At 45.0% G+C, this 231,036-nt stretch overlaps 3 protein-coding genes and 1 pseudogene across 5 annotated transcripts; 2 read left to right on the top strand and 2 right to left on the bottom strand.

The window, feature by feature from the left end:
- The first annotated feature begins 12,441 nt into the window (after positions 1–12,441).
- Positions 12,442–52,497, top strand: LOC132520436 (inhibitor of carbonic anhydrase). Of its 3 annotated transcripts, none has more exons than XM_060149183.1 (17): positions 12,442–12,484; positions 22,003–22,175; positions 25,415–25,523; positions 26,340–26,501; positions 27,750–27,897; positions 28,718–28,773; positions 30,719–30,897; positions 32,228–32,399; positions 33,307–33,455; positions 35,487–35,577; positions 36,737–36,793; positions 39,688–39,843; positions 42,979–43,120; positions 49,351–49,415; positions 50,042–50,226; positions 51,480–51,666; positions 52,463–52,497. In XM_060149183.1, the coding sequence occupies exons 1-17, from the start codon at positions 12,442–12,444 to the stop codon at positions 52,495–52,497; spliced, it is 2,109 nt and encodes a 702-aa protein (XP_060005166.1). The 3 variants fall into 3 exon arrangements, with proteins under 3 accessions (XP_060005166.1, XP_060005165.1, XP_060005167.1); XM_060149182.1 differs by having other exon boundaries at positions 27,747–27,897; XM_060149184.1 differs by lacking the exons at positions 33,307–33,455; positions 35,487–35,577.
- LOC132520437 (small ribosomal subunit protein eS21-like) lies at positions 18,593–18,879 on the bottom strand (annotated as a pseudogene).
- A 27,798-nt stretch (positions 52,498–80,295) lies between the features above and the next one.
- On the top strand, positions 80,296–155,048 carry LOC132520934 (serotransferrin-like). Its single transcript, XM_060149817.1, is given in 25 exon segments — positions 80,296–80,422; positions 82,389–82,561; positions 88,467–88,575; positions 89,354–89,530; positions 90,272–90,419; positions 91,218–91,273; positions 91,800–91,978; positions 92,707–92,884; positions 94,093–94,247; positions 96,204–96,294; positions 96,894–96,932; positions 98,265–98,420; positions 101,223–101,367; positions 102,535–102,599; positions 106,134–106,318; positions 107,569–107,758; positions 111,620–111,628; positions 116,205–116,286; positions 116,288–116,457; positions 117,021–117,115; positions 118,174–118,251; positions 121,074–121,156; positions 130,508–130,644; positions 137,838–137,892; positions 153,062–155,048. Coding segments are annotated over 25 exon segments (3,012 nt in total). The 5' UTR covers positions 80,296–80,379; the 3' UTR covers positions 153,276–155,048.
- Positions 155,049–162,540: 7,492 nt separating this feature from the next.
- Positions 162,541–217,098, bottom strand: RAB6B (RAB6B, member RAS oncogene family). Its single transcript, XM_060149181.1, has 8 exons — positions 216,808–217,098; positions 190,951–191,009; positions 169,866–169,919; positions 169,577–169,682; positions 168,189–168,300; positions 167,061–167,154; positions 164,357–164,423; positions 162,541–162,703 (listed from the first exon to the last, which is right to left on the bottom strand). Exons 1-8 carry the CDS (start codon positions 216,875–216,877, stop codon positions 162,639–162,641), a joined length of 627 nt encoding a protein of 208 aa, XP_060005164.1. The 5' UTR covers positions 216,878–217,098; the 3' UTR covers positions 162,541–162,638.
- Between the last annotated feature and the right edge of the window lie 13,938 nt (positions 217,099–231,036).

Below are 231,036 nucleotides of genomic sequence, written 5' to 3'. Positions count from 1 at the left end.
CCAGGGCCACACAGCCAGGAAGTGGCTGCACCTGGGTTTGGGCAGAGGCGCTGTGACTGGAGACCCCCTGCCCTTCCTGACCCACCGCAGTGCTCCCTGTCACATACTGCCACCCATGTCTGCACCGGGGTAGGATCCCGTTCCTGACATTTCTGGGGCCCAGTGGATGCCTCAGAGGGGGAGGAGGAGAGGAGTCATAGATGCTGCTACTGAAGAGGAGGAGGATGAAGATGAAATCAGCCCTTTAGCTTTTAGTGGCTGGCTTTGAATAGCTGGGGAGTGACCTCCTCTTCAGAATAGGAGACCAGGTGATGAGTTTTCCCATCCGGGTCTCCACATGGGCAGAGAGGTTCTGTGTCTGTCCCTGGGGTACCTAGTCTTGGGCATTGGCTAGAGCAGTGGTTCTCTAGGTAGTGTGGTGTCTGGACCAGCGGCATCAGCGTTGCCTGAGAACTTGTTAGATGTGAGCGTTCTTGAGTCTGACTGCAGGTTTGCTGGGGTCCGGGATGGGGCCGCTGCTCTGTGTTTTAACAAGCCCTTGGGATGATTCCGATGCATATTAACGTTTGCTTGAATAGCAGTCCCTTAGGGAAAGGTGAAAATGGTTATATGGGTTGTGGTCCATGAAGATATTGGTGACCACGGGGAATAGTTGTGATGTGTCCTCAGGCAGCTGCCTGTGAAGTTGGGGTCTGGGCATTAACTTCCCCCTTCCTTCCCTGTTTCCTTGGCACTTCTGTCACCTAGAGCCAGTCACTCCAGACCCTGCTTGGAGTAGAATTAAAGGGAACTTTATGTGTTTGTAAAATGAAAAAATACAGGAAACAAATATGACAAAATAGTTACTTCTAAAATATGGGTGGTGGGAATATGAGTATTTCTTGTTATGTTTTGCTACGTAAGATTTCTGAAAACTAGAACATAAACTAAAAGTAGATTTTTTTTCAGGGATAGGGTTTTAGATTTGTTTCCAGTGCTGTAAATGAATAAATATGTACAAATAAGGGGATGTATAATTTAAAAATGAGATTAGTAAACCATCTTTCTTGCTGCAGAAATAGTCTTTGCAGTGGCAAAATACTTATTTAAACTGTTGTCTTCAGTACCTGGAAGGTAGAACATAGGCCTACTGAGTCTGCTGAAGTGTTGGGAAGAGGAGGTAAAATAGAATGTTAGTGGCACGTGTTGTTTGCTATTGGCTGCATTTAATTAGGCATTATAAGAAAGTGGTAAACTCAGGGAAGAACTGGCTTGTTTGCAAGCAAAAAATAAAAGGAATTAAAAAGTCCAAAACTGGCGATTTGCAGGGTTGGAAAAGCTGACTGCATCTAGGCTCTAAAAGTGAGAGAGAAACCCAAGAGAGGTTTTCCAGAACAAACGTACATTACAACCCATCCACGTGGAAAAGACCTAGTTAAGAGTGTGGTCCTCCCACCCAAGCTGGGTAGGCACCATTAATTGAGAGAGAAAGGTTTGGGGCCAAGGATAGCAATCAGTCATGAAAATTAGTCCAGGAGAGAACTGTGGTGTGGCAGCTACTGTAGGGGAGCAGCTCTGCCATGGCTTCCTGGCAGACGTGCACACATCCATGCAGGCTAAGGTTGGGATTGCAGCATATGTGAGCCAAAACACTCTGTGATCCTGCAGGAACATGAGAGGATGGAGGCCACCTCCCACTTGTCTTCCTGCCTCCCCCGGAAGGCTGTCATCAGATAGTTTCTCATCGCCTCCCAGATTCTGACGAAGTGTGGGGCTTTCTGCACCACTCCCCTCAGAATAGAGCTACAGAATATAAAACGACTTAGCTACCATCTAGATTTGGCTCCCCAGTGATGGGGTTTCCCACAACTCAAGTTGCAGCCACCAGCCCCTTCAGTGTCGTCCTTTTTGGTGTGTGGGTAAGGACCCAGGCAGCTGGCACCTTTGACTTCTTCCTTTTTGCTATCTATGGAATAATAAACGTGTCTCATGTATCTTCACCAGCCTCATCAGTCAGGCCTTGCCCTTGACCTTGTCTTGTATGTGTGAAACTGACTGGGAGCAAATAGATCTGAAGGTTACTAAGGTTCTGAAGGTTCATTGTTTTGTGAAGAAAACCAGAAATCCGGAGTATTCAAACTTTATACAACCTTCAAGCTTGCATAGTCGGAAGTGGGTGAAAAGTCATACAGCCCCCACGGAGCACAAGCTCCTCAGTACCCCGTCCAGACCTGGCTAGAGAGGATAATATTGACAGAAAAGGAAGACCATCCCAGAAGGAGAGGCCAGGGACCTTGGAGAGCAATGAGCAAAGGAACTGCTTTCAGAGAGCAGAACCTGGATCTAATCAGGCAGAGGAACCACCCAATGCCTGCCCAGTAGGACTTCAAAGTTAATGCTGATCAGCAACAGCTAGGAGTCTCCCCTCCTTCCCTTTCTGAAAAGGAATTTTATTGTAATTATTCTGTCCCTGCTCCACCATTGTATATCAGGTATGCGACTGGGTCGGGGTGAGGGATGGGCAACAACTGGTCTTGTTAGTCCACATGTCACTGGACCATCCCGTGGACTCTGGCTGAGACTGTGTAGCAGATCCTTAGTATCCCATACATATCCCCTCAGCCTTACCACTCACAGACATATTGGGAAACTTCCAATTGCCAGCACCTGCATTCCTTTGCATGAAGCCATTCTCTGACACCAGGAGTCTGCTTAGCCACCTGCACAGTATCCCAGAAGGCAAGGGGATTTATGACCCATGGGAAAAAACTCTCAAACAATGACTGACAGAAGTTCGTGTATAAAGACTCTTGTTTGCAAGCCTCTTAATGGGATATTCTACCCTGGCTCCCAGAGTTTCCCCAGTGGAATTAAGCCCCAGTCTCCACAGTGATAACTGACCTGTCAGTACATCCTTTGGATGCCTCTTATCCCTGTCTCCCTTCCCCATTCTCTAACCTTTGTTTCTTCACTTACCAAATAAAACATTTAGAAAGGCTTGTCTAAAAGTGTGCTTTCTGGGGAAACTCAAACTGAGACAAAAGACCCAAGGCATGCGGTCCTCTTTGATAGTGTGTGTTGTTGCTGGGACAAAGTTGCCCAAACCAGGGATTCCAGTTCCCATCCTATTTGCATCTCCGTGGGATCATGTGACTGAGTTATAGCCAATAGAATATAGGTAGAAGTGATGTTTAGCACTTCCAGGCCTGGCTCATGGAAACATCTTGTACCGCCTTACACAATTCCTTATTCTAGATGTCAATACACAAGGCAATCTTGGAAACCACATGTTGAAAATGGCAGAGCATCTCTTAGCCTGGATCTCTGAATGACTGACCAGAGCTATGAAGGTGAACTCCCCATCCCTGCCTCTCCAACCAAACAAGACCACTGCTGCCATCTGAGTTTTTTATTAGCAAGAAGCCAACTTCCATTATGTTAAACCATTGAGATCGGGAGTTTCATCTGTTATGTCAACTAGTACCAACCTAATCAATTCTGAAGTTGCCAGGGTTTAAACAAATGTGCTGCCACTTCAAAAACTGTTTTTATTACCACAAAGGGCCTTGGAAAGAGGAAAGTGAAACTGATTCAGAGACAAATGCCAGAGGCCACATGGGGAGAGCTTGGACTTGGAAGCAGGCTGCCTAGTTTGATTGCCGGCTCTGACATGTACTGGCTGTCTGACCTTCGGCAAGTAACTTAACCTCTCTGTACTTCGCTTTCTTCCTGTATGAAATGAGGATGACAATAGCACCTACCTTATGGAGTTGCTATAAATTAATATCTGAAAAGCACTTAGCTCAGTGCCTCGCACACAGTTAATGATAAATTCACAAATCCCTAATTTTCCAAAGGCCATAATGAAGTCTTTAACTTGTTTCCTACAATACAATCTCCTAACCTCCTGCTCTGCTGTTAGAGAGATTGTGCCAAAACAACAGAGATGGCTTTAGGACTATGGATGTCCTTCCTTTGCAATATGACTTTGTTCCGGTACACAGGAATTTTCCAGAGTTTGCTCCACTCAGAGGTCAGAGGGCATCTTGGTCTATTGGATTTAGGCTGTGTTAGCTTTAGGTAGATCATTAACCGTAGGAGCAATGCTCACCTCTTGACCCTATTTGATTTTTGTCCACAGGCCTACAGAGAAGATTGTTCAACCTCCTTTTGAGTCAATCCTTTACATGCATTTATTCATAATAATTATCATATATTTGATCGTTTTTTTTTGAGTCTTATACCAGTGTTAGCATGCTGAACAAGAAGAATGTGGTCTCTGCCCTCATAGACCCTATTTCCTTTCAAAGGTATGAATAAATGAGGAGTTAGAGCAGTTGTGAGCACAATAACTTGTAAAATTCATTCATTCAGTAACAATATACTAGAATCTTCAAAAATAAAGATTAAAAATTAGTAGTTAATGTCCTCATTTGTGCTTCTGTAATGGTGAAGTAGCTTGTTCAAGAACTGTGCTCTTGTTGAGCACATCTAGATGTGGATAAAGCACCAGAAAACCTATTTAAGAGCATTAGACATTAGAAGTGCCAAATTTCTGGAAAAGGGAAGGGGTAACCCAGGGAGGTGAGATGACATTCTGCAACCACATTTCCTTGGGGGAATTTGCCACTTCCTGGTACAAGGTAAGAGGTATCTGGTTTTGCCTGAGCAGAGGGCTACTGCTAGCAGAGCTTTGGCAGTCTCACGGCTGGAAAAACACAAGTGGAGACAAGATCCCAATGAGAAGGGAGGTGCAGAGAACTAAGCCTGATAAATGACCAGTTCTCCCCTTAAGATATTTGGCACAATTTGAAGTTCTGTGGAAAGGGAGGCAAAAAATATAATTCCACACCTTAGAGAGGTCCCAAAGAATATACCAGGTGTATTAGTTTCCTATTGCTGCTATAACAATCACCACAAATTAAGTGGCTTAAAACAACACAGATTTATTATATTACAGTTTTGTAGGACTAAAGTCTGAAATGGGTCTCACTGGGCTAAACTCAAGTTGTCAGCAGGGCTGCTCTCCTTTCTGAAGGCTCCATAGGAGAACCCATTTTCTGGCTTTTCCTGCTTTAGAGCTGCTCACGTTTCTTGGCTCATGACTGCAGCCCATTCCATCTTCAAAGCCAGCAACTGCAGGCTTTCTTTGCCTTATTCAGACACTAACCCTTCTACTTCCCTCTTCCACATTTAAAGGACCCTTGTGATTACATTGACCCTCACAGATAATTTAGGATAATCTCTTTATTCCCAAATTGCCTGGCTAGCAACTTTAGTTCCATCTGCAACATTAATCCTCCCCTGCCATGTAGTGTAACATATTCACAGTTTGTGGGATTAGGACATGGATGTCTTTGGGGGGCCATTTTTCTGCCCACCACACCAGGCTTTCAGTGGGTAGACATAGGAGCCTATCAAAACTGCAGGCTAGTCTTGATTCAGCCAAACCTTGATTGGATGAAAGTGATCAGTCCCCATTTTATCTTCTTAGTAGAATAAAAGGATGAAAAAGGTGGAGAATTTCATTTGAGAATTGGAATCTATGAAGAAGAAATAAAAATGGAAATTCTAGCAGTGAAAAAGGCAATCGTTCCACTAAAGATGCAAGAAAAAGTGTCTTTGCACTTATGGCAGCCAAGACTGAATGGGGGAATACAGGAATTACAAAACCATGGAAAGAGAATTTTTGCAACTCAGAAATAACATTCTAAACAGCAAAGAGCCTGTTTTACTCCCCCTAAAAAGTCTGAAATTTGAGTTTACATGAAAAAGGCAATAATTTATGTTAATTTCTCATTAAGTAGATTTAACAATACAATAGATGCAAAGAAGAGAGGATTAGTAAACTGAAAGTTGGTTTAATATAAAATATCCAAACTGAAACACAAGGAAAAAAATGGAAATACAGAAAAAGGCATGATACATGTGTGCATTTGAAAAAGATTACTACAGGGACTTCCCTGGTGGTCCAGTGGGTAAGACTCCACGCTCCCAATGCAGGGGGCCCCGGTTCAATCCCTGGTCGGGATACTAGATCCCGCACGCCGCAACTGAGTCTGAATGCCGCAACAAAGATCCCGCACGCAGCAACAAAGATCCCATGTTCCACAACTAAGACCAGCCAAAATAAAAAAATAAATATTAAAAAATGAGATTACTACACATACAATTATAGTTGTAGAAGTAGAATCAACAGAATAGGCAGGAGGGATATTTAAACAAACAATGGCTGAGAATTTTCCAAAAGTGATAAAAAAAATTAGCCCAAACCTTCACAGCTAGGGTAAAATCACACTTAGGCATATGATGGTCAAACCAAAGAACATGAAGAAGATAAAGGGAATATTTTAAAAGCAGCCAGAGGAAAAAGACAAATTACCTTCAAAGGAACAACAGTTGACCTCAGTTGACTTCTCAACAGAAATTATAGACAAAAGAACACAATACAGTGACATTATTAAAGTTATGGAAGAAAAGAACAAACTCTACAAACTGTTAGTTAAAAACATTAAAAATCCTGAGAAAATGCTCTGCCAGAAGATTTGCACATTAAAAACAGGTGAGCCAAATAGAAAACAAATATAAGGTGGCAGATAACACTCTAACATATCAGTAATTACATTAAATGTCAACAAACTATATGCCAATTAAAGTCTAAGATTGTCACATGGAGTTTTTAAAATATATGCTGCTTGTAAAAGACACACTTTAAATATAAGGACACAGAAACACTGAACACAAAAGGATTAAAAAATATATGATGCATACAATAGCCAGAAGAAAGCTGGTGTAACTACCCCAATATTAGACAAGACTCTAAAGCAAGAAACATTACTAGAGATGAAAAGAGGCACTTCATAATGATTAGAATTATAAAGGGAATAACCTAACAGTAAGGTATCACAATCTCAAATATGTATGTACTCAAAAACATAGTTTTAAAATATATAAAGCAAAGGTCAGCAGCGTTAAAAGAAGAAATAGACAAATCCACAATCATAGTGGGGAACACACTTCTCTCCAGTGCTAATAGAAAAATCGGATAAAAACAATTATAGAGCTGAACAACACAATTTTCAATGTGTGTGTGTGTGTGTATATATATATATATAAAACACATGTATGTATTTGATTTATGTATAGCATTATAAATAAAACACTTTACCCAACAGCCATAGAATACTCATTATTTTAAAATGCATATTAAACAACAAAAAGTAACTGTATGCTGGGCCACCAAACAACCTTCAGCACATTTCAAAAGACTGAAATCATTCTGAGTATGTTATCGTACCATAGTGGAACTCAGTTAGACATAAATAACAAAAGATAACCAGGAAATTGAAAACACTGGAAATTAAGCAATACATTTCTAAATAAACTATGAGTTAAACAAGAAATCACAATGAAAATTGGAATATATTTTGAATTAGAATATATATTTGAATATATTTTAGATAATCATAAAGATATAATAATATATCAAGAAAAAGGAAATTTGTAGCCTTCAATGCATATATTAGAGTAGAAGAGAGGCTGAAAATCAATGATCTTAACTTCCTTTTATAAAATCCAGAAAAAGAACAAAGCCCAAAGAAAGTCAAGAAAACAGAAATCAATAAGTGAATTTACCATAAAGAAAATCAACAAAGCCAAAAGTTGACTCCTTATGAAAATTAATAAAATAGGTAAAACCTTGGCAATACTAATCAAGACAAAGGAGAAAACATAAATTACCAATATCAGAAATGAAAAAGAAAATTATAGCAAGGATCCTCCACACATTAAAAATGTATAAGAGCTTCCAGGTTGGTGAACACTTTCACGTGCTGGGAGGACGGTGCATCCCAGTTTCTCAAGGACAGAAGCTCCTGTAACAGGACACTTCCAGACCTCACCAATGAACCTCTTCATCTGGTCATTCATCTATATCCTTTATAATAAACTGGTAAACATAAAAAATGAATAAAGATAATATTGTGCACAACTTTACATCAATAAATTTGAAATTTAGATGAAATGGGTAAATTTCTTGAAAAACTTAGCAATACCAAGACTTGAAGAATCAGAAAATCTGAACATTTCTTTAGCTATTAAAGAAATTTAATCTGGAATTGAAAACCTTTCCACCAATAAAACTCTAGACATGGGTGTCTTCACTGAGATATCAAGACTTATTATAAAGCTACAGAGACTGAGACAGATATAAGTGGAAGGGTTGATATATAGCTTAGTGGAACAGAGTGGAGAGTCTAGAAACACATAGACAGTTACCTGATTTTTGACAAAGTTTATACTAAAGTGCAGTAAAAAAAATTATCTTTCAAGTAAATGGTGCTGGGTCAACTGGGCACACATATGGAAGGAGAAATGAATACAGGCTTCTATCCCATACCATTCACAAATATCAGTTCCAAAAAGATCTAGGCCATGTGCCTTAGCCTTGTCTTCTATGACATCATGCTATATATAGCTCACTAAGTTACTCAGTTTATAACTGTAGTTATATAGCACAAATTACAGGGTCTATACATCATTTGTTAAATTCCAGGAGACCTACTGAATGAATATTTGGGGCAAAAAAATGTCATGTTAAGAAAAGTCATCCACTTCTTTTAACCTAATTTCTCGTTCACATGAATGGAAAATAAATGTCTGTGTTTTTTTAAAAAATCAATTCCAGGTGGATTCTAGATCTAAATGTGAGGGGTAAAACTATAAAGCTTCTAGAAGGAAACATAAGAGAATATTTTCATGAACTTGGGACAGGCAAAGATTTCTTAAACAGTTTACAAAAAGTGCTAAACATAAAGGAAAATGTTGAAATAGGACTCAGAAATATATAAAACTTCTGTTTATTAAAAGACACCATCAAGAGAGTGAAAGAAAACCCATAAAATGGAAGAAGATATTTGAAATACATATGTCCTTCACAGTTCTCATATCTAGAATAAATAAAGAACTCCTACAACATAAAAAATGTGAAAATAATCCAATAAAAAGAAGATATCTGAATCACCAATAAACATGTGAAAAAGTGTTCAACTTTATTAGTCATCAGGGAAATTAATATTAAAACTACAGTGAACTTCATCATATGCTCCAGGAGACCTAAATTTAAAAAGTCAGCCCGAACCAAGGGTTGACAATGATGTGAGGCAACTGGAACTTTCATACGCTGGTGGGAGTGGGAGGAGAGTGGGAAGTGTACAACTACTTTAAAAACAGTGTGGCAGCACTTATTAAAGCTGAACATAGGCATATGCTGTGATTCAGCAATCGTGCCCTTGCGTGTATAATCAACAGAAATGAAGACACATGCTCACCAACAGACACGTACAAAAATTTTCACAGCAGTATTACCTCATAGTAGCCTCAGATTGAAAAACAGAAAACCCCAAATGTCCATCAATAGTCATTGATATATTCACTATTGGAATACCACACAGTAATGAGAATGAACAAATTACAGTATATGAAACAGCATGGTTGACTGTCATGAATATTACATTTGGGCAAAGAAGCAAGACAGAAAACAGTGCTTACTTTATGATTCCATTTGTGTGAAATGCAAAAACAGGTGAAACATCTGTGGTGTTTGAAATCAGAATAATGGTTACTTTTGATCACTGGTGATTCTAAGGTGGATGAGGGGGCTCCTAGGGAGCTGGTAATATTCTCTTTATCTGAGTGCTGGTTACATGGGTGTGTTCATGCCGTGTTAATCCATAGGTTGTACACATGATGTGTACACTTTCTATATGTATGTATAAGTTCAATAAAAGGTTCACATTAAAAAGATATAAATCCCTTTTTCTCTAGATTAAAAAGAGGAAGGGACTGCTATTCTCATTTTCAAAAATTCTAAAGATCAAAGGATTCCCTGAGTGGAAGGAGACACAGAAGTAGCTGAGTCCCAACGTGGAATCTCTGGCCTCTAGTGTCTTTGGCATGGGGGGGGCAGCAGGTGGCCTTCAGGACTTTGTGTCACCATCACAGCAGGCCCAGAGTAAGGGTTTACACCATAGCAGTCTCTGGGACAAACCCCGTGCCAAGAACCCCCTGATGAGTGTCTCACCAAGGAGGGGACATGTTCATCCTTTCCTTTGAGATGGTGTTCAGCAGATTGCTGGTCTAGAGGTTGCTTTAATCTCTGACCAGAAATATGTTGGCTATTTCCAGCTCATGAGCATATGGGATGTGGTCTCAGGGACCCCGACAGCCTCTCTGCACAGCATGGACCTTGTGTGACCGAGGCTCCTAAGCCTTTCTCTGTGCCCTCCAGCTGGTCTTACTCCAAAGCCCAGATGGTCACCTTGAAAGCTGACCAGATGTGAGAGGTCCCCTCCTCACTCTATCCTGTCCCTAGTTACCTGGCACATAGAGACAATAAATTTCTTGAATTGAAAACTCAACTTAGCTGGCTAGAGGTGGTGTGAAGGGGGAGAGAATGGGGACAATCTCCCATTAGTTGTCCAATGATGGTGATGTCTGTAAGATATGGAAGGAAGAGGATACATTGTTTACTTTGAGGTATATGTGTGAGTGTGAGTGTGTGTGTGTGTGTGTAAGAGAAGGGGAGGAGAGCCCAGGTTTGTGTATAATAGTCTCATGCCTTTGACCTTGTGAATTCTGTGACTTACAACCTCTTCTTACTCCCTCAGGACTATCTCTGGCCTCAGTGGAAGGCAGGGTTAATCTCTGACGGAGGGAAGAACTTCATAATTTTGGTAGGAGCTGAAACAAACAACAGTATTTCCTTAGCAAAGATTCACCCTTTGCGCACAAGAAGAGGGGGGCAGAATAAAGAGTTATGGTGGGCTAAAATAATAAACTGTTTAAATTCAATTATAATACAGTCTTAAGACTCAGTTTTGAGGATGCTTTATTAGATGAGTCTTGGTTTGTGGTTTGAACTACTATATTGCCAGTCCTAATACTTACCTTGAGAGAAAGTCTACTTAAAATGTATCCAGGGCAAAAGACTTGAACAAGAGGGCATTTAAATAGCTAATAAGCGTATAAAGATACTCAACCTCATTAGTCATCAGAAAAACTCAAAATTATGGTGCAAAACCAACAACACTCCCAGCAAAACAGTAAAAATGTGGAACAGCCAAACTCTTGTACTCTTAATGTGGGAGTGGAAATTGGTTCAACCACTTGGGAAAAGTGTTTGGCAGTATCTGTGAGTTGAACATATGCCTACTTTATTACCAAGCAGTCACTCTGCCAGGAAAATATCCTGCAGAAATGTATACCTGTGTGCAGGAAAAGACATGTACTAGAATGTTCACAGCAGCACTCACTATAAGAGCCCACTAGAAACCACTATCATCAACAGGCAGGATAAATAGCAAGTCCTGCATATACAATATGGGGTCATATGCAACACCAAGATCTCCTGATGGGCAACTATACACAACAACATAGATGAATCTTACAAATGTAACCAGAAAGAAGTCAGATGCAACATTGTACATATTGTATGATTCCATCTCTGTAAAGTTAAACAATCAGCAGAATTAGTCTATGTTGCCAGAAGTCAAGATAATGGATATCTTTGTGGGGAGATGGGAAGTAATTGGAGGAGAGGCACCCCCCGCTCTGTTAACGTTCTGTTTCTTGATGTGGGTGCTGGTTACAGGGGTGTGCTCACTTGGTGATAATTGCTCAAGTTGTATACTTAGGATATGTTAAGTTTTATGTATGTTTATTACACTTGAAGAAAAATTTTGAAAAATCTAAATTCGGAAGACTTCCCCCAGGCAGAGCTCATAGACTTCAGGAGGATGGGGCTGCGGGCTGCACTGGTGAGTAGAAGCAGCCCTCCCAGGGTTCAGCGCTTACCTGACCTCAGACTTCAGCCAGGGTTACAGGAGACCGTGTCAGGGGGATTGGGGGTGGGGGAGGGACCCGGAGCGGGCAACCGAGACGCTTTTGGAGGAAGAGTCTGAGGATACCTGAAAATTGCGTTCAAAACGTTGTGTATGCGTGTGCACGTGCTCTCCTGGGGGAAGGGTCCACAGTGTTCACCTAGTGGACCGCCCCTCAGTCCCGAAGAGTCTGTGTTGGAGACATCGAAGAGTTGCTTGTCTGGATGAAGGTCCAGGGGTCAAGGAACCCGCATTCTAGTAACTAACCTGGGGCCCGGGCGGTCACTCTCATCTTGGGCCTCAGCTTCTCTGTCCAGCGGGCTCCGGGGTTGCTGCGGTTCGTACCTCCGGGGTACGGACTACTAGCCCGCGAGCAGAGATCCAGCCTCTCAGTTCCGGGCGCTGGGCAGAGGTGCAGCCGCAGCGAGCCCCTGCGAGCTGTCTGGGAGAGGCGTGGGGGTGTGGCGAGGGCGATGGGCCAGAAGGGCGAACCCTTCGGAGGAGGCGGATCCGCCCCCTCGCGGGCAGGTAAAGTTGGCCGAGGCCCCGAGAGCCGGGTAGAAGTCGTGCGCCGCCGAGGAGAATGAGGCTCGCGGTCTGCTCCGTGCTGTGCGCGGGGGCTCTGGGTGAGTGCGCACTGGGAGCCGGGTGGGGGCCGGCCGTTTAGGATGGGACCGGGTGCCAGCCGAGGGTCAGCCACGGCGGGACACTGCACTGCCTCGTCTAGGCGGCTTCGAAGCAACCCAGCGCCTGGCTGGCTCCAAAGTGCCTTCCACCGCCGGTGGTGCATCAGTGCACCTCACCAACTTTCGCCCTTGCAGAAACCCTGCAGGCTAGGGCAGGAGTTCGCAAACTCTGACCAGCTGACCAAATCCCGCCAGCTGCCTGATATACAGCCGAACGAGCTAAGAATGGGTTTTACATTTTTACATGTGTGAAAGAAAATAAAAAGAAAAATAGCTTGACACATAAGAATTATGTGAAATTCAAATGTCAGCGTCCATAAATAAAACTTCATTGCAACACGATCATGCTCATTCAGGTATTTGTCCACGGCTGCTTTCAGGCTTTAAGGGCAGAGTGGAGAGTTGCCACAAAGACTGTATGGCCCACAAAGCTAGTAATTGCCTAGCTAGCCCAGTACAGAAAAAGTTCATGACCCCTGGCCTGGAGGCTGTTCGTCCAGTTTACAGTGAAGGAAACAGGGTCAGAGGAGAGAAGGGATTTTTTCCGAGGGCTCAAGGACTATTATTAAGAGGGGGAGGGGCACATCAGGTAAGCTTGTCATGTCAGGTATCTAACCAGAAGGATTTTTCCTGCTCTGAACTGTACAATGCCTCCCATCCCGACTACACACTAGGCAGGTGGAGGAATATAGGGGAGAAACAATCACCCTAGAATGGAATCCACCTGCCACTCGGTGCCATGTGACTGGGTGGTCCCTTGCCCTCCTCTCTGAGCTGATTTCCTCCTCAGTTCAGTAGAAATTACTTTTTCACAGCGAACACACAGTTGCTGTGAAAGTGACATGAAGTCATGTACCTAAGGGCAGAGCTGTAGGCACAGGTGAGTTATCACTGGAAAAAAAATCCTGCACGTAAATGTAGGGGGCCCCTTCCTGTGTTGGGGGGCTGTCAGGGCTCTTGGCTGGGTAACTGTAAGGAAGGTAATGGTGCAAAGTCACTGACCTCATGCAGGTGGAGACCCCTGCCTGGCGGGACAACTGGGTTCTGTCCAGCCCTGATTCTGTCAGGTCTCAGGCTGTCTTAAATCATTTCTGGGGTAGGGTATCTATCATGGGGGGAGGCATAACCTGGGCTGAGCAGAAGAAGGCAGGAAAGGCAAGGAGTGCTTTCAGGGATGGGGGTGGCCCTCCTTGGCCCAGTGCTGCCACCTAGGGCCACACGGGGAGCTCTGATGGGGCTGGGGAAGGCTGGCAATGTTGCTACAGCTGTGGTCCAACTATGGCTGCAGAAAATCCAGAGTGCAGCCCCCTGGCCTCTCCCGTATTCTTCCTGAACAGGGCTTCTGTTGTTTGTTCTTCCCCCATCCCCTCTCTTGGCAGTGTCAGGCACTGACCAAAAGTTCACTTTCCCAGTCGGCTCTGTGTTTACTAAACAGAGGCAAGAGCTGCCTCTCCCTGGCCCTCCGCCCACTCCATCCCAACATTCCTTCTCTCTTGGCCACTGGACAAGGCTGGAATCGAGGACGTGCTTTCTTCAAAGCTCAGTGTTCTTTTCCTATAAAAACCCTTCTGGTGGCAGATGACAGGAATGTAACCAAACTAGCTTAAACTAAAAGTGTCAGAGGAGTGGGAGTGGTGATCTGTAGGCCTTGCAAGAGCCAAGAACCAGGGGCTCAGTACAGCCTGTACCTCCACCTTGGCTGCCACCTCCTTTCTCTACCTTTTGCTCTTCCGGGGAAGAGATTTCTCCACGCAGTGAGCATGTGGCCACCAGCAGCTTTTCCCTTCTAGAGCAGATTCATGGTGGGCTCTGATTGCCCGTTCTTGAAATTGTCACATGGTTGGATGGAGTGTTATTGATGGCTGGCCTAGTTTAGGTTACTTGACTCCATTGACACTTAGCTTGCTTGCACACACTCTTTCTTTTTAAAATCATTTTTATTGAAGCATAACTTACTTTTAATAAAATTCTCTCCTACAAGTATACATACAGTTCAATGAATTTCAAGAAATATGCCTACCCCCATAACTACCACCACAATCAAAATATAGAACATTTCCATCACTCCCAAACTGTCCCCTACCCCTTCCCAGTCATTCGCATTTTTTCCCACTTTAGGTAAGTTTTTCCTTTTCTAGGATTTCATGTAAATGGAATCATGCACTACATAGTCTTTTGTGTCTGGCTTGTTTCATTCAGCACAATTGTTTAGAGATTTATCCACATTGTTTTATGTATCAAAGTTCATTCCTTTTTATTGCTGAGTAGTATTCCATGGTATGACTTTATCACAGTTTGTTTTCCATTCATTTGTTAGTGGATGTTTAGGTTGTCTCCAGTTTGGGATATTATGACTAAAGCTGCTATGAATGTTAGTGTACAAGTCTCTGGGTGGACATATATTTTCATTTGTTTTGGGTAAATATCTAGGAGTAGCATTGCTGGGTCATAATGGTAACTTGTTAAGAAAATGTCAAACTTTTTTGAGTAGTTGTACCATTTTCCATTCCCACCCACAGTATGATAATTTCAGTTGCTCCACATCCCGCTGACACTTGGTGTTGTCAATATTTTCACATTTAGCCATTCTGATAGGTGTGTGTAGTACCTCACAATGGTTTTAAATTGCATTTCCCTGATGAGTAATAATGTTGTAGCTTAGCTTTCCATTTTCTTTTTTTTAATTAATTAATTTTTTGGGAATTTTTGAATTCTATTTTTGTAAACAGCAGTTTCTTATTAGTTATCCATTTTATACATATTAGCGTATATATGTCAATCCCAATCTCCCAATTCATCACACCACCAATAAAATAATTAATTTTATTTATTTATTTTTGGCTGTGCTGGGTCTTTGTTGCGGCACATGGGCTTTCTCTAGTTATGGTGAGCGGGGGCTACTCTTTGTTGCCATGCGCGAGCTTCTCATTTCAGTGGCTTCTCGTGTTTCAGAGCACAGGCTCTAGTCTCACTGGCTCAGTAGTTGTGGCGCATGGGCTTAGTTACTCCACGGCATCTGGGATCTTCCTGGACCAGGGCTCAAACCCGTGTCCCCTGCATTGGCAGGTGTATTCACTGTGCCACCAGGGAAGCCCTCCATTTTCTAAATGATACCTTCTGAAGAGCAGATGTTTTACATTTTGATCAGGTTCCCTTACCTAATTTTTATTTTTTGTTATTATGTTTTGTGTCCTCTCTAAAAATATTGATATAATTGGCTACCCCCAAAGTTGCAATAGTTTCCTCTTTGTTTTATTTTAGAAGTTTTATAGCTTCAGCTTTTATGTTTTGGTCTATGATACATTTTTAGTTAATTTTTGTGTATGGTATAAAGTAAGAGTTGGGATTCACTTTTCTCATATGGATATCCAGTTATTCCAGGACTTGTTTTCGAAAAGAATATCCTTTCTTCACTGAATTACCTCAGCAGCTTTGTTGAAAATCTACTGACCCTATATATATGGGTCAATTTCTAGACTCTCTGTTCTGTTACATTAAGCTTTATATCTCTCCTTGTGTCAATATCACACTGTCTTGGTTACCATAGCTTTATAATAAGTCTTGAAATCAGGTAGTATAAATCCTCCAACTCTATTGTACTACTTCAGTGTTGGTTTGGCCATTTAGATCTTTTGCATATCCAAACACAATTTTGAATCAGGTTATCAAATTCTATAAAAAGCAATTAGGCTTGGATTATTATTGAGATAGCATTTAATTTATAGATTATTTTGAGGCTTGGCATCTTAACAATATTGAGTTTTCTAATCCATGAACATTCTATATCTATTTATTTAGGCCTTCTTTCATTTATCTTGGAAATTTTTTGTAGTTTTCATGTACAGCTCTTGTTCATAATTTGTTAAATTTATCCCTAATATTTCATATCTATATCTATTTTAGATTTTTTTTCTTATTTTCTTTCATTTTTCTTGGCTGTATCAGGTCTTAGTTGTGGAACACTGGATCTTCATTGAGGCATATGGGATCTTTCGTTGCGGCACGGGCTCTTTGTTGTGGTGCGCAGGCTTCTCTCTACTTGTGGCGTGCAGGTTTTTCTCTCTCTCGTTGTGGTGCGCAGGCTCCAGGGCGCGTGGGCTCTGTAGTTGGCGGCAGGTGGGCTCTCTTGTTGAGGCATGTGAGCTCAGTAGTTGTGGCACAAGGGCTTAGTTGCCCCGCGGCATGTGGGATCTTAGTTCCTCCACCAGGAATGGAACCTGTGTCACCTGCATTGGAAGGTGGGTTTTTTACCACTGGACCACCAGGGAAGTTCTGATATTTCATATCTTTGAAAGCCATTGTAAGTATTATTATTTATTTATTTTTTGCGGTACGCGGGCCTCTCTCTGTTGTGGCCTCTCCCGTTGCGGAGCACAGGCTCCGGATGCGCAGGCTCAGCGGCCATGGCTCACGGGCCCAGCCGCTCCGCGGCACGTGGGATCTTCCCGGACCCGGGCACGAACCCGCGTCCCCTGCATCGGCAGGCGGACTCTCAACCACTGCGCCACCAGGGAAGCCCGTAAGTAGTATTTTTAAAGTTTCATTTTACAGTTTTTTCTTTTTAGCTTTGTAGAGATTCAACTGATTTTAGCGCTTTGACCTCAGATCCTAAGACCTTTCTAAATCATTTATTCCTTAAAATTTTCTGTGTAGAGAAACATGTTATCTGTGAATATAGACAATTTTCTATCTTCTTTTCCAACCTGTATGCCTTTTGTTTCTCTTTTGAGCTTTGTTAAAATGGTTAAGACCTCTAATACAGTGTTAAACAGAAGTGAAGAGAATGTCAATCTTTGCCTTGTTTCTGACCTGAATGTTTCTGAAAGCATTCAGTCTTTCACCATTAGGTATAATATTAACTGTGGGGTTTTTTGTAGATGTTCTTTATCAGGTTGAGGACATTCCTTTCTATTTTTACTTTGCTTGGAATTTTGAATTGGCAAGTGCCTTTTCTGTTCTATAGAGATAATCGTATGAATTTTTCTGTTTTATTCTGTAATATGGTGAGCTATACTGATTAGTTTTTGCACATTAATTCAACTTCACATTCCTGGGCAAGGGATAAACCTGTGTGTGTGTGTGTGTGTGTGTGTGTGTGTGTGTGTGTGTGTGTGTTCATGTACTTAAGAATTTTTTTTGGCTGCGTTTGATTTGTTAATATTTTGTAAATGATTTTTGTGTCTATGTTCATGGGGGATATTTGGTTGTAGTTTTCTTTACTTATAATGTCTTTGTTTGGATTTGGTATCAGGTTAATGCTGGCCTTAGAAAATGAGTTAGGAGTATTACTTTCTCCTTTACTTTATAAGATAGTTTTTGCCACATTGGTGTTATTTCTGTTAAGTGTTTGATAGATTTCATGAGTGTAACCACTTGGGTCTGGAACTTCCTTTAACATTCATTATAGTGCAAGTTTGCTGTACCCAAATTCTCCCAACATTTGTTTGTCTGGAAAAGTTTATTTTTGCCTTCAGTTCTGAAAGTTATTTTCATTGGTTTTAGATTTCTAGGTTAGCAAGTTATTTTCCTTTTAGCACTTTAAGGATATTCCATTGTCTATGACTTGTGTGGTTTCTGACAAAAAGTCTGAGATATTTATTGTCTTTGCTCCTCTGTACCTAATTTTGTCTCTTTTCTCTGGTTGCTTTAGAACTGGGAGTTTGTAGTTTTCATAATATTAGGAAAAATTCTGGCCAAATCTTTCTTCACATATTTTTTCTTGCCCCTTCCCCCCTTTTTTATCCTGGACTCCAGTTACACATATGTTAGATCACTTGATACTGTATGACAAGTCACTGAGGCTCTGCTCATTTGTTTTTCTATCTTTCTTTCTCTCTGCTTCATTTTAGATAGTTTGTAATAATGTCTTCTAGATCATCTTTTTTCTTCCGCATATCTAATCAGCTGTTAATCTCATCCACTGGAATTTTTATTTCAGATATTCTATTTTTCATTTCTAGGAATTCTTTTTGGCTCTTTACGTCTTATATTTGTATCCTCATTATGCTCATGTTTTTCTTTTCTTGGGGGTAGGGTTCACTATTTACTTATGGCAAATATTCCACATCCATGATCCTCTCCAGTCAGAAGTTCTTTGAGAGGATGCCATGGGCCTTGGCCAGTCGGAGAATGGCATCATCTGACTCTCCCATCCTGTGAATGGCCCCACAGATAGCCTAGGTTTTGAACTGGGTGTTGAACCTGCCTGTTACTTTGTTAACCTCAGCCAAGTTCACCTGGACTGACGCGTGGTCTTTGGCGCCGATGATGCAGTTGCTGGCAGAGTATTTCTGCGGCAAATACAGGTCCACGAACTCTCTGGCATCATTTTGCATGTTGAGGGCATGTCTGGTGGCACCACAACAAGCATGGGAGCAGAAAGGAAGCGCCACATCCCCCAGCAGCGCTGATGTTCATGTTTTTCTTTAACGCTCCGAGCATACTTATAACATTTAAAATAGCTGTTTTAAAGCTATTTTCTGTTAATTTCCTCATCTCTTTCATTTCTGGTTCTGATTGTATTGACTGATTTTCCTCCTGGTTATGGATTACATTTTCCTGCACCTTCACTTGTGTATTAATTTTATTGATCGCTGGATATTGTGAATTTTACCTTGCTGAGTACTGTATTTTGGTTTTTGGTTTTTGCTTTTTTTTTTTAATTTAAGGAGTGTCAACCTTTTATTCTGACAGGCACTCATAATGTCTTCAGATCAGCTTAACCTTCTCAAGACTATTTTTCAAGATGTTTAGGCAGTGTCTAGAATACCCTTCTTTCTAGATCTAGTTTAGCTTACTTATGGAATCTTTCATAAATGCACTATTCATTCAATAAGATTTTCTCCACTCTGAATGGTGGGAACCCAAATGATTCCAAACCCCATTTGAGTTCTGAGAAATGTTTGGTTTAGGCTCCCTATTAAATTTTCTTTCCCTAGCAGTTGTCCTTGCCTGGCCTCCACAATGCTCAAATTGATATTTAGCCAGAATCTCCAAGGTGTGACAATTCTGGATCTCAATCTCTCTTCTCTTTCTCCTCTCTTTTTGCATTCCCTGCTCTTTGGTACCCTGTGCTGCACATTCTAATTGCCTCCACCTTACCAAACTATGATCTCTGTCTCCTCAACTTGGGGTGACCATCGGGCTGTTTCTTTTCTCTTCTCTGCCCTGCTATCTGGACATTTTGTCCAGGAAGAAAGCTAGTGTGATTACAGGGCTTACTTTATTTGTTTCCCTTCTCTCGGGGATCACAGTCCTGCACTTCCTGTTGTCCAAGGTGTTAAAACATTTTTTTCGTATGTTTTTCCCCAGGTTTTTTTTTTTTTTCTCACCTGTTTAAAGTGCTAGGGCAAGTCCCATATCAGTTATTTCTCATAGGTGGAAACAGAAGCCCATCCTGGTTTGATTTTTTGTTTGTTTGTTTTGTGTTTTATTTGTTTTGCATTTGTTTAGTTCCCTGCTTTAGTACCATGTTTTTGTCCAGACTTTAGCGTTTCCCCTAATGATGTGAATATCGTTCACCCTATTTTATACTCACACTGAATGAACTAGTGATTACCACTGGGGAGAGGGAGGGGATGAGAGGCAATATATAGGTAGGAGAGGGAATAAAAGGTTATTGTAGGATTATATGAAATTATCTGTGTGAAACTTTTGGAAATTGTAAAGCACGGTAGAATTTAAAGAATCTTTCATTCAATAATAAATAAATAAATAATTTTAAAACATCAGAAATTCAAAAGCTACAGTTTTAATCATTTGACCATAAGCACAGGTGACTGAAAATAGACTTTCAAAAAGGTTTTCTCAGTAAGTGCAAACCTTTGGGAAAAAAAAAACTGCAATTGTATACAGTGGCTCTTTGTGTAACTTAACCTGCTTACAAAGCTATTTTCATTTATAGAGTTGTATTGTCTCTACAGTTATCAGTCATTTCTAAGAGCAGAAACGTTTTAAGAATCTGTATTGGCAAACAGAGTAAACATGCTTTGAAAGGCTCAAAATGCAATATGAGCTATTACTCCACACACTCCTATTCTGCGCAAGGACATCTGTCCTGACAGCTCCATTCTCTCACTGGCTCTTCTACCCTGGCGGCTACTATCGAAGACCTGTTCAAAACAGAGCTGAAGCACTCCATTTGTCACTCACTGTCTTTGGTATGGGATTCTCTCTAAGGAAATTTGACATCTCCTGTCCCATTTATTTTGTTATTTCCTACTTGCAGACAGTTAAAACACAATACAGGCTTTGGAGTCAAACAGACCTGGGTGTTTCAAGTATTAGCTTCATCTCAAGTTATTTGATGTCTCTGACAGTTTTTTTTGTTTGCTTGTTTAAATTCATCTACAAAATGGGAACACCAGTATTTAACCAGCAGGACAATTGTGGGCGCTCGAGGAGGGTCATGTGCCTGGCCCACTGCCTGACACACAGGGCTTCCTCAAAAATTCATAGCTGTGACTGCTGTTACTTGCATCTGCTAGATTTCATCTAAGATGACATTTTGCTCAAATACCACAGTTCTGTAAACAACATTTTGCCTTTGCATTATTGTTAACACTAATTACTACAGCCTAAAGTGCCAGTGAAATGGACACTGATTTTAATGCCCCAGCAGTTACTACCATGTAAGGTTAGAGTATCTAATGCCAAGACAAAGATTAAATCATTAGGCCCAAATCTTCCTTCCCATAATGCTATTTTCTTTTTTGGTATGAAATTCACTAAAATGAAATTAATCATTTAAAAGTGTACAATTCAGTGGTATTTAGTATGTTCACAGGGTTATGCAACTACCACCTCTATCTAGTTCCACCATAGTTCCAACACCCCAAGAGAGCATCCTGTACCCATCCTCCTCTTCCCCAGCCCCTGGCCACCACCAATTTGCTTTCTGCCTCTGTAGATTTACTTATTCTAGATATTTCATATAAATGGAGTCATATAATGTGTGGTCTCTTGTGTCTGGCTTCTTTCATTTAACGTATTATTTTTGAGCTTTATCAGTGCTGTAGCATGTAGCAGTACTTTACTCTTTTTACGGTAGATTATATTCCATTTTGTGGATGTACTATATTTTGCTTATCAATTCATTCATTGCTGTGCATTTGGGTTGTTTCCACCTTTTTTGACCATTGTGAAAAGTGCTGCTCTGAATATTTGTATATATGTATTTGAGTATCTGTTTTCAATTCTTTTGGGTATATACTTATGAGTGGAATTTCTGGGTCATATGATAATTCTGTATTTAACTTTTGGGGGATGCTTTGGCTTTTTTCTCCAAGGGAAAAGGCACAACCAGAGAAATGGGACCTGAGAATTTATGTGGGCCAGGCAGCCAGTCCAATTTGTGTCTACCCCTCTCAGCCAACCCTTGACCCTGTCTTTACCTTCTTCTTACAGCAGAGAAAGGTGAGTGCTGTGGGTCACTTACACCCCTGGCCTGTCTCCCGTAGGGCTGTGTCTGGCTGTCCCTGAAAAAACTGTGAGATGGTGCACTACCTCAAGTCATGAGGCCAATAAATGCTACAGCTTCCGTGACAACATGAATAATGTCCTTTCAGTGGAGGGTCCTCATGTCACCTGTGTGGAGAGAACCTCTTACCTTGAGTGCATCAAGGCCATTGTGGTAAGTCACTGCTGCCTAAGAAGAGTGGAAGAAAATCCATACTTTCTCCTTCTTTTTTTGTACTTGTTATAGTTTATTGCTTCAGAACAACTTTCTCCCCCAAGGAACTAGACCGTGCTTTAGAGGAGAAAGAAATAAGCTAAAGACTTGAAAGTACAGAGACTATGTGTAGATGAAAATATAGGTGCTCAACATTCATTAATAGTGAAAACAACAATAATAATAATTAAACAACTGATAGAGAAGGATTCAGTGAAAATAGCCACGGTAAAGCAAAGCCAGAATTGCACTGAAAGAGAAATCTATAAAGACTCAGAAATAAACAAGAAGCTGTAGTATCACTATTATTACTTAATATTGTTTTTGGAATTTCCTAGTAATGCAATGATATAAAATACATATGAGATAGAAACAAACAAAATATCAATATTTTCAGATGCTTGCATGCCTAGAAAGTACAATGGAATCAAGAGAAATGTTACCATAATTATTAATGAAAAAATTAGTTTGGTAAAAGATAAATATATCACAATTAATGTCATTTTCATATATCAACAGTCACTAGTTGGGGAAAAATAACCTCAAATTGTGATCTCATTTACATTTAAAATGATATACAGAAAAATGTTGCAGGGAAAAAATCATATGAGAGATCCGCAAGATTATTATAAATGTAATACAAAAGTCTGAGACAAATGAACAGTACTTATTAATAAATTAAAACATATGCCATATTCCCAGACAGGAAGACTAAACTTCATATATGTGCACATTTTCCCAAAGTTAATTCATAAATTTAATATAATTGTTATCAAAATTATATTATAAAATTTAAAAAGTCAGTAAAATAAGTTTACAATTCTTAAGAAGAAGTATGGGTGAGAATATAAAATAGTATTATGAAAAATAAAATGAGCTGGGGAGTAGCTGAGGCCTGCCTGAAACTATAACATATTTAATAACAGCATTACAAAGAACAGGGTCCTCGGACAGATGCAGAAGATCTGGAAGAGAACAAAATTCAGACATATTCTGAGCTTTCTATACATACATCCATCTATCTAATTATCTACATGATATGATGTAGATGCAAACTATGATGAATGTCCAACACTAAGGCAGTCTGGTCCTAGGCTTAATGGTTACATACACATAGATTTAGATATTGTATGATAAGGCATACTTTCCAAACAAATGTCTGAGAAAGGATTCTTTAGTTGGACAACTGGATAGCCATTTAGAAATAAAATCAAGTGAGATTTTTAATCCATTTACCAAAATAAACTCCCAGCTTGACTCAATTTGACTAATGTAGATAGATATAAAAAGATAAATCACAGAAGTAGACAAATTTGGAAATGTAAAAATTTTAAGTCTCTGACAAAGGAAAAAAATTAAAGCCCTAAGCATACAGAAAAATATATTCACATCAGCTATAACGAAACAGTGTAGTGTAAAAGCTATGTAAAGATGTCATTTAAATTTATAAGAAATGCTTAAGAATAACAAGCTATAAAAAAACTACTCACAGAAATGACAACTAATAGACGATACAAGTAAAGAAAGGAAAATGTTCATCCTTTATAATAATCAAAGGATGCAAATAAAACCACCTTAAGGTAGCAGTTTATATCTCGTAATGTGATAACATTTCTTAAATGATAGTATTTCTTGCCAGTAGTTTTGCGTGAAATTGGTATGCATTGCTATGGGCATTAGAAATTATAAATTTCTACATCATTTCTGGAGAAAAATTTGGAAATATTCAGTAAGGGTCATAAAGATGTACACAAACTTTATTTATTTTCTCTAATTCATTCATATTTATATATGACCTTATGCAATTGTGGGACCTGGTTAAGAGATATCTGTAAGACTATTGTCTTTGCATCTGATACTGGAACTTGAGGAGGAGGTGGGCAGGAGGGGGAAGTTGTGTGAAAAGCAGGAAAGACTGAGAACCATCTAGAACCTCAGTCATGAGCTGGAGCCCATGGGGATGGACTGAAACCTGTTCTTGTTGCTTCTGACCTTGATGGTGTTCACAAGGCCTTCTTGTCTTTTACCTTTGTACTAAATCCCTCCTTTTCTTAAATTGGTTTCTGATACATGCAACCAACAGAATACTAACTTGATATATGTATATACATATGTATACATATACTTATATATGAATACACATTGTAAAATATATGTAAGAAAAAATGAGATGGAGTAAAGGGAGGCAAGTATACAGAAATGTAGTATTAAATTTATAAAAAGCCAAATTACTTTAAATGTCAATTAAGAAATGAATAAAAAGCACTATTTACAATAGCCAAGATACAAAAGCAACCTCAGTGTCCATCAGTAAATGAATGGATAAAGAAGATGTGGTGTATATATACAATGGAATATTACCCATAAAAAAGAATGAAATCTTGCCATTTGTGACAACATGGGTGGACCCAGAGGGTATTATACTAAGTGAAATAAGTCAGGCAGAGAAAGGACAAATGCTGTATGATTTCACTTATATGTGGAATCTAAAAGACAAAACAAATGAACAAATATAACAAAACAGAAACAGAGTCATAGATACAGAGAACGGGTGGTTGCCGGAGGGGAGATGGGAAGGAGGAGGAAAGATATAGGTGGGGGAGATTGAGAGGTACAGACTTCCAGTTGAAAAAAAAAGATTTCCATGAGGAAATGAGGGTTAGGGAATAATCCAACCTCATTTTTGAGAAGAGGCTGTGAAGTTACTGCTTCTCTCAGGGAGGAAGGAATTCTTGGCTGAGAGATCCTTGAAGAGGGAATCCAGACTCAAGAGTGCAAACCATGACTTCTTATGGGTGGAAATATTCTACAACTCATTCACTCAATTCAACATTTATTGGACACCTACTGGCAGTCGGTGCTGGGATTTGGCGGGATAAAACAACACAGTAACATCCCCACCTTGGAGGAGGCTGCATTTCAAAGGGGAGGACAAACAATAAATAAAGGTTTGTCAGATGGTTGATAAGGGCTCAGGAGAGAAACAGAGGGCTTCCAGCATTTATGAGGTGGTAGTTTTAAGAGCACAGTCGGAGGAAAGCTCACTGAGAAGGCTTTTGAGCCAACACTAGGGAGGCGGAGGAGGTCTGAGCCATACCAAGTATCCATGGCGATACTTGTCAAGCGTCCCTGGCAGAGGGTTAGGTGAGTCTTCCTCAGCGGTAAGGGGTTTCATTCATGTCTGGCCTTTTCTCTTTCAGGCAAACAAAGCAGATGCTGTGACCATTGATGGAGGTTTGGTGTTTGAGGCAGGCCTGGCCCCCTACAACCTGAAGCCTGTCGTGGCAGAATTCTACGGGTCAAAAGACGGTGCGTCTTCCACGGGGACCCAGGTCTCTGTTCTGACACAGCAGCTACAGCAGAAGGCAGGGACTCTGTTGGCATTACACTTGCAGGGAACAAAGCTGCTGGAGTTCTCTAGACTGTGAGAGGCTGTTACCTCCACTAACTCATGGGGGCTGGGATCTTGGCTCTTTCTGGGAAGCTGTGAACTCTGAGCATCCTGATGGGAATGCTGCTTGTGCTGCTGAGTGACAGCGGGCATGTTGTCCAGAGTCCACTGCCCGCCCGGGGGGGTCGCCCATCTCTGGAGACACACAGACCTGGACAGCCTCTCCGTGTGCCAAGTCCTCTGCAGTTGCTAGAGAACACAGTTTGAAGAATGGAGTTTGGGGAGGCGAAGAATGGGGTGCCTGCCATACTTGTCCATGAGTGTCACCAGTGTGTGTGTGAGCACGGTCTGTCTCAATTTGAGTCCAGCTTGCAGGGCCCTGGTGAAACCCTGGAGACGCCCTCCATACCTTCCCCCCACACCTTCATCTTCGTGCCCAGGCTGCAGACAGAGAAGGGAGAAGAGCCTGTGGGGAGAAACAGTAAATCTCAATGACTGGGAGCTGCAGGCCCTGTAATAGCTGGTGCAGAAAAAGAACTCAAGTGTATTGCCTCGAAGAGGGGCAGTTTCCTTTCTTCTGTCAATCAAGGGCCTTTCCCTTTCCTTTTCTGCCTGCTTACCAGGAGATGTTGCAGGTCCTAGGATCCCCCCAAGCTCCATTGTACACACTGTGTAAGATGAGTGGCAATGATGTGGCATCTTCCTTTGGCCCTTCTTTCTCTGCTCCTTTTCAGATCCACAGACTCACCATTATGTTGTAGCCGTGGTGAAGAAGGGCAGCGATTTCCAGCTGAACCAGCTCCAAGGCAAGAAGTCCTGCCACACAGGCCTGGGATGGTCTCCTGGGTGGAACATCCCCATCGGGATACTTCTTCCCTCTGACTTGGTTGGAAAACGTAAGCTGGCTGGGACGGGGTGCCCTGAGGCAGGGCTCCTACTCCCAGCACCCACGTGGATTCTATTGGGGCCTTACGAACACTAACAAGCGTACAGGTTTCATAAACTCCAAGATGGGGACAACCTGCTTTAAACGTGTGCTGTCTGGGTTTGCTGCACCAGCGAGCCTTGGGAACTGGCAGCTGAGTCTTTCCTTCTCTCAGCAAAGGAACCCCGGTCTCTGAGCTCCTGGCAGCCCCACATTCACGGTAATCCCAGCAGTTTGGCTTGATAAGGGCCATCGTGGAGGCTGATGAGAAAGGGGAACTGCCTTCCAGCTGCCCAGGAAGGCTCACTGGGGATGATCGCCATACCGCCAGCAGTCAGGCCTCAGTGCTGTGGCTTGGGATGAAGGCGAGAGGGGATGAGTGGACCAGAGCTATGATTTTTTGTGTACTCCAGTCTCTTGTTCAGTTCCGATGAGCCATGGTGAGCCTAGGGTGCCTTTTCAGCCCCTGAAAGATGACAGCCAAATTTTCTGTGCTCTGCAAAACTGTGTCTTTTTGAGCCCTGCCGGCTCTGCAGCATTTATGTTTCACCTGTGTTTGGGGCTGCAGAGGTCAGATGGGGTGCTGCAGCCTGGGCCACAGCTCTGGCCATGTTTGCCCTTTCTTGGGGTTCCTGCTTGCCCCGGTGTCAGATGCTGTGGGACGTCTGTCTGGGCGGTTATGATGCGGCTGTTGGCACACCCCCGCGCTCATGAGGCAAGTTAATCCAACCCCCTTCCATGAGTTCCTGGAAGAGGGATCCCCGGGAGCCACCACAGACCCTGGATCAGAAGAGGAGAGGGGTGGGTGGGACCACGTCCTGAGATAAGGAAGGGCTGTCGGGGGTTCCTGCGTGTTTAGAGTCCTGCGGCCTCCCCCACCACCCCCGAGCCTCCGTGTTGGTGAGCTAACCAAGTGAGTGGTGCTGGGGCTGCAGCTTGGGTCAGTGCAGCTCAGCAGTTTTCGCGCCCTGCAGGGGACAGGCTGGGAAGCTTCTTTTGGGCTGGAGCCCCGGGACCATGCGTGAGCCAGCCACGCCCTCAGACCCGGGCACTGTCGGCCACCTCTGCACACCCACTTCCTCCTGACAGTCCCAGGCAGTGCATGCAGACCTCTGGGCTCTCACGTATGGACACACACACACACACACACGCACGCATGCATGACCAAGGGGCCCCGGCAGCTCATGCCCTGAGGTCCGTGTGTCTCCGTGTTGAGCAGCAGCGGCTAAGTTCTTCGCGGGCAGCTGCGTCCCCTGTGCGGATCAGACGGCTTTCCCCAAACTGTGCCAACTGTGTGCGGGGAAGGGGACCGACAAGTGCGCCTGCAACTCCCACGAACCATACTTCGGCTACTCAGGGGCCTTCAAGTGAGTGGGGCCCCCTTGCTCCTCTTCCTCACTCTGATGATGGGGAAACTAAGGCACGGGGAGTGGACGGGGCCTGCCCCAGGCCACCTAGAGTGTCGGTGTGAAACACAGGGTCTCGAGTGCCTCCCACGGCCCACCCTCGTTCCTGCCCGTCCTGAGGGGCAGTCTTCTGTGGGGGAGCCCCGCTCGTCTCCCCAGATGGAGGGGTCTGGACCAGGGAGGTCTCTGGGATCCATGGACACAGGCTTGGACTCCCAGCTGGGCCAAGGGCTGGGAACCCTCCCCCACACCAGCTGCTTCTCTTTACCTGAGTACCTCTGTGTCAGGGACGCATGCTGCTTCTCCCCACCTCCCTCTCAGCCCCCTGCCTGCAGGCACCTCTCCATACTCCATGCCCTGCAAGAGACATAGCTGCTGCTCAAAACCAGAGCAAAACTGGCCGGGAGTCCAAGCCTGTCTAGAGTTTTTAACCTCTATGTAAAAGGCTTTAAACCTTTTTTTTTTTTTTTTTTTAATCTGTTGCTTTTGGCTGCCTTCGAAGAGGAAGGTGGTGGGTCCCTCTTTTGCAGCCTCCCTCCCCAGAGTTGCCTGGGATGTAGCTTAGGGGGCTCCTGCTTGCTTCAGACCTGGCTTGGCTGTGGGGATTCAAAGGGTCTTCAGACAGGGCCATCACATCTGTGAGGACGGACTGAAGCCTGGGAAACTGTGGGTGAAGCCCTGTTAGCCAGTGGCCCGGGGCAGAGCCTGGGGAGGGGGGTACTGGGGGAGGGGCGAGACTGTGCTGTGGACAGTGCCTGACCACAGCTGTCCTGGTCCTCAGGTGTCTTCAGGACAGTGTGGGGGACGTGAGCTTCGTGAGGCACATGACGGTGTTTGGTAAGTGCCGGACAGAGGAAGAATCCTGCGGGCCACCCTCTGGCCAGAGGAACTCATTCCCTCCTGAGCCGCCTTACATCTAGAGATGGGTGGTGCTAAGATCTTAATGAAATAGGAGAGTTTCTGTATAAAAAACACTTCCACTATTTGTACTTTGTTTAGTGCTCAGTTTGTTCAGTCTATAAATCTACCAAACAAATCTGAGCATTTAAGCATTACTTACCAACTAATAAAACAAGTTTTAATAATCAGATTCTCTTAGTCACTGGAATACCAGTTTCCGATCTAATCACTTTCTCCTGAATACTTCATTATGAAGGGCTCCTAAATGCTTTAATCACCTTAAACAAACACAGATTATTATAATGATTTCAGAACTTACTAGCACATCTATAATTAAATCTGTTGCAAAAGCATTACTACCATGGACAAAGATGTATTTCTATGTTAAAAAAAAAAACCTTCCAGAGTTTTGGGCAGTTTATCAGAAACAAACAAACAAAATAATATTTCAGACAAGTTCAGTTTACAGATTCTGGGTTTTATAACCAATTAAATTTCTGTTAGATACAAAACACACTTGTATCACTTAGGATGTTTAAACAAGAGATGTGTATTTTATGCTAGGTTCATTTTTTAAAATGTGTCTGCCACCTCAAGGAGAATTTTGAGCCCTCACTTTTTCCAGGGGCCTTGGTTCCTCACAGCCTGGTGTCTTTCCCTGACATGGAGCAGAAGTGTAGTGGCTTTGTTCCCTTGCTCAGCTGTTCACAATTCACTGTCCCCTCATTATCACACACTGACCTGGTTTGCTAGCATTTTGGCAATTCATGTGTATCTTATCATCAATAATTTTAATTAGTGGTGTCATCTATGGGTTTTGTCTCCCAGAGTCAAGTTGTTCCCGATAGCCGTTATTGTTATTTCCTCTGGCTGCTCAAGTTGGCACAGTTAGGCCAATGGGTAGCATCTTCTAACGCTCACCCTGGAGAACTGAAAACATCCTCACTTTCTGAAAACAACCAATTGTCCGAGACCATCCCAATTTCCCTTTGCTGAAAGTCACATGTCCACTATTATATAAGATCCCTCATTGTCTTTTAAGCAGAAGTTTCTGAGTTTCATTGTCCTAGCTTGGCGCTGTGTCAGCCATAGACTAACTCAGACTTTGATGAGTTCCCTTAACCCTCTTAGCCTCAGTCTCCTCATCTCTAGAATAGGATAATCTGGATAATCTACCAGCCTCCCCCAGTTGTTATGAGGATTAAACGAGACAGAGCATGGAGAGCCTTCAGGTCAGTCTTTGGTGTGCTGTGAGCTCTCAGAAAACATTTGCTGTCACCATCCTTGTTAGCAGAGCCTTGGGCTGAGCGTGCCTCCCAGCCCTCCCTGGGTTTCTCTGCAGTGAGAACGTGTCATTTCATCTCCTGAGGGCTCAGCATCCTCACCTGTATAAAATGTATTTGGAAAAGATTCTCTTTTAGTCCTCCTCAGGCTGTTAAAAAATGATTAAAGAAGACAGTTTAGGTGATACAAACTTCAACACTTCTTGAAGTGGGCAGTCTCCATTCAGAGAACTGCAAAATAGGGCAGAAGGCAGGAAGCTTTGATAGGATAAAGAACAACTAAGAGAAAAACAGATAATATCTGATTGGCTGGGGCCACATTGCCAAGGGTGAGAAGGAAGAAGGAAGGAAGTATAGACCCAGAGTTGGCTTGGCGCTGGGGGCCTGGCTGACTGGATAGACTGCGTTTCTGGTCAGGCAGAACATGTACAGGCACAGGAAGTTATCTAAGGTTCAGTGGCATCCCAGGCAGGAGCGGCTCCATCTTGGGCTTAGAAAGTTATTTCAACAAATCCCCAAACAATCTGGGATACAGGGAGGGGCAGGGACCACACCTCCTTCTCTGCCTGCCGTCGGCTCACGTGGGCTTCCCTCCACAGAGAACCTGGCTGACAAGGCTGACAGGGACGAGTATGAGCTGCTCTGCAGGGACAACACACGGGGGCCTGTGGACGAGTACGAGAGGTGCCACCTGGCCCGGGTCCCTTCCCACGCTGTCGTGGCACGAAGCATGGGCGGCAAGGAGGACTTGATCTGGGAGCTTCTCAACCTGGCCCAGGTAGCCCCACTCACCATTCTCCCCTCCTGCGTAGGGGTCCCTGCTTGGATTTGGGGTGCTCTCGTTGACTCCCTTCTAGCCACTGTGGAAGTCGTGGGTGTCCAGCACAGCGGGAACCATGCCACATGTCCTCCGCTTCACTGATAAGAACTCGGTCTGGATATGTGATGGGCAGCAGTGGCCATAAACCTCCCTCCCTTGGCATCATCAACGCCATGGGCCAAAGACTGCACAGAAGCCCCTTGTTGCCCCAATTTATTCTTCTCAGTTGTAAAGAGGTCCTCAGGCTACAATGCAGGTGCCGTTCCTCCATGAGGTGCTCCCCTCTTATCCCATTGGTGGGGACCCCTCAGCGGCAGGTTCCCGGCTGTGAGCATTCTGTGTCCTGCGCTGGCGGCCCTCTCTCCCAGCCCGCCCTCATCCGGTCACCTGTCCCATCTCTGTCAGCACCCTCTGCTCAGCACTGGGTGGTCAGAGATGAACTAGACACAGACCTGCCCTTGGGTCACTCACAGACAACTGTGGAAGATACGGTGAGCTCATTATACACACAGATAATCACCAGAGGTCACAACCTTGGGGACATGGATTATGCACTTTGAAGGGACTGACTTGCAGGGCGTATCTGGAAAGGTTCCTGGGCCCCGGGGTAAGCTGTGGGCACCCCAAGGAAATGTGGGGTTTGCCAGAGAAGGCAACATGCAGAGCCACTGCAAAAGCAAAAAGCAGACAGACGTCGCAAAGAGCGTGTGGGTAGGTGTTACCGTCAGCTACCATCAGGAATGGCTTTGGGCCAGTCAGTGGGAGTTATACGCAATGGGCCCTTCGCTTTTTGGGGGGGCCAGAAAGAGGAAGGGACTGCTTGAAGGCCTTCAGTGGCAGGCTTGGGGTGGCAGACGCGCCCAGGACTTCTGATCTCCAGGCTTGATGGTCCTGGATCAGCACCCGCTCCAGGATGAAGCCCACCGGAGCCACTTGGGGCAATCAGATGGCCAGCAACAAGGCCACCATCACTGGCTGCCCCATGGGAATGCAGCATAGGAGAGGGACAGCTGCCTGGCCCATGGTGACCATTACCCTTTATGCAGACCTGGGGGCAGCCCCTGGCAGTCTCCCTGAGGCCCACAAAGTAGACAAGCTGGGATTTGCTGGAGAAGATTTGAGAACCCCATGAGCCACAGGGACTTTGGAGGGCCTTGGCATGGTCTTTACTCTCAGGCACTCATATTTCTCTCGCTCTCTGCTCTCCTTGTCTGGTTTGGGGTTTGTTTTTCCTTTACTTCCTTATGCTAGCCTCCTTTCTTCACTGTTTCTTTTATCCTTTGAACAGGAAAATTTTGGAAAAGACAAGTCAGCAGAATTCCAGCTCTTCGGCTCTCCTCATGGAAAGGACCTGCTGTTTACGGACGCCGCCCTTGGGTTTTTAAGAGTCCCACCTAAGATGGACGCCAAGCTATACCTGGGATATGAGTATTTTTCTGCCATCCAGCATCTAATGAGTGGTGTGTAAGGTCCTGCGGGGGGACCTGGAGAGCTTGGACATGGGGCAGGGTGTGGCCATGGAGGTCTTCCTGGTGCCCACAAGCCTCACCTCACCCAACCTTCACTGGGCTGCAGGGCCCAAGGGAACTACCACCTGCATTGGGTTCATGCAAGGATTTTCTGCTGATCTGGGGAAAAGGCCTGAATTAGGGGGTCACAAAAGGCTTTGAAAGACCTTCAGATTACAGGCAACTTGAAGTAATGATGGTCCTGGCTCCCTTGTGTGAACCAGGGTTGCCCCACCCTGCAGTAGGTCTGTTTGACAGGGAAAATAGCCCATCCCAAACTGCAGTGGGAACACAGCCTCTGCCACCACCGGGAGCACAGCTAGAATTTCAGAGGGTTTTAATCCAGTGCCTGCTTTCCCTTGGATCCCCATGGTTTATTTCTTCCTTCCTTCCTTCTTTCCTTTTTTTTCCCCCCCTTCATTTAGTTAACTAGTAGTTATGGAGCATCTACCAAAGCCACTGAGATTGATGTGGGCGTCAGAGCAAGCAGGCTCACCCAGAACAAATGACACTGGCTTCCAACTAGGGGATGCTCCCTCGATGGGAGAACCCCATCCTGGAAGAGAAAACCCCAGAAGGCCCTGAGCCAGGCTGGTGCTCAGAGAGGCCTCCCCTGGGGTGGTGACGTCTGAGTAGGGGAGGTCAGGAGGGTGCTGGCTCTGCCTTCATTGCTCTTTCTGGGAACCGAGTTCACCATTTCTCCTGGGAGGTGATAGGCAGCAATGAGCGGTGACATGGGCATGAGACACTGCTGCCAACTCTGCTGTTGGGCAGCCGCTCGTAAGACAGTGGCGCTAACCGCCCCCCTCCCCTCCCCCATCTGGGGGCTTCCTTTGGATCCCTGGCTCTTCTCCACCAGACCTAGGGACAGAAGACCCCCAGAGGGTGATGTGGTGCGCAGTGGGCCAACACGAGAAGGCCAAGTGTGACGAGTGGAGTGCCCTGAGCGGTGGCATCTTGAAGTGCACCGCGGAGGAGACCACCGAGGGCTGCATCGCCGCCGTCGCGGTAAGGAGGGCCCCGTTCCTGCAGTTGGGCTCTGACACTCAGACACGCAGCGCTTCTGCAGTCTGGCGGTGAAGCCCCCTTCCCAGATGTCTTCCCATCAGCTGTGAGGCTGAGACGCACCTGTTACGTGCTGCCTTCCCCCACCCCCCACCCCCAACTCTCCAAAGCCACACCCTGCTGCTCCCACAGGCCCCTCCCGCTCGGGGGCCGGCGGAAACACAGAGCAGCCCAGGACCCAGACTGCTTAGGAGCTCAGCTCTGGAGCCCAGGGAGCTCTGAGGGGTCCTGCCTAGGAAGCTGGGTGACACCCCAGGGTGTGGTCAGGACCCCTGTGGATTGGGAAAGCAAATCAACCTTTTCAGTTCTCTGGACAGGTTCAGGTTTTTTTCTGGGGATAAAATTATTACATGCTGGAAGAGAAATGAAAAATAAATGATATCATTTACAACTTCATAACTTAGAAATCAGCACCACATAATTTCTGAGTTATGATGTTGTGTTGGTATCAACCGTCCATTTTCTCTATGAGCAGACAATATTTTTGAGATTAGAAAAAAATTTATAAATGAAAGATTGAAAAAATGACAAGCGTAGGAGACTACAATTTTTCTTAAGAAAGAAGATCTAATTTTGGTAAACGTCCCTGGGACCAATGTCTAAGATTAAAGTCTTGCTATTTATACAGTCTCCTAAATTTGTCAATTATAAGAATTAAATGAATTTGAGCACTTGTAACATTGCCTGGCATATAATAAGCAGTCTATAAATGTTAACAGTTGTTATTATGATTTCAATTCTTGAGCACAATTGGTGCACTTTTTAGGTAATGAAGTATTCATTTAAAATGTTCTTAATGGCTGCATAATAGTCCACCAAATATTTATTCAACCAATCTCTAAATGTCTATATCTGAATGATTTCCAAATCCTTTGCTGTTATAAATAATATAGGATTGAACATTTTTGTTCTATACCCATCAATATTTCTAAGTATATCTTTAATATTAATGACAGTGAATATGTCTGGAGTTACTTACTATGTGCCATGCATATGTATGAGCTCTTAACTTGTATTAACTCATTTATTCCTCATGATGAGCCTATGAGGTAGATTTTTCACCCATTTTGTGGATGAAAAAAACGTACCTAGAATAGTATTTAGGGATGTGTCCTTTGGGTTAGTCAGATCCTGGAGGCTGACACATACCATAGTGGTTATGAGCAGAAGCTAAGGAATTAAACTACCTAAGTCTTAGTGACCATCTATTGGATAAATTACTTAGCTTCTCTCTGCTTCAGTTAACTAAGGTATAAAAGGGGGAGAATTATAGTACCTACCTTACTGGGTTCTGTGAGGGAGTACATGAGGAAATCATTGTAAAGTGTTTAGAAAAGGGCCTGGCACATAGTAGGGGCTTGATAAGCTTTTGCTTCTATAGTTACTACTGTTTTAAGATAGATTTCTAGAAGAGCAATTAACAGGAGAAGAGCAAAGAGTGCCTGTGTCTGTGTGTTTGTTTCTTGATGACCTCATCTATGAATATAAGTATGCATTTTTTTGTCTCTGTTGTTGGAAAAGTTCATTGATTAAAATCATAAGTTAATTATTAATGAATTATTAATTAGAGTACTAATGGGGTTATAAGAACAGAATTGAACTATGCCATACGGAAGAAAACGTGTTCCATAGAAACAGATTAGACACATACTCTGAGTATGATTGTCGAGTGAGTGACAATGGTCACAAAGAAAGTGTAGTGATGACATGTCCAGTACTCAGAACGGGGTCTCATGCGAGGGCACAGAGATGACCAGGGAGCATGACCTGGGTTGGGTGCTTGCTTCTGGGTTAACAGGCTAAAGGCATGTCCAGTTTTCTAAACCCTGTGTTTATGTTGCAGAAGCTCTGGGTCATACACCATTTGGTTTATCACAAGGACGTGTGACATTAAGCCAATGAGATGGAAACCTCTGAGGATGAGACAGGATAACAGCCTCACTGTTGTGCTATTGGTTTATTTCTTAACTTCAGAAAGGAGAGGCTGATGCCATGAGCTTGGATGGAGGCTTCATCTACACAGCGGGCAAATGTGGTCTGGTGCCTGTCCTGGCAGAGAACTACTGTAAGTGGAGGGGAGGGTCTCTGTGTTTTCTTCCTTCTGGGCTATGGACACAGAAAGGTGAGGAAATAATTTAGTTCAGTGTGGAGATAACAATAGATGTTATCTGGAGTGTAGGGAGCTAGTAGATAACATCTATCTTCCCCAGAGTCAGAACCAGTTAAGATATAGATGCGGAACTTAGGCTGAAAGAAATCAAAATAAAACCTTTATTACTGAAAGAGTGATATTGGAGGGCATGGCATAGAGCTAGCCATGGGGCTTGTCAAATTGTCCTTGAGTTAGAGTCACCCACCAATTCAGGAGGACAGGTCTGCTGGCAGACCGCATGCTGAGGGCAGAGGGAAAACACATTCTGTCATAGATGAGATCGAAACCACCCTCTCCCCATTCTCTTCAACAAAGAAAGAGCCACAGGTGCCTAGATCCTTTTGCCAAATTTACTAATCCAAAATTAGCTCACCCAAGATGCACTGGGACATTGAGGGATGGGGCCACAAGGTCGTGGTCTTTGTGGGGATCCATCCACCTGGAAAAATACAGCCAGGGGAAAAGAGGATTTCACCACTATTTGTTAAATGCCTCATCTGCTATGCAGTGAGTGAGAAACCATACGTTATCCTTCAAAACAAAACAAAACAACTCTATGAAGTAAATAGTGGTATCTCCATTTTACTAAGGCTTGGGGGAGTTGAATGATGTGTCCAAGGTAGAATAAAGACTGCAACCAGGTCTTTCTGAACCATGGGCTGGATCCTTCCCCTCCAACACAGCATGACTACAAGGATTGTCTACACAGCCCAGAGCTCTGAAGGGAAGAATGTCCGTATGCCTAGAATCACACAGCAAATCGAAAGGATCTCTGTCAAGGTCTTCAGTGGCTTCTGTTCCCCACCCCACCCCCTTCAATGAGCATCTCATTTTCTTTCTCTGTAATTCCCTGAATGTTGGGCATGTTCTGGGAGGGAACCTAATGTTCCAGTGGCAAAGGTCAGGAGAGAGGAGGTGAAATAGGACTGCAGGATCTCGCCTTGTTGATGGCCAATGATAAATTGTTTAGCAGCGTTTCTCATTTTATTCTTGACTATTGAGACTGAGAAAGTCAGGACTTGAGTAATGTGAGAATTTAATGACCTGTACCTCAATTCTTTTTTCTTTTTAGTGTCTCAAGATGGCAAAGAGCAGCTTGGGTCTAAGTGTGTGAACACACCTGTGGAAGGTGAGTCAGAATCGGTAACACTGGGGCTCAAAGGTAAAGGCCTGGGCTTCCCTGGTGGCGCAGTGGTTGAGAGTCCGCCTGCCGATGCAGGGGACACGGATTCATGCCCCGGTCCGGGAGGATCCCACATGCCGCGGAGCGGCTGGGCCCGTGAGCCATGGCCGCTGAGCCTGCGCGTCCGGAGCCTGTGTTCCGCAGCAGGAGAGGCCGCAACAGTGAGAGGCCCGCGTACCACAGAAAAAAAAAAAAAAAAAAAGATAAAGTCCTGTTGTCAGGGAGGGGGTGAGGAAAGCCTTACAAATAAACCAAAGTTAGTAGAGTTGTTTAAAAAAAAGAGAGAGAGAGAGAGAGATGACACTGCCGCAGTCCATTGTGAAGGAGCAGGTCTGTCGTGGGGCATGTCACAGTGGACAGAGGGCTCCTGCTTGGACTGCTTCTGCTCACTCTGCTCAGCAGTCCTCTAGAACATGGACATCGCTGGCCGCATCACGTAGATGGCCAAGTGAGGCTCAGGGACGGTGTGACTTGCCCAGGGCCACACAGCCAGGAAGTGGCTGCACGTGGGTTTGGGCAGAGGCGCCGCGACTGGAGCCCCCTGCCCTTCCTGACCCACCGCAGTGCTCCCTGTCACATACTGCTACCCATGTCTGCACCGGGGCAGGAGCCCGTTCCTGACATTTCTGGGGCCCAGTGGATGCCTCAGAGCGGGAGGAGGGGAGTCATAGATGCTGCTACTGAAGAGGAGGAGGATGAAGATGAAATCAGCCCTTTAGCTTTTAGTGGCTGGCTTTGAATAGCTGGGGAGTGACCTCCTCTTCAGAATAGGAGACCAGGTGACGAGTTTTCCCATCCATGTCTCCACATGGGCAGAGAGGTTCTGTGTCTGTCCCTGAGGTACCTAGTGTTGGGCATTGGCTAGAGCAGTGGTTCTCTAGGTAGTGTGGTGTCTGGACCAGCGGCATCAGTGTCGCCTGAGAACTTGTTAGATGTGAGCGTTCTTGAGTCTGACTGCAGGTTTGCTGGGGTCCGGGATGGGGCCGCTGCTCTGTGTTTTAACAAGCCCTTGGGATGATTCTGATGCATATTAAGCTTTGAAAACCATCGTGATGGAGGATCTTGAGATGAAAACAAGTGCTCACCTGGGTTTGGAATTTCTTATGAGACAGGAGAGCTGCAGGAGGTGGGCGGGCACACAAGCTTGGGGTCTTGAGGCCCTGCACCGCCCGCCCCCACAAAGGCCTCAGGGGGGCAAAGCCACTCACCCTGCGGCAGCTGCCCTTTGTTTGCAGCAGGACCCCAGCCCTGGGGTCAACTGTCCCTCTTCCCTCTGCTTTCACGGCTTTCTGTCTTCTCTGAATTGGATCTGTATCTTCAACTCTAAGGGCTGGCATTTCGTTGTTCTGATTATAAAATACGTAAAGTCAGAAAGAATTCTAATTGATTCACAAGTGATTGAAATTTCCAGGAACTGCAGTGATATACAAATGTAGGTCAATGAGGATGCTTAGAAGACGGTTCAGGGTAATGGAGAAAGTTAGATTGGAGTAGAGATGGAGAGGGGTTAATCCCAAAGCCACACACACACACACCAGATGACAATAAATAATACCATTTGTGCAGAAATTGTTACAGCTCAAGAAAGGCACTGTAACAGTATTTGGCCGCCGGAATGGCGTAATAGAACCCAGTTGGATAGGCAAGAGCTTGCAGTGGCCTCAGGAGAATCTGCTTCACCAAGAAAGGGGCTCTGGTACTGCTTCTGCATTAGCAATATGGCTGGAAACCTATCCATGTAACCTCCCCTTCCCATTCCTAACGTACAGTGTGCTCATATTAGCATTACTGTTACCATTTCACTGAGGAGAAATTTAGGATCCTAGATGCTAAGCGACTTGTCTGAGATCATTTAGTAACTGGTGAGGCAGGTCTTCCACTGCCATGTTGATTCCCAAATTTTCCAGGCATGAATATATAGATACCTCATCCACAACAGCAAGACAGGGTGTGTGTGTTGGGGGTGGTGGGAGTGGTGGTGGTGAACCACATTACCCATGATTCCAGTCTCTAAATTCAGCCTTGCAGTTTAGGCCTTACTCAACAAGCAGGATTCTGTTACACTCTACTGCAATAGGAATACATCAAGTATCAATGGTGTTCCCATAACAATCAGGAAGAAGACAAGAATGCCCACACCCACCAAAGATATTTGACATTATTTTGTAAGTGAATGCAGAAAGATAAGAAAAATATTTTAAAAATATATTGGGGAAAGGAAGAGATTAAATTGTCATTATTAGAAAATGGTATTATTGTAAACCTAGAAAATCAGAGACCTGACTTTAAAAAAGAAGTCATTAAAGCTCTTTCTTTTGGACTTCTATTCAACAGAAATATTTAAGCAGGTGCACACTCCATACAAAGCTTTATTTAGATAAGTGATTTTTCATAGGGAAAAATGGGTCACAACTTAAATGCCCACCAGTAGGGGGATTATAAAACACTGTACTTCTATACAGTGGACATAACTTAGATTCAACTAATAAATAGAATGAGACAGGCATATCTATTTCTACTGAATCAAAAAGGTATATCATTGAGGAAGAATAAAGCACTGGCAGAAAAGAATGCACTGGCAGGATTCTGTTGAAAAAGTATGAAGTGTGTGTGTGTAAATATTTGTGAGTGTATGCCTGGAGACATATCTGGAGAGCAGTAGAGTCGCTCTGTTTGGCTGAGTACCTAACAATGATGGTTACTGGGAAGATCTGCTAGAGCAAGGTGAGGGCTTCAAGCTGTTCCCCCTCCCCTGGGAGACTGGCAGGCAGCAACTCTGCAGTACATTTTGGGAGGGCTCTGGAGGTATTGAAATTGCATCCTGGTATCTCTGTTGCAAGGTTATTACGTCGTGGCAGTGGTCAAGAAGTCAGATGCTGACCTCACCTGGGATTCTCTGCGAGGCAAGAAGTCCTGCCACACTGCAGTTGGCACTTCTGCAGGCTGGAACATCCCCATGGGTTTCATATACAACAAAACTGGGTCCTGTAAATTTGGTAAGTGTGCTCTGAGCGGTGGTGCGGCAGCCCCTTCCTTGGGCCTGTGCCTGTGTAGGGGAGAAATTCAGTTCAATGAATGGCATAAGTGGATGGTGTGGACAAGGTCTGGACAGCCATGTGAGTGAGCTTCACATCTCCTTAGCAGGACTCCCCTTTCTCCTCTCCCATTGCTTCTGAGGGGAGTGGTTTGGCCCAAAGGGCAGATCTCAGGGAAATACGCTACTCTTTATGTCTTTCAAATCTGGCTCAGGGAAGAGACCTGGGTTGCAAAGCAAGAGTGGGTCATAGGGAGGCTTCCCTGGTGGCGCAGTGGTTGAGAGTCCACCTGCCAATGCAGGGGACACGGGTTCGTGCCCCGGTCTGGGAAGATCCCACGTGCCGTGGAGTGGCTGGGCCCGTGAGCCATGGCCGCTGAGCCTGCGCGTCCGGAGCCTGTGCTCTGCAACGGGAGAGGCCACAACAGTGAGAGGCCAGCGTACCGTAAAAAAAAAAAAAAAAAAAAAAAGAGTGGGATGTAGGGGTGCACATGTGATGTGTGTGTGTGTTTGTGTGTGTGTGTTTGTGTGTATGTGTTGTCTTTCCACATAAACTGAATTGGCTGCTTTCTTAATTGAAAACCTTACACCAGTAAGTTTCGAGTGCTTTAGCTTTCACTTTCACCCTCACCTCTCTTAAATTTCCGTATTAGTCGTTTCAACAACGCTCTTGCCAATACCTAAAAGGCTCCTGCTCCCCGGCTTTCCCCAGCCATCTGACAAATCCGAGCCCTGCAGGAACCCTGTCACCTGCTCTCTTGGCCCTCTGCACCTGATCAGCTGAACACAGCTGGAGAATGTCGCAGGGCAGAGCAGTTCATTCCATGGAGATGCTCCAGCTGCTGACCCCAGCGCCCCCTGCCCTGCCCTGGCGCTCACGAGTACCCCCGCTGTTCCTCTGCTCCACACCAACACTTCCCAATAATTATCCTAATGTCCTAGTTGTCCGTACACTTCCATCCCACGCTTACCTACCTATCACCCTTTCTGAGCACATGAGCTCATCTGCACCTGCAAGAGATACTTCAAACCCTCAGGAAGGTTCCCATCAACACCCCACCGCCAAAGCTGGGGGCTCCTGCTGGCTGCACCTGCTCAGCCTCCCTCTACAATGCAGCCCGTCCTCCTACCTGCACTTGGCTGTGGGCCCTGCCTCGCCCCTCCCCAGAGCTGCACCCTCAGTTACTACCTCTTCCTCTGGTATGTCCAACAATTTCTTTCAGCATGTGAACACACCCAGTGTCTTCCACCTTTAAAAACCCTCCCTCTCCCCACATTCCCCTCCAGCTCCTGCCTTCTGTTTCTCCCCTTTATGGCCAAACCTCATAAAATCATGGTCTCAGCCACTCACCCCACTCACGGCTGCACTCACTGCCCTCTGGCTCCTCCACCTGGTTCCACAGGGAGAACTCTGGTCAAAGCTACCGGGACCTCCATGTTGCTCAACTGGAAGGATGGGCTCCAGTCTGTGCTTCCATGACCTTTCCTGCTTCAGATCACCTTAAACCACCATCTCCTGGCTTTTGTGAAAACACACTGGCTTCTTTTTTCTCCTACCCCTACAAAGTCCCTTTCCCAACCTGGTTAATAAATGTTTGAGTTGCTTAAAGCAACTTTTTTCCCCACTCTAAACTCAACCCCCAAGCCCTCACATCCATGCCTATAGCCTAGATAATGATCTAAACAAACATTATACGTACAAAGCTAGGCACATAGCAAGCACTAGATAAATGTTTGCTGCTGTACGATTATTGTGTCTATATGCTGATAACTGTCAAGTTTTTGTCCCTGGCACAGATCTCTCCTTGCTCTCCAAACCTATGTATATTGAACTGCTTGTTTGACATTATCTAGTCCAGTATTTCAAAAAGTACATTAAACTCAACCTGTACAACATGGAATGCATCATCTCTGCCAATCCTGGCCCTGCTCCAGAGCTGCCTAGCTTGGTGGAGGCCCCCCACAGTCCATCCACTGGCCCCAGCTGGAAATGAGTCTGCCAGCCACCACACACCTGTCCATCACCAGTGATATCAGCTTCTCCTCCTTCCACGTAGCTCCTCCCTCCCCTTTGTGCTACTTCAAGCTGCCCTCATGTCCCCTGGACCCCTGCAGTAGCCTGCTGCCTACACCCCACATCTGTCCTGGCTCACCCTGCTGCTAGACCCCTGGCCCAACATTGTCTAAAGCCCGTCAGAGGCTCCCCATTTCTCTACAAATAAAGAACAAAATATACACAAAGGTGTAAAATATCACATGTGGTCTGGACCCTGACCCCTCCCACTCACTGGACCACTGGGTGGTCCAGGACCGATGGCCTCCATTAAGCTCTCTGTGCTGTTTGCTCCCTCCTCCAACTCCTGCCCTAGGCCTTTGCAGATGCTGCTCCCTGTCTGGAAAACTCGTCCCTTTGCCCTTCACTTGGGTAATTCCTATTCATTCTTCATCTGTCCACTTGAGGCCTCTCCCTGACTCCCAGGTATGCACCAGGTTCCTTTATCTGTAGCCGTGGAACTATGTTCTTTTTCCCAGAGCACGGTGGGGAAACACGATGACAGGGAAACATAAATTCACTGGCGTGGTTACTTGAGTCGTGACTGTCACCACAGAAACTTGGGGTCCAGGAGGACGGGGCTTGTGTGGTTTCCTCACCACAGTGCCCTGGGGCTCAGCACAGGGGTGGGCAGCTGGGCCTCTTGGGCCCCTTCCTGGCCTTTGAGTCACGATGGTAGACCTTGTAAAGATGGACAAGGGCAGTAGAGATCAGACAGCATACAGGACAGGTTCAACCACCTAGGACTTCCAATTTTGTCCACTCTCTTAGGGCTAAACCTGTGTCCACCCGTCCACACCACTGACCTGTGCCGGGACTGCTGTGATCTCAAAGACCCTTGTCCCAGCTTCAGCCAAGCCCCCTTTACTCTGCTTCAGCTGCAACCTTTTTTTTAAAAAATTCCATAAGCTTCTTGTTTCTAATCATATGGTACTAAATACCTGAGTGTGTCTTTATGTCACTCAGGCAATTTTAGGAACAAAGTCTGAGGCTTTCTTGCCAACACAGGCAGGAAGAGCTGACCTCTCGTGTCCTCCTGCGCAGATGAATTCTTCAGTCAAAGCTGTGCCCCTGGGTCTGATCCAGCGTCCAGTCTCTGTGCCCTGTGCAATGGCAGTGGCACGCCAGCCCACACGTGTGCTCCCAACAGCCACGAGGGGTACTACGGCTCGAGTGGGGCTCTCAGGCAAGTAGCATCTGTCCACCACCTTTCGCTTTGGCACCAGCCTGGTGAACTTCCTGCCCTTTCACCTCTCTCATCATCCCACCATCTGGGTGCTGCATTTAGGAGGAGCCAGAATTAGAGAACAGAACTGCAGATTCCCAGGGGCCCTGAGGACTCAAGCCCAGCCCCTTCCTGGAGCACTCTTGGGCAGAGCCAGCGGATTCAGGGCACCTGGGGAGAGGCAAGACTGATAGACACAGGTCACAACCCTGCTTCTACTTTTGATCTGTTCTTCTGTGTGATTGTGGACAAGTCACAGGATCTTTCAGAGACCCAGTTTAAGATCAAAGGAAGGACACCGGCTACATGCTTCTTACACCTGGTTGAAGAGTATTTTTAAAAACACATATTCCTGGGCTCCTCCATCCATTCAAGAAATATTTATTGAGCACCTAGTATGTGGCAGGCACTATTCTAAGTAGAGAGGTTAGAGCAACAGCAAGACACACCGTGGGGAGAGTAAGACAATAAATACTTAAAGCACAATCACTTCCTGACTGTGATAAGTGCTGGGGGTGGTGGTGGTGACCAAGGGGGGTGATATGGCAGTGACTCAGGGACAATCTTAGAAAAGGTGGTCAGGGAAGGCCTTGGGATCAGAGGGGCCATGTGAACTGAGGGTTAAATGTTGAGAGGGAATCAGGCCTGAGAAAATATGGAGAAGAGTAATCCAGGAAGAAGGAACAGCAAGGACAAAGGCTGGGGCTGGACAAAGGATGCCATATTTGAGGCCAGAGAAGACGCCAGAGTAGAGCATTGGGAGGGAGGGGATCAGGTGAGGGAGGAGGCTGGAGCTGCAGGCATTGGCTGTCTCGGTGCCTTGCAGGCCTGGCTAAGGAGGTAGAGTTAATTCTCAGTATGAAGGGCACCCTGTGGAGTTAGGGTGGTGTGGAGAACGCGTGAGCCTCTAGAAAGGAGCCTTCTATTCATCACACTGCCAGACTGCTTCGTCCCTCCCTCTCCAAAGTTTGGTCACTTTCATAAGCCGTACATAAATTACATATTTTCACAGACCCCACTACAAAAATATATGCTGAACATTAAACCTAGGCTAAAATAGTTGAACTTCTCTTTACACTGGGAAGTACATTGGTATTAGGGTCCATGGTCCCATTTTGGTATGATTACAGTAGAATCACAGAGACCTAGAATTCTGTCCTCGGAGTTCTATCCAGAACCACGGAAGTTCCAAAGTGCAGACGAGCACACGAAGAACAATCTTAGCTCTAGACATCTCATCCTGCCCGCCACCACCTGCCTGCCTTTGCACGCCTTCTAGCTTCCCGGCTCCACCATTCCTACTGACCTGAGGTCCGTTGATCCTGTTCACACCCACCCTCATGCCCTTTTCCCCCTCCGGATGCAGCATACATTCCACAGCCAACCATGAAAATTATTCCCCTGGGCACATCCTCAAATGCCGGTCATCTCTCCTGGCTGAACCTCGACCTGGGTTGGGTGCAACATTCTACTTCGGTGCCAGCGCCTCCAGGCTGACTGGCCTCCCTTTAAAGTAATGCGAACCCAGCTCAGATGAGCCAGAAGTCTCTAGTCCGTTACTACCCCACGCTCCTACAAGACCATTCCATACTCTTTCCTCTCCTCAATCCTCCAACACTTCTTCCTCCATCTGTCACACCTTTGCTTCCTATTTCACCTGAGAAAATTGAAGCAATCAAAAGAGAAACTCCACAACGTCCCACCGCCACATCTGCCGAGTGCTGGCATGTGTGCGCCCCTGGACGCTGCCCTCCCTTCTTTTACTGGGGAGGAGCGGGCCATCTCCTCGCCGAGCCCAGCCCTGCATCTGCAGCGATTGTCTCCCGCAGGCAGCCCGCTCAAGGGCGTTGCCCCAGCACTCCTCCCCCTCTTTTCTCCTGTGTTCTCACATCTTATTCTCTACAGGATCATTTCCATCAGCATACAAACATGCTGCTGTTTTCTCACCTTAAACATAAAGAAATAAGTAAAACCTCTCTTGACCTCACTTTCCTCTGCAGCAGCTTTCCATTTCTCTCCTCTTTACAACAAAATTCCCTGAAGGAGGATATTTTAATGTCCTTGCTCGGTTCACTTTCTCTCCTTTCAATCTCCCCAAAGCCTAGTTTAGGAATCTGTTCACCTCCCCCACCCCAACCAGTGGAGTTGGTTTTATTATTGTATTTAAATTATCTACAGAAAACATTCCTCCTTACTGTTGGCACGTGAGAAGACTATTCCCACCATACCTCCCCACTCCCCGCCTCCCAACCCCCTCCCCCGTATACCACCACCCACCACGCAGCTGAAACTGCACTTTTAAATTGCCAGGGACCTCTGTGTTGTTAAATAAATCCAAAGCCCAGATCACTGACACCACTGATCTCTTCCCCCACTTGCATACATTTTCTTCCCTGGCTTCAGGACCCCACACTTTCTTGGATTCCCTCCTCCCTCTCCTGTTACTGCATCTCGGCCTCTTTGCTGGCTCTACCTCATTCCCCAACCTGTACAAGTTGGCGTGCCCCAGGGCTCCAGCACTGGTCTTCTCTCTTCATGCTCAGACCTTGGTGGTTTTATCTAGTCTCGATCTATCTATATGCTGACAATTGCCAAATTTATGTTCCTGTTCAGACATCTCTTCAAAACTCCAGATGAAACTCCAAACGCATATATCCAACTGCCTCCTGGGCATGTCCACTTGGTTTCTAATCACCAGGTCAAGTTTAAATGTCCCAAGCTGACCTTTTGGAATTTACACACTCCCATCCAAACCAGTACCTCCTGAGGTCTTCGCCATCTCAGTTAAAGGTAACTCCGTTTTTCCTTTAGGAAAAAGTCAAAGCCTTGGTGTGTGATAACCGTGTCTACTCTCTCTCTCTCTCAAACCCCACGTCTGGGTCATCATCAAATCATGTTAGCTCTGCCTGCAAAGGGTAACGAGAATTGTCCTCATCGCCCATCTCCAGTGATACCACCTTGATCTAAACCACCATCATCTCTCCCTGGATTATAACCCCCAACAGATCTCCATGCATCTGTCCTATCCTCCTCCCCCACTCTCGTTGCTGTGTTGTCTCAACACAGCAATGAGAGTGATTCTGTTTAAAGCATTTCTCTGCTTAAAGCCCCCCAGTAATTTTCCATATTACTCAGAGTAAAAGTCAGGGTCCTTCTTTGACCTGTGTGGTCCCTTTGAGATCTGGGAAGGCTCTGTGTGACCTCATCTCCTACATCTTTCCTCTTGTTGTCTCTGCTTCATCTGTGATCTTGGCGTCACAGCTGTTTCTTGAAGATATCAGGCACACTCCTGCCTCAGGGCCTTTGCACTTGCTCTTACCCCCACCTGCAGTGCTCCTTCTTCTCATAGCATCATGGCTAGTTCCCTCATTTCCTTTAAGATTTCTCAGGGAAGTCTTTCCTGGCCACTCTCTGATTTTACACACATACCCTTGCCAATATTTCATATCCGCCTTTCTTGCTTTATGTTTTCTTTAGCACTTTTTACTCTCTAGAATACTATACATTTTATCTGCTGATCTTGGTTCACATCTTTTTTCTTTAATAAAGTGAATGAGGACTTTGGTTGCAAGCGAAAACACCCATATGAACCATCTTAAGGCAAGGGCATATTTTAACAGGTGCTGTGGGAGCTTTCTCCTTGTAAGGGCTGAGACCTGAGCCTCAGGAGTAGCCAAGATACTTTAAGGCGAGGGTTGCCAGGTAAAATTCAGGTCATCCAGTTAAATTAGAATTCCAGATAAATGACGAATGAATTTTTAGCACTCTGCTTCTCCTCTCTCTCTCTCTCTCTCTCTCTCTCTCTGCACATCTGCCTCATTTCTCTTTCCCCGCAGGGTGGTTTTCTCTGTTTCTCAGTCTACACAGAGGGAATGTCTGTGACCAGCAGCCCCAGCATTGTTACAGTTCTTTAGTTATAAAGAAGCAAACACAGACCATAACGTATTAGTCCCAGGTCCCAGGACATAGGATTGTCAGCCCAGTTCAGGTGAAAGTTTCCCGCTCACATAACTCATGCTGTGAAGTTGCATCGTGAAGTTCCAGCTGCCTCTGCTGTGACCAGATGGATTAAAGCAGATGGGGGGAGGGGGTTAGTACTCAAAAAAGTAGTAAAGCTAGGTAGACCAAACAAACGCCAAGAATTTAAAAATAAAATTATACAAAGGGAATTTTGTTTTCTTAGGTATAAAAATAATATTATAATACTACTTAATATAGTAATGCTGTGAGCAATACAGGCTGGTTTATGTGAAAAATGACAAATAAATCAGTGGAAGAGAAAAAATTTCCAAGACAGGTACATGGACATACTATATTTAATCTAAAACAAAGATGACATTTCAGATCACTGGGGAAAGGATGAACTTGAGAGATCAAATAAAATGAGTACAGTGAACCTAGCTCCTGGATCTGGTGACCTGGGCGGGAGGAGATTCAATACTGAGTCAGTCCCCTAAGATGACTGGCAAGGGTCAGAGAGTCATGTGCAGGGGTGCTGATGGCAAGTGCGATGATCCTTTCAGGTGTTTGGATGAGTCCTGGAGAGAGGCCCATTGCTAAGGGCAGTGTGGGGTCAAGGCAGGGCTTATTGTTTGATTTTACAAGAAGTGTGGAAGCTGATGAGAAGAGTGAAGAGGGTTATAGAAGAGAAAGAGGATGACTACAGTGGAAAGTGCCTGAGCGTGGGTGAGGTGCAGACCACCCAGGGAGGAGACTTTTGCTGGAGAGAGACCTTCCCTCCTCCTTTGTCCCTGGAGGGCAGGAGTGTGCTGGAGCCTTGGGCTGCCAGATTTGGCAGAAGGATGCTGAAAGGAAGCCCAAGTGATGATTTCTGTGTTTCCTCTGGGAAGCCAAAGCACATGTCAGAGTGTGAGTGTTGGGTAGGGGTGTGTGGAGAGACAGAGGTTTACAGGAAGTGGGAGAACGTTTTGGAGTCCATGCTCTATAGAGTTGAGGGGGTGCTGTCTCAAGCTCTATAGAGTGGGGGTGAGGGGGCACTGTTTCACACTTGAGCACAAATCAGAATCTCCCAGAGAGCTTGTTAAAACACCGATGGCTGGACCCCACCCCCAGAATTCCTGAGCCAGTAGGTCTGGGGTGGGGCCCGAGAACGTGCATTTCTAACTAGTTCCCACTGGTGCTGATGCTGCCGGTCCAGCCCACACTTGGAGAATCACAGATCTAGAGCAGAGAAGGGACAACAGGAATGCCCAGGTGAAGTCAACGATCGGGAAGCTCTGGTTTACCTCACTGCCGAGGTGCAGACACACCTGAGGCAGACGATCAGGCTCTTTCAGGACTGAGATGATCAGGCCAGGGTGGAGGGCGTGGTGTTGAAGCAAGGAAATAGAGCAAGATGGAGAATTGAACGGAGTAGCTGAGCCTAGCTAATGATAGAGGGACCCGAAGATTAGGAGAGAGAGAGAACTGGATCAATTCCAACTGATTGAATGTCACAAAACTGATTTTTAACGCGCTCAACATTTCTCACAAAGAATGCACATTAGGGCTTCCCTGGTGGCGCAGTGGTTGAGCGTCCGCCTGCCATTGCAGGGGACACGGGTTCGTGCCCCGGTCTGGGAAGATCCCACATGCCGCAGAGCAGCTGGGCCCGTGAGCCATGGCCGCTGAGCCTGAGCGTCCGGAGCCTGTGCTCTGCAACGGGAGAGGCCACAACAGTGAGAGGCCCGTGTATCACCAAAAAAAAAAAAAAAAAAAAAAAAGAATGCACCTTAAACACACAGAAACATTTTTCAGGGGATTAAGCATGAAAAATATCTCATGATGCACATTAACTTTTGTTAAGGCTGAGTAGACATATGGATGTGATAGGACTCCTTCAGAATCACATCTTACGCTGATTTTAATCTCTGATGTGTGTTTTGATCCAACCAGAGAATCATCCTTGGATATCCCTATTCATAGGAGAACACAAGCAGCTCTTGTGGAGAAACCAATCAGTGTTTAAAACAAGGAACCAAACAATAGGTATCTACAACAGAATCTAAATAAGCAGACTTCTATTTTCCCACGGCATTTCCCCTTGAGTCCCCAGGGACAGCAGGCATCACAGGAGCGTGTGTGGTGTAAGTGGCCCAGCGTAGGGCTGGGAGCTCCCAGTGGTTCCCTCTTGGAGCCTCTCCCTCCCACTGCTGTAAGTCCTCCTTGCTGACCTGACCCTCTCTGTGCAGGTGTCTGGTTGAGAAGGGAGACGTGGCCTTTGTGAAGTATCCCACGGTCCTGCGGAACACTGACGGTAGGCGCCTACGCTGTCCTTTCCTTTCTCGGAAAACTCAGAGTCCTTCCTGGGAAATCATTCCCCAGATGAGCAAGGGGGAAGTTTATTAACCCCATCAGACTCTGGTGACTTTGGTCTAACCTTTTTTATTTAGGGAATGAGAAATTCTTCATGTCTGGGCAGACTTGACAGGGTTGGTTATCACATTGGTCTTGAACTCAACTGACAAACACACAACTGCCACAGTCCATATGAGCACATCTGGCTGTCTTGATTTTTAGGCGTTCAGGATACAAGTTTTTGTCAGCTATGTGTATTGCAAATATCTTGTCCCTCTTTGAAAAGGCTTGCCTTTCACTTTCTTGATGATGTCTTTTGATAAACATTCTTCATTTTAGTATGGTTCAATCCATCAATCTTCTCCTTTCTGCCTAGTGCTTTTCAGGTCTGTTGAAGAAATCTTTGCCTTTAAGAGAATCTATGAGTTTATGAATGTTGCTCTTCTGCTTTATTGTAAAGGCTTTATTGGGTATTTTTGTGCCTCTGTGATTCTCCCAGGCACTGGTGGTCGGTCACACCCCCCATTGAGGGTGCCTTGACCAAAGCTGTCAGCTGTAGCCCGTCCACCTCCTCTCTCTCCCCAGGAAAGAACCCTGAAGCCTGGGCGAAGGATCTGAAGCAGGAGGACTTCCAGCTGCTGTGCCTCGATGGCACCAGGAAGCCTGTGACCGAGGCTCAGAGCTGCCACCTGGCCATAGCCCCAAGTCATGCTGTGGTCTCAAGGAAAGATAAGGCGGATTTTGTCCGCAGAATGCTCTTCAATCAACAGGTGTGGGAATTCAGTCCTCATCCCCCAAACAAATGCTTAGGTTACTTGCAGAGCTGCACAGGCACATCCCAGTCGCATGCCCTTTCTCCCTCGGCAGTGGGCCCTGACTCTGATGAATGCGGAAGGCTGGCGGCTGCGCTCACTTCTTGCTCTGGGGCTGTCTAGGATATCACAGTGGACTGGAAGAGTCCCAGACGCATGGGTATCTTAAGCGTCTCCCTGAGACTCACTTGACTCTCTAAGCAGAGTCGTGGTACCTCTTGGGCTTGTTCTGTCACAGAAATAAGGGAGTTGGCCCTGTGCCCTTCACAGTAGGCTGGGCTACATGTGGAAAAGGCAGAACGGAGGTTACTCTGTGTGACCTAGGGAGGATCCCAGTGTGTTTCCTGGACCTGGGTAGGCTGAGACTGTTTTGGTTTCGTGAAAGTCGAAGAACCAACATTCAGACAACTCATGACCTCTACAGGCAGCCAACAAGGGATGACCCTATGAAGTAGTGGCTGTCTGAATCAGATGATCTTAAGGAAACCCAGAGCCTTGTCTGCCTTTTGCCCTAGCACACCCCATTCCTGGAGGAGCCCCAAATGAGTCATACATATCTTAGCACATTCTGCCCACACATCCCAGTTAAAAGGTGATGACCCAGGGACAGGTGGAAATACAGAGGCTCTGGGTCATGGACTTTTGAAGGGATGGGTCCCACACAGAGCAAGCTGTCACCTGGGCTACAAGGAAAGTGGACAAAGGAAGGGGGGAGGGGCAGGAAGCGGGGGAGGGGCAGGGTCAGTGCCTGGGGCAGGTCCAGAGAACAGAAGAGGCAAGGTAGTAAGGGCTCCGGCCACAGGAAGACATGGAAGGATGACCCAGAGAGTTGAAAACATCTGGCAGTGATTGGTTGGGATAGTGATATATCTGTGAACTTGGAGCTCTTTCTATTTAGCAGTTGCTTTACATACATCATCTCAGTATTTAGCATAATTACCTCCATATACAAATGAGTAAACTGAGGTTCACTGAGCTCCGTCAAGAATTTTCTTAATGTCACTCGACAGGAAAAGCTAGGGCCTGGATTTGAACCCAGAGGCCATGCTTTGTGCCATTTTACTACGGTACCTCCTAAGCTGTCTCTGTGTCCCAGGTCTCCTAGGGCCTGGCGCTGAGCAGTCCAGCAGACTCGGGGCTTCTGAAGCAGAACACACAGCTCCGTGCTGCCCGGTGCTGCTGGTCACTCGCTGTCTGTCTGTCTAACCCAGGAGCTCTTTGGAAGAAACGGGTTTGAATACATGATGTTCCAGCTGTTCAAATCCTCAAGCAAGGATCTTCTCTTCAGCGATGATACAGAATGTTTGGCTAACCTTCAGGACAGAACAACTTATCAAAAATACTTAGGGCCAGAGTATCTTCATGCTATTGCTAACATGAGACAGTGCTTACACTCTGGTGAGTAGAATAAACACCAAGGAGCAATAATGTGGGGGTCAAGGTAAACATGTTTGTCTTAAGGACGACGGTGTGCCAAGCCTGGGCCAGTACGAATAGGACACAAAGATTAGGAAGGCTTGCTACCAGGGAGGCAGTCAATTAGGCCACAGTATAAGACACTAACTGAAAAGGCCAAATCATTTGAAGGAGCCAGAGAGTGCAACAGAACTGAAGATCATTTGGAAATTGAACTTGTTTACATGTATATTTCCATTTTTTGGCTAATAGAATGAAAATGTCTGTGTGTGGGAGCACTTCAGTGTAGGGAGGAGGTTGGAAATGACACATACATACCACTCACAGTGGACCAATTTTCAAAGATTTTAAATAAAATGTATAATTAATATTAAAATAAACAAGTGTTGTTAGCCTAAGCAGGCCACCTCTACATATATACATATGTAGAAGTGGCACTAAGTAAGTCATTTCTCTCTATTTCTATGTACTATAGACATGGCATAGCTGCCTCAAAAAAAATAAGTTGGAGAAATAAAATTAGAGCTGGAATAATCAAATTATTGGGAGTGTGCCTGAATTTTTGTTAAATTATATCATGTGTTAGAGACGTGGAGAATAGGAGGAGAGGAAAATGTAGATGTTTAAGGATAGCACTGACATCAGTTAGAGGAGAGAGAGAGATTTTTTAAAAAAAATCTTCATTACCTACCATTTACTTTTAGAAAATAGGAACAGCATCGTACTTAATAAGCGCAGGCAGTACCTGACGGTCTTTCTCTTATGTTACCTCTCACAGAACTTCTGGATGCCTGCACATTCCATGGAAATTAAAAATTGATCAAAGTGGGCAACCGCAGAGATGCTCAGAGCCTGCAAATCCAGTGGGGCCACATTCTCACTTGTCTGCATGGTGGGCCTGTGTTAATATCAGTTAATCTTTATAAGTGTGTCCTGTAACTGATGCAAAAAATAAAATGAATAAAAATTATTGTGTCTTTCAGAAAACTTCATGAAATGTTCTCAGATTTTGGCAGGGGCAGGGGTAGAAAATGGTTTGTTTATACTAGAATTGTGCTTCTGAATTTAGTATGTATTAAATTATATCTTTTTTTAGACCTCTACCATACTAGCTCAACTTCCCTCCCTATTGTTTGATGGTTTTACCCACGAGTCAACTCACTTAAATAGAATTTAAGCAATAAATCTGCCTGAAGGGAGTCTGAGTGTGCAAAAAAAGCATAAGTGTGTGCAGTATCAAGGACTAACATAATGAAAATAAAGGATAAGGAATGAGTTTCTGCATTTTGAAAATATATTTGAGCATTTAAAATCCATAATGTCAAGCGGAATCAAACTCCTGATCAGATTATTTGAAAAATATGAAAATTACTGCAAAAATCTCATCCTACTACCTTTTTGCAGTAAATTTCCTAGAAGTGTGATTTACACTCATTTAAGTCAGTTTCTTATCAGAGATTTTGCCTTATCTATTATTACCATGATTCCAGCCTATGGTAGTGCCTCAATAAATGCTGCATGGGAACCCAAGTTATATATTGTGAAGTGTCAGTTTGGCGTATGGACTTCTGCTTCTGCCTGTGAATGAGTAACCAGTACAGGATTTGCTGTCCTTCCATAAACAACTAAAAAACTGGAAAAAATACATGAAGCAAATGTTCTCAAACATTGGGCTATAACAGTGCAGGACTATGATCCTTGAAAGAAGGAAAAGAAAAGAGGTGTGCAGAGTGATGACCTTACTTTTTCCTTAGAGGAAATTTCCAGATCATGGCAAAGGGAGCAGGAACCCAAAAGAGCCCATCACACTGAGTTGAGGAAAGAGAGATAGGAGTTTGGGGAAGCCAGAGTGACTGGAATTTGTATACAGAGAGATCTGTACAGGAGTCTCCTTGAAATGTTTGGCAAAATACTAATCTGCTTGTGTATAGAATGAAACTGAAGTCCGTCAGGCTAGGCAAAGAATGACTGTGAGAGGCCCATAAGCTGAACAATGCCCAGGGCTCCCATGGGGCCAGGAGTCAATCACGTTCCTACCAACCAGTGTAAAGAGACCTCACTGAACACCTAAGCTTTTCTCTGAAGGCAGCTGGGGCTGAAATAGCTGTAGACTAAGGGCTGCTCCATAACTGCCCTTACTGAGAGTGACACTAGCCTTGGTGAGATCAAGCAGATCTGCAAGTCACCTGACTGCCCTCTAAAATAAACCTCAATACTCACTAAAGGAATACAACAAAATCTAAATAGTCAACAGTGTGACATGCATAATATCCAGCATCAGATACAAAGATTACCAGATGTGCAAAGAAGCACAAAATGTGACCCAGAGTCATCAGAAAAATCAACCAGTAGAAACTCACCTAGAAACCACAGAGATGATGGTATTCAGACAATTAACTTTAAACAGTTGTTATAAACAGGCACAAGGATTTAAATGAAAACATGAAGAGAATTCCCTGGCAGTCCAATAGTTAGGACTGGGAGCTTTCACTGCCAAGGGCCCGGGTTCCATCCCTGGTTGGGGAACTAAGATCCCACAAGCCATGTGGCCAAAATTACATACATACATACATACATGAACATAACAAAGTAAAAAGTGTAAGGTTTCAAAAAGAACCAGTGAAAATCTAGAGCGGCAAAATTTGTGTTTCAAGGAATTTGTTTGATCTAAATTGTCTATTTTTGCCATAAAATTGCTCAAAATATTTCCTTATTATTATTTTAATATTTACAAGTTGTGTAGTGATATCTCTTCTTCTATTTTTCATACTGGTAATTTGTATTTTCTTCTTTCTTCTTGACCTGTGTAGCTGTAGCTTTATCAATTTTCTTGAACTTTTCAAAGAATGAATTTTTAGTTTTATAAATTTTCATATTATTATTTTTAAAATTTTTATTTATTTAATTTATTTATTTTTGGCTATGTTGGGTCTCTGTTGCTGCACTCGGGCTTTCTCTAGCTGAGGCGAGCAGGGGCTACTCTTCATTGCGGTGTGTGGGCTTCTCAATGAGGTGGCTTCTCTTGTTGCAGAGCACGGGCTCTAGGCTTGGGGCTTCAGTAGTTGTGACTCCCCGGCTCTAGAGCGCAGGCTCAGTAGTTGTGGCACACGGGCTTAGTTGCTCCACGGCATGTGGGATCTTCCCGGGCCAGGGATCGAACCCGTGTACCCTGCATTGGCAGATGGACTTAACCACTGAGCCACCAGGGAAGTCCCACTATTATTTTTTAATCTAATTTTCTGTTCTTAGCCTTACTTCCTTTCTACTTATTTTTCATTTATTTTTCTTTTTTTCTTAGATTCTTAAGGTGCAAGCTTATATCAATATTTAGCCCATTTTATTTTTCTAATATAGACATTTAAAATGATAAATTTCCCTCTAAGCACTGCTTTAGCTGAATCCCACAAATTTTGATATGTTTATTTTCATTATCATTGAGGTACATTTTTTTTCTAGTTTTTCAAAGATTTCTTCTTTGATCTGTTGATTATTTAAAAGTTCTTTTTAATTTCCAAATATTTGGCAATATTCCAGATATACTTTTGTAATTTATTTCTAATTTAATTCCTTTGTGGTCAGAAGATATATATTCTATATAACTTCAATCCTGCTAAATTTATTGACTTTTTTTTTTTTTTTTGGCCAGCATATGACCAATCTTGGTGGATGTTTCATGTATACTTAAAAAAAGTAAGTATTCTTAATTATTTGGTGTAGTTCTGTAATATGTAGTGTAGTACTATAAGTAGCAGTAGGTCAAGTTGGCTAAAGTTATTGTTCAAATCCTCTGCCTTGACTCATTTTCTATCTACTTTTTGCATTAATTACTGAGAAAAGAGGATTGAACTCTCCAACTATAAGTATGGATTTGCTCATTTCTCCCTCCAGTTTAAATAGATTTTGCTTTATATATTTGGAGGCTTTGTTACATACACATTTAGGAGATTAGGCTTTCTTGATGAATTGACTCCCTTACCATTATGAAATGTCCCTAGTTGTCTCTGTAATACTTTTTCTTTTTAAGTCTGTTTCATTGGATATTAATATGACCACTCCACCTTTCTCATGATAGTTTGTGCTTGGTTTATTGTTCTACATTCTTTTACTTTTAATTCATCTGTTTCTTTCTATTAAGGAGGGTTTCTTATAAAGAGCACATAGTTTTTTTTTTTTTATTCAGTGTGACATTCTCTTCCCTTTTAAATGATGTGTTTAGTTCATTTATATATAATGTAATTTTGATATTTGTTTTCTATCTGTCTCATCTGTTCCTTGTTCCTTATTTCCTCTTTTCTGCCTTCTGTTGGATTAATTGAATAATTTTTAGTATTTCATTTTATCTTCTCTGTTAGTTTATTAGCTATTCTTTTATTTTTAATATCTTCTCCAAGGTTTGTAATATACATCTTTAGCTTAATACCAGCATCAAATAACATTATATCACTTTGTGTCTAACATAAGATCCTGTACAGCTCCACTTTCCCCAGTGATGTGTGGATAAACTTTTAACAACCAGATCTTCAAGGTAAAAAAAGCCTTGATTTGTGTCATTTGCCAGTTTCATGGAGTATGTACTCTCGTCATGGATGATTTCAAGCTACCAAAGTGATGTCAATGAATTCAGAGTTGAGTAGAGATACACACAATCAGCCTTTGCAAGCCATCACAAGCTGGCTGTACTACCCCACTGATTTCCCTGTTTTATCTTTTGTGCTCTTGCTATCATACATTTTACTTCTACATATGTTAGAAACTCCATAGTATATTTTTATTATTTTTACATCAAGCTGTCAATTACCTTTTAAAGAAATTTAAAAATGAAAAAAATCTTATAATATTTACCCACATCTCTACTGTTTCTAGCTCTCTCCATACTTTTGTGTAGGTTATAGATTTTAGATATTTTGAGGCTATGTCTTTCTGGCATGCTTTCATTGTCTGTAGATATGTTATTTTTCTTCTTATTTAATTTTCTGTAATAACTTTGTATAGTATTTGACTGCAGTACTTTTGGTTACTGAATTTTATGTGAAATTTGCTTTCCTGAACTTTTAGACTAAGGCTATTTTCAGGAAAGATTTTCTAACTTTACAGAGCTCCGTCTTCTGTTGTTTTGTGCATTATTCAAAAACATAGTAGCTTGCTTTCTTGGGTTTTTTGGTTTTATTCCCTTGTCCACTTTGGTCTAAACCTTCCTTTTACTTAATCCTTGTTTTCCCTTTCCTACACAAATCTGATTTCACGTTCAGCAGTCTCTTGCACCAGACTGCTCCAGGTCCTTTTGTCCTTCTTGGGAAACGTATTTTCACATCTTGTCCTAGGCTGTCTCCCTACAGGATACCCCTAGGAAGCCACAGGCATGCTTATCCTTCAACCTGGGGCTTCTAGGAAGACTCCCTTCTAGAGTTTCACCTGCTACAGAGTCCTCAGGCTCTGTTGCCTGAAGCCTCAGAGACTGTTGTCTCTGATGGGCTTGAGTCTCTGCCACCAGTTTCCCCTACCAGGAGAGCCACCCTTGCAGTCTTGAGTGGATTAGACTTGAGGCAGGAGCCTGAAGATCCTGGTCCAACAGGGACTTCTCCCTGTCTGGGGAAAAGCTATCAAGCACTCTACCTCTACTTTCTCCCAATTCTAAGACTTGGAAAAAAGACCAGAGCAGATAATAAATGTTTAGAATTTGAACACGTTTGGGGTACTAATGGACCCCTTTGAGTATTAATAAAATCATGGGACTCTTACCATCATAACACACACACACACAGACACACACACACACACACAAAACACACCCCTTGGTGTATAATTTTTGTGTATTCATAGCTCCAGTCCACTGATTCTTCTGCAACCTCACACCACTTTCCCCTGCGGTGGAGGGGTGGGGATAGAGGCTACTTAATCTATTTTCAGGCAGATTCTACCCTGAGGGGCTAATAAGTCTTGTTGCACATATAGACAAGTTGCACATATTTGTGTAAAAGGCCTATCTGTGGAACATTTAAGACAACTAAAAGGGTAGGATAATTTAATTGTAGAAACCAAGACTTGACACCAATTGTCTACAAATCTGTATAGATCAAAGGTTTACTTTGAAACAGCTAAGAAACCAGGTGGACTTTGCTATCCTCTTCCCACGCAGAGCAGGGACATCAAACAATGGCATTTGCTGTCAGGGCAGTAGAGGAATCTGCAATCTGTTTCTTTTGCCCCAGGAGCACTAGACTCTGCTCAGCTTAACCAGCCACTCCTCATGGGCCCACCTGAAGATCTCAGGACTTGGCTTCTCTTGGTGAAAGAGCATGGGAAGTGAAATCCCTAAATGACTTAGAAGACATTATGAATGACACCTTTCAAGAAAGCATGTCACAGGATGGTGGGGATAGATCAGGATATTGAGTCCAAAATCCTGGGTTCTGGCTTTGTCTGCTGGCCACCCTACCAGTTATGTTCTCTGGCTGGGCTTCAGTTTTTCTCTCTATAAAATGAGATCATTGTACTAGATGGTCTTGCAGGGTGTGTTTTGCTGAAGGGTCCATTAGCAATGGAAGGTGCCATGAAGATATCATGTGGGGTCACTTCATTAATTCACTGAATATGTTGTTAGTACTCAGTCTGTGCTGAGTGTTCCATAATAATGATAGCATTGCCCATCTATTGGTGACTGTTACATGTCAGGCAGGACTAGCACTTTAATAGCACTGTAAGTAATCTTCGAAAGGACCCAAGAAGGTCTCATATTCCTATTATTAAAGAGAAAACATGCTAGGAATAGGTAAGTAACTTGTCCAGCATCATATATCTTCTAAGCGGCCTATGATTCAAAACGAGGAGTCTCTGACTCCAATTTCATACCCATTTTATTCTACAGATTGCACATGATAATACCCAGTATCTGTCCTCAAGAATGGACAGGTGAATAAAAAGTGTGCATAGGTAACTAGCATAAGGTGAAAAAAATTTTGCAGCATCTGCTTGCTATATTCTTTATGATGCATTGTCTAGGATCTAGTGGTGAGCATGCTTGCAGGGCTCCCTGATGTGGTGTGACTCAGGAGCTGGGGTCACAACACTGTGCACACGGGAATTGAAGGGGAAGATATTGGTCATGACATAAATAAAAATAAGAAGGAGAATAATGTGCTGGGTACTGTACCAGGTGATTTACTTTAATTGCTAATTTAGTTCTCATAATAACCCTATGAAGTAGGTATTATTATTCTCATTTTCTAGGTGGGAAACAAAAGGTGGTGAGAGTGAACTAACTCGCCTAAGTCACTAAACAACTGAAAGTCTTACTGAATAGAAGTAAATGTGTAGAAGCAAACGACCAAATCACACTAGATATAGTGGTGTCCCCAGTCAAGGAGAACCAGGACCAGGTTCTCCTCTTGTCCCAGTCTTTGCAGTTGTGATCATTTCTCATGTTTACTTAATGCTCCTTCTATCACCACTACATTCCTGCTTAGCACTGGGCAGGTGATTTCCAAATACAAATCTGGAAATTAACTCCACTTCTGGGAGCAGATTCCTCTACCTGAGATCCTTCTTTCATTTTAAAATGAAGACTCCTTGACACCCTGGTGTCCTGGCCCACTTTATACCAGGCTCTTAGAATTCCCCAGCCTTCCTTTCCCCTCCATAGTATCCCGCTGTGTGGCCTGGGAGGAGTCAATTGCCAGAGGGGCTTTTGAATAGATGTTCCATGCTGGGACAGATCCTGCCTGTTTCATAATTTTTTCTGAAATCAACCCTGCCATGGAGCTCTAAACTGTGCCCCAGCCCTGACCTCTAACTCTCTTCCCATCTTTGCCAGACCTGTCGGAGTGCCCTGCCAAGAGCATGCCAGAGAAGACCAACTTTCCCTGCACACCTGCCTTTGATCAGGGACTTTTGTTCCTTTACACATGACAGTTTCCATAGTCCACTTAGCTCCAGGGTCAGTGGCCTCTGCACCTATTGGCCTAGCGGTCAGATACAGCCAGGTTAGGTTGAACATTATACTGATAAGGAGAGAGTTTTATTAGGAGGTTCTTTTGCATGCAGAATAGACATCTCTGGCTTTTGAAACAAGGACAAACACCAGCTAGTCTCTCCCAGTACATTATAGAAGAATGATTGTGTTGAGGAAAAGGAGCCCAGAACTTTGTTTAATGGTAAAAAATGTTAACTATCTCTGTTCAGTTTTTCCTCATTCTGCACAAGATCCTGCTCTCTGCCCTTCACAGTTTACTGTGTGACTGTGGAGACAGGTTAAAAAGCTCCTCTTCCTTTTCCTTTTCTCTACTTTTCTCTTTCTCTTCCCTTTTTTGTTCTTTTCTTCAGTTAAAAAATACTTATTTGTTCTCCTTCATTTCCTCTCCTTGAGATGGCCAGGGGGAGTGAAGCCTGAGGGACTGGGGCCAAAGAGGCAGCTGGAGGATCAGGAGATTGACAATATACAGGGGAATGGAACAAAGAGCTAAAAATATTGAGAACATCAAGATCCAGCTTTCTCACTATCAGGAGGAATGGAGTTGCAAATATGGGGAGGGAGAAAACTAAAAGATTTGCTGTGATGTTCAACTTGAATTGGAGGAATCAGTGTGAACTCATGGTTGGAGAGAGAGAGAGAGGGAGGGAGGGAGAGATGGATGTAGATGTGTGTTATTATGGAGATCTATATCTATATATCTATATCTGTATCATCTATACATATGTTGAAAGATCCTAGTATCAATTTCTCTCCAAAGCAGTTACCACACCTAGCACCCATATTTTGGTTCCTAAATACCATTCTATACTAAAAGGATAAAGTTTCTTAGAGAAATGAGATTCCTGAAACAGAGATTCCAGAGCTAGTATAGGGAAAGTATGAGATAGGCCTGAATGTCTTATTCTGCCAGAAAGTGATGTGCCTAAAAAATTATGGGGCTTGTAACAAATACACAGGAGCAAGCGTGAAGGGCCACAACAATCTATTCATCAAAATAAATGAGGGGGAGGGTTCTGGGAAGATGGCAGAGTATAAAGCACTAAGAATCAGTCTTCCCACTCAAACAACAATTACACTGGTAGAAACTGTTTGATGTAAGTATTTTTGAACGTTGGCATCCATTGAAGGCTTCCAAATTCCAGGGGAATGTTTAAAGGGTAAACTGCCATTAATTTCAGTCAATTTCAGTTCTTAGCCTAGCAGTGGCTACCCATCTCCCTCCCCCATGCCCCACATCAGGCAGCTGTGTATGTATTCCTGGAGCAGCTTGCACACAGCTTGTGGGATCCAAGGTGGGCAATAAGGATCCTGTTATGAAATATTAGGGATTTGTGTTATGGTCATTGATTGCAGCTTCTGAACATGGAGGTGCAGATACAGAGGAGGGAAGCCATTGTTACTGCACTTCTCCTCTTCGTTGCAAGACCCTCCTCCTCTGAGTGACTTCCAGAGGGTTTAAAGGGCCAATACCTTTTTACCACCGCCCCCTCACTTTTTTCTTTTTCTCCCTTTTGAAAACGAGACATTTAAGACTAGGGCATTAAACAGCAACTGCATATTCAAGAGAAATTAGAAAGTCATTGTGCATACCCAGGGAAAGGAGCAGGATCAAAAATGACTGAAAAGATCTTAAGTTTGTACTTCAGCTGATCCTTGGCACAGAGATAGTCTACAGCAATAGAAAACAAAACAAAACGGCAAACCCTGAGGAAGGAGAATCTGATTTCCAGAGTTACTATATTGTTAGATTCAAATGTCCAGTTTTCAACAACAACAACAAAACAAGGCATACAAAGAAACAGAAACGTATGGACCATTGAAAAGAGAAAAAAATCAACAGAAACTGTTCCTGAAAAAGACCTGATGATGGGTCTACTAGATGAAGACTTTAAAGCTGTTTCAAAAATGCTTGAGAGAGAACTAAAAGGATATGTGCAGAAAGTAAGCAAACAAAAAAATGACGTATAGTCAAAATGGAAATATAAGTAAAGAGATAGAAAACCTAAAAGAAATTCTGAAGCTAAAAGTATAATAACTGAAATAAAAATTCATTAAAGGAATTCAAAGGCATTTTTGAACAGGGAGAAGAATCAGTGAACTGAAAGGCAGGACAATTGAAATTATTGAGTCTGAAGAGCAAAAAGAAAAATTATGGAGCAAAAGTGAACAGAGAATAAGGGACAAGTGTGTCTTCATAATGTAGAATAACATATACATTGTGGGAGTCCCAGAAGGAGAATAGAAAGGAGTAGAGAGAACATTTGAAAAAATAATGGTCAAAAATTTCCCAGGTTTGATGAAAGACGTGAATATAAATCCAAGAAGCTCAGTGAACACCAAGTAAGATGAACCCATGACCCACACCAAGACATATTATAACCAAACTGTCAAAAGTAGAGACAAAAAAATAATCTTGAATGCAGAAAGAAAGAAGCAACTCTTGACATACAAGTGATCTTCAACAAGGTTATTAACAAATTCCTCTTCAAAAACTTTGCAGGACCACCACTTCCCTGGTGGTCCAGTGGTTAAGACTCTGCACTCCCAACGCAGGGGACCTGCGTTCAATCCCTGGTCAGGGAAGTAGATCCTACATGCTACAATTAAGAGCCCACATGCCACAACAAAGATCCCGCATGGGCAATGAAGATCCCGCATACCCCAACTAAGACCAAGCGCAGCCAAATAAATAAATAAGTATTTAAAAACAAAACTTTGGAGGACAGAAGGCAGTGGGCTGGTACATTTAAGGTGCCAAAAGAAAAAACACTATCAATCAAGAATCCTATGTCTGGCAAAATTGTTCTTCAAAAGTGAGGGAGAAATTAAGACTTTCCCAGATAAACAAAAGCTGGGGACATTTGTTACCACTAGACCTGCCCTGCAAGAAATACTAAAGGTAGTTTTGCAGGTTGAAATCAAATGACACAGGGCTTCCCTGGTGATGCAGTGGTTAAGAATCCACCTGCCAACGCAGGGGACATGGGTTCAAGCCCTAGTCCGGGAAGATCCCACATGCCATGGAGCACCTAATCCTGTGCACCACAACTACTGAACCTGCATTCTAGAGCCTGTGAGCCACAGCTACTGAAGCCCACATGTCTAGAGCCTATGCTCCGCAACAAGAGAAGCCACTGCAATGAGAAGCCCGCACACTGCAAGGAAGAGTAACCCCCACTCGCCACAACCAGAGAAGGCCTGCGCACAGCAACGAAAACCAATAGAGACAAAAATTAAAAAATTAATTAATTAATTAAAAAAAGAAAAAAATCAAAGGACACTAGACAATAACTTGAAGACTTATGCAGAAATAAAGATCACAGTAAAGGAAAATACATGAGTGATTATAAAAGCTAGTATTATTGTAACAAGGGTTTATAATTCCACATTTTGTTTTCTACATATGTAAGAGACTAATGCATAAAAATTTATTAGCTTATGTTTTCAGACACAATGTATAAAGATGTAATTTTATGAAATCAACAATTGAAAGAGGTGGGGAATGGAGCTGTAAACAAGCAGTTTTTGTATGTTATTCAAGTTAGGATGGTATAAGTTCAACATAGAGTGTTATAACTTTAAGATGTAATCTCCATAGTAACCACATGGAAAATAGGTATAGAATACACACAAAAGGAAATGAGAAAGAAATTAAAATGTTTCACTACCAAAAAAAAATCAACTAAACACAAGAGAAGACAGTAATGCTGGAAATGAACAGAAAAATGCTGTATGGCATGTAGAAAACAAATAGTACTATGACAGAAGTCCTTCCTTATCAGCAATTACTTTCAATGTAAATGGACTAAACTCTCTAATCAAAAGACAGAAATTAGCAGAATGGAAAAAAACATGATATAATAAAACATTGTCTGCAAGAGACTTACTTTTATCCAAAGACACAAATAGATTGAATGTGAAATGATGGAAGAAAATATTCCATCCAAATAGTAACCAAAAGAGAACAGGATTGGCTATAATAATATCAGAAAAAATAGACTTTAAATCAAAAAAGTTTATAACAGACAAAGAAGAACATTATATATTAGTAAAGATTTCAATACAGTAAAATGATATAATAATTACAAACATTTACAAACCTAACAATAGACCATCAAAATATATAAAGCAAAAATTGTCAGAATTCAAGGGAGAAATAGACAGTTCTACAGTAATAGTTGGAGACATCAATATCCCACTCTCAATAATTAACAGAATAAGCAGATAGAAGATAAGCATGGAAATAGAGGACTTCAACAACTCATTAAATCAACTAGATCAAACAGACATATACAGAACACTCCACCCAATAACAACAGAATACACATTCTTTTTAAGTGCAAATACACATTCTTTTCAGGATATGTTAGGCCACACGTTAAGTCTCAATAGACTTTAAAGATAGATATAATATAAAGTATCTTGTCTGACTAGAACAGAATACTGTATGCTAACACATATATATGGAATCTAAGGGGAAAAAAAAAGCTCATGAAGAACCTAGGGGTAAGATGGGATTAAGGAAACAGACCTACTAGAGCATGGACTTGAGGATATGGGGAGGGGGAAGGGTAAGATGTGACAAAGTGAGAGAGTGGCATGGACATATATACACTACTAAATGTAAAATAGATAGCTACTGGGAAATAGCCGCATAGCACAGGGAGATCAGTTTGGTGCTTTGTGACCACCTAGAGGGGTGGGATAGGGAGGGTGGGAGGGAGGGAGATGCAAGAGGGAAGAGATATGGGAACATATGTATATGTATAACTGATTCACTTTGTTATAAAGCAGAAACTAACACACCATTGTAAAGCAATTATATTCCAATAAAGATGTTAAAAAAAAGGGGGTGCTTAGGAATTATCTTAACAAAAGAGGTAAAAGTTTTGCACAATGAAAACTACAAAACATTGCTAAAAGAAGTTAAAGAAGACATAAATGTAAAGACCTTCCATGTTTATTGATTAGAAAACTTAACATTGTTATGATGTCAATACTACCCCAAATAATCTACAGATTAAATGCAATTCTATCAAAACCCAAATGACTTTTTTTTCTCAGAAATAGGAAAAAATCCTAAAATTCATATGGAAGCTCAAGTGATCCTGAATAGCCAAAACACTTTTGAATAAGAACAAAGCTGGAGGACTCACATTTCCTGTTGTCAAAACATACCAACAAACATAACATTATATTTTATAGATTTCAAGAGTATGATGCTGGCATAAAGACAGATACATAGATCAAAGTAATAGAATAGAAAACCCAGAAATAATCACTGACATATATCCACAAAGGAGTTCAAGTCATTCAATAGGTGAAAGGATAGTCTTTTTGACAAATCGTGCTAAGAAAACTGGGTATAAACATGCAAAAGAAAGAAGTTGGGCGCTCACCTAATACCATATAAAAATTAACTCAAAATTATTTAAAGACCTAGACTTAAGACATAAAAAGTATAAAACTCTTAGAAGAAAACATAGGGAAGAAGCTTGATGACATTGGATTTGGCAGTGATTTCTTGGATGTGACATAAAGGCACAGGCAACAAAAGCAAAACCAGACAGATTGAAGTTTATGAAAATTAAAACTTTTGTGCATCAAAAGATACTATGAACAGTAAAAGGTAACCCACAGAATGGGAGAAAACATTTCCATGTTAGATATCTGTTAAGGGATTAATACCTAGAATATATAGAAAACTCCTAAAACTCAACAAGAGAAAAACAAACAACCAATTCAAAAATGGGCAAAGAACTTTAACTTTTTTGAAAATAAATTATATGAATGGTAAATAGGCACATGAAAAGATGCTCAACATCACTAATCATTAGAGAAATGCAAATTAACTCTACATTAAGATACCACATACTCATTGGAATGGCTCCTATCAAAAAAACCAGAAAGTAGTAAGTGTTGCTGAGGATGTGGATTAATTAAAACCCTGTTGGTGGGAATGTACAGCCATTGTGGAAAACAGTATGGAGATTTCTCAAAAAACATTAGATGTAGAGTTATCATATGATCCAGATATTCACTTCTTAGTATATACCCAAAAGAATTGAAAGCAGCATCTTGTAGAGATATTTATACACTCATGGTTTATAGAAGTATTGTTTGCAATAGCTAAAATGTGGAAGCAACCCAAGTGCCCATTGCTAGATGAATGGATAAGCAAATATGGTATGTACATACAATGGAATATTATTCAGCCTTAAAAAAGAAGGAAATTATTGACATGTGCTACAACATGGATGAAACGAGGATATTATGGTAAGTGAAGTAAGACAATCACAAAAGGCAAATAGTGTATGATTCCACTTAAATGAAGCACTTAGTGTAGTCAAAATCATAGAGATAGAAAGTAGAGAAGTGGTTGCCAGGGGCTGGGGGTAAGGGAAAATGAGGAATTATTGTTTACTGGTGTAGAGTTTCAGTTTTGCAAGATGAAAAGAAATCTGGAGATGTATGGTGGTGACAATTTGCACAGCAATATGAATGTACTTAATATCACTGAACTGTACACCTTAAAATGGCTAAGATGATAAATTTCATGTTACATGTTTTTTACCACAATAAAAAATGGAAAAAAAACAATAATAGTAAAGTATTATAACCCACTGAATATAAAAGAAACCCCCAAGCCCATGCTGATAAAAACAAATAAAAGGAAATCAATAAATAAATGGAGAAAGAGAAGTACTTGTTTATTTTAGAATGGCAATTGATAAATGCACAAGGAATGATATAATCAGAAAAATCACTATTTGGTAATCAATATGGTAATAATGATTCAGGCAAGAATCATCAATGGATGCTAAAACTGGAGAATGAAAGTCTGATGAGGAACAAAATGTTAAGTAGTTTCAAAGTGTCTCTCCACAGACTACTCATTAATTACAAAGGAAAATTTACAGTGTAGAAACCTGTCAGACACCACCTTAACCAAGCAAATAAAGGTTACAGAAGTGATAATGGAACAAATTACTATTGTGTTCCTTCTAATGCAATACTCTGAGAACCCAGCCTCACTTCTGTGATGTTGCTGTCAAAAATGCACACCCTGAATCAAATCATGAAGCAATTTCAGACAGACCCAAATTGAGGGACTTTCTGTAAAATGCTGTTAAATGCAAAATAACATGTTAAATCACACCAGCCAAATCCAGAATGTTGGAAATTCCAAAGGACAAATGATGCAGTTTCTTCAACAAGTAAATAGCATAAAGGGTAAAAGAAAAGAGCAGAAGAGATTTAAGATATATAACCAATTCAATGCCTAGATCTTGTTTTAGGTTCTAATTTGAATGAGGTAATAAAATTTTTTGACAACCAGGTAAACTGGAATATTAACTGGGAATTAGATAATAATATGGAATAATTGTTCATTTTTGACAGGTGTGATAAATGCATTATGGTTATATATTAAAAATCCCTTAGCTGTTATAGATGCACACTTTTGTGGGTAAAGTAATGCACTGTCTGTTACTCCAGAAAAAAATGGGGAAGTGGAAGGATGGATGAAATAATATTGGCAAAATGTTGACAATTGATGAAGTTGGGTAAGGTGTACATGGGAGTTTATTACATCATTTTCTCTACTTATGTGTATATTTGAAAATGGCATATATCTATGTAAAAGAAGGCGAAGGAAGAGAAGACGAATCTGGAAGAGAAGAGGAATCTGAAATAGACCTTAAACCATAGCTAGAGTTTAATTTGCTTTTTAATGTGAAAGAATTGGAATAAACATAAGAACTAAATTATATACCAACTGTGGTGGATGTATGTCTACAAATACTTATTTAGTGGACTGTATATAATTTTTATTCATACTACTAATCCAGTGTCAAGTTATAGAAAGCACGTAGGTAATTTTATTGATAATGAACAGCTGAATTGGATAGACATGGCAATTATATTCCAGATGTCAGTACTTAGAATTAGGCAGAAAAGTTTAGAAAAATCAAATGCATTTTGCTCTAATCTTGGAATGCTACAACTTACACAACCAAACAAATGTCTATTTAAGGTCTTTTGCATTTCCTTATAAACTTTAGGATTACATTGTCAATTCCCACTAAAAAATATTAAAAACTTATTAGGAGTTAGATTGGGAGTTCACTGAACCTATATATTATAATTTGAGGAGAACTGACATCTTTATAATATTGAGTCACCACTCCATTTTCTGTGTATAGCCTTGCATTAACTTAGAGTTTCTTTAAAATTTCTCATCAATATTTTACAGTTCGGTGTGTAAAAATTTTAGACATCTTTTGATAGACTTATTCTTGGTAATTTGTGATTCTTATACTACTTTAAATAGCATTTTCATTAAAAAAATTTTAATCTAGGAATATAATTGATTTTTGTATATTTATCTTGTATCCAGCAACACTGCCTGACATTTTTCTTTTTTTTCACATTTTAAAAAATTAATTAATTAATTATTTATTTTATTGGAGTATAATTGCTTTACAATGGTGTGTTAGTTTCTGCTTTATAACAAAGTGACTCAGTTATACATATACATATGTTCCCATATCTCTTCCCTCTTGCATCTCCCTCCCTTCCACCCTCCCTATCCCACCCCTCCAGGCAGTCACAAAGCACCAAGCTGATCTCCCTGTGCTATGCGGCTGCTTCCCACTAGCTATCTACCTTACATTTGGTAGTGTACATATGTCCATGCCTCTCTCTTGCTTTGTCACAGCTTACCCATCTCCCTCCCCATATCCTCAAGTCCATTCTCTAGTAGCTCTGTGTCTAGTAGCTCTGTGTCTGTCTTACCCCTAGGTTCTTCATGACATTTTTTTTCTTAAATTCTATATATATGTGTTAGCATACAGTATTTGTCTTTCTCTTTCTGACATACTTCACTCTGTATGACAGACTCTAGGTCTATCCACCTCATTACAAATAGCTCAATTTCATTTCTTTTTATGGCTGAGTAATATTCCATTGTATATATGTGCCACATCTTCTTTATCCATTCATCCGATGATGGACACTTAGGTTGTTTCCATCTCCGGGCTATTGTAAATAGAGCAGCAATGAATATTTTGGTATATGACTCTTTTTGAATTATGGTTTTCTCAGGGTATATGCCAGTAGTGGGATTGCTGGGTAGTTCTATTTGTAGTTTTTTAAGGAACCTCCATACTGTTCTCCACAGTGGCTGTGTCAATTTACATTTCCACCAAGAGTGCAAGGGGGTTCCCTTTTCTCCACACGCTCTCCAGCATTTATTGTTTCTAGATTTTTTGATCATGGACATTCTGACAGGTGTGAGATGATATCTCATTGTAGTTTTGCTTTGCATTTCTCTAATGATTAATGATGTTGAGCATTCTTTCATGTGTTTGTTGGCAGTCGGCATATCTTCTTTGGAGAAATGTCTATTTAGTACTTCTGCCCATTTTTGGATTGGGTTGTTAGTTTTTTTGTTATTGAGCTGCTTATAAATTTTGGAGATTAATCCTTTGTCAGTTGCTTCATTTGCAAATATATTCTCCCATTCTGAGGGTTGTCTTTTGGTCTTGTTTATGGTTTCCTTTGCTGTGCAAAAGTTTGAAGTTTCTTTACATCCCATTTGTTTATTTTTGTTTTTATTTCCATTTCTCTAGGAGGTGGGTCAAAAAGGATCTTGCTGTGGTTTATGTCATAGAGTGTTCTGCCTATGTTTTCCTCTAAGAGTTTGATAGTTTCTGGCCTTACATTTAGGTCTTTAATCCATTTTGAGCTTATTTTTGTGTATGGTGTTAGGGAGTGATCTAATCTCATACTTTCACATGTACCTGTCCAGTTTTCCCTGCACCACTTACTGAAGGGCTGTCCTTTCTCCACTGTACATTCCTGTCTCCTTTACAAAGATAAGGTGACCATATGTGCGTGGGTTTATCTCTGGGCTTTCTATCCTGTTCCATTGATCTATCTTTCTGTTTTTGTGCCAGTACCATACTGTCTTGATTACTGTCGCTTTGTAGTATAGTCTGAAGTCAGGGAGCCTGATTCCTCCAGCTCCGTTTTTTGCTCTCAAGATTGCTTTGGCTATTCGGGGTCTTTTGTGTTTCCATACAAATTGTGAAATTTTTTGTTCTAGTTCTGTGAAAAATGCCAGTGGTAGTTTGACAGGGATTGCATTGAATCTGTAAATTGCTTTGGGTAGTAGAGTCATTTTCACAATGTTGATTCTTCCAATCCAAGAACATGGGATATCTCTCCATCTATTTGTATCATCTTTAATTTCTTTCATAGTGTCTTATAATTTCTGCATACAGGTCTTTTGTCTCCTTAGATAGGTTTATTCCTAGATATTTTATTCATTTTGTTGCAATGGTAAATGGCAGTGTTTTCTTGATTTCACTTTCAGATTTCTCATCATTAGTGTTTAGGAATGCCAGAGATTTCTGTAAATTAATTTTGTATCCTGCTGCTTTACCAAATTCATTGATTAGCTCTAGTAGTTTTCTGGTAGCATCTTTAGGATTCTCTATGTATAGTATGTCATCTGCAAACAGTGACAGCTTTACTTCTTCTTTTCCGATTTGGATTCCTTTTATTTCCTTTTCTTCTCTGATTGCTGTGGCTAAAACTTCCAAAACTATGTTGAATAAGAGTGGTGAGAATGGGCAACCTTCTCTTGTTCCTGATCTTAGTGGAAATGCTTTCAGTTTTTCACCATTGAGGACGATGTTGGCTGTGGGTTTGTCATATACGGCCTTTATTATGTTGAGGAAAGTTCCCTCTATGCCTACTTTCTGCAGGGTTTTTATCATAAATGGGTGTTGAATTTTGTCAAAAGCTTTCTCTACATCTATTGAGATAACCATATGGTTTTTATCCTTCAATTTATTAATAGGATGTATCACATTGATTGATTGCGTATATTGAAGAATCCTTGCATTCCTGGAATAAACCCCACTTGATCATGGTGTATGATCCTTTTAATGTGTTGTTGGATTCTGTTTGCTAGTATTTTGTTTAGGATTTTTGCATCTATGTTCATCCGTGATATTGGCCTGTAGTTTTCTCTCTTTGTGACATCCTTGTCTGGTTTTGGTATCAGGGTGATGGTGGCCTCGTAGAATGAGTTTGGCCGTGTTCCTCCCTCTGCTTTATTTTGGAAGAGTTTGAGAAGGATAGGTGTTAGCTCTTCTCTAAATGTTTGATAGAATTCACCTGTGAAGCCATCTGGTCCTGGGCTTTTGTTTGTTGGAAGATTTTAAATCACAGTTTCCATTTCAGTGCTTGTGATTGGTCTGTTCATATTTTCTATTTCTTCCTGATTCAGTCTTGGCACGTTGTGCATTTCTAAGAATTTGTCCATTCTTCCAGGTTGTCCACTTTACTGGCATAGAGTTGCTTGTAGTAATCTCTCATGATCTTTTGTATTTCTGCAGTGTCAGTTGTTACTTCTCCTTTTTCATTTCTAATTCTATTGATTTGAGTCTTCTCCCTTTTTTTCTTGATGGGTCTGGCTAATGGTTTATCAATTTTGTTTATCTTCTCAAAGAACCAGCTTTGAGTTTTATTGATCTTTTCTATCGTTTCCTTCATTTGTTTTTCATTTATTTCTGATCTGATCTTTATGATTTCTTTCCTTCTGCTAACTTTGGGGGTTTTTTGTGCTTCTTTCTCTAATTGCTTTAGGTGCAAGTTTAGGTTGTTTATTCGAGATGTTTCCTGTTTCTTAAGGTAGGATTGTATTGCTATAAACTTCCCTCTTAAAACTGCTTTTGCTGCATCCCATAGGTTTTGGGACGTCATCTCTCCACTGTCATTTGTTTCTAGGTATTTTTTGATTTCTTCAATGATCACTTCGTTATTTAGTAGTGTATTGTTTAGCCTCCATGTGTTTGTATTTTTTACAGATCTTTTCCTGTAATTGATATCTAGTCTCATAGTGTTGTGGTCAGAAAAGATACTTGATACAATTTCAATTTTCTTAAATTCACCAAGGCTTGATTTGTGACCCAAGATATGACCTATCATGAAGAATGTTCCAAGAGCCCTTGAGAAAAATGTGTATTCTCTTGTTTTTGGATGGAATGTCCTATAAATATCAATTAAGTCCATCTTGTTTAATGTATCATTTAAAGCTTATGTTTCCTTATTTATTTTCATTTTGGATCATCTGTCCATTGGTAAAAGTGGGGTGTTAAAGTCCCCTACTATGAATGTGTTACTGTCGATTTCCCCTTTTATGGCTGTTAGTATTTGCTTTATGTATTGAGGTGCTCCTATGTTGGGTGCATAAATATTTACAATTTTTATATCTTCTTGGTTCAATCCCTTGATCATTATGTAGTGTCCTTTTTTGTCTCTTCTAATAGTCTTTATTTTAAAGTCCATTTTGCCTAATATGAGAATTGTCACTCCAGCTTTCTTTTGGTTTCCATTTGCATGAAATATCTTTTTCCATCCCCTTTCAGTCTGTATGTGTCTCTAGGTCTGAAGTGGGTCTCTTGTAGACAGCAAATACATGCATCTTTTTTTTGTATCCATTCAGCCAGTCTGTGTCTTTTGGTGGGAGCATTTAGTCCATTTATATTTAAGGTAATTATTGATATGTATGTTCCTATTCCCATTTTCTTAATTGTTTTGGGTTCGCTATTGTAGGTCTTTTCCTTCTCTTTTGTTTCTTGCCTAGAGAAGTTCCTTTAGCAGTTGTTGTAAAGCTGGTTTGGTGGTGCTGAACTCTCTCAGCTTTTGCTTGTCTGTAAAGGTTTTAATTTCTCCATCAAATCTGAATGAGATCCTTGCTGGGTAGACTAATCTTGGTTGCAGGTTTTTCTCCTTCATCACTTTTTGAGAGGGTCACTAGGTGACATGTCAGTCTATTAGTTTCCCATCTTTTTTTTTTTTTTTTGTGGTACGCGGGCCTCTCACTGTTGTGGCCTCTCCCGTTGCAGAGCACAGGCTCCAGACACGCAGGCTCAGTGGCCATAGCTCACGAGCCCAGCTGCTCCGCAGCATGTGGGATTTTCCCGGACCGGGGCACGAACCTGCGTCCCCTGCATCGGCAGGCGGTCCTTCATCACTTTAAATATGTCCTGCCAGTCCCTTCTGGCTTGCATAGTTTCTGCTGAAAGTTCAGCTGTTAACCTTATGGGGATTCCCTTATGTGCTATTTGTTGTTTTTCCCTTGCTGCTTTTAATATGTTTTCTTTGTATTTAATTTTTGACAGTTTGATTAATATGTGTCTTGGCGTATTTCTCCTTGGATTTATCCTGTATGGGACTCTCTGTGCTTCTTGGACTTAACTATTTCCTTTCCCATATTAGGGAAGTTTTCAACTATAATCTCTTCAAATATTTTCTCAGTCCCTTTCTTTTTCTCTTCTTCTTCTGGAACCCCTATAATTCGAATGTTGGTGCATTTAATGTTGTCCCAGAGGTCTCTGAGACTGTCCTCAGTTCTTTTCATTCTTTTCTCTTTATTCTTCTCTGCAGTAGTTATTTCCACTATTTTATCTTCCAGGTCACTTATCTGTTCTTCTGCCTCAGTTATTCTGCTATTGATCCCATCTAGAGGACTTTTAATTTCATTTATTGTGTTGTTCATCGTTGCTTGTTTTATCTTTAGTTCTTCTAGGTCCTTTTTAAATGTTTCTTGCATTTTGTCTATTATATTTCCAAGATTTTGGATCATCTTTACTATCATTATTCTGAATTCTTTTTCGGGTAGACTGCCTATTTCCTCTTTATTTGTTAGGTCTGGTGGGTTTTTATCTTGCTCCTTCACCTGTGGTGTGTTTTTCTGTCTTCTCATTTTGCTTATCTTACTGTGTTTGGAGGTCTCCTTTTTTCAGGCTGCAGGGTCGTAGTTACCGTTGTTTTTGGTGTCTGTCCCCAGTGGCTAAGGTTGGTTCAGTGGCTTGTGTAGGCTTCCTGGTGGAGGGGAGTAGTGCCTGTGTTCTGGTGGATGAGGCTGGATCTTGTCTTTCTGGTGGGCAGGTCCACGTCTGGTGGTATGTTTTGGGGTGTCTGTTATGATTTTAGGCAGCCTCTCTGCTAATGGGTGGTGTTGTGTTTCTATCTTGCTAGTTGTTTGGCATAAGGTGTCCAGCACTGTAGCTTGCTGGTCGTTGAGTGAAGCTGGGTGCTGGTTTTGAGATGGAGATCTCTGGGAGATTTTCGCCATTTGATATTATGTGGAGTTGGGAGGTCTCTTGTGGACCAGTGCCCTGAAGTTGGCTCTCCCACCTCAGAGGCACAGCACTGACTCCTGGCTGGAGCACCAAGAGCCTTTCATCCACACAGCTCAGAATAAAAGAGAGAAAAAGTAGAAAGAGAGAATTAGTATAAGTAGAAAGAAAGAAAGAAAGAAAGAAAGGAGGGAGGGAGGGAGGGAGGGCAGAAGGAAGGAAGGAAGGAGGGAAGGAAGGAAGAAAAGAAAGATGAAGTAAAATAAAATAAGATAAAATATAATAAAGTTATTAAAATAAAATATTATTATTATAAAATTTTTTTTAAAAATACAAAAAACGGACGGATAGAACCCTAGGACAAATGGTGAAAGCAAAGCTATACAGACAAAATCTCACACAGAAGCATACACATACACACTCACCAAAAGAGGAAAAGGGGAAAAAATCATAAATCTTGCTCTCAAAGTCCACCTCCTTAATTTGAGATGATTCGTTGTCTAATCATGTATTCCACAGTTGCAGGGTATATCAAGTTCATTGTGGAGTTTTAATCCGCTGCTTCTGAGGCTGCTGGGAGAGATTTCCCTTTCTCTTCTTTGTTCTCACAGCTCCCAGGGGCTCAGCTTTGGATTTGGCCCCGCCTCTGCGTGTAGGTCGCTGGAGGGCATCTGTTCTTCGCTCAGACAGGACGAGGTTAAAGGAGCTGCTGATTCGGGGGCTCTGGCTCACTCAGGCCGGGGGGAGGGAGGGGCACGGAGTGTGAGGCGAGCCTGCGGCGGCAGAGGCCGATATGACGTTGCACCAGCCTAGGGCGCGCCGGGCGTTCTCCCGGGGGAGCTGTCCCTGGATCTCGGCACCATGGCAGTGTAGGGCTGCACAGGCTCCCCGGAAGGGGGGTGTGGATAGTGACCTGTGCCCGCACACAGGCTTCTTGGTGGCGGCAGCAGCAGCAGCCTTAGCGTCTCATGCCCGTCTCTGTGGTCTGCGCTTTTAGCTGCGGCTCAAGCCCGTCTCTGGAGCTCCTTTCAGCAGCGCTCTAAATCCACTCTCCTTGCGCACCAGGAAACAAAGAGGGAAGAAAAAGTCTCCTGCCTCTTCAGCAGGTCCAGACTTTTCCCTGGACCCCCTCCCGGCTAGCCGTGGTGCACTAACGCCCTGCAGGCTGTGTTCACGCTGCCAACTCCAGTCCAATGCCAACGCTCCGACCGAAGTCCTAGCCTCAACTCCCAGCCCCACCCTGGCGGGTGAGCAGACAAGCCTCGCGGGCTGGTGAGTGCCGGTCGGCACCGATCCCCTGTGTGGGAATCTCTCCGCTTTGCCCTCCGCACCCCTGTTGTTGTGCTCTCGTCCGCGGCTCCGAAGCTTTCCCCCTCCGCCACCTGCAGTCTCCGCCCACGAAGGGGCTTCCTAGTGTGTGGAAACCTTTCCTCCTTCACGGCTCCCTCCCACTGGTGCAGGTCCCGTCTCTATCCTTTTGTCTCTGTTTATTCTTTTTTCTTTTGCCCTACCCAGGTACGTGGAGGGTTTCTTGCCTTTTGGGAGGTCTGAGGTCTTTTGCCAGTGTTCAGTAGGTGTTCTGTAGGAGTTGTTCCATGTGTATCTGGTGTATCTGGTGTATCTGTGGGGAGGAAGATGATTTCCGCGTCTTACTCTTCCGCCATCTTCCCGGAAGACTATCTAACATTTATTTTTCTAATACTTAATCTAGTTTTTTAGAATTTTATACATTTTCAATCATATCATTAGTGAAAATAAGAGTTTTATTTTTTCCTTTTCAATCCTTTTATATTATTATATCTTTTTCATACCTGAGCAGACTGGCAGGTAGGGCTACAAATAAAAATGTTGAATAGAAATGATAATGGTAGACCTTCTGATCTTTTCCTTGATCTCAAAGGGAAAACTTTCATTCACCATTTCACCACTGAATATGATGGTTTCACACATACATTTCTTATGTATATTTACATATATATTTTTTATGTATATTTCACACACACATGTACATACTCTTTATCAGATTAAGCAAATTTCCTAGAATAAGTTTGCTAAGAGTGTTTTAAAATGAATGGTTGTTGGATTTTACCAAATGCTGTTTCTCTACCCACTGATGGTCATATAACTTTTCTCCTTTATTCTGTTAATGTGATCAATTACACTGATTTTTTTTTTTTTAAAGATAACTTGCATTCTTGGAATAAACTCAATTTGGTAATGATTTAGTATCCCTCTTAGATGTTGCTGGATTCAATTTGCTAATATTTTGCTTAGGATTTTTGCATCTATGTTCATAAAAAGAATTTTTTTTATCTTTCTCATAATATCCTTGACAGTTTTTGGGTTTTGCTGTACTTGCCTTAAAAATTTAGTCAAGGAGTATTCCTTCTTTTTCTATTACCAGGAAAAGTGTGTGTAAGAATAATAATTCTTTAATGTTTGGTAGAATTCATCCTGGACTATTCTTCATGGAAAGGATATTTTTATGGGCTCCCCTGGGGAAAGAATAGAAACCCAAGAACCATCCATTGTTCAGGGACTTCTGAGGGGTAGAACTAAGAGAGAGACAGAGGTGGTGGTGTATGACATTACAAATTACCTGGCATTTTCCTAAAAAGACTCTGCTCTTTGTTACCAACTATCACGCCACACATCCCTGAGCTGGCAGGTCTCCAGGATAAGGAGTCTACGAGTGTAGTTCTCCGGCTGCCTGATCCCACCTTCCCAATGACCACAGGCAGGTCTTTCAGAGGAGAAGCCTTGGTGTTGGGCAGAGAGCAGTGAGGGAGAGGGGGAGGAGGAACGGATTCAAGCAGACAGAGGCCCTTTGTTTGCTCTGCTTCTTTGTAAATGAGGCAACATTTAGAAACAAATATTGGTTCAGAGGACCAATGCCTTCATGCCATCTCCTTTAGGTCAGCTACCCAACCTCCCTGCATGTACACACAAGTCCACCTCTTTCAACAAGAGGGCCAATCCTGTTGAAATTTAAAAGTTTTATTCAGCTTATGGTGGAGGATTTGGATCATGACTTAGATTCATCTGTAACTGGAAGTTCTCTTCTCTCTCTCTCTCTCCTCCCTCCCTTCCTCCCTTTCTCCCCTCCTCTCTGGACAAATAAAGAGAAGATCAATATAGAAAAAAAAAGGAGACAAGATCAATATTTTTAAAAAAAGGAGAAAAGATCAATATCAAGAAGGCAGCTGTGGTCTAGAGAAGGCTGGGACTTAGGAGATTTGAGTTCAGGTTCCAGAGCTCTGTGAATGAGGACCTGTCATTTTACTGTAATGTTCACATCTAAAAAATGGGGAACTGATCTTACCTCCTTAGGCAGTTAGTCAAGATCACAAGGTCTTGCCCCAGAACAGTGCCTGGCATGTGGAACAGCTGAAAACATGATCCTTTCCTTCCATCTGAGCATGATAAGCCAGTGCATGCCTGAGGTGCTGCAGCTGGGGCACCCACACCTCTCCCAGAGACAAGTCCCTCTGCAGCAGAAAATGGGGGCTGTGTGTCTGTGGAGAAATGGCAGTCCTGGAGGCCTCTGGTCTGTTTCTCTCTCAGTGTGACCCCAGACAAGCCTCTTGGCCTGTGTGTGTGTCCCTGTTTCATGGGAGAGGCAGTGTCCCTGGTGGATGGGTACATACGCTCTGGAACCAGACAGCCTGATTTTGCACCTGGCTCGCCAGCTGACCTTGGACAAGTTAATAACCCCTCAGGGCCTCAGTGTCCTCATCTCATCTGTAAAATGAGGATTCTAATGCACTGATCTCAGAGGGCTGTGGTGAGGGCCCAGTGAATCTCTCAGCAAGTATTAGCCATCATTAAGCTGTAAAAGAGGGACAATGAGCTTCCTGACTCCAGAGTGTTTCTAGTAAAGAATTAAACACCATAAGGGAGAGCACAGGGACAAGTGTCATGGGCCACCAAGGACACAGAACACTGACACTTTCACCTCTCACCACCACACACCCCCATACACATTATAGATGTGGGCACAGCCATACAACCAGGGTCATGCACTCATGTACACCCACAGCTGGCCTCACCCCTGCCTCCTGGGAGTGGCAGACACAGGCCTCTATCCTGTCCTCCTGAGCAAGAACCAAGGCTCTTGTGAGTAGATGGTGCGGGATCCTGTTCTCCATGTCTCCTCTGGCCCTTCTTCAGATCCCATGGGCTCTGTACTTCCTCCCCTGCGTGTCTTAGGCTCAGACTCAGAGGGCTCCACTGAGGCAAGGCATAGGCTTGGCTGGCCCAGAGAGGGCTCAGCCTGGCCAGAGTGCTCTCTCTGAGGGCTCAGGCCAGGCTGTAGGCCTGTCCCCAGAGGAGCTGCCTCAGGAAAGGCTCACTGTGTGAGTGCAGAAGGGGCCCAGAGGGGAGGATCAAGACCCATCTGCCTCGCATGCCCTCCACCAAGCTCCCATGTGTTCGTGGATTAGCTCAACATTCGACAACTCTCCTTCCTGCTTCTGGGCAGACTCTGCAAGCTCACTGCAGGACCTGTAGAAGGCATGAGCTGAGTGTGGGCATCCTGCTCTGTGGAGTCTCTCCCAGCCAGCCCTGCCCCTGACTTTCCCCCTCCATTCTTCTCTCCGTACCTCAAGGTGCCCCATGAGGGCAGGCCACCCCCTAATGCCTGCTGCAGTGGGCAGCAGGAATTCGCCCCTTCTGCCAAGATTCTGGGTTTCCCATGGCTTGAGCCGGAGGGTCCACAAGGGCAGAGACACAAGCGCAGCAGCCACCACTCTTCTTCACGGTGAGGCAGGGATTTGGAGGGCCAGGCTTGTCTTATGTCCCCCCTGTAAACAGAAAGTCCCTGCTAAAGTAGCGATCTCTGAAATGGGCGTGTGTAGCCCCCTGTACATGAGACAATCTATTGGGGCGTGGGGAGTTTATGCTAGCTTCCGATTATATTTACTCCTCATGCAAAAGATGAATAAGTTAACACTCACTCTTGTTTCATATGAGGATTGGCACTGCCTCCCACCTGGTCTGCAAGGCAGGCAGACGCATGTCATGGAGGGCCTTTGAGGTTCCTGAGGGAAGATGGGGAAAGCCTCACAAGGGGTGGGGTGGGGAAGGGGATGCTGGAAGGCTGTGACTCCCTGAACTGTCCTTTACTTTTGGCTTTTGTGGTTCCACATTTTGTGGTTTGCATATGCCCAGTAAAATGGATGTACAGATTAAGTAACGTGATTTAACTCATCAGATCTCACAAAATGCATGAGTGCCTTAGAAAGATTCCTGCAAAGAAACTAGACCTAGAAGATGATTCTGATATCACAAACACAGGTGAACTAAAATAAAATGGCACTACTGAGATATGTTCTAAGTATGGTGTAAATTAGTGTAAATAAAACCAAAAACAATGCTAATCTGATTGGGTTGGATAAGTAACTTAAGAAAACCCTAAAATTATCTTGACTCTCTGGAATATGGACTTACATCTACTATCAGGAACTTTGCCCCTTCCTTAAGTGTATATTTTGCCTTGAGATATTTTTCATTGTGTATAAGGCAGTGTATATAGAGAGACATTTAAAAATGAGTGTTTCATCTTTGTCTCATTGTTTACAAATTTTCTATTCCTTTCATGATTGAAATATACACAATATTAGTTTAAAAAGTGTATATATATATATATACACACAATGTACAGCCTCACTATTTTTCCGGATAAGGATGGGCAATCAAAATGGTTTGGAGACCACTTTTCTGGAGGGAGCCAGGGATGACCCAGGGCAATGAGATCAGGCCACATCCTCTCCTGGGTCCCTTTCTTTGTGTTCATGTGTCACTTGTCCTGAGTGTCACAGAGTCTTGATCACATTCCAGGGCAGCTTCTTGTAGGAGAGACATTGTCTCTCCTGTGACTCTGTCCTTAGCCTAGGTGTCCAGCAGGCTGCATGAAGGGAAGGAAGTTTACCAGTCCAGGATCCTGTGCTCAGGAGGACACATGGGGAGGGACAGCTCCTCCGTGGGCCTTTAAGGGCCCAAGAAGGAGTAGGATTTCTGGATACACCTGGGAACAAGTGAAAGAGGTTGAGCCTGTTGTCTTTGACTTGTGGTCAGCCTTATTATTCTCTCACACCCTCTCCCAGGAAGGTCTCTGCCTGTCATTCTCCTGTTCTGGTGTGCGTTTGGGGCAGTTCCTTCCTTCTTCCATCTGTAGAATGAGCACATAGGTTGGTTCAGGACCAGCTGTGGCACTCTGGGATTCAGAAGCAGAGCCACCCCCGCCTCTTTCCGCTGCAACTCTGCTCCTGGCACAGAGCAAGCGCGCGTTAACAACGGGGTGATTTTTCTTTAATTCCCTTCCAGTCAGCATTTTTGTGTTGGATTCCACCCACGGGTCTGTCCCAGAGGTCAGGAAATGAGGTGATCAGCCTGAGCGAGGAATGAAGGGGGAGGGCTGAGGGGCGATTGGGCAAGCGGGCTGCACAAACAAAGGGGGTCAAAGATTGTTCTTGGCCAGCCCCGCGGGGGATAAAGGGGCGCGGGGCGCAGGGAGGTGGCCCAGAAGCCGGTCCGTCTGTGCTCGGCACTCCGCTTCGCAGATCCGGGAGGATGAGGCTCGCCGTCCGCGCTCTGCTAGCCTGCGCGGTCCTGGGTGAGTGCGGTCGCTGGGAAGGCCCGCAGAGTCCCCGGCCCGGGCGCCCCCTGAATACCGGAGCCCGCCACACCATCCCTGGGCTCCGCGCTGGAGCTGGAAGCCCGGACCTTTCCTTCGCTTCTCCCCGCTGCACCCTTGCATCTGCTTCATCACTGCCTCAGGGACAGCTCTGCGCTTGTGCGCACCTTCTGGTCCTGCCTGTGCCTCTGCCACATTTTCACCCCCTCCTTGCTTCCTCCTCGTGTCCAGAAAACCTTGTAGTAGCGGAACACAATAAATTAGAGCACTTCCATCACGGTTTATCAAATCCCTTTGCTGCGGTCTCAATCAAGTCCAAACTGCTTAGGATGGCATTCAAGGCCTCCCCAGATCTGGTCCCACCTCCACTGACAGTCTGATGTCCCATGGGTGCCCTTGGTGCTGACCATGCCCCACTAATGAGGCAGGGCAGTTGAAGGGTTTGGAGCATGGGATTTGAAGCCAAACTTTTTGCGTCCCCAGCGGTGAGGGGGGTAGTACAGCCTGGCCTGGAAAGGTCCCGTGAGAGTAAATGAGGCTGTGGATCCAGGCACTAGAGGAGTGGACTTTGCTGCACACACCTGTGCTTCGAAGCCTGTCACTGTTAGGCCCCCTTTGTTCTCTAACTTTTGCTGGCCAGTCGTGGTGCATCTATAATACCTTTGGAGCCTTCTGTGTTTAGTTACTTGTCTTTCCTGAAAAAGTTAACCCTTGAGAGTCGACCCACCTTACTTGCCTTTGCCTACCCGCCCAGCCCCCAATCCTAACCTCAGAGAATCTCACAGGGCTGTGGAAGGTAAATGCATGACTGAGGACAAATTCCTGCCTTTGGGATCTCAGGAGGGGCAGTTTGGGGAGGGCCTGGAGGAGTGGTTTTTGGGAGAGTCTGCCACTGACTCCTTGTTGCCTCCTTTGATATCCCATGGACAGAGGTGGAATAAAGGGTGGTTGGCGGACAGGCTTCCTGTGGTCCCTCTTTTTCCATCCTGGAGAACTGTTCCCTCCCCCTCTCTTACTTTGTGCATTGCGAATATTCATCCGCTTCCTTGAGCCAGCCCTGTGCTGTTGATCCACAGAGTGGAGATGACAGAGGGCTTTGCGGACAGTGCCAAATGCTCATATCATGGGGACAACACATCTGCAACCCCATGGATTAATTGCCACAGACATGGCTGGCTTTAGCTTCTCATAGTGGCAGCCAAAAAGCCTAATGGTAAAATTGAGGGAGGGGTCATTGGAAACAGAGAGAAACATTGAATATGTGGAGTTTCTAGTTATTCTTGGAACAGAGGATAACAGATGAGCATCACAGGCAAATTTATTGCCTCATCAATCACGTACCCCTATGTACTGGCCAAGCACATGGAAAACAACTCAGAATGTTATCTTCTTTTGTTCCCTGGGCAGAGACCAAAGTCTGGAGACCTGATTTCTAGGCCAGTCTCAGCTACTAACAGGCTGGGTAACCTAGGGTAAAGCATCACTCTCTGAGCCCAGTTCCCTCATCTTTAAAAGATAGTAATTACTGGATGATGTAATTCCTTCCCTGCTGGCTTCCCAGAGTTGTAGCATTGAGCCAACACCTTGACGTAGCTGAAAATCCCCTGTGTATCCTGAAGCTTTTATTCCATGGCAGGCCACGTGTCATGAGGTGAATGAAGGAGGCGCAGAGAACACAGAGGAGCAGCTTATTGTCTCCAATTGAGAGCTGATAGTCAAGTCGGCATCCCTCTGGCCAGCACAGTCTGGTCAGTGGGAAACTAAGAGGACATTAGGGTGCCTGTCACTCGTCCCCAGACTCAGAATGCAGTGGAAACTCTGTCCCTTGTTGTTCACGGACAGGAGTGGGGGTGGACATGATGGAGGGGAAGTAGACTTCACGACCCTCCAGAGGGTGCTGCTGTCTCTCCCACTGGCACAGGGACCTCTGACCTCTCTCCCCTAGGGCTGTGTCTGGCTGTCTCAGAGAAAACTGTGAGGTGGTGCACCGTTTCAAGTCATGAGGCCAATAAGTGCTCCAGTTTCCGTGAAAATATGAATAAAGTCCTCACTGATACTGGTCCTTTTGTCTCCTGTGTGAAGAAGACCTCCTACATCGATTGCATCAAGGCCATCATGGTAAGTCGTGGCTGCCTAAAGGAGAGCAGAAGAAAATCCATACTTTCTCTTTCTCCTGTTGTTTTGGAATCATTCTGTACTCACAGGTAGGATGCTGCTGTGTGGGGCAGTCAGCCCCTAGTGCTAGTAAAATCACTTTAGAAATGGAAATACGAGCAGTCACCTTTAATGAGTCTTAAAGCAAAATCTAACATGTTCTGAAAGGGGACTCTTTTGAGCCACCAAATTCTCTGAACTCAGAGAAGAAAACAAGAATACATGCTATCAGAATGACCATGTAACACTATTTTGGAGGTTCCTGATGCATCACAAGAAGTAGATGAATGGTACACACAGGGAAGAGGAATACATAGTCATGATTGCAGTTGATAGCTGATCCTTTTGTCTTCTAGGTTTTCCAAAATACTCTTCACTCCTTTAACATTGTTCCTGCACATTTGAACGTGTGTCGGACCCTGTGCTGGGCAATGGGGCTGCAGTAGTGAATTTAAACACACATGCTCCTTACTTTTGAGGAGTTTACAGTCTAGTCAGGAGAGAAGAAAGACATGAAAACAAGTAGATGTGAATTTTCAAATTGTGTCATGTACAATGGAGGGAAAGAAACAGGTTTCAGAGGAAACCTGCTTTGGCCTGGGTGTCAGGGACAATCTCTCTGAGAGGGAGCAATGAACCTGAGACCCCAGGGATGAGCATGGGTAAGCCTGCCAAAAGCTATGGTAAAATACACCAGGTAGTGAACCATAGCATGTGCAAAGGGCCTGAGACAGAGGAGAGCTGGGCTTGTTTGAGTTTCTGTAGGGAAGGTAGGGTGACTGGAGCAGAGCAAGCAGGAGACTGGAAGGAGGAATGAGGTGGGAGAGGTAGACTCAGCCAGATGGAGCATGATTAACTCAAGGAATCAGTGATTTGGTATAAACAACTGGTCTGTTGTGTGTGTGTGTGTGTGTGTGTGTGTGTGTGTGTGTTTATTGAACCTCAGTTACTATCATGGATTAATTATAACTCTTGATTTATGACATAATTTCAGCTTTGGTGTATGCACACCCCTCTTTGTTTTTAAATATGTTAATAATATAAAAATAATATTATCCACAAACCCACCAGAGGTTCTCAAAACTTCATCACTGCCAATAGCTTATTTCTAGGGCTACTGTGTGGCAGCATTGGATTCTATGGGAACAACACCACTTGGGGTAGTGTAAGCCACTGGCCCTACTTACAACTAGTATGTGTTTCCCCATCCAGTGCAAACAGAATCCTAAAACTTTCTTGCCTTTTATTTTAATTTAAGACATATAGGTATGTGTGGATGATTGTACAGTTTTGCTTCTTAAAATATTTTATAAACATGCCATCGCTATGTGTTGTCTTCTCATACTTGCTTTTCCCTCCTCAATATTATGCTAAGTTTTCACACATGTTGTTGAATATAGCTATTGTTCATTCATTTTCAGAGCTCTACAAAAGTCCATTGTGTTAGTATACCACAATTTATGTTTTCTTTTCTGGTCATAAGACATTTGGATTTTTTCCAGTTTTTTGTTATTCTAATCAGTGTTTGTGGAATACTTTTATACAAATCTCCTGGGACACAAGAATTACTAGTTTCTCTTTAATATATATGTAGGAGCAGAGTTTCTGTGCCATGGGATATGTGAGTATTTGACTTTGAAGACGATGCCAAATGTATTTGGTTTTTAAGCAAATCCAATGTGGTTATTCCAATTTCCACGCTCACCAGCAGTGTATGAGAGCATAACCCATATCATTCTTGGTGAATTTGATATTTTATTATTATGAAAAAATCACTATCTCTGGCAGTACTTCTTAACTAAACTCTATTTTTCTGATATTAGCATACATACTATATCAACTTTCTTTTGGTTAGTATCCTCTTCCTATATCTTTTTCCATTCCTTTATTTTCAACTTTCTGTGTGCTGATCTTTCAGGTGTGTCTTTTGAAATTTGTATATTGCTGGATTTTGTTTATTAATGAAATCTGACAATCTTATTTATTTTATGTGGTAAATTTAGACCGTTAATAAATTATTTTTTTAAATAAATTTATTTATTTATTTATTTTCTTTGTTAGCCTCGTTGGGTCTTCGTTGCTGCGCACAGGCTCTCTCTAGTTTTGGCGAGCAGGGGCTACTCTTCGTTGTGGTGTATGGGCTTCTCACTGAGGTGGCTTCTCTTGTTGAGGAGCACAGGCTCTAGGCACGTGGGCTTCAGTAGTTGTGGCACGTGGCCTCAGTAGTTGTGGCTCGCGGGCTCTAGAGTGCAGGCTCAGCAGTTGTGGCGCGTGGGCTTAGTTGCTCCGCGGCACGTGGGATCTTCCCGGGCCAGGGCTCGAACCCGTGTCCCCTGCATTGGCAGGTGGATTCTTAACCACTGAGGCACCTGGGAAGCCCAAATTATTATTTTTATTATTGATAAATTTGTGCTTATTTCTGCCATTTACTTTTTGATTTCTCTTAGTCCTGCTTTCCCTCTGATTTCTGATTTTTCCTTTTCTGATTTTTAAAAATGGAGTTCATACATGTGTGTTCATTTGGATTGTTTTCCCTTTATTCCACCTGTCCCCCTACTGAAAGTATATTTAAACAATTTATATATTTTAATGACTTCCCTTAAATTTTTACTGTACAATTTTAGCTTAACAAAATGTTAATAGTAAAATAATCTTGACCGTTATGCCCTTCTGAAACAGCAAAAGAACTCTGGAATGTAGTAGCTCAGACTTTGCTCTTCCCTGTGTAGATATTACTATTTGATATTTTATGTCTATCTTGTTTTAACCCTGGAATGTAGATACTTCATGTATTTGTTGGCAGTATACATAAAATACTATATAAATATATATTTATATATGTGTGTGTGTGTGAGTGTGTGCATGTGTAAGTTTGTGTATGCACCCAAAAGTTCAGAAAGAGGGAAGGAGACAGAGAGAGAGAGAGGCAGAGAGAGAAATTTGGACTTGTTCACATTTTTGCCATTTCATCTGTTTACCATTCCTTCTTTTTTTATTTTTTTTAAGTTTTAAAAAAATTTTTGGCTGAGCTACGTGGCTTGCGAGATCTCAGTTCCCCAACCAGGGATCGAATCCAGGCCGCGGCAGTGAAAACACTAAATCCCAACCACTAGACCACCAGGGAACTCCCTACTATCCCTTCTTATATTTCAGACCATCCTTCTGGGACAAGTTTTCCTTTTGAAATGTGTTCTTTTGGTGATACTTTAGAGTCAGTATCTTGGTGTTAAACTCTCTCCATTGCTTGCTTGTTTGTTTTCTCTGAAAATGCTTTAATCTCCCTCTTATTCTTGAATGGTAATTTTGCTGAATGTATAATTCTAGTTTGATATTTTTCCACTATTTAAAAATACCATTCCACTGTCTCCTGACTTCCACTGTAGTCGTTGAGAAGTCTGATATTATCCTATTATTCCCTCAATCATCTCTCTGGAAAACTTTGAGATTTCATGTCCTTGGTTGGTGATGTTCCATAGATTCGCTATGATATTTCCAGTTGTAGAAATCTTGTTACTTATCTTGCTTAAAGTATGTTGGATCTGTGGAATCATGTTTTTCACCCGTTCTGGAAAATTTGCTGCCATTATCTCTTTAAATACTGCCTTTTCTTTAGTTCCTTTTTTTTTTTATTCTAGGATTCCAATAAAACATGTTAGGCCTTCCTTAATCTAGCATCTATATCTTTTAATCCCTCTTTCATAGTTTCAGTCTCTGCACCTCTTTTTTGGCAGCATCTGGGATGAATTCTTCAGATATAGCCTCCAGTTTCCTAATTCTCAATTTAAACATGTCTAATCAACTTGTTGCCCATTCATTCACTTTTTTTTTAATTTCAACAATTATATTTTTTGCTTCTAGAAGTACCAGTTTAAACAGCTTTTCTTGTTTATTCCTGATAATTTCCTTTCTATGCTTATCTCTGTGATTGTAGCCTTCACTTTGTGCATAAAGCACATATATAGTTCTTCTCCAATAAAGCACATATATAGCTCTTCTCCATTGTTTCTGACCATTCCAACATCCACAACCCTTGAGAGCCCAAGTCTGCTGTTCCTGCTGATGCCTATGCATTGTGGCTTACCTTCTTTTGGGTTTGTTTATCTGCACCTGGGAAGTTATGCTTGACTTTAATCCTGCCCCTCCCTGCTGGTTCAGTTTCCCTTCAGAGTCCCTGTTGCTCTTGTGGACTCCATGAGTTAGGCCTTGGCTCTTTGGTTCCTGAGCCCCTGAGGCCCCAGTGATTCCTGCCCAGGATCCTGGTGTCTGGGCCAAAAAAGCCCCAACCTCACTGCTCTAGGATAAGCTCTTATTTGTTTACTCATTTATTTTTATTCTGTGGTGTGTGAGGTGGGTGGGGACAGTCTCTGGAGGTTTCACCTACCTTTTGAGATACCAAGAAAACCATAAAGATTGTTTCATATATGGAGTCTATTTGTGGAATAAAAGAGTCCTTCACCATTGTGAATGTATTTAATGGCACTGAAATGTACTCTTAAAAATGGTTAAATGATAAATTTTATGTTGTTATTTAATTACAATAAAATAACAAAAACAATTCCAACTATTGAAAGAAAAGTTTCAGCTAGATAAATATATGGTTTGGCTTACATTATTATTTTATTTCATTTAGAAATACTATTACCTTATTATTTATCTATAACATGACATAGATCATAGAGCTATAGTCCCTGCCTTGTAATTTAATCCATAAATAGTAAGAACTATTTATGGAGTACTAGCAAGGGCTTCAAGAAAAATCATTTTGATTAAAGATATTTGAAGCAAGAAAAAAAGCAATAAAAGTATGTTATGAAGTGCCTATATAAAAGATGGTGCTTCTCACTTCAAGAGAAAATAAATTCTAGACCTAGTGGGAAGGTATCTATAATATTGGTTATAGTGAACCAAGTGAACTACTGGTTTAAAGATGAGAATTAGTGGAAGCAAAAACTAAAAATGAAAACCAAAAACCCAGCAAGTAACAGTAAATGGGAGAAATAAACCCACACTACGTGGATTCGAATCCCAGCTCCATGACTTACTAGCTATGTGGCTTGGGGAGGTGACTTAAAGTTTCTGGGCCTCTATTTTTTAATGTGTAAAATGGAGCTGAGTTGGACAATGGTGTCTGTGTAGTTGATTAAATGAACAATCAGCCATAATGGAAGTAATAGTTAGCATTTAACACTCAGTTCAGAGTATAGGCTAGAAGTTAAAGCCAGAGAAAGCACCCATCCCTGAACAAAAGACTCCTGCAGTTATATGGACCCAGGACAGGAAGAAAAAGTACTGAGTACTGAATCAGAGTGGAGAAGGATGTCTTCAAGGCTCCCCTTCCCCATAGAGAATTCTCCACAGAGGCATCTGAGGAAGATCTCAGCAGAAGGCCCAAAATAAAGAGGTCACCAAATGAAAAGACCTGAACTTGAAATGTAAATATGTGTAACAGCATGGCCAGGCAGAGGGACCTGAGTCCTTGACTGCAGCCCCTTCAGAGCCTGTGGTGCATGGGCTGTGCACCCAGTCTGGTGTTGGGGGGCAGCTTTCCCCCAAGAGGCCTGCTGGTAAAGCCTCTGTAATTTAGGTCAGTCTTGAAAAATCACGATAGTTTTCTGGGCTAGCAGCTGGACTCCTCACCAGGGAAAACAGAAAAACGATCCATTCTTTCTCTTTGCAGTAATTAAGGAATATGGTGGCCAAATCCCCTCACCAGGGAGGTAGAGTTAACTGAAGCTTGTGGTGTTGTGCAGCTAGCTATTGGCCAAACTGAGTGTTCTTCTGGCCCCAGATCCAAGGAGCACCACCCAACTATAGATAGACCTTGCTCAGAAGTAAGGGCTTCCTCAGACTCTGGTCTGTTCTCTTCCAGGATAATGAAGCAGATGCTGTGACGTTGGATGGTGGTTTGGTATTTGAGGCAGGCCTGAAGCCCTACAACCTGAAGCCTGTAGTGGCAGAGTACTATGGCCCGAAAGATAGTAAGTTCTTCCCGGGGACCCAGGAAGGTGTTTGTGGCCCTTGTTCTCTCCTGGTAGATGCTGAGTCTTGTCTCATTCAGGCAGGTAATGGAGATTAGCTACTGAAGAGCCTGCCCCAGGGGGCAGCGAGTGGGGAATGAGGGGCCCTATCAACCACCACAGCCACAACCCAAGGCCTCTGGGAGCTTTGGGCTGGTTGAGGACTTGTGCTCAGGACACTGACCTCCTGGGCAGGCTGTGTGCAATCTGAGCTGAACCACTGGGGTTTAAATGTATAAAGAGCAGCTCTCCAAGAACCACAGGTGCCACACGCAGGGGAGAGACCACACAGGAGCACGAACTTGGAGCCCTGACAGCTTTGCATCTCATGTGAGAGCAACTCCACTGTCCCTGGGGCTGTGTGAGGGACAGAAATACTTAGAGAAAGTCAGGACTGTGGCCTCTGTTGCCACAGTTCCAGTTTCCAGGGGAGCTTGGCTTGGTAGTTGTAGGCAGACACTCCCTGCAAGGCCTGGGTAGGCAATAGCATTGGGGCCTGTGTGCATGTGGCTTCTTGCTCCTGGGTTTGCCTGGAGGGTTGTTACAAATGTCTCCTCTGTGGTCCTTCCTTTCCCATGTAAGCCTAGGAAAGTTTTTCTGATCCTTCCCTCTTTAGAAGCCAACCCAACATAAACGTTACCTCGGGGTTCCCCTTCCCTACTCAGGAGCCCAGTAGTGATGAGCAGTGCTTCCCTGGGGCCCAGTTTGAGAGTCTTTCATCCACGCTCTCCCTTTGCAGAGCTGCAAACTCAGTATTACGCTGTGGCCGTGGTGAAGAAGGACACTGAGTTCGGTCTGAAAGAGCTCAAAGGCAAGAAGTCCTGCCACACAGGCCTCGGCAGATCTGCTGGGTGGAATATCCCCATGGGCTTACTTTACTGGGACTTGCCTGAGCCACATGAATCTCTTCAGAGAGGTAAGCAGGCAGGAGGGTGAGTGCCCTCAGCAGGCATCTCTTCCTCAGATGCCCACATGGGCCACACTGGCGTCACTCAACATGATCAGGTGATGATATGTGATGACTCTGGGAGTGGAGGTGGGAGGTTAAACAGCTTTAAACTGGCAGGTCTGCTGCACCAGCAGCCATTAGGGGCTGTCACAAGTCCTTTTATCTCTGAGCTCCTGACAACCCACCAGAGGTTGTCCTGAGGAGTCGGGGGAAGGGAACAGAGGGCTTCAGTCAGGGCCAAGGTTGCTGGGCCCCACTGTCCACTTCCCTGGGGTGCTTTCCTGTCTGTGGCTGACGCTTTTCCCATTCTGCTGGAGCTTTCCCTGGTGGCCATCTGCTGGCCATGAACTTGGCGTGCACCTCTCGAGGCGGGTCCTCCATTTCTCACGCATGGATCCCAGAGGAGACCTGTCTCTGAGCTGTTCCAGTCTGACAAGGCAGGGAGGGGGTCTGACGGTGACCTGGTCTTGGAGGGTGGCTGGCACAAGCCTGGTTCTTGGGGAGGGAAGAGGGAGGAAAGGGGTTAAACTCGCCCCTTTTTGGAAACCCTTAATTTTGAAGAGTGAACACTTGTAAAGGCAAACTGGGTCTGGGGGTGCTGGCTTTGTCTGGGTCTCTCTGTCCCATCATGAGCCTAAGCTGGGAGCTGTAAGTGCCTCTGGCCAGGCTGGCTCACGCCCTGTGCTTCTGTGTCTCCGTGTTGAGCAGCAGCGGCCAGTTTCTTCGCGGGCAGCTGCGTCCCCTGTGTGGATCAGTCGGCTTTCCCCAAACTGTGCCAACTGTGTGCGGGGAAGGGGACCGACAAGTGCGCCTGCTCCAACCATGAACCGTACTTCGGCTACTCAGGGGCCTTCAAGTGAGTGAGACCGGCTTCTGCTCCATCCGGGCTCCTAAGTGTCCAATGTCCTTGGCTGGAAATCTCCCCTGGCCCACAGCAGAGCCCAGTCTTCAAAGGGGCAACCAGGGGGCCTAATCGCCTCAGTGACACAGGGACTTAGTGACACAGCTGGGACTCCCCAGGCCAGGCCGGGTCAGTGCATACTCTCTTCATGTGACATTGACAAGGAAGCCCTCTCCTGGGGCTCCTCTTTCCGTTTCCCCAGAGTTCTCTCACTGGACTAGGCAGAGCCTGAAATGACGGGCACAGCCCTAGTGTCCATGCTGCTCTTCAGTGGCGGGCCCTCTGCTCTCCACTGCAGCAGCGCTGGCCGCTCAAGGCGCTGGCCTCTCTCCTGGCTCCTCTCACTGTCCCTGTGCAGGCAGCTCATGTGGCTGATTTCTTGCTCCCTCTTCTCCCTTGGTTATACTCTAAAGTTTTAGAGCCAGCCAAGGGCACCTTTCCTCCCTCAAGAGACACTATGCCTTTATCCTCCACCAGAAGTTTGAAAACACTTTTCTCATTGAAACATCTTCAGTGCCTTTTTGATGCTTTGGGGCACATGGTGAGGGTCCTCCAGCTCCTGTGAGCTCACCCCCCTATCTCCATGGTACCCTGGATATCAGTGCCCCATGGTGCCCCCTCAGCTGTGGGTCTTCGTAGAGGCCTCCCCCAGGCCCTGCCCTTTCCCCAAGGCTGGACAGTGTGGTCAGACCCTCAACCTGAGGAGAAGGGCCAGCCCTGCAGGAACCCTCCTAATGTGTCTCCTCCCCACAGGTGTCTGATGGAGGACGCTGGGGAAGTGGCCTTTGTCAAGCACACCACGGTATCTGGTAGGTGACAGGAGAAGCATCTGCAGGTCCCTTCAAGCAGAAGGCCTTCCTTTTCTTCCTGCCTTCTTCTACATGCTCAGTAGTCAGACATGAGCATAGTGTATTCCTCCTTTCTCACTGCTGGGGTGTTTACCTGCGCAGAGGCGTGTGTCTGTGGGGTCCCCGGCTGGACTCCTGGGCTTCATCCTATCGTTCAACTTCCTAGACACTGGGACCCTTCCTCCTGGTCAGTGTTGCGATAGCAAAGGATTGGGAGGAGGTCTGGCCGGCCTTGGCCTGTAGTCAGCCTGCTGAGATGAGACCTCTTGTGGGTTGTGGGCAGTCACCCCTGCACGGGGCATCAGAAGCTTTACCTGTAAATTGGCTGTGGGATCCTGAGCAAGTCAGTTTTCTTCTGGCTCAGTGTTTACTCTAGGCTTCTCGGCTCACACAGTTTATGATTCAGTGGGGTTTTGCAAGGGAGCGGAAGGGGCACCACACCTCACGCTCTGCCTGCCGTCGGCTCACGTGGGCTTCCCTCCCCCAGAGAACCTGCCTGACGAGGCTGAGAGGGACAAGTATGAGCTGCTCTGCAGGGACAACACCCGGGAGCCTGTGGACAAGTACGAGAGGTGCCACCTGGCCCGGGTCCCTTCCCACGCTGTCGTGGCACGAAGCATGGGCGGCAAGGAGGACTTGATCTGGGAGCTTCTTAACCAGGCCCAGGTATCGAATCCCCATCCTCTTTCCTGCTTAGCAGTTCCTGCTTGGATTTGGGGCATTTTCCTGCACTCCCTTCTTGCCCCTGTAGAAGCCCTTCTGTGTTCAGGATACAGTGGGGACCATGCCACACACCATCCACTTGTAAGAAAGCACCCAGCAAAGCCTTTTTGGAGTTGCACAGAGCCTAGTCCTGCATTATCATCTGTCAGACCCTTACGTTCTGGACCAGTGACATGAAGCTGCTCCTTCTTGCTCTATTCCATATCTCTCCCATTGGAAAGGAAATGATCTCTCTTCCAAGGTCCTTCAGCCTGACTGCAAGGGAGCTGCACACACAGCCAGCTTTCCTTCCCTAGAGCAGCAGAACACCAGAACTGAGCCAACTTTCTCTTATCCGGCCCTCCCATCTGTCCATCTGTCCATCAAGGCAGCCCCACAGTGTCAGCCTCTGAAGGAGATGTGTTTCTTGCACTCAGTGAGCTGTCATCCAGCCAGGGAGACAGGCACAGAAACACATTCAGTGAAATTGGGTGTTTGTTATATGGCCCAAGAGGGCTGTGAATGGAGAAGGTGCTGGGTGGGAAAGAACAGATCCGACTGCCCTCTCTCCTGGCATCTTGAAAATTTCACTTTTTAATTTAGTTTCCTGAGTTTTAAAATTTTCTTCGGTCCCATTTTGCAGCATCCCTTGTTGCTGTAGCCATTCAGATCTGTGTTTTTACCACACACAGGAACATTTTGGCAGAGATACCTCTGAAAGCTTCCAGCTCTTCAGCTCCCCTCATGGGAAGGACCTGCTGTTTAAGGACTCTGCCAATGGGTTTTTAAAGATTCCTCCTAAGATGGACTCCTGGCTCTACCTGGGATATGAGTATGTCACCGCTCTCCGGAATCTAAGAGAAGATACACGTAAGTGTTTGTGAAGGATCGTGTGGCTCTAGGAGCTTGGAAAACTGGTGAGGGTGTGCACCAGCAATAGAGTCTTTCCAGGTATTGAACACCTGTCCCAACAATCCTTTGTCTGCCCTGCCTGTGCAGCCCAGTGTTAGATGAATGCTAAATGGCATCACCAATGGGCATTAAAGGAAATTCATGCTTAAAATGATTTGTATTGATACCAGCACTGTTTCCCTTATATAAATCAAGGCTACCCTACCCACTTTGTGAAGCCAGTTAGCCTGGCATGAAGTAAGTCAACTAGAATGAAATTGCTACAAATGTGCACATCTGAAGCCAATGCTATGGTCAACATGTGCCATGGTGAAGCTGGAGCTTTAGACAGGTCGATCCTGCTTCTGAATTTCCTTGGGTCATTGGGGATGTGTTTGAACCTTCATTCAACAGACATGTATTGACCACTTATCTATAAACTGTGCAACGTGCTGGGCATACAATGGTGAGTCAAAAATATATTAAATTCTGCTGTCATGGAACCTTCAGCCCAGTGGGGAAGACAAATGTTGAAGGAATAGTCACTCCATTGAATGATCAATTAAAAATGAGAGATTTCCTCAGCAGAAGGAAAACAAAAACAAAAACCCAGAACAAAATATCATGGCTCTAGAAGAGTGCAAAACAAAGAAAGACAGGTCCCGGAATTGAGGTAAGGCTTCCCTGAGGAAGTGCCTCTTGAGCTGGGTCTGAAAGTTGGGTTGGTGTCCATTTATTCAGCCAACATTTATTGTACTGACCATGAGGCAGGCACTAAGGGTGCCATGGAGAACAAGACAGGCATGACCCTAGCCCTGGCCAAGCTTATGTTCTCCTGCAGGGAACAGACAATAAATAATGAATAAATATATAACAACAGCTCAGATGGTTAAGTGCTATTTCTAAACAAAGAGGGAAAAAAAAAAAAACCCAGCCTGAAGTGATAGAGTGCCTTGGGGTCAGGAGGAAACTTGACTTCTCATAAGAAACAATTTTAAGTTAAATCTAAATGGTAAGAAGCCAACTAAGAGACTGTTATTACCTTTGATTTCTAAGAGATTAATTCCTTGAATGGAATCTGTTTGTGTATTGCTGAAAAATCCTAGCATTTTCATGAAGACAGTAGCATAACCAGCAGGCAACATCTGGGCCTCTTCTAATCTCTGGTTCTCTTCCTTATGTCCTAGGCCCGATCGCCTCAAAGGATGAATGCAAGAAGGTGAAGTGGTGTGCAGTGCACCACCAGGAGAAGGCCAAGTGTGATATGTGGAGTGTGAGCAGTGAAGGGGAAATAGAGTGTGAATCGGCAGACAACACTGAAGAATGCATCGCCAAGATAATGGTACGTCACTCCTGCCTCTGTAGGGCAGCATCCCTGCCACTGTTGCCCACCTGTCCCCAAGGGTGAGTGAGTGTTCCTGGGAATGACACGAAAAGCCGGGTTCCAAGGAACCTTGCCCTCACTGTGGGAGACCAGCCCCACCGGAGCCTCAGGACCTTTGGGCTTCTGGATCTGAAGGGCTCCTTAGGGCTTGTTTCCTCCTAGTGTTAGCACCCAGTGGAGGGCAATCTGAGCCATGTCTGCTTAGGGAGGCTGGACCTGAGTGTGGGTGTACCTGAAACCCACGGTGTGCCATGGCAAGTGAGACAAGTGTGACAGGGTCGTGTTATTGTGCAAGCGGGTAGAAGTTTAGCCTTGTTGATCACAAGAGCATTCCATATTTGCTTTTAGATAATGTTGAAAAATTGGAGGATATAAAGAAGAAAATACATAAAAACTAATCGTAACCTTATAACTCAGAGAAAATCCTGTTAACTGGGCTCATATCATTCATACAATTTACTCTCTTTTCTCACCTAATCTTATCTAGGGAGCTTTTCCCTTGTCACAAGTCATTCTTTGAAAACATGATTTTTAAAAATATATTTTAGTTTATTTTTGAAAGAATATACACTATTATGTTTACAGTGGTATATCTGGGGACCAAGTTTATGGGGGACTTTCATTTCTTTTTTTCCTTTTTTTTAAATTTAAATTTTTATTTTTATTTTCCCTTATGGTTTATTATAGGATGTTGAAAACAGTTGCCTGTGCTATACAGTGGGACCTTGTTGTTTATCTGTTCTATGTATAACAGTTTGCATCTGCTAACCCCAAACTCCCAACCCATTCCTTCCCCAGCCCCCTCCACCTTGGCAACCACAAGTCTGTTCTCTATGTCTGTGAGTCGGCTTCTGTTCTGTAGATAAATTCATTTGTGTCATATTTTAGATTCCACATATAAGGGATACCATATGGTATCTGTCTTTCTCTTTCTGACTCACTTCACTTAGTATGATAATCTCTAGGTCCATCCATGTTGCTGCAAATGGCATTATTTCATTCTTTTTTATGGCTGAGTAATATTCCATTGTATATATGTACCACATCTTCTTTATCCATTCATCTGTCGATGGACATTTAGGTTGTTTCTACGAAAACATGTTGATAGCTTAATGTTGATAGCTATTCCAGAGTGTGGATGTGCTACAATTTGTTGAGCCATTTCCTTGCTATTGAGCATTAAGTTTGGTCCTATCTTATTGATATTATGAATCACACTTGCATGCTTTTGCCCACTTACACATTTTGCCCAAATAGTTTCCCACATATCTGATTATTCCTTTAGGGTATATTCCTCAAAAGCATATTTCTAAGCCCAATGGGAAGCTTGGCAGTCTTGTTGAATTTAAGCATTTCTGAAATTTGGGGCTTATTAGCTCTATTAGATCATTATATCTAACAGATCATTTGAGTTTATTTGACTCATTCATTAAAGACCTTGTATTGATCAAGCACCAAAATAGCACCCAGCCAATGTGGCCGAGATTCGGGTCTGGGGCCCCCATCAGGAGGCGCTCTGTGCCACAGACACAGCCCTGAGTCTCTGACTCTGCTCATTTGTCTTACAAATGAGAATTCTTGGTGTCAGAAAGGTGTTGTGAGAGTGTCTCTGGGACAGTGTGCCCTATGAGAGGACAGGGGGACTGAATGTGGGTCTTTCCTTCTGAAGAAACTAAGCAAAGCACCCAGAGTTGATCATCAGTTCATCATGGTTTGGGTGAAAATGGGAGTACATTTTATTTTCTATGTTGGGTGTGCCTGACTGATCCTTTGGGGGTCCAGTACCAGCAGCTTCTGTCTCGCTGGGCCTTCATGACCTGTGCTGGCAAGGCTGCTTCAAGGAAACAACTTGGAGGGCATGTGGGACAGAAGATGGTCTCTTTTCACCTGCTGTGATGTGCTGTGTCTTTGCAGAAAGGAGAAGCTGATGCCATGAGCTTGGATGGAGGCTACATCTACATAGCAGGCAAATGTGGTCTGGTACCTGTCCTGGCAGAGAACTACAGTAAGTGGAAGGGGCTTCTCTCAGTGTTTCATTTCCCCTGGGCCATGGAGAAAGGAAATGGAAAATCACAGCCTGATTTATGCCACATGGGCCATAAAGCTCTTGCTTACTGAGCACCTCCTACTTCCTAGGCTCTGGGCTCCCTCATCTCTAGTCCCCAACAGTTTTCTTGAAGGATGGGATCTTCTATCATACCTCCCACAAGGGAGTTGGAGGCTTTGCACTGGGAAGTTCTAGCTAAAAGTGACCCCTCTGCAGAGGACATCTAGATTCTCAGTTGGGATTCCTGGCAGGTCTTCTTGATTCCAAAGCTCACACTTCTCCTGTTGCCCTGGTGCAGGGATTCAAGTACGGTTGGCAGAGACCACTGTGGCCACAGGACAGATAGGGTGGGAAACTTGAAATTTACAATTTTGGACTACATTCCAGAGGCCAGGGAGCTAAAGTGAACTTGTATAATCCAGACAGCCTGGACCTTTTGGGAACTGGTGATATGTAGACAGTTTTCCTGGCTCTTTTAATTCTGAGCTGCACATGGTAAAGACGATTTCCAATCTATAAATGAGTATTTAATGACTTCTTCATTTTCTCCTCTACAGTAAGTGAGGGCCAACATTGTACAACCACACTAGAGGACGGTGAGTTGAGATTGGTAACCTCATGAGTTTAAGATAAATTCCCATTGCTTTTGGGAAAGGGTAAGGTAAGTTTAAATTCAAATCAAAAGTAGATAAGAGACCAATTTTCGGAATGCAAAGGAATCATGGAAGTAGAGTAACTGGCAATGATGATTACTTTTTTACACTTGCTATGACTTGCACATGGGAATTTTCATTTAATCCTATAAGGTATGTCTTGTTGTCCTCTAAGGATGCATAAGAGGACCAACAGCTCAGAGAGATTACAAGTTGTCTAGACTCCAACATCCAGCAAGCAAATACAGGCCCTCCCCACCACCCCTGACTGCCTCGCATTGCACGAGGCCAGCAAAGTTTTAGATGAGAGTTAGCACCAGCCCAGGAGCCTTGCTGATACGTGCCTGGCAGGGCTGAAGGGAGAGGCTCATACCGGCAGATGTCTAGGGGCATGTGATTGCTTAGCTTCCCAGCCAGAGCTAGGCCCAGGAACCCAGGCCAACCTGGCTCTCACCCAGCGCTCTGGCTGGGGGTGGATCTGGAAAGATGTGGCAGCAGAAAGACAGGAAATCTTATCAAAGTGGGCTCTGGGGCCCACACTCAGGTCCCTGCAGGTCATTTCCAGCCATTAGTGTGCAAGTCTGTCCTCATCACTTTTCCCAGTTACAACCTTCAGCCTTTGCCCATCACACTAGGAACCAAGCTCTTCAGCTGAAAACAGAACCATTCTTATTCCATGAACAATAAGATTTGTGTCTTTTCTGTTGGAAACAATTTCCTGAATTAATTAAATTGGAAAACTGAAATCATGAGTTGATATTCTATTACCAGTTTTAAAGATCAGGATGTATTTGCAGCTAATCATGGCAGCTAACTTGATTTTGACAGTTTCCACTTTGCATATTTATTGTGCTGCAAACCTGTATTCTCCTTATCACAAATTATCTGGCCAGAATATCCCTGTGGTTTATTGCTCATTTACTACTCTTTCCTAATGTACCCTTCAGTATCCATTCCTCTGCTATTCCACAGTGGAGGGTGAGTTGCTGGTTTATGTCCGTAGCTTCATGCATTTGGGGAAGGGTTATACACCAGCCATTGCTCTGATGGTTATGTACTCTTACTACTTTACTTTTTAAGTTCAGATTAATCTCCACCTCCTGGAATGACTTGTATCCACCCCACCCCCACCCCCCCCGTCAGTTATTGGGAAGACCCTTTCAAAGAGAGAAGGAATGGTTTGGGATAATTCTACTCCTTAAGGAGATGGCAGGTTTAGACACTCTGGAGGGCCCAGGGGTGTTAATACTCCCTATTTAGGTGTCTTTCTTGCAGGGTACCTTGCTGTGGCTGTGGTTAAGAAATCAGATACTGATCTCAACTGGAACAATCTGAAAGGCAGGAAGTCCTGCCACACTGCAGTAGACAGAACCGCTGGTTGGAACATCCCCATGGGTCTGCTCTACAATAATATTAACCACTGTGAATTTGGTGAGTGAGCTTTGAGAGGGTACTGTTGTCAGGGCCAGGTGGGAAGAGGTGTACTGGGAAGAGTGTAGTATGGTACAAGATGCTGTGGCTGTGGCTCTATGGTAATACAATTTGGTTTAGTGAACTTCAAGAAAATATCTAAAAGGAATGGTAGGGCTGGGAGGTGGATCAGAATGGTTCTTTTCAGTTGCACATAATGGCTTAAGTGAATATGCATTTACTTTTCTCTCTTATGAAAAAGACCAGAGACAGCAGTCCGTGGCTGGTACTCTCATTAGAATCCCAGGCTCCTCTCTCTTCCTGCTGCACCATTCTCAGCATGAGGCCTCCATCTTCAAGGTCACTCATGGTTGCCATTATATCCACGATCCAGGCAACCTCAAGGAACAAAGAGAAAGGGCACTTGACGTATGTGCCACCTTGTTAAAGGAGCTATTCAGGAACTCTAGCCCAATTACTTCAGCTAACTTCTCATTGCCCTGAACTTAGATACATAGTCACATTTAGCTGTAAGAGAGGCTGAAAAATGTCATCGTTTATTTGGGCATGTTTCTGTCCCAAATAAAACTAGATTTTTGTTCAAAAAATTAAAAGTAGAACTACCATATGATCCAACAATTTCACTTCTGGGTATTTACTGGAAGAAAACAAAAATACTAACTCGAAAAGATATGCACCCACACGTTCACTGCAGCATTATTTACAACAGCCATGACACGGAAAGAACCTAAGTGTCCATCATGAATGAATGGATAAAGAACTTGTGGTTTATATATATACAATAGAATATCATTCAGTCATAAAAAAGAAAGAAATTTTGCCTCTTGCAACACCATGGATGGACCCTGAGGGCACTATGTGAAATAAGTCAGGCAGAGAAAGACAAATACCGCATGTTCTCATTTATATGTGGGATCTAAACAAAAATAAAACAAAATAACCCGAGCTCATAGACACAGAGAGCAGATTGGCGGTTGCCAGAGGCAGGGGTTGGGGGTGGGCAAATTGGGTGAATGTAGTCAAAAGGTAAGAACTTCGGTTATAAAATAAATAAGTCATGGGGATGTAATGTACATCATGGTGACTATAGTTAATGCTGTATTGCACATTTCAAAGTTGCTAAGAGAGTAGCTCTTAAAAGTTCTCATCACAAGAAAAAAAAATTTAATGTGATACACCACATTAACCAATTGAAGAAAAAGATCATATGATCATCTCAATAGATACAGCAAAAGCTTTTGATAAAATTCATCACCCATTTATGAGAAAAACTCTCCAGAAAGTGGGCATAGAGGGAATATACCTCAACATAATAAAGGCCGTATATGACAAACCCACAGCTAACATCATACGCAACAGTGAAAAGCTGAAAGCATTCCCTCTAAGATCAGGCACAAGACAAGGACTCCCACTGTTGCCACTTTTATGCAACATAGTTTGGAAGTCCTAGCCAAAAGAAAAAAAATTTTTTTTCTTTTGCGTTATGCGGGCCTCTCACTGTTGTGGCCTCTCCCGTTGCGGAGCACAGGCTCCGGACACGCAGGCTCAGCGGCCATGGCTCACGGGCCTAGCCTAGCTGCTCCGCGGCATGTGGGATTTTCCCGGACCGGTTCCCGGACCGGGGCATGAACCCGTGTCCCCTGCATCGGCAGGCAGACTCTCAACCACTGCGCCACCAGGGAAGCCCAGAAAAAAAATTTTTTAACCCTGTATGGTGATGGATGTTAACTAGACCTATTGTGGTGATCATTTCACAATATAGTCACAGTAGCGAAACATGTTGTACTCCTGAAATTAATGTTATACGTCAATTATATCTCAATAAAAAATTAATGGAGAAAAAAATTAAAAGAAAAAGAAAAGAAACTTGATCTTTGTTATGAAGAAGCAAGGGGAAATGGCCATTGGGTGGACAGCTCCAAGCCCTGCCACAGGGCTTTCTAGGCAATGTGGTATGAGGGATCTTCAGGTTTCTTTAAGATCTTGGCAGTCTCACCAAGTGACTGCTCAGCTCCTAGGCCCCTTCAAAGTGGTGGAAATCAGTTTATTCTCTGTGTCCTCTGAATATCTTCAGGTATGAACTTAGTTCTACCTCCTAAAATCTGTGTGTAATTTCACCATGGACATGTTTTCTCATGGTTCTTATTTTCTTTAACTTCCTGAGTACTTCCTCCCTGCCACCTCCAAATATTTGTAGCTACTTCAAAAGGAGGGTCTCTAAAGACAGTTATGAACCAGGCAAGTCCTGTGTGTGTGTGTGTGTGTGTGTGTGTGTGTGTGTGTGTGTGAGGGGGGTGCATTCAGGAGTTCTGTTGCCCACCAGCAAGGGCAGCACTTCTGCTCTCCTGAGCCTCCTGGCAGTTTTACAGCTATGGGAGAGCAGCTGAACTGTGTGTGAAATTCCCCAGCACTTTCTCAAGGTTGGAGTTCTAAGTTCTGTTAAAGGCTCTTCTAATAAATATCAGAGAAAAGAAACACCAAAAACAAGTGGCACAACTCAGGGAGTGAGACCTTCAATTTTACCCCTTTTAGTCAACTTTCATATCATTTCCATCCCATCTCTCTAGGTGAGTGAGACACTATTGGTATGCTGATGGAATCCCCTCCACCTGACTTGTAAAGGTTCCCAGCCTCAATTAAGTTTCCTTTCAAAGCCTATACCCTGGCAGGTCCTGAGTTGATGGCAGGTCACATAATGAGTATGTTCTACCTATCCTGGGCCATACACACCTGTGATGTGTTAGGTAAAGGCCACTGACATTGACTCAGGAAGAGCTGACTTTCTCTTATCCTTCTGCGCAGATAAATTTTTCAGTGAAGGCTGTGCTCCTGGGTCTCTGCGAGATTCCAGTCTCTGTGCTCTGTGCATTGGCTCAGAAGGTGTTCCGGGAAGGGAGTGTCTTCCCAACAACCATGAGAGATACTATGGCTATTCAGGGGCTTTCAGGTGAGTATTATAATCCTCATACAAAAATAATAGTAATCCCAGCCCTGACGAGATTCCTTTTTAGGAACGCAGGTGAGATTCTTACATTCCTATCCCATTAGTCCTGCATGTTAGGGTGTCACGTTTACAAACATAAGTAGAAACCTGTGAGAAGAGGCATCCAGCTCCCTCCAGGACACGGTCTCCAGACCTGGCTGTCATAGACAGCAAAGACTGGCAGTATGGTACAGGTCAGAAGTTCTCAGCGGGGGGTGATTTGCCCCTCAGGGGACATTTGGCAGTGTCTGGAGATGTTTTTGATTATCAGTGGAGTTGGGGGATGCTACTGGCATCTAACTGGGAGAGGCTGCTAAACATCCTACATGCGTAGGACAGCACCCTACAACAAAGAATTATCTGGCCCCTAATGTCACTAGTGCCAGGTGAGGAAACCCTACCATAATTGAATAAACACAGGAGTCAAGCATCTGGCTCATGCTCTTCCATTCACCTCTGGGGGAACCTACAACCATGGAAATATATCAATACAAAAGTAAAGTACATGACTTCTACATCTTTGGTTACATTTCTAGCTCATGGAGTCTCTATCATTTTTAAAGAGACACCTGGGCACTTTACGACCTTATTAGTTTTTAACTATCCTGTCTGACTTGGGCCTGTGTCACTTAGCAGTTCATGAATCCATCAACTTCACAATGATGGTGGTATTGTAACTAAAATCCTCACTAGGGAAGGAAAAACAAAGATTATCCCAACTTCCCAGGTACAACCAGCTTGTGAATTAGAGTAAGAACAATTCACAGCCCACAAGTTTACAATTTTACAAGGAGACTGTGAGTAAGGAATCACCTTGAGGGAAAACTGCCCCTCTAATATCTGTGTTGAAACTAGGAAATGGATGTAGCTCTGTTGGAGAAAATGGGCCAGAATTTAGAATTTAGAGTGTAGAAGTGAGATTGTATAACTACAAAGCATATCAGAGGTTTTGTTTTCTTTTTATTACTTACATTAGTAATATGTAAGATCAGTGACAATAGATTAGTGATCAAATGGGAATCACAATTGCTGATATCAGATGGCCAGCCCTGGATCTATAAGGTGGCCTTTCTGAATGACAGATGTGTCTCTGACCTCTTTTCTTCTCTCTCCCTGTCTGGGACTCTGCAGGTGTCTGGTTGAGAAGGGAGACGTAGCCTTTGTGAAGGCCCAGACTGTCACAGAGAACACTGGTGGTACGTGCATAACCTTTGTCCCCATAAATCAGGGTCGCTGGTTCACTTGTGTCCAGGATGTCTTTGTGGAAGTGTTATGGACACTGTCAGGGTCCAGAGCTCTGATTCTCAACCTGTTTGTTCGGTGAAGAGAGAAGTGTTTGCTTGGATAGGCAGAATGGTAAGGACCATGGGCTTCCCAGTGGCCCTGAGTCTCTCCCAGGAACCTTCCTACAGGTGCAGGCACTGTGCCTCCTTTCCCCTAAATACTTCAGTGCACATTTCCTAAGAACCAGGACTTTCTCTCACATACCTACATTACAATTAGGAAGATCAGGAAATTTATACTAACATGGATTTAATACTCATCACGTCCACAGTCCCTATTCAAATTCTGTGAGTTGTCCCCAAAAGGTCCTTTATAACTATTTCTAGGTCCAATATATATGTAAATATATTATAGGTCCACTGGGAAAAACATACAGACAGTGGCACCCCTGTAGGAATGAGCACCAAGACCTTGGCTTCTAGAACCATTCTCCAATAGAAGGAACCAAGGCCCCTTGGAAAAATAGCTGATTCTGTGGCTGGGGCAGGAAAAGTATAAGGTGAACCTGGAACATCATGCTGAAGAGCTCAGAGAGATGGGACATATCAAAGCACATAGGAGCCATTGTGAAAGCCCTCCACTGGCCAAATCTGGGACATTTTGAGCTTGAAAAGACATAATAATAGTAGTAAGAAATGATAACCCATTGAATAAGATAGGAACGCATAAGTCCATCCTGATTAAACAAATGAGTATAAGGGAAACATCTTCCTTATTGTAGAATGCTAATTACAGATGCAGAAATAATTATGAAGTTAAAAAACTATCGTTTGGCAACCAAGATAGTAATAATTGATTCAAGCAAGGATCATCAATGGGCACTAAAACTAGTGGGTGAATATTAGATGGCCATGACATTAACAAACAAGACAAAAATTTTAAAAATGTCAGTAAGAATGAGTATTCCACCTGCCCACTCTCTATCACTAACTGCTTATATTCCCCACCTAGAGTCCAGGCAGCTATTACTTCCCTCCTTCCCTCATGTCCCTTTACTCAACCTCAGATGTTTCCAGCAACTCATTTAGAATGAACTAGTACAGGACCAACTCCTCTAAGACGCCTTCCCCAATGGCACACCTCCATCCCACAACAGAATCCTCTGTCCATATTGCTCTTATTATTGAATTCATCACATTCTGTAATAAACTATGGCCACAGGGAGCTCTTTTTTTCTCTTCTTACATCCCAACACCAACCATAGTACATGGCACACAGAAGTTGCTAAGTACTTACTTGAAGGAATAATTGGTTTGGCTAATTTTTCTTTCTTCCCTCCTGTTACTTTTGCTTTTTCCTTTAAGGGCTGTCCTTTTTCCTGCTACCTGAGTGTTACCCTAGGCTCGTTCTTTGTCATCCCTTGATTTCTCTTTGTACCCTTCCAAGTAGGGCTCCCCTCTCGAGGCCGCAACTCTCTTTGCAAAGACTCCAAAAGCCTTACCTCCTGAGGGGAATTTATAGAGGAGGCCCACCTCCCATCTAAATAACATCCCAGGATCTCTGTTTGCCCTGTGGTCATTTTTATGTACAAAGTACACTGGCACTGCAACCTCAACCTGTATAAATCCAAACTCCTCATACTTCTCTCAAAACCCAGTCCTCTTCACACAGCCTCTGTCCCCATGGAGGTCTTTATTATATGCCCTGCCAGTCGAGCCTAGATTAATTTTTCAGTCAGTATGTTTTTTGTTTCTTCGGAATATGTATGTCTTCATTAAATTCTATGGTATGTTGTGATATGGAAGAACCAGGATACGAAGGCATAGAGACTGTATGATCTAATTATATAGATATGTGTCTGCATATCATACGAGTCTAGAAAAGAGACTAGAAGTAATGCACCAATGTTGAAGGTGAATGCTGTGGGATTATACTGGGTTTCAAAGTCTTCTTCCTTAAACTATGTAGCACTTTACAAATTAGCTGCAGTAAACAAGCATTATTTGTAGTGGAAAGAAAATTTTTTATCATGCCCTTCTAGATGCCCACTGTTCCTAACCCAGACCAAATCACCTCCCATCTCATTTTTCCTAGTTGTCCTATTTCAGGCTCACACATTAACACTGATTTCCATTCATAAGTTCTCATAGACCCACTTTTCTTCCTACCTAAGTGCCACACTCCATCCCACACTCAGGGCCTTGAGGATCTGAGCATGTTTAGCCTGACTGCCCAAGACTCTGTTCCAGTGGGGCTATCCTCCACCCAATAGGAACACCGGGCGCGTACCTGTCCGTGAGTCTTGCTGGAGCCCTCCATCCCCTCACAGAGAAGCGTTCCTCTCTCCTCCTCTCAGGCCTACACATGTTACAGGACACACCTGAAAACTTGCCTTCTCCAGCTAGCCTTCCTGAGTTAATGTGCTCTCGCTGTGCTGGTTCCCTAGCTCACACAGCGTTTAGAGAGTGTTACACAAAATACAAAATGTTATTATCTGTGCCCTGCATTTTTGATTTTGGTATGTGTGCTATTTCCCCCCTCCAATAAGACTGTGTCTTGCAGAAGGCTGAGGACATGGTACTGAATAAATGCTTAAAGTACTAAGTAGAACAGAATGGGTTTGGAGAGAATAAGGATGGATTTCACTTGGAAGGTGTTGAGTTGGAGGGATGGGTAAGAAAAGAAAGGAGAAATGTTAAAAGGTGAGCAAAGATATGTGCAGGTACTGGTGGGAGGAAAGGCAGGCAATTTGGAGTTTTCTATAAAAACCAAAAGCGTACCTTTGGAGAATGTAGGAAAAGGGATATTTTTGCTCTCCGTATAAATTTAAACTTTTAAAATACGGCATTCATATATTAGTTTTTCAATTAAATGAGAAAATTAAATTAAGCAAAAGACTGCAATCCTGTATTTTAGGAGAGAAGTAAAAACCAGGAAAACTTATTTGAGAATTGCCTTAGGAGGAAGGAGCTTAAGCCTTGAGAATAGGTGAGATGTTCTTTTTTCAGAGAGAATACAGAAAAGATGAAGCAAGGGGCTGAGAACAGGATATGGACCTGTATGCACAGAGGCATGCATGCATTCCACATAGAACTAGAACGAGTGAGCCAGATTTCACTCATAAAAGTGAAATCTTTGGCCCTTCCAAAAGGGCCTCTGGGGAAAGTTCTTTTGCTTGCTAGTGCCAGATGGTACAGCACAAACCTGCTTAGAGGGTCACATTCTTTCTACACTGGAGCAGGAGATCCAAATGCTTTGGAATTTAGAAGAAATGAAGATCATTTTGAACATCATCCATAGAATGTGGTTCCCCCTCCCCTGGCTGGGTGGGCAGATTGAATGGAGTGGTCTCTGGGAATTCCTGGTAACTCTCTTCCTCTCCACATTACTGTAACCCCTGCTGGCCACTGGGTCCAGGCCCTCCACACGCCAGTGGGTTGGTCACATCTCCCCAGTGAGGTGTGCCTTGATCAAAACTGTGGCTGACCCACCTTTTCTGTACCCAGGAAACAACCCTGAAGAGTGGGCAAAAACACTGCAGGAGGAAGATTTTGAGCTGCTGTGCACCGACGGAACCAGGAAGCCTGTGAAGGACGCTGATGATTGCCACCTGGCCCGAGCCCCAAATCATGCTGTGGTCTCACGGGAAGATAAGGCAGCTTGTGTTCGCAGAATATTAAACAGACAGCAGGTATGGTGGCACAGACAGGGCCTCCAACCCTTTCTTCCTAGGTGCGTGTGGATTATTTGGGGATTTCCCAGCTGAGTCCCAGCCCTACCCCAGCATTCTTTTCCTGGAAGTTAGAACTGGGAGGGCATGGATTGTGGAACTGGATCTCCCAGGCCTCGCTCTGCTCACTAGAGATCAGACCCCATCTGATGCATGTTTCCCAGGGTCCAAGTACCTGCCTTGCAGCTCGACGCTGACCTTGCTCTGTGGTACCCTCATTTTCCCCACTTCTGCCTTTTTTAAAATGAAGGTGACTGATACTATTTCCCAGCCCTTCTAGATACAAGTCATGAAATGTGGACTGTGTTCCTCTTGCTTAGGCATACTAAGAACCATTCCAACAGGCAGCAGAACCCAGGAACCTACCCTGAGGGAACTTGTCCTCTGGGGAAAACAACCAACCCAGGGCTGGCCTTGTGGGGAGAGAGACTGCCTGAGTATTTTAATCCTAAAGACCCCTCCACCCACAAACACCACCCTCCCCTCAGTGACAGCTTCCTGTCTGTTGATCCACCATTGGTTTTCTTCTTTTAAAAATTAATGATCCACCATTGGTTTTCTTCTTTTAAAAATTAAGATAGCTACCTTTGTGAGTCCTCTGAAGGTAAATGGTACTAATAATTAGTATTTAATGGACATTTCCTAAGTGCTAGATGGAATGCTAAATGTTCTGTAATCATTATTTCACTTACAATCTTAGAAGGCCTGGAGGAGTTGAGCCTCTTATCAAGATAGGATCAAAGATGAACTTTTAAGTTCATATGAACTTAAAAGTCAGATATGAACTTTTAACAGCTACCTGTACTACTCCTCACTGGGTTGCTCATATTTAATATTTTCTTTGACAATAATACTTAAAAGGGATATGCTTCTTCCCTCTCATTTCCTGGAAGCCACCCCCAAGACCATGGCCAACAAAGTGAGGAAGAGAGATCAGAGAAGTCAGCAGTGGGCAGGAGGCAGGGACTTCCCCAAGGAGATGGGACCAGGATAGACCCTACAGAGGACTTTGGGGCCTCATGGAAGTACAGATTTGTGGTCCATAATTGTATGAATGCCAGGTGATGGATGTGGAAAGATCCTGAGGCATCCTCTGCAGCTTCCCTTTCTTCCCAGGGCTGGTTCCCAGCTTCCAGTCTCCTCCATCCCATCCATGTGCTCCCAGCAGCTCTTTGCCACAGGTCCTCATGCACTTTCTGTCCATTTGACAGGCTCAATTTGGAAAAAATGGAAATAACTGCCCGAGCAGTTTTTGTTTGTTCGACTCAGAAAACAAGGACCTTCTGTTTAGGAGTGACACTAAATGTTTGGCTGCACTTCCGAACGCAACAACGTATGAAACCTACTTAGGAACTGAGTATGTCACAGCTGTGGCTAACCTGAGACAATGCTCAACCTCAAGTGAGTAAGAGGAACAGCATTGGGGAATCTGCAAAACGAACATGTGCGGGGTTCTGGGTGCTGGATACAAAAGGAGGAGCGGGCTGCAGTCCCCAGGAGATGACCAACAGACAGGATGAAATGCTGAGGGAACAATGCAATCCCAGCATGAATGAAAGGCTAACTTGCATGGGCTGATCGTAAGGGGGCACCGGCTGAAGGCACTGAGGTAGTGACTGCCAGGACATACAGAATTCCATGTTATTACTAAGAAAAGGAAGAGAGTTATGTGCCCATGCCAATTACTCTGCTCTAAACACCTTTTTATACAGTGCTGCCTTGTTCAAGATGGTAGCCTCTAGCTACATGTGGGTATTTAAATTTGTATTAGTATTAAACAAAATTTTAAATTTAGCTCCTCAGTCACACTAGCCATAATTCAAGTGCTCAATAGATACATGTGTCTCCACACAGATGAGCAAAGAGAACATTTCCAGCATTGCAGAGAGTTCTTTTACATGGTGCTGCTCCTGAAAGCTTGAACAATGATAAGTTCCAGTAACTCTAAAGTTGCCATACACACCACAGGCATACCTCGGAGATATTGCAGATTCAGTTTCAGACTATTGCAATAAAGGAATATTGCAATAAAGCAAGACATATGAAGTTTTTGGTTTTCCAGTGCACATAAAAGTTATGTTTATACTACAGTATAAAGTGTGCAATAGCATTATGTGTAAAAAGTGTCTAACAAGGTATGTACCTTAATTAAAAAATACTTTATTGCTAAAAAATGCTAACCATCATCTGAGCCTTCAGCAAGTCATAATCTCTTTGCTGGTGGAGGGTCTTCCCTCAGTGGTGATGGCTGCTGACTGATCAGGGTGGTGGTTGCTGAAGGCTGAGGTGACTCTGGCAATTTCTTAAAATAAGACGACAATTAAGTTTGCCCCATCAATTGACTCTTCTTTTATGAAGGATTTCTCTGTAGCATGCAATGCTGTTTGACAGCATTTTACCCGCAGCAGAACTTCTTTCAAAATTGGAGTTCCATCCTCTCAAGCCCTGCCGTTAGTTTATCAACTAAGTTTATATAATATTCTAAATCCTTTGTTGTCATTTCAACAATCTTCACAGCATCTTCACCATGAGTAGATTTCATCCCAAGAAACCACTCTCTTTGCTCATCCATGAGAAGCAACTCCTTATTCATTAAAGTTTTATCATGAGATTGCAGCAAGTCAGTCACATCTTCAGGTTCCTCTTCTAATTCTAGGTCTCTTGCTATTTCCACCACATCTGCAGTTACTTCCTCCACTGAAGTCTTGAACCCCTTATAGTCACCTATGAGGATTGGAATCAACTTCTCTCAAATTCCTGTTCATGATGATATTTTGACCTTTCTCCATGAATCAAAAATATTCTTAATGGCATCTAGAATGAGGAATCCTTTCCAGAAGGTTTTCATTTGACTTTGCCCAGACCCATCAGAGGAATCACTATCTATGGCAGCTATAGCCTTATGGAATATATTTCTTTCATAATGAGACTTGAGAGTCAGAATGACTCCTTGATCCATGGGCTGCAGAATGGATGTTGTGTTAGCAGGCATGAAAACAACATTAATCTTGTACATCTCCATCAGAGCTCTTGGGTTACCATGTACATTTTTAGTGAGCACTCATATTTCGAAAGGAATCTTTTTTTCTGAGCAGTAGGTCTCAATAGTGGGCTTAATATATTCAGTAAACCATATTGTAAACAGATGTACTGTCATCCAGGCTTTGTTGTTCCCTTTATAGAGCATATGCAGAGAAGACTAAGCATAATTCTTAAGGGCCCTAGGATTTTTGAAATGGTAAATGAGCATTGGCTTCAATTTCAAGTCACCAGCTGCATTAGCCCCTAACAAGAGAGTCAGCCTGTCCTTTGAAGCTCTGAAGCCAGGCATTGACTTCTCCTCTCTAGCTATGAAAGTCCTAAATGGCATCTTCTTCCAATAGAAGGCTGTTTTGTCTACATGGAAAATCTGTTGTTTAGTGTAGCCACCTTCATTAACTATCTTAGGTAGGTCTCTGTGTAACTTGCTGTAGCTTCTACATCAGCACTTGCTGCTTCACTTTGCACTTTTATGTTCTGGAGATGGCTTCTTTCCTTAAACCTCATGAACCAACCTCTGCTGGCTTCAGACATTTCTCCTGCAGCTTCCTCACCTCTCTCAGCCTTCACAGAACTGAAGAGAGTTAGGGCCTTTCTCTGGATTAGGCTTTAGCTTAAGGGAATGTTGTGGCTGGTTTGATCCTTTATCTAGGCCATTAAAACTTTCTCCATATCAGGAATAAGGCTGTTTCTTATCATTTCTGTGTCCACTGGAGCAGCACTTTTAACTTCCTTCAAGAACTTTTCCTTTGTGTCCACAACTTGGCTAACTGTTTGGCACAAGACACCCAGCTTGTCTTTGGACAGGCCTTCCTCACTAAGCTTAATCACATCTAGCTTTTGATTTAAAGTGAGAGATGTGCAACTCTTCCTTTCACTTGAACATTTAGAGGCCAGTGTAGGGTTATTAACTGGCCTAATTTCAATATTGTTGTGCTGGTGGAGCAGTCAGAACACACACAACATTTATCGATTAAGTTTGCCATGTTAATGGGCATGGCTTGTGGTGCCCCAAAACAATTAATAATAGTAACACCAAGGATTACTGACCACAGATCACCATAACAAATATATAATAATAATGAAAAAGTCTGAAATATTTCAAGAATTACCAAAATGTGACACAGAGACATGAAGTTAGCAAATGTTATTGGGAAAATGGCGCCAGTAGACTTGCTTGATGCAGGGTTACCACAAACCTTCAATTTGTAAAAAACACAACATCTGTGAAGTGCAATAAAGCAAAGCACAATAAAATGAGGTATGCCTGTACTTATCTAGAACACCAGTTTTCTAAGAACTAGAATACAGTAAAACACACCTTTGTACTATAGCTATGTTGGACATCATTTAATGACCTGGAATCATTTGGAAGATGTGGGAGAATACCATGTAGCTATAGGGAGGTTCTTCTTCAACTGCAGAGTGCAGGTCCATAAGCCACAGTCCTTAAGATACTGATTCCCAGGTCCTGGGGATACTGATTCAGCAAGTCTGTGCCAGGTCCAGGGTTTCTGCATTTAAACAGCTGCCCACATAATTCTGGTATAAGGAAGGATCCATGGCCACTGTTCTGAGTACCCAGGTTGTATTTACCTAACCTATATAGTCTGTGAGGGGGTGGAGACTCTGTCCCTGCTGTACCCTGCTCCATCCCCAGCTCCCAGGACGGAAACTGGCACGTGCTGGGTGCTTAGTGCATCTCATTATGTTAGTTCCTCACTTGGATCAGAGAGGACAGTCCTCCCAGGCTCGTTCCAGCCACATGGACTCAGGCATGTGAGCCCTGCCCGTAAGACACAAGATGGGGGATGATGTAGGGCAGGGAAATCCTGTTACCATTCTTGGTGTGAGACACTGCCCACTGTAGGCACAGGAGCTGTGCAGGCAGGAGGAGGAGGCCACTAGGAGAACGGCCAGGTCCACCCATCAGAAGAGCAGGGCAACGGGTCTGAGCACTTTTGTATCAGGCTTAACTGTTGATTCACTTAACAGAAAACAAATATAGGTAGATATTAACTGCCCTACCCCTCTGCTCTGTCCCCACAGAACTCCTGGAAGCCTGCAGTTTCCACAGACCTTAAAATCCAAGAGTGGGGCCACCACCTGATGGAGATGGGAGCTCACCGGACCCATAAGCTTCCCCTGGTTTTGCTGGTCTGAGTGGTTTGGTTGCCTTCAGTTTGGTGGTGGCACCTCTGCGGGACAAAATAAAAATAAAAGTTATTATTGGTTTTATCTTTTAAAAACTTCATTTTTTCCCTAAATGTTTGGTCTGGAAGGACTAAATACATGTGCAACTAGCCCTTCCTTCAGAGCTCGAGATTCATTTGCTCTTTCCCATAGCCATACCTCCTGGGTACAGTCCAAGTAGGAATTCTTTCTAAAAGGGGTCTGCATGGTCATTATAATATAATCAAGTATATAAGGCTGTGTGTGTGATGTGTGTGTGTGTGTGTGTGTGTGTGTGTGTGTGTGTGTGTTGCTGGGGAAGGGGGAGGAAGGAGGATGCAGAGTAAGTATTGAGATGGAGCGTTCAAGGCAGTACAGAAAAAGAATATAGACGATTTACACATTTAAAATATTTTCCATAAATTTCATCAGGTATACGTGAAGTCCTGACTCTTACTGCTTGGAAAAGTGAATCACTGGAAACTCTTCTTGCTAAAAATCATAGCTTGACCCCACCTCCCATGGCAGTCACTGCCCTGTCTCCTCCCATTCTTAGTGGAGCTCCTGAAAGGTGGAGCCTTATTCTTCCCACCCCTCACTGGTTATTAATGGCTGAACACAGAGAAATCAGTCTTCTGCTCTACTCACATCCCTGCAGCTACTCGGGTCAAGGTTACCACCCACCTGCTAGCTGTGAAAACCAACTTGTTCTTTCATCCTTGAGTCTGTTTACTAACTTGATATGGCTGACCACTCACCCTTCCTTGGAAACCTCTCCCAGTTTCTCTGACACAGCAGCTCTTCGCTTTGGTTCCTACCTCTCTGTCCTCTTGTGGTCTTACTGTGGGCTCATCCTACCAGTTCTGAAAAGTAGGGTAATCTTCCCGGGGTTCTTCTCTTGATCCAGTGCTTTTCCAGGCCCTCTGTAAGCAATGAGAATGACTCCTGGGCCTCTACATCTATTGTGCTCTCCCCTGCTTCCAGCATCCCACACTCACACCTCCTCCTGCCTGTGCATCTATACGGTAGAGTTCGCACAGCAATCGGAAGCCCAACAGAAAGAAAAGTGAGGTGATCATCTTACCCCTTCCCTCTCCTGCTTCCCTAATCCAACTATTGTTTCCATATATTTCATAATGGGTAAAGACATGGTCTGCTACCCACTCACAGGAGTCATAAACTGAGGAGTCAAATTTCAATTCACTCTTTCCCCTCATTCCACATCCAATGTCAGCAAGTTCTGCTGATTTTGCCTTCTAAACAACTCTTCAGTTTGCCCCTTTGTTTCCTAACTCCTCTACACTTTGGGGAACAGCTGCAGGTAGGGGGTTCTGAACACAACAGTCCACATCTCTCAACTTTCTAGTAACCAAGGAAACAGACCCTGGGTCCACTTTGCAGACCAGACCTGATGTTCACCTTTTTACATACAGCCCTGCTTTGCTTTGAGTCTAGCAACACTCTGCTTTATGTAATATCCACCTAAACTCCACCCTCACCTCAAATCCTATAATAATTCTTTCTTTTCCTTTGTTTGGTGAGATGTCCCACCATTCCTCTGGCGTGTGGTCTGTCTTATTGCAATGAGCCAACAAATCTAATTTTATTAACAATGCGCTGAGTACCTACCATGATCCAGGCACTGTTCTAGGGACTGTGAACACAGCAAGGCATATTATAGTCTCTGAAAATAATTTCTGTCTATTTTTTATTTATTCCTCCCTCTACACTGCCTTCTTGTCAGTATATCTGTACAATGTCTGAAATCATGTTCACCAGATACTATTGGTATAAAAACTAAGGTGATTTGTGTTTTTCTTCTTTGATCTTTCATTAATATTGAGTTTTTAATATAATAAATGTCTCATTTTAATTCTTTTTGTAAAAATCCTCCATTTTTTCAAAGAAACAGAGTTAAAGAGATAAGCCAGAGTAGGAGAATCACATGATTGGTGTCCTTGAGTCTGAGATAGGTTCCATTGTGATTTGGAGCTGCTGGGAACAGGAGAGAAAAATGTGTCCAGTGAATGAGACATTTTAATTAATGGAAGAGAAGAAAAAATTGTCTATGTTGGTTTTGTTGTAACTCTCCATCTGCTGTTAGAATCAGGCAGCAGAGCACTTTCAGCCAGCAGCAGTCAGTGTCTGCACGTCCTTCTTTGACATCCATCCCCACAGAGCCCCTGGGAGACTGCGGAGTCCCTGAGGCGGAGACGTGAGAGGACAGGAAGCCTCCGACGCCATTCTCTCCTGCTCTCATTACTGAGAATGGCAGCACCACCTTCTAAGACGGGTGGAAGGCGTGCACATTTCTTCTGCCTTCATAATACGCAGGAAACAAATTGAAAAACAGCAGGACCATGTCTTATCAAAGCCCTGCTTCCTTATCCCCAAATTTCACCACCAACACGGCACTTGTTCACTCACGTAGCTCTGACTAAAAATCCCTATACACTGAGGACATTTCTGGTAGGTGTTCTCCATGCCTGGCCCTTCCTCCTTCCCTGCATTTTTAGTCCCTAACAGAAGTTATTATAAAGGAACTGTGTGTGTGTGTGTATGTGTGTGTGTGTGTGTGTGTGTGTGTGTTGGGTGGTGGATACAGAGCAGGGATCAAGACCATAAGAAAGAAAAGAAATAGAATGTGGTAAGATTACTGTCAGTTCTGACAGTTTTAATTCATAATGCTTATTTAAAATATAGAAGTTGGTTTACTAAATTTAACCTCCCATCCTAAACATCCTTCCTTAATCTGGAGTCCCTGTTGCCTACCTTTATCAATGAAATGCCTGGAAAATTAATTTTACTGTGTTAGAGCATATAGTCAAGCATAAAGGAGCCCGACTGCCTGGAATCGGTGGGTAGGTTACTCAATCCCTGTCCCAGTTTTCCCTCTGTAAAATTGGGATAATGGGTCATTGTGAGGATTAAACAAATTAATAAATTTAAAGTATTTAGAACAATGCCTGGCTCTAGCAACCACTCATTAATGTGAGCAATTATCCTCATTACCTTGTCTCCCCCCGCCCCTCCCCGCTGTTCCCCCTGAGCTCACTTTTCACTCAAGCCTTCAACCTCTGCTGCAGAGATGCTGCTGGCCAATTCCAGGACACGTTTTACTCCTGTGTCGCTGACCCTCCCTTCTCAGGCTTCTTTGTGGGGTTCCCTCTCCTCCTCATTCCTCATGCTCTCCACAATTTAATGACCGCTTGTTTACATATGACTTCCAAATGAAAATCTAGCACCTATTGCTGACTTCACATTTGTTTACCGTATCACCTGCTTGATATACGATTTCAGACTTCCCAAAGGCACCGGGAACTCCATATACACAAAAGAGAGGTAGTTTTCATCCTGGCTATGTCCCCAGCTCCAAAGACCCTTCAACTGAGTTCTCTGATTCGCGTTAAGCACTTTGATCTTCCCAGCAACACACACCAAGTGCTTCAGATGCAGTCTTGATAGCTCTCTTTCTCCTTAACTCAGCTTATCCAATTAATCACTAAATCCTATATATTTTCCTTCTAAATATCTCTCATGTCTGTGCCCTCCTTTCCACTTTCCACATTTCCCTGGTTCAGACCCTGTGCATCATTTGCCAAAACACTGCAACAGCCCCAGCTGGTCTCCCTGCCTCCAGTCTTTTCTCTCTCAAACCATAGTTCTCCATTGATCTGCCAGTCATCTATTTCACTCTCAACTGAAACTTCTTACTGCACTCTAGATAAAGTCTAGGTTCCTCAGCATAGCACACGGTCCCTTCATGTCTGGTTTTTGCCAATATTTCCTGCTTCATCTCCTGCCACTTCTGCTGAAATGACACCTGCTTAGTGACAGAGACTGCAAACTGACAGCCCCTAGGCCGGCTACTTCTGACCCTATGAGGTGTTTTATTTGGGCTACAAGTTTTCATTACTTGCTGAAATTTAAAAAGTGGAAAATTTCTCTTAAAAACCTTTCTTTCTGGCTTCTCTTGAAAAACTGAAGAACTGGCCACCTTGCTCCCACATACCGGCCTGGCAGAGTGGTGGCTGCCCCCTTAGGGCAGGAGTGACAGTTTTCAACAGGCTCTGCCCGTCCCATTGACTTTCCTGGCTGCTTCCCTTAACGTAGGTATCTCAGTTGCAGCCCTGGATTTACAGTGTAGGGACACTGAATTGCTCTTTTCTTCTGCACAGAGCACCCTTTCTCCTGTTTCACCTGCAGAGGATAACTCATCCTTCATGGCTCAGTTCCTGTCGTTTTTCTCCGGGAGCTTTTCTCTGAACCCATGTGGACTAGGCGCCTCTTTCTGCATTCCCATACCGCACCTTACATCTTCGGTCACACCTCCTGCCACGTGATTTTCCGATGAAATATTTGTGTAATGCTTGAGTTCCTCACAAGACACCTCACCTCACGAAGGGAGCGACTAGAAATCTTCAGCAGAGATTTCTTGAGCCATTTATTTTATTCATCCATCATTTTGTCAACAACCATGAAGAGAGCGGCGACATCTGACTCATATCTTAAAGGATGAGCGTGTAACTCATACTTGTGTCTGGCAGCTCAGTCTTTTCGGCGGGAGCGCAGTGTCCAAGAGAACTACAACTACCATCAGGACCTTCGGGGTCCCGGCCTCCGAAGGAGGAAATAGAACCTAGGAACTACCACTCCCGTGATGCTCCGCTTCGGACGCCTGCGCAGAGCCGAGGGCCACGTTGCTTTTGCGGTGCCGGGTAGCAAGATCTCAGCCATGGCTTCCGCGGACTCCCGGCGGATGGGGAACGGCGGCAGTGTCGGAGGCGCCTTCCAGCTCTACCTGGACTCCTTGCGGCAGGAACTGTGGCAGAGGGACCCGACGCTGCTGTCAGTCGTGGTGGCGCTCGTCGCGGTGCTGCTGATGCTGGGTAAAGAGGCGGTCGGTAGATATGGCGGGTGCAGGGCTGGCGGGGATCCGAGCTTGGACTGGGCTTGTGCAGACCGCGGACGCGGAACGGACATGGCACCCGGGGGGCGTCTAGAGAGGGGGACTCACCCCTTATACCAACCTGCCCTCCTGCCTGAAGCAGCAGGAGCAGCGCAGCGTTACTAGCCCCTGTTCTGCGTGAGCGCGCGGTTCTCTCCCTTTCATTGCTCTTGCTACGAAGACTCCAATGGTCGTCGTTCCAAGTTTGAGCATTCTATGTTTGCGAACTGGGCGCTGGGGATACAAAGCTAATGAGCAAGATTGCGCTTGAAGAGTACATCGTCGGTGTAGGGGCTGCAGATGCAAAAAAATTGACAGTTGTTAGTGGCAGGCACTCAGCGGAGTCCCTAAAAGAATAATGATTATAATGGTGGTAATAACAATGGAGGTAAGTTCCAGGTGAATGAAGTGTTCTGTGGTAGACTTAATTTCCCACAGCCCAACCATACATGCATATTGTTGATAATCAAGGCATAATTTTGCTTGTTTTTCTCTATTCCACAGTGTTCTGGAAGTTCATCCGGAGCAGAAGGAGCAGTCAAAGAGCTGTTCTTCTTGTTGGCCTTTGTGACTCCGGGAAAACATTGCTTTTTGTCAGAGTAAATGCTTTGATTTACACCTCTCTTAAACTTGATAGGAAATTTGAGGGCACCCCATTAGTCCTGTGAGGTGTACTTTGGAAAAGAAGCTGTGCTGACAAATTGGGGAGTTAATTCTTGAATCACTTGGTAGGATGAAAAGACTCTTGAAAAGCTCTTAAACTGGAATTTGACCATTTCTATTCTCTTGTACTTGCCAGATACTGACATTTAACCCTTATCCCATTTAAGGGTTTTATATACTAACTACTTTCATGTCATGGCTAAGGATGCCAGACCAGCTGAAGAGATAGAGGGCAGTAATCTGTATACAGTGTATAATTCTTCTGAGACTTTGTCAAAGAAACCTTTTTAAAGGGTGATTCTTCTTCTGCCTATTGGCTGCTTAGGCTTCTTTTCACTAATATTTATTTTGAGTCCATGTAGTATTTTTATTTATTTATTTATTTTTTGCGGTACGCGGGCTTCTCACTGTTGCGGAGCACAGGCTCTGGACGCGCAGGCTCAGCAGCCATGGCTCACGGGCCCAGCCGCTCCGCGGCATGTGGAATCTTCCCGGACTGGGGCACGAACTCGTGTCCCCTGCATCGACAGGCGGACTCTCAACCACTGCACCACCAGGAAAGCCCTATGTAGTATTTTTAAATGTTTGGTTTTTGCTACAGAGAGTAGCGGAGGTTTTCTTCTGATTACTCTTCTTTTTGAGAGTATAAATTATTTCCCTTCCACTTTGATGATTGTAAATGTTGATGGAAGGTCAGTAAATTTGGCCACTAACCGTTTGAAACTATTATTTGAAAATAATAGTTTAAAAATAATAGTTATCCCCCTCCTCTCGTTAAGGAGAGGGGAATGAAGTTTGCAATTAATAAGATTTTTGTACAAGCAAAGGAAGAAAGAAAAAAAAAAACTAATATGGCCCTTTTCAGCTATTGCAAGTAACATTCGTTTATTTGACCTTACACCTAGGAGAGTTAGAGCAAAGTTACTTTCTTTAGGTTTGCTATTTATATGTTTACTCTGATCTCCCCCATGTTGTGTTGTGTTTTGTTTTACAGTTGTTAACAGGCCTTTACAGAGACACTCAGACTTCCATCACTGACAGCTCTGCTGCCTACAGAGTCAACAATAACAGGGTAAGAGGTTCCTAGAATGTGGGGAGTCTGACAGTTTTACTTTACTTCGGTGTGTCAGGAAAAGACATTTCTGGGATAAATTAGTCTGAGGGCATAGGTACGTTCATAGCTTATTTTTATGGATAAATATTGTGCATGTGACAAATTCTTCTTTTGACCATCCAAGCAGTGGACTTAATCATGCCCTCCCCTGCTTTGTTGTACCTTATGCACACTGATTATTTATTAATTTTTGTTTCTATGTCTTAATTCCAACTTTACCATGAGTTCTTAAGAGTGAGCATTAAGCCTTTTTCTTTAGTACATGTATATGGGACAAAAATTCAAAAGGTTAGAAAGGATATTTGGTGAAAAGTAATTTTGCCTTTCCTATCCCTTCTTACAAGTCTTCTCTTTGGAGGTAGTAACTTACCATTTTCCTGTATAGTCTTCCAGATGGTCTATGCTATACAAACATATCTGTATATCTTTACTTTTTTCTTTTTTAACACTGTGTTCTACCCCCTCCCGTTTGTTTTTGTTTTTAATTTAACAATATAACTGATACAGCTTGGATTTGTTTTCATTTTTTCTTCCTCATTTGCATACATAGTACTACCAGGTTGTTTTATGACCTGCATAGTATTCCATTACGTGGCTATACCATACAATTTTTTTTTTCCTTTCTTAAAGCCTTTACTTTTGAGACATGACAGAAAAATCGTACAGGTACACATGGAAAAGTAGTACATGATCACAGTTGAATGTGAAGACAGTATAATCAGAAAGCTTTTACTCCTGTCAACTAATGTTGAGTTTTTATTTAATAAGAGCCCTATTAACAGACATTTAGTTTTTTGGTTGTTACAATCTTGCTTTTACAAACAGTGTTACAGTGGATATCTTATGGAGTATACATGAGTATATTTAAAAAACACCAATAAGGAATCGTGAGAAGGACTTTTTATGTACCTGTATGGCCCCAGAATGTAGATAGTGACTGCCAAGCCAATTATAATGCTTAATAGGTATTTAGTGAGTGAGTGGAAGGAAGGTGGGTGGATGACTGATTGGAGGCATTAGATGTATAGATGGATGAATTAGAATGGTGATTTTAGAGACTTTTTCTCCCTCTCCTTGGGTCCTCCCCACCCCCGCCCTGCCCTTTTCTGGTACCTCCAGTATTAAACATTGTAAGCAAAGATAAAGAGACATCCTTTTAAATGTCTTAGAGGTATTTTTTTTCTTTTTTCAATAATGCCACTGTTTCTGACTCAGACCTTTTTAAACTCCCAAGGATTCAGATTTTGAAATTTCAGATTTGGGAGATCTTTAATTCTTGGGGCACTTGTACTAGATATTTTAAGTGGGGTATTCCAGGGTATGCTTTAGACCTGTACTTTCCAACAGAGTAGCCACTGATCGTGTGTAACTGTTGAGCACCTGAAATATGACCAGTCCAAATTGAGGGCTGCTATAAGTATAAAATATACATTAGATCTTGAAGACTTGGGATGAAAAAAAGAATAAATATCAATTTCTTGAATTTTTTTATATGTTATAAAGCTAATTTAGATATACTGGGTTATGTAATACATATTTTTAAAATTTTACCTGTTTCTTTTTACTTTTTTAATATAGCTATCAGAAAACTTAACATCACAAATAAGACTTGCATGTTTCTATTGAATATGTAAAACATCCCTCCCTTTTTTACTTCTTTTCCCACCCTCTTTATGTTTTAGATTTAGTCTCTCAAAATAGTAATGTATTTAGTACTGTACCTTATGGATTGTTTATAGTATGTGTTGTGGTGCTGATTATGAAATGTGATGGGGGTCCCAACCTGAGGTCCCTACACTACCAGTATAAAAAATAGAAAAAAGGCTAATATACTTCGTGTATTACCTATAAAAGATTAAACAGACTAAGTGACAGATCACAGTGTATCCAGCTGTAATTATGTCAAATCTGTGCATAATGCTGACTTCCTCCTGCTGAATAGTGGTTGAGGCTGGCTGTGGAGAAGGCAGAAAGTATGAGAAATGATCCGTGGGTCTGATAAATGTACCGGGGCTATACCCGAGAGTCTTAGGATTGAGCATTGCCACATCTGCATTGAACCTGAGCTCAAGAATGAAGGCCTGGCATGAATAGCATGTAAGTGGGCACTTAATCAGTCTGCTCCGTAGTGGCACAACCCCGCCCTGTTCAGTGATTGTCACCTGGATCAAGAATTGACAAAAAATATTGACAGAGTTGGAACAAATAAATGGTGTGTCTAGCGGACATATATTTTAAAATTAGATTGCAGTAGAAATATAAAAGAATGTTTTGTTTTTATAAAGGTTGGGGATCCCTGCAGTCGTAACATGTTATATGATAAAATGTAGGTTCTTATATTATTTAGTTTGTGAATATTTATTACTGTTTTTCACATGTTTTTGCTTTTATTCATACTGGTATTTTTCCCAGCCTCAGGTGGACTTTCCTGACTTCCCCATACAGGGTCAGGTTTCTCACGTACCCTCAGAACATTGATCAAAGTTGTAATTTTACATTTACATGTAATTTTACATTGTGTTGACCTTTCTGATTATATTATAAACTCTGTTAGGGCAGGACCATGTTTTTGTCCATTGTTAAATCTCCAGAGCCTTCACTCCATGATTTATAAATAGAGGATGCTCTGTGAACATTTGTTTGATTCATTAATCAGTTACAGTGACCTTTTCTGATTCATTAATTGGGTACCATTCTGATACCTGCGATCTGATATGAAAGATTTATGTTGTAAATGTGAATCCAGACTGAAACATTAATAATATTGCTGGCATCCTTAGGGCACTAGCCTGACCTTGATTGACCTTCCTGGCCATGAGAGCTTGAGACTTCAGTTCTTAGAGCGGTTTAAGGCTTCAGCCAGGTAAGTAGGAAGTGGGAAGGGCTTGTCTGAAATCTGTATATCAAGGCCAGCTATGTTGTTTGCTCTCATGGTATTCTGGAAGCATCCTGGTGTCCTGGAGTGGAAAGAGCATGGACCCTGGGGTCAGCATTTCTGGGTTGCAAGTCCACCTTCACTTGGATTATATGAGATAATATTTGAAAATATTTCTCAGAGTGTTCAGAAAGTGTTTACCCTTATTATGATGTCAGTAAATTTTTCATTTACTCTGAGGACAAATTTAGTAATGTGTAGAACTATTAAAATCTGAAAAAAGGATTTTAAAGCTAGGTGGCATCTAAGAAGATATTAAAATACAACATTATTTATTTCTATCCATAAATTATCTAAAATTGACGCCTGAAAAGTACAGAAGAATATTTTCATATTTCTTTTAGTATTGTCCTAGTATTACTGACTCTTATTTCCTAAATTTCTTGTGCTTCAGCTTAAGATGCTTTATTCTTGTGTAGTCTCTAACACTGGTAGGAGCTTGAGGAAAATCAAAATACCACATTTCATTTATTTTAAGACACATTTTAACATCTATGAAATTGGAATGCCACTTATAGTTAATGGTGTCATAGTTTAATTGGCAGTATTTTCTTTCTTAGTTGAACCTGAAATAATATGTGTTTTAATTGATGGAATCTGGGTTGATGGAATGAGATAGTTGTTTCTTTCCTTATTTTTGAAGGTATCTTGTTTTGTATTTTGTTGTTGCTTCTTGGCCCACAAGGTGGTGGTGATGAGCAATCTGTCATAGTTGAGACTGTTGCTTGATTTGAAAAAAAAAAAAAAATTGGCTTCCCTGGTGGTGCAGTGGTTGAGATTCCGCCTGCCGATGCAGGGGACATGGGTTTGTGCCCCGGTCCAGGAAGATCCCACGTGCTGTGGAGCGGCTAGGCCCGTGAGCCATGGCTGCTGAGCCTGCGCGTCCAGAGCCTGTGCTCCACAACGGGAGAGGCCACAACAGTGAGAGGCCCGCGTACTGCAAAAAAAAAAAAAAGACTATTTTTAGAGAGTTTTAGGTTCACAGCAAAATTGAATAGAAGGTACAGAGATTTCCCATATAACCCTACCCCTACACATGTCTAACCTCCCCTATTATCAGCATCCTTCACCCCAGTGGTTCATTTGTTGCAACTGATGTACCTAAGTTGACACATAATAATCGCTCAGTCTGTATGTTACATTAAGATTCACTCTTGGTGGTGTACATTCTAGGAATCTGAAGAAATGTACAATGATATGTAGTCACCACTATAGTATCTTAGAGAGTAGTTTCACTGCCCTAAAAATTCTCTGCGCTGCCAGTTCATCTTTCTCTCCCCTAACCCCTCACAACCACTCATCTTTTTATTGTCTCCATAGTTTTGCCTTTTTCACAATTTCATATAGTTGGAAACACACAGTATGTAGCCTTTTCATGTTGGCTTCTTTCACTTAGTAATATGCATTTAAGTTTCTTCCATGTGTTTTCACTGTTTGGTAGCTTATTTCTTTGTAGTGCTGAATAATATGCTATTGTCTAGATGTACCACAGTTTATTTATCCATTTACCTGTTGAAGGACATCTCGGTTGCCTCCAAATTTTGGCAGTTCTGAATTAAGCTGGTATTTGTGTACACATAAGTTTTGGGGTAAATATCAAGGAGCACAATAGCAGAATCATATAGTAAGAGTATGTTTAGTTTTGTGAGAAATTGCCAAACTCTCTTCCAAAGTGGCTGTACCATTTTGCATTCCCACCAGCGATGAAAGAGTTCCAGTCACTCTACATCCTGACCAGCATTTAGTGTTGTCAGTGTTCTGGGTTTTGCCATTCTAATGGGTATGTAGTGGTATCTAATTGTTGTTTTAATTTGCATTTCCCTGATGACATATGATGTGGAGCATCTTTTTATATTTGTTATTTATAAGTTATTTAAATCTTGTTTGGTGAGGTGTCTGTAAAGATCTTTGACCCATTTTTTAATTAAGTTGTTTGTTTTCTTACTGTTGAGTTTCAAGAGTTCTTTTATATATTTTGGGTAATGGTCCTTATCAGATATATCTTTTGCAGATATTTTCTCCCAGTCTGTGGCTTGTTTTCTCATTCTCTTGATGTTGATTTTTGTAGAGCAGAAATTTTTATCTTTACTGAAGTCCAGTTTACCATGGATTATGTATATAAAAAGTCATTGTCAAACCCAAGATCATCTAGGTTTCCTCCAGTGTTATCTCCTAGGAGTTTTGTAGTTTTGGTTTACGTTTAGGTGTGTGATCCTTTTTTTTTTTTTTGCGGTACTCGGGCCTCTCATTGTTGTGGCCTCTCCCGTTGCGGGGCAACAGGCTCCGGACGCGCAGGCTCAGCGGCCATGGCTCACGGGCGCAGCTGCTCCGCGGCATGTGGGATCTTCCTGGACCGGGGCACAAACCCGTGTCCCCTGCATCGGCAGGCGGACTCTCAACCACTGCGCCACCAGGGAAGCCCCTGTATGATCCATTTTAAGTAAATTTTTGTGGAAGGTGTAAGTTCTGTATATCTAGATTCATTTTTTTGCGTGTGGATGTCTAGCTGTTCCAGCACTATTTGTTGAAAAGACTATCTTTGCTTCATTTGTTGCCTTTGCTCCTCCATCAGAGATCACTCGACTGTATATATGAAGGTCTCTTTCCGGACTCTGTTCTATTGATCTATTCTCTCACCAATACCGTGCTGTCTTTGTTACTATAGTTTCATAGTAAGTTGGTAACATCAGTTCTCCAACTTTATTCTGCTTCAGTATTGTGTTGACTGTTCTGGGTCTTTTGCCTCTCTGTATAAACTTCAGAATCAGTTTGTCAGTATCCACAAATAAGTTGCCAAGATTTTTATTGGGATTGCATTGAGTCTATAAATCAAGTTGGGAGGAACTGACATCTTGACTCTATTTAGTCTTCCTATCCATGAACGTGGAATATCTCTCCATTTTTCTAGTTCTACTTCAGTTTTGTTGATCAGAGTTTCATAGTTTTCCTCATATAGATCTCATATGATTTGTACCTAAGTTTCATATTGTGGGATGCTAATGTAAATGGTATTGTGTTTTTAATATCAAATTCCATTTGTTCATTCCTGATATTTGGGTAAGCAATTCACTTGTGTATCAACCTTGTATCCTGCAACTCTGCTATAATTGCTTATTAGTTCCTGAGCTTTTTGGTTGATTTTTTCAAATCATCTACAGTCATTTCATGTGCGAATACAGACATTTTTATTTCTTCCTTCCTAATCTATATCTTTTATTTCCTGTTGTTGTCCTAATGCATTAGCTTGAAATTACAGTACGATGTTGCAAAAGCAATGGTGAGATGGGACATCCTTGCTGTGTTCCTGGTCTTAGCAGGAAATCTTTGATTTTTTTCACCATTAAGTATGATGTTAACCATTTGATTTTTGTAGATATTCTTTATCAAGTTGAAGTTCCCCTCTATTCTTAGTTTACTAGGAGGTTTTATCATGAATGGTTGTTTGATTTTGTCAAATGCTTTTTTGGATCTGTTGATACGATTGTATGATTTTTCTTTTTTAGTTTATATATCAATGAAATGATTGTGTTAATTGATGATTGAACGTTGAACCAGCCTTTCATACCACTTGGTGGTTGTGATTTTGTGATTTATAATGAGAAATGCATATTTGGTCTTCATCCCTGTTTCTGGCACCGAGCTCATAAAACCCTTAGGATTTCCTAAGTGATGAGAGTGATAAATGTGTCTTTTGTTATGTTTTTGGGGTGAGTTTTGGAAAGCACCTAAGGATGGGGGCTGGGTGCCGGAAGAACCAACCATATGATTAGAGAGTTGGAACTTTTCATTCCCATCCAGGGAAGGGAGAGGAGAGAGGCTGGAGGTTGAATCAATCACCAGCGGTCAGTTGTTCAGTCAATCACGCCTATATAATTATGCCTCCATAAAACCCCAAAAGGATGAGGTTCATAGGGCTTCTAGGTTGGGGAACCAGAATGCTTCCACATGCCACCCTGCAGGGCCCAAACTCCGTGGGGACAGAGGCTCCTTTGTTCAGGATCTCACCATATGTATCCCTTCATCTGGCTGCTGATTCATATCCTTTAATATCTTTTGCAATAAACTGATAATTTAGTGAGTTAAATGAGTTTCCTGAGTTGAGCTGCTCTCACAAATTAATTGAATCCAAGAAGGAGGGGTCATGGGAACCTCTGATTTATAGCCAGGCAGTCAGAAGTACAGTTAACAACCTGGACTTCTGACTGGTGTCTGAGGTCCCTGCTACCAAATTAATCAAACCAAAGGAAGGAGTTGTGAGACCTTCGAGTCTGTAGCCTGTTGGTCGGAAGCACAGGTAACAATCTGGGCTTGTAATTGGCATCTGAAGTGGAGGGCAGTCTTGTGGCACTGAGCCCTTAACCTGCGAGATCTGATGTTACCTCCAAGTAGATAGCATCAGAATTGAGTTGAATTGTAGGGCACCCAGCTGGTGTCAGGAGCATTGCTTGGTGGTGGGGGAACCCACATCCCCCACATTGGAATTGGGTCCAGAACCAATCGTGGTGTATAATTCTTCTCATACATTGTTGGATTTGATTTGCCAATATTTTCATGAGGATTTTTACATCTGTGTTCATGAGATATTTATCTGTAGTTTTCTTGTAATGTCTTGGTTTGTGTTTAAAGCAATGCTGGCCTCATAGAATGAGTAAGAAAATATTCCCTCTGTTTCTATTTTTTGAAAGAAATTATAGAGAACTTGTATATTTTCTTCCTTAAATTTTTTTAAATTGAATATTTGTGGCATATAACATTGTATAAATGTCCTTAAACATTTGATAGAATTCACCAGTGATCCCACCTGTGCTTAGTGCTCTCAGTTTTGGAAGGTTTAATTATTGATTCAGTTTCTTTAATAGATACAGGGCTATTCAGATTGTCCGTTTCTTATGTTAGTTTTGGCAGATTGCGTCTTTCAAGGAGTTGGACCATTTCATCTAGGTTATTACATTTTGGGGCATAGAGTTATTTATAGTATCCCTTGATTGTCCTTTTAATGTCCATGAATCTGTAGTGATATCCCCTTTCATTTCTGATATTTGTAATTTGTGTCTTCTCTTTTTCTTAGTTAGACTGGCTAGAAGTTTATAAATTTTATTGGTCTTTTCATAGAACCAGTTTTTGGTTTTGTTGATGTTCTCCATTGATTTCCTATTTTCTATTTCGTTGATTTCTGCTCTTTCATTATTTCTTGCGTTTACTGTAGATTTAAATTACTCTGATTTTTCTAGCTTCCTAAGGTGGAAGCTTAGATGATTGATTTTAGGTCTTTCTTCTTTTCTAATAAATGCATTCAGTGCTGTAAACTCCACACGGTATAGAATTCTAGGTTTTGGGGATTCTTCTCTCAACACCTTAAATATTTCACTTGACTCTCTTCTTGCGTGCATGATGTCTGAGAAGTTGGATATAATTCTTACATTGCTCCTCTATAAGTAAGGTCTTTTTCCTTCTGGCTTATTGTGGGATTTTTTTCTTTATCTTTGATTTTCTGTAGTTTAAAAATGATAATGGCTAGGTATAGTTCTTCTAGCATTAATCCTGCTTGGTGTTTTCTGAGCTTCTTGTGGTTTCTGTGAATCTGTGCTTTGGTGTCTGACATTAATTTGGGGAAATTTTTGGTCATTATTGTTTAAATGTTTCTTCTGTTCTTTCCTCTCTTTCCTCTCCGTCTGGAATTCCCATTACATATACGTTACACCTTTTGTAGTTGTCCTGCAGTTCTCAGATATTGTTATGTTTTTTTAAGTCTTTGTTCTCTTTGCTTTTCAGTTTTGGAGGCTTCTATTGAGATATCTCAAGCCAGAGATACTTTCCTTCAGTCATGTCTAGTCTACTAATAATTCCATCAAAGGCTTTCTCCATTTCTGTTAGGTTATTTTTGATCTGTAACTTTCTTTTTAGTTATTTCTTAGAACTTCCATCTCTCTCCTTACATTGCCCATCTGTTTTTGCATGTTGTCTACTTTATCTTTTAGAGCCCTTAGCACCACAGTCACAGTTGTTTTACATTCTTGGTCTAATCATTCCAACATCTCTTCCATATCTGAGTCTAGTTCTGTTGCTTGCCCCTTCTCTTCAAACTCTTTTTTACTTTTTAGTATGTCTTGTAATTTTTTCTTGATAGCCAGACACAATATACTGGGTAAGAACTGCCCTTAGTAACGTGGTGAAGTGTGAGGGGAAGGGAAGTGTCCTGTGATTAGGTCTCAGTCTTAGTGAACCTGTGTGTCTCTGGACTGTGAGCTTCATACTTGATTCTCAACTGATTCCTCAGTAAGTTGTATTTTTCTGTATATATGTGTTGTTCTCTCCAATTTGGCGGGGAGTGATTTGCTGTATAACCTCACTTCTCTGATGAATCTAAGTGCTGTTGAGTTTTCAGTCTGGTTAGCTTTTTACTTGTTAGAATGCAGTGGTGACTTCCAGCTTCTTTCATGCTGGACTGGAAACTGGGAGTTGTGTGATTTTTTTTTTTTTATTCCTCAAACAATTGATACAAATCTAGAACTGGCAAATTTTGCTATAATTGGGTTTTAATTTCTAATTAAAATTTTTTTTCCATTTTCAATTATAAATTTTTTACAGTTCACAGTGTAATTACTCTTTGATCCAAGTATTTTGGGTAGCTAAAACGTTCAAAGTATGTAAGATACAAATGAACTCAAATCATAATCACAATAAATGCAAATTCAAAAGACATTTACTACAGTGGACCTTTGAACAGCATGGATTTGAACTGTGTGGGTCCGCTTATAGGAGGAATTTTTTCACTTAATATGTACTGCACAATCTGTGGTTGGTTGAATCCGGCAATGCCAAACCTCAGATACAGAGGGCTGACAATGAAGTTACATGCAGATTTTTGACTGGAGGGTCAGGCCTCTAATCCCCACATTGTTCAAGGGTCAACTTATAGTATATTGATCTGAGGCTTCTAGTTTTTTAATCCTACCTTTTTTGGTTAATCAAGTTTCCCTAATATCATTTTTCCCCCTCTGCTGGTTTGAAAGTATGCTATTTTTTCATTTTTCATTGTTACCCTCTACTTTTTTTTTTTAAACTTTGATTACTTAAGTTTAAAATCAATAATATTGGTTTTCTTTCACTGGAACTTAAAATACCTTACTTTGATCTTCCTCACATCTTCCTTTCATTTTATGTCTCTTTCTTCTTTTTTAACACCCAACAGTTACTAATATTTTTCTCCATCATTCAGTGATCACCTAGAATTACCAGGATGTTTATGGATTTCTTTTTTCTCTATCGCTTCTTGCCTCTTACTCTTTCCTTTTGATTCAGTTTTCTTTCACGTATATCTTTTGGATATGTTTCCAGAAATGGTGAATAAGAGATAAAAGTTTCTCATCTTTTGTTCATTTGAAACTTTTTTCATTGGCCTTCATTTTTGAATAACTATTTTAGCCGAGTATAAAATCCTGGGTGGCAGTTATTTCTGTTTTCATATTGAAGGCATTACTCCTGACTTCAGATATCTGTTGTTGTAGATGGGAAAGCAGTGCTCAATCTAATTGTCATTTCATGATACAGAATCTTATGTTTTTTTAATCCTGTATTCAGGGGTAGATTATCCTTCTGTTTAGGGGTGATTTAGCTTTATCATGGTTGGGATTCAAGTGTGCTATTTCAGTTGAAAGATTTGTATCTTCAGTTCTGGAAAATGCTCAACAATATCTTTTTAGGTAGTTCTATTTCCAAATTCTCACTTTCACCTCCTGGAACTCTTATTAACATCATTGAACCTTATCATTTCTGCTCTTCTTGTCTCTTCTCTGTCGTATCTTCCAAGTCTTTTTACCTTACGTATAGTTGATATTTTTGTCTTTATTTTGTGGTTTATTATATCCTTTTCAGCTGTAGTATTCTCTGCTTAACTTTTCCATTGGGTTGTTACTAATTTTGTTCTTTACTTGTAAAAACATATCTTTCAAAATCAGCCTTTTTTTTTTAGTACTATCTTTATTCTTTTATTATGGTGTCTAGTATTCTTTTAAATAATTTAAAATATTTTACTGATTGCTTTATTATTTTTAGTTTTGAGTACTGATTAATCTGCCTTTGTGGTTCTCCCTCATAATGGTTTATTTACTGTGCTTTGTAATTTTGATCCAGATACCCTGTTCAAGGGGGTTAGATTTTGCTGTTGATGTTGTGGTTGCTGTTTTGTTTTGTTTTTTTAAATTGCTTTAGGTTATGAAAGCCTCTCTCCAGAAGGGGTTCATATTTCCTTCTGTTGGGGGCCATAGGAGTTCATTGAGTCTGGCCCAATTTTTATATATCTTCCTGCTTGGGGATCTTACACCATGAGATAGTGTAAGTTCATACCCTGTTTCTGTGTGTGGCACAGGAGGCCTGGTGATTCAATTCTTCTTGGATTATTTTCCCACACTGTTGTCTGTTAGACTGCTTTTAAGTACTAGGCTTTGCACAGAGTGTTCAGTTCCAGCTTTCCAACTCTATGTTGGCTGTTGCACATCTCCTGGGCTTTCAAACCGTTGTTCCTAAAGCCTATTATCTGCTATTTTCCTGGACTGCTTTGCTTTAGCTTAGCTATCTCTTTATTTCTGGCACATGAGGATTCTCACTGTTGCTGCCTTAGGTTGGGCCCTACCTGGTCACTCTGCTTCTAGTTTGATTATCCTCTTAGTTGTATTTGTCATTTAGGCACTAATATTCTTTGTAAGACAGAAAACATAAACTCTTTAGGTCAGTGTGTTGCACCCCTTTGCCGTCTGACCTGGTTTTCTTTCATTTCCCCACCTACCTGTGTATTAGCTTACCTTGAGTTCTCCAAAGCATGTTGTTCCACCACTTTGTGCCCTGCACATACTACTTTCCAGACAGTCTTTGCCACAGTAGTATTTTGTCTGGCTAAAATTCACTCAGCTATTACATCCTCCTTTAAGTGTTCCTGACCTGGTTTCATGTAAATTATCTTCCTCTTTGTTTCTATTATAGCAGGTACAAGGTCTGTCCTAGTGTTTTATCACATGGTTTTGTATATGACAATTTGCTGGACTTGAGGGGAGGCATCATTTTCTGTTGTCTTTTTAGATACAGTCATTGATACATAGTAGCACTAAGTAGTCCTTTGTTAAGTATTTGTGTTGTATCATTACTTGTGCAGACACCTGTATGTGAGTTTGTTTTGTTTTAATCATTAGGATTGAATTGGGCAAAATTAAGGGTATCATTTTTCAATATAATGCTGCACTATTGCGTGCTCACATGGCAGTTTTTCTTTTTTTCCCCCTCCAGGGCTATTGTGTTTGTTGTGGATAGTGCAGCCTTCCAGCGAGAGGTGAAAGATGTGGCAGAGTTTCTGTATCAAGTCCTCCTTGACAGTATTGGTCTGAAGAACACACCGTCATTCTTAATCGCTTGCAATAAGCAAGGTACTATCATGTTTTCTGGTAATAATAGCTGAGATTTTTCTGGGATTGCTACTAAGAATTAATACACTTATCTACAATTGTTATTACTGAGGATGAGAGATGATTGCTAATGAACTATAAATTAAGGATTTTAAATCTTAAAATTTATTTATACTCCAGCATTTTCATTAGTCTCCCTTACCAGGCTGTTCTAAGGAGTGACAAAGGAGTGATTGTTATCATTTATTCTTTGATTCAGTGTTTTATTTTTAATCGTAAATCATTTCAATTTACCAAGTTAAGTTCATCAGATCGACAATATGTCGTATCAGATACACAGTTGAGGAAGGACAGGATGGAGTCTCTCCTTTTAAACAAGTTTGCCATCTAGCACATTTCATCAAGGAGAGTTTGCAACCTTGTAAGAATGAAAAACATTTTAGTCTCAGCCAGTAAAACTAGGCTTCAGTTTTATTACCTTTAAAATTGGATTAGGAGTGATGTCAGCATCATGAGGTGTGAGACACCTTCTTTGTCTCTCCCCTTCATTCTACAACTAGTAAAACATCCAAAACTCAACAAAGTTTCCTCTGCCCAACACACTAGAATGCTGGAGAGATCCACAAGTCTACTTCTGAAGGTGGGTGGACTGGAACACATGGAGGAGGTAGAACTGGGGGAACAGTGGAGGAATGTCTACAATCTTAGCCTCTGGCTACAGTGGCTGAGCCTGAAGCCCCAGAGAACCCTATAGCAACAGGGAAGACAGCACACATGGCTCCAGCCTCCTGGCTGCAGTAGCTCCTTTGGCCACAGGGACCCGCAGCAGCAGTGGTGGTGGGGCCTGTGACCCCAATCCCCTGGCTCATGGCAGTGCTGCATGCAAACCCGACAACCCCAGATGTGGCGAAGGTGTCCGTGACTCTGTCTCCTTCACTTTTCCCCACACCGCCCCCCACTGCTCAAGCAGTGACAGTGAGGGTACCAGTGACACATCTGGCAGAGGTAGTAGAGGGTGGAAAGTGCCAATTCTCAAATATAGTCAGAGGCAGCTCAGGTAAGAAAAGCCAAAAACCTGTGCTATAGCAAGAAAAAGAAAAGAAAGGCCTCTATTTTCCAACTTGTTGAACTGTAAGAATCAAGGAGAAAAAAAAAGCTTTACCTACATAAGAAAGGTATTTGCTACTTCAAATGCACTGGCAGAGGAACAGTTTGTCAAGTACCATGTAAAACCACAGTATACAGTGTAACGAAAAGAAAGTGACAGTTCTCCAGCAGCCAAACTTAAGTCATGGAAGATTGTAATCTAACTGATAGAGAATTCAAAATAGCTGTTATGAAGAAACTAACCAAGCTACAAGAGAACTCAGGAGGGCAGTTCAGTGAGCTCAGGAATAAAATTAATGAACAGAAGAAATACTTTACCAAAGATATTAAAAGTCTAAAAGAGAACCAAACAGAAGTTCTGGAGCTGAAGATGTCAATAAATGAGATGAAGAATGCATTAGAAAGCACTGGAAATAGAGCAGTCCATATGGAAGAGAGAATTAGTGAGCTTGAATATAAAGATCTAGAAATGATTCAAGTAGGAGTGGCAAGAGAACTAAGATTTTTTTAAAAATAAAATTTTATGAGAACTATCCAACTTCATTATCCTTCATAAAGATAATGGTTATCCCAGAGGAAGAAGAGAGGGAGAAGAGAGCAGAGAGTTTATTTAAAGAAATAATAGCTGAGAATTTCACAAAGCCGGGGAAGGAACTGGATATACAAGTCCATAAAGCTAAGAGGACATTTAATTATCTCAATGCTAAAAGGTGTTCTCCAGGACACATTATGTTAAAATTGTCAAAATTCAATGATAAAGAATTTTAAAGGCATCCGGAGGAAAAAAGACAGTAGCCTACAAAGGAACCCCTATTAAGCTATCAGCAGATTTCTCAGCAGAAACTGTATAGGCCAGGAGAGGATGGGATAGCCTGCTCAAAATATTATAAGACAAAACCTCTGCCAAGAATCCTTCGAACAAACTTATCCTTGAGATACAAAGTAGAAATAAAGACTTCCCCAGACAAAAGCTGAGGGAGTTCATTACCAGTAGACCTGCCTTACAAGAAATGTTGGAAGGAGCTCTCCTACCTGAAACAAAGAGGCAAAAGTACGCAAAACTTTGTGTAAGGTGATAAATAGAATCAGAAAATTGCAACTTTACATCAGAATAGGTTGTTAATTATAAAGGTTAAAGGGGAAAAAGCAGTAAAAATAATTATAGCTATTGCAGTTTGGTAATGAACTCACAATATAAAAAGGGATAATTTGAGATGACAAAAATGTAAAAGGGGAAGAGGAAAAGAACAGAACCCATATAATGGCAAATGAAGATAAGATCCTATCAGCGGAAAAAGGACTGTTTTATCTATGAGATGTCTTTTACAAACCTGATGGTAACCACAAGATGTAAGTCTAGAGCAGAGACATGAAACTAGGAGGAAACTAGTAAACCACCAACTAAGATGTCAGGCAGAAACAATGGAGATATAGAGCAAACAAAAGATATAGAGAAAACAAAAGATATAGAGAAAACAAAAGATAAAATGGCAGTACTAGTCCTCATTTATCAATAATCACCCTAAATATAAGTGGATTGAATTCACCAATCAAAAGACACAGAGTGGCTGGCTGTATTAAAAAACAAGACCAGCTGTGTCCTGTCTCCCAGAGACTCAGCTCTAAAGACAAACATAGGCTCAAAGTGAAGGGATGGAAAATGATACTCCAAGCAGATGGCAGCCAAAAGAAAGCAGGTTTAGCCATCTCAGATCAGATCAAATAGACTTCAAGCCAAACAAGAGAACAAGATGGACTTATATAATGATAAAGGGGACAATCCATCAAGAAGATGTAACATTTATGAATATATAAACATCTAACATAGGAGCACTAAAACATGAAAGGAATTATTAACAGATCTAAATGAAGAAATTGACAGCAATAATGGTAGGGAGTTTAACATCCCACTTACATCAATGAATTGATTATCTAGACAGAACGTTAACAAGGAACCATTGGCCTTAAATGAAGTATTACATCAGGTGGAATATATACACACACACACACATACATACATACATACATACGTATATATATACATGTATATAAATAAAACATTCCATCCCAAAGCAGCAGAATACACATTCTTCTCAAGTGCACATGGAACATTCTCAAGGATAGACCATATGCTGGGACACAAAACAAGTTTCAATAAACTTAAGATTGAAATCATATCAAGCATCTTTTCCTACCACAAAGATTTGAAACTAGAAATCAACTACAATAGGAAAGCTGAACAAATCACAAATATGTGGAGACTAAACAACATGCTACTGAACAACTATTAGGTCAATGAGGAGGAAAGGAGGAAATAAAAATCCCTGAAGATAAATGAAAATATGTCATACCAGATCAATAGGATGCATCAAAAGCAGTACAAGTTTATAGCAATACTTGCCTACCTCAAGAAACAAGAAAAATCTCCACAGTCCTTACACCTAAAGGAACTAGAAAAAGAACAAACTAAGCCCAAAGTCAGTAGAAGGAAGGAAATACTAAAAGCCAGCAGAAATAAATGAAATAGAGACTAAAAAGATAGTAGAAAAGATCAATGAAACTAAGAGCTTGTTCTTTGAAAAGATAAACAAAATTGACAAACCTTTATCTAGACTAACTAAGAAAAAGAGGAGGCTCATATAAATAAAATCAGAAACGAAAGAGGAGAAATTACAACAGATCCCACAGAAATACAAAGGGTTATAAGAGAATACTGTGAATAACTACACCAACAAATTGGACAGCCTAGAAGAAATAAATACATTCTTAACAAACAACCTTCCAAGACTGAATCTTGAAGAAATAGAAAATCTGAATAGACTGATAACTAGGAAGGAGATTAAAACAGTAATCAAAAGCCTTCCAAAAAAACCAAAAGTCCAGGACCAGACAGCTTCACTGGTAAATTCTACCAAATGTTCAAAGAAGATTTAATACCCATTCTTCTTAAACTATTCCACTTATGATAAAGACAATAAAATGTGCATAGAAAGAATGTACCTCTACATAATAAAGGCTATGCATGTCAAACCCACAGCTGACATCATACTCAACTGTGAAAAACTGAAAGCTATCCCTCTAAGATCAGGAACAAGACAGGGATGCCCGCTCTTGCCACTCTCATTCAGCATAGCTAAAGACTCTACCAAAAACCTATTAGAAATAATAAATGAATACAGTAAAGTTGCAGGGTGCAAAAGCAATATACAAAAATCTGTTGTGTTTCTGTACACCAACAACAAACAAGCAGAAAGAGAAATTAAGAAAACAGTCCCATTTAAAATTTCAGCAAAAACAATAAAATACCCAGGAATAAATTTAACCAAGGACGGGAATTCCCTGGTGGTCCAGTGGTTAGGACTGCACACTTTCACTGCTGAGGGTGCAGGTTCAATCCCTGGTCAGGGAACTAAGATCCCACAATACAGTAAAAACTATAAAACATTGTTGAGAGAAATGGAAGACACAAAGAAATGGCAAGATATTTCATGCTCATACACTGTAAGAATTAACATTGTTAAAATGTCTCTTTTACTTAAAGCAATCTGCAGATTCATTGCAGCAATCCCTGTCAAAATCCTAATGACGTTTTTTGTAGAAATGGAACAACAATTCCTTACATTTGTATGGAACCATGAAAAACTATGAATAGCCGAAGCAATTCTGAGAAAAAGGAACAAAGCTGGAGGTATCACATTCCCTGATTTCAAAATATTACTACAAAGCTATAGTAATCAAAACAGCATGGTATTTGGCAGAAAAACAGACATACAGGTCAATGGAACAGAATTGAGAGCCCAGAAATAAACATATGGACAATTAATTTACAACAGAGGCGCAAAGAACATACAATGGAGAAAGAACAGTCTCTTCAGTAAATGGTGTTGGGAAAACTGTACAGCCACATGCAAAAGAATGAAAGTAGACTATTATACCATACACAAAAATTAACTGAAAAGTGTATTAAAGACTTGAATAGAAGACCTGAAACCATAAAACTCCTAGAAGAAAACAGGGAGTTCGGACTTTGACATGGGATTTAGCAATATGTTTTTGGATCTGTCTCCTCAGGCAAGGCAAACAAAAACAAAAATAAACAGGTGGTACTATATCAAACTAAAAAGCTCTGCGCAGCAAAGGAAACCATCAACAAAATGAAAAGACATCCTACTGACTGGGAGAAGATATTGTCAAATCATATTATCTGATAAGGGGTTAATATCCAAAATATATAAAGAACCCATACAACTCAACAACAACAAAAAACCTGATTTAAAAATGGGCAGATAACCTGAATAGATGTTTTTCCAGAAAAGATATACAAATGGTCATTGGGCACATAATGAAGATGTTCATCACTAATGAAGATGAACATCATTAACTATTAGGGAAATGCAAATCAAAGCCACAATTAGACATTACCTCACACCTGTTAGAGTGACTGTTGTCAAACAGAAGAAATAACATGTGTGGGCAAGGATGTGGAGAAAATGGAACCCTTGTGCACTGTTGATGGGAATGTAAATGCAGCCATTGTGGGAAACAGTATGGATAGTCCTCAAAAAATTAAGAATAGAGCTACCATGGGATCCAGCTATTCCACTTCTGGATATTTATCCAAAGATAATGGAAACACTAACTCAGAAAGATATTTGCACCTACTACTGTATGGTGATGGATGGAAACTAAATTTTTGATAGTAAGCACGGTGTAGTGTATACACAAATTCAATCATAATGTTGTACACATGAAACATGTTATAAACCAATGTTACCTCAATAATGAAATAATCTCTCTTTTCTAAAAAACTAAAAATAAGATAGACTAGTTGATCTTTAGTCCTCTTTCAGACCTAATATTCTCATTCTATGAAAAGCTCAATGCATTTCTCAAAGGTGAGCTAGTAGTAACCCTAACAATGACTTATCGTGAATCAGTCTTAGGGTCATTACCTGACCTCTTTATTTCTTCTATATTTATTTGGCTTCTGCTGGTGCCAAACCAGTGCTTTTTTATTACTAAAGTGCACTTGATGCCGTAACATACCATCTTAGTATCAGCTGGAAATGTTCTTGGTTTAGTTTTATATGACAGGCAGGGTATTTCCACTGGAGTGAAGGGTCTTGTTAAAATCACAAAGCTGGTAGCTTCTCTTCTTGTTACATTGGCTGGACTTATGTATACAATATATGTGTTGATTTCAAATGTCTGTAAGATGTAGAAAACTTCTGTGAAAGAGCTTCTCAATTTTAGGGTCACCAGCTGAATTGTAAGCATAATTGTAATATAAATATTTGTGCAAATATCAAGCTTACTTCGATAATGGAACTACTAGTGATAAAAAGCTCTTTAAGCGGGCTTCCCTGGTGGCGCAGTGGATAAGAATCTGCCTGCCAATGCAGGGGACACAGGTTTGATCCCTGGTTCAGGAAGATCCCACATGCCACGGAGCAACAAAGCCCATGTGCCACAACTACTGAGCCTGTGCTCTAGAGCTTGCGAGCCACAACTACTGAGCCTCTGTGCCACAACTACTGAAGCCCGCAGCCTAGAGCCCATGCTCTGCAACAAGAGAAGCCACCGCAATTAGAAGCCCATACCCTGCAACAAAGAGTAGCCCCCACTCGCCGCAGCTAGAGAAAGCCCGTGTGCAGCAACAAAAACCCAACACAGCCAAAAATAAATAAAATAAGAATAAAAATAAATTTAAAAAAAAAGCTCTTTAAAAAAATGGTGGGGTTGATGGGAGGGATAAATTGAGAGTTTGGGATTGACATATACTTATTACTATATTTAAAATAGATAACCAACAAGGACCTACTGTATAGCACAGGGAACTCTGCTCAGCATTCTGTAATAACCTAAATGGGGAAAGAATTTGAAAAAGAATAAGATATATGTATATGTGTAACTGGATCACTTTGCTGTACACCTGAAACTAACACAGCATTGTAAGTCAACTATAATCCAATGTAATATAAAAATTTTTTTAAATGGTGGGGCAAAGAAACTTACTGGTTTAAATAGGAATTTTCCATATGTGCAAGAAGTCTTGGGAAAAGACCCCTTCTGCTTTAAACAACAGCAGTGTCTTTATTTCTTTACAGACATTACAATGGCAAAATCAGGAAAGTTAATTCAGCAGCAGCTTGAAAAAGAAATGTAAGTAAGAATAAGTCCTGTTGGTTAACTGTATCTCTTAACACTTAGGAAATATGTATATATTGCTTAAGGTCTTCGGTTTTGTATGGTTATCACAATTAGCCTGAAGATTGGTGTGAAATATACTTGTTAAATAATTGACAACGGAATTAATGGAACTGTAAAAAGTATTAATGGGATGTTTATAGATATTTTAAATTTTCGTGGAAAGAAAATCTCAGGTTTATTGCGACTACAGCTCGATTTGTTTTCCCACTGTTTCTAGACCTAGTTTATAGTAGATATGAAAGGATTTAAAAACTAAATTTGAAAGCCATGGAAATTTTTGTTGACAGAATAAGAGAGGAACACTTCAGAAGAATATAAAAATCTATGATACTATTTTGTAGTGTGTTTCTTGTTTTCAAGCTATGTGGTGATATCATTTAGCTTGATTTTAGTGTTTAAAAATTTGTGAATTGAGCTATAAGCTTTTGAATTTTAAGGAATCTATGTCTCTGTGTTCTGCTGATTTGTAAGAGTTAGCTAACAGGTTGCTTACATAGGAGATACAATCAACATTATAATAGAGCAAGTTATGTTTTCTTACGCTATTATGTAAGGATATTTTTAATAAAAAAATCTGATAAGGAAAAATTGTACAAACTCAAATTTTAGTAAATTTTTTCCAATTATCATTTACATTCTCCTTTGTTCATTTAATAAGCACCTATAATTTGTCTAACATATGCCATGACCTGCTCTAGGATGTGACTATAAGAAGTGTGATGTTGTTCCTGTACTCAGGAGCTTAGAGTCTAGTAGAATATGGTTTGCTTCAGGGGTTGACAAACTCCTGCTGAGGGTCTGCCAACAAAGAGTGGTTTTGCATTTTTATAGGACAGGTAAGAAAAGAAAAGTAGAAAAATATGTGGCAGAGACTAAATATCACCCACAAGCCCAAAATATCTAATTTATGGCTCTTTACAGAAAAATTTTACCAGCCCTGTTCTGTCTATTTCTGTGGCTTTTTTTTTTCAATTGAGAATGATATATTCAATCCCATGTGCTTTAAACTTTTTAATATATAATAGAAGAAAAGTTAGCCATTCAATTAGATTTATCAAAGACATCATTCCTTCAAATTGAATATCAAAAGAACATTTTAACCCCTTTATTGAGGTATAATTGATAGTAAAAAGCTGTGAATATTTAATGTATACAACTCAATTTGGGGATAAGCATACACCTGTGAAACCATCATCACCATCGAGGCCATAAAAATATCCATTACTTCCCAGAGTTTCTTCCTACGTACTTCATTATTTGTGTGTGTATGTATTTCATGAGAACACTTAACATAAGATCTACCCTATTAGCAAATTTTAAGTGTACAGTGAATACTATGCTATATATTAGATCTCTAGCACTTACTTATTTGCATAACTGAAACTTTATACCCTTTGACCATCATCTCTCCATTTCCCCCTGCCCCCCACCTTGGTGACCACCATTCTACTCTTTGCTTCCATGTGTTTGACTGTTTTAGATTCCACATATAAGTGTAATTAATCATAATGGTAGTTGTCTTACTCTATGTTATTTCACTTAGCATAATGTTCTCTAGGTCCATCCATGTTGTCGCAAATGGCAGGAATTTCTTCTGCAGGGCTAAATAATATTCCATTGTATATATGTTCCACATTTTCTTTATCTGTTCATCCTTCGATGGACATTTAGGTTGCTTCCATATATTGGCTATTGTTAATAATGCTGCAATGAACATGGAAGGCATATACCTCTCTGAGATCCTGATTTCAGTTCCTTTGGATAACTACCCAGAAGTGGAATTGCTGATTCATATGGTAGTAGTTCTGTTTGTAATTTTTTGAGGAATCTCAGTGCTGTTTTCTGTAATAGCTGTACCAATTTACATACCCACCAACAATGTACCAAGGTTCCCTTTTCTCCATATCTTTACCAACACTTATCTTTTTTTTCTAATGTTAGTAATTCTGTCAGGTGTGAAGTGACATCTCATTGTGGTTTTGATTTGCATTTCCCTGATGAATAGTGATGTTTAGCATCTTTTCATGTACTTGTTGACTATTCGTATGTCCTCTATGTCTGTTCAGGTCCTTTGCCCATTTTTTAAATTGGATTATTTGTTTTTTTTGTTACTGGGTTGTATGTTTTGGGACAGATCCAAAAACATATTGCTAAATCCCATATTTTGGATATTAACGCTTATCAGATATATGGTTTGCAAATATTTTCCCCCATTCCATAGGTTATCTTTTCATTTTGTTGATTCTTTCCTTTGCTGTGCACAAGCTTTTTAGTTTGATATAATCACACTTGTTTATGTTTGCTTTGTTATTTGCTTTTGGTCTCATATCTTAAAACTAATTTCCACAACACCAATGTCAGTGAACATTTTCTTCTTGGATTTTTATGGTTTCAGGTCTTATATTTAAGTCTTTAATCCATTTTGAGTTGATTTTGTGTATGGTATAACATACAGTTTCATTCTTTTGCATGTAGATATCCAGTTTTCCCAGCACCATTTATTGAAGAGACTATCCTTTTCCTATAGTATACTCCTGTCATCCTTGTTGAAGATTAGTTTACTGTATATTCATGGGTTTGTGCTGGGCTCTCTATTCTATTCCATTGATCTATATGTCTTTTTATAGTACCATATTGTTTTGATTACTATAGGTTTACAATATAATTTGAAATCTGGAAATGTGATGCCTCCAGATTTATTGTTCTTACTCAAGATTATTTTGAGTATTATAGTTCTTTTTTGGTTCCATATGAATTCTACCATTGTTTCTTCTATTTCTGTGAAAAATTCCATTGGAATATTGATTGAGATTCCATTAAATTTATAGATGGAGATTTTTTTGTTTGCATTGGGTCTCAGTTATGGCACGTGGGATCTTCGTTGTGGCATGTGGGATCTTTTGTTGCAGCCTGCGGGCTTCTCTCTAGTTGTGGCGCGCAGACTCCAGAGAGTAGTTTGGGGAGAGTGGGCTCTGTAGTTTGCGGCACGTGGGCTCAGTAGTTGTGGTGTGCGGGCTTAGTCGCCCCGCGGCATGTGGGATCTTAGTTCCCTGACCAGAAATAGAACCCACATCCCCTGCATTGGAAGGCAGATTCTTAACCACTGGACCACCAGGGAAGTCCCCTATAGATGGACATTTTAACAATGTAAATTATTCCAATATATGAACAAGGGGCATTTTTCCATTTATTTGTGTCTTCAGTTTCTTTCATCACTGTTTTGTAGTTTTCAGTGTACAGATCTTTCACCTACTTTGTTAAATTTATGCCTAAGTATTTTATTGTTTTTGATGCTATTATAAATGGAATTGTTTTGTTAATTTCTTTTCCTGATAGTTCATTAGTAGTGCATAGAAACAGAACTTGTTTTTGTGTGTAGATTTTGTATCCTGCAATTTTACTGAGTCTGTTAGTTCTCATTTTTGGGGGTGGTCTTTTATGGTTTTCTATATTTAAGATCAAGTGATCTGAAATCAGAGATAATTTTACTTCTTCCTTTCTGATTTTGATGCCTTTTGTTTCTTTTTTGCCTAATTGCTCTGTCTAGGACTTCCAGTACTATGTTGAATAGAAGTGGCAAGAGTAGGCATCCTTATCTTGTTTCTGATCTTAGAGGAAAAGCTTTTAGCTTTCACTATTGAGTATGATGTTATCTGTGGGCTTGTCATATATGACACTTGTTATTTTGAGGTACATACCTTCTGTAACTATTTTGTTGAGTTCTTATCGTGAAAGGATGTTGAATTTTGTCATATGCTTTTTCTGAATCTGTTGAGATGATCATAAGATTTTTATCCTTCATCCTGTTAATGTGATGTATCCCATTTATTTATTTAGGTTCTCTGATGTTACATATATACATGTATACGTACACAATTATTTTATCCTCTTGATGAATTGGCCCCTTTATTATTATATGATAACCTTCTTTGTTTCTTGTGACAATTTTTGACTTAGTCTATTCTGTTGATATTTATGTATTCAGCCCTACTCTCTTGTTTATCATTTGTATAGAATATGTTTTTCTGTCCCTTTACTTTGAACCTTAAATCGAGAGTGCATCTCTTGGAGATAGCATGTACTTCAAGCTTGTTTTTTTATCCATTCATCCACTCTGTTTTGATTGGTAATTTAAACCATTTACATTTAAAGTAATTATTGATAGGTAAGAACTTATTCTGTTTTGTTGATGGTTTTCTGACTGTTTCATAGTTCCTTTGTCTCCTCTTCCTTTGTAATTTGATGATTTCTTTTGTATTGTTATGCTTTGACTTTTTTCTCTTTATTTTGTGTGTCTACTACAGGTGTTTTCTATGTGACTGTCATGGCTTATATAAAATATCTTATAATACTGACAGTCTAATTTAAGCTGATAACAACTTTGTATACAAAAATTTGTATACATTAACTTCTCCTTCCCCCACATTTTATGTTACTGATGTCACAATTTACATCTTTTTATATTGTGTATCCATTAATAAATTATTGTAGTCATAGTTATTTTTATTACTTTTGTCTTTAGCTTTTATGCTAGAGTTAAAAATGATTTATGTGTCACCATTACAATACTAGAGTATTCTAAATTTTAGTATATTCTTACTGTTACAGTGAGTTTTATACTTTCATATGTTTTCATGTTCTTGATTAGTTTTATTTCACCTTGAAGAACTCCCTTTAACATTTCTTATAAGGCAGAACTAGTAGTGATGAACTGCAGCTTTTGTGTGTTTGGGAAAGCTTTTGTCTGTCCTTCATATCTGAAGGACAGTTTTGCTGGATATAGTATTCTTGGATGGCAGGGTTTTTTTCTTTCAGCATTTTGAATATACCATCCCACTCTCCACTGGCCTGCAAGGTTTCTGCTATGAGATCCACTTTTAGTCTTATGGATTTTCCCTTGTTTGTGACAGATGGCCTTTCTCGTAATGCTTTCAACATTCTGTCTTTGACTTTTGTCAGTTTGATTATAATGTCTCATTAAAGCTCTCTTTATGTTTAATCCATTTGGGGTTTTAGGGGCTTAGTGGATCTGGATGTTCTTTTCTCTCCCCAGATTTGGGAGTTTTCTATCATTATTTTTTTAAATAAGCTTTCTGATTCTTTGTCTTTATCTGCTCTTTCTGAGACTCCCTTAATGCATATATCGGTTCCTTTTATGATGTCCCATAAGACTTTCTTCACTCTTTTTTGCTTTTTCTTTTTGTTTTTCTCACAGAGTAATTTCAAGTTACCTGTGTTCAAGCTCTCCAATTCTTTATTCTGCTTGATTGAGTCTGCTGTTGAATTTTTCACATCCAGTCATTGTGTTCTTCAGCTCCAGAATTTTTGTTTTTCATGGTTTCTGTATCTTTGTTGACTTTCTGATTTTGTTCACCTATTCTTTGCCTCATTTTGTTGAGTTTTCTGTGTTATTTTGTACCTTATGGGACTTTCAGATGATTATTTTGAATTCTTTGCCAGGCACTTTGTAGATCTCCATTTCTTTAGGGTCAGTTATTGGTGATTTATCTTCTTCCTTTGGTGGTGTCATGTTTCCCTGATTTTTCATGATCCTTGTGTCCTTATTTTGGTGTCTGCACATTTGAAAAAGTAATGACTTCTTCTAGTCATTATAGACTAACTTTGTCAGAGTAAGCACTTCTCTAGTCAGTCCAGCCAGAGATTCTGGGTGGGCTTGCTGCTGGAGTCCCTAGGCAGGTTGGCCTTGCTTCTGGGTTTGTGGGTGGGTGGGCCTAATGCCTGGGTCCATGGAAACTGGCCTGGAAACTGAATCTGTCATGGCTGGCCAGGTAGGTACCTGTGTCTACTGGGGCTGGTCAGGAGCTAGGTTCCATGACACAGTAGGTGCTCACTTCACTCTCCTTCCCCCGTGTGAATCATATCTCTCCATGCTGCATTGTTCAGGCTTGCAGGAGCAGTAACGTGGGTAATGTGGAACTGTCCTTTCTACCCTCTTCAGTGCATCTTTTCTTATTTCTGTGTTATACCCAGGTGCTGTAATCTCTAACCTGGATTTCTTACCTCTCATGAAGGTATTCTTCTGTGTGGATGGTTATTCAAATTGATGTTTCTGTGAGAGGACTTGAGCTGAAAACTCCCATTCTGCCATCTTGCTGGTGTCACTTTCAGTGGTTTCTGTCCTTTTTGAAATTGCATGTTCATCACCTCTTCTCCTATTCTTGATGTTCACTCTTTTGAGACTGCATATTGCATGTCATTAAGCTAAAAAAATTGGAATTAGCTGATTTGTTTTTCTAAACTTTCTGTTGCAATTGTTGAGAATTATCTTTTGGACAAAAACAGGCATAATATTTGTACATCCATTTTTTTAAACAGCATAGTCCAAGTCTTCCCATGTTTAAAACACATTTTCCTTAGTCCATTTGTTTTTCACTATAAAGGGCCGTAGAAAAACAATACAGAAAAATTGCTGTATTATACGGCAGTGAAATAAAATGTTAAAAAGTTATAAAGGGGCCTTCCCTGGTGGCACAGTGGTTAAGAATCCGCCTGCCAATGCAGGGAACACGGGTTCGAGCCCTGCTCTGGGAAGATCCCATGTGCTGCAGAGCAACTAAGCCCCTGTGCCACAACTACTGAGCCTGCACTCTAGAGCCCATGAACCACAACTACTGAACCCATGCTCCTAGAGCCCATGCTCTGTGACAAAAGAAGCCACCGCAATGAGAAGCCTGTGCACCACAACGAAGGGCAGTCCCCACTCACCGCAACTAAAGAAAGCCCACGTGCAGCAACGAACCCAACACAGCCATAAAAAAAAAAAGTTATAAAGGCTAATATCAGTTAAATTAGGAGTCTAAATTTAGTTTAATCCTGTGTTTAGGAGAACTAGGCCTTATCAGCTTTGAAGCATTTGATAGTCTTCTGAATCACAAGATTTACTATATTTACATGGCCTTACGGCAAGAGCTGAATATAATGTTCGTCTTTTTTTCCTTTTGAGTTGTTTTTTAATTGTAAAATATACTACATGTAAAAGAGTATATGTGCCACATATACTGAGTTTAAAGAATAGTAAGGTGAATACCCATGGATGCACCACCTTGCTTAGAAGGCCCTATGTGCTCCTCCCCAAATGCTTTTCCCTGTATTAATTCTTTGTTGTTGTTTTTTTTACAACTTTATTGGAGTATAATTGCTTTACAATGGTGTTGTTAGTTTCTGCTTTATAACAAAATGAATCAGTTATACATATACATATGTTCCCATATCTCTTCACTCTTGCGTCTCCCTCCCTCCCACCCTCCCTATCCCACCCCTCTAGGTGGTCAGAAAGCACCGAGGGGATCTCCCTGTGCTTTGCGGCTGCTTCCCACTAGCTATCTATTTTACGTTTGGTAGTGTATATGTGTCCATGCCACTCTCTCACTTTGTCACAGCTTACCCTTCCCCCTCCCCATATCCTCAAGTCCATTCTCTAGTAGGTCTGTGTCTTTATTCCTGTCTTACCCCTAGGTTCTTCGTGACACTTTTTTTTCTTAAATTCCATATATATGTGTTAGCGTACGGTATTTGTCTTTCTCTTTCTGACTTCACTCTGTATGACAGACTCTGGGTCCATCCACCTCATTACAAATAGCTCAATTTCGTTTCTTTTTATGGCCTAGTAATATTCCATTGTATATATGTGCCACATCTGCTTTATCCATTCATCCGTTGATGGACACTTAGGTTGTTTCCATCTCCTGGCTATTGTAAATAGAGCTGCAATGAACATTTTGTTACATGACTCTTTTTGAATTATGGTTTTCTCAGGGTATATGCCCAGTAGTGGGATTGCTGGGTCATATGGTAGTTCTATTTGTAGTTTTCTAAGGAACCTCCGTACTGTTCTCCATAGTGGCTGTACCAATTCACATTCCCACCATCAGTTCAAGAGTGTTTTCTTTTCTCCACACCCTCTCCAGCGTTTATTCTTCCTAGATTTTTTGATGATGGCCATTCTGACCGGTGTGAGATGATATCTCATGGTAGTTTTGATTTGCATTTCTCTAATGGTTGATGATGTTGAGTACTCTTTCATGTGTTTGTTGGCAGTCTGTATATCTTCTTTGGAGAAATGTCTGTTTAGGTCTTCTGCCCATTGTTGGATTGGGTTGTTTGTTTTTTTGTTATTGAGCTGCATGAGCTGCTTGTAAATTTTGGAGATTAATCCTTTGTCAGTTGCTTCATTTGCAAATATTTTCTCCCATTCTGAGGATTGTCTTTTGGTCTCGTTTATGGTTTCCTTTGCTGTGCAAAACCTTTGAGGTTTCATTACGTCCCATTTGTTTATTTTTGTTTTTATTTCCATTTCTCTAGGAGGTGGGTCAAAAAGGATCTTGCTGTGGTTTATGTCATAGAGTGTTCTGCCTATGTTTTCCTCTAAGAGTTTGATAGTTTCTGGCCTTACATTTAGGTCTTTAATCCATTTTGAGCTTATTTTTGTGTATGGTGTTAGGGAGTGATCTAATCTCATACTTTTAAATGTACCTGTCCAGTTTTCCTAGCACCACTTGTTGAAGAGGCTGTCCTTTCTCCACTGTACATTCCTGCCTCCTTTATCAAAGATAAGGTGACCATATGTGTGTGGGTTTATCTCTGGGCTTTCTATCCTGTCCCATTGAGCTGTCTTTCTGTTTTTGTGTCAGTACCATACTGTCTTGATTACTGTCGCTTTGTAGTATAGTCTGAAGTCAGGGAGCCTGATTCCTCCAGCTCCGTTTTTCGTTCTCAAGATTGCTTTGGATATTCAGCATCTTTTGTGTTTCCATACAATTGTGAAATTTTTTGTTCTAGTTCTGTGAAAAATGCCAGTGGTAGTTTGATAGGGATTGCATTGAATCTGTAGATTGCTTTGGGTAGTAGAGTCATTTTCACAATGTTGATTCTTCCAATCCAAGAACATGGGATATCTCTCCATCTGTTTGTATCATCTTTAATTTCTTTCATCAGTGTCTTATAATTTTCTGCATACGGGTCTTTTGTCTCCTTAGGTAGGTTTATTCCTAGATATTTTATTCTTTTTGTTGCAGTGGTAAACGGGAGTGTTTTCTTGATTTCACTTTCAGATTTTTCATCATTAGCATATAGGAATGCCAGAGATTTCTGTGCATTAATTTTGTATCCTGCTACTTTACCAAATTCATTGATTAGCTCTAGTAGTTTTCTGGTAGCATCTTTAGGATTCTCTATGTATAGTATCATGTCATCTGCAAACAGTGACAGCTTTACTTCTTCTTTTCCGATTTGGATTCCTTTTATTTCCTTTTCTTCTCTGATTGCTGTGGCTAAAACTTGCAAAACTATGTTGAATAAGAGTAGTGAGAGTGGGCAACCTTCTCTTGTTCCTGATCTTAGTGGAAATGCTTTCGGTTTTTCACCATTGAGGACGATGTTGGCTGTTGGTTTGTCATATACGGCCTTTATTATGTTGAGGAAAGTTCCCTCTATGCCTACTTTCTGCAGGGTTTTTATCATAAATGGGTGTTGAATTTTGTCAAAAGCTTTCTCTACATCTATTGAGATAACCATATGGTTTTTATCTTTCAGTTTATTAATATGGTGTATCACATTGATTGATTGCGTATATTGAAGAATCCTTGCATTCCTGGGATAAACCCCACTTGATCATGGTGTATGATCCTTTTAATGTGTTGTTGGATTCTGTTTGCTAGTATTTTGTTGAGGATTTTTGCATCTATGTTCATCAGTGATACTGGCCTGTAGTTTTCTCTCTTTGTGACATCCTTGTCTGATTTTGGTATCAGGGTGACGGTGGCCTCGTAGAATGAGTTTGGGCATGTTCCTCCCTCTGCTATATTTTGGAAGAGTTTGAGAAGGATAGGTGTTAGCTCTTCTCTAAATGTTTGATAGAATTCGCCTGTGAAGCCATCTGGTCCTGGGCTTATGTTTGTTGGAAGATTTTTGTTTTTTTTTTGAGGTATGCGGGCATCTCACTGTTGTGGCCTCTCCCGTTGTGGAGCACAGGCTGCGGACGCGCAGGCTCAGCAGCCATGGCTTACGGGCCCAGCCGCTCCACGGCATGTGGGATCTTCCCGGACCAGGGCTCGAACCCACGTCCCCTGTATCGGCAGGCGGACTCTCAACCACTGCGCCACTAGGGAAGCTTGTTGGAAGATTTTAAATCACAGTTTCAATTTCAGTGCTTGTGATTGGTCTGTTCATACTTTCTATTTCTTCCTGATTCAGTCTTGGCAGTTTGTGCATTTCTAAGAATTTGTCCATTTCTTCCAGGTTGTCCATTTTATTGGCATAGAGTTGCTTGTAGTAATCTCTCATGATCTTTTGTATTTTTGCAGTGTCAGTTGTTACTTCTCCTTTTCTAATTCTATTGATTTGAGTCTTCTCTCTTTTTTTCTTGATGAGTCTGTCTAGTGGTTTATCAACTTTGTTTATTTTCTCAAAGAACCAGCTTTTAGTTTTATTGATCTTTGCTGTCATTTCCTTCATTTGTTTTTCATTTATTTCTGATATGATCTTTATGATTTCTTTCCTTCTGCTAACTTTAGGGTTTTTTTGTTCTTCTTTCTCTAATTGCTTTAGGTGCAAGGTTAGGTTGTTTATTCGAGATGTTTTCTGTTTCTTAAGGTAGGCTTGTATAGCTATAAACTTCCCTCTTAGAACTGCTTTTGCTGCATCCCATAGGTTTTGGGTTGTCCTGTCTCCATTGTCATTTGTTTCTAGGTATGTTTTGATTTCCTCTTTGATTTCTTCAGTGATCACTTCGTTATTAAGTAGTGTATTGTTTAGCCTCCATGTGTTTGTATTTTTTACAGATCTTTTCCTGTAATTGATATCTAGTCTCATAGTGTTGTGGTTGGAGAAGATACTTGATACAATTTCAGTTTTATTAAATTTACCAAGGCTTGATTTGTGACCCAAGATATGATCTATCCTGGAGAATGTTCCAAGAGCCCTTGAGAAAAATGTGTGTTCTGTTATTTTTGGATGGAATGTCCTATAAATATCAATTAAGTCCATCTTGTTTAATGTATCATTTAAAGCTTATTTATTTATTCCTTATTTATTTTCATTTTGGATGATCTGTCCATGGGTGAAAGTGGGGTGTTAAAGTCCCCTACTATGAATGTGTTACTGTCGATTTCCCCTTTTATGGCTGTTAGTATTTGCCTTATGTATTGAGGTGCTCCTATGTTGGGTGCATAGATACTTAAAATTGTTATATCTTCTTCTTGGATCGATCCCTTGATCATTATGTAGTGTCCTTCTTTGTCTCTTCTAATAGTCTTTATTTTAAAGTCTATTTTGTCTGATATGAGAATTGCTACTCCAGCTTTCTTTTGATTTCCATTTGCATGGAATATCTTTTTCCATCCCCTTACTTTCAGTCTGTATGTGTCTCTAGGTCTGAAGTGGGTCTCTTGTAGACAGCATATACATGGGTCTTGTTTTTGTATCCATTCAGCCAGTCTGTGTCTTTTTGTGGGCACATTTAATCCATTTACATTTAAGGTAATTATGGATATGTATGTTCCTGTTCCCATTTTCTTAATTGTTTTGGGTTTGTTGTAGGTCTTTTCCTTCTCTTGTGTTTCTTGCCTAGAGAAGTTCCTTTACCAGTTGTTGTAAAGATGGTTTGGTGGTGCTGAACTCTCTCAGCTTTTGCTTGTCTGTAAAGATTTTAATTTCTCCATCAAATCTGAATGAGATCCTTGCTGGGTAGACTAATCTTGGTTGTAGGTTTCTGTCCTTCATCACTTTAAATATGTCCTGCCAGTCCCTTCTGGCTTGCAGAGTTTCTGCTGAAAGATCAGCTGTTAACCTTATGGGGTCCCTTGTGTGCTATTTGTTGTTTTTCCCTTGCTGCTTTTAATATGTTTTCTTTTTATTTATTTTTGACAGTTTGATTAATATGTGTCTTGGCGTGTTTCTCCTTGGATTTATCCTGTATGGGACTCTCTGTGCTTCCTGGACTTGATTAACTATTTCCTTTCCCATATTAGGGAAGTTTTCAACTATAATCTTTTCAAATATTTTCTCAGTCCCTATCTTTTTCTCTTTTTCTTCTGGAACCCCTATAATTCGAATGTTGGTGCGTTTAATGTTGTCCCTGATGTCTCTGAGACTGTCCTCAGTTCTTTTCATTCTTTTCTCTTTATTCTTCTCTGCAGTAGTTATTTCCACTATTTTATCTTCCAGGTCACTTATCTGTTCTTCTGCCTCAGTTATTGTGCTATTGATCCCATCTAGAGTATTTTTAATTTCATTTATTTTGTTGTTCCTCATTGCTTGTTTCCTCTTTTGTTCTTCTAGGTCCTTGTTAACTGTTTCTTGCATTTTCTCTATTCTATTTCCAAGATTTTGGATCATCTTTACTATCATTATTCTGAATTCTCTTTCAGGTAGACTGCCTATTACCTCTTCATTTGTTACGTCTGGTGGGTTTTTATCTTGCTCCTTCATCTGCTTTGTGTTTTTCTGTCTTCTCATTTTGCTTATCTACTGTTTTTGGGGTCTCCTTTTTGTAGGCTGTAGGTTCGTAGTTCCCGTTGTTTTTGGTGTCTGTCCCCAGTGGCTAAAGTTGGTTCAGTGGGTTGTGTAGGCTTCCTGGTGGATGAGAGTAGTGCCTGTGTTCTGGTGGATGAGGCTGGATCTTGTCTTTCTGGTGGGCAGGTCCACGTCTGGTGGTGTGTTTTGGGGTGTCTGTGGACTTGTTATGATTTTAGGCAGCCTCTCTGCTAATGGGTGGTGTTGTGTTTCTATCTTGCTAGTTGTTTGGCATAAGGTGTCCAGCACTGTATCTTGCTGGTCGTTGAGTGAAGCTGGGTGCTGGTTTTGAGATGGAGATCTCTGGGAGATTTTCGCCATTTGATATTACGTGGAGCTGGGAGGTCTCTTGTGGACCAGTGTCCTGAAGTTGGCTCTCCCACCTCAGAAGCACAGCATTGACTCCTGGCTGCAGCACCAAGAGCCTTTCATCCACATGGTTCAGAATAAAAGGGAGAAAAAGAAGAAAGAGAGAGAGAGAGAGAGAGAAGGAGGGAGGGAGGGAGGAAAGAGGATAAAATCAAATAAAATAAAGGAAGATGAAATAAAATAAAATTGTTAAAATGAAAAATAATTATTAAGAAAAAAAATTTTTTTAAGGAAAAAAAAGCGGACAGATAGAACCCTAGTACACATGGTGAAAGCAAAGCTATTCAGACAAAATCTGACGCAGACGCATACACATACACACTCACAAGAAGAGGAAAAGGGGAAAAAATCATAAATCTTGCTCTCAAAGTCCACCTCCTCAATTTGGGATGATTTGCTGTCTATTCATGTATTCCACAGATGCAGGGTACATCAAGTTGATTGTGGAGCTTTAATCCGCTGCTTCTGAGGCTGCTGGGAGAAATTTCCCTTTCTCTTCTTTGTTCGCACAGCTCCCGGGGCCCAGCTTTGGATTTGGCCCCGCCTTTGTGTGTAGGTCGCCGGAGGGCGTCTGTCCTTCGCTCAGACAGGACGGGGTTAAAGGAGCAGCTGCTTCTGGGGCTCTGGCGCACTCAGGCCGGGGGGGAGGGAGGAGCACGGAGTGCGGGGCGGGCCTGCGGTGGCTGAGGCCGGCGTGACGTTGCACCAGCCTGAGGCGCGCCGTCCGTTCTCCCGGGGAAGTTGTCCCTGAATCCTGGGACCCTGGCAGTGGCGGGCTGCACAGGCTCCCCGGAGGGGAGGTGTGGAGAGTGACCTGTGCTCGCACACAGGCTTCTTGGTGGTGGCAGCAGCAGCCTTAGCATCTCATGCCTGTCTCTGGGGTCCGCGCTGTTAGTCGCTGCTCGCGCCGGTCTCTGTAGCTCGCGCCGGTCTCTGTAGCTCCTTTAAGCAGCGCCTTGTTTTTTTCTTGCCACCTGCCTGCTTGAGTTGGTATGTCAGTCTCCTCCTGCCCTTGGACTGGGCTTTACACCATCAGTTATACTGGTTCTCAGGCCTTTGGACAGGGACTGGAATTATAACCACTCGCTTTCCTGGGTTTCCAGTTTGCAGATGGCAGATGATGTGATTCTTAGTTTCCTTTATCACTCATATTTTTCTGGGCAGTTAAAGCATTTTTCAGTATGAGGAATATATAATCATGGTTCTCTCATTGTCCAGAACTGGGCACGTGGCCACGTCCAGCAGCAGTAGATACTGACTTCTTCTTCTCTGGGCTCCAGCCTGCTGTCCCCACAACTGTCGCGGCTTCGGCCCCCGGGGCCCCTCCAGAGCCGGCAGCCTCAGTGAGGCTGCCCTCCCCTCGGGCTCCGGGGCAGTTCCATGACAGCGGAGGGAAGAGACCCCGAGCCGGGAGTTCCAGCTCTGTGGAAACGCGGGCTCCGTTCTCTAATTATTTGTTTTTAAAATACGTTTTACATCTATGTGTGTCTTTCTAAGCAAGGTATTTAGTTTTCCTGTGGATTCTTCACTAGTTTTCATGAAATCTTACAGCACCAAGAAACACTTTATTTTGTAAGAAAGCAGATTGTCAGCCTGTATTCCTCTGCTTCTGGACAGCAGAAAGGGGGAGAGAAGTAGACAAATGAGCCTTGCTTTTGCAATTCTTATTAGGGCCAGCAGGTGGCAGTTAAGTGACTTAAATTGGGAAAGTGTTAGTGGTTAAAGAGATTGGAGAATAGTAATTGTACCCAAACTGGATATGAGAGTCTGTAGTTTCTGGATTTCTAAGCTCTGTATCCAGATAGACTCAAGGTAAATATAAATACCCTATCTACCCACACTTCACTTTCAGAAACTTTTCAGAAAGGTTTTGTAATACTTATAGCGGGTAATTTAAAACTGTATCTTAAAATGGCATCATGCAGGAAATGCTAGTAGAAGGGGGCACTGGACTGGAAGAAGGTTGGTGTGACCTTGGTTCATTAGTGCCCTCCTGTCATCTGGCCATGTTAGGTTGGATCCGTATCCTGTCTGTCCAAGAGAGTGACCTGTAAATGCAAATATTCAGAAATCCTAATAGCATAATTGACAGTTTTATGATGAAGTATTTAAATGAGTGCTGAAATATTTAGGAATTAATATGACTTCCTAAAGGCCTTTAATTGTTATATAAAAATTAAGCTCTTTTTGCTCCCTGACTCATTTTCCTTTTGTCTCACAGCAATACCTTACGAGTCACCCGTTCTGCTGCCCCCAGCATACTGGACAGTTCTAGCACTGCCACTGCTCAACTGGGAAAGAAAGGCAAAGAATTTGAATTCTCACAGTTGCCCCTCAAAGTGGAGTTCCTGGAGTGCAGTGCCAAGGGCGGAAGAGGGGACGCTGGCTCTGCTGACATCCAGGACTTGGAGAAGTGGCTGGCTAAAATCGCCTGAGGGCCAGATGCAAACACAAGACGCGAATGTGTATGTGTGTGACTGACAGTTTTGGAAAAGGATGTGGTGGTCTGGAGTTGATAAAGAAGGGGTACAAATATAGTTAGGAACTTTTCCTTGTTCTGGAAACAAATTATTGTTGAAACCAGTGTGGAAGTTTTTAAGTTCAGTTCTCCCTTATTGCTTTCAAGCTAGTTAGTTTTATTTGATTCGTGTCTTCCCTTTTCAAAGTGTATGTAAGGTCCCTTTAGCATATGCTTGATGTAAGGTCAAGGTCTAACAAGCCGACCTCACGTAGAGAGGATATTATCATGAGAATATAATATCATCTAAAATGTTTTCTTGTCCTCTGCTTCTGTGCTTTGGTCTCTTTTTCCTGGAAACAAACCTGTCTGTGTATGGAACTGGGTGATTTCCAATTGCCTTTGACATTCATGGGCAGTACATCATCTAGTCCTCTGTGAACTTTCAGATTTGTAGGTGCAATTACAATATGGTCTCCGACATGTGAAGGAAGGTTGAAAACAGCAGGGCTGTGTTGACAGTGGTCTGTTCTTCATCAGCTCAGTGACTTGTCCACACTCCAGCCTCATAGCACTTAGGTTTCAAAAACATGTTGTGAACCCTAGGAGTCGTCCCCAGGTGATAGAACTATAAGTGCTAAATCCCCAAATGCTACTAAAATGTACACTAGAAATGTACGTTCTAGTGGTTTCCCTTAACTGGGGAATACGTGGAGATTTAGAAGCTGTTCTGTTTTTCTGGATGCGTGAATGCTCCTGGGCTATCTTCATGTGCTGTTTGATGAGCTCCTATCTTGTACTGTCAGCTTGAATGCTGTGGAACAAATACAAAATGAAAAAAGTTCTCTGTAGATTTTTAAAGTGCATGTTCACTGATGGTTTAAGAAAAATGGCATTTTCAAAGTGATGTTCTTCGCTGTCTTCTTAAATGTATGGCTTTTTTAATGGCTTTTATAAATGATTAATACATTTCTTGGTAAACAAAACAGCCTGTCTAGCTTAAAGCATTTAAATAGAGTGGTAGAGTAGGTACAAAAGGGAGCACGTTTTAGGATTCAGGCCCAACTCCAAGTTTCCAGGGCCTAATGATTGCAGTGTACATAAGAAGAAACTCTTCAATTCCTAGCTCACACACTCAGGGACAAGCCAACTAAAGCCTCAAAGGAGACAAGGGTGGCTGTGGATAAGTGAGACACTAATCGCAGAGCAGTGTGGGAAGTGCAGTTAACAGGAGAGGCGCAGGGTGCTCCAGGAGTGTGCAGTGGGGCGCCTAACCCAGTCTTGAGGGATGGGGAGAGGCAAAGGAGAAAAGCATGGAGCTGATGACGTCCCAGTGAGTGTGGCCCCCACGTACATACACTACGGCCCAGGCCTCTGCCTCCTGTCTCCCCTTCCTGTGTGTCACTCTGGCTCCGAGTGAGGGGACCCCAGGGCCCCTCCTCCCCCGCCCGCACACCCTGCATCACACACCTTGCTGCTGGAGTATGAAATAAACCCAAGCTCGCGCGGAGAAGACGTTAAGAGAATGACCGTGGCAGGGTTCTTAACTGGGAAGCCTCACTGCTGCTAATGTTATTACTGTCTTTTGGACTCTTTCTTGCCCTTTCCTTATTAGCCAAGTAGTAATTTAAGGAAGTGGGTAAGATCAGTGAACCGGAAGCCCAAAAGGAATCTGATGAATGTGACATGTTCACATAATCATAGGTAATGCTCACCTGAATAAACATCAATGGCTTGATGCTTCCGTTAAGAGGCATGTGTGTTCTCTCAGCTTTTTTGATGTTTTTTTCTGGTAATAAACTGTTTTACTTTATTGGAGGAAGGAATACACAGAACAAGTGACTTGAAGAAGGGGAGCAAGGTTGAATTTTATTCAAGACTTAAAGATGATCTTTTGCAAAAGTAAAGTTATGTCTCAAACAGTGATTCTCAGATGTTAGTGTGCATCAGAATTAACTGATGCTTGTTAAAGAGCTCACCTGAGGACCCTGCTTCTGAACATTCAATTCAGCAGTAGATCGGGTGTGGTCTCAGGAATCTGCATGCTTAACGTGACCTCTACCAAGCACCTGGGGCTCCTGGGCGCACCCTCACAGGTGATGTGGCCTCCTGTAGTATCATGCGTGCCTTTAGTGTGTTTCGTTTCTAAGTTCTTTGGGCCACAAGCCCTGTGTAGTTTTGCTCACAGGGTGAAGGAAGCAGGCAGGCCGCATAGTCCCATCCTGCTTCCTAACCCTGTGCCACAGTCGTCCCACTCTTGTGGGTCTGGGCCAGGGTGAGGTCATGGTGACTAGTCCTTGGGAGCTTGGAAGGGTTTTCAATGGGAGGTCAAATTATTTTCTTGTGGCACTGAACCCGTTCAGCCAAAGTAGGCCCATTTCTTCATGGGATGGGAGGCGAGTATGGCCAGAGTGGAAAGAGGGATGTCAGGTCACAGGGACCAGCAGACTAGGCATGACTGTATGTCACAGGTGAGACAGCTGTGGCTTGAAACACCTCCTTGGGAACACGGCAGTGTCTGAGCCACTGCATGTTGGGGCCGCTGAGACCTGCTCCCGGGGCAGCTGCCACCTGATGTGAATGGCCCTGTGCCCTGCGAGTGGGGAGGGGCAGGCGTGGTGTGGTGCCGGTGTGGAGACAACTGTGACGAGCAAGCCCTGGGCACTCACTGTCCTGGTACATACCACCCGCTTCCGGAATGGGGTCTCCGTGGGTACTGAGCACACCCGCAGACTGAGGCCGCCTGTTTCTTCCAGCTCTTTCAACACTTTCCGAGCATTTTGGGGCCTTGGTAGCCCCTCTGCTGCCAGGTGCCTGACGGTTTGCTGGGATCTTAGCTCCTGACCAACAACAGCTGCTATTGCTGGGGAGACCCTGAGGTCTGCTCCTTATATTTCCCCACGCCCTGTGTCTCAGCACCCTTGGGATTCCAGTGGTCCTGCTGTGTGTGAGGCACTTGGCTATGTTCTATTGGTTTGAGATCATTTCAGCCAGAATGTTATGCTTTTTTTTTTTCTTTCTTAAGGTTTGATTTAGAATGGAATTATCAAAGCTTCAACTGGTTATGCCCTTTCTCACCTAAAGGTGCATTAGCAGCAGTTTAGATGCTAACCTCTTCTATTTCAGCCCTTCAGTTACTTAAAGGAAGGTGGTTGGTTACCTCACCTGACTTCTGCACAGGCCAGTAGTCCCACTTCCTTGTTCAACTACGAAGCCCTAAACTGTTGACTACTCAGAGAGCCGTGTATGGCGTTTACTCATTCAGAAGACGCCAGGCACTGTACCCAGCTCCGGGAATACTAAGTATGGCACAATTCCTGCTTTTATGGGCATATGGTCACTTTCTGAGGTGAAGAAATGTGCCCTTTCCATGCGGCCCCTGCTCTCCCCTCATTAGCATGGGCTCCATCTTAGCTGTACTGAGCCGCACCCACCTCCCCCCACTGCATGGGCCCCAAGGTCAACTGTCTCAGGGCTGCCCTCACCTTCGCCCTTTCTCGTGCTGCTGCGCCACCCTTGCAGCCCCAACCTGACCCGTGTCTCAGTGTCTCCTGCGATCCCAGCATCCACCCTGTGGTCCTGTCGTGGGTGAGGCACTTGGTGTTCTTTTGACTTAAGAGCTTTTTGTTTCAACTAAAATATGCTTTTTTTAAAAATTTGCAGTTAGCACAGGATTATCAAAGCTCCTGTCTGCACCCTTGGTCACTGGACAGCAAAACACAGCTACAGTGTTAGGGAAAGCCACCTTGAGCGACATCCCTTGATGGCAAGCAGGGCACTCCAGGTAGGACATTCACCACAACCCTAATCTTCACATTCACGTCTGGGGAAGCCCAACAGTGCTTCCTTCACCCGCGGGGGAAGGGGTTGCTGGGCGTCCGTGTAAGCACCATGCTAAGGGAGGTGACCCACCCCCCTTCCTGTCTGCAGTCACGTGGCCCTGAACACCACGGTCTTGGGGAATGACTGCTTGTCCGGAACAGCTTTACTCTGGCTTTGATCTGGTCCGTACAAGCATGTGCACTTTGGCTCTCAGGCCCGGTGCCTCCTCTACCTTACAGTTTACACCTGGCAGCCAGGAAAGTTAGGCTCAGTGGGCAGGGACACCTAGTTCCTGTTCCTCCTAATCAGAGATGGCTTCCTTGAGGTGGCAGATTGGAGGGTGTTCCAGAAACTTTAGTACCTTTAAAGGGGAAAGATAATTTTAGTGAAGTTGAACTTGAGGAAGAATAAGACCTGGTGAACTTGGCCTTCCCTATAGCCCCAGGATTCCCAGCATTATCAGACCAGGGCAATTCTGGGCTAATCTTGGCCTTCGTGTCCTCTTTGGATTGGTCCTACCACTCTCCTGGCCTTCAGGGTATTTTTTAGTCTGGAGGTGACTGAGACCTGAAGGGCCGTCTCAGGGAGGTTCTCTGATTGGTGTGGGGTGCCGCTGGAGGGGTACGAGGCAGCGTAGTGTCATCTGAAAGGTGATTATGGTTCACCTTGAATTCTTGCCTTTAAATACTTTCTAGAAATCACCAGAAGGGAGATCCAGCGCCTGTACCCACCCTTCCTAACCCTCATCCATGGCGAGTGGAAAGCAGGGATGACAGGAGGTATCACACAGCCCTGAGTCTCAGTTCTGCCTGGAGTTTCCATCAGCCTTTAGGCAGAATGCAGATTATGGAAGTGTGTGGATTTAATCTTATTAGTGGGTCCTGCCTTTTCCCCCTTCTGAATTGGAAAGCCCAGCTGAACAGAAGGGAGAAGCAAAGGGCTTTGGATGGTGAACACACCACCGGGACATGAGAGGAGGGTCTTCGTGGAGAATGCACTTGAAGAAACCTGTGTTGTCCACACCATGCCTTGCCCCCCCACCCATATATGACTGCACCACTTAGAAGCATTAGACAAGAGCCTTTGTGTTGAGAATTAGGACAGTTTATTGTTTGATCAACATGCTGAGTCTTCCACATTTTACACAGTTTTATGTAAAGTCAATGTGGCCATTTAAATCTGCTGAGCCAGTGAGAGATGGAAATGCCACCCTCTGTGCTCCTCACGGCCAATCACTTTTATGGGGACGGGCGAGGGGGAAGGTGACACACACGTGATACAGGCTGGCCGTCGATGTATGGAGGCTTCGCACTGGAAGGTCTGAACCCCACTGCAAGGATAAACCACGCCCTGCCTGGAGTGTCAGCCACACAGGGAGGCGGGGGGTCTGGTGTCCAGGGAGTTTACACACTGAGAGCTCAAGGTTTCGGAACACTGAAACAGTCCATTTCAAACAAAAAGTCCAGAGGGTGCCCTGGTCTGACAATCAGAGTGGACTTGGGGACTGGCCCTTCTTTGCAATGGAGGAGCCTGAAATGCACATGGGTTCTTTCCTGCCTCACTCGGCTATGCCGGACAGACTTACATCCGAACCAGAGTAGAGATGGCCTGAGGAGCACGCGTGCCCAGCAGCCCTGTGTGCCAGCGCGCCGTCACATTTGTTACACACAGGTCAGCAATGGATGAAGGTGGAAACACCTTGGTTCTGACTGCTTCTGGCTTACTGGGTGACCGTAAGCAAGTCACCCTTTTCGGTCTTGGTTTTCCTGCCTTGGCATAGGAAGGGTTCTGAGCTCTCCACCTCGATCAGCCGTAGCCAGGGGACAATGCCTCACATTCTTGGGGGAGAGGTAGTTAGGAAACTAGTGCGCGCGGGTTAATGCACAGACACTTCAGCTCAGCTGCCCTTTGTGTGGCTCAGACATACCTCACAGCCCTCGGCTACCTGTTCTCACATCCTGACATCCTCACCCGCCTTCCGCCATGTGAAGGAATGAGGCTGCTCTGCCTGCAGGACACCGAAGCCAGCGGTGCCATTACTGTCACACCTGGTACTTGTGGGCAGGGGCTCCCAGCACTGACTGGCCACCAGGAAGACAGAGACATTGCACTCAAGATGTGTTCTGCACCCTTAGCTACCACCATACAACCCTTGTTTCTGTTGCCTGAGACACTGGAACTGATCTGCCCATTGTTCCTCGAACCTGGGACATTCCAGACCGATTGGGGATGCTGTCAGGAAGAGAGTCGTGACGACGATGGCAGGGAGGCCTCTGACTGAGTCAGCACTTGCTCGCCTTGGACCACACAGCTGCAGTTCTAGCACTCAAGATGCTGGTACCACACTTTCGCTCCGGCACGTGTGTGCATTCATAAATATGCTTCCTGCTTTTCCCACCGTGTGCTCAATTTTTCAGATGCCCACAAAACAGGAGCTTTACCGACAGCTTTTCTTTGAGATTCCTCAAAGTAAAAAAGAGGGCTACAGAAGATGACCCTGCTCTACTCCCAGGTCAGGGCTGCTCTGTGGGGAGAGAGACTGAACCACGGGCTAAACTGAGATCCTTTCCTAAAAGGATTCCTCCCCTTTGCCTGGATTTGGCAACGGTGGGATACTCTCACTGCATATGCTGAGGAATTTCATGATATTTTCTTCAAGGGAACCTGATCATTTCATTATTGAACCTTAACCCTGAGACAAGATCCTAGCTACAAGCAAGAGGGCAGTGATGGCACCTGCCCAAAACGGGAGCCAAGGAGCCAACACCCTTCTGTGCTGGAGGTCTGGCTGCCCTGACAGACCCAGGAATGAGGGGTGGAGATGAGGCCCAAGGAGGGTGCCCATGGAGTGGTGTGGCACCACCAAGATGGGAGGATGAGGGGAGGCAGCCGCCCTCACCTGCAGAGGCCCACGGGGCTGGGAGAGCCCGGGCTCAGGAGAGAGGATGTTGTGTACGCACTGGAAAAGGAGGGCTCACCTACGCCACATCAAGCCACATTGTATCTAGTGCGTCTCTTACTATTCTTCTAGGCTGTGATGGAAAAAAAAGTGGTGCCTTGGGTATGTGTGCACATGAGAAGAGGACTTTCTACCTTTTTTTACAAGAATGTTTTAAGAAAAAGTACTCTTAGTACCAAGAACATAAAAATCCACCATCCATTCATTCACTGAGACCCAAAGAGACCCCCTGTGGTCCCAGGGGCCACAAGCAATGGCCCTCACTGCCAGCCAAGCCGGGTGCTGTCACCTGGACTCCTATGAATTCTCACCAGGTAAGTAAGCACTCTTCCAACAAGCACCACTTGGGGGTGTGCCATGGTGGGGCTACGGGCCCACGTGGGCATGCACACCTGTGCTTACAAGTACAGACAGAAAGAGTGCACATATTCCCAGGGGCTAGTTTTGCCTGTAGTTAACAAATCTATGCAGTATTTTATTGATGGCAAGACAATCACAAGTTTTGGGACAATATTAAGTATTTCTTATTTCAACACGTTGCAGTACTTTTGAATTTCCAAAACTGTTATCACAATGCAAGTTCCAACTTGAGAGGAGGAAGAACAAGAATATACATTGAGCACATGAATCTCTGTGAGAATGTGTGTGTGGAAGGTGTATACACAAATCTATCTCTATATATAATTATGTACACACATATAAAAACTCAACACTTGACACTGGAATTACGTTCGTACATTGGTCTATGCCTTCTGGAAGAGGAGCTCAGTGGGAATCCTGCTTCCTCTTTTCTTCACCCGAAGATACACTCCTCTCTAAAGATCAGCTCTGACACACAGTCTCTCCTTAGCTGAGTGTGTGACAGACCCACTGGACAACTTATCAATGAGTCCTGCCAGGTCCTGCTGCACTTACAGGCTGCCAGTTTGGATTAGTTTCTGAGAAGTTCCAAATTCATTGCAATAACTTGTCAGAGCCCTGCTTTATGGAGGAATTTACCCCCTACCACACCCCAGATGGTCATTTAGCTCAATTATGACAAGCCCAATAGCAGCTTGGAGGAAGAGTCAATGCCGGCTTGGAGGGCAGGGCTTACTGATTTTGGCCAGAGTGGCTGCCCACTGCCTGGCTTTGGGCCAGCTCAGGGGTGGTGAGTCTGGGTCTATTTGGAATGCTGGCCAAGCAGGCTACATCACTTAGTGAAAGAGAGAGATCTCTTCAGAGATTTTACACATAGGTCCTCAGGTCTAAGTCCTCTCAGAAATGAGTCAAACATGGCAAGGACGTCTCTCTGGGAAGCCTTCTGGGGACCCCACTTCAGCCCTACCCTCAGGCAAGCAGAGTGCTGCTACAATAGCTGCAAAGGTCTGTGCACAAAGGTTTCAACTGCACTGTGCCAGAGTGGCAGAAACACGTCAAGACGTCAGCTTTTGCAGAACAGCATCAACAGCATTAGCAACCAAGGATTGGCAAACATGCATCTTCCAGGCGGCAGTTCTGCAGACCCTGCCTTTCCCAATCACAGACGGGCCAATACTGTGTGATACAGGCTCCAGCTTTCCTGGCATCCAAGGAGGAGGGCTTCAGGGGGCACACACTGAGATTCCGTTTGCCCTTCCCTTCCCTGCAACCCAGATGTGTGTGCTGATCGCTGGACAGGTTGGCTAAAACATTTTCATAACTACACATGGTGCCCCCAGTCTATAAACCAGCCCACAGTTGCCAACAGCACCCCGTCCTTCCTTCCTTCCCATGACCTCTTGTTCTGCCAATCACTAGGCGGACCACAGAGAGTGGAAGGTTGCCTGTGGCGAGTGCCCTCTCAAGGCTTTTCAGGGAGGGGAAAGAGGCAGAAATAATTCCAGTGGGCCTGCGGCTGGGCCCCCTGCAGTTCACAAGGCCTTAATTTCAGCTCGGGGCGTGACTAATGCCCCACTCTGGCCATGGAAGAAGGACAGAGTCAGAGCTGCCTCTTCAGAGGCTGTCTCATTCAATCAGTGTTTGATTTAACCAGGTAGGGCCTGTTTGGTGGATGCTGGTTGGTCTGGGCCAGACAGCCCGGGGATTGGAACCTAATTAAATCGCCCAGTTAATTGTTTAAATGTGTTGGTCTGGGGGTGGGAGGAGAGCAGAGGTGATGAACCGTTCAAAGAGGACAGGAAGGAGGAGGTGTGTGGAAAAGGTTCTCTGTAAGTTTACAAATATACAAAAACAAAAAAGCACATCTTTCAAATAAAAATGACTACATTTTTATCTGGCAAAAAGTTGTATACACATGGTTTAAATTTTTTTTTAATTTTAACAGTTTTTGGCAATCTTAATAAAGTACAATATATTACAACCAAACCAAAAAATAGTTGTTTAAGTAACAGCTGTTAAGAGTGACGTGATCCCTGATGCCCAGCCTCCCTCCCCATCCCACCCGACTCCTAGAGACAGAGAGAAAAGAAAAATCCTCCCATCTGGATAAGCTCATCTCCCACCCCCCTTAGGAAGCTAACCAATAGGAAGCAACACAACAAGCGAGTAGTGTTAAAGGAAGCCTGCGGTCAGGCTGCATTAGCAGGAGCAGCCACCCTCGCTGGCCGGAGGCTCCTGGGGTTTGTCCAGCTTGATGTCGATCACTGCAGGGGGCGGGGCTAAGGAAGATGACTCTCTCGGAGCTCCCACCCCCGCTCCTGCTCCGGTGCCCCCTAAGTTGCCCTGCGCAGCCCGTCTGTCCCTCAGCAAACACCCAGGAACTTGCTCTTTTCTTTGCCTGGGTGGGAAGGATGCAGGGTCACCAGCTCCCACCCTTCCACCTCTTCCCCGACCCTTCCACATGCCCTCACCAGTATCCACCAGAAGTAAAACTTGTCCTGGGCTGTGGGACCATCATCTAAACACAGGCCCGACAGACCCTTTCTTAGAAGGCTTCCCGGTAACCAGCCTCGGCCTCGGCCTTGTTACCTATCAGCCCCACCCCAAAGTGCCCAGGAGGTGGAGCCTGCTGTCCGGGCATGGAGCCCACCTCACAAAGTACAGGGCTACACGGGCCTTGCCCAGGTGGGCACAGCAACCCTGACCCCTCAAGCTCCCGTCAGAACGGGTCGCTTAGACCCTGAGGCTGCTGCTGTGAGAACCCACATCCCTGGGGGAGGGTGTCAGCATAGCCCCTCTCCAGCCCTTTCCACGGGCGCCGTGGGGACTGTGGGCTGGAGAAGCACCGATCGGAACCGCCAGAGGAGCGGGTGCAGAGTGCACAGCCAGGCCGCTCCCTCTGCCCTCACCAGGCTGAAATCTCAGCCAGGCCAGGCCAGGCCTGGTCACGGCACTGCACAGAATCGCCCTTCCTGTGGGGCTGGGAGTGGGTAGGGGTTGAAGCAGCCCTGCTATGGGACCTGCTGCCCATGTCCTAGGGAGGTTTTGTGGTCCCTAGGTAAGGACGATGGGAGAGGTTCTTCAGAAGTTAAGTACTATAAAAAGCCATGCTTCCCCTAAAGACCACGTACCACCTTCCCTCCTTACCACTTTTTGGCCACCTGGCCATGGCATATTCTGAGTATGACTTTGTCCATGACTTTTCCTGATTTTCCCTAAACCCCAATCTTCTTATGCACATTTTTATCCTGTGTTGTGTGTACGCAGCGTATATATACATAAACACACATTACTTATAACATGGTAGACTATAAATAAACTAGTAAATAGACAATGAACAACTGCCTTCCTTCCCACTGGGCAAACCAGACCACCTCTCTGAGCCTCAGTTTCAGCTTTTGGGTGTGGCCTGAGTTCTGGGGTGGACGGTGTGAGTGGTGTGCAGACCCTGCCCCCAGAGCAGTGGGGAGGCCTGGGCTGTGCAGGGCAGGCAGGGGAGGAGACACCTGGCGGGGCAGTCGTCTCGCATAGAGGAGGTTGGGCCATGCTGAAATCACGTCTGAGTGCACGGAAACGGAGATTCTACTTGTCCCCATGAAACACAAGTCTGTGTTCACTGGAAAGAAGGGCACTTACTATCTCTCACTCCCCACACTGTCACTCCACACACATCCCTCTGGCATTCCCACACTGTTTTGGAAGCTTAGGTGGTTCGAGCTGGATATGGTCTTAAGGACCTTGGAGTTCAGCCTCATCCCTGTACAGAGGAGGCCCCACAGAACAGCTATCTGCCAGGAAGGCTGGCCTGGAGAACTGGCAAGGGTCTGCCCACTGTTCTAACATACCACGTGGATAAATCAATGAATAAATGGCTTCTGCAGCACATCTTTCACTCACTTGTCAAAGGAAAAGGATACTGCCTTCTTTGCTTTTCTCCTGGACGTTCTCCATTCCAGGCAGAGCCGAGGCCACACGTCGGAAGAGCTGGGGAGAGGGGGAGATGCAGCATGAGCCCCCATCCTTCCCCTCCTGCTGCCGGTGTCTCCACCCTCTGCCTCTTCTCACCCTGACCTCGGGCTCTGCTCTCTTTCTGTCCCACTGACTGCACCCTGGACAGCAGGGGCTGCACCTAACTTCTCCCACCTGTGCCCCCAGCACCTCTCATGGCGTTGGGCCCCGGCAGGCCTCTCACCCAGGCAGGCTGGCCACAGGGTCACGAGGGGCTGAGTGTGGGTCATGGTGATGGCAGGGACCTACCCTAGTGCAGAAAACGACCTAGGTCCTGGGAGACAAGCTTCTGGCCCGCTGCCCATGTAGGGACCTGGTGTGGGGAAGGGACTTTCGACCTGCCCTTGAGACAATGACCCTCTCCTCAGGGAGCCCTGCGAGTCCACGGGCATCGGGGCAGCTGGGAGTCAGGGCCACACAGTCACAGCGGAGATTTTTTTGGAGGCAATAGGGACACAGGAGTGTGAATGTGACATTGTGGGTTTGCTTGGGTGTGGGTGAGTGCGATGTGCATATTGTGTGTAGAGGAGTATGGGTGGTGTGGTGTGGATGTGTGGCATCTGTGGGGGGGGGATGAGTGTGTATGGTGTGTACATGTACACATGTGGGGTTTCTGTGTGTGTAAGTCTGTAAAGTGTGCATGAGAACTGTGTGCGTGTGGTTGTGTGCGTGTGTGTGTGTGTGTGTGTGCGCGTGCGTGGAACCTAGCGGGTGACGGCAAGTACAAGGCAGAAACACAAGGCACCAGAAGATCCTCAATTCCCTCCCATCTCTCTACAAACACCAACTGCAGGAACTAGGTGAGTTCTGGGCTTAAAACTTCTCCACTGCCTGAGCTCTCTGAAGACAGCGTGAGTCTTATTCAAGGTCTCACCCCAGAGCCCAGCCGCATGGGAGCACGCAGGCTGGGTGACAGGACCAAGGGCGGTAAGGGTCCGGGCGGGGAAGCCACTGGTGGGCTCTGCGTGGTATGGACCTGTGGGCAGGCTGCAGGGGGGCTCTGAGCGTGGCTGGCAGAAGTGGGAGTTAGATGGAGGCTCTTGGGGTCACATGGGGGCTTCTGAGAGCAGATATGCTCACGTTCAGAGTCCAGGAGGCTACCTGTCCACATGGGGATGCCTCTCCACCACACAGGCTTAGAACCGACCATATACAACTCCGGCTCAGACCATCGCCTGGCTTCCAGAGCAATCCGGAAAGGGGGGCATCAGCATCTCCCTGACCATGGGGGCAGAGGCTACCTGCCCTCGGGGCTGCTGCTCTCTGCTTCCCTGCCCCCCAAGCCTTTCCATCAGGGCCGCGCAGAGCAGCAACCAGTGTCTCCTGCAGCCCTCCAGGGACAGGTAGCTCCCTCCTCCAGGTGACACCACGGCCACCCTGGCCTTATTCCGAAGGAGGCTGGTAAGGGGATGGGAGGGAAGAGAGCCATGTTGATGACCCTCCAACTGGCGTGGGGGCACTGAGTCCTGGGAGCTCGGGGCCTCCCATTCTGTCCCTTTCTGCTCCTCTGCCACCTCCCACTGGCAAGGCACTGCCCAGACTGGGTAAAGCCTCACTGCGTGAGGCCGGCTGCTGCAGTGGCAGCTTGTCTAGTGCCCCTGGACACTGCTGGGGGCGGCAGGGCAGAAGTGACCCCCAGCCAGGCCCCGACACTCCTCCAGCGGCACCTGTGCCCATGCCGGTCCCCTGGCCCAGGCCGCCCCCTCTCATCACCTCTCTGAGTCCTCTTTTCCCTGAAGACAGGGGTTCCTCACCTTCTTTTGAACCAAAGATTCCTTTGGCAGGCTGGCGAAGCCTATGGACTCCTTTTAAGTGTGTGAAATGAATTACATATAAGTTTTATGTAAAGGAGACCATTTAGTATTAAAACAAACTTCTAAAATCTTTAAAGATACAGACTTGTGACTAGCAGCCCGGGAACCTGTTAAAGAGCAGAAGCCGGCAGGGGGTCTGACAGCCCCTGAGATACTGAGGTGGGAAAAAGTTCAAGAGACCTGCCGACACCACCGTAAGGTGATAAGAAAGCGGCTGTGACCTCTACCGTGATAAAGCCCCAGGTGCTGCTAACATAGGAGTTGGGTTGCCTACGCTCACAGCTGCAGGAAATGCTGGAGACCCATCAGAGGTTAGTGCGGAGACACTTGTTTCCCACCTAAATCCACTGACCTGCTGAATTCCATCCGTGGACTCCTTGGGGGTCTGTGGACCCAGGAGAAGCCCCCTGCTCCCAGGCTCGGCCCTAACCCCACCCCCTCTACGGCTCCTCTGAGGCTTCTGACTCCCAGGCCTCCCCCCACCGCGAGCTCGGACCGCACTGTGGGTGGGCTCTTGTCTCCAAGCCTGCCTGGACCGCCACAGCCTTGAGCACGTGCCAAGCACAAGGCAGGAACCCCAAAATGCTGATTGGATAGACCCTCCTGCACGTCCACCCCACGTGAGGTAAGAAGCAGGGGAATGCTACGTCTCTCGGCCTCCTTGAAGTTGGTGGCTGATCCCATAGCCCCGACGGCCTGAGGGCGAGCAGTAGAGCTCTGGAGGCTACTCGCTCCCCAGCTGGTGGCTGGATGGCCCCACCTAGTCACTAGCCCCTTGGCCAAAGGCGGCAGACCCCACCTGCTTCACGTTGTAGCCGGTCTTGGCGCTGGTCTCGATGAACATAACGCTCAGTTCTTTGGCGCGCTGCTCCCCCTCCTCGATGGTTATCTGCCTGGAGGGGAGGCGAGGGGGGACCAGTTCAGTAGGGAAGTAGCCCCTGGTGGGGGCGGAGGGAGCAGCCTCAGATGATGGGGGCCCCTCAGTCAGCCCTGAGGTCAGGGCTGGACCCCAGAGCTCCCTCAGGGCACAGCAGGACACCAGCCCCTCCCTACTCCTTGGCAGCTCCATCCAGGTTGGGAGCAGGCCCTGAGGCAGGTGGCTTGCTGTCCCTTTCGCAGTGTCACCACGGCCAGAGCCAACATTCGTAAAGCACTGCCAGCCACAGACCGCCTCTCTGGGTGGTACCATCAGCCCCATTTTCCAAATGAGAACACTGAGGTTAAAAGTAATGGCCCCAAGGTCACCTACTGCAAAGGAGCTGGGCTTTGAACTCCGTTTTCTTCACTTCAAGGACAAGATTCAAATAAAGCAGCCTCTAATTCAGATTATTCCCTAAACGGGCAGAGTACATCTCAGGAAGCCCTCAGTCCATGACCCATTGCTCTACCTGCCCCATGAGATGCGTGGACCAGTGCAGGGAAGGGCGCTGGGGTCAGCCCTGTGCCTGGAGGATGGTGTGGAGCAAGCAGCCTCTTCAGGGAGAGCGTCCCACCCAGACACAGCGAAGGACCAGGCCCTTCACACCCACACCCACATCAGCCAGGCATTTCACAGGGGCAGGGCCGGTGGGAGCCCAAGGGCTGCTGTGTCTGTGTCCGCACTGAGGCCGGGCCCAGACCATGCGCTGCTGGGCCAGCCGGGCGCATATGGCTCCCCTCAGGCCACGCGTGGAGGCCTGCCCTGCCCCTGCCAGCCTGGAAGGTGGGGCTTCAGACATGACACACCTGTGGGTAGGCGTCTACCAGGTGCTTTCAAAGCCTCCGGTGCCCCAAGGGGGTCCTTCCCAGATGCAGGGGGACAGGTCAGACAGGGTGCTGGGCAGGGGGTAGCTCACAGGGGCTGCTCACCCACAAATCCCAGCACTCCCCGTCCAGGACGAGCTGCAGAGGTATGGAGGGGGCCCGGCCTGCAGCCCGCTGCACCTACCTCTTGTCGGCCAGGTCCGTCTTGTTGCCCACCAGCATGATGATGACGTCGCTGCCCCTCTCTGTTCTGACATCATCGATCCACTTAGAGGTCTGTTGGAAGGAGTTGAGATCTGGAGGTGGAAAGTGCAGATAAAACAGGGCGTGAGCGGCAGCCCTGGCAGGAGAGGGGGAGGGCGGGAAGGGAGTAAGACCAGGAGCAGGAGGGAGGGGTGTGTGCACCCTCAGACACCTGGGCAGCGCGGGAGCACAGTCCAGCGGGCCTGGGTCCTCCCAAGGACGTCCACACGTGTTTGTGGAGCTGTGCCCGGGGTCCCCGAAGGCCCCTCATATGCTGAGCCACCCTCTGGGGAGAGAAGTCACAGCATCTGGAAGGACGCTGGGTCATGTCTTCCTACTAGTGGTCCTAGGGCCCACCTGAGAGTCGGACCTGACTTTGGAGGCTCACAGCAGAGTGAGAAATGGGTGCAGTAGACTTGGCTGAGCTTGGAAACAGTGTGACAGTGTGTTTGTGGGACCGCAGCAGCTCCCAGCGCAGGAGGGCCCTGCAGAGCAGCCTCCCACTGACAGGAGCTCAGAGGGATTTCTGAAGAGCACCCTCAGGCCCTGAAAGTAAGGGGAGCGGGGAAGGCAGCCCCAGGAGCAGATAAAAGCCAGGAGAGGCCAGGCATTTCAGGGCAGTCCCCTCCTCAGTCAGAAGCTGTGACACGCCACCGCACAGAAGAGCAGTCACAGGGCGACGCCCACCACTCAGCAGCCCGCAGGCCCAAGGGGAGCGGAGGCTCCCTTTCCTGGAAACCTGGGCTTCTCGCAGCCTGACCTTCCTTATGCTCAGCATCAGGCTGCAGGAGCCCAGGCCTCCTCAGGGCCCAGCTCCCACCCGCTCTCAGGTGTGCAGGGAGCCTGCGGTCAGAGCCAGAGGCAGCCGGCTGGGGCATCCTCCCACCACACCCATGACTGCAGCCCAAGCGCTTGCCAGGTGTGTACCCTGACACCTGCCTGGGCAGTGGGGCTCTGCACCAGGCCCTACCCCTCACCCCAGCCCCACGAGCCTCCCTCAGGGCTGTGCGTCGCTCTTGAGAACAGCTGATTTGGCCAGAAGAGCCACAGTGTGTGAGAAGTGCAGGCCACCCAAGGCCCTCCTGGACCCGCTGGGCCTCCCCTCCCACGGAACCCGGTAACGAACTGGGATGCTGCTGACAAAACCACGGCTGCCAGGTCAAGGTTGGCCTGGGGACCAGCGTCTTCTCCCATCTTCACACACACACACACACACACACACACACACACACACACACACACACACACTCTGCAGCCTGGCTAGGGCCGCACCTGGCCCCGGAGCCCCTGCGAGCTGCCCTCCGCCCAGCACCCAGGCCCCACACTCACTTGTGATGTCGTACACCACCACAGCCACCGTGGAGTCCCGGATGTAGCTGGGGATCAGGCTGCGGAACCTCTCCTGGCCGGCTGTGTCCCAGAGCTGCAGTCGCACCTGTCACAGGGAGGGAGGAGGCTCAGGGGGCAGTGAGGTCCTCGTGGTGGGAGTGGGGGCTGAGGGAGGGCCCGGCTCTGGGACGCTGGCCAGGCACAGGCTCTCAGCGGTGCCCAGCATGGGCCCCAGGGGATAGGTCCCAAGGAGCCCTGCCCGTCCTCCCGAGTCAAGTCAGGCACTCACCGTACGATCCTCCAAGTACATGGTTTTTGACAAGAAGTCAATCCCAATGGTTGCCTGTTAGAGAAAAGCACAGAACGGTCAAACCCGAAAGGTCTCAGGCAAAGGGGCAAAAGCTGAGACACCCAGGCGGGGACACAGCCAGCAAAAGGGGTCACCCACGCCGAGCCTTAGGTGGGTTCTGCTCTGCTGCCCCACCCCCAGCTCAACAGTGAACCCTCTTGCCCCTCTCAGAGGGAGTGAGTTTGATCTAAACAAGGATGAGGATAGGTGTTTAGGGAGTGATACTTTTTGGAGAGGAAGAGAAAAGTGCTTTGGAAAGGAGAGGAGAGAACAGGTGAGGCGGCTTCCCCAGCAGCAGGGCCACTGGCACGTGTATCTCCTGCCCCGCTCAGGGGGGAGCCCGGAGGAGCAGGAACGAGGTGGTCTCCCTGCCCCAGCCTGCCGGCCCCGCCTGCCTCCTTCCCTCCCAGCCTCCACTCGAGTCTCCCAAAGCTTTTCTCCTCAGCCCTGGAACTCGAGCGCCTGGCGGGGGATCACCACTGGCCAGGAGGTGGAGCGGGGGCAGGGCGGCTTGCCACGGGGCGGGCAGAGAGCAGCTGGCTTTCCCCAGGGGCATCACAGCCACCCACAGCAGCATCTCGTTGCGAAACCCACCGGCTCTTCTCTACCCAGATCGACACACTGGAAGCCAGCTGTCTAGGTCACGCCTATGCCTCCTCTGTCTTGGCACAAGGAGATGCAGTTGGGCCAGATGGCTGGGACCCATCACTCACTTGCTGTGTGGCTTGGGGCAGGCCTCCAACCTCTCTGCGCCGAACCTGCACCCAGTGTTTGTGACGGGAGCAAGAGGCTTTCAGCATGAAACAGTCACTGCTATGTAATTAATAATAATGGAGACTCCGACACAGCCTGAATGTCAGGGCACTGGTTAAGGACACAGTGGTTCATCCAAATGATTAGAAACTTTGGCAGCCATTAAAAGTCACGTCCTTGAAAAATATTTAAGGATTTCGGGAAATGGTCGTCAGGTGAAAGAAAGCAGGTTACAAAACATCATGTATAGTGTGATCCCAACTTGATTAACTGAAGTAGAGATACAAGTATTTTTCATATTTTCTTAGACGTTGACGTGAAGGGACTACACTAAAGCCTTAATAGTGCTGGTGTCTGAGTACTGACACTGTGGGTACTTTTTTTTGTTTTTTTGGCTTCTTTCATTGTACCTTTTTCTATTTTCTACAATGAACATATAATAGTTCTAGAAGCATAAATAAAGCATTTTGAAAGAAAAATAGGGCTGAGAAATAAGCTTCATTGAAAGGAAAATTGTGCGGTGACTTCTGACTACAAAAACCACAACCAAGGGCTTCCCTGGTGGTGCAGTGGTTGAGAGTCCACCTGCCGATGCAGGGGACGCGGGTTCGTACCCTAGTCCGGGAGGATCCCACATGCCGCGAAGCGGCTGGGCCCGTGAGCCACAGCCGCTGAGCCTGCACGGCTGGAGCCTGTGCTCTGCAACGGGAGAGGCCACAACAGTGAGAGGCCCGCGTACAGCAAAAAAAAAGAAAAAAAGAAAAAAAAAACCACAACCAAGAAAGCCCAAGGAAATAGAAAAACCCATGTCTGCAGGCCCCCCGGCTGACTGCAAGCAGGTGCATGTACACTCCCACCCTCACCCATTCCACAAAGGAGTTAAAGTGGCTGCATCCTCCTGGAAGCTTGCTTTAGTGCAAAGATAGGGAGTGTCAAGGAATCATACAATTCTACAACATGCGTGCTAAGCAAACACCTTAGACACAACTCAATCCCCTACTCTGGAGACCTGGAAAGTTAAAGCACACACCGAGCGTGACTTTGCCAGTCAGAGGCAGAGCTGGGAGGATCAGTGTAAAATCTTGGCATCACTTGGGCTCTTTCAACCCCAGCTTTGCACACCTTTCCTGCATGGTGTAGCCACTGGGGAATAAGTCTGGAATTGACGAGCGGCTTGTAGACTGAGCCTTGTTCCTTAACAGTCACACTACCTCCACTTATTAGTATCTGTTAGAGCAATGATCCTTGTCTGCTGTCACGGAGAAACGTACAGAGCAGGCAGACATCTCTCAACTTCAGTGCTCAGTGGGCTCCCCAGGGACTGCCAAGCTCCTTCTGTAAAGTGACCCTTGAGCTAAAAATCCAGGTGTATGACCTCAGGATTGGTAGCAGGGACTGCTAGCTGTCCCCCAACACGGAGTCTCCCTTTCTATAGTATTACGACTCCAAACGTATAGATAAACTCATGGCTGCCCCAAATAAAGACTGTATTTCCCAGCTTCCTTTGTAGCTGGGTGGCTAAGTTCTCTGGTCAGTGGGATGTGAAGATGACATTTGCATCTTCTGGGATGGGTCCTTCATGGGGAGAGGCGATGTACCCACAGCTGCCCCTTTCCCTTTCCCACTGTTTGGAATAAAGACAGGTGGTAATAAGTCATATTGGCCCATCCAGAGGAAGGTGACAGAGTAGTGGCGACAGATGAACCAGACAGAGGAAGCCTGAGTTCCTGCCTGTAGAGCCCCCTCAGCAGCCTGAGACTCTTACGCCCAGACTGTTGTGTGACAGAGAACTGGACTTCTATTTCGCTTAAGCCACTGTTATTTGCAGTTTCTTTTAATACAGCCTAGCTCTATCCAAACTAATAGAGCAAAGAACCACGGAGAAACATACCCCTCAAGGGTGGGCAGCATGGATGGTGACAGTGATGTTCCTGATGATAATGTAACAACAACAACCCCATTTCGCCTCACATGTGCTTCCATGGAGGACGGAGAAGTCACCAGATGACATGACAAGGATTGTGCCTTGTGGATCAAGCTCTGGTAAAGCTCAACCCAGTGGCCTCCATAATCATAAACACCATTTGCTGAACACTCACATACTTTACTACCCCTCACAATAGCAGTTCAGTGGTAATGATGAAAGTAAGGCTGAAAGGACCAACTTCCTATCTCTCCAGCTCTCTCCCACCTCTATTCCCACTTTCATGCTTCTTCCACATCAGAGAAACACCTGGTTCCTTAAGTGCCCAGTCTCTCAGACCTGTTCTGGCCACACTTCCCACCCAGCCAGGCCGTTGAGCCGCAAAAGACCTTCCCACAGCTGCACACACTGGTGCCAAAGCACAGGCACTGTCCTTGGATGTGGCTGAGGCATCAGCTCTGCTCAAAAACATCTCCCTAAGTTTCACTTCCAATAATGGCTAAGCAGTTTGTATCAAACTAACCCACCCACAGATAACTATTATAAACTCTGCACAAATGCCACAAATAACAATTTGCAATCACCGAAAAGTGATCAAAAGCAGGCAGAAAATGGAGGGGTTATAATCTCTAAAGGAAGGGAAGAAAATGAAGTGAGATCCTATGCTTAACCAGTTTTTCCCCTGAGGTAGCTTCCTAGTCCCACCAAGTTAGAAGGACTTGGTAAACACCTCAGGCATTTCATGAGAACCCCAGAAGGGCCAGCTCTGGGAAAAAGGACATCATCTCAGGACTAACGGTTATATCAGAGGACTAAGGAAAAAACCAAAAGAGACCTATCTTAACAAACTTTAAACATGGTAAGTAGGTTCCATGTCCTGGCTATTGTAAATAGTGCTGCAATGAACACTGTGGTACATGACTCTTTTTGAATTATGGTTTTCTCAGGGTATATGCCCAGTAGTGGGATTGCTGGGTCATATGGTAGTTCTATTTTTAGTTTTTTAAGGAACCTCCATACTGTTTTCCACAGTGGCTGCACCAATTTACATTCCCACCAAAAGTGCAGGATGGTTCCTTTTTCACCAGACCCTCTCCAGCATTTATTGTTTCTAGATTTTTTGATAACAGCCATTCTGACCGGTGTGAGGTGATACCTCACTGTAGTTCCGATTTGCATTTCTCTAATAATTAGTGATGTTGAGCATCTTTTCATGTGCCTCTTGGTCATCTGTATGTCTTCCTTGGTGAAATGTCTATTTAGGTCTTCCGCCCAGAAGATGTGACACATATATACAATGGAATATTACTCAGCCATAGAAAGAAACAAAATTGAGTTATCTGTAGTGAGGTGGATGGACCTAGAGTCTGTCATACAGAGTGAGGTAAGTCAGAAAGAGAAAAACAAATACCGTATTCTAACGCATATATATGGAATCTAAAAAAAAAACAAAAACAAATGGTACTGATGAACCTAGTTGCAGGACAGGAATAAAGATGTAGACATAGAGAATGGACTTGAGGACACGGGGTGGGAGGGGGAAGCTGGGGCAAAGTGAGAGTAGCATCAACATATATACACTACCAAATGTAAAATAGATAGCTAGCTGGTGGGAAGCAGCAGCATAGCACAGGGAGACCAGCTCGGTGCTTTGTGACCACCTAGAGGGTGGGAGGGAGACACAAGAGGGAGGGGATATGGGGATATAGGTATGCATATGGCTGATTCACTTTGGTGTACAACAGAAACTAACACAGTATTGTGAAGCAATTATACTCCAATAAAGATCTACTAAAACAAAAAAAAAAACAAAAAAAAACATGGTAAGTAAACTCTTCCAAAAAAAAAAGGATTAAGTTGCCCATAATTTAATTCCCCATTGAAATAAAACTCAACACTCTTCAGAGGAAGGTAACAGAATCTATGAATCTCTACAACTTATTATTATTCACGATGTCCACTACACAATAAAAAAGGATTAGACGTGAAGAGGCAGGAAATTTAAGCCATAATTAATGGAAAAAACTCAATAGAAACAGATACCCAGATGACTCAGATGTTGGATTAGCAGACAAGAACTTTAAAATAATTATTATAACTGTGTGAAAAATATAAAGGAAAAAGATGAATACTATGGGTGAATTTCAAGAGATATATGGAGACTAAAACAAAACCCAGAAATCTTAACACAAAAAAACACAATACCTGAAATAAAAATGCCTTGGATTTGAATAACAGCAGCTAGGACACTTCAGAGGAAAGGGCAGTAAACTTGAAGACAGTCCAAAAGAAGTTGTTCAAACTGAAGCACAGATTTTTAAAAGATAGAATAAAAATGAACAGAACTTCAGGAACTTCTAGAGCAATATAAAGACCTGATATACATGTAGATGGGGTTTCAGAAAGAGTAAAAACAAACAAACAAACAAAAACTAATGGTCAGATATTTTCTCAATTTGATTAGAAACATCAACCCACAGCTTCAAGAAGCTCAGTGAACCTAAAACAGGATACAAAGGAAACCACACCCACACAAGTCATAGTCAAATTGCTGAAAACTAAAGATAGAGAGAAAACCTTAACAGCAGCTAGGAAACAGAAAGACACAATACATACAAGGAAACAATGACAGGAATGATGGTTGATCTCCCTTCAGAAACAATTGAGAACAGAAGACAATGGAGCAAAATCTTTAAAATTCTAAAAGAAACAAACCACCATCATCCCCATCATGTAAGCCTAGAATTCTAAAGCCAGTGAAAATTTCCTTCAACACTGAGAGCAAAACAAAAACATTTTCAGATAAGGGAAAACTGTGATCATTTGTCACCAGTGAGCCCTCATTACAGGAAATGAACACTTTAGGCTGAAGGGAAATTTTACAGATGGAAGTTTGGATCTTTAAAGAAGGAATATAGGAGCACCAGAAATGGTAAGTCTGTGATATATAAAAACATGTGACTTGTCCTCGACCACCTCCTGTTTCCATCCACATCAGTAACAATTCCTAACATCCTCCTGTTTTGTCCCTGCTTCATCCTCCATGAGACTCACTCTCAGAAGATGGCCTCAAACCTACTTTACAACATCAAGTACAAACCACTTCAATTCCTTGCTTTTACCCTCTAATATAACAACGATGATAACTACAGTAACAATGACTAAACATCTGAGTGCTCATCATGTGCCAGGTAAGAACTTAATATGCATTACTTAACTTAATCCTGATAACCTGTGCCATGAGTTATGCTCTTTAGTATTTAGACGTTTCTGCTAAGAAGACTGAGTAAAGTTGATCCCTGAGCAACGTGTGGGTTGGGGTGCCGACCACCCACACAGTGGAACACCCGTGTATAACTTACAGTCGGTCCTCAGTATCGCACTTCGGTTCCTCCGTTCAACCAACTGCAGATGGTGTAGTACTGTAGTACTTACTACTGAAAACAACTGCATATAAGTGGACCAGCCCAGTTTAGACCCACCTTGTTCAAGGGTCAACTGTATAAGAGATGCTAAATTACTTGCTCAGTGTCAACAGCTGGAAATGGCAGAGCCAGAATACAAAGATATTTGCAAAGCTGTCTATGTGTGTCCAGCCGTATCTCCATCCCTCCAGCCTCTGAGCATTTGCTCCTTCTGTCAAAGCAAGCCTCTCCTTGGGGTTCTCTTGGCCCTGAGCCTCTCAGCCATCAAGGTTCTTTTCTCTTTTCTCAACCCTTCATTCTCTACTCACTCTTTCCTTTCATCCAAGAAACATTCTTAAAATTCTTGCATCCTTAAAAAAACAAAACCTTCCCTGTCACTAAGCGGCTCTCCAGCTCTCTGCCAATCTCTCACCTCCATTCCCTTGGTATGCTTCTTGGAAAAGGACCCAAACCAGCTGTCCCCACTTCCTCTCTTCTCACCCACTGCTCAGTGGTCTGACTCCTGCCCCTCTGCCCACTGAGGCTGCTCTGGCTGTGGTCGCCATGGCCATTCATCTCCAAATTGTAAGGACACTCTATAGGCCAGACTCTACTAGATGTACTTGACCCTGTGGACCAATCTCTTCCTTGACACTCTTCCTTCCTTTGTTTTCATGATGTGACTTGTTTCTGGCTCTCCCTGCCTCTCTAACTGCTGTCCCTTATTGGCCTCTTACAGGATCCTCTTCCTTTCTCTGTCCCTAAAATGTTGGTGTTCCCTACTGTGTCAGGGGACCTCATTTACTGTCATAGCTTCAAAAAGGATGTGCTGCTGGCTTCCCAACCTACATTCCAGGCCTCACCTCTGTCCTGAGCCCCAGATCCAGGTATCTGACTGTTTACTGGACACGTCCATCCACGTGTCCTCTAGACCTCTCACTAAACATATGTGTCCCACCCGGAGCCCCTCATCCCCCTCCAGACTTACATCTTCTACTTTCCCCATCTCAATGAATGGCACCTCCACCTCCATGGGTGCCCAAGCCTCCAGAAGCCCTCCTGAGTTCCTCCTCTTCCCTTGCTCTCTCGTCCACCCCCTCACAGCAGAGGAATCACTGAGCTGATACTTTGCGTCCTGAGTGTTTTCACCTGTCTGCTTCTCTCCATCCCCACCAGCACTGCCCCAGTTCAGTCCTCCAACTTCTTTTACCTGAACAGCCTAACAGCTTCCTGACTGGTCTCTCTGCCCTGAGGTTCTCCCTGGATAAAAATAATCTCTCACCAGCACCAGTGTTATCTTTCTAAAACATAAATCTGACCATATCACTCCCTACTGCCCCCAGGAAACAATCCAAACACTTCAGCTTGGCCTGCAAAGGGTCTGCCCGTCGCTTCCTTTGACCTCGTTCCCCTCTTTCCCAGCTTGCACTTCATACTTTAGTAATAATACTGTGGTCAGGACTCTACACGCACAAGTCACTTTGTGTTTCTGTGCCTTTTCTAAGGCTCTTCCACATGGTTAAAACCTAATCAGAGATCAAGATTCAGCTCCTCTGCTGAATCCAGTCATCTTCTGAGCCCTCAGGTTGGCCTCAGGGCCCCTCATTTAACAGTTTCTTTTCTAAACTGGAAAGATCTCATACTAGTCAGTCTCTCCCAGTGGCCAGTGATGTGGTAATTCTCAACACGTAGTGCATGGACCACTTGCTTCAGAATCACATCAGAAGCTTGTTAAGTATGCAGATTGCTGAGCCCAGCCCAGACAGACAGAATCACAATCTCTGGGGTGTCAGTCTGGGAATCAGAATTCCAGACAAGCCCTCAGATAACTCATTTGTGCAGTAAAGTTTGCAAACAACTGCGTAGATTCTGAGCTCCTGCTGTAATTGGTCTGAGGAGTCTGTGGTATCCAGGAGGAGGGGCAGATTCCTTGCCTGGGGTGAGAGACAGAGAGATGCCCATGCCTGCAGAAGGGGCTAATCATGGATGAAAAAACCAAGGCTCACTCTGAACTTAGGTCATACAGGTGGGGGTGGCAGAGGCAGGATTAGAACCCAGGTCTCCCTGACTGCAAAGCCCCTGCTCCTGACTGTTGAGCTGTATTCCCTCTGCTTCCTGAAGTCCTTTCATTTCTGAAGCTGTCACTGAGTGTGTGTGGGGGGGTCACATCCTTTCTGGCTCCCTCCTGTCAGAATCTATGGTCATTAGCCATAACAGCTCAGCAGAGTCCACATTAAGAGGAAGTTCATTTGCATTTTAACAACAACAACAAAAGTCAGCTCTCTAAGGGCAGAACAGAAACAAGAACTTTTAAGATGGCCTTGGTTACCAGAAATTTTCTAGCTCCTTGGCGTCGTTTATTTTTCCAGACACAAGGCATAAGCAGTTGGCCCTACACTACTGCCAGCTGGAGGCCATTGCTCCCAGACAGGCCAGATCTGCAGGGAGAAGGTGGTCACGGTCTTTCCTGGGCAGCTCCTTTCTGGCATATGGTGTAAGTAAGTAGCACTCATTCACTTATTCACTCTTGAGTGTTTACTATGTGTTAGACCAAAATAAGCCCTGGTCCCAGCCTATAAGGAGTTGTTCCCTCCCGTGGAATGCTCCTCCATATGGCTAACACCTATTCACAGTTCACGATTCAGCCTTGAACTTCCAAACTTGTGGAGGCGCTAAGATTAGCACACAGAACTATGGTCCCTGACAGATGGGTAGGACTATTGTAGTTAGAGGGTCTCTAAGAGGAGGCGGACCTTGCTTCTGATTGATTTCTTGAGGAAAGGCAGGGCAACTATGCCAGTCCTTGAGTGAATACTAACTTACCAGCAGGTGAAGATGGGGAAATAGTAGAGGATGGGAAGTACGGGGAGTAAATCCCAGATGGAGGGAATGGGGGTGTTCCGATTTTGGTAATCAGAATCAACCCTCTTACAGATTACAATTATAAATTCTGAGCAGAATGTAAAAAACAACTAACTGAAGGCACTAGAAAGTGACAAAAGCAGGTAGAATCTAGAGGAGAGTCAACACTTAAAAGAAGAGAATGGCCCTGGGCAAGGCTCCTGTTTTTACGACTGTTCATTCACCTAAAGGCAGCCCCGGCTGGAGCTGAGGGGTAGCTACAGCTTGGCAAGAAACCCATAGTCTTACTGGTTAAAAATGAGAGGGCAGATCATAAAACTATCACAGCAGCTGGAAAATGTGGAAAATCCTGGAGATGAGAAATCCCAAATTCTGCATGTAAATGCTACCCAAATCTCTGGCCCAAAGAGACCACAAGTAGCCTAAGACTGAAAACCAAACAAACAAAGCTGAACAGAACTTTAAGTTGCTGCCTACCACGGGGGAGAGAATTGAGAATTTGGGTTCAACAAGTACTATTCCAAAGGAACAAGCAGAATCCATAGTCTTGATCACAATGTGTAGTATACAACTCAAAATTACTATACATATGAACTAAAAGCCGTATTTAAGAAAAAAAAGAATAAATGGAGACCAGCCCTGAGGTGACCCAGATGTTGAAAGTAGCAAGCATTTTTCGGCAGCTAATACAATTATGCTCAAACATATAAAGAAAACATGCTCACAATGAAGACACAGATTTTAATCTGTGCATCTCAGCAGAGAAACTATAAAGAAGCAAATATAAATTTAGAACTAAAAATACAATACCTGAAATTTTTAAATGCTTAACAGAAGACAGCAAATGACAGATGAAACAGTGAACTTGAAAACAGATCAATAGAAATTATCTGAAAGGATAATATGGGGACACCAGACAAAAAGAACAACTAGCTACCCACGTAGGCCACAACCTCCATTCCCTCTCAAAGGTCAGCACAGGTCATACAGTGTGTGAGTGTATTGATGGGAATGTGGTTATGAGTGTATGTGAGTAGACACATGATGAATGGAGATACACAAGTGTGCATGCAACTGTGTATCTGCATGTGGAAGGTAGTAGGTGTAAGAGGCTTGTGTGGGTATGAGTGTGTGGTAGGGAGGGAGTCATTTCTCCTTTGAAGGTAAAGCCCAGATCAATGTATGCACACAGCCCTGGTGAGGCCAGGAGGCTAAGAGGCTGAGGTGACCAGGAGCCTCCATGGGGGAGGGGGACAGATTTCTGCCAGCAAACCTAGGCTCCCTGTCAGTGCCTCCTAGAGCAGTGCATGGCCAGGCCTAGAGGATCTGGCATGCAGCTAGCAGAGTGCCCCACCCAAATGGACCTGGGTGGGGTCATGTGCCCAGAGGGCCCTGGTCCGTCTTCAGGGACCTCTGCCAGTGCCTTGGCAGGCTCTGAATGCTGTATAATGGGCTTGGAAGAACACTGTGTTGGGAGTATCCTGGAAAAATGACAGCCTCTCTGGCCCTCAGCTTCTTATCTCTAAAATGGGGATAATCACAGCTTCCTTCAAGGACTCTTGGATCAAATGAGTTAGACTGCATGAAGGTACTCTGTGCAAACAAAATGAAGACTGACCAACTGACTGAGGGATTTCCAAAAGATGCTGTAGAAACTTGGTCCTGGGAACCTTTGTGCTTGTAATCTGTATTCACATCCCAATAAATGAGTGTTCCCAGAGCTTCAGGAAAGGCTGGCCCTCAAAGAGGTGGGTTCCAAACGAACCATGGAGTCTTGGCCACAGCATTCATTTTCTGTATTCCGTATCCTCTTATGAGGTATGCAGTAAATTATTCTTGCTGGAAACTTTTCCACAAGGATGTAAAGAGGGTATCAAGACAACACGAGCAGCAGGCTTGACTCTGAGACTCTCCTACCAGTACATGACCCCCATGATCCTCCCCTTCCCTCCTCGACTGTGCTGGGTGAGCCTCCTGGGCTCGATGGGCTCGATGCCCCTCCGAGGAGGCTGGACTGCATCCTGCTGTGGTTAGATCACCCCAAACCTGGCAATGCTTATTTATTCCTTTAATATTGCTGAACTTGCCAACTGTACTGCTTATGAAAAATGGCAGGCACTTCGTTTTATACAAAACAGGTGGAACCTTAACAAGGACAGATTTCATAGCTGCGTCCACATTTATCTTCTTCTGAATGTGGTATTAACCAGTGTTAACAGGGGCTCAGACACACAGTTCAGAATGATGGTGTGTTACACGCCTCCCTCTACACGAAAGCTCCCATTGGCCCAGCATATGCCCGAGGAAAGAGATGTTTCCTGAGGCACTTGTTGAAATCGTTTTTGCTACGTGCATTTATTATGAAATGTAATTTTGCATCCACATTCTGACAAGACACAGTAATAAAGTGTGCTGTGGAAATTTGCATGGTAATTTGCATGAATTGACTCAAGATTCTCTTCTCTGGAAGAGAGATCATGAAAAGGAATGTATTTGTGTCTTCTTTTAGCCTTGGCCAGGCCTTGGCCTGTGGCTGGGGAAGCATCCCCAAGTGGCAGAAAGCAGCTGGGCATGACAAGCCCTTGACAATGAAGCTGCTGTTTGTGCTCTGCACCACCAACCATCAGATGAGAGTATCGGTAAAGACATGCAAATAAGCATGCAAAATGAAGCTGGCAAAACTTACGGATTCAGACCAGCAAGTGGATGCTGTGGGGGAAGGAGACAGCAGCCTCTGGGAAACACGCTGGGCACGGTCTGGCCTTGCCAGCAGCTCAACCAAGTGCTGCGGAGGAGGGGCGGCTGGCTGGGAGGCCACAGCGCAGGTATCAGGATTCTTTCAGACACCTCAGTCTCAAAGTCTACACAGTCCCTGTGGCCACTTTCCTCCCAATGGGGAGTGGCTTATGCCACCACCCAATACAAATGCCACCACTTATGCCACCACCCAATACAAATATTTATCAATTGCTCTTTTATTTCCTGACTGTGCTCTGAAACATCAACCAAACAATATGCACCTTACAACTTTAAACAAGGGGTGAAATGTCATCAAAATTAGTCAATCCTTCCAGAAGCCACACAGATGCCCAGGGATGTGTGGCCTGAAGCTCCCTGAGAGGTCTCCCACAGGCTCACAAATGGATGCAATGCATCAGCCCTCTCCTCATCTCTTAGGGAGAAAGATGTTCTGGGGGATGGACTTTTGAGGGCATCTAAGCGCTGTCTATGAGTAACCTATGAAGCGAATTAGGAAGGATTACTAAAACCTGGGTCAGAGTCGCACGATGGGGCCACTTCACTTATGAACGCTAGCAGGTGCTATTGGACTCCCCCAATACCAACTGGCAACCTCCTACTCCCTTGCCAGCCTGGAAGTAAAAGTGAAATGCTGCTTTCCCAGCCTCTCTAAAGGATAATGGTGATCATGTGACTCAGTTCTCGCCAATACGACATAAGCTGCAGTCTGCTGGAGGGGGAGGGGATTCTAGGGAAGCTCTTGCTATCTTTATCTGCCTTGAATGCAGAGGTGACCTATGGAGCCAGGCTGCATGAAGATAACCCACAGAACAAGAAGGCAGAATAGACTGACAGCAGGGGTCTGGGACCTGCCTGATGGCATCACTGGGCAGCTGGGCCACCTCCAGTCCTACCGTGACTTCTCGCACCTGAAAAACCAAAGCCCTTCCTTGTTTAAGCCAGGTTAGTCAGGTTTCTCTACTAGAGGCTGACTTCATACCTAATTTGCAATATGCTTGACAAAAGAGCGAAAGAAGCGCAGGGGAGAGGAGGGAGGGAAAGAAAAGATGTTACAGCAAGTCTGCCCTCAGACCAGTCCCAGGTAAACATCCAAAAGGAGCACCTGGGTGACTGGTGGGGCCCAAGTGGGTGTCTGAGGGCAAGGTCATCTTGCCAAGCTGCCTGCCTGGCATTCAGGGGCATTTCACTATATAAGAGTGTCACCTCACATTTTGACCACAGAACCTAATGTTTGCGAAAGGTGGAACTCTACTGCATTAATATGATAAAATCATCACATTGCTAGAGCTAACCAAAGATGGAGTCCAGTGTTCTGCCAGAAGTCTGGGGCCCTGGCAGCATCTGGCAGAGTGCCAGAGCTCTGCACAGGCAAGCATGGTTGGGAGGCCCACAGTTTCCCATGAAAACACTATGTTAGTAAGTTATTGTTAGCTTCACTTCATCATTACCAACTTAGTTTGTTGTGGAGTTGTTGGTTTGCTTCGCTCTCTGTATAGAGCATGGTAATGCACATTTGTATCAACAGTATTTCTGGCCTATAATTTTCCATCATCCAGGCTTTAAGACCTCCATGAGCTATGGTTTAAATACAAATTAACCACATCCCTACTGCTAAAGTTTGAGGCCACTGGTCTAGGTGATGCAGGGGTTAAATGCCATCCAAATAATTTCCAGGTTAAAAAATGCAATACTAAGAAACTGGGATGCTGGCCCAGAATCTCTCAGCTAAGTGACAGAGGTGGGATTTGAACCCAGGCCTCTGCATACAGCATTGTTTTGGAGGAGAAAAAAAGAGCTGATATAAGAGGATGTGCTGACTCTTTCTCCTCTGTGTGACCCCACTCTGACCACCTCGACAGGGGTGGAAGATTCTGCCCCTGTCTCTCCAGGTGCCGGGTGGTTACTTGGACACCACCTGGGGATACGTGGCATCTTGGATTCTATGGGGAAAGGCCCCTCCTCCTGGCCCTCCACCTGCTCTCTACAGTCTGACCCAGAAAACTCAGTAGCTCTTGGGACTTCAGGAATCCAGATCCTTCCAGAGTCTCCTGGGCCCACCCACATAACAGCCATTTTCAAACATCTTCACTTGACTGTTCCACTATCACTTCCCACTCAACTTTTCATTTTGCTTTGTGTTGACGGCACCGATATTCTTCTGGAGTGTCTGGACAGAAACCCAGGTCCCACTCCTCTCCCTCTTCTGCACCCCACAGGCCTACTCTGTCCACTCGCCCTTCCCACTGTCCTGTGTGTCTAGGCCCAGGCTTGGCCCAGGCCCCTCACTCACATCCCACGCAGCCCTGCATGACTGCTCAGTGACGTTCCTCCCTCCCATGCTCTGCCCTTCCACTCACAGAGCTGCATCCAAGTCTGCGGGCCCTGCTGCAACTGCCGTCCCTGCCCTGGCCGGGACCCACAGGCCTGTCTCCTGCAAACTCTGGGGTCTTTGATCCCATCGGTGCCCACCGTAGGAACCACAATAGCTCTCTCCATTCCCTGCCCCATAAGCCCAAGCCCCGCTGAGTTCCTAGGGCCTCCACAGCCTCATCAACTAGGCCCAACCCGCTGGGACAGCAGGCACAGACCCTGGAAACCACAGTACTTCTAGAGGCCCAGAAAAATGTGTTTTGTTTTGTTTTGTTTGCGGTACGCGGGCCTCTCACTGTTGTGGCCTCTCCCGTTGCGGAGCACAGGCTCCGGACGCGCAGGCTCAGCGGCCATGGCTCACGGGCCCAGCCGCTCCACGGCATGTGGGATCTTCCCGGACCGGGGCACGCACCCGTGTCCCCTGCATCGGCAGGCTGACCCCCAACCACTGCGCCACCAGGGAAGCCCTGTGTTGTTTTTTTTAAACTTTTTAAATTTTAATATCTTTTAAAATCAAAAGAAAAAAATGAATATAATAATAATGACATATAATAATGAATCCAGCCTGTATTGTCTTCATCTTTATAACAATAGTTATAAAATATAATTTACATACATTATATGTATTTGTGTGCATATATATATATATATATAGCTTTTTAATGAAGGAAGGAGCAAAGTGCCCTGGAAGGCAAAAGTGCCTAAGGCCATGAAAGTCAAAAGGCAGCTCAGCCAGTAGCCCGTCCACAGGCCCGCTAGGACCCTCCACTCCAAAAAGGCAGAGCCCGCCCCGGCACCGCCCCCCACGCATGCGCAGCACTGGATCATTGCACCTGGGGCCCCCACCAAGGCTTCTCCTTCAGCATACTAATCCTCCCTCCCACACAGTGGCATCAGATCCTCCCTGCCCTTTCCCACTCAGCTCCCACCCTCTCCTCCAGGAAGTCTTCCACACCCACTAGAACAGCCACTGACCCCTGCCTTGTCTGAAGCTCCATGCCCCCAAGGACCACAACACTCTTGACGAGCTTCACGCATTAATGTAGGATGAGAGAATGAGAGGATGAGCAGGGAAGTACCTGGACGACGACAGCAGTGTTGGTTATGACGTGAGCCTCAGCCCCATGTCAGCACTCCAGCCGCAGACCATGCTCCCCGGGGGGGGTAGGGCGGCCACGTGAGGCCCACCCCCTCACCTCTACCCGCCCACCGCCCAGGATCTGTCCTTGCAGAGCTGCAGCCTGGCCACCCCACCACCGGACCTTGCCCTCAGAGCTGGGTGCCCAGCACAGTACGATGTGCACACACACCCTGGCAGATGGGACAGATGCTGCGCCATGCACCCCGTAGGCCAAGGGCCCAGCTGCCTTGCCCGGTGCCCTTGCAGCACGCCATGTGGCTCCTCTGAATCTCCTGCCTCTTGCTGACCAAGTGCTCCATGCCGTGGCCACAAAAGCCATCTCCCCTGGACCCTGCGTGCCGACCCATCCACTCGTCTGACTGGCTGCACCTCCTCTTCAAGGTGGATCCCCGGGCACCTCCCCACCTATCAGAGGGAACCCTGTCTCCTGGTCTCTCTTGGCTGCTGTGGGCTCTGTGTGGGCTCACTCATCTCCTCACAGTGACCCCCTGACAGAAAGGTGCTCAGTGCCATCAGCAACCTACCGCCAAGTCCCCAGGCCTTTCCTTTTCCCTGGCCCCGGCAGGGGAGGGGATCAGAGAGCAGCGCCCATGCGTGTGAGGCTGGGTGTCCAAGGAGGACATTGTGGCTTGACCCATCCCCAGGTCCTTCTTCCTCACTGTGGCCCACTTCAGGCCCACCAGTGAAGGCGATGTGGAGACACTTTAGGTGTGGGGCTTGGCTGCCCAAGCCTGGCAGCCTCCAGACCACCTTCCTGAGTCTGGTTGGACAAGCATTAGCAGAACTCGCTGCCCCAGAAAGAGAGACTTCAAAGCGTCCAGCCCCACGCGGACGACCCCTCACATACCATGGTCATCACAAACGCCCCCTCCCTGAGCACCTGGGATGTGCTGCTGTGAGACCCAGCGGGAGCTCGGCTCCCCTGAAAGGCCACCCGTGCTGCAGGGGTGAATCGTCGGGGTGGGGCAGGCGCTGGTTTGGGGGCTGCTGAGCAGCCAGATGGGCAGCTCCATGGCCCCAGTGAACCTATTTACTTTATTAAATCAACTTACAAATGTTACATAAAGAAACATCTGATCATTCTGAGAAGCCCTGTAAGAACAAAAAGACTTGCTGCCAGATAGGCTCCTGGGGAAATGGCTTCCCCAGGTCAGATGCTGGGCCAGTAGCACGTGAAGCGCCAGAGGGGCCTGGAGCCTGGAGGGGTCCCCAATGGGATCAGACTGGGAGGTGCTGGGACACTGTGTAGTGGGTTGAAGAGAGTCCTCTTCCCAAATTCTGTCCATCTGGAATCTCAGAATGTGACCTTATTTGGAAAGAGGGTCTTTGTGAATGTAATTAGTTAAGGGTTTCAGGATGAAAAATCATCCACGATTTAGGGTGGGCCCTAAATCCAATGACTGGAAGTGGTAGGAAGGATTCTCTCCCAGGCCTTTGGAGAGAGCGTGGCTCTGCTGATTCCAGACTTCTAACCTCTGGAATTGTGAGAGAATAAACTTCTGTTGTTTTTGGCCACTTGGTTTGTGGCAATTTGCTATAGCAGTCCCAGGAAACTAATACACAGCTAGCAGGGAGAGAGGAAAGCCCCCAGATCACTGAGGGGCTAACAGCAACTCAGGCAGTCCCTCGGCCTGTGAGGGCACAGTGGACACAGCCATGCTGTCCCCTTCCCAGAGGCACCGTGGGACCCAGGGAGTGCTCCAGTGCAGTCCTCCAGAGACACTCCCAGGAGCACCTAGGTAAGCCCCAGCGGGCCGGGACCCACTGGCTGCTTTCCTAACTTGTGCTGGGTGGGAGGTCTAGGGACAGGCCGGGGGCTCCAGCCTTGGTTATCAGTTCATCTCAGTCACTCTGAGATTTAAAAATGCTAATGGCTGACCCAGCCTGTGCATCTCCAGTCATCCCCCCAGTAGGTACTGCTAACGTGCAGCCAAGATGGGGGACCCATGAGAAACCCCAGGAAGAGGGCTGCTCCCAGATTCTCCCCTCTCACCCACAGCCACCACCTGGGGGGCTGAAACCTCCCATTCTGGTTCTAGTGCAGGTTTCAAACAGGTGGACCAAGGGCCAGGCCCACAGGTGGGTTTCACTGGCCACTGGGAGGGGAAAGGGAGTCTGGCCCACAGAGAGGGCCACATCTCATCACGGCGCAGGTACCAGGGGTTTCTTCTTAGTACATTTTGAAAGACATTTTTTGGTTGGGATTTTATGTAAGAGAATTGTTGCAGATGTGAATCTTACCAGGCTGTAAGTCTTGACTTTTTGCTTCTTTAAGTGAGTGGATTTAGATGGGGTGACAGGTGGGTGGTGAGAGGCTGGGGAATGCACATGTCAAGAGGAGAACAAGGTACACGTGTGTGCAGGGGAAATGCCAGGCAGGAGGCGGCAGGAGACCCGCTCCCAAGGCCACAGGTCAACAAGGCAGCATCTCCCCTGGGCCTGCCAGGCGGACAGGACCCCGGAGAGGTCTGGCGGGGAACCGCGCTCTGCGTGCCCAGGTCCTCATGCCAGCTCCTTGGGGCCTCGGGCATGTTCAGCCCCAGACAGAGGGAGGACTCGCTGCCACCCAGGATGAGGTTGAACCCTCTCTACCCTCCATGCCTGGCTCAGGGCAGGGCCAGATTCTGTGGCCAGGTCATTTTCTCCCACTTCTCTGCAAACAGAGTAAGCACTTGACAAACATCCGTTGTCAGAATAAGTGAATAGGGGAGGGGGCGGGAGACAGAGCCAGAGACACACATAAGGATGGGAGGGGTGGAGCGGTGGAGCTGCCCTGGGAACTTTCTGGGCACCTCAGCCAATGAAGGCGGGGACAGGGGCACTCTGCTGGGCTGTACTGGTTGGTACACAGGGTATTTGTGGGCAGTGCTGGGGAGTGGTCAGCATAGGGGGGCACAACTGGGAACATCCCCCGGGGCCCTCGGGCATCTTGTCTACTTCCCAAGTGCCTCTGCCACCATGTTAAGAAAAAGTAACATTTCCCCCTCTCCATCTCCAGAGAATTCATGAAAATGGGCCTGTGTGCGCACACAACTGGAGCCCCAGCCTCCCAGCCTAACTACCATCTTAGAGGGCATTGGGAGAGAAATTCTACCTGCAGCCAAAAAAAAAGTCAGAAAAGCCTACAGTGGGGAGGGACTTGGGCTTTCTTCACTTTTTGCCAGGACACTGGACATCGACACTGGGCCACTGTGGCCGCTCAGTCAGATGGAGTCTAGAAACCAAGGCAGACAGGGCCTCTTGAAGCCACTGTGGTGGATTCTGACACCAGCTGACACAGCTGTGGGCAGGCCCTGCTCTGGACCCATGAATGCAGAGGTGGATCCGAGGGGTCCTGGCCTCAGCCAAGCTGAGAGCCCATCCGGCAGCCAGGGCAGTAGGAGTTCCTGTAGGGCTGGGAGGGCAAAGGAGCCCTGAGGACAGTGTGCTAGGGAAGATGGAGCCGTGGAGGGGTGCAGAGCATGAGGAGGGTCCTGACCACAGACAAACATGTGCTCTGAGCCTTGATGAGTCAGGGGAATTTTCCACAGCAGAGGAGAGAAGAGGGAAGGGCATTCCAGCAGAGGTGACACCATGAGCCAAGGCATGGAAGTGGGACAATGTCACTGAGCGGGGAGCAGCAAGCAGGGAGGCCCGCTGGACCACGGGATATGGGACAAGCAGTGCGCCATAGGAGGTGACACTGGAGACTCAAACGACATGGGGAGGAGTTGAGGCTTTGATCCACACCAGTGAAGACCACTGCAAAGGCTCTGAGGCCATCTCTACCGCCCACCACTGCCAAGAACACCAGCTAGCCAAGGGCATCACTTATTATCAATGGGACATCAACAAGAAGTATTATAAGTAACTTAATATTTGAAAAATCAAATAATCAAAACAATATCTGTGAGCTCATTCACTGACACACACACACATGCACATGAATACACACACAAATATGCAAATACCAAGTCAGACTTAAGAACTGAAGTTAGAGCTGTGATTCGGATGCAAAGCGACGCAGTAGGACTCCCCTTACAGGGAGGAGAGGGCTCTGCAAGCCTGCCGTGGTACAGAGCCTGGCCTGTACCAAGCAAGACAAAGTGTGGCTGAGATAACCATCCCAGAGCAGATGTCCAAGGCTGTGTACGGCACTCGGGGCCCCAAGTCCTTACCCTTCAGTCAATTCTGACCAAGTCCACTAGTTATCTGGTATTTCAGATGACAGCAGAGGAAAAGTAGGGATTTAGAGGGAGGCAGAGAAAGGAGCTGTGTATGAGGCAAAGATGCTGACTGGTCCAGAGTGAGACAGACAGACTAAAGAGTAGACACAGAGCCGTAATCTGCAGTGGGCTGTGCTCTGCATGCTCTGTAGGTCCCGGGATGTGGGAGACCTCTTAGCACAGCAGTCCCCAGTGTGTTCTATAAATATTCATCCTTTGAGGACTCGATGACAAAAGGATTCCATGACCAAATACATCTGGGAGATCCTGCACACTACATCTCCCTTTCAGCAAATCAAAACCATACACTGATGTAGTAAAAGGCCCTGAGAAGTCCTGCAGTAGAAAAGTAGATTTACTTTCGTTCACCAGTGTTCCCTAAGCCCCGAACCCTTCTCCCTGCCTTTTTTCCCTCAAATAACACCTACTAACATCCCTTGGAACTACTATCTCACAGAACCCACTGGCTTAGAAAATTGAATTATTATTTGTGTCTGTCTTAAGGAAGAAAACAATATATTTTTTCTTAAAAATAGTTGAAATGATTAAGTTTGGTGCCTTGTGATAACAGCTTTAGTTGCAGGGGAAATTCACTTCATTTGCTCATCAGCAGTGACAGGAAAGTGAAATGTTACTGACCTTCAAGAGCTCAGCCTTAGGCTACGTGGAGCCACCTCTGGTTGATTCCAGACCACCCTTGAGAGCCAGGAGCACATAGGTCACTCCATCCAGCTGCCTGCCCATGTAGAGCAGTGCAGGCCCATCACACCAGCCTCTCCAGGGAAGGAAGTGTCCCAGCAGCCGTGTGTGTGTGTGTGTGTGTGTGTGTGCGTGTGCGTGTGTGTGCGTGTGCGTGTGTGTGCGCGTGTGTGGGTGGGCGTGTGTGCGCGCACGTGTGTGGGCATGGGTGTGGCTGTGGCTGTGGGCGTGTGGGTGTGTGCGGGTGTGTGGCGGCGTGTGTGTGTGCGTGTGGGTGTAGGTGTGTGCGTGTGTGGGTGTGTGAGTGTGTATGTGTGGGTGTGTGTGTGGGCGTGTGTCGGCGCGTGTGTGTGTGTGTGGGCGTGGGTGTGGCTGTGGGTGTGGGCGTGTGTGTATGGGCGTGTGTGTGTGTGTGTGCGGGTGTGTGGGGGCATGTGTGTGCGTGTGTATGCGTGTGTGTGCGTGTGTGTGTGTATGCACTCACGAAGGTCCAGCACACAGCCACGCTGGAGGAGCAAGTTCTCCTACTGCTCTTTCACGTCCCTCATTTTGCTTCTTGCCCATCCTCCTCCACATGGTGATGCCCCCAAGAAACCAAACACTGTCATGGTTTAGACCTGCCATGGGGGGCAAGAGAACACAGACTGAAAGGTGTCCTTTCTCTACTGGAAACATTTCCCTTATTGAGGTCTGCATCTTCAGAAGGGCCCAGGGTCTTTACCGGGCTGGGACCAGTGTGCAGATGGGCAGCTCCTCCAAGGCAAGATGGATGCCCTAGGTCCCAGGAATGCCCCACTCTCATCCTAGCATCAGCAACCCTGGGAGGGAGGCTGGCATGGTGTCCAGGTGGCTGTCAAGGCTGCAAACACTGCGGGGCTTGGTGGGGGGCAGGGACCCAGGAACTCACCTGGTACGTGTTGTCGAAGCTGTCATACATGAACCGCGTGATCAGAGACGTCTTCCCGACTGTAAAACAACAAGAAGAGAGGGGTTTAGCCGTGATCCGAGCTAGGCTCCTCTAAACACATTTCATGTGACAAAAACAGATAATGAAACAAAAAAGCCCAGAGGAAAAGATGAGATGCAGAAACAGAAGTGGGAGGTGGGACCCCCAGAGAGGGACATTGAGGTGAGGCAGCCGAGTCTACACTGGGTGGGCTGCAGTGGCATTCCTGCCAGGCTCCAAGGAGGAGGCCTCCCCCTGCCCTGTGAACTCTTACCACCCAAATCCAAGTCTTCCTTGACCCATAAGAGCCCAACTGATGCAAGAGCCATACCTGAAGAATCAGAGCAAGTGTGTGCATTACAAGATGCTTCTGTCACATGGGCCCACGCTCACCTGGAAATACTGCCTTGCCCTTGGTCACAGGCTAGGATGGAGACATGCTCCTTTATTTCAGCCTCGGCACTGATGAGGAACGTGGCTTTCCAAGGAACCAGAGGGCAGGGGAAGTAAATGACTCCCCAGTGTCTCTCTTGGGCAGGACTATTTTTCATAACGTGTGCCTGACTGTCCAGCTCCTCGCAGGATGTTTAGCATCCCCGGACCTTGCTGGGTAAATGCCTTCAGGACCCCCCGTCACCGTGACAAGCCTGAACTCCCCTGCACATTTGCAAATGCCCTCTAAGGGGCAGTAACACCTCCAACGGAGAACCACTGGTATGGCTAAAAGAACCAGGAAGTCCCTTGGGAATCCCATAAATGCTGCTAATTTCCCAAATTGCAGGGTTTGGCTTCTGACCTAACCCTGTGCAGGTCCCCAGAGGCCTGGCTGTGGCAGAAATGCCTGCTGCAGCATTTGTGAGCATCTGGGTGGGAAGGAAGGGCGATAGGAATATTTGTTAGGTCAGGCCCAGCATGGAGTGCTACTCCGTCCCACCGAGTCTCTGCCATGGCCATGGGAGGCTCAGAGGGGGACCGGACCAGCTGAGCTTGGCTCAGAGCTCTTTGTGCTCCGGGCTGCTGAAGACAGATAACTCTGGCAGGGAACACAAGACAGCCAGCGCCCAAGAACTCTCATTCCTCCTCTCCCCGATTCTTGGACGGGATGTCCACAGGCTGGGCCTGGAAGGGTGGCTGGTCACTGCCTGGACGGAGCAGGGCAACCCAATGGGGTTCCTCTGGGAAAGGTCCTTTTCCAGTTCGGAAGCCTCAGTAGTGCACCAGGTGAGTGCAGTCCTCTCCCAACAGCCAGCACTTGTAAGGGAAAGGCAATTGTCTTCCACGGGGAGAAGACACACTGCTCGGTTCCAGGCCTCCCAGACCTCACCCTTCGCGTCTCTTCATTGGGCTGTTCCTGATTTGTATCTTTCATATTAAAACTGTAATTGTAAGTAGAGTGCTTTCCTGAGTTCTGTGAGTTATTCTGGTGAATTATGGAACCTGAGGAGGGTCGTGGGCACCCTCAGATTTGCAGCCAGCTGGTCAGAAGTGTGACTGCTCCTGGGGACCCCACTTACAGCTTGCGTCTGAGGTGGGTGGCAATCTAGCTGGGGACTGTGCCCTTAAACCTGGGCAGCCTGACACCAGCTCAGAGTGGGTAGTGCCAGGACTGAATTGCAGTACACCCGCTGGTGTCAGAATAGCCTCGTTTCTCTTCTCAGTATCTCTGGGGTGAGCAGTAATACACCCAGGATCTCTTGTAAGTTTACCTGGAAACTGCCCTTTGAGGTTCTAATAAAAGTTAAATCTGTAAAGTACTTTCCAATTGCTTTAAATCTCCACTCAAACTCACACAAAGGTGAGAAGTGGGGGCTTCCCACACCTGGAGGATCAGCTCTGAGGCTCTGAGGCCACAGAAAGGCCTGGCTGGGAACTGCTGAGGGGGGACCGACCACAGAGTGAAAAGTGGAGCAACCCGAGCCAGCAGGAGGAGGATGAAATCAGGGAGCGCACGGCATCCTCCTTTTCCAAGAGACAATGGAAAGTTCCTTCCTCCTCGGGAAGAGAGGTACTGCAGGGCCCACTGGTAGGTCCCCTCTGTGGTGACACACAGCACCTCACACCTTGGCGAAAGGGACGCGGTCCTCTTCTCCAGCGGGCTCTCCCCTGGGGCAGCTGAGCAGGCAGGGAGGAGAGACAGCGGAATCCCCAAAAGCCACTAAAGGAACAGGAGGTTCACGGAGGAGCTGAGAGATCAGAAAGCCCTGCAAGGCTTCTCTGCCAAGTTCCCCTTCTTGGGGCGCCAGCCACTGCCAGTGGCTTCACAGTGGCTTGCAGGGCGACTGCGAGGTGGGAGGAGAAAATGCCAAAGGAACAAGTAGTGTCCTGGGACTCTGCAGGAGGAACTTTTAGGTGTGGGGTCCTGGCCAGTGCCAATATTTTCTGAGCTTTCTCACAGTCACCGTAACAGGCAACACCTGAACCCTGTATTTACGGAGCGCGTCAGGCACACCCCAAGGCTGTGCCAGGCACAGATTTACACGACAGCAGTAAACAGAGGAGACGGGACACCCACCTACCTGAAGCTTGCAGGACTTCTGTGTTTGCAGCTACGCTGTACTAAGCCCTTAAGACCACCCTGGTTAGTCCCCAACCCTGAAGCAGGTACTCATGCACTCCCATTTTATACAAGGGGAAACGAGCTGACAGCTCCTTGCCTAGGGCCAGAGCCGAGCAGGGCCAGGATAAGGTGGTCGGACCAGGGACTGAGCTCCTATCCCTGACGCTCCTCAGCGTCTTTGGGTCATGCTGGGTTTCAGGATTCTGCTGGGTCATTATTGCCACCACTGTAGATGGATGTCACGGAGCTCCGGGAATAGCCTTGCCAAGTCAAGGCACCTTTTTCTTGGGATGGGCTGGAGGCAGGGCCTCTCCCTACTCAGGCAGTGCTTGACCCAACCTGCAAGGCCAGAAACTGGGAATTCAGGCACGGGTGGGGCAAACGGAGGGCTCAGCAAAGCAAGGATGGATGGGTTAGGACACCTGGGGCCCAGCACACCAACTGAGGCCTGGACTGAATGACAGCCTCGTTATCAAAAGGGGATGATTTCTTCTCACTATTCTAGGTGGTTTTTCTCATTTCTCAGAGCAGAAGCCCTCCTCTTCCCTGCCTCAGAGCTTCCCCAAGACCACCCATATTCTTTCCATGGCTGCCAGGACAACATGGCTCAGACCCTGTCTGAACCTGTCAGCTTGGCCTCCCTGCTTAGAGGCCTCTAACTGCTCACCCTCCCCGCGGCCTCAGTGTGCACCCTTTACTGCAGGCAGGTGTGCATCAGCACCACGGCTGGTGTGTCCTGCCCTGGCCCCAGCTTGAGCCAGGCCTCCACCCTGACCCATGGCCCCAGGGCTCCAGGGTGGGGCTCACCAGCCTGCAGGGGACCAACCAGCCCTCAGAGCAGAGCCCAGGCAACACTATGCAGCACCAACAGCAGGAAAGGTGCCTCCATGCTTTGTCCCTAGGGCCCTGAGGCAGAGCTTTACAAAGGAGCCCCTTGCCCACTGCTGCCCTGGCATCACGTAAAGGAGCTGGCTGCGTAAAGAGGCCGCCCCACGCACTTCCTGACCCCACACCCCACCCTCAACAACTGCTCTGGGTGGAAGGTGCTGGAACCTGGGTATAAAGAGCCTGCACAGCCCACCTACCTGGCCACTCTCGTCTCACCGCAAAGAGCAGCGCGACAGCTGGAGCCGTCAACTGACAGGGCACCACCACTGGGCCAGCCAAGGGGAGGTCCAAGAGGACAGCACATTCAAGCAGCTCAGACAGGGCTGGGCAGGGGGAGGGGTGGGAGACACTCCCCCTGAGGCCCCCTGCCCTCCTGAGGCCCCTTGCAGCCTGTGGGAGGGCCGTCCTCCCACCCAGTCCTGTTCTCAAGGTCATACTGTCCCACTGCCCTTCTAACAACTGCTCTCCGACACCACTGCAGCAACGTGGAGCTCTTTCCCAGGGCAGAGATTCAGCTCTATTGGAAGGATTTTATTAAAAATAAGCAGGCAATCATTATTGAGCTTTTCTCTCTCTGCTCACGGCTCAGCAATATGCTTATAATCTTCTGGTGGTTTAATCCCACGTGATTAAGCAGGGAGACATTTTCCCTCTTTCACCCAAATGAGGGTGAGAAAATGCATTCCTGAGCACTTATTAGGAGCCTCTAGACAGAAGGAATGGAAACGCTAACTCTTACTGGGATTCTGCTCAGCGCCAGACAAGAAATTCTTAGGTTTCCTCATTAATCCTCATCATGATCCAGTGAGGTGGTTCGTATCCCCAAGGTCACATGGCTGGGAAGCAGTGGAGCTGACATATAAAACCAGATATGACGCCAAAGACCTCACCTCATGAATGACATTGCGCTGGTTTATGGGAAGGTCTGACCAGCAGCAAAGCAGGAGATCACAAAGGGCGGGGGCCCAGGGGGCTGGGCATCAGGAAGGCTGCAAGGGCAGCTGTTGAACTGTGGGAAGCGGGGGTCAGAGGAGACCAGGTATTTCGGGCGGAGGGAACAGCGGGAGCAAATGCACACAGGCAGGAAGATAAAAAGTTTGTGCAAAGAGATGGGAGGCAACAAGGTCAAGGTCATTTCCCCTGTCCTTTGGCTCAGGCAAAATGGGGCCAGACCAGGTGTGTAAGGAGAGGGGTAAACGACAAGCACTGTTCAAGGAAGCTACGTGTGGCCACTGAGTTGATTTAAACCAAAATCCATCTATGGGGCCAGTTGTAGAGGAAGGGAAGGGACGGACAGATAGAGGCAAGCCCGGTGGGCCAGGGGCTAGACGGCCAGGCCATGTGGCCACACCAAGGAGCACGATTCTCTCCTAGGGGCGGCAGGAGCTCCCGAAGGGTCTTAAGCAGAGAGGTGGTGGGAAAGGTGTGGCAGCTCATAATGGCCATGATGGCTCACAAAATATGCCCCATACCACGTGCTCTTCTTACAATGTACCACAGACACTCTATCCAGAGGTAAATCTGTGGGCCCGTGACTGTGGCAGAAATGGCACCGTGTGTGACTCGAGGCGAGGTTAGAAAAGGCAGCACAGCTTCGGTCTGGAATGCTCCAGCTCCCTCACACTCTGAAAGCTAGCCCTTCAACCCAGCCGCCATGCTGTGAGGAAGCCCAAGGCAGCCTACACGTGAGAGAACCTCCACGGAGGCCTCCAGCCAGCAGCCAACAGACAGAAGACCTGTGGGTGGGCGACCCTTCAGATGACTCAAGTCCAGCCTTGGAGCCATCAAAGTGGAACAGAGGCACCCTTTCCCCGCTAGGACCTGCCCAAATTATAGATTCCTGAGCAAAGTAAATATTTTCATCCTCTTGAGCCACTAAGTTTGGGGTGGTTTGTTATAGAGTATTAGGTAATCAGAGCAACAGTTCTGTGCTTTAGGAAGAAAACTTACACTTCTAAGGGGGGAAGGGCCTACAGGGGCCAGATTGGAGGCAGGAATCCAGCAAGGGATGGCGGATCTCAGTTAAAGCAAAGGCAGTGGCGCTGGGGAGAAGTGGAGGGCAGAGGAGAGTGACAGGACCTAGTAACTGGTCAGACTCAGAGGAGAGCCCAGGACGCCTCCCTGACACCTGGCTTTGTGACTAGCACACGATGGGGCCATTCCTTAAGCCCAAGCGAACTGGACAAGAAGCAAACACCAGGTCATCACTCTGGATTCAGGTCACCCATAAAAGCTTTCTTTAAAATTGTCAGACCAAAGCACAGATACCAGCACTACATTCCAAAAAAAATCATTACATAATGATGGGTAATAATCATGCAACCTCATGAGCTGAGGATCTAAGCTTATTTTCCATTATTGATGTCACCACGGAACAGTCCTTTCCTTACTCACATCTAAGCTTCGGGCCCAGAGGTCTTGCAAACCCCTGGGCTGTCCCGATGAGCTCGGTTCCACACACCCTGGAAGTTCAACCAGTGCAAGGTGGCCCTTCATAGCCAGCTAGCAGCACCCACCTGGACCTCACCCATGGGGGCCACTCACTCCACCAGCCTCCCATGGGCCCCAGTCCCCATCTCAGTGGCAGGTCCCAGGTAAATAGATTTTTGTACATTCAGGTGGCTTCTAGGTAGCCGCAGAGGACGTGAGGCCTCTCTGTTCATTCAACAAACACCCAGTGGGGGCTTACTCTGTGCTAGGCCCAGGCTAGGCCCAGAATTCATAGTGAGAAGCAGATGTCCTTCTGCCCTACAGCAGCCCTCACCCAGTGGCAGAGCCAGATTCAGGTGCAAACACCTAAGATGTGAGGCAACTTGAGAGGGGGTACCAAGAGGCCAACAAAAAGGTAAGGCCACTCTCTGCTGGGGAATTGCAGAAGCATCCTGCAGGCGGTGGCATTTGGGCTGGGTCTTCACTGGTGAAGACAAGGCATCAGGGGGACAGCATTCCCAGGAGAGGGACCAGAGGGGTCTGGTGATGTGAGGCTGAGGTGTGCTCTGCATACAGCTGTCCCTTACCCACATCTCACCATGGCTGCCACGTGAAGCCAGACTCCCAGAGCTTTGGGGTCAGTGCCTATGAGAGTTCCCGGGCATGGCTGGGGCCCGGGCCACAGGCTGACAGCTGAGTGGGCTGTGAGCACCCAGACTCCCACTCCGACACTGTCTTGCTCCAGGAAGGACCCCTCTCCGCCCTGTCACCTCCACCGCGGGTGAGGGTGGAGGTGGAAAGACTGCCGTGAGGGCCAGAAATGGGGCAATATGTGAGGCAGAGCGCAAGAAGTTCGCTGGAGACTTGGTAGAGGGTCTGCCAAGACCCGGCAGTGTGTGCCCCACCCCTGGGGTCCCCCCACACCGAGCCACACCCGAACCTTGCCCCACCATCTGTGCCCAGCTGCTCACTCACGTTTGCCGCCCACACCAGCGCAGGGGCGCTGCTGGATGGTCAGTGGGGTCCCCCCTGGTCCTCCTCGGGGTCACAGAGCTGGGCCCAGGGTGGCAGGCAGGAAAGATGTGGCAGACCTCACTGCCATCTCTAGGCTGCCCTGGTGGGCTGCCCACCTCTCAGACACTTGTGTTTTTAGGAAAGCAGTCCCCATGCCAGGGAAAGGGTCTCTGCATTCTTGGTCCATAGCCCCATCAGCCTGCCCAGGTCAGAGAAGGTCCGAAGCTGTCACAAGGTGGCCCTCGGGGCTGAAAAGGCAAATCTGCTTCCCCAGGGCTCAGACCAGCAACCCATTCCTACGATGGGCCCAGCTAACTCAGGTGTCCCATCAGCTCAGTTTCCAGAACACAGATGGGAAATGCTGGGGAGTGCTGGGAAGGAGGCCAGTCCCTTCCTGGTCCAGTATCCCTGCCCTGCAGGGGCCTGGGGAGATGGCTCCACCAGTCCCATGCACCTCCCTGCCTACAAAGTCCCCCATTCCTGGCCTGACCATGAGGTGCACAGCCCCCAGGCCCTGTGCTGATAAGACGAACAGCTGGAGACACCAGCTTCATCTGTGATCCTTGTTTCCTTTTGTTCTATTTTCACAAACCAGAAAACCCAGCCCTGCCCTCCTGCAAGGTGGAGAAGCGTGGGGGGCTGGGCACCGGGCTCCTGCTGCACACCCCACCCTGCCACCTCATGCTCAGAAGAGCTGCTGCAGAACAGGGCTCTGCCAGCTCCTACCTGAGCCCTGAGGGGCTGGCTGGCTCACCATAGGCTAAATGAGGAAACACGTGAAAATCCCATTTCAAACCATCCCCCCAAAGACTCAGGCGGTAATTAAGAAATATGTAAAGCTCTTAATTGGACACTTTAATTAAGTGTGTTAATTCCCTCTGCCAGAGGATGCTCAGTCACCTGGGCCTCACCCGGGGACCCAGGGAAGACAGAACCGAGGAGGGAGGAGGGGGGAGAAGCGGAAGGAGTGGTCGCAGGACAGTGGTAGGGGCTGGTCCGGCCCAGACCCTTTCTCCTGCTCCAGCTGGGAGCCTGGTCCATCCCCGACACTCTCGCTTCCCCACTGTCCTCCAACTGTCCGCATCTGCTCTGTCTGAGCCCAGTGATGCCAGGAAAGCCTGCCCTGGGTCAGTCGCTGTGGGGTGTCATCCACTCCCTTCCCCCACCAACATATTATCTCACCCCTGCCGCTCACTGAGCTAAGAGGTCATTATTCCAATGAGGTCAGGCTAGATGGTCTTTAAGGGCTGCTTCCAGTCTGAGGCGAGTGACAATGCTTACCAAGCCTGAAATGCAGCTGGATAAAAGCACCAAGGGAGGGGCTCATTTCCAGCTATGGGCGGAGTCCCTCTGACCCTTGGGTCTCACTAACCTTCAAACATTTCATCCCATTCCCACTCCCACCCCCACAGGCCTAGAGCCCTGAGAGCCCAAGAAGGGTCTGTGCTCTGCTATCTGCTCTGGTGGGAGGGCGGAGGGGCACAGAGGCCAGGAAGGGTGCACCAGGCTGTGCGTTGGCATGACTGCTGTGCACAGGAGAGCTCACACTCATCTGATAGCCTGGGTTAACCCTCTCCTTCTTTCCCCCACAAAAGGATCACTGGTGACTATATTATTTAAAATAATATCAGGATATAGTAGCTACCTATCAATAACAATAGTGGATAGCTGCCCAATTCCTCTGAATGCCCCTACTGTGTTGGGGAGGTCTAAAGCCATCCTCCCCAATGCAAGAGCCTCCCTTGCAGCTCTGTTGTAGGCATCCTACCTAGACTTCTCCCATCAGATGCTCCCGTGAGACTCACCAGAAATGACCGACATGAATCTAGTGAGGTGTGGGATGTCCCTGGATTCTGATGTGGGTTTCAACACCAGCCTTTGACAGTACCCAGCAGAGGGACTGCGTCTACCCCTGGACCAGTGCTGGTGTGAGTCAGGCTGCTGCTTCAAGCCTGGTTCTCTGACTCTGACCCTCCCAGAGACTGTGCTCCCCAGTCACTGCTCTGATACACTGTCTGCTTGAATCAGCTGGAGAGTGAGAGTAGACTTCTCTTATTTGCAACTAAGAATTTTAAGAGGGATATAAGGGAAAGGATAAATAAGCTAAAAAGAGAAGGCTGGAGCAAAAAGTTTGTTCACAGACATACATCTTAAAATATATTACCCGATCATTAAAGTCAGACTAAGAAACTGCCTGAGCTCTCTGGAGGTCAGAGCAAAAAAAAAGCTAACGTGATCAACTGTACAATTCTCAGTATTCATAAGACAAGACCAAACTAGTTGTTAATGATGAGCTTGTAATAAGAGCTGGATAGCAGAAAGTTCTTGCAAAGACTCCAGAGTGCAGAAATCATGCAGCAAATTTACGTTTATATAATTAATTGTATGAACATCACAGATGAAAATCAAGAATACTAACTAGGGTTTCCCTGGTGGCGCAGTGGTTGAGAGTCCGCCTGCCAATGCAGGGGACACGGGTTTGTGCCCCAGTCCGGGAAGATCCCACATGCCACGGAGCGGCTGGGTCCATGAGCCATGGCCGCTGAGCCTGCACGTCCGGAGCCTGTGCTCCGCAACGGGAGAGGCCACAGCAGTGAAAGGCCCACGTACCACAAAAAAAAAAAGAATACTAACTAGACAACACTCCTGTCCAAGTCAATGTTCTCACTCATGGGCCCAGACCAGTGTCCCCTACAAATAAATGATTAAATGAAAAAACAAAGACCCAAGATGTTAGCTTCTGGTCATCAGATTTATCTTCTTACTGGAAACAATCAAAAGACAGACAAAATATATGAAACTGATTTTCAAGACAGTACATAAGGACAGTAAAGGACAGTAAACCCTGAGAGACATGAAGCAAATCAAGTGAGCCCCCCAACTGCCCCCAAATTGTTGCCTTGAGAAAACTTCAGGACATGGCACAGGGAATGGGGAGATAGAGCTGAGAGTCTGGAGAAAACATGTCAGCCGAAGTTCACAAGAGAGGAAAGAGGTGCACAAAGAGAGAGAGAACACCAGAGGTCTGCGAAGTGGCTCACTTAAGTCTTCAGCTGAGGACTGATCAGCAAAGGTGTGTAAAGAAACTGCTCAAGACTTGGGAAAGAACCACCCAAATGGATTAAAAAGGAAACAGCACCTGGCATCTACATAGGCCTGGGATAGTGCCTGTTCCTACCAGCCAGAGTGAAAAGCTTCCTCATTCATGGCACACTGGGGAGAGAACTCTGAAGGGCTGTGCCTCAAGAGTGGGAAATAATTAGCCCCAGACTGAGCACCACTCCAGTCCCAGCTAACAAATCCTAAGAATTTATAGGAATACAAAAACCATCCAATACACAACATGACAAAATTCACAATGTCTAGCATCCAATAAAAAATTACCAGGCATGAAAAGAAGCAATAAAATAAATCCTTAATAAGGAGAAAAAAATCAGTCGAAACTGACACAAATGTTAGAATTAGCAAACAAAAATATTTAAAAAAACAATTATTATGACTGTATTTCATATGTTCAAAAAGTTAAACAGAGATATGGAAGATATTTAAAAAGACACAAATCATCCTTCTAGAAGTAAAAACTACAATGTGGGAAATGAAAAATACACTAGATGGGTTATCAACAGATTAATCCCAGATTAAATGCAGAAGAAAAGATCAATGAACTTGAAGACAGAGTAATATCTAAAATAAAACACAGAGTAAAAAGAACAGAAATAAATTACTGGAACACTAGTGAGCCATAGGATGACATAAAGTAGATTAACATACATGTATTTGGAGTTCTCGAAGAACTGAAGAAAGTTTTACTGAAAATATTACAAATTTGAGAGAAAATGTAAACCACAGATCCAAGAAGTTCAACAAACCCCAAGCAAAGGAAACATAAAAGACATCACACAGAGGCACATCATAATCAAATTGCACCAAATCAGTGATAAAGAGAAAATCATAAAAGTAGCCAGGGAAAAATGACACACTATATACAGGGAAACAAAGATAAAGAAGACAGCAACTTCTCCTCAGAAACAATGCAAGCAAGAAGAAAATGGAGCAGTATCTGTAAGGTCCTGAAAGAAAAACTTATCAACCTAGAATTCTGTAACTTTCAGATATATACAACATCTTTCAAAAATAAGGATGAAATAAAAACTTTTTCAAATATTCAAAAGCTGACAGAATTCATCAGCAGCAGATCTGTACAGGTAGTACTCCAGGAAAAAGTGAAATGACACCAGATGGAAATGTGGGTCCACATAAAGGAATAGTGAACACAGGGAATGGTCACTACATGGGAAAATGTGTAAGATTTCTTTTGTATCATTGAAATCTCTTTAAAAGATAACCGACTGTTTAAACAAAAATAACAAGAATATATTGGATCACAGGCCTAAGAAAATATAGAATAAAAATCTTTGTTACCTTGTCAGAAACCATGCAAACCAGAAGAAAATGAAGTGACATCTCTGAAGTACTGAAAGAAAAATATTGTCAACATAGAATTTTATACCCAGCAAAAATATTTCAAAAATGGAACTGGTATAAAGAAGTCAGATGCCAAGACAATTTCTTGCTAGCAGATCTACAACACAAGAAAGGAAGTTCTTTGGGCAGAAGGAGCAAGACACCTACACACTCACACTTACATCACACATGGTCACACACAACTGACAGGCCTGGATTTTAATCTTGGCTCTGCCACTTATTTGCTGTGTGATCTTGAGTTAGTTACTATACTCTCTGAGGCTCAGCATCCTCATTTGTACAATGGAGGCAGAAGTGCCTACCTCACAGAAGTGCTATGAATCCCACAGGAGCAGTAAAATGTTAACATTCTGGGTGGAAGGCATGTGAGAAGTCTTCATACTGTCTTACAACTTTCTATAGGCCTAAACTTATGTCAAAATAAAAAGTTAAAGGAAAAAACGAAATATGACGATTTTTAAAATTATGCACACACACACATATGTATGTTATATCCCTGTCTCAGATTCTGCACACATTCAGGAAATGGCTTGTTCTGATTAAACATTGTGGTCAACGTGAAATTTTCCTAAGGAAATAGAATATAACTGTACTTGGCATCAACAGTCTTCACCAAGAACAGGGACCTAGCTGGGCACTGGGGAACTGCTGTGAGCCCTTCTAACCACAGGCCAGGAGATGGAGTAAGCCTGGACAGGACAGCTCGGTGGGCAGAACCTTGGCATAACCACCTAGAGCCTTATGCTATCTAAGTGAGCTCATGCTCACTTAGATGCATGGAAACACACACACACACAGTCTCTCTCTCTCTCTCTCTCTCTCAACCCAGCAAGCACCAGAAGCCCTGGTGGGGGGGGGGAACTCTCTAGTACCCCTGGTGTCTTAGCTACGAAACTGAGAACCTCATCAAGGGTGACGTCTTCAGGATTTCTTGAAAACCACTTGAGCCTGAGCACACAGCTCATGTGGGCTGCAGAGTTCCTCCCCACCATGGCCAGCTCACCCACTGTCTGGACCCTCTCTACCTCACTGAGTCATCTTGAACACTCTTCTCAGCTTCAAAGAGGTGCTGGGTCTCCCCTCCAGGTCCCAACAGCAGTAGCAGCACCTGCTAGCTTTGAGTGCTAGCCACTCTCCACCCCCAGCTAGAACAGGAGCTCCCGCCTGCAGTGCACACACTCTGGCTTGGCTTCCCTGGACAGCCAGACCTGGATGGGCAGGATGCACTCCATTCCAATTGGCTTGAGGCTCAGCCCAACTCTAGTCCGACCCTACGCTGGCCAATCGTGTCACATGTCTGAGTAGCTGCATGGGTGCTGTGAAGAATTCAACCATAGTGAGGATATGTACGTTTGAGAGAAGGAAGAAACACATGCTAAATTCCCACCACCAGCTGATCTTTTGACAAGGCTGGTGTTAATGCAATTTGGTAGTTTATTAAACTGAGAGGAATTCTTGGTTCATCCACAGCATGGAGGTTGGCAAAGTAATATACGTACATGCTCACATTTATACTTCTCTTCCTAAGGCAAACTGCTGGTGGCATTGCTATTAAAAGCCTCATTCACAGGGAGAGGACAGTGGGGCAGTGACAATGTGTAGACAGAGCGCTGAGAGCCATGGCTTGTGTTTTCCAGATTATCAGCTGAGGTCCGGTCAGAGGGGCCTTGTGACAGTGGACCCACAGCCCCCATCCAAGGGGGCCCAGCTGTTGCCTGGCCATGAGATCAAGCTTGCCCGGTCAGGTGGAAGGTGGCCTCAAGGTCACAGGCTGCTGGAGGCATGGCATCCTTCAGAGGAACCCTGGGCTGGCGCTGACCAAGGGTGCTGACCCCAAGGCCTCCCCGAGCACAGGGAGCTGCTCCCGGCACTTGTGGGGGCCCAGCGCCCCCTCCTGTCCCTGCATACCCTCACACAGCCTGCTCACTCTGTGCACCTTGCTGCTTTGCCAAAGAGGAAATGGGCACAATCCCAGCCCCTGCATGTCCAGAGCCAGCTGGTGAGGGAAGAGTGGATGTGGAGACCTCCCCATTCAGTCAATAGAAAGAAGACCCCTCCTGCCCTCAGGATGGGCTCAAGGGCACCTGCTCAAGATTCACCTGGAGAGTAGGGATGGCCTTCCAGGTGAAGTTTAGAGACGAGGACCATTGTTTCGGGGGTGGAAGATGCACTCTAGATCTCCGGACCCCTGGGCCTGAGAGTGAGCACAGGACCACCCAGTAGGCAAGGAGGATTCTTTGTCTCCAGCCCTTGTGGACCAGAGATGACTGCTGGCCAGGCACTGGGGTGGCCAGAGGGCCAGGCTGGGGAACAAGAAACTGGGCGTATATTCAGGTCTGCCCCTGGACTTGGACGCCTGGGTACCAAGAAGATGTATCCAGGCTCACTTGTCCCATCCCACAAGCTCCAGGTCCTTAAGGAGCCCTTCTCCAAAGCAGCACCCCAGAGGGTGTGAGCCACAGAGGACTCTGGAACTAATTCTGTCCAAGCCTCTCACTGAGCTAGGAGATGTGAGGTCAGAGAAGAGGGGCCGCTTGCCCAGGATCACATGACCCCAGGGTCACGGCCAGATAGTAACTCCTGGTGCACAGCCAAGAGCTCCACTTCAGAGGTTTGCCTGAACCCATCAGGCTTATAGAAGTATGCCCAGGACAGGAAGATCATGCCTCCTGAAGCCACAGTGGAAACACACAACACGGGAGGAGCAGCAGAGATTAAAACTCACAAAGGCCCTGAGGCCTGGCTTCTAGAAGGATCACAGATCAGAGTGGCCTCAGAATGCCAAGTCATGGCAAGAAGTCACCTAGAGATCATCAGATCCAGTCCTTCATGTAACAGGAAAAACTGGAGGCCCAGGAAGCAGGAGGGTTTGCTCAAAGCTGCACAAAGGAGGAGAAGTAGCAGAGCAAGAACCAGGACCCGACTCCCGGGGCCTCCCTGGAGGAGGGCCTCCCTCCTCCCATGGCCCCAGCCAGCTGCTTAACCAGGAGCAGGTCATAGTTCCTCATGGAAGCTCCAACTCCTTGTCTGCAAAAGGAGGACATCTCTAAGGTGTGTCTTCCCTGGAAAAATCTTCACCCCATCTGTATTAGTTATTTGTTGCTGTGTAACAAATACCACAAAGTTAGAGGATCAAAACAACATACATTTATTATATCACATTCCCCTGGGGCAGGAATCTGTGCACGGCTTTCCTGGAACCTCTGTTCGCAGTCTCACAAGGCTACAATCATGGTATTGGCTGGGCTACGTTTCTTCCTGGAGCTCGGGGTCCTCTTTCAAGCTCCTGTCTGTGGTGGCTGACCAAATTCAGTCCCTCGTGACTGGAGGACTGAGTCTCCATCTTCTTGGGGGCTACCGGCCAGGGGCTGCTTTTCCCCTAGAGGCCACCCACAGTTCCTCACCACATGACCCCTCACTGCCCTCTCACCACATGGCAGCTCACGCCTTCAAGGCCAGCAGAGGAGTCTTTTAGAGAAACAATCGTGGGAGTGACAGCCCATCATCTTTGCCATACCACACTGGCTAGAAGCAAGTGTCGGGTTCCATCTGCGTTCAAGGGGAAGGGACTAGGCAAGGGGGTGACTCATTCAGGGTCACCTTAGGTTGTATCTGTCAAACCATCTCACATTCCTAAAAGATGCCCCCTCTACTCTTCCCTCAGCCCCCGCCTCCTCTCCTGCGGCGGTGTTAGTAGCTGGTCACCTGCTGCAGAACCTCGCAGGTCTCTCTGTTTAGGACTGAAGCCCTCAGTTGCCCTGCACGGAGGCTGTGGTGGGCAGGGGCTGTGACTACCTCACCATACATTTCCCACAGCACTTCCAGCCCCCCGAGGTGAGGTGGATAGATGAGTGGACATTGCTGTCCAGACCAGAACTCTGGCTTAGATGACCCTTTGGCTGCATGATGGAGAAAGGGGAGGAGCTGGCTCTTCTGGCCCAACACCTGGAGTTCTGCCCTCTTCTGATGCAGGTGGGAGAGAACCAGGGTGGGTGGGCTGGCAAGGCAACTTTCCAGGCCTGCATTTCACATTCTGACGTGGGCAGCAGCCGGCAGTGCTTTGGCTGGATGTGGGGGAGTGACGGATTAGAGTCAGGGGAGAATTTCCGGATCCTGGTGCTACAAGTAGGATCTGCTAATATCCCTAAAATAAGTGGCTAATCTGAGAGTGGCTTTTTTTTTCCCCTAAAAATAAACCCTTCTCAGAGGCGCTCTCTACACAGAGAAGAGCAGAACCAAATAATCTCCTGGCCCCAAGGCTTGACCCTACTTGCAGCAGCCCAGTCTGGGAACTGCAGGGTCCCATTGGGCAGAGCCAACTGGCCTTGGGGAGGGAGAGACGAGGCTCAGTCTGCTCATGGAAGCCCGGTGTCGCAGCACTGGGGCCGTGGAGCTGAAGAATGCCCTCCCTCATCTCCCGGGGCCGAGGTGAGAGCCCTTCTCTCCACTCCTGCTCTGCCTGGCTGAGGGTCGTCGGCCTCCTCACAGCAGCAGCCCCCACCCCTCAGCTCATCCTCCACGTGAAGACAGAATTAGTCCCGTCACTCCTGTGCCCCAACAGGAATCAGTGCCTCCACAGGGCCCTTTAATTCTATTTGGTTGGGGCCCCAGGACGGACAGCACCATTGCCTAGAGCCTTATGCCACCCGGGCTTTCCCAAGGCCGCAGCACGTGGCGGCCAGCAGGCCTGTGAAGGTGCGCTCCGGCACCTGTGTCCGGTGGGGGGGCCTCCCCTCAGTGCCTCCATGGCCCTCTCTTCCCTGCACTTCCCGACTCCCACCCCCCATCCTTCACTGGATGGGGAAATACACAAAAAATGTGAGTTTGAATGCTTCACTTTATCCTCTTCAGTCTGTGTGATGTTTATTCCCCGCTCGTCAACAGGGTCAGAACTTTTCTCTACCTCTCTCGGAATCCGCACGCCGCCCCCAGAGGGACCTGACGCCCATGTGGAGGTCACACTCGCAGCTCTGCAGTCCCGAACCAGGGATGTGTCTCTTGGTCCTGCTTCTGCCCCGGGATGGGGGCAACGGGGGTACCCAGCGGGGTTTCAAACAGGTCAAAGCTGGGCTGAGCTGCTTGCGGCCAGCTTCCAGGCCGTTTTCTCTAGTCCAGCAACTCTGGGCAGGGGCGACACCTCTGCTGAGCACCAACCGAGGGCACAGGTCTCCTTACCCACTCTGATCTCACAGACCATTAATGTGGCCCTGCCCACAGGGGCCACTGAAATGTGCTGTGACCGCTGACGATGCATAATTAGGGTATTCTCCCCCTACCAGCTACACTGGCAAAGGAATACCCAGGGGGGGCTCAGTAACCTCCATGGGTGGAAGACATGAGGAGCAGGGAACAGAGGTTACCAGGGCTTTGGAGGGTGGCGTTTCAGGCCTTGAGGACAGACCATCAGACCGTGAGCGGGTCTGCGGGTGGGGGCCGGGTTCAGGAAGGCAGCCCCCTGTCTCCACGCCAGCTCCCTGGCTCCCACCCTTTGCATTTTGCACAGCCAGCTTAAGACTAGGTTTCTGTTTCCAAGGCGGGGAGGGAAGCTCTTCCCCACACAGTCCTCCCTCAAGTCCTCAGGGACGCCTGAGCTGGTTGGGAAGCTGGAAGCTGGCAGAGAAGAGCAAGGGAATCTATTGAAGAAAGCACAGGAAGGGAGTCAGGTGTCCGCTGGAAGAGAAGCCCAGCAAGGGAGGCAGTGGCAGGAGGCTGCACAGGAGGCAGGAGCTCGCACACCCAGCGGCCCGCTCCTCTCCAGGTGTACACCCGCCCTGAGCAGCTGGCGGATGGGAAGAGTCTGGAAGGGCTGCCAGCAGTCCCAGAGCACCCAGGGCACTGTGGAGGCTGGAAGGGCAGAGGAGCTTAAGGCAGCCAGTCTGGGTACATCTGGGGACAGTGTGGTCTTGCAGAGAAGGACAAAAGTCCCTCCTCTACAACCCTTCATTGTTCCTGAGTCCTCAGTCAACAGAGAAAGAATCAAGAAAATATACATCCGCAGCAGAGGTGAACTTCAGGGCTGGAAGGAAGCTCAAGCTGATACCTGTCACAAGGCCTCCTCTAAATTCCATCCTCTGAATGTTCCCAGCCGGCCTGGGTCAGGCCACCTGGATCTCCTGCCTGCAAGTGGGCCATAGCCTTGTCTTCTAACCCATAAGCATGTCCCTCCTTGGTTGAAGCCCCCCATTGGGTCCCAGCTGCCTGCAGGGAAGACCCAGACTCCTGTGTGTGGCCTGACCCTGCTTCCCCAGGTGCAACTCCTCCCACCACGTTCCCCCAACCACACCAGAGCCCAGCCACGTGAAGGATACCCAATTCCCTAGAAGGCCCATGCCCATCACAGCCCTCAGCCTTGGCACAGCTGGGCACTCTGCTCGTGATGCCTCCCTCACCTGCCAGTGAATTCCTGCTCACTGTGCACCACCTCCTCCGGGAAGCCTCCCCTGATTCCCCAGCAGACCACACCCGCAGCCTTGCTTGTGTAGTTAATACTCACATCAACACTGGCTGAGGTCCAACAACTGTCCCACTCACAACACCACAGACCCTCCAGCCTGCAGTCCCTGGGCCGTGTCCTCAGGGAAGGACAGTGGCAGTGAACTTGAGGTGCTCTGCTTGTGAGCAGCTGTGGGGCCACAGGGGGTCAGGGTGAGTCTGTCCCCCTCCCTGCCAGGCCAGGCAGCAGGGAAAACGCCGGCCAGTGAGTCAGAGACCCGGGGGTCCTTCCCAGCTCAGCAGTAGCAGCTTCTGGGTCCCGCACCCTGTGTAAACATCTTCGCCTCTCAGAGCCTCACTTCCCTCATCTACAAAAGTGATAAGCAGCTCTACCTGTCAGATCACAAGAGCGCTGCCCTGCAGCTCACTACACAAAAACGGTCCATCAGTGATTCTCCAAACCTTGCACCCCTACTTCTCCTCCCCTCATACATCTACGAGCAGGCGGGGTGGGGGGGTGCCGTCACTATTTCACCAACAAAATTACCTCTTACTGGAGCATTTAGCATGTGCCACATATTGATGTATTAGACACATCTTGGAAGTCCAACAAGGTCATAAAGACCCTACTGTCTTGGAGGCAAATGAGCACCGGCGGTCCTCATTTTTGAGGCCCCTCTCTGTCTGGGTGTTACATCCCAACACCCAGACAGAGAGGGCCAGGCTGGGGTGGAAGCCCAGGGCTCAAGAGGATGCCGTTGGTGATGGGGCTGGAGTAGGAGCTGGGACTGGTCTACTGGGGACACCGCATATCCCTCTTGGCTCTGGCCCCTTCCCAGCCCTCCCCACTTACCACCCACCCACCTGGCTACAGAAGGAAGTGTCCCGGAGTAGGAGTATCTGGGAGCTGTCACCCATTCTGCTGTCCTCTGTATGAGATAAATGCCTGTCGGCAGGAAGGGCAAAACAGCTCCATCCCTGTTGCCTGGCAACCTGAGCCAAACACATCATCAGAAGGGATGAACCAAAGCACCCCAAGGGCACAGTAGGTAAGGCTGGGCCCAGGTAGGTGGGCCTAGAATGTTGGCCAAGAGAAGAGGTGGCAGACTGGAGAGGACCCTGCACTGGAGCCCAGGGCAGTTCCAGGGGAAACAGTTGGCAGAGGCCCTGATCCCATGCATTCATCCCTGCAGCCCCTCTGACCCGTGCCGTGCCCAGGCTGGGAGTGTTACTGGCTTGGCATCATACTCTAAGCTGGTGCTGAATTATAGAACCACTTAGAGCTCCACTGGCCCTAGTGATCACCAAGTTCACTAGCCTCCAGGGACATATCGAGAAAGTGAAAGGTGGGCTGGGGCTAATCCAACCACATGGCCAGCTGTTGGCAGACCCTAGACAGAATCAGGGCCTCCAGGGCCCTGATATCTCCAGGCCTGGAGGGAGAATGAGGCCAGAGGAAGGGCTACCCCCAGAGAAGGTAGGAACCAGCTTCTCAGTGTGACTGGTTCTTCCCTTCTGAGTAATGAGTTCTCAGCTAGAACCTGGCTGAGCCAGCCTCTGTGACCTGCCCTCACCTCATCTCCAGCCACAGAGGGAAATGGGTGAGCCAGTCATCCCAATACTGGAAACCCCTTTCTCGAGGGAAACCCCACTAAAGCAACAAGCCCATCCCCCAACTGCCCAGACCCTGGAGGAAAGCTGTGGTCTCCAGCACAGAGCGCACCCAAATGAAGTCTTCCTCCCTCGCCCGTCCTGCTGGGGCTCCAGGCTGCCACTCTTTTAATGCATTTTATAGAGGTAACCTTTACTGTAAAGGCTCCATTCTGCCCTCAGGGGTGAGGCATCATCTGCTTTCTCCTGAACCCTGGTCTGTCCATTGGGTATGTCACCCCCCGGGGAACAGGAGGCACCTGGCCGAGTCACTCAGGCTCCCACCAGCCTTGTTACCAAGAGACCAGGATAAATATGCTTTTCTACTGAAAATAAATCACTTTACTAAAACGATAACATATTCACGGTAGTGAAAATTTACTTTTTAAAAAAGATCCCACTTAGTTCAGGGCCAAAGTTACCGAAATAAAAAAGGGAATTGGAAATTTCAAGTTCAGTAAAGAAGCTCTCTTAGGAGTCCTCAGGCGTTAGGAATCTGCATCCTTTCCTGCCCTGTTCCAGGAAGCAGAGACTGGCTTCCTCATCATCGCGGTCCCCTCAGGGCTTAAGTGCCCAGCCCTGCCTGCAGCCCCATTTCCCGGCAGCCTGTCTTTTGAGCTCTCACAAAAGCTGCTCATCTCAGGGTGCGTCAAGTACTTCTCCCTGGCAACCTCCCCCATCTTCTCTGTGGTGAGAAATGGAAAAGGATGACAGACAGATACACAGACAGACAGTGGAGGAAATGCCCAGTATAGTAGTCCACCCCCCATGATTATGAATTTTGCTGTTCCACCTAACCTTCCCTCACCCTCCCCAACAGGTCTGTCCATCAGTTTCTCTAAATGATTTACACTGAGACCAGAAAGCCCTGCACATTCAAAGGCTCATTCATTCTGCAACAGTGGAAGAACGGTTGGGGAGGACAGGAACACTTTGCAGCCTGGACGGGACACAGATGGTACCACCCTCAGGCCTGCCCTGGGCGAGCTTGCAATGTCAAGGCAACACCTATAAGGATAAATATTCATGGGCTGATTTTAGGGATTTAATAAGTAACAAAAGGACAATGAGGTTATTTTGTTATATTTTAATGGTATTCATTATAATTTGGAGGCTGCAAATGATAATGATAATCAGACCATGCAAACGATGGTAATTACTGTTACACCTGCACCACCAGAACGTGTTCTCACAGTTTCTTTTTTGTCTTCTGGCGAGTTCTCGAGCATCTATCATCAGCACTGAGGGTGCCACTTTTCTCTTATACCAAGTACAGGTTAATTCTCATCTTGGTGTCTGTCTGTCTGACCTCACACCCAGTTCTTTAAACAAATAAAGCAAAGGTTCTGGGCCTGCACCTGACATCCAAGGTTCCCTCTCTCATTCCAGCCACTGAGGCAGGGAGAAAAATTGGGAAGAGAGAAAGCAGGACCAAGAAGCTGAGGCACAGAGACACTGGGTGATTCACTTCAGATCTCAAAGTGAGCTCTGCCGGGTCTGGATGTGTCCCTTCCGCCCCACCTCTGGTGGCCTTGCTGCTTCTCAAAGTTCTGCAGAGATGGTGGGGATGGGGGTGCCCTGAGAAATTCAGCTTCCGTGAGATGAACGGTGAGGTGGGCATGACCAAGGCTAAATGAGCCAATCCTCTATGAAGGACTCTGTAAGCGTTGCAGATAAAAATCCTCTGGCTTGAGAAAGCGGCAGGTGTCAGGATGAAGAATCCTATTCCAAAGCGGCCTTGACTCCTGTCGCTTTCAATCTACTGATGGGCCATCAGCAAATCCCACACAGCAAAGATCTCTCATCATTTTCAAATGAGATATTTAATGAGCACAAAACTCCTGCAGGCGGAGAGGGGGGAAGGATGACTAAGATGACTAGTCACCTTAAGGTGCTGAAATTTGCCCTTAAGGGGCTTAAAATTCAGTTAGGGTTTCTGTACCTAAAAGAAGTTAATAAGCATTTTAAAATCCTGAGGAACCAAGACAACAGAGGTCTCGGGGCAGCATGTGATTGTTTCTAAAAATGTTCAGAAAAAAACAAAGCTCCACCATGGTGAGTGCCCAGCTAGGCTGGGCACAGCAGGGCCAGCAGGTCTGGGAGGAGTCCACTTCTGGGATGGGCTTCAGGCACAACCACCAAGCCAGCGGTGGGCTCCCTGTTGGGCTGCAGCAGTGTGGGTTGCGGGGAGGCAGGGGTAGGCAGGACCCTCCTGGCAGTGAGGACAGGGATGAAAGTGGAGGGGCAGCCCTTCCCTCTCAGCAGTTGCTACTTGTCCTGCTCTCCTTGTCCTTGTCCTGCTCTCCACCCTTGTCCTGCTCTCTACCCCACGCGCTTCCTCAATGCAGGAGGGAGAAGAGCAGGCAAAACTCCCTGGAGAGGGTGGGCCCCTTGCAAGACCTACTCCCCGCACTCAGCCCAAAGAAGGAGCACCAGCATGCTGCCTATAGAAGCGTCTCCCCCTCTGACGCCTTCGGAAGGCGCCTCTGACACCTGCCCCCATAGGTGGGTAGGACGCCCTGCTATGTGCTTCTGCAGCAGCTGTTCCTCCCTCGTCACGGCCCTTGCAGACCTTTACTGTAATTATATCCGCAGATGTCTGTGCTCCCCAGTGGACTATAAGTTCCACGAGGCAGGGATACACTCAAAGATCTGACTGAATGAATAAACGGATGCTGGGAGGAGGAAGTGAGAGAGGCGGATGGGGGAGGGAGAGAGGGACGGTTGAACAAATGAGAAAACAACCAAAGCTGCCTGCTGGGTCACTATGCTGCATGAGTCCAGGGATGCCACTCACATCGTGCTCTCGGCATGGATGGCACCTCCAGCAACACAACTGCCAGGGAAGGACAGGAAGGTGGCTGGTCACAGGGAGAAGCTGGCCTACTGGCCTCAGCCTGGGGAAGGAGACCAAACTTGTGTCCATCAATCTTCCTGCTCCGGCTGGAGGAGTCTCAGGGAAGGGAGGTGAGCAGAGGCCAGAGTGCAGCAGACACAGCCCACTTCCCCCTCCCTGCCACACACACTCGGAGAAGCCCCGCGTGAAGCTGGAGCCCCACAGAACGCCATCAGAACTCAGGAGGAGGGCTGTGTCCCCCAGGTCGAGCTCCTTCCTCAGATATCTGCTCACGTCTGCCTTCTCTGGATGCCACCAAGTGCCCAAGTCGGGACTGGTGTGCATCACCCCCTCTTTCACCTCCACTGCCATCAGCACAAGGGCACGGCCAGCAGGCCCAGAGAGCCATCTGAGCCCCAGCAGGATTGCACAGCCTCCACACTGCAAGGAAACCCTTCATCCTGGGTCCACAGCAACCTCTCCACAATCCCTCCCCCTGCCAGGCTGATACTGGCCAGCCTGTATTCCATGCTCCACAGTAAGGCAATCATTCAGCTGCTAGGAGGGGGTACTCTCTCATGGGCTAGAGGTATTCTCTCCAGATTGGCTCCTCAAGGCTTCCCACCCAAACCAGATCCCTGGAATCTCTGAAGGCCCGATGCCCCTGCGATTATCTGGTCCTGGGCACCCTCCTCATCACTGGGCTCCAGGCCGGGCACTCCTCTCTGGGATCCAGCTGTCCTCGCCCACTGGCCTAGAGAGATGCTACCAGTAAGCCAGGCACAGGGAACAGGAGAAGGCCAGCTCCTTCCCCTGGCCCCTTTCCAGGGGACTCAGCTCATACAGGCCAGCCCATGCTGTTCTAGAAGTCCCTGCTGTGCTCAGCTGACCCAAGTTCCCTGAGTACAGAAGGGGAGGTACCTCCAAGGTCACACAGGAAGGGAGACCCAGGGTGGAGGTGATGGCCAGAATTCAGTGGGAACTCAGAATTCCCTCCACCACACAGGCTGTAGAGGATGCGGGCACAAAGGACCAACACGTGTAAAAGTGCATGTGGGCAAGATGGAAGCCATGGCTGCGGTGGCAATTCCTCTGTCCCACCAGGCTCAGAGATGCCCATGTCTCCTGCCTAACTCAGGGACCCCAAAAGCTCTGTAAAATTGAAGGTAAACAACCCACTAATGACACAACAAAGTGGGGGGAGGCTTTTCAGGGTCCTAGGGCTCCCTGCCAGAAGGGACCAGAGTGGCTAATAGCCAATGGCACTGATAGCAGTGCCTTTTTCCCTAATGACCATGTTCAAAGGGCCCAGAAAGCAAGCTCCCAACCAACTAGCCCGGTATCTCCACCAGGTCACCCAACCCAGCCACAAGCCTGGCCAGAGTATGGCAACCCTAACCCCCTATCAGGAAAGCTCCCCAATTCTTGGCTTCCCCAATTCAAGGTCACCTTATTTCCCAGCGGCATGTTAGTGACTGGGAACAGGAGATGTGGTTCCAGTCCCAGAAGGGTTAACAACTCACAGTAGGACTCTGGGTCGACACCCCATCCCTGGGGCTGGAACTTCCCATATAAACATGCTGGAGAGGTGGGGGCTCACGCTCTGAGGCCTTCAGGTCTCATTTCTGTGATTTTAGGGGCAAAGCGGGTTTGCAGGGCTCAGTAGGGGCCTCAGCCCATCAGAGATTCCGTGGGAGCCCAAAGTTTTACCTCAAACACACCATTCTCCTCATCAAACCCCTGGTCCTTTGCTGAAGCATGTTCAGACTTGGAATAAACAAGTGTTTGTTGGGAACCCCCATGGTCCAGGCCCTTTGGGAGACACTGAGGAAACATGAAGGGGTAAGAGAACTGCCCTTAGGCAACCATCTTACAGAGACAGAAACTAAGGCTCAGAGAGGCTTTGAAATCTGCTCAAGGGAACACAGCTAAGAATTCAACTCCCAGGGCTCTAGGCCCGCTAAGACTAGCACTGGGATGTGAAGACCACCCCCACCCCCCAAATCCCTTTAGGCACAAGGAAAAGTTAGTTTTGTGAAACTGGAATCTACTAAGATCAGAAACTCAGAGTCCAGGACACAGGGCTGGCTGCCTGAGTTGATTTTGTTCTGAAACGCCCAGCCTGGCCCCAAAATCCATGTCAGAACTCGACCACCTTTTGACACCCTTCTCTGAGCTGTAATGAGCAGCAGCAGCAGGCAGGTGTGTGACCTCCACAACCCATAGGCACACACATCACAGCAGCACTGCTCCCGGAGCCCACCAGGGCCTCCCAAGGTTGTGTGTGTCTTGGCCCCTTGTATAGACAGGCACCAAGCCAGGTGAACGGGACTGGTCTGTAGAGCTAGAGCTGCTGGTCCTGCTCCCACAGCAGAGCTGGTCAGGGCCCAGCTGGTCTCCCTGCAGCCCCAGGTGAGAGGCCTCTGGAGGGATGCTCTGAAAAACCACTCCTTCCTACAAGTGTCAGAGGGTCCATGCTCCTCAACCTGGTCTTCCCACCTCGGGACTAACCTGGATTTCAGAGATGCTTTCCCCGGGGAGGCTGCTGGGCAGTAGGTAAGCCATTTGTCTCCCCCTCTCCCGCCCCCTGGCCCGCTGCCACGGTGACCTCCCCTCCCCCAAGAAGGGCGGTGAGCTGGGGGGTGGGAAGAATCCACCGCCAACGCTCTCGGGAGGGGTGCTGGGAAGCCAGGCAGGGCGTGTCGCCTGGTCCTTTCTCTGCCCAGCCCCGGGCGTCACGGCTCTTGGTGTGAGGCGCCCCGTACCATCCCCCAAATCTGCCTCGCACCGGGGAACCCTTGCTGTCATCGCCCAGATCCCTGAGCCCCATAGGGGCTAATACACACTGGCGAAGGGCAGCGGGTCTAGAACCTTCTGTGCCCAGTCGGACGTAAGCCAGGGGAGGTAGGCGCCCTGTTCCCCCACGACCTGCACCCGCTCTTTTCAGAGGAGACATCTGTGGGTCTCCCCCCACCCGCGGCCGTCTGCCCTGGGGTCTGGACGTGCCCGTAATTACGGTTCCGGGCAGGGGCCCCAGGGAACCCCTCCGGTGCCGCGGGGTGGGGAGCGGCCAGACGCCAGTCCCGTCTCGTTCTCCAAAGAGGGGCGCCGTCCTCCCCGCGACCCTCGCCGGCGCCCCGCCACCTGCGCGGTCGCCCGCAGCCGGTGCCGCAGTGCGAGCGAGCCAGCGAGCCCGGAGCCTTCACGCCTCGGCCGGCGCCGCTGAGCGAGCCGCCGCCCTCCGGCCTCCCCGCCGCGCCGCGCCGCACCTGCACCCGCACCCCGAGCCCCCACCCCAGATCCCACCCTCACCCCCACCTCCGGCCCCAGCGTCTCCTCGGCCCTTACCCTTGGGCCCTCCCCTGCCCGGCCCCGCCCGAGCCGGCCCCGACTTCTCATCCCCAAACCTCCCCGCTACCCAGGCACCGAGGGGCCTTTTCGAGCCGGGGCCGGGGTCCCAATCGGGTGGATGATTTGGCGGGGGTTCGACTCGACGCCAAGCCAAGAGAATAAGCGGGGTACTTACCACTCTGCTCCCCCAAGAACACCAACTTGAATTTTCTCAGTGGGTTCCCAAAATCTCCCCCTGCGGACATGGTGCTGGCAGCCTGGGCTGGGAGAGGAGGAGGAGGAGGAGAAGCGAAGGAGCAGGGAGGGGAGAGGAGGAGGGCGAGGGGAGGTGGCCGGCGGTGCGGGAGCCGGAGGGGGAAGGGCTGGCTGCGCGCGTCCCTGACTCCCCAGCTGCGTCCCGGCCCCGGCCTGCGGCTGCGTGTCCGGCGGCGGAGGAGAAGGAGGAGGAGAAAGAAGAGGAGGAGGAGGAAGGCTGGGGCTGGGCTGCCGCGGGCGGCGCTTGATGCGGTGCGAGGGGCGCGCTCTGGACGCCCGAGGCGCGGCGCGAACAGCGAGGCGCGGGCTGAGCGGGGCGCAGGGACTGCGCGCAGGGCGGAGGAGCGCTCTCCCAAGCCGCACTGGTCGGCCCCCCTCCCGCCTCTCTTCTCCGCCCGCGCCTGCGCTCTGCGCGCTCCCCAGCCTCTGATGTCATTCGGGGCCTGCGGGGCTGGGGGGCGCCAGTCCACCCACCCGGAGCCCGCACCCGGCGGGGGAGAGAACCGCCTCGCCGTGCCTCAGAGAGATCCCCGAATCGAGCCCTGTCTCACTGCCCCTCTACGTCTGTCTTCCCCACTCTACCCCTCCTTTGAATCCAGAAAATGACGTGAAATTATCAGGGGATATTCGTTTCTGGTCTTTAAACCTAGATGCTAGTCCCTTCCTCCACCTCCTGCAACACCAATGCACACTCAACCTGGCCATCCTAGAGGGTGGAAAGGAAAGGAGTGGGGGATGAGCCAGGGTGTGGTGGACCGTGTGTGCTCAGACAGGCTCTACTGTCATCTTGTGCGTCTCTTGCCCTTCCTACCCTCTCTAGACCCAGATCCCTCCTCTTGGGCACAATCTGTGAGGTCATAGGTGTCCCCACAGACATGCCCAGTGAGAGAGGAAGCACCAGTAAAAGGCGTACCTTCCTCAAACCAACCGCTCCTAAGGATCATTTTATCCTAAACCTAATGCCCCGTGGGAGAGAAGGAACAATGAGGCCCTGAATGTCAGCACCTCCATCTCCAGAACGGTGCCCTGGATCCCTGGACCCTGGGGCCTCCGTGTTGACAATGCCGCTCCTTGCCCTGGCAATTAGGTGTATCTGGACAATGAGCTCCTGGAACACAGGAGGGAGACCTCCCATTTGCCTCTGTATTCATCCGACCTTTTAAGGCACACGTTGTGAGTGGGTGAGAACAAGGAGCAGGTGCCAGGTGTTAGAAGCACTCCCAACCCAGTCCTAGCATTCTGGCTAATGCTAGCTTTGAGGTTTTGCAAAGCTGCCTCTACCGTGCTGCCACCACGTGGTCTATGCTTTTAGGACTGTTCAATGAACATTTATTTGGGATTATAACCCAAATGTTTAGGAACAAGTTGCATGTGTGTGTGTGTATTTCATACAGAGAGAAAAGTGAGAAGCAGCCTTCATCTCTGGAGATTTCCAGAGGACATTTGTTGACCTCTTTTTGACTTACATGGCTTGCTTGGGATGTCTCCCTGTCTGGCTCCATGGTTTGTTTACTTAGAGTCTCTCTTTCTCTCATTGCTTATTAAAAACCAGAGAGTGAGTTCCATGAAATCAGCAGTTGAGGCTCCACTACTGAATCCCAAGGACCTAGGTCAGAGCTTAGGAAATAGTTGTTGAAAGTTTGAATGAATGTCTAGAATGCAAATCAGAACAACTGTTCCACTTATTGAAGAGATTGTCTTTTCCCCATTGTATGTCTTTGCCTCGTTTCTCATATGTTAATTGACCATAAGTGTGTGGATTTATTTCTGGGTTCTATATTCTGTTCCATTGACCTATGTGTCTGATTTTTGTGCCAGTGCCATACTGTTTTGATTACTGTGGCTTTGTAATATAGTCTGAAGCCAGGGAGCATGATTCCTCCAACTCTGTACTTCTTTCTCAAGATTTTTTTGGCTATTTGGGGTCCTTTGTGTTTCCATACAAAATTTGAAATTATTCGTTGTGGTTCTGTGAAAAATGCCATTGGTATTTTGGTAGGGATTGCATTGAATATGTAGATTGACTTGGATAGTATGGTCATTTTGACAATATTAATTCTTCTAATCCAAGAACACGATATATCTTTCCATCTGTTTCCATCATGTTCAATTTCTTTAATCAGTGTCTTATAGTTTTCTGAGTACAGGTCTTTAACCTCCTTAGGTAGGTTTATTCGTGGGTATTTTATTCTTTTTGATGTGATGGTAAATGGGATTGTTTCCTTAATTTCTCTGTTTGATAGTTCATGGTTAGTGTATAGAAATGCAATAGATTTCCGTATATTAATTTTGTAACCTACAACTGTACCAAATTTATTGATGAGCTCTAGTAGTTTTCTGGTGGCATCTTTAGGATTTTCTATGGATAGTATCATTTCATCTGCAAACAGTGACAGTTTTACTTCTTTCTTTCCAATTTGGATTCCTTGTATATCTTTTTCTTCTCTGATTGCTGTGGCTAGGACTTCAAAAACTATGCTGAATAAAAAAGGTGAGAGTGGACATTGTTGTCTTGTTCTTTTCAATAAATGGCACTAGGAATACTGAACAGTTATGTGTAAAAGAATGAAGTTAGAACATTCTCTAACACCATATACAAAAATAGACTCAAAATGGATTAAAGACCTAAATGTAAAACCAGGTACTATAAGACTCTTAGAGGAAAATATAGGCAGAACACTCTTTGACATAAATTGCAGAAATTTTTTTTTTTTGATCCATCTCCTAAAGCAAAGGTAACAAAAGGAAACATAAACAAATGGGACCTAGTTAAGCTTAAAAGCTTTTGCACAGCAAAATAAACCATTGACAAAATGAAAGGACAACCTACTAAATGGGAGAAATGTCTGCAAATGATATGACTGATAAGGGGTTAGTATTCAATGTATTTAAAGAGCTCATACAACTCAACATCAAAAAAACAAAACAACCAAATTTAAAATTGGGCAGAAAAACTGAATAGACATTTTTCCAAAGAGGAAATGCAGATGGCCAACAGGCTCATGAAAAGGTGCTCAGTATTACTAATCATCAGGAAAATGCAAATCAAAACCACAATGAGATATTATCCCACACCAGTCAGAATGTCTATAATCAAAAAGACCAAAGATAACAAATGTTGACAAGGATGTGGAGAAAAGGGAACCCTTGTACATTCTTGGTGGGAATGTAAAGTGGTGCAGTCACTGTGGAAAACAGTATGGAGGTTCCTCAAAAAACTAAAAATAGAACTGCCAGATGATGCAGCAATTCCACTCCTGGTTATATATCCAAAAAATAATAATTCAAAAAGATATATGCACCCCAATGTTCATAGGAGCATTATTTACAATTGGAAGCAACGTAAGTCTTCATCAACAGATAAAGACAAAGAAGATGTGGTATATATATAGATAGATAGATAGATAGATATAGATATAGATATAGATGGAATACTACTCAGCCATAAAAAAGAATGGAATTTTGCCGTGTGCAGCAACATGGATGAACTTGGAGGGCATTATGCTAAGTGAAACACGTCAGACAGAGAAAGATAAATACTGTATGATATTATATGTGGCAACTAAAAACTATAACAAACTAGTAAATAGAGCAAAAAAGAAGTAGACTCACAGATACAGAGAACAAACTGTGGTTACCAGTGGGGAGAGGGAAGGGGAAGGGGCAATATAGGGGTAGGAGAAAGAAAAAGGTTATTATGGGATTATATGAAATCATATGTGTGAAACTTTTGAAAATTGTAAAGCACTGTAGGATTTAAAGAATCTTTCATTCAATAAAAAATTTTCTAAATAAAAATAAATTTAAAAACTAAAAAATTCATCCTTTTCCCACTGGGAAAAAACCAAACAAACAACTGTTCCACTCCTCAGAATGGCCTTTGGTTTGGAGCCCCATAGACTGTAGGGCATCACCCTGGGATATCTCCCCTATGATGCCTGGCATCAGGCACAGGGCCACATTTCAAACTCCCACCCCACTTCTGCTCTGGGGTTTTGCTCTCTCAGGAGGCTGCATCCAGCATGGGGCTGAAGGATGCCCTAGAAGGAGACAAGCCTCCCAACCGCAGCCCTTCCTGCCTCTATGAGTGGTCCCTCCATGGGAGGGGCAGGAGAGGCACCCAGCGGGGCACCCTTCCTCCTACCCACACCTTTTCGTAACATCTGGTGCTGTCTTCCCACACACTCTTGTCACATCCTGAGGAAATCATCTGTGGCAAGACGAAGTGCGACAGAAATTGTACCATCTTATCGGTAAGCCTGCGCAAGTCCTGTGCCTTCCCTGACCATCTGGTCCATACATGAGGCAGTGGGGCCGTAGGGGAGGGAGGGGTGGGGCACGGGCCCCTCTGGGCACCTCTAAGCCTCTGAGTCAACTTACGTGCTTACCAGCCCCAGCTGACTGTGGGCCAGGATGCCTTGTGGGACTCTGTCCAATTCTTCCAGTTCAAATGACAAAAGCCCGACTCCAGCTACTTAGGTACAGCGACATGGGCTGGCTCAGGTAGCGGGAGCAGACAGTGGCATTGCTCACAGAATGTGGTCGTCAGGCTATGGGATCAGAGTTGGCTCCACATCCCTCTCCTTCCCCATCTTTTATCATTGCTCGTCTCTCCTTGTTTGGGGTCTTGTTCTTAACCTGCCCTAGAGCAGACAGGCTTTCTCCAGGTGGGGAAAACAAAATGTGAAATGTGGCCACTGTGACACTCAGTTTGGCAATCCCACTGGAACAAGTTTCTTCCACATGGCATCCTTGTGTTCCATTTTTGAAAATTATGTAAAGCTTCCTATTGAGGCTAACGATGTATATATAAGTTGTAAAGAAAACCTGTCATTAGGAATGCCCATTTACCCTCCACCCAGCTGGAGCAATCAAACATCACAATATTCTGAGGCGTCTGTTGTTTCCCTCCACTGCACCCCTGCTGCTCCCTCCCTCCCCAACGCAGAAATGCAGAACCCCAGCTGCCTTTTCGTTGAGTTTATCACATTTGGATGCGTCCTTCAACAATATCTCCTTTTGTTTGCATCTTTTGAACTTTATCTAAGGTATCAAATGACATGTTTTTCTCCTATGACTTACATTTTTCTTACGTCATGTTCCTAAGATTCATCTGTTGATGCGTATAACAGCAGTCCTTTCATTTTCACTGCGATTTTGTATTCCATTGTTTGCTCCAATTTTAAAATCATTTTCAGTAAAATGTGTCCAGTTTAAAAATGTAAAATACTTTTAGATTCACAATGATAACATCTTACATAGCCATAGTACATTAGTAAAACAAGGAAATTAACACTGGAAAATGTACCCAGTTTTCCTTCTGCTACTACAAATAATGCTGTTGTGAACATTCTTTATGTGCCTCCTGATACACCTGTGAGAAGTTTTTGCAAGCTGTGTTTTGAGTAAATAAACTGAGGTATAGAATTAAGTATATGTTTAATCTTATGCCAAACTGTTTTCCAACAATAGTCCTCAGCTCATATAGCTCTACACCTTCACTTATAGTTTTCATTTTCTTCAAGAGAGTCTTGACTCTTCTCAGCTCTTTGCTATTATATGCACTTTTTAAAAACGTTTTAAAAATTTGAAGTATAGTTGATTTACAGTGTTTCAGGTGCATAGCAAAGTGATTCATTTATACATATTATTATATGCATTTTTAATTAAACTTTTTATTTTGAGATCATTATAGATTTACAAGTAGTTGTAAGAAATAAGACAGATCCTGTGCATCATTTATCCAGATTCCCTCAGTGGCAACGTCTTGCAAAACTATAGTACCATATCACAACCAAGATACCGACAGGTGCAGAACATTTCCATCCCCACAAGGGTGCCTCATGAGGTCCTTTTATAGGGACACCCTCTTCCTCCTGCCCCACCCCTTTCCTAATCTCTGGCAATCACTAAACTGTTCTTTGTCTCAATAATTTTGTCATTTTAAGAATGTTATATAAATGAGATTATACAGTATGTAACATTTTGGGATTGGTGTTTTTCACCTGGCATACTTCTGTGGCAATTCACCCAGGTTCTGTGTATCAATAGTTGGCTCCCTTTTACTGTTGACCAGTATTCCGTAGTAGGGATTACCACAGTTTGTTTACCATTCACCCATGGAAGGGCATCTGGGTTATTTCCAGTTTGGGGCCATTACAAATAGAGCTGCTATGAACATTCATGTACAGGTTTGTTTGTTTGTTTGTTTTCATGTGCAGGTTTTTGTGTGAACATAAGTTTTTATTTCTCTGGGATAAATACCAAGGAGTACAATTGCTGGGTCATATGGTAGCTGCATGTTTAGTTTTTTTTTCTTTTAAAGGAATAGCCGAACTCTTTTCCAGTTGGTAACACTTTATATTCCTACCAACGTCACATGAGGGATCCGGTCTCTCCACATCCTCACCAGCATATGGTTTTGTCACTATTTTTTGAGCCATTCTGTGAAGTGTGTAGAGATATCTCACTGTGGTTTTAATCTGCTTTTCTCTAATGACTAATAATATTAAACATCTTTTCATGTGCTTATTTGCTATCTGTATATCCTCTGAAATATCTGTTCATGGCTTTTGTTCATTTTTTAATTGGATTGTTTGCTGTTTTACTGTTGCATTTTGAGAGTTCTCTATATATTCTAGGTATTAGTCCTCTGTCAGATATGTGGTCTGCAAATATTTTTCTCCCAGTCTGCAGCTTATGTTTTCATCCTCTTAACAGGGTTTTTTGCAGAGTAAAAGTTTTCAATTTTGATGAAGCCCACCTTACTGATTTTTTTTCTTTTAAGAATTGTGCTTTTGCTGTCATGACTAAGCCCTAAGTCTCAAAGATTTTCTATGTTTTTCCCTAAAAGTTTAAAAATAGGTTTATGTTTTACATTTCAGTTCATGATTCACTTTGAGTTAAATTTGTATGAGCTATGAAACTTAGGTTGGAGGCTTATTTTGGTTTTTTTTTGGTCTATGGATGTCCAGCTGCTTCAGCACCATTGTTCTTCCTCTAGTGAATTATTTTCGGCCATTTGTCAAAGATCAGTTGGACCTTGTTACTGTTGAGGAGGGGGTGAACATCTGGTCTCCCCACATGGTCTTTGCTGACACTACCGGTGGGAGTCACTGCCCACCTCCCCCCACCCCATACTGCCCAGTGGGGACAACAGGCCCAGCTCCCATCTTGGTCTTCTCTGATGCCCCCATCCCAGCTGAAGGATTGGGGCACCTTGATCTAGCTTAGAGATGGTAGAAGTCTATACTCACCGCTTGGACTTTACTGGGGTAGGTAGGTGGGAGTGGGGGGACCTCGCAGTTTTTCTGCAGTGTTTGACTAAAAGTTTTCTGTCTTACTAAGCTGCCCCTCTCCTGCTCCATTGACTAGAGAGAGCAAGCTTTGGTTGGGGCTTTATTTTTGTCTGTGCTCAGTGGTGTTTTTTAGTCACTAGCTTCTTCAGCTCCAAGTCCAGGACATAAGAGATAAAAGGAAAACCCAGGGAACTCATCACCATGTCATTCCTCAGGCCCTAAGGTCCAAAGCTGGTCTGCCTTCTTCTCTCCACCTTTTAGAGTTTTCTTATGTTTGTTTTGTACATAATATCTAGAGTATTCAATTGTATTTAGCAGGAGGAACAGGGAAGAGTATGTTTGCTCCACCTTTCTACCTACATATTTTAATGTAAACTTTTATTAAAATGTATCATGCATGCCTAAAAGTCAACAAATCACAAGTGTACAACTTAATGAATTTTTCCAGAGTGAACATATCTATCTAACCACCACTCAGATCAAGAACAGGAATATTTTATATATATATGTATAACTGAATCACTTTGCTGTACACTTCAAACTAACATAACATTGTAAATTAACTATACTTCAATTAAAAAAAAAAGAAGAGGAATATTGCCAGCATCCCAGAAGTCTCCGTCATGCCCCTTCCCAGGCATTGTTCTGTTCCCACAAAGGAAAGAACCATTCAGGTATTTCAGCAAAGACTGGTTTTGCCCATATTTAAACTTTGTATAAGTGGAGTCAAGCAATATGTACTCTTTCTTTTATATTTATTTATTATTTATTTATTTGTTTTGGCTGTGCTGGGTCTTAGTTGCAGCACGCGGGATCTTCATTGCAGCATGTGGGATCTTTAGTTGCAGCATGTGGACTCTTAGTTGTGGCATGTATGTGAGATCTAGCTCCCTGAGCAGGGATTGAACCTGGGCCCCGTGCATTGGGAGCATGGAGTCTTACTCACTGGACCACCAGGGAAGTCCCAAACAATATGTACTCTTGCATCTCTGGCTTCTTTCATTAAATACTGGGTTTGTGGGAGTCACCCATGGTGTTGCATGTAGTAGTAGTTGATCCATTTTTGAGGTTGTATAGTGTTCCACGGTGTGAATATATCAGTTTATTTATCTATCTATTGTAGAGGGACATTTCAGTTGTTTCCAGTGCTTGGTTATTACAAATATTGCTGTTATGAAAATTCTTAGATGTGTTTTTGATGAATATATGTGCCAGATATACATGTGTATTTCTTCTGGGCATATACCTAAGTGTGGAATTGCTAAATCATAGAGTATGTCTATTTTCAGATTTAGTATATACTTCCAGCTTTCCAAAGTAGTTGTACCAAGCAGCAGTGATATATGAGAGTTCCAGTGTTTCACATCCTTGCTTACACTTAATATTGTCAGTCTTTTAATTTTAGACATTCTGGTGGATAGGTAGTGATTTCTCACAGTAGCTTTAATTTGCTTTTCCTTGATGCCTAGGAAGGTGTTGTCTTTCTTTAAGGAGGATTTACATTTGTTTATGCCAGGCACTAGGGAATCCTAGCAAACGGTATTCACTTAATCCAGTTTCAGAAACTGAAATGCTCTGGAGCTGGACTGAAGTCTCTGTGAGAGCTGGTCTCCTTGCAGTCCAAACTGATGACTAGGCTGCCCTTCTCTGGGTTCTCATCCCAACATGAGTCTCTCTTCTTCAGTGAGTCCTAGACTCCAACTATCTACCCCATTCCTTTGAGCCTGACTCGTACACCTCCCAGACTCTCGGCTGACTTGTCCAGAATTAGTAAATGCTTCTGGGCCAGAAGTAGTCCAAATGTTGGGCACACCTTCCTGGATTCCCATTTTCTCCAAAATCTAGGTCCACTACATCTTTGCTACTTTGTTCTGTCTTCAATACCTTCAAGTATATTTTTAAAAACTGCGCCTAGTTTTTCTTGGTGTCCGGAATGAATCACCTAAACTTCTATCAGAAGAGCCATGGGGTTTTTAAAAAATTGCTTCTTGTTCCTTCTTCCTTTTACAGATATTCTCCCTTATACCTTTGAATATATTTGCTACATTTGCTACACTTATTTTACACAGTTGATCTGTATGCATTGTGTCCAGTTTGTTGTATATCTTTTATAGTGGTTTTAATCCTCAAGTCTCTCCTGGTTTTGGCTTGTGAACTCCCGTGTCCCTTGTGGTTATCAGCTGTCCAATCAGATAATGAGTAAGGGATACGATGAAGGTCTGTTTTTGTCACTCCTGGTAAGTATGAAGGGTGGTGTGGGGATGACTCACACCAGATGGAGAGCCCTGGGTACTCCAGAACTGCTACTCAACCTCCTTCTTTCTTTTGTGTCACAGAGAAATCTCTCTAGTCGGGGACTCCTAGATTCTTCGAAAAAAGCAGCAATGATAGAAGACAGAGTCTTTAGAATGGTCTCATGAGTGGGATCACCTACTGTCCTTGAAACCATCATCTGCCATCCATGAGGGTCTGGAGGAGACTGGGATGGAAGAGCAGATGTCTGGGCATCTGGGCAGCCTGCATGTGCTTCATCAGAATCCCAGATGGGCGTGGCTCTGCTATGAGCCTGGCACCCCGAGCAGCCAAGTTGCTGCCTCTCATTCCTTTTCTCCCGTGACAGAGGCTCCAGCCATCCTCCGGGAAATACAGCAGCAAGGAACGAACAGAACTTAACATCTCTCCACCACCCTTTCTTCCCACCTGTGTACCTGCCACCCCCGCCTCAGACTGCTACTAACGTTTCACATTAGTCACCCAGCTTAGTCTCCCAGGGGTTAGTCACAGTGTTTATATTAGTTTCTCCATCTTACTTCTGTAATTTCGCTGTCATTGATTTCTTGGGGGAGGCAACCAGAAGACAGGGCTAGTTCACTATCTTGCACCTCCCTTTCTCTTCCTTGAATTTCTTATCATCATAATTAACGTTCCCTTCTTTTTCCTCCTTCTTCCTCTTTCTCCTTTCCTTTTTCAACTTTAGGTTTGATTAGAGTTTCCTTTTCTCTACTTTGCAAATTACTCTGCAAGAGAGTCTTTAAAATTTATTTTTATTTCTACTCTATTTCCTTTTGATTTGTTGTGATGTGTGTTTTTTGTAAATCGCCTTTATCCAGTCATTCTAGCTATGAATCACTCATCTAAGTGAGAAACTGAGCTTCTCTCCCATCAAGTTCTTACTGCGGTCCATTGAAGTGAGGCTTCCAGGCTGCTTAACCTACATAGGGTGGGGTGGAGTAGATGTTAAACTATGTGTAAGTTGGCAGGTCATGTTCAATAGTGGCTGGATGACCAGAGAGCTGAGCAGTGGGTGGATTTTTGAAAGGTTTGCCCACAACAAAAATATCAGGCCAATGTTGGAGGAGGTCTAAAGCAATCCAAATATGGGCAAAATTTCTGCCTCATGGTCTGCGGCTGTCATCTTTGCTGATGACCCTTCAATAAAGAGGGGATTGGTTATTGTGAGAAGATCAGAAGTTTCAGTTATTGGGGAGATTGTTAACAGAGGGCTCCATGCTTAGAGCCATAAGATCCACAGTCTCTGTTGTAAGAATTTTCATATGGCTGAGAGATGATTAGGGTGTGAGCTCACAGACCTCCTTATTGCTCCCATGGAATGCCGTGGTCTTCTCTCTTTTCTTCTTTTGTTCAATTTTTTTTCTTTTTTTTATACAGCAGGTTCTTATTATCTACTTTATACATATTAATGTACATATGTCAATCCCAACCTCCCAATTCATCCCACCACCACCCCCACCCCCGCTTTCCCCCTTTGGTGTCCATATGTTTGTTCTCTACATCTGTCTCTATTTCTACCTTGCAAACCGGTTCACCTGTACCATTTTTCTAGATTCCACATATATGCGTTAATAGACAATATTTGTTTTTCTCTTTCTGACTTACTTCACTCTGTATGACAGTCTCTAGGTCCATCCACGTCTCTACAAATGACCCAATTTCATTCCTTTTTATGGCTGAGTAATATTCCATTGTATATATGTATGTGGTCTTCTCTTGATGATGTGAAATGGAATGAGATCACAAGAGAATCTTAGAGGGATACCACTCCTTATTCTATGGAAGGTCTAGATTTCAGAGTTATCAGTGATTGGATGAATTGAAAAACTGTCTGGATGAGTAGATGAATTAATAGAAAGGATAAAAGGATCCATGGGAGATGGAATGGACTAATTTTTGAATGGGTGGCTTTGTGAATGAATAACTGAATAGAAGATTGTCCGGAAGAGTGGGTGTAATTATGTATGGATCTATGTACATGGGTGGATATTGGAGTAAATGAATGTAGATATATGGATAGACAGATGAATGGAAGGGTGGTGGGTGGACTGACAGACAAAATAGGGGGTGGATAAATGGCTACATATACATGCATGTAAGTCTGCATCATGTGTGTGAATGGAGGGATGATGAAGTAGGTAGGTTGATGTTTGATGGATGGATGGGGATAACAGATGGATAGAGTCAGAGCTACATAGGTGGGAATGATGGATAATGAGCGAGTGTGTAAGTGGATGAGGGCAGTGGATAATGGATGGATGACAAAAGGGTAAACTTTGAAATCAGTCCTGTGTTTTCATCTTGACTTTGCATCCTAGCTCTGTGACATAGGGTAAAATCCTTTAATTTCTCTGAGCCTTGGGAAAATTTTAAATATTCAAGAAAAAGTAAGCCATAAGTGAAAAATTTAAGGGGAAGTATTATTGAAAATAAATACTTCCAAGGATAAAAACATTCAAGAAATAAATATCAGAGAGGGATTAAGGTCTTACTTGGAGTTAAATGTCTGTAAATCAAAATGTAGATTTCAGGAGTGGAGAAGCTGTGTTAAGATTTGGAAATATTTAACTATGAAATAATAGTAATACAAAACATTTTACAAATTGTAGTTACAAACTAAAATATAAATACTATTTATGTAAACATATTAATATCACAATATATGATGATGTGAGGGAGGGGAAGGAAGGCTTTGGATCTGGTGTCCTCATCTTTCATATCAAGGAGTCCAAGGATAATGCCTACATTGAAGTATGGAAAGTAAAAATGATTACTCTCATATCAATGTGTTTTTTCCCTCTAAACTCTCTTTTTGTAAGTATAGAAGGATCTTTTACAAAACCCTCTTGAAGTGAATAAATATTTATTTGAAATTTTATCATTGTTTCATGTTCCTTTTGATTTCTTTTTCAGGTTTTAACTAAAAATGAACTGAAATACAATAACATTACAAATAACATATTAAAAATCACATATTTATCAAAATATTTCAATATATATACACTTGATCTTAGCCAAAAGCTGAGAAGTGATAAAATATTTCAGTATATCTATTTAGCTTTTCTGGAACACATACATGAAACGATGTCTAGAATGATACCCTCCTAATGTAAATATTAATTATTTATGAGTAGTGGCATTTGAATTTCTTTAACCTCTACACAGTGCTTGAATAATTTATAATAAGTATGCATTCTTTCTACAAAACTCATACTGGTTTTATCTCATATGAAAGAGAAAATTTTAAAAAAATTAGTTCTCTGCTTATTCAGATCTTTTCATCATTACCTGAAGTAGTTTATTTGTAGGCGTGCTCTGTAACCCTCTAGCTCCAGGCTTACTGTTAATTCTCTCTGGAATGCAACCCTTAATCTCAGGATATAGAAACTGCCATACTCGCTTTATTTTGTACGCTTGTTAGAGAAAAGTGTTCCTTTTTAAAGTGTGAATTATGTGCCCCACGAACGTCCCAGTGCAGTGAGGTGGGAGGAGAGAGGAGGGTGTGTCTCCAGAGATGCCCGATCAACACATAAGAATCATGCTCATGGACTTCCTTGGCGGTGCAGTGGTTAAGAATCCGCCTGCCAATGCAGGGGACACGGGTTTGATCCCTGGTCTGGGAAGATTTCACATGCCATGGAGCAACTAAGCCCGTGTGCCACACCACTGAGCCTGCGCTCTAGAGCCCGTGAACCACAACTACTGAGGCTCTGTGCCTAGAGCCTGTGCTCCGCAACAATGAGAAGCCCATGCAGTGCAACAAAGAGTAGCCCCCGCTCGTGGCAACTAGAGAAAGCCCACATGCAGCAACGAAGACCCAAGGCAGCCAAAAATAAATAAATTTATTAAAAAAAAAACATGGTCATATGAGTTTATCCATCCAAAGACGTGGAATAAGATTCAGTAGTATTCAGGTAGACAGTACAGTGATTTGTAGATTCCTGACTCATTGCCACAAATGTTTTGTTCTGTCCCCCTGCCCTCCATGTGTCCCTGTGGCCTGAGAGGGCCCATCTTTGCAATCTCACACAAAGTCCAGTGAAAGAGTGTGATTTTTAAATTCTAAAATGTGTGTAAGCATATTAAATGAGTAAAGAAAATTCATGTATAGAGGACTGGACTTTATAAAAATAACAAAAGCTTTGTTCTTTTCTTTTTTCAATACATGAATTGTTTTTAATGTTTACTTATTTATTTTCTTATTAGTTATCCATTTTATACATATTAACGTCCATATGTTAATCCCAATCTCCCAATTCATCACACCATTACCCCCACACCCTGCCACTCTCCCCACTTGGTGTCCATACATTTGTTCCCTACATCTGTGTCTCAGTTTCTGCTCTGCAAACTGGTTCATCTGTACCATTTCCTAGGTTCCACATATATGCGTTAATATATGATATTTGTTTTTCGCTTTCTGACTTACTTCACTCTGTATAATAGTCTCTAGATCCATCCACATCTCTACAAATGACCCAATTTCGTTCCTTTTTATGGCTGAGTAATATTCCATTGTATATATGTACCACATCTTTTTTATCCATTCGTCTGTCGAT

This window comes from Lagenorhynchus albirostris, chromosome 5 (genome assembly GCF_949774975.1).
Source record: "Lagenorhynchus albirostris chromosome 5, mLagAlb1.1, whole genome shotgun sequence".
In the NCBI taxonomy this organism is placed as follows: domain Eukaryota; kingdom Metazoa; phylum Chordata; class Mammalia; order Artiodactyla; family Delphinidae; genus Lagenorhynchus; species Lagenorhynchus albirostris.
This window is presented reverse-complemented; position numbering and strand designations above follow the sequence as displayed.

Coding starts and splice junctions, on each gene's coding strand:
- LOC132520436 (XM_060149182.1), top strand. CDS start 12,442: ATGAGGCTCGCGGTCTGCTCCGTGCTGTGCGCGGGGGCTCTGG. Junction 26,502..27,746: donor CTCTGACTTGGTTGGAAAAC/GTAAGCTGGCTG, acceptor CTCCGTGTTGAG/CAGCAGCGGCTAAGTTCTTC. Junction 30,898..32,227: donor AGCTTCTCAACCTGGCCCAG/GTAGCCCCACTC, acceptor TCCTTTGAACAG/GAAAATTTTGGAAAAGACAA.
- RAB6B (XM_060149181.1), bottom strand. CDS start 216,877: ATGTCCGCAGGGGGAGATTTTGGGAACCCACTGAGAAAATTCAAGTTG. Junction 191,010..216,807: donor GTTCTTGGGGGAGCAGAGTG/GTAAGTACCCCG, acceptor GTTGTTTTACAG/TCGGGAAGACGTCTCTGATC. Junction 169,920..190,950: donor GCTTCGACAACACGTACCAG/GTGAGTTCCTGG, acceptor TTTCTCTAACAG/GCAACCATTGGGATTGACTT.